Source organism: Chiloscyllium punctatum, chromosome 4 (assembly GCF_047496795.1).
Source record: "Chiloscyllium punctatum isolate Juve2018m chromosome 4, sChiPun1.3, whole genome shotgun sequence".
Classification (NCBI taxonomy): domain Eukaryota; kingdom Metazoa; phylum Chordata; class Chondrichthyes; order Orectolobiformes; family Hemiscylliidae; genus Chiloscyllium; species Chiloscyllium punctatum.
Window position 1 is genome coordinate 93,673,103 of NC_092742.1, and position 288,358 is coordinate 93,961,460.

Here is a 288,358-nt window from a genome sequence, read left to right on the forward strand (position 1 = left end):
AATCCAGTGTGCTGTCATTGAGTGATTGAATACCCTTAGCTAGATAAAATCTTTAATATCCGCAGCTCACTGCTTTGAGAGATATTGATTTATTCATTATTTTGTTTTGGGTTTTATTAAAAAGTGGACCATATCGGTAGGAGATTTATTAAAGATTTCAAAATGTAATTAGAAAATAAAATATGACAAAGACCTTTATCACCTGAGAATGAAAACTGTGGTTTGGCCTGTAATGCTCAGTCTGCTTAATTTTTGATTTTCCCATAAAGACCTTTGAAGTGCCAGTGGCGACCATGTCTTTAGCTATCCAAGCAAAAGTTGAAGATTGCCATTTGTTTCCAAGTGATTCAAAATCACTGTCTCCCTAATTATTTCCTGCTGATCAAGTCAATCAAAGTAAGCCCTTCCCTCTTCATTTGTACATTTCAGAATCACAAAATTGTTATGGTGCAGAAAATCATTCAGCCTATCATGTCCTCACTGGCTCTCTCAACATTTCAATCTCTTGCATTTTCTCCAAAACCTTGCCATTGTTTCGATTTAAATAATTATCCAATGCCCTTCTTAATGCCTGAGTTGAACCTGTTTCAACCACACTTCGAGGTAGTGTGTTCCATATTCGAACTCCCTGCTATGTGAAAAAAGGTTTCTTTCCCCCCCATTCTTGTCTTTGCTTCTTGTACAAAACTGGTTTAAAACCATGCCCTCTGGCTCTTGTTCTGATTACTAATAGAAACAGCTTCTTATCTATCCTGTCCAGGTCCCTCATTATTTTGAAAATTTCTATTGAATCTCTCTTAAATTTCTCCTCTCCAAGAAAAACAGTCCCGACTTCTCCAATCTTTTTTCATAACTGAAGCCTCTCACAGAACCTCTACAGTGTGGAACATTCTCATAAACCTCTTCTGCACTTTATCGAATGCAGTCTTATCCCTCCTTTAGCGCTGTGCATGGAACTCTATACAATACTCCAAATGAGGTCTAACTAATGTCAACATAACTTCCTTCTGTTGTACACTATATCTTTATTTATGAAATCTAGGAGTACTGCATGCCGATTAACAAGTTTTTCTACGTGACCTGTCACCTTTTAATGCTGTCCGTTCCTGAACACCGTTTTGAATAGTAAACCTTATTTTACATTATAAATCCATGTTCTTTGTCTCAAAATGCATCATCTCACACTTCCACGTATTGAGCTTCATCTGCTACCTACCTACCCACCCACTCCACCAACCTCTCAATGTCCTTTGATGTTTTACACTGTCCTCTGCACAGTTTTCATTTCTCTTCTTGTGTCATCCATAATCTTTGAAATTGTCCCCCTAGATCATTCATTTAAATTAGGAAAAGCGAGAATCCCAATACTGACCCCTGGGGAACCCAGCACCATTTTTCTTACAGCCTGAAAAATACCATTATCCATTATGCTCTGTTTCTAACCCTCAGCTGATTTTGAATTGACTTTGTTACTTTCATTTCACCACCTATCATTTTCCTGACAAGTCTGTTGTGTGCTACTGCATGGAATGCCTTTTGGAAGTCCACATACATCACAGCCTTCCCCTCATCAGAAGTTTCCCCACTACAGAAGTTAAACGGACTGATCTGTGATTACTAGGTTGATATTTACAACTTTTCAACAAGGTCAGGGATGTCTTGGATCGGGCCTACAGGATTCTTAAGGGGGAGAATGAGCAGCCAGTACACATCGGTGTACACTAATGACATAGCTAGGAAAAGGGATGAGGACCTGAAAAGTAAATGTAGCGAGTTAAGTTGGAAGCTAAAAAGCAGGATAAATAGTGTAGTGATCTCAGGATTGCTGAGGATCTAAAATCTGGATTTAGGCTGTTGTCAGGAGCAACCATTTAATGCATGCTTTTACTAACTAAAAATGGCTTAATACAACTAACATAAAATAACGTAACAAAATGGCTTCTAGGAGCAACGGCATCTAACCCTGCTGAAAACTGCACTCCTGAACTAATTGAAAGAGATCAGCAAACAATGCTCTGTTCATAGTATGAATTAACTAAGAAAGATATGACATTATTAAAGTATCCTAATTGACCTTGGAAACCAGGTGCAAAACAAGTCAGTTCCCAGGAAATATGATTGGCTTAATTTTATGTCTATTTGTCATATTATTTCATTTTATTGGATTAATTTTGCAATTAAGGCTGTTCTGTTTGTTAAGAGACCTATAAAAGTTGTCTGTGTTTTAAGGTTGTGTGCAGCTTTTCCAGGTGTTTAACCCCTGTGTTGCTGGATAACCTATGCCCAGCGTCAGAATAAATTGTTAAACCTTGCTAAAAGAGACCGAGCTGCTAGTGTTTATTTGACCGATTGTGGAACTGAGAGGCCCCTCTCTGGGGTCTAGATCTTCACATATAAACCCTGTAATTCCCATAGCTAACCCATCTAGATGGGATTTTCAAAGTTCTAGCACGTTGGTTTCCATTTCAGGATATTAAAAGAAGCAAGTGAAAAAATTTATGTGTTGATTATATTAAAGATCTTTGGATTGAAGTTGTAAATGACAGTCCATTATTGAGTACATGAGGGAGAAAACATAAATTAGAGTTGAGAAAAGAGTTTTTTTTATTCACTTATGGGATAAGGGCGTCACTGGCTAGGCCATTTATTGCCATTCCTCATTAGTCACGGGACAGTTAAGCATCAACCACATTGCTGTGAGTCTGCAGTCACATGTCAGCCAGACTAGGTAAGGAAGGCAGTTTTCTTCCTTAAAGAGTATTTGTGAATCAGGTGGAGCTTTTCCTGATAACCAACAAAAGATTCATTGTCATCTTTAGACTCTTAGTTCCAGATTTTTAACAAATTCACACTTCACCATCTGCTAAGGCAGGGTGTGAACCCAGGTTCCCTGGATTAAAAGCCTAGTGATAATATCACTAGTGCACTGCCTCCCCATGGGAATTTGGAAATATTTGTTTGAGGAAACAACTAGCATAGTGAAGGTCTTGTGATTTAGTGGGCAGTGTCCCTGCGCTCAGCCAGATACTCCAGGTTCAAATTCAACTTTAGGACTTGATGGCCATAAAATCTATGTTCATAATGCAGTCAAGCATGGCGAGTATCAACTTGCAACAAATTCCAATAGGAAGCAATAAGGACACAGAGATCCCTGATCAGCCTTGTGATGGATAGAAATTAGAGCCCCTACCATCATTATTTTTTATTTCAAAATTATACTTTATTCATAAAAGACTTTATTTAAAAGATAGTCATTAGAGCAGTTAAATTCTGTAAAGTCTTTACTTATATAGAACAAACAAACCAGAGGTATTTACTACTTATACAAGATTATATTTGTGTACATTTTGAGGCACCAGGAGTGTCTGATAACTGAATGGACCCCCATTGTACTTTGGCAGAAAGACTACTATCCACAGGTCCAACACGGATTGGGACAAATAATGTAATTTCTGACTTCGGATCAAAAACTTGGCTCCTCCTGGTGATTGTCATGGAGCTCTACCTCCAAGGCAGTGAACTTAACAAGAAAAAATAGCGCAGTGAATAGTTTATCTATGAATATTTCCTGACAGGATCGAGAACATATTAGCCAAAACTGGTGCACATGAAATGAGAGAGAGTGAGGGGTGCAGATGCTTGAGATCAGAGTCGAGAGTGTGGTGCTGGAAAAGCACAGCAGGTCACGCACCATCTGAGGAGCAGAATAATCGACGTTTCGGGTATAAGCCCTTCATCAGAAAATTCGATTCTCCTACTCCAAGGATGCAGTCTGACCTGCTGTGCTTTTTCAGTACTTGGGAATTGAACATGAATAAACTGGGGGGCATAAAGTACAGAGGGTAATAGATAAAATTGAGTGGCTAAATTATACAATGATAAATGTAGAAAGTATGAGACTGGATCCAAAACAAAAGTACGTAATATTTGTTGGCAGAAAGATTACGATTTGTGGAGCAATGTAAATTACGTGTCTGGATGAAAGACGGGAAATTGTTTTTAAATCTCAAATGGGTTACAATTCCAGAGGCTATAGTCAGTTGTTCAGAGCCGTGGTCGGCCCATCTCGGGTATTCGAGAACTGCAGTCCTCGTTCGGTTTCAGGCACTGAATCTGGTGTAGCCATGCCAAATGACCAAAATGATACACGTTAAAGCAGGTAGTACAAACTGCTTCAGCTTCCCGCTGCGGGGCCCGAAATGTCGATTTTGAAGCTCCTTGGATGCTGCCTGAACTGTTGTGCTCTTCCAGCACCACTAATCCAGAATCTGGTTTCCAGCATCTGCAGTCATTGTTTTTACCTCCGGGGTTAAATCATGTTGATTCTCATTAAAGAAAGATGAAAGTGATAAACCTGTTTGACGCACATGATTGCAAAATACCAGTGGGTTGGCACATTCTTAGCAGCTGCATTTCCACAGTTTGTAAACCAGTTTCAGGAGATTGCTGTGTTTTACTTCAGTGTTATTACGTGAGCTCAGGTAGAGAGTGATTGGCTGGAGTCAGAGTCAGTGAGGAAGTTACACCATCCGTCCCGGGCCGCGGAAAGCCGGGGGGAATATTATTAACGTAACAGTCAGAAGCACCAGGAGTCCAGAGGCTCAAGAATGCCTTATGTCCTCATCAGCACTCAAATCCGATTGGTAAGTAAATGTGCACATTGCATATCGTCTGTGTGTGCGAGATGGGTCTCATTTGCACTGGGGTTATCTGCGGGCACAAGTCCTTGCTCAGTTCTCCTCAACAGCTGGCAAAAATAGCTCTGTCCCCGACTCTAACGCCGAGATTAATTTGTCCCTTGCGGCTGGTGTTCAATCACCATTTACATTGAGGTATGGAGGATGTACGGGAAGTAGGAAGTATTTGATGTGACTCGGGGTTTCTCACATTCATCGTGAAAAGTACCATCTTGGCCCAAATTAAATGACCGAGGTTGACCTAATGCTCGGAATTGTTGCTACTCCTATGTTTTGTTCTGATCCCACCAAGTTGTAAGTACTGGGGATTGAAATTGACAACACAGAAGTAACTAGCTGGAGAAGTGGTACCTGTTAACCAAACAACATTGTCAATCTACAGACTAATTCTTTCGATGGTGGCTAAACCAGAATACACTTAACATTGGCAAGATCATAGGTAACCAGTTTCACTTCAATTAAACCTATACTGCAGCCTCCAATACCAATCCCTCTTGTTATCTACACAAATATACAGTCTCAGTATTGAGGTCAACCATACTGCCACTAACATTCAGTCCAGAGCTAAGCTGGTATTCACCTCAAAATTGACAACACCTTTATTGCATTGTTGCCCACCCCCACTGCTCTTAAAATTCCTTTCATGTCTTTGCTTCTTAGGGGCTTAACCTTTGCAAGTACAGTAGTCATAGTGTCATACAGCACAGAAACAGGTCCTTTGGCCCAACTCATCCATGCAGACCAGGTTTCCTAAACTTAATTAATCTCATTTGCCTGCATTTGGCCTTTTTCCCTCTAAACCTTTCCTATCTATGTACCTGTCCAAACATCTTTTAAATACTGTAATTCTACTCACCTCTATCACTTCCTCTGGCAGCTCTTTCCATATACACCACACCCTCTGTGTGAAAAGGTTGCCCCTCAGGTTCCTTTTAAATTTTTGCCCTCTCATCTTAAACCTATCCTCTCTAGTTTTGAACTGGGGAAAAGACCTTGGCTATTGAACTTATCTAGACTCCTTATAATGTTTTATAAACCTCTTAAAAGTCACCCCTCTGACTCCTACACTCCAGGGCCAAATTATCTCAGACTCTCCTGCTTCTCCTTTCTCACTCAAGCCCTCCAGTCTTGGTAACATCTTTATAAATCTTTTTGCACCTTTTGCAGTTTAATAATATCCTTCCAATAGCAGGGCAACCCAAGTTGCACGCATTACTCCAAGTGTGACCTTACCAATTTCTTGTACAACTGTAACATGATGTCCCAACTCCTTTAATCAACTCTGACTGATAAGGCAAGCTTGACAAATGCATTCTTCACCATACAGTCTAGCTGTGACACCACTTTTAAGGAACTATGTACCTGTACCTCTATGTCTCTCTGTTTGTTAACACTTCCATGGACCCTACTGTTAACTGTATAAGTCCTACCCTGGTTTGTCTTTCCAAAATGCAAACCTTGTATTTATCTAAAAATCCTTCTACCATTCCTCAGCCCACTGGCCCAGTTGATCAAGATCCTATTGTACTCTTAGATAATCTTCTTCACTGTCCGTTATACCATCAATTTTAGTGTCAACTGCAAACTTACTAACCTATATTCTCATCCAAATTGTTTACATAAATGGCAAGCAACAATGGACCCAATCCTTGTGGTATACCAATGGTCACAGGCCTCCAGTCTGTACAACAAGCCTCCAGCACCAGTAGCTCAGGCAGCTTGTTCTAATTCTGAACTAAGCCCTCTTTTCCCTTCCCTATTCATCCATGTTGAATGTCACTGCTTTGACATACTGTGCAGTGAAATTGTATTTTGTTTCTGTCGGAAAATTTGTTTTACTGTTGTTTTATTTGGCCTTGGACCTGAACAGTCAGAACTGGTAAAGGCACAGTCCTCTAAAAACGTTAAAAGATTAAATTAAATCTTTTTATGTGGACAGATTATTGGTGTAAGCTATTGGTGTCTCCTAAATAGATCTTATCATTTTCCCACCTTTCAGGGATGCCCAGACTGGTGTTGCAAACATTGTCCTCTCAAACTACCCTCCATTACTCTTCAATTCCCAATGTTTGAAACATTGCAGTATTATATTCCTATTTGCTTTGTTCATCTGGTTCAAGTTAACTGCACCTATCTCCATTTGTCTGCTCTACTGTTGGCATCTGCCTTTCTCTCCCATTCCGAAACTAATTCTTCAAAGCTTCACTGTCTTGAAATATATCTCAAAAGCCTCCATAATTCCAATTGCTTTTGGAGGGGGCCGGGGTGAAAATGGGCAGATATTGTAGATAAGCCTCCAAAACAAACAGGACTCTGTTAGAAAGTAATTTTTCACAACAGATTTTGCAATAAGGTTACGATAATGTTAAATGCTAAGGTAAAATAGTATGACTACCATTAATATCACAACTTAAGGGAAGAAAATAAAATTGGAACAAGTTTCATCAGATCAAAAAACTCTAAAGCACAAAGTCCAAATGCCGGTTACAAGTGTTGGTTTATCAATAACTAATTCTATCCACTGCAATATCGCCATGAATATTCAAAATCACTAGCCAGCCTAACAGGTTTCTACTGGTTGAATTGTACAACTGACTAGCTTTAGAATAAATACCCATTAATTTTATGGTTTATTAAATTATCTAATTTGTCTTGTTTTGAGAGAGAGGCTGATTTGTTTTCAGCAGGAAAAGGTCCCCTTTTATGTGTTATTAATCAGTGCATTGGGTTTTACTGGGCAGTTCTAATCTTATCATAACTTTTTAACAGAAGTGGGAAAGTATTGTTACATTTTTATAAACGTCTTCAAGATACTGTCTTCCAGGGCCCCTTTCAAGATTTAAAACTTCCTAACTGCTCTCCATCACTCCAAGTGCTGCCTGACTGAACTCAGCTGACCAATTAGTGCAGTGGATTTACCCAGTGGTTCAACAGGAGAACAGACCTTCACATTTAATCACCTTGTCAAAATTATATTTTAAGTTTATGCTGTGTTATGGATGAATTGGATGTTAGTCATAGAGTTAAGCATCACAGTAGGTACACTCCCTTGTCTTTTCTAAATCACACAACAAATTTCACCTTTTCAAATATTTATCCAACTCCTTTTCAATAAGAACTAGTGAATTTGGTTCCAACACATGTTAAGGCAGTGTATTCCAGTGGGTTGATGCCTTGATTGGATTTGATAATAATGATAGCAGGTCTTAAATTGTAACATTTTTCAAGTGGGAACTAGTACATCAGTGAACCTGGATAACAGAACGCACTTGGTGCAGTTAGAATATGGGTGACAGAATTTTGGATGAGACTATGTTTGTAGATGATGGGGGAGGGGATAATGACAAGAAATATATTGGACTAACTGAGTTCAGTGCAACAAAGTGGCAGCAACATATTGACAGGGAACCTTGTTTCAAGGGTGGAAGTAACATGGTCTTAGAGATGATGTATGTGATCAAAGTTTATTTGAAGTCAGGTGTGACACCATGTTTGTGAACAGTCTGGTTCTGCCTCTAACAGCTGCTACACTGAGGGACAGAGTAAAATACAATTACAACATTTAAAAAGCATCTGGATGCAACATTTAAAAGATATCTGGATTGGTATATGAATAGGAAGGATTTAGAGGGATATGGGCCAAGTGCTGGCAAATGGTACTAGATTAGGTTAGGATATCTGGTCAGCATGGACGAGTTGGACCAAAGGATCTGTATCTGAGCTGTACATCTCTATGACTCTATGTGGCAGGGGCCAAGGATAATAGCTATGGACTTCCTAATATTTAGTTGAAGAAGACTGTTCATCCGGTTCTGGATGCTGGACAAGCAGACTGACAATGTACAAGTAGTAAAGTGGTTAAAAGGGGTGGGGGGTAGGAGGAGAGAGAGTGAGTTTGGGGTCATCAATTAGATATGGAATCTGGCATGTTTTTAAATGAGATCGCCAGGGGATTACTAAGTAAGGAAAAAGATGGAATCAATTAAAGATCATTGTAGACACCCTGGACAACAGTCTGGGAGCAGAAAGAAAAGCTGCTGCAGGTGATTCTCTGTCTACTATTAGATAGAAGACCGGAACTGGAAAGAACAGTTACACCCAGCTAGATAGTGAGGCATTGGTGAAGGAGTAAGATAGTGTGGTTAACTCTGAAAAGGCTGCAGATAGATTGAAAAAGACAAGGGGGATAGTTTACCATGGTCACAGTCACATAGATTGTCATCTTTGACATTCATAAGGATTGTTTGGATACTGTGGTCAAGCCAAAAATCTGATTTGGAGCATTCACACTTGGAGTTCAGTAAAAGCTGGGCACAAATTTGGGAAAGGATACAGGAGGTTGAGGATGGTTTATCAGGACAGTATGTTCAATCGTTTTTTATTTTGCAGAAAAGGATGATGACAGATTTGAAGCAGCTTCATATGATTTGGTTTAAATAGGTTACTGGCAGATGCGTCAATGAGCAATTAATAGAGTTTCTGGTTTTGTCTTTTTACTTGTACCTGCCTGAAGTAATGAAAGAATTCTGAGTCTGATTAAATGTTGCCAAGTTGTAGCATTAATACTCCTCCTCCAGCCATAACCTCCATAAACCTACACAGATGGTGGTCTTTATGAATTTGCACCAAGAGAGGAAAGGGCACTCTCAGTGTATGTTAGCACAGAATTCTGAGATCTGCAGTCATTATGCCTGGATCTTCTGAATTTGAAGTGAAAATATTGCTACTAAATCGAATCACTAAATCAAAGCTTGTTTCAGAAATAGATCAAAACTAATTGAATATTTAAGAAAGTTTTAGGATATGAAGTGCCTTACCAGACAGAGATTGCAAAATTGCAATCCAAAGTAGCTTTTAAGTGGATACCATAAGCTGTAAATATTTTGAAAACTAATCAATAAGTTTATGAAGCAAAAGGCAGAAAAATGAGATCGACAGGAGTTAGCCCCTTCACCAAAATTCATTCGCCTTTTTTGAGTGCCTTTTGTATTTTCCTGCTAGCTCTAAATGATTTCTGTATTCTAACTACTAAGGCTCGCTACTCCTCTTCATTTACGAATTTCTCACCATTTGTAAACACTCAAACTTGTCTTTCTTTTTTGGTTAAATGGATGACCAACACTGAATATCATTTTGCTCAGTCAGTTTGTCTGTATCCACTTACAATTTCTTATTTCCACCAACGTTAACCTGACTTAACCAACTGAAAACATGCTGCATGACTGTCTATTCCAGTTGATAAATAATGTGGAAAATTGACTCCCAAGGCAATGGGCCTCAATCAAAAAAACTGCTTTTCATTCTTTATCACAATTTCGTACCTCCTAGCCAGTTTTTACCCCACTTAAAAAAATTATCTCCAATTCCATGTGTTCTATTTGCAACAAATAACCTCCTTCATGCAACCTTACTGAATTCCTGTTGTGTTGTTACCAACAGTGAAAAATAACAATACATTGATGTTGCTATGTGAGTCTTTGTTTTTTGACAGCTAGACCCTTGCATTCCCTCCTATACTTACTCTAGGATTTATTGTAGTTAAACGGCAAACTGAATTATGAATCAATGGATAGTGTTGCTTTTAATACAAAACTAATTCATTTTCAAATCATCTTTTTATAACATCACTATATTTCTTAACTAATAAATGACTAAGTTTATTTAATTTCCCGATTATTTACACTATTGAGTGCATAATCTTTGCTGATATGCCGAACACAAATGTATACGAAGATGTCATCTATAAGCTGTTCCACTGTAAGACAACTGTCATAGAGTCATAGAGGCATACGGAACAGAAACAGACCCTTCGGTCCAACCAGTCCATGCCGAACATAATCCCAAACTAAACTCGTCCCACCTGCCTGCTCCTGGCCCATATCCCTCCAAACATTTCCTATTCATGTACTTATCCAAATGTCTTTTAAATCGTGTAATTGTACCCATATCCACCACTTCCTCAGGAAGTTTGTATCAACACATGAACCACTCTCTGTGTGAAAGATTTGCCCCTCATGTCTTTTTAAAATCTCTTTCTTCTAACTTTAAAAAGTTTCCCCGTAGTCTACAAATCCCCATCCTAGGGAAAAGACAACTACCATTAACCCTATCTATACCCCTCATTATTTTATAATCTTCTATAAGGTCACCTCTCAACCTCCTATACTCCAGTGGAAGAAGTCCCTGCCTATCCAGCTTTTCTTTATAATGCAAACCTTCCAAATCCAGTAACATCCTGCATTCCATATAATTCATGGCTGTTCTATATAAAATATACATGACATTGTCACATAATTCATTGTATTTTCTATATATAATATCAACTACATTAGCTCCATTTTGCTTTATAACGATAACAATAAATTTGAATCATAAGTTAGAACTGGTGATTGAAAAAAACTGATTATTGTATGAACATGACTTGCCAAGCCTCCTTTGTCGGCAGCTTTCAACACCTGACCTCTACCACCTAGAAAATAATCTGCCCTTCTTATCTGGTCTGGCCTGTGTCTGAGTCCAAAGCACACAATGTGATTGATTCTTAACTCCCCTTTGAAAATGGCCTTGCAAGCCACTCAATTAATTAAACTGTTACACAAAATTCATTAAGGAATAAAACCAGATGGATCACTCAGCATTAACATGGATACTGGAAATAACATTTGCAGTGCCATATCCAAACTTCCTTAGAACAAGCTGAGGGCTTGTGATAAAATTGGAAGAACTGTCCCACGTACTAGTCAAGCAACAGCTTGACATTGTCTGTAAGATATAAATCAGTGAGTATGACTATGTCCCAGACAGCACCATCATCATTCTTGTGTATGTCCTGCCCCACTAGCAGGATGATACACCAGGATGGCAGCACTGGGGCATTCAGCAAGAGTATATTGCCCTGTGTGTCCACAACCTGACTCCAATTCCTATGAGGTTTCATAGTATCAGGTCAAGCACTGGACTTAATAATGATTAACACCTACTGCCCTTAACTGATGAATCAGTGTTCCTCCATGTTGAATATCCTTAAAAGAAGCTCTGAGGGCAAGAGGGTGGAATGTATTCTAGTTGGGGACTTCGACACCCATCATTTAGGGTGGCTTGATTTGAATCACAAATCCCATCTGAAATCTGGGCATTCATGAAGTGCCGTGAACTATTAGCTGCAGCAGAATGTATCTAACCCAATCTTGGTTTTATGCAGAGTGCAGAAAAGCATTCCAAGAGCATCACACAAAAAATGAGGTTATGGTGAAATGAGTAGTATAATGTCACTGATCTAGAAATCCAGAGATCCAGGCTGCTGCAATGAGGTCATTAAAGGAATCATTCTCGCATTGGCAGGGTGTGACTACAAAGTACTTGGGCCCCAGCTATTCGCTATATATGTCAATGATTTAGATTTGAGCACTGTTGGGCTCTGTGACACAGTGGTAGTGTCCCAATCTCACGACAAGAATACAGATACAAATCTCACCTGTTGTGTAGTGTGTGTTATATATCACAACATATCTGAACAGGTTAGTTAGAAATATCTACAAGAATCTCTAGAAATTGCAACTAAGATTTCTTGTGGCACAGTGGTGATCTCTCTACCTTGGAAGCAGGGTTCAAGTCCAACCTGGTCCCAGAGGTATGTTGTAACATTCAGGAGGTGGGTTGGGGGGTGGTGCACAGTAGTAATGTCAAGGGATTAGTAATTTTGAACCCCAGGCTATTGTTCTGGAAGTCACTAGTTTGAATCTCACCATGGCAGATGGTGAAATGAGGGCTGTTGCGGCATAGTGGGAGGGGAATTACACCATGCTTAAGTCGCACCTGCTCGAGATTAGGTAAACCAGGCCTGCATCTCCAGGGGTCAAAGAATAAGAGGTGATCTCCTAGAAACCTACAAAATACCTAAAGGGATAGAAAGGGGAGATGCAGGTAAGATGATTTCCTTGGGTGGGGTGTCTAGAACCAGGGGACACAATTTAAAAAGATGGCATGCAAATATTTGAGTATGTATGAAGGTAGCAATTGGTCGATTTCTGATTGCCAGTGGTTTACACGGTTATTGGAATGGGATGGCTATAAGGCATTGATTAGCTGTAGTCAGCTATTGAAGGGTGGTGCAGAATCAATGGGCTGAATGGATCACTCCTATTCCCATGTTCTCCTAAATTACCTGAATTCGTGCTGGGTCTGGTTCCACAGATGCTGCTAGCCCTCCTGTACTCCTGTACAGCCTTATTTATGTGTAACCCAGGTAGCTATATATTGACAGGCTAGTTGATCGTGAAGGCATCATACAGGTTTGCTTTCCTGCTGGAGTCACACGATAGAGATGAGCAGTATAATGCTTCCTACCTCCCCAACTTTATTCTAGCCGCCCACACCACCCTCCCCCAACTGGTTATGCTGATTTCAACCATAAGGGGAGGCTTTGGCATTGTGATAATTTCATTGGATAGTAATCAGACTAATGAGGACATGGCTTTAAATCTCACCATGGATAATGGTGACACTTTGAATTCAATAAGATCGGGATTGAAAGACTTGTCTCATGGTGATCATGTAACTATTGGTGGTTATTCTAAAAATCCATCTGGTTCACTAATAGCTTTTATGGAAGAAAATCTGCCATTCCTTCCTGGTGTAGCTTACATGTTACTCCAAACCCACAGCAATGTGGTTGAGTCTTAACTGCCTTATGGGCAATTGATGATGGACAGTAAATGCTATCCTAGCCAGCACATCGAAATCTCATGAATGAATTAAAAATATAACCAGCACAGACCAAGGATGTATTTAGGATTTGCTTTACGTGTTTTAGCAGAATGGATTACCAGCAAGCTCCAAACTAATTTCAAATAACTTTTTCACCTTTGATAACAAGCTTAAGTCTTGGGAATAGATTATATTAAGATCACAGTTTATATCAGGATTGAGATATAACCCATGACAAAATTTGGAGGTAATAGCAGTTTGGACAATGGTCTGGCCCTGAAAGCAAAGGGTGAACCTTGCATTTGGTTCGAATGATGATTTACCTGATGATAAGTATATACAAGTAGAGGAGAGAGAGTCTTCCAGACCCATCATAAGCAAGCAGAGTCCTGCATGTATTGATCCACTAGGATATTATAAATCTATCACTGTTACTCAGTGGAAACTGTGTTCACCTATATTTCTCAGTTGGAATGAAACTGACCCTTTGTTGCTGCAGAGCACTCCCATTATCACCCTCCATTCATATGGGCTGTAGGAGACTTTCTTCAACTCAGAATTTGGTCTTTTTTTTGTCTGTGCCAGCCATCCATTTAGTCACAGAGTTGTACAGCACGGAAACAGACGCAACCAGGTCCAACTTGTCCTTGCTAACCAGGTATCTTCAACTAATCCTGTCCCATTTGCCAGCATTTCTGTCTAAACCCTTCCTCCTCTTGTACCCATCAAGATGCCTTTTAAATGTTGTAATGTTCTTTATCCCATTTCCCTCAAACTGTCTCCCCCTCAAGTCTTTTATCTCGCTCCCCTCGATCCAATGTCCCCCACTTGGCACCGACCCTCCTGCCTCTGGGAAGATTTCCTTTCTCACTGACTCAATTGAATTGTGATTCTGAACATTTCGAATCAATCCCACCTGCTCCCAATCTTCTCTGCTCCCAGGAGAACGATCCTGGCTTCTCCCAGTCTCTCCTTGTGAACTGAAGACTAGAATCACAGAGAGGTAGGGCGCCCTGTAAAAAGGGTGTCTTCACTCAAACACTTGTCACTTACCTGAAACTTGTTCCCCTCCCATCTCGAAGGGGGTACATTTGCAACAGGGCAATCCAAATCCCTTTCTCTTTTTGTTTTCCCCTGTTCAAATAATTGTCCACATCCCTTTTGGATTCTGTTTCTATCACTGTTTCTAGTAATGAATTGCATAACTCAATATACCTCCAGTGCGAAGAAAAATTGCTGACATTCAATTATATTCTTTGGTAATGATACATTTGTCTTCTAGCTATTGCAGTATCATGGTAGGGCACACCTAGATCTCACTGGCACAGTGAACGAATGTTTGAATGCTGTTTGTACAAAATATGGTACAAATTTTCAATTGCAAAATTGTGGTGACGGATGCATCTGGGTCTAGTTTGCACTGTGTTGGGCTGGGGGTGCCTGCTGTAATTTGAACTCGTAAGTTTAGGAATTTCTGGAACAGCGTGCACTGTCTGGGAGGTTGGAGTAAATTTTGTGTTGACCAGTGTAAGCTAAACTCACCATCACGGCGGGAGGGGAGAGAATATGAACCATGTCCAAGCAATTTCAGAAGTAATAATATCTCTGTTTTACAGGAAACTGGGCCCACAATTGTGGGCGACGAGCACTCGGATGAAGAACTTATGAGATACCTCGGAGCTGAGAAAACTACTATGTTAGGAAGTAACTTGTGAGTAAGGGTGTGTTAGAACACTTCATTTACTCCTGCTCTGGAGTTTTAATATATTTTACCCCCAAATTTTGTCTCTTCTCAGCTTGCGAACTGGCTGTAAAGGGACAATTTTAGAGAGTTGTTGGTGATTTTTTACCCCCCCCCCCCCACTTTCTCAAGGAGAGGGAACTGTAAGACCTCTGCTTGTACCTCACCAGAGTTTTGCACTGAGGTTGTATCATGCCCCTGCCATTCCATGGCACAGCTCCTCCACCAATTTTTTTATTTGTTTGTGGGATGTGGTCATCACTGACCAACTCTAAGTACCCAGAGAGCAGTCTAACAGTCAACCACATTGCTGTGGGTCTGGAGTCACATGACTAGGTAAACATGGCAGTTGTCTTCCCTAAAGGACATTAGTGAACCAGATGAGTTTTTCCTGACAATCAAGAACATATTCATGGTCATCATTAAGACTCTGAATTCCAGATTTTTATTGAATTGGAATTCCACTATCTGGTATGGCAGGATTTGAACCTGGGTCCCCAGAACATTACTGTGCCTCTTAATTAACAGTCCAAGTGATATCATTAGACCATCACTTTGCCAACTACCTTGCTCTTTTACACTGACCTATTTCCCTGAACTGTCAGTGACAATATAATGGTTTGGAGTGAGTCGTGAAATTAAGTACAGCAAGACCAATTGTGAAACTTTTTAACCACTTTCCAACTGTTTTCTGGGAGTGTGACTCACCAATAAATAATAGCCTCACCCTGCGAAAAATAACTAAATCTCAACTGAAGCCCTAATGCTGGAATCTCCTAATACATTCATTCCAACTGGAAGATACTAGATACCTAGGATCTCCCAATACTAGGAAGGTCAAGTACACAGAGCTTATAGGGAAAGTAAGGACTGCAGATGCTGGAAGTCAGAGTCAATGGCTGAAGCTGAAAGACCACAGCAGGTCAGACAGCATTGGAGTAGCAGGTAAGTCAACTTTTGGGATGAAACTCTTGGTCAGGACTGAGGAGGGGGAAGGAATCCAGAAATATATAGAGGGAGGGGATAGTGCTGGGGGGCTGGGGGTGGGGAGGGGTAAGGGTAGGTGGGATGGTGATAGGTGGATGCATGTAGGGAATTGTGATTGGTCGGTGGGAAGGGTAGAGTGGATAGGTGAGTAGGAAAATGGATAGGTTCGAACAGGCCAGGGAGGCGAGGAGGACTGGTGGAGCTAGACATAGGATAAAGCTGGAGGAGGAGGGACGTTGAAGCTGGTGAAGTCAATGTTGAGGCCATTGAGCTGGAAGCTTCCCAGGTGAAATATAAAGTGATGTTCCGCCAGTTTCTGTTTGGCTTCACTCCAACAGTGGTGGTGGTCAAGGATGGACATGACACCGGGGACTTAGAGAAGGATGTGTGGTAGGATGAGAATGTGGGGAGAGGAGTTTGGGTGTTTGTAGCTTGGAGGGAATTGGGGACACAAAGGTATTTGTAGCAGTGAGGTACATGCCAAACAAGAGAGAGGATTTTAAGCGGTTTGGTATAATGCAGAATTAACCACTGATTTCTAATGGTTGGGGGTACAGTACTACCAGTAATCCTCTTTACTTTTTTGGGACTTGAACATAGGCCTCCCAGTGCAGGGGTAGAGACACTACTACTGCAACACAAGAATACTCTTCAACAATAAGAAGCGAATTGTGGAATGTTTGAAGTAGTTATTTTGGGTAGATATTGTAAACGATAGTGAAGTATGAAGACATTTAAATAGATACTGTATTATTTTGGTGTTATTAAGAGGAAAACATTTTCATAACTTATACCAAACTGGACAGGTTGATGGAGGGCTGATGAAGAAAGAGTACATTCTAACTAGTTAATTTCATTTCCATAAGACCATAAGACATAGGAATGGAAGTAAGGCCATTCGGCCCATCGAGTCCACTCCGCCATTCAATCATGGCTGCTAGGCACTTCAACTCCACTTACTCGCATTCTTCCCGTAGCCCTTAATTCCCCGAGACAACAATAATCTATCAATCTCTGCCTTGAAGACATTTAGTGTCCCGGCCTCCACTGCACTCTGCGGCAATGAATTCCACAGGCCCACCATTCTCTGGCTGAAGAAATGTCTCCGCATTTCTGTTCTGAATTTACCCCCTCTAATTCTAAGGCTGTGTCCACGGGTCCTAGTCTCCTCACCTAACGGAAACAATTTCCTAGCATCCACCCTTTCCAAGCCACATATTATCTTGTACGTCTCTATTAAGTCTCCCCTTAATCTTCTAAACTCCAATGAATACAATCCCAAGATCCTCAGCCGTTCCTCATATGTTAGACCTACCATTCCAGGGATCATCCGTGTGAATCTCCGCTGGACACGTTCCAGTGCCAGTATGTCCTTCCTGAGGTGTGGGGACCAAAACTGGACACAGTACTCCAAATGGGGCCTAACCAGAGCTTTATAAAGTCTCAGTAGCACAATGGTGTTTTTATATTCCAACCCTCTTGAGATAGGTGACAACATTGCATTCGCTTTCTTAATCACAGACTCAACCTGCATGTTGACCTTTAGAGAATCCTCGACTAGCACTCCCAGATCCCTTTGTACTTTGGCTTTATGAATTTTCTCACCGTTTAGAAAGTAGTCTGTGCTTTTATTCTTTTTTCCAAAGTGCAAGACCTCGCATTTGTTCACGTTGAATTCCATCAGCCATTTCCTGGACCACTCTGCAGGAAATGTCTAGATCCTTCTGCAGCCTCCCCACTTCCTCAGTACTACCTGCCTGTCCACCTATCTTCGTATCATCGGCAAACTTCACTAGAATGCCCCCAGTCCCTTCATCCAGATCATTAATATATAATGCGAACAGCTGTGGCCCCAACACTGAACCCTGCGGGACACCGCTCGTCACCGGCTGCCGTTCTGAAAAAGAACCTCTTATCCCAACTCTCTGCCTTCTGTCAGACAGCCAATCTTCAATCCATCCCAGTAGCTCACCTCAAACACCATGGGCCCTCACCTTGCTCAGCAGCCTCCCATGTGGTACCTTATCAAAGGCCCTTTGGAAGTCTAGATAGACCACATCCACTGGGTTTCCCTGGTCTAACCTGCTTATCACCTCTTCAAAGAATACTAACAGGTTTGTCAGGCATGACCTCCCCTTAGTAACTCCACGTTGACTTGTTCTAATCAGACTCTGGTCTTCTAAGAATTTAGAAAACTCATCCTTAATGATGGATTCTAGAATTTTACCAACAACCGAGGTTAGGCTAATTGGCCTATAATTTTCCATCTTTTGTCTTGATCCTTTCTTGAACAATGGAGTTACAACAGCGATCTTCCAACTTCAAAACATTAGTAGTTAATTGTGAATTCAATATACCATCCTGAAAATCAGTATACTATAAAAAATTGATTTTTGCCTCATGACAGGAGTTAGTTATTTTCGATAGGTAAACAATATGTGTGTTTGCAAAGTTTGCTATGATTGTGCAATTTGCATTTCAACAGAGACTTGAATTGGAAGCTCATCTTGGATGTATTAGGATTAACTATAATCAGCTCCATTTGCGTCCTAAATGGAGGAAAGCATATCATTACCACTCATTCTGTCACAAAGCTCAGGAACAACTGTGACTGAATCCACTACAGCTGATCAAACGATGATAGCAGCTACCAGAGTAAACTCTGCATTGGACCAAAATATAGAACCTCTTTAATTATGCACAATGATTCATCAAATTAGCCAGTGAAGAAAAGAGTTGCAGTTTTTCTCTGTTTCTATCTATGGATGTTAACTTCCTTAGTTTATGTTTAAAAAAAGACTTTTTCTCCGCTGATGCCCAGCGCAGTATAAGGGGAACATTGCACTGTCAGGGTGTCATCTTTCAGGTGAGACAGTAAACCAAGGCTCCATCTGTCCGGTCCAACATGTGTAAAAGATCTCAGAGCACATTTTCAGGAATTATCTCCGGTATTCTGTCCAATACTTCGCCCTCAATCAACATCACAGAAAGATGATCTGGTCCTTATCACGTTGATGTTCGTGGGGGGTGGCAGTGTGCATGCTGCCATGCTTCCTACAATAAAAACACCGTTCTACACTTCAAAGTATTTCGTTGGCTGTAAAAACAGGTCTAGCGAAACACATGTTCAAGTCTTTCACTTATCGCTATAACCTTTATTCCCAAGAAAAGTTGAAGCCTTTCAGTAAACCATCAGCTGTTGGAAGTGTGTTTCACCTGTCCATGAGGGAATGCTACAGAAAATCCATAACTCAGAAATCCGCTCAGTAACAAGTAATGAGGTTGATGTGAATGATTGGGAATGTCATTCTGACGGTTTGTGGGAGGGGGGGAAAGAGGCTGAACTCCAGCCCTTGGAACGATGCCTATGGATCGAAAGGTCATGAGGATGGGGTGGGACTACACTTTCAAGCCGCCAACAGTCGGAGCGCGAGCGGAAACGTGATGACGTATTGGCGGCATGGCGGGAAGGGGCGTGGTGAATTGGGTATTTAAATCCCCCAGTGCCGAAGCGCGAGGAGGCGGAGACAGCGGGCTGCAATATGAGTGACGTCAGGGGACAGGTGCGGCTATGGAATATATTCCCCCAGACTGATGGAGGAGGCAGATTCACTTCTCGCTTTCGAAAGGATATTCCAAAATATAAAGAAATGATTTGCAGAGCTATGAGGAAAAGGCAGGGGCTAGCATTAATGATTTGCTCCATTAGTGAGAAAGCAAAGACATGGGGGAACCGAATGGCTCTGACTGTTCCATGACACTAACACGAATTAGTACAACTAAAATTAAATCAAATCCCACTGATAATGATTCTGAAACTGCCCCATAATCCTAAAAACCCTGGTTCACTCATCTATTCATGAAGGAATCTGCTTTCTTGACCAGGTCTTGCCTTCATATGACGCCAGCTCCAAATCAAGGTGGTTGACTCTGTAAACAAGCTATCCAGATTGGATCAAACCACAGGGTGGCCACATCTCCAGAATGAAGAAGATTCAAATTGGATGCAGTTACTATAGATCTGAGTTTTTCCTTTCTGAGTGAATTGGAGTTGGGGTTGACTTTTGAAGGACTGAATGGCCTTTGCTTTAAATCCTATTTTCCTATATATTCCACCTTCTTCATGTTTTGTCTGGTTTTGATGCTTTGTGTAAAATCATCAGCTGGACCAGTGGACTGAAGAATGGCAGATGGGAGTTTCATTTTGATAAATGTATAATGTTACATTTTGGTATGGTAAACTAGGACAGGACTTACACAGTCAGTCAATGGTAGAGCACTGGGGAGTGTTAACAAGATCTAGGGATACAGATTCATAGCTCCTTGAAAATGGAATCACAGGTAGACAGGGTGCTGAAGAAGGTTTCCAGCATGCTTGCTCTCATCAGTCAGAGCACTGAATATAGGAATTGGGGCAAGTTGTTGCAGCTGTACAACACATTGATGAGGCCATGTTTGGACTACTGCATGCAGTTCTGGTCACCCTACTATAGGGAAGATATTATTAAACCAGTAAGAGTGCAGAAACTATTTACTGGGATGCTATCTGGACTGGAAGGTTTGAGGTTAAAGGAGAGGTTGGATAGTCTGGGACATTTTCCCCTGGAGTAGGAGTCTGAGGGGGTCACCTTATAGAGTTTTATAAAATCATGACGGGCTTAGATAAGGTAGGTAGCCAACAGCCTTTCCCCACCGTACAAGAGTCTAAAACTAGAGGGCATAGGTTTAAGGTGAGAGGGGAGAGATACATAAAAGTCCAGGTCGGGAATTTCTTTCACTTAGAAGAGCATCTGGAATGGGCTTCCAGAGGTGGGTGGTGAAAGCGAGTACAATTTTGTCATTTAAGAAACATTTACATAGATACGTGGATGATAGAGGGATATGAGTTGGGTGGCACGGTGGCACAGTGGTTAGCACTGCTGCCTCACAGCGCCAGAAACCTGGGTTCAATTCCTGCCTCAGGCGACTGACTGTGTGGAGTTTGCACATTCTCCCCGTGTCTGCATGGGTTTCCTCCGGGTGCTCCGGTTTCCTCCCACACTCCAAAGATGTGCTGGTCAGGTGAATTGGCCATGCTAAATTGTCTGTAATGTTAGGTAAGGGGTAGATGTAGGAGTATGGGTGGGTTGCGCTTCGGCGGGGCGGTGTGGACTTGTTGGGCCGAAGGGCCTGTTTCCACACTGTAAGTAATCTGATCTGAATCTGAAACAAAGGCAGCAAATTGAACTAGTTTAAATTGTGAAAACTGGGCAAGTTGGGTTGAAAGACCTGTTTCCATGCTATAGGCCTCTGTGAAATAGTGAGATCTAAGGAGCTCCCACACCTAAAGGCAAATCCATTGCAGCCAACTTACCCATACTTTCAGATATCAGCATATCCAGCAGAAATTTGTGTTGCCAAGGGTACAGTTTTCCACAAGAAAAGAGTATCAACTCAGGCATGCAGAGTTACCAGTGGAGGATAAATGAGCTTCAGAGAATCTCTCTCAAATTCCAGAACAGGCAGATCTGAAATGAAAGTAAAACAGATAATGCTGGAAATAGTGGAGTAGACAGTGTCTGTGTGGAGAGTTAACATTTCACCTCAAATGACCTATCACTCACTATGTCACAACAGGGATTAAATATCACAGCCGGAAAAGATATTCTCTGATAGCACTGGAATGTTGTTTTATTGTTCAAAAGGCACACTGCAGCAATTTTTAATCAACGTTTTTTTAGGGATGTCACAACACATTTCTGGAACATGTGACTTGAACCCAGAACTTTGTGGTCCAGGGATATGGCATTACCACTGACACAAGATTCCTACATGCCATACCATATCCTTGTCATTTATGTGACTGCCATCTAGGGCTGACACCAGTATATTCTGGGTGCTTGAAAGAAGTGAACACTGCAACAGACCTAAAAAAGACCAGCCTTGACAATCCTGACTCCCACTCAGAGTTTGTCAGCGAACAGTTGGCAATGAGACAGTATAACATGAAACTATCTTCAGTTGTAATTTATCAAATTGGAATTGTACTTTTCACACTTTTTAAAATAACACATATCAACCATGATTCAATGCATTCTCTGCACCCTCCCCACAAAATATTGTAACTAAAGCACGTACCTAAGTGGCACCACACACCGTATGTAAAGCTGCAACAAATCAGTGGGAAGGGATGAGAACTCATCATTTCCCAGTCGATCAGGTAACGTACTGGCACTTTTACCAATTTAAACTCTACATTATGTATTCTGTAGTATATGAGTATTCCCTGAAGTCTGCTCCTTTGCTTTTTTACTTGAGTTGGTCCTGTGTATATTGGCAAATTGCTCTAAATATCTTGCTTCACTTTGATCACAATTGTGTTTATTTTCTGGAGACAAAACCAGCTCTCTCCTCATGTTACTTGTTCTCCATAAGCCCCACGCTGACCTCTGCTGAATCACAGTTAGAACTGTTTCAGGACTTTTAGATCCAATTTCTTAGTTTTTATTCCTATGGGAGGCCTTAAAGTGTATTGCACTGAGAATGGATGTCAATCCAGAGCAGCACACGATCTGATAACTTTAAAGAACTCTGAGGCTACTGCAAATTGTCATGATACATGAGTGACAGATATTGCAGTGTCTCAAAGACCAGGAAAGGGAGTTAGCCAGCCATAAAATCCTGCACTACTTCATTGTAGGCCAAGTACACTTTTCCTCCACTGAATGCAGTCACCAAGTATTAGACAAAAGGAGAAGGGAGCAAGTGAGGCGATTGTGGTATTAGAGTAATTAAAGAGATGGGAAAAAATGAGACTATGGTATTTTTCTTTTGAACGGGAGATGGGTGGGTACAGACAAGATGTTAAATAGATGAATAAGAATCCTAAATATGATAAGTTTATGGGGGTTGAGTAGTGAATGTGTGGGACGGTGCAGCATGGAATACAGGCAGCTGAGGTTTGGATTATGAACTACAGGAGTCTGACTAGGACAGCAATAGAATAGTAGAGCCTGTAGGTGATAGATGTGGTGATTCCAACATCAAGAATGCTAATAATTGAGTGTGTATAAGAATGAAAATTCCGTTTAAAGTAAAAGAAAGTGACCTACCCACAAGAGAGGGGCTTCAGCATACAATACATTTTAAGTCAAAACCTTGATATGAAAGTAGTGATTTAAGAAGAAATACACATTAATGAGAGATTAATTCATATTTGTATCCACAGTTCGGAATTTCGTGTGAGAGATCCTCCACGGCTGGTGCTGGACAAACTGGAGGCAATTGGCTATAGTGTGATCAGCATGACCGGGTTAGGTCAGACACTAGTCTGGTGTCTGCACAAAGCTTCGGATAAATCTTAGCCAAATGGAATCTCTACCATTATATCAGTATCACTAGTCTGAATGGATATCGAGACAAGATTATCGCACATATTGCTTAGAGACTTTCATACAGCATATATTCCATCAGAAATGTTTCAAAGACTGAGGATACACTAATGTCCTCCAATCCCTACTTTCTCGCATTTCACCAATTTTTATGGAGTATAGTCTTCATCCGACAGACATCCTAAATGTACGCACCTTAGTGTTCGATGTTTCACGGTTTGATTAGATTTATCACTTATCAGACACATACACTTTGCAGTAAATGCTACCTAATGATCAAGAGCATTTTTTTCAGATTAACTTTACCCCCTTCCTAGTTCTGGTCACTAAGAACTACAAGCAGACATGTTTAGTGACTAAACCTTAAAAATCCGAATGGCTTGTCACCATATTGAACAATATAAATAACAGTTAATAGGGGAGCTAGCACCACAAGGCACTTGAATATTCAGTTTGAAATTGATAAATCCTATGGGAATGAGACTCCAATTGTACATAACGCTTACTCCCTCTGTTGGAGTGTGATTTCTGCTTAGTAGCCAACAATGTCGTAATATTATTGCAAAAGGGAGCTTGTGGTTGATGACCAGTATTACACTGGGATATAGCTTGCCCAATTTATCCAGCTTGCTAAAGACAATAAACAGCTGTGCTGTTCAGCCCAGGGAAGTCCCACATTCAATCCCTTGCTGCTTCTAACCAAGAGTAAGGGAAGCAAAGATTAACTGGAAAACCTACTGTTACCCATCATTCAGTGATCCATGCTGGGAATGAGTGTTAATTTTCAATGTGTGAAATTGCTCATGTCCTCTGCAGTTGAGCAACAACATATGTAAGAGTTACTGTGTTTCAAAGGAATGAATTGTTCGGGAGGCACTTACTGAGAATGATGAGGTGCCATATAAATGCAAGCTTTATCTTTTTCTTTGCTGACGTTCACTGTTCAGTTTCACAATGGAATCATGCCCTTTTGAATGAGGGTCAACTAAATAAGAGGATGATAATTTACAAATCTGTTGTCTATCATTTTGTTCATATACAACTGATCATTAGAACTACAATAAACATCTGGAGATCAGCTCACATTTCAAACTCAACCTTTATAAAGCTGATACTTTCATTCGCTTTATTTTGTGTTTCTGACAATCTGTGCATCATTTGGCTAATGATGAGAGTTTATCAAACATTCATGGCTCCATAGGTAAAAAGAGAGAAAAAAAAAATCAGCCTAACTAGTTGTTTGGTCCTTGGTTTTATTCCTCAAACATTTGTACTGAATGTCCAATCTACAGTCAGATGGGTGACAGTCTGGGACATCAGAGGTTAGGGAGAGAAGAGATCATTGACTTATTTGCTCAACATATTTCTTCCATGTGGAAGCTCAGCATTTCTGGGGATAAAGTAATACATGTCAACATATCTCCTTGGTAGTCTACAGGGTAATCTCAAGCACAGACTCACGCAGAGAACAATGAATGCCGATTAATAAAAATAAAGAGCAGTTTATTCCAGTTCAAGGGAAACAGAAGCGAATCTGAAGCATTTGCCAATGCCAAGTTTAAGAATCATCCTCTTGAAGTTGTTTGATGAGCCGCTGTCGTTCTGCTGCCTGTCGCATCCGCATCATCACAAGACTTTCATAATCTCGCTCTGTGCGTGCTGTATTCTGGAAAAGAAAAGGATGCACTATCAGTACTGAGCATTTGAATCGCTAATGTATTGCAAAATTAAAGTCTGTTGCAAAACCCTGCTTAGCTTCAATGGTGTCAACCACTACTGAAAGGGATGCTTTTATGGAGGTTTGATGCACTGCTCAAACTCAGGGATATGACAACATTCCCTCATTATAAGCTGAGCTATCAAATTATCTCCTTTGTTTCCATCTCTCCTAAGGTAGACCGAGTATACACTTTAGGGATAATATGAAACGTTCAGAAACTTGATTTCATATATACAGCAATAGTTACGATCAGGTTCACTTGTTCTTGTGTCATGCAACCAAGCCACACTTGTCCATCTCAGTGGGTCACCACTGTTATGGACCATAATCAAACCTCTTCAAAATATTTTGATGTATCCTAGACCCTAACTTTTCTTATTTTAAAAGCCAAATGTAAAGTCTCTGTTCCAGATGCAATGTGACTGGTCAAACTACTCTACTCGAGGTTAAGCAAAACACAATTTATTTAAACACTGAAGTTAAAATACAACCAAAGAAAGAGAAATTTAGAATAACTTTGTTAGAAAACTTAACAGAATAATAGCTACAGTAATTATTAATAATTAACTGTTCCAATATAGTAACATCCCATAAACAAACACCTTGGCGAAAAAAAAAGGAAAATTCAGACACAGATTCTCACATGCAGTTCTCCAATCCAGGAGGCAAAAAACATCAAGACAAAATTCAGAAAGAATTACAACCAGGAGACATTCACTGAAGCCTCCAATTCTGTTGAGACCCAAATAGTTTCTGATGCCACTGAAAATCTAAAGCCCAGAAATCTTAATCTGAGACAGGTGGCCACACCCATTCAGGCTGTTTAAAAATACTCAAGACCTTCCAAGCTGTTTACCCAAGTGGTGGTAAGTAGCCAACTTGACATCTCTGCCTTACAATCACTCTTAAAGAAAAAGACTAGGCTGAAATAACCTCGTAAAGTGACAGCATTGTCACACCACTCTTGAAAAATTCATTTCTAACTCACCAATATTATGATGCAGTTAGCATTTTTCAGGGCCTCAATGCTCTGAGGAGAATAAATTTTAATTCATATGACACCTTTCACAATGTCAGGATGTTTCAAAGCATTTTACAGAAACATACAAAAAAGGAGCAAAAGTAGAAACTGGTCCAACATTCAATATGATCATGGCTGATCCTCTATCTTCACACCAAACTCTTGCTGTCTCCCATACTCCCTGACACATCAATTTCTTTGCAAAATATATTCATTAACTTGAGCACTGCGGATTTATGTCATAGAGAGTTCCACAAGTTCACCACCCTGTGAGTGAAGAAATTTTTCATTTCGTTCTGAAATGGCCTACCCAGCCCCATGAGAAGTTTGCTTAGTTCAGTGAGATCCCACAGTGAATACAGACCCAGTCGACACAATCTCTTCTCACATAGCAATCCTGTCATTCCAAGAATCAGTCTAGTGAACACATAGTGCACTCTCTACAGCAAGTATGTCCTTTCTTATGTAAGGAGGTCAAAACTGCACATAATATTGCATATGTAGTCTCACACCTGAAGCTCTGTACAACTACAGCAAGACATCCTTGCTCCTATATTCAAATCTTCTTACAGTAAAGACCATTTGCTTTTTTAACTGCTTGCTACATCTACATTAACAGAAGCAGAAATTATGAGAAAAATTCAGGAGGTCTGGCAGCATCTGTAGAGACAGTTGTTTTCATTGGCTGGTGTACAGAGACAATCAACATTTCCCAATCTACTACCATTTAAGCAATACTCTGCCATTCTGTTTTTCCTACCAAATTTATTCATGATATACTGCATGTACCACAAACTTGCCCAATCACTCAATTTGTCTAAATCATCTTAAAGCTTCTTTACATCCTCACCATCCACATTTCCTAGTTTTGAAGTAACAGCCAACTTGGAAATATTACGTTTGGTTCCCTCATTTAAATCATTGAATGTTCAAATCATGTATTGAACAGCTCAGGCCCAAGCACCAATTGCTGTGGTACCCCAATTAGTCGTAGCTTTCTACTCTAAAAATGGCCCATTTATTCCTACGCTGTACAGTAGCCAATTCTCAATTGTGCCTATATATTACCCCAATCCATATGCTTTCATTTTGTACACTAAACTCCTAGGTGTGGCTGTATTGAAAGTTTTCTGAAAATCCAAATGCAATGTTGATTGGTTCACCCTTTATTAATTCTATAAGTTACATCATCAAAAAACTCTCATGGGTTTGTTAAGGACAGTTTCCCTTTCATAAATCCATTGGGACTTTGTTTAATTTTGTACATAACCCATCACCGAGAGTGCGGCAGAAGCTACTGATCAACCTGACTGGGTCCTAAAATACATTGCTGCTAGACTGGATCTGTGGTAGCTAGTGACCAGCATCTACCTGACCATGTGGAAAATTGCCCTCTTACATTTTGTATGTGAAAGCAGGTCAAATCTAACATGATCAATTACTGCCCTGTTAGTTTACTCTCAATTGCAAAGAAATGGACGGTATCATCGGCAGTGATACCAAACAGCACTTGGTCAATAGTAATACTCAATGAGGCTCACTTTGGGCTCCACCAGGGACACCCAGCTCCTGATCTTATAACTGACAAGTATGGGCAACAGAACTAAACTCAACATACAGTACCTGATCAAATGCCTGGTGTAAATGATAAACAAGGCAAAAACAAGGACTGCAGATGCTGGAAACCAGAGTTTAGATTAGAGTGGTGCTGGAAAAGTACAGCAGGTCAGGCAGCATCCGAGGAGCAGGAAAATCAACGTGGCTTTTGCCCAAAATGTCGATTTTCCTGCTCCTCGGATGCTGCCTGACCTGCTGTGCTTTTCCAGCACCACTCTAAACTAAATTATAAACAAAGCTTGGCAACTGTCAGTTGTCACGAAGGGTGGATTCTCTGTGGCAATGTCTCTACTAGAATCCTAAATAATTAGCAATCTCCTTTGATACAATGTAAATGCTGTTTTTTTCTCTACTTTGGTAATTCTTGTGAATTGTCCTGATGCATGCAAGAGGAAAAGCATCAACAAAATGAGTTTCTTTTTATCAGCAATGTTCACATTCTCTCCTGCAGAATGATCTTTTGTGGAGGAGTCATGGTTACTGCCTTTCTGTAAGGAGGATTCCAATGTTTACTCCAGAAATATAAGCTTGCGTGATATTCCTTGACAGTACTGAGAAAGGTACATTACGATGAGGTGTTAAACCAAGACACTGCCTGCTTTCTCAGGTAGACATAGATAATCCCATGGCAATATTTCCCAATACTCAGCCAAGATTCTCAGAATATATGCTCATGATCATATCTGTTTATGGGAGCTTGCTATTCACAAATTGATCCCATATTTTCTATGCTCTCTCAGTACCAACAATTCAATAGCAATTTGTTGGCAGTAAACTGCTTTGGAAGGTCCTGAGATGTTGAACAGCACTGAATAACACTCCCGGTGCGCAAACTTTCAATGTGGCACAAATTATTTCCAGTGTATAAAACGGTCAGTGAACCAGACCACACCCTCTAGACAGTCTTCCCAATCACTGGTGTCGTAGAGCAGAATCCCACAATATCACATCATGGGACAACTTTGCAAAGTATCTGTGCACAGTTTAATTTGAAAAACTGAAACACCAACAAGAGAGTCATGTAAGTGACATTAATGGTCCAGTTATTTTCCCTTGATGCATCTGCCAGTTTGAGCTCAGTCGAAACATTCTCTTTCAGATTCAACCTGATTTCTTCATATAACATTAGATGCTTTTACACATAATTAACATATAAAATTAAAATGATTGGCTTATTGTCTGTTAATTAGATCTCAATTATTTTTTCTGAAATGGTCTCATTCTGCTTTGATTTTCTCTGCTCATACACCACACGTTAGTGAGCATGTAGTAGAGCTCTCTTGATACAGATGTGGGTCTCAATGAAGAGGAAAGAGAAGTAAAGAAATCGTGGGAAGAGACTGGTAGCTAACATAAATGGGAATGCAAAAGTCTTCCTCAGGCAGATGGATAGTAAAACAGGAGTGAAGGAAGAGATGGTACCAATTAGGTAGCTAATTGATGCTCTATGCATCGAGATTGGGGATATGATTAAGGTACTAAATGCCAAAGTCAGAGCATAGCAGGAATGAGTTGAGACCCTGTATGAGCTAATAATTGATAAAAAAAAAGAGCTATTAGAAAGACTGGTTGCATTTAAAGCTGGTAAGTCACCAGGATTGGATGGGATGCATCAGTGGATGCTGAGAATACAAGATCACAAGAGCTGAGAAAGTAAAAGTTGGAAACTGAGATATACTAACTCTTTCGAAACAGGTTTTGCCAGTGGACTTGTTCAAAAAAGTGTGAGAGGTGTAATGAAGGTGTAAGTGTGTACTCTACCTTAGAGAGAGAGAGGAAGCCAGTGGACAAGTATTGTAGAATGGGAGGTAAAAGATAGGTTTAAGGGAAAGGAGCTGTAAATAGTTGTTCGTTTAATGTTCCCTGTTGAACTTGAAGTAAAAATTAACAATTTTATTCTTTAAGTAGTGACATCTGGGATAGTTCTTTGCCTTTTGACATGTAACAGACTACGGCGCAAGGTGAGCTTCTCTGTATGTCGGATTTAAAAGAGGTGTTTAACTCGTGCCATAATAAAGGAGAAGCACAGGAATGACAGTTCTGTTCTTCTTGATGGGAAAACTTTCAGAAATACTAATCCAGGACAAATTTAGCAGTCACTTGTATAACTCTGTATTAATGGAGGAAATACAGTATGGATTTGTTAAAGGTAAGGTTAAACTAACTTAATACTTTTGAAGAGATAACAGAAAGGGCTGATGATGGCAAAACCTTTGATGTGGTGTATACAGACTTCCAAAAGATATTTGATAAGAGATGTATCTGCAGAATTCAAGCCCTAATCTTAGGAATAGTCACTGATGGGTACAAGATTAGCTGAGTTCAGGAATCAGAGAGAGATGGTGAGCAGTTGTTTTTCAGGCTGCAGTAATGAATACAGCCTGGATCCCCAGTGTCAAGGCCAAGTTTGCTGCCTTTTGTGACACATATTAATTACCTTGACTTTACTGTACAGAGGCACCATTTGAAAATTTGCAGATGACATAAAACCTGAAAGCACTGCAAACTATAACCAGGCTAATGATAGATTTTAAGAGGACAAAGGCAGGTTTTGTGGAATGGGCGGACACATGTAGATAAAATTTCACGCAGTAGAATACAGAGCACAGACAGCCAATGTAAAGGTACAATTCTAAAGTGAGTGCAGAAAGACAAGGGTAAAGAGATATAAGTGTACAAATAACTGAAAGTTAAAGGGCAGGTTGAGAGAGTGCTTGAAAACAAATTTGAGATCCTAAACTTATAAACAGAGACACAGAGTATAAAAGCATAGAAACACAGAAAATAGGAGCTAGAGTTGCCATTCAGCTCTTCAAGCTTGCTCCCTCAAACAATGCAATCATGGCTGATCATCTTTCTCAATAGCCGGGTCCCGGTTTCTCCCAAGCTGTTTGATCCATTTAGCCCTCAGAACTATATCTAATTTCTTCTTGAAAGTATTCAATGTTTTGGCTTCTTTTGAAGTTTTTGTCGCTTTCTACAGCAGAGAATTCCGCAGGCTCACCACTCTCTGGGTGAAGACATTTCTCCTCTTCTCAATTCTAAATGGCCTACCCAATGTCTTTACACTGACCCCTGGCTCCAGGCCCCCTGATCATCGGGAACATCCTGCAGACATTTACCGCAACGAGGAAGACGTGATGAATCTTTGGTTTGGTCCCAGCTAGCCTATCGTGTCCGATTCTGAGCACTGCATTTTAGAATGGCTGGAAATGCTTTATACAGAGTGCAGTAAAGATATTATAGGAATGGTTCCAAGGATAAGAAGTTCAGGTATCAGAAGACATTTGAGAGGTTGGGGTTGTTCCCTTTGGAGAAGTGAATATTGAGAACACGTTTAGGGTGGCACAGTGGATCAGTAGTTAACACTGCTGCCTCACAGTGCTAGTGACCTGGTTCTGATTCCAGCTTCAGGCTACTGTCTGTCTGGAGTTTGCTCATGCTCCCAGTGTCTGCATGGGTTTCCTCCGGGTGCTCTGGTTTCCTTCCACAATCCAAAGATGTGCAGGTTGGGTGAATTGGCAATACTAAATTGCCCACACTGTTCGGGGATCTGTAGGTTAGGTGCATTAGTCAGGGGAAATGTAGAGTAATAGGGTAGGGGAATGGGTGTGGATGGGATATTCTTCAGAGCGTCAGTGTGGACTTGTTGGGCCAAATGGCCTGTTTCCACACTGTAGGGTTTCTATGATTTCTCTGAAGTTTGGAACAGATGTTCAAAATCATGAAAGGGCGAGACTGGCAAATGACAAGAAATGAATGATATTCCATAAATGGTCAACATTTAAAGGAAAGAAAGTTTTAAGAAGAAATATCGGGCCAACTCAGACTTGACTGGTTATGCCTCCAGCCACAAATCAAGTAGTGCCAAGTCAGATTTCGTGTCCTGAACAACAAAGCAGTAATTGAGAATTACTGGTTCACACGCAGACTATGAAACAAGTTATTCTATAAAACACACACAATCCGCCCTGCTGGAATGCTTGAACTCTGCTCAACTTGGAGCAAGACTTCAGCACATCACAGTAAGTTGACAGAACAATCCGTGGGAATGCCTCAGTGAAATAAAACAGGGGCTACTTTTTGCAAACTCCCTACAGCTTGTGTTGAGCCTCAATACACAACTACTCAACTCCTGCAAAACATAGTAATAGCAGCATTCATGCTTAGAGTAACACATATCACAACTAACTAGCTCTACAGAAAGGTAATTTGGAAACTGAGTAGAAATCACATTAGAATCTTTTTTAGTGAGGGTCATCATAGGTCAGTTAGCCTAGACCATCCAGATTTGTCAGAGTTTTACAGTAATAGCATGTGGTAACTCTAGCAACCACCATCAAATAGCAGGAAATGTAAAATAAAACCACTGCAAGAGCAGTAATGATTTCCCGTTGTATATGTAGTCAGAGGGTCATTAAGGAATAGACAATGTGCCAAAGTGGGTTCATGAAATGCATCATAGGTTTTGAGACATTTAATATTTGTGACTGAGGAAAAGAAATGAGCTAAGAGACACAGAAAGGAAGGAAAATAGGGAGATGGAGAAAACGAATGGGAGAGTTAATTAAGGCAAGGGACAGAAAGCACAGGGCTAGAGTGGATAGGGGAGAAAATTAGGGAGTGAGAGCTAAGACAGATTCACAGAAAAAGGAGAGATAGTGAAGAGAAAAGATTGCACATGGTGGAGGCAGGGAGGTGTGCGATGGTGAAGTGAGTGTAATGTATCACAGTGGAGGGGTAAAGAGCACACAGCAGATAGACAAGTGAGTCAGGGGACTGGGTACAGAAAGAGAGAATGTGAAAGGGGAGGTTGCAAAGAAACTGGAATGAAAGGGTTACACAGGAAAAGGAAGTGACTGACCAGAAAGACAACATCAAATTCAGAATGACAACTGAAATCTGGTGACATTTCTGCATGTGCTCAGGTTAGAAATAATCAACTGATTAAAATATTATAAACTGCGACTGATAGAGTGTTAGATTCACTGTTGAATTACCTTATTTAAACTACATTCTGTTGACATTTGGATTTTATGCGGTCGCTTTTATTCAAGGTACTCCCCTACCTGTTTGCAACTATTTGGATCACATCATATTTCCTCATTCCATCCCCAACCATAAACACTTTGACGATTGTTTGAAAGGGAGAGCAAAATAGTAAAACTTTGAAATTTAAACACAGGTTAAAGAACAGTAAGCACCAAAATGTCACAGATCGCAAAGATGGGAGATGGATGCAATTATGTTTGAAGAAATCTCTCAGGATGGACAGTCGCACACTCAAGGCTTGGTATGGTAGATCTCTACGAAGAAGCATGATTCTCCTCACTCTTTAGACACACAGGCAACCTGAACTTATGAATGAACGCTTTCCAAAACTCAAAAGGATAAACACGATGCTGTCTCTTACAGCAGCCAGCTTTCTCATAGGTCCTTCTAATTACCTGCGAGGATTTCACATTGAATCGCAGCTCAGTTTATTAACACCACCAGATTTCACATAACCCTCTTCCAGGTGGACAAACTTCGAGGAATGAGTTATGTAACAAGTCAGCCACCACTTCCAAAGCAAAAGCTACAGTTCTGTTACGTCCAGGCTTATTACTTATCTGACTAGTACCTGTTGGAAGGTTTACAGAGCAAATCCAGCTGATCACCTCCTGACTAGATCTTCTCACATTATCAGAAGATCCTTGCAAACTGTTTTGACCAAATTCTGAGCAAATTCAGATTGGGCGGAACAAGACGAGCGAGTTGGGAAGCAGGATTGAGAACAGTGAGAATCTCCTCCCATGTTATCCCTGAAATTTTAACTTGGTATAAATTTTTCACATTACCAATGAAGCATGAGAAACACTTACCTAGCAACTGAAGTATCACTCCCCTTTCAAAATAGTTTACTATTTGTAAAGAGAAATTTAAATATACTGGTGATTATGGAACGGTTGCTGAAACTATAAAGAACAGGAGAAGATGAATTATTATTTTCATACATTAAATGACATGGAGAGGTAGTTATGATACCTGTGCCTGAGATGGTTATTTGTCACTTTTCAATGTAACTGTGTAATTACAATGTTTGGTTAATAAAGGCGGCTTATCTGACCAATTACGGTCAATACAGCATCTTAAAAAGATGACATGCCGGGGTCTCATGATTGTTCATTGATAAGGCTGCGACAGTATTGAAATCTATTGCGTTAAATGGGATTGTTTTATTGGACTTCTGTTTAGCAACACCACAACCTCTAGATCAAACTGACTGACTATACCATGAAAGGCAAGGAGGCAAACTCGTACCTGCAATAAATCCAACACAATGTTATAGATGAGGGCTCGTCACAACTTGGACCTTTGTTCTAATGCCCAACATAAAACCAGCTATCGATATCAATCAAGACCTGGGCAAAGTTTAGGCTTGGATTGAAAAGTGACAGATAACCATCTCAGGCACAGGTATCATAACTACCTCTCAATGTCATTTAATGGCACTACCAACACAGTCCTCATTGTGAACCAAAACTGATCAGAAATCCAACAGGACTAACTCAATGGATTCTGTGTTTACCAGTGCAAGCTAGAAGAGGAGGATATCTGGGTACGTGGCTTCTTTCCTCACTCCTCAAAGTCCACTGAGTACCTACAAGCTGGATGGATGCTACTTCAAGAATACTGAAACAAAACTTCACCATGACTAAACATCATGTCTCTTGGGAAATAAGGCAGGGCAGATGACTGAGGTGTCCGTGGGGGAGCACTTTGGGGTGAACAACCATAATTCTATTTGTTTTAAAATAGCGATAGAAAAGAAGAGACCACATCTAAAAGTTGAAGTTCTAAATTGGAGAAAGGCCAATTTTGATGGTATTAGGCAAGAACTTTCAAAAGCTGATTGGGGACAAATGTTCGCATGTAAAGGGAAGGCTGGAAAATAGGAAGTTTTCAGAAACGAGATAATGAGAGTCCAGAGAAAGTATATTCCTGTCAGGGTGAAAGGAAAGGCTAGTAGGCATAGGGAATGCTGGATGACTAAAGAAATTGAGGGTTTGGTTAAGAAAAAGTAGGAAGCGTTTGTCAGGTATAGAAGGATAGATCGAGTGAATCCTTAGAAGAGTATAAAGGAAGTAGGAGTATATTTACAAGGGAAATCAGGAGGGCAAAAAGGGGACATGAGATAGCTTTGGCAAAAAGAATTAAGGAGAATCCAAAGAGTTTTTACAAATACATTAAGGACAAAAGGGTAACTAGGGAGGGAATAGGGCCCCTCAAAGATCAGCAAGGCAGCGTTTATGTGGAGCCGCAGAAAATGGGGGAAGATACTAAACGAGTATTTGCATCAGTAATTACTGTGGAAAAGGACATGGAAGATGTAGACTGTAGGGAAATAGATGGTGACAGCTTGAAAAATACCCATATTACAGAGGAGGAAGTCTTGGATGTTTAGAAAAGCATAAAGGTGGATAAATCCCCAGGACCTGATCAGGTGTACCCGAGAACTCTGTGGGAAGCTAGAGAAGTGATTGCTGAGCCTCTTGCTGAGATATTTGTATCAGCGATAGTCACAGGTGAGGTGCCGGAAGACTGGAGGTTGGCTAACATGGTGCCACTGTTTAAGAAGGGTGGTAAGGACAAGACAGGGAACTACAGACCAGTGAGCCTGACGTCAGTATTGGGCAAGTTGTTGGAGGGAATCCTGAGGGACAGGCAAGGACAGATTAGGGATAGTCAACATGACTTTATGTGTGGGAAATCATGTCTCACTAACTTGATTGAATTTTTGAAGAAGTAACAAAGAAGATTGATGAGGGCAGAGCGGTAGATGTGATCTATATGGCCTTCAGTAAGGCGTTCGACAAGGTTCCCCATGGGAGACTGGTTAGCAAAGTTAGATCTCATGGAATACAGGGAGAACTAGCCATTTGGATACAGAACTGGCTCAAAGGTGGTGGTGGAGAGTTGGTTTTCAGACTGGAGGCCTGTGACCAGTGGAGTGCCACAAGGATCTGTGCTGGGTCCACTACTTTTCGTCATTTATATAAATGATTTGGATGTGAGGATAAGAGGTATAGTAAGTTTGCAGATGACACCAAAATTGGAGGTGTAGTGGACAGCGAAGAGGGTTACCTCAGATTACAACGGGATCTTGATCAGATGGGCCAATTGGCTAAGAAGTGGCAGATGGAGTTTAATTCAGATAAATGCGAGGTGCTGCAGTTTGGAAAAGCAAATCTTAGCAGGACTTACACACTTAATGGTAAAGTCCTAGGGAGTGTCGCTGATCAAAGAGACCTTGGAGTGCAGGTTCATAGTTCCTTGAAAGTGGAGTCACAGGTAGATAGGATAGAGAAGGCGGCATTTGGTATGCTTTCCTTTATTGGTCAGTGTATTGAGTACAGGAGTTGGGAGATCATGTTGCGGCAGTGGTTAGGCCACCGTTGGAATATTTCATGCAACTCTGGTCTCCTTCTTATTGGAAAGATGTTATGAAACTTGAAAGGGTTCAGAAAAGGGTTGCAAAGATGTTGCCAGGGTTGGAGGACTTGAGCTATAGGGAGAGACTGAACAGGCTGGGGCTGTTTTCCCTGGAGCGTTGGAGGCGGAGGGGTGACCTTATAGAGGTTTATAAAATCATGAGGGGCATGGATAGGATAAATAGACAAAGTCTTTTCCCTGGGATGGGTGAATCCAGAACTAGAGGGCATAGGTTTAGGGTGAGAGGGGAAAGATTTAAAAGAGACCTAAGGGGTAACCTTTTCACGCAGAGTGTGGTACATGTATGGAATGAGCTGACAGAGGAAGTGATGGAGGCTAGTATAATTGCAATATTTAAAAGGCATTATGAATAGGAAGTGTTTGGAGGGATATTATCCTGGTGCTGGCAGATGGAACTAGATTGGGTTGGGATAGCTGGTTGGCATGGACGGGTAGGACCGAAGGGTCTGTCTTCTTGCTGTACATCTCTATGACTCTATATCGACAACTCATCAGCTAACCTAAATAGCTATTCACTCCATTATCAGTGCACAATGGCTGCTGCAGTGTGTACCATCTACGGGGTGCATTACGGTAACATCCTAAAGCTTCTTTAGCAGCAACTTCATAAACTTGGACATCCACTGTCCATGAGGCATGGGATTTTACAAGATCCAGGATTCCCTCGGAGTTGAGCACTTATCAAACTTGATCATAGACGACCATTCTTTTATTGTCAAAATCTAAGCACTCTACTCAAAAGAACAGTTGGAGTATCTTCATTGATTACAATGATTCAACCACCATCTTTGCAGGAGAATCAGGGTGTACAAAAAGAGACCATTAGATGGAGTAGCAAAGGTAGGCCACTCAGCCATTGAGTCTACCATACCATTCAAGAAGATCATGACTGATCTGATTATCGTCAACTCTAACTTCCTGCCTTTTCTCCATAACTGTCAATTCCCTTACTGAATAAAAGTCTGTCTATCCTGGCCTTGAATATATTTAAATGGCTCCACCTCAACCACCCCCAGCAATAAAGAATTCCACAGATTCACTAACCTCAGAAGAAATTTCTCCTCATCTCTGTCTTAAATTGGCAACCCATTACTCTGAGATGATGCCTTCTGGTCCGAGATTCTACCACAAGGGAAAACACACTTTCCACACCTACCCTGTCAAGTCCCCTAAGAATCTTACATACTTCAACAAGATTATCTCTCATTTTTCTAAACTGCAATGACTGCAGACTCAACCTACTCAAACTCTCCTCATAAGATAATCCCTTTGTACCTAGGTAGTAGAAAGTGAGGACTGCAGATATTGGAGATCAGAGTCGAGAGTGTGGTGCTGGAAAAGCACAGCAGGTCAGGCAGCATCCAAGGAGCAGGAGAATCAACATTTCGGGCATAAACCCTTCATCAGGATCAGTTTTCTTGGATGCTACCAGACCTGCTGTGCTTTTCCAGCACCACACTCCCAACCATTTGTACCCAGGATAAGTTAACATCCTCTGAACTGCCTCCAAAGCCAGTGCCTCTTTCCTCAGATCAGGGGCCCAAAACTGTCCACAGTATTCCAGCTGTGGTCTGACTAGTGCCTGATGGAGTTTTAGCAAGACCTCCTTATTTTTATACTCCATTCCCATGAAAAAAAAAGCCAAAATTCCACTTGTCTTCCATAATAGGTAATGATTTTGGATGTGGATGATTTGTGATTCATGCAAATCCTGCTGTGCTATAGATTTTTTTATTTCAAAAATATACTTTATTCATAAAATGATTTGGATCACTTGACAATTGGTCATGCCATTCTTGTGCACACATTACATTGCTTTACATACAGACATCGAAATTTATTTTTCCTATATACAATTCTGTACATTTACTATCCGGCTCTTCTGCTGAGGTGTCAGCAGAGCCCAAATGACTGCGTGGGCCCCCTGTTCTTCTTAGCTAGGTAGATGTTACACGGTGGTCTTTCCCCACTGCGCCTTGGCGGCAGCTGCCCCAAGCTTCAGCACGTCCCTCAACACGTAGTCCTAGACCTTGGAATGTGCCAGTCTGCAACACTCAGTTGGGGTCAACTCCTTCAGCTGGAAGATCAACAGGTTTCCGACCGCCCAGAGAGCGTCCTTCACTGAGTTGATGATCCTCCAGGCGCAGTTAATGTTCGTCTCGGTGTGCGTCCCAGGGAACAGACCATAAAGCACGGAGTCCCACGTCACGGCGCTGCTCGGGACGAACCTTGACAAACACCACTGCATTCCTCTCCAGACTTCCTCTGCATAGGCACATTCCAGAAGGAGGTGTGTGACAGTCTCGTTCCCCCCGCAGCCACTTCGAGGGCAGCATGCGGTGCGGCTGAGAGTCTGGGCGTGCATAAAGGATCTCACAGGCAGAGCCCTTCTCACCACCAGCCAAGGCATGTCTTGGTGCTTGTTGGAAAGTTCTGACAATGAGGCATTCTGCCAAATGGCTTTGACAGTCTGCTCAGGGAACCGCTCGACAGGATCCACCCTCTTCTTTTCCCGAAGGGTCTCAAGCACACTACGTGCTGACCACTTCCTGATGGACTTGTGATCAAAGGTGTTTTTCTTAATAAACTTCTCCACGAAGGACAGGTGATACGGAACAGTCCAACTACTTAGAGCGTTCTGCGGCAGCGAGGCCAGGCCCATCCTTCGCAACACCGGGGACAGGTAGAACCTCAGTACGTAGTGATACTTGGTGTTTGCGTACCGGGGATCCACGCACAGCTTGATGCAGCCACACACAAAGGTGGCCATCAGGGTGAGGGTGGCATCGGGTGTGTTTTCTCCCCTGTTGCCCAGAGCTTTATACATCGAATCCCTTTGATCTCCATATAAATTGGAAGATGGTCCGGGTGACTGCAGCGGCACAGGTTCTGGGAATAGGCCAGACCTGTGCCACATATAACAGCAATGACAGTGCCTCACACCTGATGACCAGGTTTTTTCCCCGCGATGGAGAGTGACCGTAGCTTCCTTCTGCCCAGTTTCTGCCTCATTTTGTTGATACGCTCCTCCCAAGACTAAGCACATGCCCCAGCCCCCAAGAACCAAATACCCAGCACCTTCAGGTGGTTGGTCCTGACGGTGAAGGGGATCGAGGATTGGTCGGCCCAGTTCCTGAAGAGCATGGCCTCGGTTTACCGTGGCCCCCGAGGCCCATTCGAACTGGTCACATATGCACAGGAGTCTGTGCATGGACAGCGGATCGGCCCCGTTGTGCTATAGATTGTGCAGTTTTTCTCCATTTAAATGGTATTCAACTCCTTTATTCTTCCTGCCAAAGTGCTTAACCACACCTATTTTTGTGTTAGCTGCAAATGTGGTTACAGTACATTGACTTTCCTCATTAGCTTCATTAATATATATGGTAAATAACTGTGGCCCCAGCACTGACCCCCGTGGTACACCACTAGTTACAGGTTGCCATCTTGAAAATGAGCTAAAAATGTGTTGCTGGAAAAGTGCAGCAGGTCAGGCAGCATCCAAGGAGCAGGAGACCCGACGCTTCGGGCATAAGCCCTTCTTCAGGAATCCTGAAGAAGGGCATATGCCCGAAACGTCGATTCTCCTGTTCCTTGGATGCTGCCTGACCTGCTGCGCTTATCCAGCAACACATTTTCAGCTCCGATCTCCAGCATCTGCAGTCCTCACTTTCTCATCGCCATCTTGAAAATGCCCCCTTTAGCCCTACTCAGCTGTCTAGGGGGTATTCTTATGAAATAGCCTAATGCGCGGTACCTTGCCAAACAACTTTTGATAATCCAAATATATCACATTCACTGCTTCCCCTTTGTTGGTGAAACTGCTAGTGACACCAAGAGATTGAAAACAAAGAAAGTTTGTTCGCGGACTGTAAACTTTAAACCTGCACCCTTGAATAACATGTTCAAACAGACTTGAAATTCACATTACCTCTCCCACAGCCCAAAGGCATACAGACTGTCTGGAGACCAGGAACCAAAAATATCCAAGTGCCGTAACAAACAAAAAAAAAGCTTCTACTTCACAGGAAACAGATTTACTACACAGTCTCATCAATCATTAAATGCTCAGTGTCACTCTCCTCCTGAGAATGGAGACTACAGGGTGTGACTGAAAATACCTGAGACAGACAGCAGCTCACTTCTGTTACAAAAATCTGGCCATGTCTTTTTCGTTGACCATGGGATTTGACCATTGCTGGCAGGGTCAGTCTGGATTGCCGATGCCTAGTTACCTTCGAGATGGTGGTGGTGAGCTGTCTTCTCGAACTGCTATACTCTACGTGGAATGGATAGAGGCATAATGCTTTTCTATGGTTAAAAAGATAATTTCAGAGACAGTTAGGGGTTGACCATATCAGTGCCATCTGGGGTTACATTTTGGCCAAACGCAGTAAGAATAGTGGATTTCTTCTCCTGAAGGATATTATGAACAAAATCCAGCAGTTTTATAATTATTATTGATAAAACTCACATTTTGAGATTTATTAAGCAACGTAATTTAAATACTCCCAATTTCCAGCACATTATTATTAGCCTCTCGATTATTAACCCATTAACATTACTATTATGTTACTTCCTCATGTAATCTTACACTGGTTCTGAAATATTTCTTTCTCCAATAATTACTAGGCTTCAATGCTAGTTTGTACATAAAAAATCATCAGTAGTGAAGAACAGCCATTTTAGAAATGAAATGTTAACTCTTTCTCTTTCCAAAGACGCTACCTACTGAGTTTCTCCAGAAATTTTCATTTTTATTCAACACCATTACTGTTGTATTTAATTCTAGTTATACATTAAGACACATGGGCCTAGATGTGCCTTTGATTGTTCAAAACTAAACAGTTAATATTGGCTTAAATATTAATCTAAATTTCTAATCAGGAGGATTAAGCCATTCATAATTTTAGGATTAGCACATTAGAAAGGGAGTGTCTCTTGTACCAATCAACAAAGGGGAATATTCAAGGGCTCAATGGACGTGAAAAGAATCTAAAGTTACCCTTAGGTCATGTGCATGTGACAGCATGTACATCTGTGCAAACATGGTGTGTGTATCAGTATCTGTGTGCATGCACATTTGCGCATGTGTACGTGTTTGAGTGAAAAGTGAGAGAGAACGAATGAGTGAGAAATAATGAAGGAAAAGAAATAAGGGAAGGAAGGAGGTGAATTCATGTGAGGCAAAGACAAGGTGCATTGTTTTGAGAAAGAGACAGGAAGATATAACCTGCTGCATAACCAGTTAGTAAAAACAGGTTTTATCGGTCTATTCCTGTGCATCATTTGTAGCTCAAAAGGATTTCAAAATGACGGGCAAGGTGCTAAAGGAGGGAACAGCATAATTCATCATATCATGTGAAAGGATTTACAAAGGTGAGCACTTTAGTGATAGCGACCACAGTTCAGTTATGTTTACTTCAGCAATGGAAAGGGATAGGTATACACCAGAGGGCAACAGCTACAGCTGGGAGCAAGGCAATTACGATGCAATTACACAAGATTTAGGATGCATAGGATGGGGAAGGAAACTGCAGGGAATGGGCACAATAGGAATGTGGAGCTTACCCAAGGAACAGCTGCTGTGTGCCTTTGATAATTTTGTACTCGTCAGACAGGGAGAAAGTTGTCGAGCGCAGGAGTCGTGGTTTATTAAGGACATTGAATCTCTTAGAAAGAGGAAGAAGGAGGGTTATATTAGGATGATTTGGAGATGCCAGTGTTGGACTGGGGTGTACAAAGTTAAAAATCACAACAGCAGGTTATTGTCCAACAGGTTTAATTGGAAGCACACTAGCTTTCGGAGCGTCGCTCCTTCATCAGGTGGTAGACTACCACCTGATGAAGGAGCGACGCTCCGAAAGCTAGTGTGCTTCCAATTAAACCTGGTGTTGTGTGATTTTTGACTATATTAGGATGAGATGTGAAGGCTCATTTAGTGTGAATGAGAGTTACAAGGTAGCCAGGAAAGACCTAAGAGAAAGCTAAGACAAGCGAGGAGGGGACATGAGAAGTTGTTGGCAGATAGGATCAAGGAAAACCCTAAAACTTTCTATAATGGATAAAAGAATGACGAGAGTAAGATTAGGGACAATCAAGGCCAGTATTGGGAAGTTGTGCGTGAAATCACAAGAGATAGGGGAATATTTTTTCATCAGTATTCACATTAGAAAAGGACAATGTGGTCGAGGAGAATATTGAGATACAGGCTACTAGACTAGTTGGGATTGAGGTGCACAAGGAGGTGGTGTTAGAAATTCTGGAAAGTGTAAAAATAGATAAGCCCCCTGGGCTGGATGGGATTTATCTGAGGGTTCTGTGGGAAGCCAGGGAGAAGATAGCTGAGCCTTTGGCTTTGAGCTTTATGTTGTCATTGTCCACAGGAACAGTACCAGAAGACTGGAGGATAGCAAATGTTCCCTTGTTCAAGAGGGGGAGTAGTGACAACCCTGGTAGTTATAGACCAGTGAGCCGTATCTCCTTACTTAAGTTAATTAGGGATAGTTAGCATGTTTATGTGAAGGGTAGATTGTGCCTCACAAACCTTATTGGTCATCTTGAGAAGGTGACTAAACAGCTGAATGAGGGTAAAGTCATTGATGTGGTGTACATGGATTTCAGTAAGGCATTTGTTAAGGTTCCCCACAGTAGGCTACTGCACAAAATACGGAGGCATGGGATTGAGGGCGATTTAGCAGTTTGGATCAGAAATTGGCGAGCTGAAAGAAGACAGAGGGTGGTGATTGATGGGAAATGTTCATCCTGGAGTTCAGTTACTAGTGGTGTACCACGAAAATATGTTTTGGGTCCACTGCTGTTTGTCACTTTTATACCCTTCCTGGATGGGGGCATAGAAGGATGTGTTAGCAAGTTTGAGGATGACACTAAGGTCGGTACAGTTGTGGATAGTGCCGAAGGAAGGTTACAGAGGGACATAGATAAGCTGCAGAGCTGGGCTGAGAGTTGGCAAATAGAGTTTAATGCAGAAATGTAGGAGGTGATTCACTTTGGAAGAAGTAACAGGAATGCAGAGTACTGGGCTAATGGTAAGATTCTTGGTAGTGTAGATGAACAGAGAGATCTCTGCGTCCATGTACATAGATCCCTCAAGGTTGCCAGCCAGGTTGATAGGACTGTTTAAAAGGCATACGTGTGTTAGCTTTTATTAGTAGAGAGATTGAGTTTTGGAACCATGAGGTCATGCTGCAGCTGTATAAAACTCTGGTGCAGCTGCACTTGGGAGTATTGCATGCAGTTCTGGTCACCACATTATATGAAAGACGTGGAAGCTTTGGAAAGGGTCCAGAGGAGATTTACTAGGATGTTGCCTGGTATGGAGGGAAGGTCTTACAAGGAAAGGTTGAGGGACTTAAGGCTGTTTTCGTTAGAGAGAAGGTCGAGAGGTCACTTAATTGAGACGTTTAAGATAATCAGATGGTTAGATAGGTTGGACAGTGAGAGTCTTTTTCCCAGGATGGTGATGGCTAGCACGAGGGGACATAGCTTCAATTTGAGGGGTGATAAATATAGGACAGATGTCAGAAGTAATTTCTTTACTCAGAGAGTAGAAGGGTATGGAACGGCTTGTCCTCAACAGGTGTAGACTCGCCAACTTTATGGGCATTCAAATGGTCATAGGATAGGCATATGGACTAGAACGGAACAGTGTAGATCGGATAGGCTTCAGATTGGTTTCACAGGGTGACGCAACATCTTGGGCCGAAGTGCCTGTACTGCGTCGTAATGCTCGATGTTGTATAAAATAGACTCAAGGGGCAACATTTTCACACAGAGGGTGGGGTGTGTATGGAATGATTTGCCAGAGGAAGTGGTGGAGTCTGTTACAATTACAGCATTTATAAGGCATTTGGATGGGTATATGAATAGGAAGGGTTTAAAGGGGATATGGGCCAAGTGCTGGCAAATGGGACTAGATTAGGTTGGCATGGACGAGTTGGGCGGAAGGGTTTGTTCCCATGCTGTACATCTCTATGACTCTATTTGCAATGTCAAGACATACAAGACTATGGGCCAAGGTCTGAAAAATGGGATTAAAATAGATGCTTATTTTTGAAGGGGCCTTTTTACTGTACTGTAGATTTCTATACTGTTTGAAGATAGAAGAGGAGTGTCCTCCATGTTAAAAATGACCTAAATGTAAGGTGTAATTATTTGTATAAACAATTTTACATCAATAAGAACAGAATGCTGTGTTGCTAAACACAGAATTTATTACACAAGGAACTAGCAAGTACAGCTCAATAATAGTCATTTGATCCCAGTTTTGAAATTGAGTGCCACGTCAAACTTTAAGGCTCAAGGCCCTCTCTTTTTGCCAAGCTTTGAAGGCCATGCTTTCACAAAAAAAAAAGACAATAAACGCCAGACAGTGTTGGACATTGAGCAGCAATCAAGAAAATGAATGATTACGCAATTGGCAAAACTCTCCTGCCCACAGCTCACCCACTGCAAAGAATGACACTGTCTCAAATCACATCGGGCAGACAAACTGGAGCTCTCCCTTATTTAGGCATCCTCCCCGACCAACCCACCTGCAACCCTTTCTTTCCCAGACTTGTGCACCTATATGGTTGACAGTCTCCATAATATCGCAGAAAATAATATCTAATGCCTATAAGCTTCAGCATCGCATTTAAATGTGTTAGGTTGCTTTGTTTAGTACCACTCCATATATTCCAGCAGATTATTTTTATTTAACACTCCAAACAATATGAAAGTGTATGTACAAACTTGACAGAGCAAATTACTGAATCAGAGGGATTGAATCAGTATTCTCACTGGAAAAAGACAATGTTGTTGAAGAAAATATTAAGAAATAGGCTACGAGACTAGATGGGATTGAGGTTTCACAAGAAGGAGGTGTTAGAGATTCTGGAAAGTGTGAAAATAGATAAATCCCCTGGGCTGGATGGGATTTATCCTAGGATTCTCTGGGAAGCCAGGGAGGAGATTGCCGAGCCTTTAGCTTTGATCTTTATGTCGTCATATTCTGCAGGAATAGTGCCAGAAGACTGGAGGATAGCAAATGTTGTTCCCCTTGTTCAAAAAGGGAATTAGGGTCAATCCTGGTAATTACAGACCTGTGAGCCTTACTTCGGTTATGGGTAAAGTGTTGGAAAAGTTTATAAGAGATAGGATCTATTATCATCTCAAAAATAATAAGTTGATTAGGGAGAGTCAACATGGTTTTCTGAAGGGTAGGTCTTGCCTCACAAACCTTATTGAGTTCTTTGAGAAGGTGACCAAACAGATGGATGAGGGTAAAGCTGTTGATGGGGTGTATATGGATTTCAGTAAGGCATTTGGTAAGGTTTCCCATGGTAGATTACTGCACAAAATACGGAGACATGGGATTGAGGGCGATTTAGCAATTTGGATCAGAGATTGGCTAGCTGAAAGAAGACAGAGGGTGGTGGTTGATTGGAAATGTTCATCCTGGAGTTCAGTTACTAGTGGTGTATCACAAGGATCTGTTTTGGGTCCACTGTTGTTTGTCATTTTTATAAACAACCTGGATGAGGCATAGAAGGGTGTGTTAATAAATTTGCAGATGGCACTAAGTTTGGTAAAGTTGTGGATATTGTCGAAGGTTGGCGTAGGTTAGAGGGACACAGATAAGTAGCAGAGCTGGGCTGAGAGTTGGCAAATGGAGTTTAATGCAGAAAAGTGTGACATGATTCACATTGGAAGTAGTAACAGGAATGCAGATTACTGGACTAATTGTAAGATTCTTGGCAGTGTAGATAAACAGAGAGATCTCGGTGTCCATGTACCGTCAAGGTTGCCACCCAGGTTGACAGGGCTGTTAAGGCGGCTTACGGTGTGTTAGCTTTTATTCATAGAGGGATCGAGTTTCTGAACTATAAGGTCATGCTGCAGCTGTACAAAACTCTGGCGTGGCATCACTTGGGAGTATTGGGTGCAGTTCAGGTCACCGCATTATAGGAAGGATGTGGAAGCTTTGGAAAGGGTTCAGAGATTTACTAGGATGTTGCCTGGTATGGAGGGAAGGTCTTACAAGGAAAGGTTGAGCAACTTGAGGCTGATTTTGTTACAGAGAAGGTTGAATGAGGAGTTAATTGAGACGTCTAAGATAATCAAAGGGTTAGATAGGGTGGACAGTGAGTCTTTTTCTTAGGATGGTGATGGTAAGCATGAGGGGGCATAGCTTCAAATTGAAGGGTGATAGACATAGGACAGATGTCACAGGTAGTTTCTTTACTCAGAGCAGTAGGGAATTGAAACTCACTCTAGATTAGAGTGGTACTGGAAAAGCACAGCAGGTCAGGCAGCATCCAAGGAGCAGGGAAATGGATGAGAATAGAATAGTGTAGGTTAGATGGGCTTCAGATTGGTTTCACAGGTCAATGCAACATCAAGGGCCAAAGGGCCTGTAATGTTCTCTAGGGAATGTGAAGTACAAGAACACAATAATGTAAGGAGGAAAGGAAAGGAGAATACAGGGAGAATTAGCCATTTGGATACAGAACTGGCTCAAAGGTAGAAGTCAGAGGGTGGTGGTGGAGGGTTGTTTTTCAGACTGGAGGCCTGTGATCAGTGGAGTGCCATAAGGATTGGTGCTGGGTCCACTATGTTTCATCATTTATATAAATGATTTGGATATGAACATAGGAGGTATAGTTCATAGGTTTGCAGATGACACCAAAATTGGAGGTGATGTGGACAGCGAAGCAGGTTACCTAAGAGTACAACAGGATCTTGATTAGATGGGCCAATGGGGTGAGAAGTGGCAGATGGAGTTTAATTTAGATAGATGAGGTGCTGTATTTTGGGAAAGCAAATCTTAGCAGGACTTATCCACTTAATGGTAAGGTCCTAGGGAGCAATGCTGAACAAAGAGATCTTGGCGTGCAGGTTCATAGCTCCTTGAAAGTAGACTCGCAGATAGATAGAACAGTGAAGGCGGCATTTGGTATGCTTTCCTTTATTGGTCAGAGCATTTCCCCGGTGAGCTTGTGAAATTTTGTGCCACCGTAAGTAGTTGAGGCTAATGGGCTGAATGCTTTCATGATGGAACTAGATATAGTTCTGAGGGCGAATGGGATCAAAGGGTATGAGAAGAAAGCAGGAACAAGATACTGAGTATAATGATCAGCTATGATCATATTGAGGGAATAATGAAACAGGCTCAAAGAAAGTAGGACCATTCAATCCTATCTTTCTAAATGTTCATTTGGCTCTGATGAAGCTTAATTTTTTTTTAATAATGGTCTTAAAGCAGATTAAGGTGGGTGAGGACCTAGAAACGATCATTATCACAAGAGTGTTGGGCAAACTAATGGAGATAAAGATAGACAAGACACCTGCTTCTGATGGAATGCATCCCAGTGTACTAAAAGAGATGGTGAGAGAAATAGCAAATGCACTCAATAATTTTCCAAAATTCGCTGGATACTGGGGTAGTTCCAGCAGATTGGAAAATAGCAAATGTGACGCCACTGTTTAAAAAGAAAGGTAGACAAAAGATGGGAAATTATAGGCAGACTAGCTTAACTTCTGCAGTGGGAAAATTGCTTGAATTTATCAACAACAAAGAAATAGCTCGACATCTGGATAGAAATTGTCCCAATGGGCAGATGCAGCATGGGTTCATGAAAGGCAGGTCATGTTTAACCAACCTACTGGAATTTGATGAAGAAATTACAAGTGCAGTGGACAATGCAGACCCAGTAAATGTGGTCTATCTAGATTTCTAAAAGGCATACAAAGTGCTGCACAAAGGGCTGCTTCATAAGATAATGCAAGGCATTACAGGCATGGACAGAGAATTGGTTAACTAACACGAAGAAAAGAGTCGGGATAAATGAGTGCTTTTCTGGTTGGCGATCTGGTGTGCCTCAGGGCTTAGTGCTGGGACCGCAATTATTTACAATTTACATCCATGATTTGGAGTTGGGGACCACGTGTGGTGTATCAAAGTTTGCGGATGACACTAAGATGAGTGGCAGAGCAAAGTGTGCAGAGGACTGTGAAAGTTTTCAGAGGTGTATAGATATTTTAAGTGAGTGGGCGAAGATCTGGCAAATGGAGTAAATGTTGATTTATGTGAAGTCATCCTTTTTGGTAAGAATAACAGCAAAAAAGACTATTATTTGAAAGGTAAAATATTGCAGCATGCTGCTGTGCAGAGGGACCTGGATGTCCTTGTGCATGAATCACAGAAGGTTGGTCTGCTGGTGCAACAGCTAATTGAGTAGGCAAATGGAATCTTGTCCTTCATTGCTAAAGGGATTGAGTTTAAAAGCAGGGAGGTTATATTGCAGCTGTACAGGGTGCTGGTGAGGCCACACCTGAAGCACTGAATGCAGTTTTGGTCTCCCTACTTAAGAAAGAATACACTGGCACTGGAGGGGTTCACTAGGTTGATTCAGGAGTTGAGGGGGGTGGTCTATGAGGAGAGACTGAGTAGACTGGGATTATATTCATTTAGAAGAATTTAGAAGAATGAGGAGGGATCTTAGATAAACACAAAATCATGCATGGAATATATAGGATAGAAGCAGAGAGGATGTTTCCATTGGCGGGTGAAACAAGAATAAGATGGCATAGCCTCAAAATTAGGGGGAGTAGATTTAGAACTGAATTGAGAAGGAACTACTTCACCCAGAGGGTTGAGAATCTGTGGAATCCTCTGCCCAGTGAAGTGATTGAGGCTTCCTCACTGAATGTTTTTAAGGCTAAGATAGACAATTTTTGAACAGTAAAGGATTTAAGGGTTATGGTGAGAGGGTGATAAAGTGGAGATGAGGCCATGAAAAGATCAGCCATGTTCTTATTGAATGGCGGAGCAGACTTGAAGGGCCAGATGGCCTACTCCTGCTCCTAGTTCTAATGTTCTAAAGCAAGCCAAGATGGAAATAGTTAGTTGTTGTAGCTATTTAAATTATTATGATGGTAATATTCCTTTGTGTTATCTCAACCTCCCCTTCAACCAGCACTTCAAAAATATTTCAACTTGCAATTGTTTAATGGATAGGATGTTGTGGGGCCACTGCAACTTTGGTCATTATTTGCATATGGAATTTGAACTCTTCCCCGAGGAATTAACCAATAATTTGGAAACAGAATTTGGGGCATTTATGATTTGGAGTACACCACTGAATACAAACAGATGACCTGCTACTGGGCTATGGCTCTACCCAACATTGCGGATCTACAATAACTATCGAATGCAAAGCTGTAAATAAACCAAATAACATTTGGAAGTGCAGTTGTACTGTGAAAGCTGTTTGGGAGAACACGGTTAACAGAAGGAAAGGTATCGTATACATCAACCTTTGAAGCATACATAACCTTTAGTAGCCCCCATGACTTATCCACGTGTGGAGTTCTACTTACACACGGTTGGCAGTCAGAAAGTTTAACAAGAAAGACAGCATAGCACTTTAGTTACATAGAAGTGACTGCACAAAAAACAGGGCATATGGCACAAATTATTTATACCAACAGTTATGACTCTCCTCCCATTAATAAAGGGTTCATGGGTGGGAGGAGAGTCATCAATCAACCGTCCTGCTGATTATGTAAGGCACCAGGGGATCTGTTGTTCTATAAAGCTTAACACTACTCTGCACAATCCTTTTTTTAAATTTAATAGGCCTTTGGGCGAAATTGCAAAGTCTGTGTCAATTGACCAAAGGTAGATTGAGTTGCTGAATTACGGTCAAATGAGTTGTGGATCAAATATTTATGAAGTATCTGCTTTTAAAAATCTGCAGCATTAACAAAAATCCTGGTCCGTGCTCAGCATGATGTATTCAAACCACACTCTGGGGTTGACTATATTTCCTTTCAATACGAGTGCTTGGGGTTGCATCCTAGATGAACTGTTCACCATCACCAAAGCTTACACAGAAAACAAACATGTTTGCAATCAGCACCCCTACAGAGGATCAAAGTTCCTGACCATTAGTTGGCTTCAGTCATGTATTATGTACGAATATCTGGAATGTTCGTTTTTGTTTGGGCCCAAAGCAGTTCCATAACTGGCTCTGCTTAAACTAACAATACTGATTGTTCCTGATATACAGACATTGGGCACTCAGTAGCCCAACATCTATCTGCACACCAGCATTATTGCACATGCCACCTGATTCAACAATTTCCTCAAACAAATGTATTAACCCATTGATTACTGTTACAACCTAAGACTTTCCACAGCTCAGCTACTTTTGTTTCTATCTAGCTCACCTAGGGAGAGACTGAAATGAATAGTAAAGAGAGTTAGTAAATCTAGTTAAAAAAACATGAAAACTAATGAATTCTGCAGAACTAAAACATCTTGAAATAAAAGCTAAAAGGTTAATTTATACTTACTCACCCTCCTCTAGTCACACATATTCCCTGTTACTTTCCTACTGTCTATTCTGTGATGGAAGTGTCTGTTTTCGTGTTGTATGACTTTATGATTACAGTAACTTTATCCTTTATATGACACCAAACCTCCCACAAAAGGGAGCAGTTAGTTAGATCGGAAAAGGCTTGGTCAAAGACTTTTAAGGAGTATTTTAAAAGAGTTCTGGGTTCATGGTCATTATTCAGGTGACTTGAGCCTGCCGAGCCTGGGGGTGAGAATGCCCTCTTCCCATCACACCAGTTGTGGGTGCCCATGAATCTGTCTTGCAGTACAGACTAACTACACTGTGTCCCAGGCAGGAGGTCGGCAGAGAATATCAGCCTGTAAATCCTTTCGCCATTTCACATCCTCCAAAAGGTCTGTGTGGAGTTTGCACAATCTCAGTGTCTGCATGGGTTTCCTCTGGGTGCTCCGGTTTCCTCTCACAGTCCAAAGATGTGCAGGTTAGGTCAATTGGCCATGCTAAATTGCCCCTAGTATTAGCTGCATTAGTCAGAGGGGAATGGAACTGGGTGGATTACTCTTCAGAGGGTCGGTGTGGACCTGTTGGGCCGAACAGCCTGTTTCCATACTGTAGGGAATCTAATCTAATCTAATCTAATCTCAAAACCAAGCTCAGAAACCTTTCCTTGTCAACATTAAGGACAGCTGGTAATAGTCCAAAACACATAACTTGTTCCATAGACTGGGAAGCAACATCATTATGCTTTGCGATTACATTACACATCCTTACATTGAGGCTGAAACCTCAATGACATCCTTGCTATATTTAGGGGGACTGAAAAAAAAATCCCAAGCAGGGGTCAAAATACAAAGGTGGGCAGAAGTGCAGACGAATTCAAATGTCCATAAACAGTCCAAACAAAATCAATGCTGGGGCAAGAGATGAGAAATAGGTTGCTTTGGCACGTGCTGTCTTACATATGGCTCCTGCATAGCCCTATCAGGTTGCACACTGAAACACGCAACCATGACTGGTACTGGGAAATAAAGCACAGTTCTGACTGTGACTGTGAAGCTATCCAAACAGATGGTTTCCCTTTTCCAGCTCTCATACTCCCCTGCTCAGACAATCTGTAAATGGGGAAACCACAAGGCTAGGAGGGACAGTGAGTCAGGGACTGAAAGAGTCAGGCTATTTAGGCCTGTTGTACCAATACAAATCACATCAAGAAGAGGCGTAGTAGGAGGTAAAATCAAAATATTTTTAAGAAAGGAGGAATGTGGCAGCCATAAAACCCAATATCAAGGCTGCAGGTGCTGCCACACAACCCACATAGTGGGGCTCTCAGCTGACCTTTCTCCTCATAACGGTAGAGCTTGTACAAGTTGGCAGGATGCTGTTTTGAAGGGTGGCAGGAAATGGAGAAAATGTGCAGAAGGACTTGTTAAGGGGAAGACTGGGGCTCTGTATCTGGTGCCATTCGGGATCTGATGGTTAGCTTGGTGCTGCAGAATTAAATTTCTGTGGATTGCCCTCATTGTGCCACCGTGACGTGCTCTTCGGCAGGGTCTAGGGTTCTTGTGGTGTCCTAGCTAACATTACCCTCTTCCTCTTCCTCTTCCCCTCCAGCCGCCGCCACCCCCCCCCCCCCCCCCCCCCCACCATCCCACTTTGGATATTTGGAGTTGTATCTACACAGCTGTGTGCAAAGTTTGGATCTACATGATTAGGGGCATCCTCTGTGCTTTGTATCTACACATTAACATGGTTTCTCTCTGCACAGATACTGGTAGACATGCTAAGTTTCTCCAACATTCTCTGCATTTATTTCAGATTTCCAGCATCTACAATATTTTGTTTTTATGTGGTACCTACTTGGCCGTGAGTAGTGAGTCCAGGTTTGACTTTTAATCAGCCTGTCAATTTGCCTCAAAGGTCAAGTATTGCAGACGATGGATATCTTTAAGTAGAAATGCTAGAAACACTCAGGTCATGCTGTATTGGAAACCTAGTACTCTGGTGTCTGGTTGTGGAGGCGTTCACACACCCAATGCATCTGTACCTCTCACACCAATCGGTGTGTACCTCAGGCCAATCTGCTCAATGATTCAACACTGCTTGATTGAATGAATGGAGTTAAACCAGCTGTCAGCAAAATAAAATGCTCCGCAATCAGTTAGTCCTGAGGTAGACAGTGCTATTTGTCAGTGCATGAAGAGTTAAGTAGAGAGAATCATTTTAATTAGATCGACAATGTTTTAGTCATTGGGGCTTTACTTTCACAGACAATTCCTTTGTTCCTAAACGATAGCATTTTTTTTCCCTCAGAGTCCAAGCACTGAAATGTATGGTGTGGAATGCAGCAGTGTGAAAAGTTAATCATTGTCAGAGCTACGCCAATCAGCTTTGGGTGGTTCAGATATGATTCACATGTCTCTGTGCAACTTCCTGATCAGATACACGCTCAGGTGTAAAACCGGTTTTCACAATACTGGTTTTTCTTCTTTTTGTTTCTTCAGAAACCAGGCAGTGATGCCTATTGATTCAGAACACCCCCTCACCACAAGATTATAAATTAAAACCCTGGATTGTAGCTGTAGTCAGAAAAAAGGAGAGTCAGGCACTTAGAACAAGACGATGTCTGGTTCACTAAAGCAGTGAATTGGGAGCATTGGTCTCAAGTAACAGCAACATTCACCTTGACAGAACACAAACACAGAATCAACACTGAAATCAGGTTAGTAATTTTACGGATTTTAATATATTTCCATTTGTTTTCCTCGCATTTTGTTGGCATAGTTCAGTGTTTGCCTAATGATATTATCGTACAAGTGACATTTTTCTGACTGATTTTTCAATACAGAGCTAGTCCACTTCAATTTCCTGTAGCTAGTAAGTCCAAATAGCTTCACTTACACCTGAACTGCTCAACTTCACGTATTTGCACAGCCACTAAAAAAAAATCACATCCCTGCGACATAACCGAGTACTCAGTTGCTGCTCATTGGGTGAAAACTTTCACAAGTTATGAATTGGGAATAACAGTCAACAGCATTACTTTGTCTGATCAAACTTGGACTGTGCCTGAGAACATTCTACATATATTCTGCAATAGGGTGACCTTCTGGCAGTGCGAATGGTGTGAGCCATTACAGAAGAAGAAGAATTAGGAGTATCACACATCAACCTAATCTCAACCCTCAATGCTGCTTTCAATTCCAAGCCAGATAACTGACAACATAGGGCCATTTAATGATCCAATGACAACTTAACAGTGCAATTCAACATCTAAAATTTGCATGCTGAGTGATTGCTTGAATAGATGTCGTGCATATGAGGTAACGTCAACACAACAAGCATTACATAACACATTGGAAAATATTCCAAGGTGCAGGTCAATGTTCAAGGGTGTAAACAGACAAAAATTAACACCATATCATAAAGGAGCTATTACAAATTAAAAAGGATCTGTTTGGATGGATGACTAAAAACCTGGTTAAGAGGCATGCTTTTCAGGGGGATGTAAAGGAAAGCATGAGTGACATAGTCTTAGGGAGTAAATTTAATTTGCTGGAGCCCACGTGGCTGAAGATGTAGTTATCAGTGGTGGGGCAGTTGGAGAGGTCAGATTTAGGGGCGGAGGGTAGGAAAAGGCAGGACCATGGAGAAATTTAAAACTGAGGTACTGCCAGGCCAAAAGCCAGTGTGGGTCAAGTACAAACGTGATGGGCTAACTTTATGGTGCCAACTTTTATAGGTGGCTGGGTTTCGGATGGGCTCAAGTTTTCACAAGTTGCAAGATCATTATGAGGGCACTGGAATAGGTAAAGAAATGCACGTACAAGTGAGGGTTTCATCAGCAGCTAAGCTGGGCTAAGGCAGGAGCAGAAGTAGTTGATTCAAGGAAATTGCGGCACTTTCAGCACAAGATGTCAGTTAAGCAGCATGACAAACCCAAAGACAGCCAATGGGCGATGGTGTTAGTGGTAAGGCAGAACTGAACCACACGTATGTGAAACCTGATGTCATGACTTCAGATAACATCATTGAGAGGAGGACGGAAATTGATGAGAAACAGGAGGGTCAAGGAGAATCCACATTGTACACCAAAGGTAATCCTCTGGGAGTTAACAGAGGAATGAAATGCAAACAGATTGATACTTTGGCTCACCTTCATTAGAATGGAAAAGCCATGGTAAACACTCATAGATTGGATGCTGTCCAAATGCACTGATTGCAGGCCCTGACTGGTAATAAACAACCAAGGAGATAATTCAATCTCCAGCTTTCAAATGATGCTTTCTGTCTTTATTGAACTCCTGGGGTCTATATCTGGGGTTGTTAGGAAGCTCAGTTGGCTAGATAGCTAGTAGGTGGTGAAGACCAAGACCAAGACCAACACCAACAACAGAGTAGGTTCAATTCCCATTCCAGCTGAGGTGGACATAGGACTTGACCCCTCAGCCTAGGAGTTGAAAGATATGGAAAACCATAATGGATAAAAAGCATCAAGAAAACAGCTTAGGTGAAACATCAGCAGACAATGAGACAATTTCGGTAGAGCACACATGAATGAATGTTCATAACAATATTGGAAACTGAATGCTCAGTATTGGGAGGATAGGTACACCGAGAAAGCTCAACACCATTTAGGACTATCAGAGCAACTGACTTCAACAAGAGATGCATTTATATCGGAGATCTCTCAACCTCAGCACATCAGAAAGTGCTTTATAGACAATGAAGTGTTTTGGAGGGTTGGAGTTACTGCTGTAATGTAAAAAACAAAGTAAATAATTTATCTGCAGCAAACTCCCATAAATGGCAATGCAGTCAATAACCGATAATCAAAGTTTTGATGGCGTAAGGGATAAAGCTTAGCCAGAACACCAGTCATTACCTCTGCCACCCTGCTTCAAAATGGTGCCATAAGATCTGATGCATCCACTTTAGGAAAATTGGACTCAATGCCTCAAAGGAAAGGTATCCCCAAACAGTTCAAACTCCCCCAGTACTGCATTGGAATGTTAGCCTAGTTTTCTTCTGTCACACAAATGGAATGGAATCCAAGATCTCCTGATTCAGTGCATTACCCACTGAACCACAGTTCCTGTAATTGTTATCTACCTTCTTCACTCACAGTGCACTATGTACACCAGTACAATCTGCATACAAGATGTTGCACAGAAACTCAAAGGTTACTTCAACTACCTTTGTGACCACTACAACACAAAAGCTGCGTCAGGATCAGCAAAGACATGGAAACACCAACACCTCCAAGGCAAACACAATACTGGCTTGGATATATAATATAACTCAACCAGTAGCACTGGTTCAATTTCTGCCAGCATTGCTCACATCTTGAGAAAGGAGAATAATTTTGTAATTACACCCTCTAAGCTGTGTTGTGGATCTATAATTTGTAAAGGCTGCAGTTATAATGTGACACCTTTATACAGGCAGTTCCTGATATAAACGTGGATATAGGAATTTATAACAGAGAAAGCTGACAGATCAGTTTCAATATATTATGGATATATCCTAGTAATTACATTGTATACATACATTGACTCAACTACGCTGGCTTTGTCGGGCTCTCCACTTCTATTTCTTCAGTTTCCATCTCACTTTTTATTTGGGAAGCAATGAGTGACACAAAATGGTAAGCTTGCTTTGGATAAAGTAGTTGACAGCAGCTCCGCAAGTATATAGTCTCTTGCTCTACATCTCTTTTCCCAAGGTTGTTATACAATGCACAATAATTACACTGTTTTGTAAATACACACACGTGTTATATGGGAGGTCATAAACACAGGGGAAAGTGAGGATTGCAGATGCTGGAGATCAGAGTCGAGAGTGTGGTGCTGGAAAAGCACAGCAGGTCTGGCAGCATTTGAGGAACAGGAGAATTGACGTTTCAGGCATAGCCCTTCATCAGGAATCTGACGGTCATAAACACAGGGATGATGGCTAAGGTGGCATTGGACAGGGATAGAAGAGCATTGGATCAGCACAGCTTTATGAAAAGTAGACAATGGTTGCCCTTCAAACAGTTGAGTCTGGATGTGACAGAAACATAGATGATAGGCTATATTTTGTTTTAACAAACTCAAGGGAAGAAGGGCCCTGAAGTAATTGATAACATTGATCAAGAGCCAGGTATCAGTGCCAGCACTGGAACTATTTACAATATATATTAATGACCTGGAGGAAAGAAGTGAATGCATCGTAGCCAAATTTGCAGATGACACAAAATTAGGTGGAAAGGCATTTTGAGGGGAATATGAATAGTTTACAGAATGAGGTTAGGTAACCGGGCAAAAAAACAGGCAAATTAGTATAATGTGGGAAAATGTGAAGTTGTTCATTTTGAAGGAAGAACCAAAATACAGGGCATTATTTAAATAGAGAAAAACTTCAAAAAGCTGCAACACAAAGGGACTTGGAGATATTTTTACATGAAACAGACAGTTAGCACACAAGTACAGCAGGTAATCAGATAGGCCAATGGAATGCTGGCCCTTATTTTAAAGGGTTAGGACTATAAGAGTATGCATATCTTACTGCAACTGTACAAGATGCCGATGAGACCACATCTGGCATATTGAGAGCAGTTTTGGTCCCCTTATTTAGAAACACAGAAAATTGGTGGAGTAGGCCGTTCAGCCCTTCAAGCCCACACCACCATAAGAAAAGATATTATTTCATTGGAGGGAATCTAGAGAAGGTTCACATGAATGATTCGTGGTATTGCTGTCCTTGAATAAGGGAACTGCAACTCATTTGATTATCATTCATGCACATCAGACACTACATGTTTAAGAATCTTTGACTTTAATTTTTTTTGAGTTTTTTTTGTAATTCATACTTTTTCATAAAAATTCATTTGGAAAACAGAAAACATAAAGATGTCTCAGTGAAGATATTTTTAAACAATGCTCAAAACATGCAACAGAAACAGAGAAACAACTGGTTCTGGCTGCATCCAACAATCTGGTCACTGCTTTCAGAGATCTCTCCCTGAACAAGTATGATTGGAGACAGGAGCTGCATGTGACCAGTTTTATGTGCAGTGGGTTTGATATATGGATGCAAATGATTGAGGAGTGTTCATTATATTGATGTACAATTCGCTTACACCCAAAATAATGTGAAACTCTTTTATGTGACATGTTTAGTTTTTGCTCAAATTACAGACCTCCCTTGATACAGTAGGAGAGAATATCTGATGTTTATTAACTCTTCAGTGCTCCCTTCTTGGAAGTGTGGTCAGTTTCATCATTGTGCACTTGTGAATGTTACACCACTACCTGTGTGTTTAAAAGCTTGTGGACAGTTTTTGAGGACTGTGGGTATGAAGGCTGTTATGCTTCATTTCTGGAATGGCAACAAGACATCAAATCTTCAACAGGTAAATGGAAGCTACTTCAAGCACGTTTTGTCCATGCCACCGTTCACCCAATACAGCACATGACACATATCAGATGACAGAACCTGCTGTCTTGTAAAGACAAGTTACTAAATTATTCCAAAAGTAAGCACTACTTAGAAACCCCACTGTATATGAACTGAGAGGAGACTGGAACAGCGTGTCTACAAATCCCCACAGCACTGAATCTCAAATGGATTGGTGTGGTAAGTGCTTAGCTGAAGTCAGGAATTCACAGCAGAAAAGGAGACTATAAACGAAGGTAGCGTTGGCCACAGTGTTAGCATATTAGCATAGGCAGAAGCCTATCAGAGAACTATTACCAGCTTTCTGCAGAAAATAGAGGAAGGACTGGTGGGTGACAGAGGAAAGCATTAAAAAAAAACACAGATATCCCTTCCCAACAGATTCCAGATACACAGCCACTTCAAATGGAGCACCCTCCAACTTGTACCTGCCTCCCATCATTTGTGCTTTGAACAGTGGATTAGAGGAACAGTTTGATTTTCCTCTGATCCCATGGTTGCTCGGGATAGATGACGATGCTTCCCAAACAGCTGAATAGCAAATAAAGCACCAGTACTGCACAGCTTCAATCTGAGAGGTCAGCACTAGCTTCAGTGCAGACTCACAGCTTCAGTATCTGCTCCTTTGTAAGTACTAAGTACCACAATCCGTTGAGCACGTAAAGTCAGCGTTTCCAGATTTGTTGGCTAGCATGGTTATTCATGTTTTTTGAATTGTTGAAATATTCTACATAGTCTTAAGGAGATATGTGGAAGTTTGGCTTTTCTTTTCACTCTTAGTCCTTTAGTGTGAGTGACGTACTAGCAATGCGTGGGGGTGGGGTTATATTTTATTACCTGAGAAATAATGTTATTGTTGTTTCAATGTGTGCAGTATTACGTTGAAGAGGACACAAGGTCATACATGTCAAAATGGGTTTAGTTTGCTCAGCCCATTCTTTATTGCTCTCAGAGTAGCAAGTCATCTTTTTTAGATTAGATTAGATTACTTACAGTGTGGAAACAGGCCCTTTGGCCCAACAAGTCCACACCGCCCCACCGAAGTGCAACCCACCCATACCCCTACATCTACCCCTTACCTAACACTACGGGCAATTTAGCATGGCCAGTTCACCTGACCTGCACATCTTTGGACTGTGGGAGGAAACCGGAGCACCCGGAGGAAACCCACGCAGACACGGGGAGAACTGCAAACTCCACACAGTCAGTCGCCTGAGGCAGGAATTGAACCCGGGTCTCTGGCGCTGTGAGGCAGCAGTGCTAACCACTGTGCCGCCCATCTTCTGTCTCAGGTACCTCCTGGGAAGAGCTGGGGAGATTTGCAACAATTTAAGTTGCAACCAATTTACTGAAAATCAGCCCAAATAATAAATAACTTCATAAGAGGCCTTATAATCAATTTCCAAAATCTGCACCCCTGACGTGATCAGATCCAGTCATTCCCATTTGCACAGAAACTGACAAAGGAAACATTAGAAGCTGCTGGCAAACAGCAATGGTATCAGAGCCAGAATATCATTCTATGTTGGGTCAACACACATGGTAGCTCAGGTAGGTAAAAACGAGGACTGCCGATGCTGGAAACCAGAGTCTGGATTAGAGTGGTGCTGGAAAAGCACAGCAGGTCAGGCAGCAGGAAAATCGACATTTCGGGCAAAAGCCCTTCATCAGGAATAGAGGCAGGGAGCCTGCAGGATGGAGAGATAAAAGAGAGGGGTGGGGGTGGGGGTGTAGAGAAAGTTGCATAGAGTACAATAGGTGAATGGGGGTGGGGATGGAGGTGATAGGTCAGAGAGGAGGGTGGAGTGGAAAGGTGGAAAGGAAGATAGGCATGAGGAGAGTGCCGAGCTGGAAGGTTGGAACTGGGGTAAGGCGGGGGGGGGGGGGGGGGAAGAAAAGATGGGGACTGAGGAAACTGGTGAAGTCCACATTGATGCGGGTTCTACTGACCATATGTTTATCTGGTCGATACATTAAAGGGGAAGCTAGATAAACACTCGAGGGAGAAAGGACCAGAAGTTTATACTGAGAAGGTGAGATAAAGAAGAGTGGAAACAGTCTTGACTGGAGAATAAACTCCAGCATGAATGTGTTTAGCCAAGAAGCCTGTTTCTCTGCTTTCTATTATGTACTTCTATGTTGTCATCACCTAGTCTGAAATCCTAAATTCCATGGGCTGACTCCCATGTCTCGGTGAGTTTTGTAAAAGTTATCAGCAACGTCTGAAAGTGCTAGACTGCCAGTAAGTACAAGTCATTCAGAATGAGTCACACATTACAGCCCACACTGATGTCTGAGTACTATTTCCTGCCTCTCTGTTGTTCTCAGGCGATATCATCCCTGGGACAATCCATCCAAACTAACCATGCACTGAACTAACACAAGCCAGGTCAAGTTCTGAGAGTATCGGCTGTCTGATTTCAAATAAACATAGTGTAATATAGTGATTAAAAGGAACAGCAAAGACTCTGAAGTGCAGAATATCCATTAACATCAGTCACATTAACAGCTTACCTGAACAAATATTTGTCCATGATCAAGAACAACTGAAGAAAATGCAAGAAACTTGCAGGAAATACTGCGCCAAAAAAAAAGGTGCTGCATTAACACAGAGGAGATGAGACCCTTCATTTCAAGGGTACTACTTCCTTCATTAAGATGTCAAATGCCAGTCAGCTCATTTTCTGTTTTCATTTCATACTCACAGCATTCAAAGTTTTAAATCATTTGACCTGTCAGACCTTAGACTTCGGCAAAATTCATCCAAATAGTACACATACCTGCTCCAAATTGAAAACTCTGCAATGTTATCACCAATGATATTCCATAATTATTAGCTACTGAGACCATGTAACAACCTGACAATCATAAGTCACAACTGAGAGCAGAATTGCACACAAACCCATCCACATTGAAAGCAGTGCACACACCTTACAGAATAGATAATACAAGCCTTAATTTAATCTCAAGAACTAAAAAGCAATTATTTGAACTTGAGTACACGCCATCTCAACCTCCATGTTGAGTCCAGAGGGCAAGCAAGAAATCTCCATTAACAAAATATTTCTGACATCCTCAAGACATGCCTAAGTCTATTTGTGAAGTGCACGGGTCAGTTTGTGAACAGCAAGATCACACAGTCAGCAAATTACAACTACCTGCAGTTCTATGTCTCTTTTAACCTAAGGAAGAATGTCCAAAGGCGCTTTTCAGAAGAGTAATTAGACAGATATAACATATTGTAAAAAGGAGATCATTTTAGGTCGCAAAGCTTAGAAGTGTTTAGGAAAATGGGTATAAGAATGTATAAGAGGTCAGAGTTTAATCCACCCTTGGAAGAAGAGTTTATAAAGATGGAAAAAGGCAGGGCAATGGAGGGATTTAAAAACAAGGGTGAGAAATTTAAGTTGGAGGTATGGGGGTGTGGGAGTCCATGTAGAAAACGTGAAGTGTGATAAATGAATGGAAACGGTGTAGGTTTGGACATCGCAGTGTAGGTTTGGATCAGCTGTTACTTATAGAAAATGGAAGACTGGCCAGGAAAAGATTGGAATTGTCTCAGCTGCATTAGACAAAAGCACAAATGAAAATTTCAGTAGTAGATAGATTATAGTAGGCTGAGGCTGGTGAAATTAAGTGGGTGAAAACAGCAAGGGAGGCAATGGCCTAGTGGTATTATCGCTGGACCATTAATCCAGAGATCCAGGTAATGTTCTGGGGACCCAGGTTTGAATTCCACAATGTTAGATGGTGGAATGTGAATTAAGTTTAAAAAAAACTGGAATTAAGAGTTTAATGATGACCATGAATCCATTATCAATTGTCAGAAAAACCCATCTGGTTTGCTAATATCCTTTTCAGGGAAGGAAATCTGCCTTCCTTACCTGGTCTGGTCTACATGTAACTCCAGAGCCACAGCAATGTGGCTGACTCTTAACTGTCCCCTCGGCAATTAGGGATGGGCAATAAATACAGCCTTAGCCAGTGACATCCTGATGCCATGAATGAAGAAAAAAAAATGGAGAAACTGCTGAAGTTGGAGTTGCTTTCTATTGAGCAGGAAAGATGGAAAGATGTTCAAAATCATGAAGTAAGCAAGTAGAAACAACTACTAGTCACAGATGGATCAGTAATTTGATGAAACAGACTTAAGGTGTTTGTGTTGTCTTTGGCTCTTTTGCCAATTTTTAAGACAGTCAGTTGGTGATGATTTGGAATACTTTGCTTAAATGTTCAATAGTTAATCAGAAAAGGGAACTGGATAATTACAGAACAGCAAAATTTCCAAAGCTACAGGGAAAGAGAGAAAATGAATGAACATAGCTGAACAGCTCTATTCTTAACTGACTCAGGCACAATGGACCAAATGACCTCCTGTGCTGTACAGCAATATAGAAACCAGCTGACCTTTGGTAAAGTTAATGCCTTTATCTCACTTTTGAGACTTTGCTATTCTCTGTGTACATATAGAGTGCCTCTCTCAGTCTGGCAGTATAAACTTTGGCTTCATGGACAAATGAACAGTTTGATTTGATACCACAAAACAGCTTTTGATCTCATTCAGTTTTATCGTGAAACAAAGGTCAGAGAGAGTGGGGGGGAAAAGAGAGAGAGAGAGAGAGAGAGAGAGAGCGAGCAAGCGAGAGCGAAAGAGAGAGAGAGAGAGTGGGAGGGGAAGAGAGAGAGAGAGAGAGTGGGAGGGGAAGAGAGAGAGAGAGAGTGGGAGGGGAAGAGAGAGAGAGAGAGAGTGGGAGGGGAAGAGAGAGAGTGTGGGAGGTGGGGGGGGAAAGAGAGAGAGCACAAGCAAGAGAGAACGAGAGGCTGAACGCAACTTGCAGTTCTCTGGTACAATTACCTCATTTCAGCTGAATGATTTAGTATAGTGGAGAACAATGTTACAGGCTCAGGCCTGGGTTTGTAAGAGTATTAAAGAGTTTTAAGGATTCTCTTTTTATTTCAACAGATATGTGCCACCAGGAGCCAACTTGGCCACCAAGCTTTTCAAAACCCTCTTTTCTGTAATTAAACCTTCCAAACTACATTGGGCAAGTTGTGAGGTGATCAGAAAATGTCTATCAGAACATCCAGCCACTTCAAAACTGGGATTGCAGGAAAGAGCAAGAAGGTGAAACTGCGGGATGTCCTGTCAACAGACATGATTAGCCCCCCACTTGGGGATTTTTGCCACAGATCGCATATTGGCAAGAGTGGAGAGAGCGACACATTTGGTGACATGTCTTTCCTCCAGGGACAGCATGATCTCCTGTCAACCTTGGGTACATCAAAAGACCTAGAGGGCAGGGGGCCCCCAAAACCCCCTCGTCTACACCTGAAAGAGTCTCTCAATCTGGCTCATAGTGAGTCAGTCGATACCATGCCAGCCAGTATCAAACCTACAAATAATCAACCAATTGCTGACTCAACCACCCTCCACCACAACCAATCAGGGGGCTCACATGAAGAGTTAGCTGATGGTCAGAAAGCCGATGAGAATCAGCAACAAACTGAAGATTTAGAAGCACAACAGTGCCCAACTGAGACTAAAGTTTATGAGTGTCCATCAGACTCCATGTTTTCATTTAAGATAGATTTGGGACCTTCAATATTGGAAGATATTCTCAAAGTTATGGATAATTACAGATGCTAAGACTTCTCATTTTGTTAGCTGCTGAAGAATGGCAGCAAATTAGGCAGAATAATGCCAACCTTCATTCGAAGTCTAACGACACCCTAATTCATCCAGTTGTCAAAGAAAGAAAAGTTTATTATTAATGAATATTTAGTAATAAGCAAGGCTGGAAAATTGTAAGTAAACCTCGTACAGTATCACATTCACATGAATCCAAACATTATGACACTATTATCAATTGATCTGTAATAAAAAGGGCTAAGGGGGAAATCTCACAGGAATGAGGAGTCTGCAAGAGTGATGTGCTTTCGAGGGTCATCTGCATGGCAGCTTGCAAAGGTTTTCAAACTAGCACAAGCATTTTTAGTGCACTGTGGTCTATATCTGATGCTCTTTTATTTCCCATACCCTGCCATAAGGTGGCAACTCATCATTCCCGAGCATCTGGAATTTAGCGAGGGGAAGCTCAAGACAGTAGACGGGAAGTTTCATTTTCCAAATTGCTCCTCCTTCGACTTGAACCCTTTGCTAATGGCAGAACAGGCATAAGAATGGGAGAGGCCCATTTAGCCCCTGTGCCTTTCCCAACTACTGACTCAGATCATGACTGATAGGGATACTAACTCCACCTACCAATCTCTGATCTTCTCAACCTTAACATTCTGTGCAACAAAAGCCTGTCAAGCTGAGATTGGACCTGCAGTTTCAATGGCATTCTTTAAGGTAGAAGGAGATAAGGAAGATGGAAGTTGCATATTTCCACTACCTTTGCATGAAAAAAAAGCTTCCTGACATCACCTTTGAACAACCTAGCTCTAACTTCAACTTTAGTTGAAGTTGATTCCCCCAAACAGATTGGAAATAGACAGCTCAATTGCATCACCGTTTAATCTGGTACACTCTCAAGTCAAGCCTACACAATCTGTTCTCTAAATGTAATCCTTTTAAATTGAGCAGGGCATGTTTTTGTTAAGGAAAACCAGGTTCTGTTATCTGCAGTGCACTGGAGTAGTCGACACTATGAACCCTACGAAAAAGCACTGATCTATTTCTAACACAAAACATCAGAAATTTTCTTCTACACAATGATGTGAATTACACAGGAACAAGGAGGTCATTCAGCACTCAAATAAAAGCAAAATACTCGCTATGCTGGAGCTTTGAAATAAAAACAGAAAATGCTGCAACGACTCAACAGGTCTGGCAGCACCGAAGGAGAGAGAAACAGCTAATGGTTTGAGTCTAATATGAATCTTCATCCTTGAAATGTTAACTCCATTCCTGTCTCTTCTCTGGCGCTACCAGTGTTTCTCTAGCATTCCCCATTCATTCCTCATGACTGTTTTGAATAGTTAATCAGATCCTGGCTCATCTATTTCTCATCTCCATTTATCCCCTGGTGGCCACACGGCTGATCTGCATCAACTTCAATTTATCTACTGTTGGCCCTTTACCTTAACAATCTTACAGTGAGCGGAGTCATGAAAATTTAAATTATTCCAGCATTTTGATGGGCAGAAAGAATATTTCCAGGTTTCTACCAACCTTCATGTGAACAATTTCTACCTGAGCTCACTCTGGAATGGGATAACTCCCTTTGGAATATGGGTACATCAGAGCTGATGTACTAAAATGTCCAAGGTCCACCTAGTTTTATCATCCCAATACATACAGTAATAATGGGAGTAATTGACCTGAGTAATCAATCTATCATTAAGACAAAGACACAGGATTAGAAAACCCAGTGATGACAAACATTGGAAATTATAGGTCAACAGAACCTGCTGTATAGTTGTCAAATCTCAAATTGCCTGTATTCCCAAAATATTACTTTCTGAAAGAAAACCCCTGCTTTCTATCTGCCTTGATCTTCCCTAGAATCTGAATGCACAGGTTGATCACCCTATATTTACCCCTTTCAAGGTAGGCCCTTCCTCTGGTTCTACAATTCTGAACAAGATGGAACAGCTGGTCATACTCTTGGATTTATCTAAGAGCCGTTGTAATCCTAAATCTTCCAGAGAATATGGATAATTCAAACAATTCAATTCCTCCAGCTCCTCAAATCATTCTGGATCCTCGTTTCCATGTTATTTCAATCACTGCAATAGCTTTTCTGAACTGGAGTGACAGACCTATACACAGCAGTCCAAGCATCATTGCAACAATTTAATATGTGGCAAGACTACTTCACCATTTCAGCTTTATTGCAATAACCTCATTTTTACAAGCAAACACATGAATCATTTTCATTTTTCATGCATGTTGGTTTCTTTCTATTTAAGTAATATTTGTTGGACTTTCTTTTGTCCCGTTATGCAGCCTTTCTCACTGCCTGACATTTAATTTAATCTGGCACCTGTTTGCCCAGTTTCTCTAACAGTTTATTGTATTCAGTTTTGATACCTACTAGTTCATGAATTTTGTATTATCTGCTAGAATTAAGACATAACAACAAGAGCAGGAGTAGGTAATTCAGCCCTTCGAACCTGCTCTGCCATTTGATATGATCGTGGCTGATCTCATCTCAGCTCAACTCCAATTTCCTACCTGCTCTCCATAACCTTTCAACTCATTACTAATTAAAAAAACAATTTCACCACTAGAGGAAACAGCTTGCTTCTGTATTCATAGTACTTTTATAACTTTAAACCCAAATTAATTTGAGAACAGGACTTTCAACATTAGGATGATTTGTAGCAGTCACGAATCACATACTTGACACTTCTTTAAATATTCTTCACAATTCACCTGTTGTTTAACCTTCACAATGTCTCATTTGGCTTTGCATCAAAATACAAGCATTATAAATGGTGACACACTACACCTTTGCCACTAAAATGTTGGTGAAGCATTCACCTCAGGCTGTATTCGCTGTGAGAAACACTCAACACAACAGCTACAGATAATATCACCCTAAACTCGTCTACAATATTTGTACTTTCTTATATAAATTGAGAGCAATTGTTTCCCAAATCGAAGCTTACTGCACGAAAAGTAGCACAGTGGTAGCATGGATATGAAATTGGCTAAGGGACAGAAAGCAGAGACTCGTTGTGAACAGAGCTGATATACTGTGGTGTTCCTCCACTTTGGATACGTAATAAGCTGATCATCACTTCGAAGTTGGGCAGATGATAGAAAATTTGAAAACATTTCAATGACTGGTAAACTTCAGGAGGACACAGACAAGCTGGTGAAATAGACCAAAATGGGATGCAATTCAATTAGAGAATTATGAAATGATACATTTCGGTTGAATGAATAAGCAGGAGCAATTTAAACAAATTTTATAGTGGGCTCAGGAACAGAGCCACCTGGGGTTTAAGTATAGATATCTTTGAAGATGGCAGTACATGTCGAGATGGTTGTTAAAAACGACGTATGGAGACTTTGGTTTTATGAATAGAAAATCTCTGGTTAAACCCTACTTAGAGACTGAGGCCAACTTTAGACATCAGAGTTTTGGAAGGATGTCAAAGATGAAGAGAAAATTGAGCACAATATTACTAAAGGTAAGGGAATCTGATTCACAGAAGTTGGTGTTGATCGCCTTAGAATAGAACAGGATAAGAGAAGACTTAGTACAGCCATTCTTTGAAAACAGTTAATAGGGAGAAACTATTCCCAGTGGCAGAGGAACTGTAACCAGACGTCACAGGCTTAAGGAAATTGGCTAAAAGAAATAACAATGAAATGGGGAGTTTTTTAAAAAATGCAACACGTTAGAACAGCCTGGAATGCACTACTTCACCAGTTTGATGTAACTATCAAAAGAATAAACACTTGAAAGTAGAGAAACAAAATAGGGACCGGCTCCAGTACAATGGCGCAAGTGGCCAGCCTTTGTATGATGACTTCTATGGTTCAATTAAATATTCAAAAAGACAACTTGGGCAGTATGATCAGTTTCTTCTGCCTTGTACATTTGGTATGCAAAGTTTTGAGTTAATTCACAATGAGATATAGAGATGTGGTTTCATCTGAACTCCCATACTACTTTAAACCAATAAATCTTATTGTAGCATTTGAATTACAGGTCGCTCTGCCATAACGTGTATTTCACCAGCGCGAATTGGTTATAATGAGATTGACGAATTGTGAACATTGTTTGGAAAACGTGAACTTTCTGCTGAACGAGTATAGGGATTTTCTATTCCTGTTTTTCTACTGCGTGATTTTCTATAGCACAAGATTACAGAGGAACACAACTGTCACGTTATAGCAGAACAACTTGTACCTTTCTCCTCTTCGCCTTTATAGCTGTGTATAAATTTCATTTATGTAGGGTGACAATACTTTTGATGAAACATATTTTGATTTATTCACGTATAAGGTCTGTCTGGATTTAGACGCTATGCTAATCTTCATGAAGTTACAAATAAACAGTGGTATTATAGACAGAACTGCACTGAGTGTGTAATATACAAGAGTCATTGATTTACATCTACAGAATCTCACTATCAACCTCTTGGTCACTCCCTGAAAAAACAGAGGGAACCAAATGATGTGGAACATCCTTTGAGACCACAGAATTTATTCACATTACACAGATGTACAAAAATCGAAAGAACTTGTATAATAAATACTGAGCACATTTGTGATCAGTGATTTTGAGCAAGCAAGACTCATCACCAAAGTGAAACTGTGTCAAACAGTAGCATAAAATCCAGTGAGGATGCTACTCTTTACAATAAGCAGGTTAAAAACCTTTACATTCTAGACAAAATGGAATTGAAATGGAATGCATGAAGCCATCAAAATTAATTTGCCAGAAACCCAAAATGAAGGACAAAAGCACATTCACTAAAGACAGAAGTTCAAAAGGTTCAAGACAAAAGGTGCTTTACCTCACGAGAGCGGTCAGGAAGTATTACATTGATGTTTTAGGACAATGAGAGGACTTGGGAGCTCTGAGGAAGGCAAGTTAAGATTGGGAGGCAGTGCAAGGAGTGAAATAGAAGAATGTCCATTTGGAAATCAAACCAGGTTTCTAAAGGTTTCACCAACTTAGAGCAATCATTAAGTGCCTTATAAATATCACATGTATGGATCTGACTTCTCAAGCCACTAAAGTATATAAACTTGACAACATTGAACAGACAGTCTTACAAATACAAATTCTGAGGGTACTTGCATGTTGACATCAGTTCTCACACTTGTAAAAGCTCAATCAAGGAGTATTTTTGGAACAAGTGCAGAAATAGATTTTGTTCTCCATATATTAAATAAATGTTTGAGCTGATGTCAATGTGCCTGGATCCAACAGAAGGGGTTCAAATGCCAGCATTCTCCAATTTACCTTAATAGAAACAGTCCAAACGAAATTACTGAAAGGCAATGAAAACAATACTGACCCACTCTCACTACCTAGCAGAGAACACGGAATTGTGATCAGAAATGAGTGAATCCCTCCCACCTCCACGATTTGGATGTCTAGGCATATGGAATAAAGGCAGCTGAATAGAGTTATGGCATTGTTGAGTATGATTAATAATCTGCTAATGGTAGATCAGGCAGGATTCTTACACTCCTTAGGCTCAGACATTAAAACCAACTATTGGCTCCTTCCAGGACTTTTTTTTTAACTTTGCTATTTCAGGTATAGAAGAGCATTCTGGGCTGCTAAGTCTGTGATAATGATACTCAGTTATGATAATGTGATTTAAAGAAGACACTGCATTTAGTCAGGATTCAGAATATTAACATTTCTAGAATTCAGATGTCAAATCGTTATTTATCTGTGGGTGATTACGTTCAGTGGAAACATCTTAAAAAGAAACTTTGCACTTTTATTGAATTTTTGTTTCTAGAAATAAAAAGCAATCAGAGGTGACCTTTTTTCTCTTATGGACCCGACAGCTCTTCAGTACGCAATCGGAGCAGCTTTCCACAAATGTGCTGATGTAGCAAACATTGAGAGGCTATTCAAGCACAACAGCACATCACAACAAAGTACAGTGCTGTTCTCATCCCACACATTCACATTTTCTTCAGGGGTCATTGTAAGGCAATCTGGGCCATGAAACTGCTCGATTTCATCCCTGTCCACCTCAGCATACTGGCAAGGCCAACTCCAACAAGCCTGCAGAGATCTGCTAATTTAGCATGGAGCTGAAATGAAGAGAGGGATGACCTTAGTTCAGAAAATCAGGATGTAGAAATGGACTGGGTAGAGATGAGGAATGACAAAGGCAAGAAGTCACTTGTTGGCCCCTAACAGTGACACACAATAGATGGGGCAACCAAGGAAGAAATAATGCGAGTTTCTAAAAAAAAGAAAGAGTACAGCAATTATCATGGGAGGTTTTCAAATAGATCTAAACTGCAAAAATCCAAATGATAAATGACAAAAGATGACAAATTCATAGAATATTTTTGGGCAAGTTGCTAAGAACAGCATGTTCTGGCAACAAGCAGATAGCAAGCTATGCTGCATCTGGCATTGATCAACAAGGTCAGGTTAATTGATGAATTCATAGTGAAAGTGCCCTTCAGCAATTGTGATCATTATATGATTGAATTTTACAGACAGTTTCAGAGAGAGAAGACTGGATATTAAACTAAGTATTTAAGCTTAAATAAGAGCAGCATAAGAGCATAAAAGCAGAGCTTCCTCACATGAACCTGCAATTTAGATTAATGGACAAGTTAATAGAGACATATTGGCGGACTTTTGAGGAGATATTTTGGAATGAACAGAATTTATCCAATAACAAATAAAAGTTTTAAAGGGAGGATAACTCTCTATTGTTAACTAAAAAGATTATTTAAAACTTGAGGAAAAAGCATACAATTATGCAAAAATGGGTGTCAGGTTAGATGATTGAACTGAATATGAAAAACAGTAAAGAATGGCTCAAAGGTTAAAAATAAATGAGTAAAAATTAAGAGTATGACAGAAAGCTATCTAAAAAACAAAGACAGATATTAAGAGTTTTCATAGATGTTTAATAAAGAAAAGGGTTATCAAAGTGAGACTGATAAAGAGAAGTCTGGAGAATTAAAATGGCAAATAAGATGATGACAAAACGAATTGAATAGGCATTTTGCATCTTCTTCACTTTAAACAATACATAGAACATAGAACATAGAACATAGAACAATACAGCACAGAACAGGCCCTTCGGCCCACGATGTTGTGCCGAACTTCTATCCTAGATTAAGCACCCATCCATGTACCTATCCAAATGCCGCTTAAAGGTCGCCAATGAATCTGACTCTACCACTCCCACGGGCAGCGCATTCCATGCCCCCACCACTCTCTGGGTGAAGAACCCACCCCTGACATCTCCCCTATACCTTCCACCCTTCACCTTAAATTTATGTCCCCTTGTAACACTCTGTTGTACCCGGGGAAAAAGTTTCTGACTGTCTACTCTATCTATTCCTCTGATCATCTTATAAACCTCTATCAAGTCACCCCTCATCCTTCGCCGTTCCAACGAGAAAAGGCCGAGAACTCTCAACCTATCCTCGTATGACCTACTCTCCATTCCAGGCAACATCCTGGTAAATCTTCTCTGCACCCTCTCCAAAGCTTCCACATCTTTCCTAAAGTGAGGCGACCAGAACTGCACACAGTACTCCAAATGTGGCCTAACCAAAGTCCTGTACAGCTGCAACATCACCTCACGACTCTTGAATTCAATCCCTCTGCTAATGAACGATAATACTCCATAGGCCTTCTTACAAACTCTATCCACCTGAGTGGCAACCTTCAAAGATCTATGTACATAGACCCCAAGATCCCTCTGTTCCTCCACCTGACCAAGAACCCTACCATTAACCCTGTATTCCGCATTCTTATTTGTTCTTCCAAAATGGACAACTTCACACTTGGCAGGGTTGAACTCCATCTGCCACTCCTCAGCCCAGCTCTGCATCATATCTAAGTCCCTCTGCAGCCGACAACAGCCCTCCTCACTGTCCACAACTCCACCTATCTTTGTATCATCTGCAAATTTACTGACCCACCCTTCGACTCCCTCATCTAAGTCATTAATAAAAATTACAAACAGCAGAGGGCCCAGAACTGATCCCTGCGGAACTCCACTTGTAACTGGACTCCATGCTGAATATTTACCATCTACCACCACTCTCTGACTTCGACCGGTTAGCCAGTTTTCTATCCAATTGGCCAAATTTCCCTCTATCCCATGCCTCCTGACTTTCCGCATAAGCCTACCATGGGGAACCTTATCAAATGCCTTACTAAAATCCATGTACACTACATCCACTGCTCTACCCTCATCCACATGCTTGGTCACCTCCTCGAAGAATTCAATAAGACAAGTAACATCTCAGTGATATCTCAGATGTCATAATCAGGCTACAAAAGGATGAAAATATATTTGAGTGAGTGAGCAAAGATTTGGGAAATGAAATATAATGTAGGAAAATATTAAGTTGTCCATTTTGGCAGGAACCTGTGGAAGTAGATTTAAATCTACCAGAGAAGTAGCACTTAGCAAACTGTTGGAAACAGTGGGTCATAATGTCCGCAGGTCCTGATGGTTTTCATCCTATGGACTTGAAAGAAGTGGTTAGTAACAAAGCTGGTGCATTGACTTTAACTTTTCAAAATTGACTTGATTCGGGAAAGGTGCAATTAGATTGAAAAATAGCCAAAATTAATACATTCAAAAAAAAGAGAAACCAAAAAACAGGAAAGTGTAGACCAGGTAGCTTAACATCGATCACAAGTAAAACACTAAACGTTTTTATTAAATTCAACATAATCAGTCAGAGTCAACATGATTTTGTGAAAGGGAGATGTGTTGAATCAATTTATTGGAGTTCTATTAAGTAGTAGCATATACTATCAGTGTACAATGTACTTAAACTTTAAGAAGGTGTTTGTTAAAGTGGTACATCAAAAGGTTGCAACAGAAAATAAAAGCTCATGGTATAGGCAGTAACATATGAGCAAGGGCTGAAGCTTGGAAAGCTGACAGGAAAGAGAGAGGAGGCATGCATGGACCATTTACTGGTCGGCAAGATACAATGAGTGGAAACAATGCTGGGGCCTCAATCATTTACGATGTATATAAATACTTGAAAGAAGGAGCCAAAAGATATGGCTTGCCAATGGTACAAATTGGGGTGGAAAGTAAGTTGTGAAGCAGTTGAGAGGACGTTACAAAAGAATGCAAATAACTGAGGATCTGGCAAATGGACTATAATGTGCAAAAGTACAGAATTGCCCATTTTGATAGGAAGTAATATTTCCTTTAAACTGCATGTGCAGCCGCTCTAATTTTCCATGCACAGCGATTGGTACAGGCACTCTGATCACAGCATAGACTTCTGTTTCTGGGAGTCACTGCTGTGCATGGGCTTCAGAGGCCTGAGCTTTCGCTGAGAAAATTAGCAGGAGCACTATCAGTAGCAATAAAACAAAAGCACACTTTCTCAATTGTGAGAGATTGTAGAGCTCTGGGTGTTCAAATACATGAATTGCAAAAAGGTTAGTATGCAGATACAAGTAATTAGCAAGGTTAAGACAACATTATCATTTATTGCGAGGGGAACTGAATACAAAAGGTGGCAGGTACGTAGTTATATGAGGTAATTAAGAATAAACCATATTACTGTGGGTCTAATCACATGCTGGCCACACCAGGTAAGGACAGATTTTCTGCCCAAAAGGACATTAGTGAACCAGATTAAGTTTTACAATTACTGAAACTGGTTTTATATTTATAATTAAATTCAAATTCCATTAGCCACCACAATTGAGATTTGAACTCATGCCTCTAGAGATTGAACCTGGGCTTCTAGATGAATCCATTGTAATTACTACCTGCTACCATCTATACCTATTATGGGTGTGTTGAAATTGGGGTGCATAAATAAACTGAACTGTTCTAGGGTTCACTGTGTAGCATGAGATTCCATTTAACAGCTATTACAGCAGTACTTAACTTTCCAAAATACCAGCTTATGAAAAGAAAGGGAAAACTTATGTAAGGCAGAGGTCACAATGCCCAAGATTAGCATCAGCAATTCATCTGGCATCAAACGCACCCCATTATCAGTAAGCTTATGAAAATAAGGTTTTCAAAATAAGCTTAAAAAGAATGATAAACAAACCCACAAATGAAGGCAGGCAAGGGGACGATGATCATCCAATAAGATGACTGGCTATCCCATGGCCATTGGCCAAAATGGTTCGGACACAAAGAAAGTAACCTTTCCCTAGAAATGACATTGCAATAAGTGACAGGCCCAGAGAGAGGAGTACTCAGGATAGAAGGCCCCAGGATTGGCCCACAGGGGCTAGGCCAATTCCACACTGAAAAACACACTGGGGGCCAATGAAGTTAGAGAAGCTGGAAAAGCTGCACAAGGTCTAAGAGAGTTAAGAAGTCAGATTCCATGCTGGAATATCTTTGCCGGGGCGAAGTCAAATCTTCTCTGGAGGATCTGCACAGGAACCAAGAAAAGAAGCAGAGTGGAGTTTCTCCTAAACAGCAGTTCTCAGTAAGCAGGCCTTATAGGCAGCTGTCTTCATTGAAGTCTTCACTAGGCAGATGGAAGACAGACCAGAAGGAGAGGAGGAAGACCCAAGGAAGAGCTCCCTAACAACCCGCCTAGAGAGCAGGATGCTGTCCCTACTGCTTTAACAATCTGTGTCAACAGCCTGTTTGTCCCCAGTATGTGAACAATCCCCAATTGTTACAGTTGTAAGCTGTATCGTACCTAAACTACCGCTGCTTAACAGCCTCAATAAACTACCAGAAAATTATTAACACATCCTTGACTGCTTAATTGTGATCACAAACCCCTAAACACAACTGTTACAAGCAATACTAAACTATCCCATTGTGGTGCTATCATCCCAACAAAAATAAATTTTTCAGAGACATTTTTGTCAAGCATAATTCTCTTCTCTGTAAGATTGTGTTCTGCAGCTGTTCATAACAAAAACCACCTCGGTTTCTGACATTTGACTTGTATTTCTAGTTTACTTATAGATGGGGTCAATACCACAGATGCAGAGCTTATAGCGCAGTACACTGAAAATATTACACAATTCCCACTTAAACTGTAAGAAATACCTATCAATCTGATTCAGCCCTTTCAACTCAATTTTTTGAAAAGAGCAATCTCGGATACTTATGGTGATGGTGAAGTGCTTTGATTTACAGATCTGCTGATACCAGGGATAGAAGGTTAGAATGGCAAATAGGTATGGTAATGGTTCAAAGTTTTTTTTCTATAGCATATTGGCGTTACTAAACTAAACAAAGGTTTTTGAGTAGGGTTCCTTAACCTGCTGTGAAATGATTTGATTTACAGAGAGCTAGAAGCATCTCATTAAATAATTTAAGGATCCAAAATGTTTATACAACTGGTATATATTCAACAGACCACGTTTTGGAGAGTATATTTGGTTATATTTCGATCTAAACGACACAGCACCTACTGCACGTTCTGAGGGACCTCTGAGCCTGCCACAGCACACTGAGAACCTCTACTGGTATATAAGCTGTCACTGCAGCCCACCACTCAAACCTGCAGTTTATTTTGGTCCAACCTAATAAATAACCATCTGTGTAAATGTGGATACAAAGATTGTTTCTCCCACGCATGTAACTTGCTTTCCCTTCCTCCATAAGTATCAAGGAAACAGTCATAATAGGACATGGGATCAGAGTTTCCAATGCCAACAGTGGCGAAAGTTGAGGGATCGATCACTTTAGGATCTGTCGAGACACCTTGACATATGTAATTGCTCCAGTGGACTGATCTGCACTGGCCAGACATCCCATAATGTCTCTTGCACTGATTTGTGTCAGAAACCTGGATACATGCTATTTACCTTGGATATTTAACTTGGAAGCATTACAATGTTTAATCTCTGCTGTAATTCGGTGATGCAAAGATTAACTCAACCATTCACCACACACCTAGCCTGTGACACCTCCAACCACCCCTCACCTACATATCTAGATACTCTGAATCCCACCACCCTATATTTCAATTGCAATCCACGACTCAGCCCCCCAAGCAATCAGAATACCCAGCCTAGGCACCCTCAACCTAATGGCATCCCACTGAAAACCTCTGAAAAACCACTGAAAACATTAAACACTTAGTTGAATGCAGCAGATGTTGTAAGTATGGTCTGTGGCCTTGTTCTGTTCTTCTTTACCTGTGGGTGGATGCTGAGGCATCAAGAGAAGGGCTGTTTGGGCAGATTGTAACTCCACCCTGTCAAGACCCTTCAGGATCTTGTGTGTCACTCTTCTAAACTCCAGTGTATACAGACCTAGGCTGTCCAACCCTTCATTGAAGGCAAGACAGCCATTCCAGTTATTAGTCTAATAACCCTTCGCTGAACCATTTCCGACACATTTACACCCTTCCTTAAATAAGGAGATCAATACTATACACAGTATGCCTGACGTGATTTCACCAATGCCCTGTTTAACTGTTTAATTATTTCTCTATTTTTGTATTTGATTCCTCTTGCAACAAGCAATTACATTCTATTAGCATATCTAATTACTTACTATGCCTGCATACTAACCCTTTGCAATGCATGCAGAAGGACACTAAGATCCCTCTGCATTTCAAAACACTGCAATCTCTCACCATAAATCATCTAGTTTATTCTCCCTGCCACAACTTCACATTTTTCCACATCGCTCTCCATTTGTCAGATATTTGACCAGTCACTGATCTATCTGTATCCTTTTGTAGCCTCTTTGTGACCTCTTCACAACTACTATGGGCAGCACGGTGGCACAGTGGTTAGCACTGCTGCCTCACAGCACCAGAGACCTGGGTTCATTTCCCGCCTCAGGCGACTGTGTGGAGTTTGCACATTCTCCCCGTGTCTGCGTGGGTTTCCTCCGGGTGCTCTGGTTTTCCTCCCACAGTCCAAAGATGTGCAGGTCAGGTGAATTGGCCAAATTGCCCGTAGTGTTAGGTAAGGGGTAAATGTAGGGGTATGGGTGGGTTGCGCTTTGGCGCGTTGGTGTGGACTTGTTGGGCCGAAAGGGCCTGTTTCCACACTGTAATGTAATCTGTAAATCTAATCTGTACCATCTCTGTGTCATCAGTAAATTTAGCAACTGTACCTTTGGTCCCTTAATCTGTACCACTTATAAAACTTGTTCAAAGTTGAAGCTTAAGTGCTGGCTTCTGCGGCTCACCATTTGTCCAACTCGCCAACCAGAAAAAGAACCATTTCAGCCTACTCTATTTCCTGTTAGCTAGCTAATCTTCTTTCCATGCCAATACATTGCACACTACAGAATGAATTTTTACTTTCTACAACAAACGTTGAATTGGCATCACATCAAATGTCTTCTGGAAATTCAAATGCAGTATGACCCTTTATCCACACCATGTTACTTCCTCAAAGAACGCCAATAAATTGTTTAAACACAATTTCCCTTTCACAAAACTAGGTTAACCTACTCTGACTCCCTTGAACACTTTTCTAAGTGGACCATTATAATTGCTTTAATAATAGCTTCTAACATTTTCTCTGTAACAGATATACTAACTGGCCTGTAGTTGCCTGCTTTCCTGTCCATCTCCCTTGTTTGAAGAAAGCAGTCATGTTCGCTGTTTCCCGACCCATATGGTACCTTCCCCAAATCTTACGAGATTGTGAAATTGGGTTCCAATTGTACAGTTACATGGAATATCTCTCCTAGGCATTTTTGTCGTAGTTGTCTGGTTCAAAGTCCTATTAACATTTGTTCTGCAGCTGGTGAATTGCTGTGTTACAAATTATTTAAGTGCTCACACAACACTTCAGCTGAAAAATATTTAAAATAAGCATCCCCCGACTCCTTAGCATCTTATGGAACAACAGCACAAACATTGTACTGGTTTTGCCAGACAACAGCTCACAGTAGGTTTGATGACGTATATTAAATGGAGCACAAAACTGCAAATACAAACTCCCACAGTGACTAAGCTGGTAAAACTACGCATTTAATAGACTTAAGTCAGCCCTAGCTCAGTGGGTAACTCATTGTCCTCTAGAGTCAAAAGCTCATCAACTTACGCAACTGAATACCCAAATCCATGAGGCAAACAGCAGTAGACAAGGGTCAAAGTGATCAACACACAAGCACAGGCTTTCACGATGGATGTTGTCACACGGTCTAACTGCAGAGTATTTTGCAATTAAACTGCAAACAATGGCCACGCATAACCAATTCAGAAGTGTGTAATCAGCACCAGGAATCTGGACAGATTTTCTCCTTAAATTAAGAACATCAACATCAGATCAAACTGAAGATCAAAGCTGGAATCTTCTCACTTGTGTAACTCTGCCAATATTTTGAACAAAGTCCATCATAAAGCTCACCAGTTGGAAACTTCCTCCTTTCGCTATCATCTATTGTTTCATGGATAACAGTCTTGCATCTGGATTGAAAGGCTACAGGCTCAAATCCCAAATTGGGATTGACTTGTTGTGGGATCTAGCTGTGCAAAACTAGATTGCTCGGTTTCCTACATTACAATAACGGTTACTATTCCGAAATAATTCATTGTCAGCAAATCACTTCGGGAGTTTCTGAGGGTGGGAATGGCATTGCATTAAACGGTCTTTTGACAATGAACACGATATCAGGGAGGTAAATGGCAGCCCACTGAGATTCCACACATTAAATATAATCATGAAAGGGTTTGGGTGACAGAGATTCCATGCAATGAAAGTGAACAGAGAAGGTTTGACCCAGTGAAATCACGAACAACTTGGGAATACATAAGAAGCAACCTGGACAACGACATGGAAAGTGATCTGTCTGAAGGTATATGAAGTTGTCCTCTACAAGTGCACAGCCCTTGGCTGTCCTTTGCAGGAAGGCAGGTACAATTCTGTCTCCTGTCAAAGATTAGTAACAACAAAACAGTAAGCAAAACAAGACTCTGTTTCTGAACTGGACTGTAAAAATGCTTCAGGATGCTTAATCACTTTCAGAAAAGAATTCCAAAAATAACACTGGTCCTTTAGTATTTCTGGAGATGCACACTGTGTGGCAACTCAAAGTGAATTTAAGCTGGCACACTTTCAGCCTTTTGAGAAGGGAAGCCCATTAAAGTCCTTCCTGCAGAAAAGTTACACCTTGGGACTACTGCCCCAGAAACCAATGATCCAGTACATTGTATGCTTCATTGCAGAGAAATTCTCCTTCGGAAGTTGGAATCAGCTGCACAATCTTTGTTCATAACCTCAGTTCAGTAGCTGAAAGGGAGCAGACTTGAGGAGATGGTGTTCCAATCGAACCTTTGGCTCATTTACCTTTGAGTAGACAATCAGCCAAGTGATTTTTGAGTACAACAGGATCTTGATTAGATTGGCCAATGGGCTGAAAAGTGGGAGATGGAGTTAAATTCAGATAAATGCGAGGTGCTGCATTTTGGGAAAGCGAATCTTAGCAGGACTTATACACTTAATGGTAAGGTCCTCGGGAGTGTTGCAGAACAAAGAGACTTTGGAGTGCAGGTTCATAGCTCCTTGAAAGTGGAGTCACAGGTAGATAGGATAGTGAAGGTGGCGTTTGGTGTGCTTTCCTTTATTGGTCAGAGTATTGAGTACAGGAGCTGGGAGGTCATGTTGTGGCTGTACAGGACATCGGTTAGGCCACTGTTGGAATATTGCATGCATTTCTGGTCTCCTTCTTATCGGAAGGATGTTATGAAGCTTGAAAGATGTTGCCAGGGTTGGAGGATTTGAGCTGTAGGGAGATGTTGAATAGGCTGGGGGAGGTAGCAAATAGGCTAGCAAATCCATTCTCATTACACAACTATTACATGCCTAAGGGAGAAAGTGAGGATTGCAGATGCTGGAGATCAGAGCTGAAAATGTGTTGCTGGAAAAGCGCAGCAGGTCAGGCAGCATCCAAGGAGCAGGAGAATCGACGTTTCGGGCATGAGCCCTTCTTCAGGAATCACATTTTCAGCTTTATTACATGCCTGAGTCAAGAGTGTGGTGCTGGAAAAGCACAGGTCAGGCAGCATCAGAGGAGCAGGAGAATCAACGTTTCGGGCAAAGGCCCTTCATCAGGAATGAGGTTGGGAGCCTCAGGGGTGGAGAGATAAATGGGAAGGGAGTGGGGCTGAGGGGAAGGTAGCCGAGAGTGCAATAGGTGGATGGAGATGGGGGTAAAGGTGATAGGTTGGACGAGAGGGTGGAGCGGATAGGTGGGAAGGAAGATGGACAGATGCGATGGGTCATGAGGGCAGTGCTGAGCTGGAAGGTTGGAACTGGGGTAAGGTGGGGGGAGTGGCAAGGAAAACTGGTGAAATCAACATTGATGCTGTGGGGTTGGAGGGTCCTGAGGCGGAAGATGAGGCACTCTTCCTCCAGGCGTTGGGTGGTAAGGGAGTGGCGATGGAGGTGGCCCAGGATCTCCGTGTCCTCGGCAGAGTGGGAGGGGGAGTTGACTGAATTGCAACTTACAATGCATCAAGGTCTTTCAGAGGATTAGATTGTCCATTAAGTGAAACAGCAAAGCTTTATGGGTTTGGTACATTTTGATTAGCAAATGCAAGAATATCACGGAGGCCCCAAAGACACACAGCGATGGCCAGATTCCACGTCATTCCTTGCTTAAGATTTTAAGATTCAACGTGCATTTCACGTGGCAAAAATCTCCCATGCACCAACCATTTCAGTTCACGAATTCAGCCTGTCGATTAATTGGAAGTACTGTTTGTGTCAATTTTACACTGGAAGAAAAGCTGGGTAATTCATTTATGTTGCAGCATGCATTTATCTCAGCCTGAACAGCTGTTTTGGCAACTGCTTTGCTAAACTGGAAACAACACACTCAAACCTTATCTTATACTTGCTCTTTGTCCACCTGGATGAAATTTGCTTTCTATCCCAGGACACTGAATCAATTGTAATTCCCAATTGCTACACCAGTTACTATTAGCTATCTTAGAACCGTCAATAGGATTAGAATTCTTGACCTGTATGCTTCAGATGTTCACTGCCTTGACAAACTAATCCATTAGGAAACTAAACATTTTGTTTCAAATTTCTCAAAAATGGTCTGTGGTGGTTATACTAACAATACCATGTCTGAAATATCAGTTCATCATAACCAGGTTATAAATTCACAGTGTTTACAACACTTCAAGGTGACCATCATCATAGATCAGTCACATGAACAGAGAAAACACAGCATCTCAGGTCAGGTATTATGAAACATTATAGATGTCACAGCACACCAGCTCACTTTCTTTCACTGATAGATTAGCCTAACAGCTGCAATATGACTGAAGTTTCTCTTTTACAGTTCGTAAAGAAACCTGAAACTCCAAGTGAGATTACTGCTCTGTACTCACTTACAGCTCATAACTGCCCTCTAAAGATTTTATAATGGCACTTGGGAACTATAAAAAGTGCACTGTGGGTAATGCTGGGAAAAGACTCAGTGAAGAATTGAGAACTCTACATGTAGTTACACAGTTACAGTGGAACAAAGGCTTTGAAAAACCTATCAGCCATGATTGACTGGTGGAGCAGACTTGATGGGCCAAATGGCCTAATTTCTGCTCCTATGTCTTCTGGTCTGTGGTTTGCAGGCAGGGCAAAAAGTTTTCTCCTCTGATCCTCTAGTTGATTATAAGTAGTTGGTGACATTGACATATGTGCTCAAAAGGCAACAAACTTTTAGATGCTGCACCTCAGCTTCCAGAAAACAGCCAATTTCCTATTAACCAACAGCTGACAGGCAGATGATAATGACTTGGCAAAGGTATTCACTTGGCAACAGCATGATGAGTTTTCCTGCCCCACCCATATGGGCACGGCACATCCTCCAGCTGGCTGGTCCATTCTTAATGCTCATCTGATTGGAAAAGGAAGAGGAGGGATGGCATTCCTTCCATGCGTAAACATATGTTGCAAAAAAATGAAAGACATCAGGGTAGACTATGGTTTATCACTGCTGTTTAACCCCTCAGCCATTCTTTTCATTATATTCACTTATTGACTGATTATGGCAACATTCCCATCAGGCCCACTGAGATGCATTTCCTTTTCCCACGTATTGTTTACGCTGAATCGCCCTGCCTTTAATTTTCTTACGCTCAGTTCATCATCCCATGGAGTTTTCTCTTCAGCTTTTGCCTCTGAGGAAATTATTACTTTCTCAACAACACCCAAGTCCCTCAGGCAATAACAAAATAATCTTGCTCAACCAGCTCTGTTTGTGGCCTTTGAGCCAGTAGGGTTTATGCATACGGTCCACTCACAAATGAGCATGCTCAGGGCTGATACTCCTGTGCAGCACTGACAACTCCTGGAGGCGCTGCATTTTGTATACGAATTGAAGCCTAATCAAGCACTCACAAAACATTGGGATATCTGTCTACAGTTTGCGCAATGTGCTGATCAGCATTTCTCCCTTAACCGAAACCACCAACAACAAAGTATTAGAGTCATAGTCATAGAATCAGATGTACAACATGGAAACAGACCCTTCGGTTCAAGCCATCTATACCGACCAGATATCCCAACCCAATCTAGTCCCACCGGCCAGCACCCGGCCCATATCCCTCTAAACCCTTCCTTTTAAACTGCTGCAATTGTACCAGCCTCCACCACTTCCTCTGGCAGCTGATTCCACACATGTACCACCCTCTGCATGAAAAAGTTGCTCCTTACGTCTCTTTTATATCTTTCCCCCCTCATTCTATGCCCTCTAGTTCTTGATTCCCCCACATCAGGGAAAAGACCTTGTTTATTTATCCTATTCATGCATCTCATGATTTTATAAACTTCTTTTAGGTCACCCCTCAGCCTCCAACACTCCAGGGAAACAGCCCCAGCCTATTCAACATCTCCCTATAGCTCAAATCCTCCAACCCTGGCAACGTCTTTCAAGTTTCATAACATCCTTCCGATAAGAAGGAGATCAGAAATGCATGCAATATTCCAACAGTGGCCTAACCAATATCCTGGACAGCCACAACATGACCTCCCAGCTCCTGTACTCAATACTCTGACCAATAAAGGAAAGCATACCAAACGCCTTCTTCACTATCCTATCTACCTGTGACTCCACTTTCAAGGAACTATGAACCTGCACTTCAAAGATTCTTTGTTCAGCAACACTCCTGAGGACCTTACCATTAAGTGTAAAAGTCCTGCTAAGATTTACTTTCCCAAAATGCAGCACCTCGTATTTATCTGAATTAAACTCCATCTCCCACTTTTCAGCCCATCGGCCAATCTAATCAAGATCCTGTTGTACTCTGAGGTAACCATCTTCGCTGTCCACTACACCTCCAATTTTGGTGTCATCTGCAAACTTATGAACTATAGCTCCTATGTTCACATCCAAATCATTTATATAAATGACAAAAAGTAGTGAACCCAGTGCCGATCCTTGCGACACTCCACTGGTCACAGGCCTCCAGTCAAAAACAACCCTCCACCCCCACCCTCTGTCTTCTATCTTTGAGCCAGTTCTGTATCCAGTTCTGTACTACTCATCCTTCTTATTTATTCTCTGCAAAATATTGGTGTGCGTGACTTGCCTGTCATGTTCCTTTGACTGGCAACCAACTGGAATTATAGAATCATAGAATCTTTACAATACAGATGGACACCGTTTGGCCCATCGAGTCCGAATTGACCCTCCAAAGAGCACCTCATCCACACCCATATGCCACTCACCCATCCTATCCCCATAACCCAACATTTCCCATGGCGAACCCATGTAGCCTACACATCCCTGGACACTACGGGACAATTTAGCATGCTAACTCACTAATGTGCACACCTTTGGACTGTGGGAGGAAACCGGAACACCTAGTGGAAACCCACACAGACATGGGTAGAATGTGCAAAATCCACACAGACAGACAGTCATCCAAGGCTGAAATCGAACCTGCGTCCATGGTGCTGTGAAGCAGTAGTGCTAACCACTGAGCCATCATGCCACCCAAAATTTATGAGATTGATATGTTACGTATTACAAGCAGTCACAATATAAACACATGTTCATTCCTGCTATGTTGTCTTTTCTCCTATGCTCTTCTGATGACATAGTTGCCTGAACTATTGGTCTCTGAAAAAGCGCAGCAGGTCAGGCAGCATCCAAGGAACAATGCTACCTGACCTGCTACGCTTTTCCAGCAACACATTTTCAGCTCTGATCTCCAGCATCTGCAGTCCTCACTTTCTCCTGAACTATTGATCTCGCCTTCTAGCTTGACTATATAGAAGATATGCCTGGCCTTCTCACATGCCTTTGTTTTCTCGAGACCACTTGATAAGATCATTGATGAAATAAAAATAGTAAATGCAGGAGAAACTCAGCAGGTCTGGCAGCATTTGTTGGAAGAGAAAGTGTTAATGCTTTGAGTCCAATATGGCTCCTCTTCAGAAACTGTCACATTGGACTTGAAATGTTAAATTTGATTCTCTCTACAAATGCTGCAAGATTTGTTAAGTGTTAAGACCATAAGACATAGGAGTGGAAGTAAGGCCATTCGGCCCATCGAGTCCACTCCGCCATTTAATCATGGCTGATGCGCATTTCAGCTCCACTTACCAGCGTTCTCCCTGTAGCCCTTAATTCCTCTAGACAACAAGAATCTATCAATCTCGGCCATGAAGACATTTAGCGTCCCGGCTTCCACTGCACTCCGTGGCAATGAATTCCACAGGCCCACCACTCTCTGGCTGAAGAAATGTCTCCGCATTTCTGTTCTGAAATGACCCCCTCTAATTCTAAGGCTGTGTCCACGGGTCCTAGTCTCCTCGTCTAACGGAAACAATTTCCTAGCATCCACCTTTTCCAAGCCATGTATTATTTTGTACGTCTCTATTAAGTCTCCCCTTAATCTTCTAAACTCCAAAGAATACAATCCCAAGATCCTCAGCCGTTCCTCATATGCTAGACCTGTCATTCCAGGGATCATCCGTGTGAATCTCCGCTGGACACGTTCCAGTGCCAGTATGTCCTTCCTGAGGTGTGGGGACCAAAACTGGACACAGTACTCCAAATGGGGCCTAACCAGAGCTTTATAAAGTCTTAGTAGTACATCTCTGCTTTTATATTCCAACCCTCTTGAGATAAGAGACAACATTGCATTCGCTTTCTTAATCATAGACTCAACCTGCATGTTTACCTTTAGAGAATCCTCGACTAGCACTCCCAGATCCCTTTGTGCTTTGGCTTTATTAATTTTCTCACCATTTAGAGAATAGTCCATGCTTTTATTCTTTTTGCCAAAGTGCAAGACCTCGCACTTGCTCACGTTAAATTCCATCAGCCATTTCCTGGACCACTGTGCAGGAAATGTCTAGATCCTTCTGCAGCCTCCCCACTTCCTCAGTACTACCTGCCTGTCCACCTAACTTCGTATCATCGGCAAACTTCGCTAGAATGCCCCCGGTTCCCTCATCCAAATCATTAATATATAATGCAAACAGCTGTGGCCCCAACACTGAACCCTGCGGGACACCGCTCGTCACCGGCTGCCATTCTGAAAAAGAACCTTTTATCCCAACTCTCTGCCTTCTGTTAGACAGCCAATCCTCAATCCATCCAAGCAGCTCACCTCGAACACCATGGGCCCTCACCTTGCTCAGCAGCCTCCCGTGTGGCACCTTATCAAAGGCCTTTTGAAAGTCTAGATAGACCACATCCACTGGGTTTCCCTGGTCTAACCTACTTGTTACCTCTTCAAAAAATTCCAACAGGTTTGTCAGGCATGACCTCCCTTTACTAAATCCATGTTAACTTGTTCTAATCAGACTCTGCTCTTCCAAGAATTTAGAAACCTCATCCTTAATGATGGATTCTAGATGTGTTCAGGGATGTGTAGGTTAGGTGCATTAGTCAGTCAGAGATGAATGTCGACTAATAGGGTAGGGGAATGAGTCTGGGTGACTTACTCTTCGGGGAGGGGTCAGTGTGGACTTGTTGAACCAAATAGCTGGTTTTCACACTGTAGCGATTCTATGATTCTATGATTGTTGGAACCATTGTTTGCAGTCTCTGCCACAAACTCTGTTTCCAAATCATCAACTCCATCATTCACTACAGCAACTACCAGAGGTTGAATAAGCAACTTGCAACCTTGGAGATGTGTGGCCCAGAGATGGGCTTCCAATCATTTATTCATGTCATCATTGAAACCTATCTTCACCTCTGTTTTAATGCCCAACTTTTATTTTCATCTCTCTCAGTTCATCTATTGGTGAAATCCTCATCCATACCTTTGACAGCTTGAGATTCAGCTATTCTAATATCCCTGGTCAACATCCCAGGTTTCACTCTCTCAAAACTGGAGATCACCCAAACCACAGCTGCTTGCGTCCTAACTTGTACCAAATCCTATCCACTCATCAGCTCTGTTCAATGATCACCTTGACTCCTGTTAAAGCAATGTTTTACTTTTAAAAGTTTGTAACTGTTTTGAAATCCCTCTGCCCCTCTCAGTCATGCAATATACTCTAGCCCAACCACACGTCCAGGATATTGGAATTCCTCCCATTCTGGTCCTGACTTGGTGGTCATACCTTTAGCTGACAAGGCTCTGAGCTCAGGAATTCCCTCCTTAAATATCTCTGCCTTTCTTCCTTCAGACAATTGTGCAAATCTTGTGTTTCAGTAACACTTTCCTAAAATAATTCAGGATGTTTTACTATGTTAAAGGTGCTACATGAATACACATTATTGTTGCTTTGCTCTAATCCTCGATAATACAGTCTCTGCAAAGAGAGTCAATGGATGATTTAGTTTTACAGAAGTATATTAAATATTATTTAGTATATACTTATGATCTGAAGCAGGACAGGTCTAAACAATGACCAGGAATCAAGAATCAACAATCAAGCTCAAGCTAGGGCTGTTGAAGCCAACTCCCTGGTGAGACCTTCTCAGTAAGTATCGAGTGACGACTGAACTGACGCTATAGTGAATGAGTTTAATTCTGTGAAGTTGGAAGGGAGCAAGGACTATCCAAAGACCAGCTGCAAAATTCAATAAGGAGCAACATTGTCCTTTGTGCTGGGTCAGAAATACATTTCTAAAATAAAAGGGATGCTGAATAGATAATCAGATATCCCAAACAGAGAACATCTGTGGAAGAAAAACATGCTCAAATGTGAATTTCCAACTCCCACTGTGAAGCTGTTACATTCCCATAATTCATTGACTTGAAAGACGTAGACCCAAAAAGTACAAAATCAATATTAGTTCATGGGTCAGATTTATTTATTTTTTTCACTGGATGAAAGAGCAACTCACAAGGGAACAATTATGTTTTAATCTGCAAGCCCAGCTGAAGTTGTTGTTGTTACTTCCTATCTAGTTCATGGATTGCTTTGCATTTCTCCCTTGTTTTTACAACATCCATCTTTCTCTCAAGGTCACTTTACAATAGCTGGCCTCCAGGTTTGCTGCAAATGAAATGCTCGTGAACCTGTAGCAACAGCCCCTGTTAGCTCCTTCCTGCAACAAAGCCAGCCTTACTGAGGTATGCTAGTCTGAATGTACATTTTCCTTTCACTTTCTCTTAACTCTGGTGGTCTGATTTTGAGTGAATTGAAAGCTCTTCCAGTTTTGGTTCAAATGAGCATTCTTCCAACAACGTGACTAAGCAACACATCCAAAACATGTCCTCTGCACACGCATATCCATACATTTGCAGACTGATGAATTGCATTAGATATTGCATGGACAATGCTTTTCACTTTGGTGACAGCTTGAGGAAGTGTCTCCTCAGGTTTCCAGGCTGTGCTTGTGGGTCATTCGAATGTCTTGTGATGTGATGTGATGTTATTCAATGTAATTTCTGAAACTGGTGTTGGAGGATACTAGCAAGACAGAAACTTTTAAATCTGGAAAGCAGTTGTAAATTAGTTGAGGCAATAGCATGATGGCTATGTTTCTGGACTAGTAATCTAAAACCTCTGACTAATGTTCTGGGCATATGGGTTCAAATCCCAGCCATGATCGAATGGTGGTGCAGATTTGATGGGCCAAATGGCCTAATTCTGTTCCTATATTTCATGGTCGCACCATGGTCCATAATTAAATTTGAATCTAATAAAAAGTTAGCCTGTCAATTATCATAAAAATCCAATCTGATTCGTTCATACCTTTCAGGGAAGGAAAGGTGTCATCCTTACATATCTGGCCTAGATGTGAGCCACAGTAATGTGGTTGACATTTAGCTGCCCTCTCAGCAATTAAGGATGAGTGGTGTAAACGCTGGCCCATTCTAAAATTTTAAAAATTTGTTTTACTCAACCATTTGACCATCTAGTTGCTTCTTGTGTGAGTCAGCACATTGTTTACCGACTATCTACTCATTGGTATAGAGTTAATCTCACTTGGCAACACATAGTCCAACTAAAGACATTAACAGGTAGCAATCATAGAAACTTTATTGATATTTCGCTCTATAACCAAAAGATATGGGCAGATATCAGTACCTAAGTTGTTCTGTAGGCACTGACTTACCCAACATATTGAACACTGGGCCTTCCACTTCTACTTCTATTCCTGAAGAAGGGCTCATGCCCGAAACGTCGATTCTCCTGCTCCTTGGATGCTGCTGCTTTTCCAGCAACACATTTTCAGCTTCTACTTCTTACAACTTCTATTGCACACAAGACCTTTTTACATGAGGTTTTTCTGAGCAATTGTGTTTTTCATTTGAGCAATACTACCATTGAATAGATTCCTAATTTATTCCTGACCAGTATTTGGCATGAAGTTGTCAGAGGAAACAGCATTTTGGATAAATAAGATTGTACTCCAATGATTTTGCAAACTGTTTTATGTTAGTGTATGGGAACTGGATGGCGCAGTGAATTGCCTCAATGTTGTTGGCTTGAAATCAAATCCAGCTTGGTCCAGGAAGAATATCTCATCAATTTGCTGACTGTGAAGTTTTCAAGAGACATTAATTTGACATGGAAAGGTTTGCCACAAGGAATCTAGTTACGTGGAAAATAATACCCTTCAAAGATTAAAGGTTTTGTCTTATCGCATGAGATTCCAGTTTAGGGTAGTGAGGAGGTGACTGAAAAGATGAAAAGACAGCGAAGAGGGGGCACTTGTCCTAATCGAGTGCCTTCTCCAGTAGTGGAGAACTGACATTTTGTACCCAAGGACTTTAACCTTTACACTTCCTTGAGGCAGTGCAGAGGAAGCACTTTTGCAGGTGGCCTGGACATGCCTTGGTGAAAGGCAGATCAGGCATTTGTCAGTTTGAAAGCTACAGATCCAGCTGGGCCAGCACTCAAACTTGAGAGAGCGCTTTGAATGTCTTCCAGAAACACTATTTTTATTCTTCCTCCAAACGATGAACACAGCAAATTTATTTCTGAAAAAAAAAAGCAAGGAAACACAGGGCGACCTTTTTCTCATACAAGAACAGAGGAAAGGAAACATTTGAGGGTGGTGAACAGGAAGGGAAGATGTACCACCCATCAGTGCTGTCAAGATAACTTAAAAGGACAACGTTCTTTTACTTTCCCTGTTCTCAGGCTGGGTTACTCACTAGAATACTGAGAGAATGCTTTAATGAAAACTGCAGAGGCATCTTATTTAAGAACTAAACCTTATTTTAATTAGTTGTGTTCGAATCCAAGCCTCATCCAACCAAACAAACCTTTTTATATGGTGCACCAAAACCGTCTAATTATGATCTGGCAATTTTAAAACAACAGTTTAAAAGCTAATTTTTAAAACTAAAACTTGGAAATTAAAAGAATTTGTAAAAATATTTTGAAATAGTTCCAGGCTCAGTCAGAATTGTGAATTTCAGACTGGGCCTCTACTTCAGTGAGGATAGCAGACAATGCACAATGTAATCATTGTTAATGTGATTTTGTTTAGAACATAGAACATAGAACATAGAACATAGAACAATACAGCACAGAACAGGCCCTTCGGCCCACGATGTTGTGCCGAACTTCTAACTTAGATTAAGCACCCATCCATGTACCTATCCAAATGCCGCTTAAAGGTCGCCAATGATTCTGACTCTACCACTCCCACGGGCAGCGCATTCCATGCCCCCACCCCTGACATCTCCCCTATACCTTCCACCCTTCACCTTAAATTTATGTCCCCTTGTAACACTCTGTTGTACCCGGGGAAAAAGTTTCTGACTGTCTACTCTATCTATTCCTCTGATCATCTTATAAACCTCTATCAAGTCACCCCTCATCCTTCGCCGTTCCAATGAGAAAAGGCCGAGAACTCTCAACCTATCCTCGTACGACCTACTCTCCATTCCAGGCAACATCCTGGTAAATCTTCTCTGCACCCTCTCCAAAGCTTCCACATCTTTCCTAAAGTGAGGCGACCAGAACTGCACACATTACTCCAACTGTGGCCTAACCAAAGTCCTGTACAGCTGCAACATCACTTCACGACTCTTGAATTCAATCCCTCTGCTAATGAACGATAATACTCCATAGGCCTTCTTACAAACTCTATCCACCTGAGTGGCAACCTTCAAAGAACTATGTACATAGACCCCAAGATCCCTCTGTTCCTCCACCTGACTAAGAACCCTACCATTAACCCTGTATTCCGCATTCTTATTTGTTCTTCCAAAATGGACAACCTTACACTTGGCAGGGTTGAACTCCATCTGCCACTCCTCAGCCCAGCTCTGCATCATATCTAAGTCCCTCTGCAGCCGACAACAGCCCTCCTCACTGTCCACAACTCCACCTATCTTCGTATCATCTGCAAATTTACTGACCCACCCTTCGACTCCCTCATCTAAGTCATTAATAAAAATTACAAACAGCAGAGGACCCAGAACTGATCCCTGCGGAACTCCACTTGTAACTGGGCTCCAGGCTGAATATTTACCATCTACCACCACTCTCTGCCTTCGACCGGTTAGCCAGTTTTCTATCCAATTGGCCAAATTTCCCTCTATCCCATGCCTCCTGACTTTCTGCATAAGCCTACCATGGGGAACCTTATCAAATGCCTTACTAAAATCCATGTACACTACATCCACTGCTCTACCCTCATCCATATGCTTGGTCACCTCCTCAAAGAATTCAATAAGACTTGTAAGGCAAGACCTACCCTTCACAAATCCGTGCTGGCTGTCCCTAATCAAGCAGTGTCTTTCCAGATACTCGTAAATCCTATCCCTCAGTACCCTTTCCATTACTTTGCCTACCACAGAAGTAAGACTAACTGGCCTGTAATTCCCGGGGTTATCCCTATTCCCTTTTTTGAACAGGGGCACAACATTCGCTACTCTCCAGTCCCCTGGTACCACCCCCGTTGCCAGTGAAGACGAGAAGATCATTGCCAACGGTACTGCAATTTCCTCTCTTGCTTCCCACATAATCCTAGGATATATCCCGTCAGGCCCGGGGGACTTGTCTATCCTCAAGTTGTTCAAAATGTCCAACACATCTTCCTTCCTAACAGGTATCTCTTCTAGCTTATCAGTCCGTTTCACACTCTCGTCTTCAACAATACGGTCCCTCTCGTTCGTAAATACTGAAGAGAAGTACTTGTTCAAGACCTCTCCTATCTCTTCCGACTCAATACACAGTCTCCCACTACTGTCCTTGATCGGACCTACCCTCGTTCTAGTCATTCTCAGAAGTTTAGGAGTAAAAAAGGTTTCACTGATGATTCATCATGAGAATGTAGATTAGGCATTGAACACAAGAAAGGATAAGTACCACAGGTGACAGAGGGCCACTTTCAAAGTATCAATGCCTTAAAAGAAAAATGACAGCTTTTTGGAGGGAGGGACGGAATGAGTGAAAGTGAAATACCTACAATGTTAATTTACTTGAGGGTCTTTCACTTTTAGAAGTATCTTACCTTTACTTACTTTTAAACTGTGTCTTTTATCTAACAACTGTATCACGGCTTTTGCTCAATAACTTCCAGCAATCATTGCACAATAAACTAACCAATTGGAACACTAAAAAAAAAATGGAGCTAAACAAGCTTCATTAATTCATGGACCATACTATGGACATGCCTGGTGCTTCTGACAGGTGTAGTGTTCAGATATTATTGAATTTATCACTCCAAGGTAAAGTCTCATTTCAAATGTGGTTTTGTACCAATAGTCTGAAATGGATAGGATTTAAAAGTCCCTGAAGATTTAGCTGCTCCGAAAAAGAGAGCTCACCGCTGGCAGTTGCTGCATTTTTCTTAGCATTGTGTAAGTATGAAGTCTGGAAATGTTCAGTAGTTTTATCTCAAACAATTTGTTTTAAAGGATTTCTGATGTTAAGAACAAACTGCATCCCAGAGATTAAGCTTCCAGCAGCAACACCTTATTCTGCACTTAAACACTTAATCACAATTCAGAATATTAGAACCTCCGGTGAGTTTTTAATTCCCCACCAACACTGACAATTAGATATGGCAGGTCTGCAGAGTTAGACTTGGGATCTGCTGGTTGCACAGTTTAGCTCTATCACTGGCTGCTAATGTTGTCTGGCATACTAGTGGCCATGTTTTTCAGCTTCACAAGGTCGACACCTTGTTTTTTTAGATAAGCTTTGTGCAGTTCCTGACATGCCCTCCTGCACTTTCCATTAAACTAGGGTTGATTGCCTTGCTTGACGATAATGGTTGAGTGGGGGGTATGCCAAGCTTGAAGTTACAGATTGTTTTGGAACACAATTAGCTTAGATTACATTAGATTCCCTACAGTGTGGAAACAGGCCCTTTGGCCCAACAAGTCCACACCGACCCTCTGAAGAGAAACCCACCCAGACCCATTTCCCTCTGACTAATACACCTACATTATGGGCAATTTACCATGGCCAATTCACCTGACCTGCACATCTTTGGACTGTAGAAGGAAACCAGAGCACCCGGAGAAACCCACACAGACACGGGGAGAATGTGCAAACTCCACACAGACAGAAACCTACACCTGGAATTGAACCTGGGTCTCTGGCGCTGTGAGGTAGCAGTGCTAACCACTGAGCCACTGTGCTGTTGATGACGACCCAAAGCACCTCACGGATTACCAGTCTAGAGTTGCTAGATCTGATCAAACTCTCTCTCATTTAGCACAGTGATAGTGTCACACAACATGATGATTCATTAATGTCTGAAAATGCAATGTCTTTTTGATTTTCTATTAATACGCAAAAAAATTAGTTTAACTAAATGAACGTTTATACATTCAATCACTGACTAATGATCCAGATCAGTGAACATCAACTTACTTCACCTGCAGACTGTGTGAGACTTCTTAAATTGTTGAGAATATTCTTGGTTTTATAAGGGATGATGCTTAATTTTTGAAAAAGTCATTTATAGAAATGGTATCCATGATTCTCAACCTGTACTTGGTACATAAAACCAAATAACATCTCAGTACAAAGAATGAGGCTGTTGGTCTATCAAGTCTCAACCTTCACTACTTTGGTGTACAGTGTAGATTGTCTGCTTGTTACAAAACCCACCTAATTAATTTCTATTATGCTTAACAAATCTCTGCGTAAAATTGTTTCTAATTTTGGTGCCGTCTGTAAATTATTGCTGTCTGGTTAACTGGGCTCATCAACCAGTTGCATTTCATCAATATCTGTTTTGCATTCTCTCTGAAAATATTATCCCTGTAGTATATCCATATTTTATAAAGCCAGCTATATTCTTTAGCACTGTTCATGTACAGTCAGGAAAATAGGAGCAAGTATGAATCAAAAGGACCAGGGCATGTGTTGGCGACAGGGTGGAATCCTATTATGCCAGATGGTGGAATTTAAATTCAAATCAACAAATCTGGAATACAAAGCCTGACTCAGTAATGGAGACTATGAACCCATTACTGATTGTTGTAAAGATCCATCTGGTTCACAAATATTCTTTAGAGAAAGGAATCAGCTGTCTTTACCCATTCTGGCTCAAATGCGACTCGAATCCTACAGCAATGAGGTTGCCTTTCGACTGCCCACTGACCTGAAGCAGCAAGCCACTCAGTTCCATGGCAATTTTGGAAGGGACCTTACCCCTTACCAGCATTGTCCACATCCCATGACAGAATAAAGAGACTTGCTTTTCCCTTTAAGGCAGCTGTTCAATGCGAGGTTGTGGGCTAAACCATTTACAGGCTAGTCAAAGTTGAAATGTCATTTGGTGGAGAAATGTAGGTGATAAGATAGTTATAAATTTCTAGGTTCATGAAGTGGAAAGCAATCCACAAACAAAGTGTAGTCTGTGCCTCTTCCAGACTGCAACGTTTCACTGCTGTAAATTAATACTGGCTGATTTCATCAAGGTAAATTACAGTCAGTCTAAATCTCAAATTCACACAGATGGGAACTGAGAGACTGCTGGTAACACATGCCAATTTAGGATGCACTATGTTTATAATATAGATTAGTTAAAGCCAGCATGCTTGCACACATGTTGACACACACGCAGTTGTACACAGAAACAGAGAGCTCCCTGTCCTTCTTCAAAGAAGGAAAGACCAAAGAATAAAGTGTATTATCTTACTGAGCTTGTCAGCTATGATTATGAGCTTATGGCTTGGAGTGCTGCGTGAACCAATAATCTTCTGACTCAGCAATCCTACCAACAGCCAGTCTGATGGCATTTTGCTCCAGATATTTTCAGATAGAAAGGGGTCCTGTCTAAATTTTCAACAAGGATTCCATTTGAAACAGTACCAGTAACTTGAATATGTTCAATATGTTTATAGTAGAAACATACTGTCTGAAGTCTGCAGAAGCTTGTGTGCCTTACAGACATTTTAGATTTTTACACAGCCTTATTCAAAACAGCCCTTCAATTTTCTCTCTTGCAGACGATGGATGTTGTTAAGGTATAATGCAATGTTGCCAATTTGCCTTCAGTACTTTGCCTATGCGGCCATTCTCCATCTGAGTCCAAAGCTAGGCAGTTCTCCTAGTAAGAGTCATACAGTTAGTTTTATCATTATCCCCACTCAATATACATACACACACCTCCCAACAAAGGACAACAGAAAGTGATCAGGATGAGAAAGCATTGTCAATTTTTCCCATCTTTAGACCACATGGAGACAAGTTGTGGAAGTTTTATTGCTACAACAGCGAATTGGTTTATTTATCAAGCCTATACTCTCTCAGCATGAAGATTAGTATTGTACATCATTAACGTCTTCATCCACTAGACCACCTGAATAGCCTGCCTGCCTGCATTGCTTAGACAAAGTTTTCTAATTCACTATAATCTGATGGCAAGCAATGAGTTGGAGAGATTTCCCCAAAACCTTGAATGATCTGGGACACTGCAAGTGTCTGAAGTCATACAGCAGATACAAAAAGGCACAATCGCAAGAGTGTGAGGCCTAATCAACTTCAGCTACTTCAATCATGAACCTCCCACCATGATAAGGTCAGAAGAGGGTTGCTCACTGATGATTGCACAATGTTCAGAATCAACTAAGGTAACATCCAGACTTGGTCTGTCAAGTGTCAGGTAATAACTGTGTCAACCAAGAAAGAATTTAACCATCTTACCTTGAATACCAATGGTATTCCCATTTCTGAATTCCACACTGTCAACATCTTGGAGGTTACTATTGACCAAAAATCAACTGGACCAGCCATATAAATACTGTGGCTATAAGAAGTGGCCAGAAGCTAGGAATTCTGCAGCGAGTAACTTGGTCTCCTATCTTCTCAAAATCTGTTCACAATTTATAAGCCATAAGTGCAATATAGTACTCTCCATCAGCTTGGATGGTGTCGCTCCAACATCACCTAGGACAAAACAGCCTGCTTTACTGGTACCTCCATCCACCACCTTCAATATTCATTCCCTTGTCAGATACACAGTGGCAACAGCATGTACCATTTACAACAGACAATGCAGCAAAGTTCCATTGATGATCGCCCTCCACACTCTTGACTCTACCCTTAGAAGGGCAAGGACAATAGATGCATGGGAATCCCATCACCTCAATTACCCCTCCAAGTCATACACTACTCCTTCAGTTTCGCTGGGTCAAAATCTTGGAATTCCCTTCCGAACAGCACTGTATCTGTAGCTACACCTCAAGGACTGCAGTACTTCAAGTCAACAGCTCACCATCATCTACTCAAGGTCAATTAGGGATGGGATAGACAGTGATATCCAGCTCACGTGCGCACACACAAAAAAAGAGCTATTTTAGACATTATCCTACCTGGAACAGATTAGATGAACTTGTCTCCAAAGATGATGATGTCGAGTTGCTTGTATTTGGAGGGGGTGATCCTTCCAACCAGGAGATCTTCAGTGGGTTACTTGTTAACCCAGTCTCATTTTTAAAAGCAAGCTCCTGTTCAAAATAAATCATGGATTAGTTGACATTGATAATTTTTGGAGCTGATATATAAACCTTGAATGAGGGCGCTTAAATCACTGATCATTTTCCCACAAGAGATCTATGTATCAGGCCCCAATACCCTCCCATTTACCACCTGTGTCACAAATCAATAGTGGCATTGAATAGGCAAGCAAGACATGTTTGGTTCTCCTAGTAGAAAGTGAGGTCTGCAGATGCTGGAGATCAGAGTCATGAGTGTGGTGTTAGAAAAGCACAGCAGGTCAGGCAGCATTCGAGGAGCAGGAGAATCGACGTTTCGGGCATAGGCCCTTCTTCAGGAATGAGGTTTGTGGGCCTGGGGTCTGAAAGATAAATGGGAGAAGGGTGGGTTGGGGTGATGGTAGTTGAGAATGCGATAGGTAGATGAAGGTGAGGGAGAGGGCGATATGTCGGAGAGGAGGATGGAGCGGATAGATGGGAAAGGTGATGGACAGGTCAAGAGGCTGAATTGGAGGCTTGGGATGGGGATAATGTGGGGGGTGGGGGGGGAGAAAAATGAGGAAACTGTTGAAATCCACATTGATCTCTTTTAGTTGCAGGGTCCCAGGGTGGAATATGAGGCGTTCTTCAGGTGGTAACGGTTTGGCTATGGAGGAGGCCCAGGATCTGCTTGTCCTTAACTAAGTGGGAGGGGTGTTGAAGTGTTCAGCCATGGGGCAGTGGGGTCAGTTGGCGTGGGTGTCCTAGAAATGTTCTCTGAAATGGTCCACAAGTAGGCATCCGGTCTCCCAGATACAGTGGATGACATTGGTGGAGGTACAAGTAAATTTCTGTTGGATGTGGAATGGGTCTTGGATGGAGGTGAGGGGAGTGGTGTGGGCGCAGGGGGTGTTGACCTTACGAGAGTGTCGCGGAAGGAATGGTCTCTCTAAAACGGCGATAGGGATGGGGAGGGAAATATATCTATGGTGGTGGGGTATATTTGTAGGTGGCGGAAGATGATGCGACGTACGCAGAGGTTGATGGGGAGGAAGATAAGGACCAGAGATGTTCTGTTCTTGTTGTGTTGGGAGGGGTTGGGTTCAAGGGTGGTGGTGTGGGATGTGGAGGCGATGCACTGGAAGGCATCATCGTGGGAGGGGAAATTGCACACTTGGACGAAGGAGGCCATCTGGGATTTTCTAAGGTGGAATTGGTCATCCTGGGAACAGATGCGACGGAATTGGGAATAAGGGATGGTATTTTCACAGGAGGTAGGGTGGGAAGAGGTGTAATCCAGGTAGCTGCTGGAGTTGATGGGCTTGTAGCAGATGTTTAGTCGTTCACCAGAGATGGAGATGGAGAGGTCCAGGAAAGGGCGGAAGGTGTCCAAGATGGTCCAGGTGAATTTGAGATCGGGGTGAAAAGGTGTTGGTGAAGTTGATGAACTGTTCAACCAACTCATGGGAGCACGAGGTGACGCTGATACAGTCATCGATGTAGAGGAGGAACTGGTGAGGGGTGGTGTCAGTCTAACTGCAGAAGTTGGACCATTCCAAGTAGCCAACAAAGAAGCAGGCATAGCTGTGTCCCATACGGGTGCCCATGGCTATCCCATTGGTTTGGGGGAAGTGGGAGGATTGGAAGAAGTAGTTGTTAAGGGCGAGGACCAGTTCAGCCATGCCGATGAGGTTGTCGGTGAAAGGGTACTGGTTGGGATGGCGTGAGAGGATGAAACGGAAGGCTGGAGACCTTCGTCGTAGCAGATAGAGGTGTACAGGGACTGGATGTCCATGGTGACAATACAGCTTCGGGGGCTGGGGAAATGAAAATCTTGGAGGAAGTGAAGTAAATCAGAAAGGGAATCCAAAGTTATAGAAAAAGGAAGGAAAGTGGAGTTGAGGATGATTAGATCAGCCAGGATTGGGTTTAGCACTGCTGACTCACAGCGCCAGGAACCTGGGTTCCAGTTTCCACCCAAAGACGTGCAGGTTAGGTGGATTGGCCATGGGAAATGCAGGGTTACAGGAATAGGGTAGGTCTTGGTGGGATGCTCTTCAGAGGGTGCGTGTGGACTCGATGGGCCAAATGGCAGGTTTTCACACCATGGGGATTCTATGATTTTCAGAGGTTGATAGAGCAGACTCAACAGGCTTAATTCGGCTCTTACGCCTGGAAATTGAGCTGAATCTTAATAAGGGGCAGCACGGTGGCTCAATGATTAGCACTGCTACCTCACAGCACCAGGGTCCCAGGTTCGATTCCAGTCTCAGGCGACTGTCTGTGTGGAGTTTGCACAGTCTCCCTGTATCTGCGTGGGTTTCCTCCGGGTGCTCTGGTTTCCTCCCATAGTCCAAAGCTGTGCAAGTCAGATGAATTGGCCATGCTAAATTGCCCATAGTGTTAGGTGCATTAGGCAGAGGGAAATGGGTCTGGGCGGGTTACTCTTCGGAGAGTTGGTGTGGACTGGTTGGTCCAAAGGGCCTGTTTCCACACTGTAGGTAATCTAAATTGTTAAACTGACTCCCCTCTCTGTTACAGTTTTGTATTTGTTCTATTGGTGAGTGTATTGTCAGAGGTCAAACATTCACTAGCTTTATCTGGTCAAATACATAATTTGGCAATGGGCTTCATTCTTCACACGAAATAGTGCCGCTATCACGAGTAAGTTTTAAAATAATAGAAAACAAGGTCACTTTTATAGTCAACATAGAAATCAGGATTTAGTTTGTGCTAATCAATCTGATCTGCCATGTTAGTGCTTCAAACTGACAGTCAAGTGAAATAGGTTGCAATGTCACCCATGGTCAATCAGCACTTGTGGTCATCTCATATGGTCTGGAATGATACCTGAAACCTAGTAGAACAAGGAGCAGGTAATGGATACTTTAAACAGGGTTTACATGGGTGTGAATTGATTGTATAAACATGGGGAGTTAGTAATCAGTGCAGTGGGCGTTTTATAAAGCGGTGCTAGCTGAAATAAAGCTTGCACCAGAAGTGGAGATGTGGAATCTGTTCAAAACCATCGATCTTCTGGTATATAACCGCACTTGCTGTTTTAAGACACATATAAAAGGTGTCACTGGGATTGGCTGCAAAAAGATTACTTTGGACTGTAGCTCAGCAAAAGTCAGTGTATTTAGATAACAAAAATGAAGAGGTGGCAGCCGAGCGCATCTCCTCACCATTCAATCTAGTAAAGGGGTTTCCAGCCGATAGCCTGTAGGGATCGGGCAAACTTTCAAACCTGACAGTTTGCACCATGAGGCCCAGACAAACTCAGTCTTACATGTTTAATACATTTAATACACAGCTTTCTCCAACATTAATTAATTAGATACGAAAGGCTGAAAAAGTACAGCAGGTCTGGCAGTATCTGTGGAGACAAAGTAGAGTCAACGTTACAAGTCTAGTGATGCATCTTCACAGCATTCTGAATTCTGAAGAAGGGTCACTAGACTTGCATAGCTAACTCTGCTTTCTCTCCACAGACGCTGCCCCGACCTGCTGGGTTTTTCCAGCAATTTGTTTTGTTTCAGATTTCAAGCATCCAGAGTTCTTTATTTCATTTTTGAGGTTTGGAAAATAAGACAGATTATGAAAGTAAACTCACTCAGAATATAAAGACAGATAGCAGAGATTTCTATAAATACATAAAATGAAAAAGAGTGGCTAAGGTAAACATTGGTCTTTTTCAGGATGTGAAGGGGGATTTAGTAATGGGATATGAACAGGTATTGTGTGTCCGTCTTCAATGTGGAGAACAGTAATTGACAAGGAGCTCCCCTCCCCCCCCTCAAAATTAGGGGGAGTATATTTAGGACTGAATTGACAAGGAACTTCTTCACCCAGAGGGTTGTGAACGTGTGGACCTGGAAACAATAGTTATCACGAAAGAGATAGGGTTGGGCAAGCTAATGGAGCCTGAAGTCTCCTGACCCTGATGAATGCATCCCAGGATACTGAAAGAGATGCCAGGAGACACAACGAATGCACTTGTGGAATTTTCCAAAAGTCCCTGGGGCAGTTCCAGCAGATTGGAAAACAAATGTGATGCCACTGTCCAAAAAAAAAGGAGGTAGACAAAAGATGAGGAATTACAGACTGGTTAGTTTCACTTTTGGGGTAGGCAAAATGCTTGAATCGATTATCAAGGAAGAAATAGCAAGACATCGAGATAGAAATTGTCCACTGGATAAACGCAGCATGGGTTTATGAAAGGTAGGTCATTCTCAACTAATTTACAGGAACTCTATGGAGACATTATGAGCATAGTGAACAACAGGGACCCCGAAGATGTGGGGTATCTAGATTTCCAAAAGGCATTTGACAAGTGCTGCACAAAAGGCTGCTGCATAAGATAAAGATGCATGGTATATTAGATAATTTAATCAGCATGGACCGAGGATTGGTTAACTAACAGGAAGAAAACCATGAAGATAAATGAGTGCTTTTCTGATTGGTGATCAGTGATTACTGGTGTGACTCAAGGATCAGTGTTGGGACCACAATTAACACAGATGATTTGATCTTTGGGACAACATGCAGTATGTCAAAGTTTGCGGATGGCAGTAAGCATAGTGGTAGAGCAACGTGTGCAGAGGACTGTGAAACTTTGCAGACAGACAGAGATAATTTAAGTGAGTGGGCAAAGGTCTGGCAGATGGAATACAATGTTAATAAATGTACAGTCAGTCATTCATTTTGGTAGGAGTAACAGTAAAAAGGACAATTATTTGAATGGTAAAAATTTACAGCATACTGCTATGCAGAGGGACCTCTGCATGAATCACAAAAGGTTGGTCTGCAGTACAACAGGCAATTAAGAAGGCAAAAGGAATTTTGTCCTTCACTGCTAAAGGGATTGAGTTTAAAAGCAGGGACATTATGCTGCAGCTGTACTGGGTGCTGGTGAGGCCACACCTGGAGTACTACGTGCAGTTTTGGTCTCCTTCCTTGTGAAAGGATACAGTGGCACTACAGGGAGTGTAGAGGAGGTTCACTAGGTTGATTCCAGAGTTGAGGGGGGTGGCTTATGAGAAGAGACTGTGTAAACTGGGATTACATTCATTGGAATTTAGGAGAATGAGAGGAGATCATACAGAAACCTATAAAATTATGAAGGGAATAGATAAGATAGAAGTAGAGATGTTTCCACTGGCAGGTGAAACTAGAACAAAAGGGCATCGCCTCAAAATTAGGCGGAGTAGATTTAGGACTGAATTGAGAAGGAACTTCTTCACCCAGAGGGTTCTGAATCTGTGGAATTCCCTGCCAAGTGAAGGTGCTGAGGTTCCTCATTGAATGATTTTAAAGCTAAGATAGATAGATAATTCCTTTACTGTTCAAAACGTTAAGGGTTATGGTGAGAGGGCAGGTATGTGGATCTGAGATAACGAAAAGATCAGCCATGATCTTATTGAATGGCAGAGTGGGCTCAAAGGGCCAGATGGCCTACTCCTGATCCTATTTTTTATGTTCTTATGTACTCTGGCTTAGATAAACTGTCTTAGCAAAAGCCTGTTGTTCAGCCAGGACATTGATTAGGCCACTGTTGGAATGTTGCGTGCAATTGTGGTCTCCTTCCTATCAGAAGGGTATTGTAAAACTTGAAAGGGTTCAGAAAAAGATTTACAAGGATGTTGCCAGGGTTGGAGGATTTGAACTATAGGAAGAAGTTGAATAGGCTGGGGCTGTTTTCCCTGGAGCGTCGGAGACGGAGGGGTGACCTTATAGAGGTTGATAAAATCATGAGGGACACGGATAGGATAAATAGACAAAGTCTTTTCCCTGGGGTGGGGGAGTCCAGAACTAGAGGGCATAGGTTTAGGGTGAGAGGGGAAAGATATAAAAGAGACCTAAGGGGGAACCTTTTCATGTAGAGGATGGTGAGTGTACGAAATGAGCTGCTATAAGAAGTGGTGGACGCCAGTACAATTGCCAACATTTAAAAGGCATCTGGATAGGTACATGAATAGGAAGGGTTTAGAGGGATATGGGCCAGGTGCTGACAGGTGGGACTAGATTGGGTTGGGATATCTGGTCAGCATGGACAGGTTAGACTGAAGGGTCTGTTTCTATGCTGTACATCTCTATGACTCTATCTTCAGGCCTGTGTGGCACAGATAACTTACTGACCAAGGCAACTGATAGGTGTTGAGGATGAGAAGGTTATATCCACGTTGGAAAAGTAGAGACACAATACTCACAGCAGTCTTGGTTGAGGAGAATTCCACAATAGCAGAGCCTTTCTTTTTACTAGATATGAGCAAGTTCAAAACCTCACCGTACTGTAGGAAGAAATATCCCTTGATTAGTATCTAATACCAGCTCAAAACACCACCCTCTGCCAGTTTTGGACTTTAAAGCATTTAATAAACAGCACTCAACATTTAGTTATGTCCATAAAGTATAACTTCAAGCCAAAGGCAAAAAACATATCAGCAAACAATTAAACATAACATGTATTTGAAACAACAAATGCCCGAGAGTGTAACAGGTTATTGTTTTATATTAATTGTTAATGTTTTAAGTCATCACTAAATTTACGTTTTACAATACTTATTACTTTGTCCTTTCTTGCAGTGCTTTCATAACTGTCTTTACACTCACTGAAAGGGAGAGAGGACAAGATAGGGAAGAAAGAATCATGTAAAAAAAAGTATTTCAAAAACAAAAATGGAACTTCAGATGTTATATTATTCTTTCCATGAGACTATAATCAGCACTGTACCTGTTGCCTTCACAGGAAATTATTAGTGTCAGAATGGTGTCCAAATGTGAACAGTGTAGGACAGAATGGGAAGGCAAATTTCTAGCATGGAGGGGGACCGTGGTGAATTCCTTCATTTGATTTGTTACTTTTTGTGCTCTCCAGTCACTAACCTCCTGCTCATTAACCCTCCCCACAGAATTCTTGACCTGAGAACACAGCCATATCTTGTTAACATCAATGCATGCTTGCAAGTTATGCCTCAAATGAAATGCAGGAGAAGTTTTTTTTTATTCTCTGGTATCTGGAAACTGATAACCATAGGTATGGAAAAATTGGGAGGTTCAGCATCTTTAGTTCAATAGGTGGCAGCACTCTGGCCATCCTACAGTGGCTGGTGGGCATTATATACAACCTTTTATTTCTGGAAAGTAATTAATTGTAGCATTACATTGAAATTGCAGTATACAGGATCTTTTTGTTACCCATTACAATTTTTGCAGGTGCCCATTAGTTCATCAGAGCTCAGTACCTTTTTGTGCTTGCTGACGCAGATATATTTCTGATGTTCAATATAACACATAATTTATGCAATGGATGGATAACACTGCCCTTCAAACACAGGAACTAGAAACCCTGGGAATCAACAAGAGACTGCAACATTTGTTTGACTTTCTTCTTTACTCTCTCTTTCCACTACATTTCTCTGGGACAGTGTTCTATGGTACTCAATCCCCTTTTGTGTCAACACAAGGCTCAGCAAACCATATAATTAGAGATGGGTCATGTCTGAGCCTGATATAATGCTCACTCAATGTCCATATGGAGACATGTTCTACAAGTAGATGTGGGAAGGTGTCAGATTCCTCCCCTTCCTTTGAGCTTGTGGTCACTGACCCCAGCATAACAGCATGTAGTGTATTTACCTAGCATTGAACAAAGAAAGCCTCCTTTACAAACCATATGGCCATGAACGCTGGGAGGTCTATTGGGACCCAGCTTCTTAATTAGAGTGGGAACATTTCAGGAAGTTCAAAACTGGATGGGGTGGGGGTGGTGGTGCTTAAAGATCAGGCCAAGATATGAAAACAAACTTCAAAAATTCAGTGCTTGGAAAGTTCGCATTTGGAGAGTTACCAAAATAAAAGTGCTTACAAGAGGTGTATAGCTTACAAGAGGTGTATAGCTTTCAAATAAAATGAAATTGCGTGATTTTCTTGCAGAATGGCTTGCAAAGGAGTTCAGCAGTAGGATCAACCTTTTAGAATATTTTTAAAATACACCACACTGCCAATCCCACTATGAAAAAACCCACTATCCCTCGTGGATAATAGGTTCTTTACCAGACTCCAACAGGCATGCCATTCTACAGTTTGTGACAGGATATAAAGTTTACTGAGCCCCATGATGACATGATAACAACTAATTTGATAAAGGCTAATTCTTCAACCTACAAATGAACTGACTGGTCTGCATTTTTTAAAAATTCAAATCTTAGGTATCCAGTTATTTCAATTTAAGTTAATAATTATTTACATCTTACTTACATCATTTCATACTCTTATTCCCACTACACCAATTTCTCAAAGCTGCTTAAATCTGCAGTTCTGATATCTTGGAAGGAAAATTTTTAATCTCCAAATTGAGGGCTGCTGCTTTTATTTAGCTTCCAAATGGAGGTTAGCATGAAGCCATGCCTTTGAATATTTTAACAAGTACTAATTTACACTTCTCCATACTTATTACTTTGTCCCTTCTTGCATTGCTGTCATAACTGTGGAGGCACCACCGATAATTGCACAGTCAAGACAATTAAAGACTGCATAACTCAAAGCTATGAATGCCAACTCGACTTTCAACACCAGCCTCAAGTTTGACCAGAGTTCCCTAGTGCTTGCTTGAAAGAAAAAAAAGGAAAAAAATCTTCTCTGACTGTGGTGAGTTTGAGGACTGTAACTGAAAGCAATGACTGCCTGCAACGTTTCAGACTGAGGTTAAAGATCTGGATTTCTACCCCCTCGACTCTAAACATTCAACATGAACCAGTTCTCTATCACGGTCACCATTTGACTGTATAACAGTTCGATTGGTGGGTTACCAACCCAGAGGTTTAGAAGTCAAATCCTACCAAGACAAGCTGTAACATTTAATGCAACAAAAGCAAACATTTGTGGGTGAAGCATCAGGAAAAATGGTCGGATTATCCTGAAAACAAAACTGGCTCACAAACATCTTTCCATAGTTTAAAGGGGAAAATAACTAAGTGTGAGGAAGAAAGGAATAAAAAGATAGGCTGATACAGTTGGCTTGACTGAAATATAACGGAATATAAATGACATCAAATTGGCAAAATAGCTTACATAGGTAATTAACTGTAGATGAGTAGCATGGATTTAAAAACCTGAAGAGAGCGCTAAGTTGCTTTAAGCTGGCTGTTCACTTCTTCGTCAGTACAAAAGCTGGCTACTATCTCAACTGACAAACTGGAGCCTATCCTCGGAGGTGGTAATGGGGAAATACAGGATGCTGGCTGCGGGGGGTGGCAGTTCAGAGTTTTCAAATCTGGTTGGGTCTCAAGACCTCTTGATTGGAAAATTCTTGAGAACAACTTACCTTCTTCAAAATGGAGAGGAGGTATTCATGAGAGTAGCCACCATTTGATTCGTCATCTTTCTTACACTTCCATTTCAGCTAAGAAAGAGAAAGGGAAGAGATCAACTCTTTAATGCTAGCCACCACTATCCTTTCATTCTGTACAATGACTGACTCTAAATCTTCACCACAATCTAACAGGCAGCATCTGCCTGCATTCGATACTCCATCGACTACTCCTGGCTGAGATCAGCAATACTCTGTTGTTACAATGCTGTACTCAAAGTAATTGATAAGCAAGTCATCTTTGGTACATCAATCCAGACAACTTTCAAGTTATCTTCTTTTGTACATAATGAGGAACCAAGTACTCCAGAAGGACAATCAATTGCACCATCACTAAAATTTACTCAAATGAACAAAGCTGATCCCCCAGTGTGAAAATCCAACTGTCCCACAGACAAGTTGAAACACTGCTATTGGCCTCAATGAGTGAGAAAGATTTTTTCAAATCAGCCAAGCATCTTCATGTCTATCACAGATAGCCAGACCCTGGATAGTGACAGGTCCAAGATTAGCTCTGATATAAGTGATCACTCAAATGAAAGAAAAATTAGGCTTGAGGTACTGGAGGCTGATGCCCTTGGAATCTTGTCTCAATAAGTGGCTGTATCGCCAGTGCAGAATTAAAAGGGGATGAAATTAAAAGAAAACCAGGAAAGCTTGTAAATAAATTTAGACCCACTGCACAAAGGGAAAGCAACTGCCAGTTAAAATATGAAAATTAGGACATTTCTCAGGCCGTCTGCTTGGATTCCCAGTTGCCTGCATTCACCGCTCTCCATACATCCCAACAGAGACACCCAAAATACAAGTTGCATTTTGTAGACATTAACACAAATCATGCTAACAGCCAGCTCATTACAACTACTTACTTTCAGTTTAGGGGTTGAGTTGTTTATGGAATCAGTTCGGACATCAGATCCTACGGAACATCAAAATGAAAAATATGAAATCCACTCAGAAATAATAAGACGCTGTGCCAGCATTGCCTGAGTGCTGCACTGTGACAGCTTACTGCAAACAGAGTGACCAATTCTGAACCAGGACAGAGAAACAGAAAGAAGCCAACTGTTTTAATACCCGTCAGGAGAGATTTATAAATATCCGAATTTTCAGATCCTTACATAATGGTGTCACATGTAAATCTGTGAGCCCCGGCACTGATCAAACTCACAGCCACACCATTCCTCTACCCTGCACAGAGCAAAGCCTCACACACAGCTTAATTTCTCATTGAAGTCCCCACTCCTCTATGATCCACTGGCCTTTGCTCCAGGTCTTCCCTTGGCTCTGCACCCCTTCTGCTGTCCTCCCCAACACCTTACAAGCAACCTCCCACTTCCCCAGTGGCTTTCCCTGCTCAGTGATCTCTGATTCAAATTGGGGTGAACGTTGGTGTCAGTGGTAAGCCAGGAGGTCAGATTCCTCATTAGGTGGGAGTTAGGGTAGGTATTGATTCCACTTACACTTAGCTCAACTAACTATTAAGCTCAAGTGAATCAGGACTTTCTGAAATCTCTGACTTTAAGATACATTGTCAGAAAGTTCTAGATGCAGGTTAATTGTCAACTGGAATTTACAATTTCCCAGAGTATTCCCTCTGAGTCAATTCCATCAGGATTTGCCAATGTTCCCGAGGTGTAACTGAAAACCACATTGGTGCTACAAATCTCTCCCCATTGGAAAATCCAGGCTGCTTCCTTGTATTGTCCCCACATCCAACTATCTGCCCTAGGCTGGCTTCGGATGGGCTCCAATATATGTCCAAATGATTCCCAAAGCCCCCTCAACCTCGCCAGCATCGAGTGGCTCACTCTCCAATGTAGCTCACTCCCACATGAGTGATGAGGCACCTGGACCCAACTGGGGTCCATTTTATCATGAAAACATAACGTTTTAATCTTGCTATCAAAGATGAGAATTAAAATTGCTGACAGATTTGTGACTTGATTTTCTCTTGATAGCACGATGTATTTATATTCCTCAAAATTTCCCAGGCAAAGGGGAAGGCAGATGGGCATACATTGATCCACAACAAGGGACATCAGACCTGATCCCAACATCCTTTTGCCCTCTGTGAGCCTTCACTCAGGCAGGTACAGAGATGGATATGGAACAGCTAATTAACAGCTAATTAACAGATACTGCATTCTCACGTATACTGTCTGTCAGTGCATGGGTTGCACAGTTGTCTTGATCTCAGAGTGCAGTTAGCAAGAGCTGAACTGATAAATTGGCAAGATTGTTGATGGCCTTAAAGTGGACTTAACAGCAATCTAGGTTTGTTCAATATATCGTTTCAGTTGCATGACACTGTAATCTTTTGCTATAAATGCCGTGTCTTATGATTCTGCATCTCAGCTACCAGATGAAGGAACAGTGCTCCGAAAGCTAGTGCTTCCAAATAAACCTGTTGGACTATAACCTGGTGTTGTGCGACTTTTAACAATAGCCTTAAAGAAAGACTTGTGCTGGCAGAATTCATTTTGTAAGGTATAAATCATTGATTTGAGAGATAATGTCTACCTTGTAGGATTCTTTTCAAGTGTCGCATTTGTTAGGGAGGGAGTTCCAGGATTCTGACCCAATGATTGTAAAGGAACAGCAATATACTCCAAATCAGGATAGTGTGCAGCTTGCAGGTGCTAGTGTTCCTACACTTCTTATCTATCATATTATTTTGATACCATGAACTTTTTCTCAGAACAGGTCTCCACGCTTGGGTTTTTCCCCAAAGCATGGTTCCCAAAACTGAACACAACGCTTTAATTGTGGCTAAGCTTCAAATTCACAAGGCAGCTCAATGTTATCTCTTGGCTTTTTACCAAGCATCACATAGGGAAGACAGATTGGATGACCAGTAACAAAAAGAAAAAGCTTTAACAACTTCTTCTATTTTAAAAATGCGAACTTACCTGTGTTGTGAGAGTTCAAGGAAAATCTATTCTTGCTCACACTGAGAACATGTTGTAGCACAAACAGTACACCTATACCAATACAATCTGTCCCAGGCCAAATGCATGGACTTGTGGAGTTTGCAATGTGCACAATATTTTATAAATATAGACTACAAGATAAGAAGTCAGGCTCTACATATTCAGTCAAGATTTTGGAGAATTGATTGCTTAAGAAGGCGTTTAGCATGCTTGCCTTCATTGCTCAGACTGAGTAAAGGAGTTAGGAAAACATGTTGAGGTTGTACAGGTTAAACAGGCCTCTTCTGGAGTACTGTTTCCAGTTCTGGTCATCCTGTTATAGGAATGACATTATTAAGCTGGACAGAGTTCAGAAAAGGAATGCAAGGTTTGAGTTATAAGGACAGCCTGGATAGGGTGGGAACTCTTTTCACTTGAGCGTAGGAGGTTGAGGGGTGACTTTATAGAGGGTTTTAAAATCATAAGAGGTATAGATACGGTGAATGGCAGGTGTCTTTTCCCTAGGATGGATAATTTCAAGACTAGGGGGCACATTTTTAAGGTGAGAGGAGGGGCAACTTTTCTTTTACACAAAGAGTGGCTCAGAGGAAGTGGTGGATGCAGGTACACTTACAACTGTTTAAAGACATTTTGGTAAGAACATGAATAAGAAATGTTAGGAGGGACATAGGCCAAGCACAGGCAGGTGGGATTAGTTTAGTTTGGGATACGGTTGGCATGGGGGAGTTTCTGTGCTGTTTGACTCTATAATTAACAGGATAGCTAGCCTGCAGACTAAGACAAAGTTCAAAATTTGGCAAATGGTCAGCCTCACCCATGAGGCCATGGTCCATGTGGGCAAAGAATATGGGAAGGATGACTGATAAAAATGAGAAATGAGAGTTCCCAGATAACAAAACATACTGATAAACAGCCACTATTTTACCTCGCAGCCTCTGCTCTCTCTCCAGCAGTATTTGTTCTTTGATGAGCCTCTGCTGTTCCTCTAAATGTCTAGAGCCCTCTTCCCTTAGCCGGGCAATCTGCAAGAGGACAAAGAGGTCTTCTGTTAGTTGGTAACCAAATGCAATGAGAATTTCTGTTCAAGAATTAAAGAATAAAATCAATGAAAAAGCAATAGAAGCAATAAAGAGTGGTACGGTGACTCAGCGATTACAGCATTACAGCAGCACGGACCTGGGTTCAATCCCACCCTCAGGTCTCTGTGTGTGGAGTTTGCACATTCTCCCCACGTGAGCAAGGGTTTCCTCCGATTGCTGCAGTTTCCTCCCGCAGTCCAAAGGTGTGCAGGTCAGGTGGATTGGCCTTGACAAATTGCCCATAGCGTCCAGGGACATGCAGGCTAAGTCAGTTAGCCATGGGAATTGCAGGACTACAAGGACAGAATAGGACAGGGGGAGGTGGGTCTGGGCGAGATACTCTTCGGAGGGGGGGGGGGGGGGGGTGGATCCGACGGACTGAATGGCCTGCCTCTACCCTGCAGGAATTCAATGATTCTGTGAAAAAAGTAACGACTAGGACAAAGTTCATGTCTGGCAAAAAAAGTAAATGAAAGCAAATGCAAGACTGCTATTTCATTTTCATATTAAACCATATTATATTGTTTCTGATACTTCTAAAATTTCTTCCTCTCTTTCTCATTAGGCTGCTCTAATTTCCTAATGGATAGTTCAATATAAGCCGACAGATGCAAAACAAAATGTCATTCTTTGTTTTTGAATGTCGGTAAACATTTCAACCACAGGAGAATCATCAATGATACTGATCCTGTCTTCATTCAACAGCTACATTTCTTGCTCTCCCAGCAGAGGGAACAAACAGGAGCAGCAATGCTTTAAGTTCTTCTTAGCTGATGGGTGCTGAGGCCAACTACAAAACTTGTGACTAAGCTGCAAAACAGAAAGAGGCGTGTTAAACTCCCCAACCCCTCTCTCCACAGAACACTCTGAAACTTTGCCACACCCCATTTGAAATACTTCTTAAGATCCTTTGGTAATTTGACATGCCCCAGCAGCTCCATTGTAGCTTTGCAACATCGAATCCTCAGCCAAATTTGGGTTCAGTAACATCCAAACCATTGGGATGAACAGTATTGGGGCCACTTCTAACAGTGTCTCAGTGAGTGACAAAAAGCGCTTCAATGAGTGATAACAGAAGTTAGAATCCCTGTGTCTCCATAATAAACACTGCTAAAGGAGACACCAAAGCAAAGCTATTCGTATTCCACTCTTCAGGACTAGGACATGTCACAACCCTTGATGGGAATGGTACACTAAATCATCACAAATGTATAAATGACGCATTTAATCACGTACATTGCTGATTGGCTTGATTTGACCAGTATATAAAAATGTCTTACCAGGTTTCATCAATAAACAAAAAAACAATAAAGAAAATAACTGGTCGATTCTATAAAAACACAGTAGTACCTAATTTCCAGCTTTCAAATAAAAAACGTATGTAGTCCTTAAATGCCTTCCTTCTTAAAGGAGATGACTTTTAGTAACGTTTAAACCAGAACTCAAGCAAACCTAGATGCTGAGAAAGGCACATGATGAAACATAGGTCAGAGTAACAAACATCAGTCTGGAGGACAATATCACCTCCCTCACTTCACAAGAATAAGAGAATTACCTGTACTTTACAAGTACAGTACATTCTGGATTAGTGGTGCTGGAAGAGCACAGCAGTTCAGGCAACATCGGAGAAGCAGTAAAATCAACATTTCGGGCAAAAGCCCTTCATCAGGAATACAGGCAGAGAGCCTGAAGGATGGAGAGATCCGTGAGAGGAGGGTGGGGTGGGAGAAAGTAGCATAGTACAATAGGTCAGTGGGGGAGGGGATGAAGGTCGGGGGGGGGTTTGGGAAGAGGGTAGAGTGGATAGGTGGAAAAGAAGATAGGCAGGTAGGACAAGGCATGGGGATAATGCTGAGCTGGAAGTTTGGAACTAGGGCGAGGTGGGGGAAGGGAAATGAGGAAACTGTTGAAGTCCACATTGATGCCCTGGGGTCGAAGTGTTCCGAGGTGGAAAATGAGGCGTTCTTCCTCCAGGCGTCTGGTGGGGAGGGAGCGGCGGTGAAGGAGGCCCAGGACCTCCATGTCCTCGGCAGAGTGGGAGGGGGAGTTGAAATGTTGGGCCATGGGGTGGTGTGGTTGATTGGTGCAGGTATCCTGGAGATGTTCCCTAAAGCGCTCTGCTAGGAGGTGTCCAGTCTCCCCAATGTAGAGGAGACCGCATTGGGAGCAACGGATACAATATATGATATTGGAGGATGTGCAGGTAAAGCTTTGGTGGATGTGGAAGGCTCCTTTATGGCCTTGGATGGAGATGAGGGAGGAGGTGTGGGCGCAGGTTTTGCAATTCCTGCGGTGGCAGGGGAAGGTGCCAGGATGGGAGGGTGGGTTGTAGGGGGGCATGGACCTGACCAAGTAGTCATGGAGGGAACAGTCTTGGCGGAAGACGAAAAGGGGTGGGGAGGGAAATATATCCCTGGTGGTGCGGTCTGTTTGGCGATGGTGGAAATGTCGGCAGATGATTTGGTTTATGCGAAGGTTGGTAGGGTGGAAGGTGAGCACCAGAGGCGTTCTGTCCTTGTTATGGTTGGAGGGGTGGGGTATGAAGGCGAAGGTGCAGGATGTGGACAAGATGCGTTGGAGGACATCTTTAACCACGTGGGAAAGGAAATTGCAGTCTCTAAAGAAGGAGGCCATCTGGTGTGTTCTGTGGTGGAACTGGTCCTCCTGGGAGCAGATACAGCGGAGGCGGAGGAATTGGGAATACGGGATAGCATTTTTGTAGGAGGTAGGGTGGAAGAGGTGTAATCCAGGCAGCTGTGGGAATCGGTGGGTTTGTAAAAAATGTCGGTGTCAAGTCGGTCGTCATTAATGGAGATGGAGGGGTCCAGGAAGGGGAGGGAGGTGTCAGAGATGGTCCAGGTAAATTTAAGGTCAGGGCGGAATGTGTTGGTGAAGCTGATGAATTGCTCAACCCCCTCGCGGGAGCATAAGATGGCGCCAATGCAGTCATCAATGTAGCGGAGGAAATGTGGGGAGTAGTACCGGTGTAATTATGGAAGATCGACTGTTCTACGTAGCCAACAAAGAAACAGGCATAGAACAAAGAAACAGGCGTAGCTGGGGGCCATATGTGTGCCCATGGCTACCCCTTTGGTCTGGAGGAAGTGGGAGAATTCGAAGGAGAAATTGTTAAGGGTGAGGACCAGTTTGGCCAAATAAATAAGTGTGTCGGTGGAAGGGTACAGTTGGGGACGTTGGGAGAGGAAAAAATGGAGGGCTTGGAGGCCCTGGTCATGGCCGATGGAGGTGTAGAGGGATTGGAGAGTTCGTGGACTGTTGGGGGGGGTGGGGGAAGGATACTGTCGAGGTAGGTAGAAATGAGTTGAGTGGGGCAGGAGCATGCTGAGACAATGGGTCGGCCAGGGTGGTCAGGCTTGTGGATCTTGAGAAGGAGGTAGAACCGGGCAGTGCGGGGTTCCTGGACTATGAGGTTGGAAGCTGTGGGTGGGAGATCTCCTGAGGTGATGAGGTTCTGTATGGTCTGGGAGATGATGGTTTGGCGATGAGGGTGGGGGGGGGTGGGGTCATGGTCGAGGGGGTGGTAGGAAGAGGTGTCCTCGAGTGGGCGCCACCTCATGCTCCTGTGAGGAGGTTGAGTAATTCATCAACTTCACCAACACATTCCACCCTGACCTTAAATTTAACTGGACCATCTCTGACACCTTCCTCCCCTTCCTGGGCCTCTCCATCTCCATTAATAATGACCAACTTGACACCGACATTTTTTTCACAAACCCACTGACTCCCACAGCTGTCTGGATTACACCTCTTCCCACACTACCTCCTACAAAAATGCCATCCCGTATTCCCAATTCCTCCTCCTCCGCCGTATCTGCTCCCAGGAGGACCAGTTCCACCACAGAACACACCAGATGGCCTCCTTCTTTAGAGACCGCAATTTTCCTCCCCACGTGGTTAAAGATGCCCTCCAACACATCTCGTCCACATCCCGCTCCTCCGCCCTCAGAACCCACCCCTCCAACCATAACAAGGACAGAACGCCTCTGGTGCTCACCCTCCACCCTATCAACCTTTGCATAAACCAAATCATCCGCCAACATTTCCGCCACCTCCAAACAGACCCCACCACCAGGGATATATTTCCCTCCCCACCCCTTTCTGCTTTCCACAAAGACCATTCCCTCCGTGACTACCTGGTCAGGTCCAAGCCCCCCGACAACCCACCCTCCCGTCCTGGCACCTTCCCCTGCCACCGCAGGAATTGCAAAACCTGCGCCCACACCTCCATCCAAGGCCCTAAAGGAGCCTTCCGCATCCAAAGTTTTACCTGCACATCCACCAATATCATTTATTGTATCCGTTGCTCCCGATGCGGTCTACTCTACATTGGGGAGACTGGACACCTCCTAGCAGAGCGCTTTAGGGAACATCTCTGGGACACCGGCACCAATCAACCACACCGCCCTGTGGCCCGACATTTCAACTCCCCCTCCCACTCTGCCGAGGACATGGAGGTCTGGGGCCTCCTTCACCGCCGCTCCCTCCCCACCAGACGCCTGGAGGAAGAACGCCTCATCTTCCGCCTTGGAACACTTCAACCCCAGGACATCAATGTGGACTTCAACAGTTTCCTCATTTCCCCTTCCCCCACCTCGCCCTAGTTCCAAACTTCCAGCTCAGCATTATCCCTATGACTTGTCCTACCTGCCTATCTTCTTTTCCACCTATCCAATCTACCCTCTTCCCACACCACCCCCCCCGACCTTCATCTCCTCCCCCACTCACCTATTGTACTATGCTACTTTCTCCCCACCCCACCCTCCTCTCACGTATCTCTCCATCCTTCAGGCTCTCTGCCTGTATTCCTGACGAAGGGATTTTGCCCGAAATGTCGATTTTACTGCTCCTTGGATGCTGCCTGAACTGCTGTGCTCTTCCAGCACCACTAATCCAGAATCTGGTTTCCAGCATCTGCAGTCATTGTCAGTTCCAAGCATTTGAGTAACTGCTAGACTGTGCAAAACTCTTTGATGTATTGTCTCTCAATAGTATCACTTTCAGGTTAATCCATTAACAATTTGCTTTGTCCAAAACAGGCTTCAGAGATCACAAAGTTTAAGCAATTAAAGCCTTGAGACCAACCTCTGATTGTGTCATTAAGGAAATGAAACAAAAAGGATAGATCTATATATACACCAATACACAATGTTCTACTAATTGGGGTTATATAGCAGCAGTGACGAGACCTCAGCGAAAGCCATTTATGAACACACAAATTAGGAGCAGATATAGGGCTATTCAGCCCTTCAACTCTGCTCCACTGTTTATGTTCAAAACTCCATGTTCCCATCTAACTTGGGTAACCTTTGATTGGCTTACACAACAATAAATCATCTACTTGACCTTAAAAAATATTTAACGATCCCACATCCAATGCCTTCTGAGGCAGAGAGTTCCAAGGTCAATCAATCTTCCAAGAGAATAAAAAAAAATCCCCTCATCTCTGTCCTAAAAGGCTGACCCCTAATTTTAAATCACTTTTCCAGTGGTTCTGCCTCACCTAAAAGAAGAAACATCATTTCCACATACAACTTGTCAAGACAGTTAAGAATCTTACACAGACTTCAGACCTTATGCTTTTACACTCCAGAAAAAGAAAGACCATACTGTACCATCTAGGCAAACCAGTTACTCCAAGTATTAGTGTCATAATCCTCCTCCAAATTGTCCATAATATATTCATATTCTTCCTTAAATAAGGTGACCAAAACTGCACAAATTATCTGAGATGCAGTCTCATCAATGCCCTGTATAAATTGAAGCATAACTTGTTACTTCTATGTTCAATTCCTCCCATAATAAAGGATAGCATCCCATTTGCCTTCTAGTTAAGATTTTCTAGCTGGGGATTAACTTCATTCTCTGAACATCTTAATTTGTCTGCACCTCAGAATTCTGCAGTGATTTTCCACTTAAATAGTGCTCTACGTTTTTTTTCTACATTAAAAAGGGCCAGTTAGCTCATCAAGCCTGCATCTATCACTCTCATCCAAACAAACTGAAAAAAAAAGAGACAATTGCAAAGGCTGAGGCTGGGACCCCTGACCTTTTTTCATTTTCTTTCCATGTCAAATAGCAATTGGAAAATAATTTATAACACCAAAAAAGCAAAATGACTGGGTTAAAAACAGAATATTGGTTAGCACAAAGGGAACATCCACTGTCCTTCTTGAATCCTCAACTGAACAGGTTGATCCAACATGTCAGCTAAAGAGTTACATATTTGACAACGTAGAACTCCCTGACACATTTCAGAGACTGTATGTAATACTTCATTGAATTTAAGGGCCATTCAGCAAGTGGACATGAGGCTTCTCCCAGAATACTTCATCACACTTCATCAGCAAAGGCTGCTATCCCTTTCTTCCTTAACATTTTATCCAGCTTCCCATTAAATGTATCCAGTTAAATCAGCTCATCTATTCACTGTAGTAGCAAATTCCACATTCTAAGCTCTTTCTGAATGAATAAGCATCTCCTGAATTCGTTATTGACTTTCTTTGGCTGAACTTTCCCACAAGTGGAAACATTTTCTCAGTCCCATATCCACAAACATTCACTCCTTCCACCACCAATGCTCAGTTGCAGCAGTGTCTACCATCCACAAGTTGCACTGCAGAAGCTCAAAGCTCCTAAGACAGCACCTTCCAAATCCAAAAAGACTACCACAAAGGCAGCAAATTATATGGGTACACCAGCAAATATCTTCATAACTTTCAGACCTCTATAAGACTATCATCCAAGTTTTCTCTTTTATGTAGAATTCAACCATAGACTGTTCATCCTTTTCAGATATCACTACTCTTTGTGAATACTTTTGCACAATATAGTGACTATACCCTTTTTAAAATGCAGAAAACTGAACCTTGCATCCATTCTAACTGTGGTTTTGAACAAGGTTCAGTAGGACTTTAACATAACTCTGTTTTACAATTTTATTATGAGAATTTGATGTTATATTTTCCTCCCCACTTCTTATAATTTGTGTTTTCTTGGGTTCAATTCATAGAGACCAAGACACAGCCATATTCTGAAACTGAATAGGACATTCAATAATTGAGCAGAGTTAAGTTGTTAAAACCTGAACTCTTCTCCAATTCTGATCACCTTCAAGGGTTCATTACAATTCAGAAGTAAATTAAATCCACTATGAGTTAAAATCTCTACAAATGTAATTCTTAAGCCGTGGCGACACAGAGGCTATCTGAGTAATAGACTGAAGACCACAAATGTGTTCTGGGATTACAAACTGGACTTTTGCTCACATGATTAATATCAGTGTCAAGCTGTCAGTCAACTCAGAGTTAGTTAAAGCAAAAAATGCTGTTACTTTTATTGAAACCAATCCTAAAAATCAGTTCACCAAAAGCTGAGCAATCACAGAACTATCAACACCAGCAATTAATTCAAACCCATTAAAGCAGAGAGATTAAATTTCCACCTTTCAATCTGTTTGCATCAACACTTTTATCCTTTATCCGACATGTCCAGTTCATGTAGCCAAGAAAATTACACTAGTTTGTTTCCTATAATTGACATGACAATTTCCCAACTTGTAATTGCAAAGCAGCAGATAGTAGCTTAAATCTTGGAGAACTAAAAACATATCCAAGATAGAAAATCATTATCTTATCAGACAGCAATTCTGCAATGTGATGTGTCAGAAATATTTAGCGACAACTTTCCCTCAAAAAGCACCATTAAGATGGTTCAGAGACATAAGGAGAAACAAGGCACTTAGAGTCATAGAGATGTATGGCATGGAAACAGACCCTTCGGTCCAGCCCGTCCATGCCGAACAGATATCCCAACCCAATCTAGTCCCACCTGCCAGCACCCAACCCATATCCCACCATACCCTTCCTATTCATATACCCATCCAAATGCCTCAAATGTTGCAATTGTACCAGCCTCCACCACATCCTCTGGCAGCTCATTCCATACAAGTACCACCCCCTGCGTGAAAATGTTGCCCCTTAGGTCTCTTTTATATCTTTCCCCTCTCACCCTAAACCTATGCCCTCTAGTTCTGGACTCCCCAACCCCAGGGAAAAGACTTTGTCTATTTATCCTATCCATGCCCCTCACAATTTTGTAAACTTATATAAGGTCACCCCTCAGCCTCCGACACTCCAGGGAAAACAGCCACAGCCTGTTCAGCCTCCCCCTGTAGCTCAGATCCTCCAATCCTGGCAACATTCTTCTAAGTCTTTTCTGAGCCCTTTCAAGTTTCACAACATCTTTCCGATAGGAAGGAGACCAGAATTGCATGCAATATTCCAACAGTGGCCTAACCAATGTCCTGTACAGCCGCAACATGACCTCCAAACTCCTGTACTCAATACTCTGACCAATAAAGGAAAGCATACCAAATGCCTTCTTCTCTATCCTATCTACCTGCGACTCCACTTTCAAGGAGCTATGAACCTGCACTCCAAGGTCTCTTTGTTCAGCAACACTCCCTAGGACCTTACCATTAAGTGTACAAGTCCTGCTAAGATTTGCTTTTCCAAACTGCAGCACCTCACATTTATCTGAATTAAACTCCATCTGCCACTTCTCAGCCTATTGGCCCATCTGGTCAAGATCCTGTTGTAATCTGAGGTCACCCTCTTAGCTGTCCACTACACCTCCAATTTTGGTGTCATCTGCAAACTTACTAATTCTATCTCTTATGCTCACATCCAAATCATTTATATAAATGACAAAAAGTAGAGGGCCCAGCACCGATCCTTGTGGCACTCCACTGGTCACAGGCCTCCAGTCTGAAAAACAACTCTCCACCACCACCCTCTGTCTTCTACCTTGGAGCCAGTTCTGTATCCAAATGGCTAGTTCTCCCTGCATTCCATGAGATCTAACCTTGCTAATCAGTCTCCGATGGGGAACCTTGTTGAACGCCTTACTGAAGTCCATATAGATCACATCTACTGCTCTGCCCTCATCAATCCTCTTGTTACTTCTTCAGAAAACTCAATCAAGTTTGTGAGACATGATTTCCCACGCACAATGCCATGTTGACTATCCCTAATCAGTCCTTGCCTTTCCAAATATATGTACATCCTGTCCCTCAGGATTCCCTCCAACAACTTGCCCACCACCGAGGTCAGGCTCACCGGTCTATAGTTCCCTGGTTTGTCTTTACCCCCCTTCTTAAACAGTGGTGCCAAGTTTGCCAATCTCCAGTCTTCTGGAAGCAAACATGGGAAATTAGGAGAAAGAGGTGGAGATGTTTAAGAAGAAATTCAGAGATTATGATTTAGTTGGCTGAAAGTACAGCTTACAATAGCAGTTTAAAAGTTTGAAGGCAGAGAAACAGTTTGATGTAGTGAGAGTTGTAGGGGTGGAAGCCATTATAAAATGAGGAGCAATTTTATGAAGGGATCTGAAAAGAACAAATGGGTGAGAAATTAAAATCTACAACCTATAGACTGGAAGAAAATTAACATAGGCGTGAGGAGCAGGGAGACATTGTGCTGGATAAGGTTTTGTTTGATCCATTGCATCTAATGGAAAATGCAAAAAACGTGCATGGACTGCTTTGGAGTAATCAAGTCTTGAGGTGACAAAGGCATGAATCAGGTATTCAACAGTAGATAGTCTGTATGGATGGCATTGAGGAAATAGAGGCAAGCAATTTTTATCATTGAGAGATGAGGAAGTCAGAAGCTCAGCTCAGGTGTCAATATGCACAGCCAGAGATCATCACCATGGAGGGCTCGAGTTGATAGTGAATGCGCAGTGTTTGTAAATTGGGTATTAAGGCAATGGATAGAAAATTGGATGCATCCTGATAATATAGGGAGTGAATGAGTTACAAGAGTGATGCAGTGATGTAAGTTTAAAGTAACCCAACATACATCGGAGTTCAAATGGTATTGCTAAAGGACAGTATGCACACAAAGGTAAAAAAGAATCTAAGGAGGGATTCCTGGTAGACCTGTGAAGTGAGAGAACAACTAAATAGGTGAGACATTTAAGAATAGGCTGGTTTGATGGTTTAAAGAGAGGAGAATACAGACAAACAGAAGCAAAGCAGGTGCATGAGACTGGAATAACTATCCTTATGGAGGACAAATACCACATGGCCTGGTCAGACTCAACGGCCTGTTTCCAAATGTAATTTTATTAAGCACGGAACCAAGCAAAAGCTGCCTGACAAAAATTTTAAAAAAACATAGCAGTTGGAGAGGATGACTGGATCAACCACGTTGACAGCTGTAAAGAGGTGAAAGATGAGCTGCAACAGCATGGTTATAGAAAATGCCAAGGATATGGGCTATTCCTGATGACCACAGCTGAATGCACGCCTATCACGTTTCATAGCCATGACATCGCAGCAAATCTACCTTGTATCTCCAGAAACGGATGTCTTACCTCTCAACACCTGGACTCAAATGTACTTTGCAGCGCTCAAGGTTAATTGACAGAACTTGCAATAATTTTTTTTTCTCCAGAATCAAATTTACCAAGAACGAAAGTCATTTACTGGTTTTTGCAGAAGCAAAAGAGCATTTCTCTCCCTTGTGCTTGAAACCCAGCACACTAGCATCTGCCAATTTATTTTTTGGCATCATCACATTTAATCTGGGGTTACACAATGGGAGAACAGCCTGAAGTTAGTATTTTGTTTTAAACAAAAATAAACTTAATTTTATTTGACATGGTGTTCCAGCAACATATTTTATTAGTTACAACCTTCCTGTATATGTTGTATGCATCGCCTGACCTGTAATTAGAGTTTACACTGCTTAAAACATTTGCATTTGTGAAAGGCTCCAGTTTCACTTGATCGCAGCATTAGGTTCACCAGATCCACTTGGATGCTTTCTTGGAGGCTGAATCACATGACTCCATCTCTTACCATCTCACCCCCACATTCCTATTGTTAATAACTCAAAAATCCATCCTCATTGTGCACCACCTTCCTTCATTAACTAGAAAACAAACCTTTTTCTATAAACTGACCACTGATCTTTGACCAACAAAAAATTTTTCCGCCTATCTTTGACTATTTTTAATGCTTCCATGATTCTTCTCTAGTTTGTTCACAGTGCCCAGCCCTGGGGAAACCAACGCTAAACACAGCCATTACTTGTTGTCTCCTAATCAGAAGGCTTCAAAACTGACATGATGTACAGTCGACAAAGGCAATTCCTCAGTGCTCATCATGCTAACTCTTGGAACGGTGTTCAGGCGAGTGGAAAAGATCACTTGGCACCATCAACAGCCCCCAACAGCAGCTCCCCCCCCCCCTCCCCCAACACTTCATCTTTGTTTTACAGACATTTCACAGTATTTAAATTGATAGCCACTACTGATAGCTCACAGAACTAAGAGGCACTTTAAAACTGGTGGCATGGTGGCTCGGTGGTTAGCACTGTTGCCTCACAGCACCAGGGACTCGGTTCGATTCCAACCTCAGACAACTTTCTCTGTGGAGTTTGCATATTCTCCCCTTGTCTCCGTGGGTTTCCTTCGGGTGCTCTGGTTTCCTCCCACAGTAAACAGTCTAAAGATGTGCAGGTTAGGTGAATTGGCCATGCTCAATTGCTCATCACGTTCAGGGATGTGGAGGTTAGGTACATTAGTCAGGGTAAATGTAGAGTAATAGGGTGAGGGAGTGGGTCTGGGTGGGCTACTCTTTGAAGGGTGGGTTGAAGGGCCTGTTTGCACACTGTAGGGTTTCAATGAAAACCACATTATTGATTACGATGTGCTTGGGGAACTCCAGACCATAGAGAGTGTACAATACACACTTAGTTACACTTTGTGTAGAGCATAGTAAAGCTTTGTAATAGCAATGTATGTATGGCAATGTATTGACTTTCAAAATGTTGCCTGGAACCTGAGCACGGCCTACAATTGAAATTAACAGATGTGAAGCTGGAAAAGCACAGCAGGTCAGACAGCACCCGACAGATGGACGGACGCAGATAGGGGGTTATTGTGATTGGTCAGTGGGAGGGGTTGAAGTGGATAGGTGAGTAGAAAGATTGTCAGGTTAGAACAGGTCAGGGAGGAGAGGAAGAGGGAGAGGGCTGAACAATGGATAAGGCTGGGGCGGAGAGATTTTGAAGCTGGTGAATTCAATACTGGAGGCCATTGGGCTATAAACTCCTCAGGCAAAATATCAGGTGCGATTCCTCCAGTTTCCACTTGGCCTCACTCTGACAGTTGAGGTCGCTGAGGATGGCCATGTCACTGGGGGAGTGGGAAGGGGAATTAAAATGGATGATAAGCGGAAGGTCAGGTTGGTTAATGCGTGCAGAGCGCAGATGCTCTGCGAAGTGGTCCCAGAGTTTGCATTTGGTCTCTCCAATACAGAGGAGACCACATCGGGGTTGAAGGATGCAATAGATGAGGTTGGATGAAGTGCAGGTGAATCTCTGTTGGAGCTGGAAGTATTATTTAGGGCCTTGGATGGAGGTGAAATGGGAGGCGTCGGGGCAGGTGTTGCACCTCTTGCGATGGCAGGGAAAGGTGCCGGGTGTGAAGACATTGGTGGGGAGTATAGAGTTGACGAGGAAGTTGTGGAGTGAATGGTCCTTGCGGAATGTGGACATGGGTGGGGAAGGAAATATTGTTTTGGTGGTAGAGTCTGACTGTAGGTGGCAGAAATGTCGAAGGATGATGCGTTGAGTTCGGAGTTTGGCGAGGTATTACATGAGGACTGAGGGGACTCTATCCTTATTGTTGTTGGGGTGAGGAAGTTTGAGGGCAGAAGTGTGGGAAATGGAAGAGATGCAGTTGAGGGCATCCTTAATTACTGAGGAGGGAAAACTACACTCCCTAAAATAGGAGAATATCTGGGATGCCCTGAAATGGATTGCCTCATCCAGTGAGCAGATGCGGCAGAGGTAGAGGAATTCAGAGTATGGCATAGCATTTTTGCAGCAGGGTGGTGCAAGGAGGTGTAGTTGAGGCAGTTGTGGGAGTCAGTGGGTTTGAAATGGACATCAGTAACGAATCGCTTTCCAGAGATAGAGACAGAGAGATCCAAAAGGGAAGGGAGGTGTCAGAAATGGTCCAGGTCAATTTAAGGGTGGGGTGGAAGTTGTTGGCAAAGTTGATGAATTGCTCAAACACTTCACAGGCGCACAAGGCAGCACTGATGCAGTCATCAATGTAGTAGAGGAAGAGCTGAGAGATGATGCCTGTGTAGTTGTGGCAGAGGGATTGTTTCACAAATCCTACAAAGAGGCCTGCACAGCTCCAGTTTGTAGGAAGTGGGAAAAATCAAAAGAAGAATTGTTGAGAATGAGGGGCAGTTCTGCCAAGTGAATAAAAGTGTCAGTGGAGGAAAACTAGTTGGGCCTATGGGAAAGGAAGTGGAGGGATTTTAGGCCCTCTGTGTGGGGGATGCAGTTGCAAAAGGCCTGTACATCCATGGTAAAGGTGAGATGTTGGTGGACAGGGAATTGACAGTTTTCGAAGAGGTAGAAGATATGGGTTGCGTCACGAACGTAGGTAGGGAGTTCCTGACCAAAAAGAGAAAGCTTGGAGTCAAGGTAGGAGTGCGTGAGCTCAATGGGGCAGGAGCAGGCAGAGGCAATGGGTCAACCGGGCAGTCAGGTTTATGGCTTTTGGGTAGGAGATAGTTCCCCAACCCCACAATGCCCATTTCTAACAGGTTGGAGGCTGTAGATCGGCGATCTCCCAAAGTCATGAGGTTGTTGATGCTCTGGGAGATGATGGTTTGGTGATCAGAGTAAGGTCATGATCGAGGGGACGTTAGGAGGAGGGGTCAGAGTTGACGTCTGGCTTCAGTGATGTTGAGGTCAGTTTGCAATACTACTACCGCACTTCCCTTTATTGGTGGGTTTAATAGTGAGGTTGTGGTTGGAGCAAAGGGTGCAATTGGCTGCATGCTCTATTGGGGAGAGGTTGGAGTAAAATATCCAAGCGATTGATGTTGTGGGGACAGTTTGAGTTGAAGATGTTGAGGGAGGGTGGGACACCAGGAGTGTGTGTCCAGGAGGAAGGGGTTTGTTGGATGCACGAGGTGGGGCCATTAGAGGGGAGGTTGGATTCCTGTTCAAACAAACGTTAACAAATTGTCCATCGGAAGAAAAAAGGGTTGCTTTTCAATCCAGGAGATACTGGAAATGAAAAGGTACAGTGCTGTTTAGCCAGTTCCTATTTGTCTGGTGCTAACTCAGATAAAGATGGCTTGTGCAACATGCAAAACCCCACACAGGAACAACAGAGTAGGATGAGGGCTCAACAATATTAGTTCTGACAAAAATCATAGCCATTTTAACCAAACTCTTTAAAAGACTGTGTGAGAGGATAACCATTAGTTCATCCATCCAGAGAGTCTATTGTTCTCCTTCCTCCAGGATAGTACGTAACATCTTCATGACCGATTCCAAAGTTTTTCTTTGTTCCTGGGAGTCTATTCCCTGTACTGACCATTTTGTGAGAAAGGGAGGTATTTGGTCCCTGCCTTACATTTGCATTTGACAGATTTGACGTCCCCTTGTTCTATTCTCACTATTTCGTTTGAAGTAATTATCTGGAACATACCTTTAACAAAACATTTAACCTATATAACCATTTCTAGTACTTCACTGTAATTAATTTTGATTAATTCAAATGTACATCCAACTAATGATCAGTTCATCCCACGGGGTTTCAATTCACCAAAGTCTGTTCTGTTGTATTTAACGAAATACCTTTTGAACATCTACTCATATTAACTTGGCTACCATCAATATTTGCTGTTACTGTATTCAAACATTCAATAAAATTAGTCAAACGTGATTTGGTTTCATAAATCTCATGCTGGCTTTCATTTATAGGCCCATAAATTTCCCACAGGCAATTAACTTTGCTCTCAATACTAACATTTGACTTGCCTTTGCTGGATTTAGCACGCTCTCCTTTTTAGGGACATGGGTGTAACATCTGTAATCCTGGTATTCTCGCACTAAGGAGATTTTGAAGCTCACAATTTGCACCCACATTTTCCCTAGCAAACTACAATGCATTCTATAATGACCAAATGATTTTACTGCTTTCAGCATTGCCAATGTACCTCTTCATCTGTTTTAAATTCCATCTCTTTTTTTTTCCCTCTTTAAATGTGTTTTTGGCAGCATTCTCTCCTCTGGTGCCAACAGTTACTAAGCACACATTTAGGAGCTTTCCCATGCCTGCAGTCCAAGAAATTGTTGTTTTTGATCTTTAATAGGCCAAACCCTTCCTTGTGACTACTTGTTTAATATTTATATAGAGTCAAAAAGCACAGAAACAGACCCTTTGGTGCAACCAGTCTATGCCAAACATAATCCCAAACTAAACTAGTCCCACCTGCCTGCTCCTGGCCCATTTTTTCCAAACATTTCCTATTCATGTACTAACTCAAACGTCTTTTAAACGTTGTAATTATACCCACATCCACCACTTCCTAATGTCTTTTTAAAATCTCTCTCCTCTCACCTAAAAAAAGAATGCCCCCTACTCTTGAAATCCCACATCCTAGGGAAAAGACAGCTGCCACTATCTCTATCTATACCCATCAATATTTTATAAACTTCTATAAAGTTACCTCTCAACCAGTGGGAAAAGTCCCATCCTTTTCTTTTATAACTCAAAATTTCCATATCCGGCACTATTCTGTTTAATACATTTGGGGTTCCCTTTCACATTACCTGTTAACTTAGTCTGATACACTGTCTAACTCAAGTGTTTGCTCTGCATTTTTGTAATCAGCTTGGCTCTTTACTGTAATGGATTATGATCCTTATTACACACTCCCTTTATCTACTTTATGTGAAACGCTTTGTTTTATGTTTCATCATTGAAAGAACTCTGTTGGTAAGTGTCTCCAATCAGAATGGACCATATTTCTTTTTAACTCACCTGAAATTAGCTCTCTTGTAGTTAAGCATTTTCACATTGATTTCTCAAGAATTCTTCCCCATTTCTTTCAAACTAAAATTGAGGATAATTGAAGACCTGCATTGTTATGAATTATTTCACTCATTGTTCCTGATGTTTGAGTAAGGGAACTGTAGGCCTAAGTTACAAGTGTAAGCCAATTATCCCCAGTTTTTGTGTTTAACCACTGTAATACATATGGATGAAACATGATTCAAAACATCAGCTTCTTGTATGAGCAGCTCGATATGTAAAGGGATCCCATGCAAGATCCAATTCAGCTCTAACGCCAGTATAATAAAAACAATCTGGTAGGAACGCAGACAATTCTATCCTTCACTAAAAGGCAATTACATTTTTCTTTCTTGGGTATATGTTTCAGCTGCTGACTGACTTGAAGAAGTCAAGGTGAAGTTCCAAGACCCCACGTTGAGACACTGTTGCAGTTGGGCTATGCACTTTCAGCATTGTCTGTTACCGCTACAGAACTAGCAACTTCATTCTGATTTTAATTGTTTTTAAACAACCAGCCTGTCTGCTGGATTTTGCTAAAGTAAACCACATGGTGACAGGTATTCTCCGTCCAAAGTCCTCACCCTTGAAGTTTACCTACCCTTCAACTTTGTTTATGAACACTCTACAATACCAAGAAGTATTTCACAGACACAGATTAAACATGTTAAGAAGACCTCATATCAGACCAAGTGGTAATCTTCTCAATATCATTCAGATGAATAAGGAACAAATGTAGACCATTAAAGTCCTCCCATTCCATAAACTCACAGTTTATCTGTTTTTCTTTCAAATTTCACATTCCCATCTATATGAAAAGTTTAACATATGATCGTTTGATGGTTCTGGGCCTATACTTACGGGGTATTGAAAGGTGACTGGGGGATTCGATTGAAATTTTTTTTAGAAAGTGGGCGGCACGGTGGTTAGCACTGCTGCCTCACAGCGCCAGAGACCCGGGTTCAATTCCTGCTTCAGGCGACTGACTGTGTGGAGTTTGCACATTCTCCCCGTGTCTGCGTGGGTTTCCTCTGGGTGCTCCGGTTGCCTCCCACAGTCCAAAAATGTGCAGATTAGGTGAATTGGCCATGCTAAATTGCCCATAGTGTTAGGGGCAGGGGTAAATATAGGGGAATGGTTCCGGGTAGACTGCGCTTCAGCGGGTCGGTGTGGACTTGTTGGGCCAAAGGGCCTGTTTCCACACTAAGTAATCTAATCTATATCTGATAACCTTTGATTTATCTTCCTGACAATATTGCATCGACAAAGGCAGAATGTTCTAATATCACACAACCCTCAGAGAAAGAATTTTCTCTCACTGCTGTACTGAAAGGGGAACTTCTAATTTTACAAATGTGCCCCCAGAGTTCTGTGCTCTGCCACAAGAGAGAACATTGCTTCCACATCTACCTTGTCAAGACTGTTCAGGAACTTGTTCACTTCAATCAAGGCACCCCTCACTCTTTCAATTCACAGTGAAAACTAGCCTAGCATGTTCAATCTTTCCGTGGCACTGAACCCACATGTCCAGGTGTTAATCTAGCAAACCTCCTCTGAACAGCCTTCAAATCATTTACATCATTCCTTGAATAAAGGAGACCAAAGCTGCACCCACTATTGGAATTGTGGTCTAATCAATTTCCTGAACAACTGAAACATAACATTCTTGCCAAAATAATACCCAATATTCAGCACCTTTTGAGGGATCTCCCACACTCAGTAGTGTAGCAATCCCTAGAACAATTCCCATGACATTGTAATCAATGCCAATAACAGGACTAAAATGAGGTCCTAATTATTAAGGGAATCAAGGTGATAGAGATAAAGCAGGAAAGAGGAGTTAAGCATTGTCAGGACAGCCACAACCTCATTAAACAGCAGAGCAGACAATGGACTATTTGGCTTGTTCCTACTCCGACACCTTACAATACCTTATCCAAGTTCACATTCTTCACACAGAGAATAGGGGAGCTGGCATTGGCAAGCTATTCAATGGTAGAAGAGCTAATAATGTAACCCAACCAGATTCTGTCCACAGCTTTTGCTCCTGTGTGTACACTTGCCAGTGGGGGTCCTTTGATATCAAACTAGAATCCAGTAGTGTTCTTCCACTGATATCCCAATGCCTTAATGCAACTGGAACCAAAGCCCCACTTAAGCACAGAATTCCTACAGTGTGGAAGCAGGCCATCTGGCCTATTGGGCCAACACCGCCCCTCTGAACAGCATCCTATCCAGACCCAACCCCTATCCTATCCCTGTAACCTTGCATTTTCCATGGCTAATCCACCTAACCTACACATCTTTGGGCTGTGGGAGGAAACCGGAGCACCCAGAGGAAACCCATGCAGACATGGGGAGAATGTGCAAACTCCGAGGCTGGAATCAAACTCAGGTCTCTCGCGCTGTGTGGCAGCAGTGCTAACCACTGAATCACCATACTGATGCCAGAATTTGGCAAGTTCTGTGTCAAAATCCAACAGCATAGACTAGTTTGGGCCAAAGTGCCTGTCTCCGTGCTATAGGACTCTATCCTCACCTCAGAGAGGTACCACATATGAAATAGAAGCAGGAGTTGATCTACTCCACCTTTCACGCTTGATTTGATTGCGGCCTCAACACCCTATGCCTGCCTGTCTACGCTATCCTTTGACTCCCTTGTTAGTCAAGAATCCAGCTACCTCTGCCTTAAGTATCAATGACTATCCACTTCCACCACACTCTCGGGAAGAGTGACCCTCACTGAAAAATGGCTCTCCTCACTTCTGAAGGGACACGGGGCCTTGAAACATTCTCTCTGCTTTCTCTACACTGATCCTGACAGACCTGCTGGAGTTTCTCTGACAACTTCTGTCTTTGTTTTGACTTTCCAAAATCCACAGCTCTTTGTTTTATTTTCATTCTCCTCACTGCAATCTTAAATGGGAGACCTCTTATTTTTAAACTATGCCCCTATTCTAGTCTCCCTCATAAGGGGAAACGTCCTTTTAGCATCTGCCCTGTCAACTCTCCACAGGATGCAAGATGTTTCGGAAAGATTACTACTTATTTTTCTAAACTCCAATTGACACAGGCCAAACAAAGTCCATTTTTTTCTCATTAGGTCAGTATCCTCACAAGGACAAAAACAGAAATTGATAGAAAAGCTTAGCAGGTCTAGCAGCATCTAAGGAGAGAATTCAGAGTTAATGTTTTGGGTCCAATGACTTTTCCTCAGAGCTAGATCATAAGGATCCTCACAGGCATCCTCATCCCTTCCACGTAAGACAAGCATAAGCAAGTATCAGTTGGGTGAACACATTCTGAACTGCTTCTAACATATTCATATCTTTTATGAAGAAAGATCAAAACACCAGACATGGTCTCAACACTGCTCTGTACAGCGCTTGCACTAAATGACAATTGCTTTTCTACTCATCGGCTGAAGTTGTATACATTTTGTTTTGACAGCCAAGTGTAAGGACACCCATATCCCTCTGTACCAGAGTATTCTGCAGATATCTCTCCATTAAAATAAAACGCTGCTTTTATTTTCTTCCTTGCATAGTGGACAAGTTCATATCTTACAACATAATATTTAATGTGCCAAATATTTGCACAGTCAATTAACCAATCCATATTTCTTTGTAGACTCCATACATCCTTTGAAGGATGTATTTGTGTACCTATTTTTATATCATCAAAGTGAGCAACTATACATATGGTCAAGTTATTGATACAGATTATAAATAGTTGAGGTCCCAAACGATCCCTGTGGTACTATCATCATTTCTTGCCAATTACCTATTTAGGCCTATTCCCTGATGCCAATTAGCTAGAGGCAATAGAGAAACCCTATTGTGGATTTCTATCTCATTTACTCATTTCCCCTCAATGATCCTAAACCTTTCTTGTCTCCATCACATTCAACATCTTAACTGACCTTGTTTTGACCTAATGCCAATTCAACCTCACCATTGAGACTCCATAATATATTTCACCTGCACTTCAATATCATCCAATAACATCACTGTAGCTACAGCTTAATGATATTCCTCATCATCCTTATCCCCATTATCACCCCAGCTAATTTACTGCACAATGATCTTGCTAGCGTCCTACATCACGAACTTCACAGAAACCTCAATCATCATTGTACTTCAATATCTGATCTTACACTTCACACTACCACTAAATAAATCCAACCAGGACCTAGAGTCTTACAGATTAGATTACTTACAGTGTGGAAACAGGCCCTTCGGCCCAACAAGCCCACACCGACCCACCGAAGCGCAACCCACCCAGACCCATTCCCCTACATTTACCCAATTACCCCTTCACCTAACACTACGGGCAATTTAGCACAGCCAATTCACCTAACCTGCACATTTTTGGACTGTGGGAGGAAACTGGAGTACCCGGAGGAAACCCACGCAGATACGGGGAGAATGTGCAAACTCCACACAGAGTCGCCTGAGGCAGGAAATAGTGGACAATATTTCACTCTTTAAAGTTAGACCTGTTCACTGACTGTATTCTCTCCACTTAGTCCCTATTACACCATCCCACTCTGCAGTCAAAACCCATGTGGATGAAACTGCAGTAAACATGCATATAGATAAAACAAATACTCAAGTAAAATTCCTGTATTTGAACTTCTCATAACCAGTTTAATTTCTTCTTTAAAAATAATGACTGGGTACTTCACATGTAAACATACTGGCTTTCCTGGAGTTTTAAAGATAGATTGCATTGTTCTTAGACCAACTGCTGAAAGATTGATCCTCAGATTATCATTGATTATACTAATTTCAATTTAATAGGAATCAGCATCAGTGAATCAAATGTTATCGAACTGTTGTGCTTATATTGCTATACGATTTCATTGGATGGCAGTCTTTGAGTACCTCGACAAAAATGGTTATTTTTGTGCATGAACTTTACCTTTGGCAGAAGCCTAACTCACCTGCATTTAATACTTTACAGAGATCTGAACATGATGTTGCACTTACCACTTCATCTAAATTCTTTGCAATCTTAATTTCCTCTTCTTCATTGAGCTGGGCTTCTCTTTCACGGGCCTCTAAGTCTAAAATTGAACAACAGTTTTACCTGTAATTAAGTTCAGACATAATAACCTACCAATACCAAAAATTAGGAATTTTTTGCATGTTGAGTTTCAGCTGGATAGCATGGAGGTGGCATGCTGAGTTTCAACTCTTTACAGACTTCAGTTAATGTTTTGTAGTCCTCGAGATAAAAAAATGTTTGTTCCATAAAAAGAAACCTATTCATTGACCCTGCCTATTACTAGCATTAGACATGGTCAAGTAGGCACAATTAATTAAAGAGTTGGAAGTGCTGGTGTTAGACTGGGGTATACAAAGTCAAAAATCACACAACACCAGGTTATAATACAGCAGGTTTATTTGGAACACTGGCTTTCAAAATAACAACCACCTGAAGGAGCAGCGCTTTGAAAGTTTATGCTTCCAAATAAAACTTTTTGGACTATAACCTGGTGTGTGATTTTTAACTTAATGAGCAAAGCTTTACCCCAACCTTAGAAAATGGCATTGAGAGAGAGGCTTCTCTATCTCTGCACCATAGGTTGAATTTCATTGAGACAGACTGATTATGGAGGTATTTCAAAACATTGGCAGGATTTTATTTTACTTCCATGTGGTTTCAGAGTGAGTATCTATGGAGGTGGCATGGCTGCACTGGATAGCATGGAGATGGCACAGAGGAGCATGAGGCACTCACCAAGGAACAGTCACTTCCAAACCTTCGCCAGAGGCAGAAGGCCCAACTTGAGAGAATAAAGTGTACACGTGAAGTCCAGTTTCATGGAGATGAATTGGCCAACTTAGGACATCTCCCCACTCAAGCCACCTGCCTCTAATGGTGCAAATATGGTCCAAGCGTCCTGTGACCTTTGAACAGGATTATCTCGAAAATTGAAGGAGCAAGGGTTTTTATTGACACACTGAAAGTAAAAGTATTTCACACTGGGTTCTTACTAGCAACACTCAGGGGAAAGTTTGGCTAATTTTTGTCTATTTCAGACTCAAATGTGTTAGCCCTGGCATCAGAAAACTCCAAGTGGCAGTCAGTCAAAGTGCCACACAGAAAAGTAAATAAAAAGAGGGGTGCCAAAATGATTAACCATTTAATCTGTGTGGCAGAGTCTGGCAACACTTAATAGGAACATGGCTAGAATTCAAAGTCAACCAATACGAGCGAATTGAGTAACCAAATTCAGATCATAGCGGTACAGGTTAAGGGTCAGTTTAGCTTCAACATGTTTTATGATTATCCCACAATAATAATCAGACTGTGGACAGTTGATAGGAGTCCCTTCAGTTTCAAATGGTCATTCAATAACATTTTATTGATGGCCACAGAAGTCACTGACAATGGGGTGAATGGTGACAAGTGGCTGCCTGCAATTTTTCCTGTGATTAACAGTCTGCAATGAGGAAAACAATGTGCTGATATTGAAGCAAATCCTTTAAATCACCCTAGAGGTAATAACCCCCAATTCAAAAAGCAATCCTTGGTTGGAAAATGAAAAAAAATATAGAGGAAACAATACAGATTTCAGCTCACATCAATCAATATCTTGTACCCTGACAGACAGTGAATGAAGGCCATTACAAGTGTCAAAGCACATCCACTACAGACTATAGGGCAAAGGAGAATAAGACTGAAAATAGTCTTTAGTATTTATTATGAGTTTCGATGCTCTGTTTGAAGCATCATATTTTTTTCTCTCTGCAAAATACAATATATTTCAAACTTTGGTGCATCTTACCATCTATTCATTGATCACACAGCAATGATCATTCTTCATGAAAGTGTTGAATATTTGTCATTCTGATTGCGAGGTAGATCATTGAGAGTTTCAAGGGAATACTTGCCCACTTTATACATCTAATTTCAGAAATGGATAGTCAATAAAACTGATAAGACAAAGGTGTGTCCCTTCTGCTCTGCTGTGTCAAGGGCTTCAATGTCAACCACAGGAAAACTTCAATCATGGTGTCAGAGAGTGCATTATTAAGCACTTCGATGTTATAGAGATGTTATTTCAACGTCAACATGGTTTCATCAAGGGGAGGTCATGCCTGACACATTTGTCAGAATTCTTTGAGAAAATAGCGAGCAGGTTAGACCAAGGAGAGCCAATGGAAGTTGTCTACTTGAACTTCAAGTTGGCCTTTGACAAGGTGCCGCACAGGAGGCTACTGAGTGAGATAAGGGCCCATGGTGTTACAAGCAAGGTGCTAGCATGGATAGATAATTGGTTGCCTGACAGAGAGCAGAGTGGCGAATACAGGGTCCTTCTCAGGATGGTTGCCTGTGACAACTGTTGCTCCGCAAGACTCTAAGTTGGGCCCTCAAGACTTTTCACTTTATACATTAACAATCTAGATGGAGGCACTGAGGATATTCTGACTAAGTTTACAGATGGCACAAAGATAGGTAGGGGGATAGGTAGCATTGAGGTGGCGGGAGGCTGCAAAACAATTTGAGTAGGTTAGGAGAGTGGGCAAACAGTGGCAGATGGAGTACAATATGGGAAAGTGCGAGGTCATGCACTGTGGTAGGAAGAATAGACTATTTTATAAATTGGGAGTAAATTCAGAAATCTGAAATGCAAAGACACTTGGGAGCCCTATTCCAGGACTCTCTCAAGGTAAACTTGCAGGTTGAGTCCGTAGTTAGGAAGGCAAATGCAATATGGCACTTATTTTGAGAGGACGTGAATATAAAAGCAGGATGTACTTCTGAGGCTTTATAAGGCTCTGGTCAGACGACATTTGGCGTATTGTGTGCAGTTTTGGGCCCCATATCTCAGGAAGGATGTACTGGCCCTGGAGCATGTTCAGAGGAGGTTCATGAGAATGGTTCCAGGAATGAAAAGCTTAACATATGAGGAATGTTTCAGGACTCTGGATCTATACTCAGTGGAGTTTAGAAGGATGAGGGGGGACTCTAAATACAACACACAGAAGACTTATGGCCTGGACAGTGTAGATGTTGGGAAGATGTTTCCGTTGGTAGGAGAGGCGAGGACCTGCGGACACAGTCTTAGAGTAAAAGGAAGACATTTTAGAATGGAGAGAAGGAGAAACTTCTTCAGCCAGAGTGGTGAATCTATAGAATTCACTTCCACAAAAGGCTGTGGAGGCCAGGTATATTTAAGACTGAGATAGATAGGCTCTTGAGTGTTAAGGAGATCAAGGGTTAGGGGGAGAAAGTGGGAAAGTGGGGTTGAGAAACATATCAGCCATGACTGAGCAGACTTGATGGACTGAATGGCCTAAACTGTGCTCCTATATCTTATGGTCTTATTCAGGTGAAAGATAGCACACCCTAGACTATCCAGTGCTGTGACAGTTCAAGCCTTTGGTGCTTCATCTGTCACCTCAATCTACTTGCACTGCTTTTTCCAATTGTACATACCAAGCTTTACTTTCTTTCTCTTGCTGTCGAGTTTCTGGTTCCTCTCTGCTGCCTGCTTTTTCGCTTTTCTGATTTTATCATAGGCTGCCTTGAAGTGGAAGAAAATTGAGAGTGTTAATTTGCCCATCACAGATACCTACAAGAGATGTGACCTTAGACCTGATTTGGAGATGCCGGTGTTAGACTGGGGTGTTCAAAAGTTAAAAATCACACAACACCAGGTTATAGTCCAACAGGTTTAATTGGAAGCACTATCTTTCGGAGCGCCACTCCTTCGTCAGGTGGAGCTCCACTACTACCTGATGAAGGAGCGGCGCTCCAAAAGCTAGTGTGCTTCCAATTAAACCTGTTGGACTATAACCTGGTGTTGTGTGATTTTTGACCTTGAACGGTTTGACTTTGATAATAGGTCATTCATATCACAGAGTCGTACAGCATGGAAACAGACTGTTCAGTCCAACCTGACCATGCTGAACATTATTCCAAAAACTAATCTAGTCCCACCTGTCTGCTGCTGGCCTATATCCCTCTAAACCTTTCATGTACTTATCCAAATGTCTTTTGAAAGTTGTAATTGTACCCAAACCCACCACTTCCCTAGGAAGATCATTCCACGAACTGTGTATAAACTTTGCCCCTCTCTCTCCTCTTAATAATTACCCCTTCTAGTCTTGAAATTCCCTATCATACTATTAACCATATCTATACCTCATTATTTTATGAACTTCTATAACATCGCCTCTCAACCTCCTACACTCCAGTGAAAAAAGTCCAAGCCTATCCAGCTTTTGTTTATAACTCAAGCCTTCCATACCCAGCAACATCCTGGTAGATCTCTTCTGAACCCTCTCCAGCATGATAATATCCTTCCTATAACTGGGTGACCACAACTGGACACCGTATTCCAGAACAGGCCTCACCAACGTCCTGTACAACCTCAACATGACTTCCCAACTCCTATACACAAAGGACCGAGCAATGAAGGCAAGCGTACCAAAAGCCCTTTTAACCACCCTGTCTTTATGTGATGCAAACTTCAAAGCATAGTGTACCTGCCCCCTAGGTCCCTCTGTTCTACAACACTGCTCAAGGCCCTACCATTAATTATATAAGCCCTACCCCTGTTTGTTGCACCTTACATTTATCCAGATTTAACTCCATTTGCCATTTTTCAGACCATTCACTCTTTGGTCAAGATCCCTTGGTAATCTTAGATAACCTTCTTCAGCACCACATTTTTCAACTCTAACCTTCTTCACTGTCTACTATGCCACCAATTTTGGTGTTGTCTGCAAACTTACTAACCATGCCTGCTATATTCTCTTCCAAATCATTTATATAAATTACATCTGAAGTATTCTCCTTTGCTGGCATCCCACAATTCAATGGAACACTTCCAACATCTTTGATCTAATTTTACATGGGTCCCAAAAGCCAGTGGAGGTAGTGCCAAACATGGGTCTCCACCTCATTTGCCCTTCTAAAGAATTAGAAGAACAAAGCAAGGAAAGTAACGCTCATGGTCTTGGCTTCAGTTCTGCTTTCGCACTGCACAAAAATTTCTGATGGCATTCTGCTACCATTAAGACTTAAGTTGAGAAACCTACACCAATATTTTTGCATTCAGTACACAGGGTTTGTTATGGCTGGTTTGAATACATCTAGTGCTCAACATTGAGACTGGAAAGAAGATAAATCAGCAGCAGCAAAAAACAGAACAGCAGGCTGTCCTGTGAGAAAGGAAATCAGTTGATGACTGGTTACAATTAAGGTGTTTAGGAGAAAAGCGAGAAAGTGGCAACTCCTGTTGTGGTGTTAGACCTTGGGGAATGGACAGCATGGCAGCAATTGTTTACAGTTGGAAAAGGCAACCCTTCAGGATCAGAACATGTGTGCACCATACCCGACATTGCAGTGCTGAATGCCAGATGGTTTGGTTTGGAACTCCAGTTATCAGTTTCAGGATGGGAAAGCAAAATCAATTACATAATATACAATAATGTAACAATGGAATAGGCTTTAACAAAGGGAGATAAACTAAACTCTGTTTAGTTGGGTTAAAGCATAAATATAGCTTCTTTTTGTCTCTTTCCATCTGTAGGTGATGGGGTACAGCTCCACAGATACCAACTTGAACACAGCACCTCAACCTGGTGTTATTCATATTTTTGAGCATGGACAGAGTGATCATTGGCAAACTCGCCAGATTGCGCAAAGCAGTACTGACAAGAACTTCAGTTCTGAAGAACAGTCTGATGGGACTTGAACCGTTAACTCCTGCTTTTCTCTCTACAGATGCTGCCAGATCTGCTGACTTTCTCCAGCAATTTCTGGTTTTGTTTCAGCTTAGTTCAAAGATGATATCAAACTTGGGATCTTCTGGTTTGTACAGATGAGCACCACACCACATCGCATATTTATTCACCGAATAGTCAGAAGTATAAAAATCTACAATGGTTAACACCCCAGCGAAGAAACAGGTTCTCTAAATCAATTCCAATTCTACATCTGAATCCCATATGACAGGACTCATTTTTCTTAAATCAGGAGTTGGCACTCAGTCTCACAATAAATGATAATTAGGCATTCTGTGTGAAGATGTACTTTCTGTTTTGGGAAGAAACATCAATGAAAACAAAATGAGAGCAGCTGTTAAGAGGAAATTAGCGCAAGCTTTATATTGATGCCAATTTGCAACAAAATATCTGCTGAAAACATTTTTTAAGTTTGTTGCTTCTCCACTAGGAAAGAACTGGCAAACAACCGTAAATATTATTCTTGTAACCAACGTCTGGTGTAAATTATAGCCCATTTTATTCATCAATTGTGGTACATACAGCCTTGAAAGATGCAATATAATGTTTGAAAAATGCAGCATGAAGAATTAAGAACAAACTCTCAATTTACAGGATGCTAAATTGAAACCATCTGCCTCGACATCTATTCAACAAGAATATGAGGAAAGACTGTAAATTGGAAGCTTACTTAAAGGTCACTGGATGGTCAACATGTCAAATGTGAACACATCACATTGGTGCTGTGCCAATACTCTCCTGGATAGTAAGCAGTTTACCCGATATCAAAGAGAGATTGGTTTGAAATTTCTGGTTACAGAGGGACTTTTACTATATCTATCGAAAGCTGACCTGATTTCTTAATGGCTAACGGGGCAGCATCGAGAGTTCATTGAACATTTACACAGGGAAGGTTTGATGGGACAACATATTTGGAGCTTTGCAACACATCGATCCTATGTTTGTATATGGCTTAGGAGTGTTTTGGGATAATTAAATTAGGAAAGCTCCTTAGTATCAATTATCAACTTGAAACAAAAAGATCGTTCCCTCAACCACAATAACCTACCACAACTGCTCAAAAAATATCTAGTTACAGCTGGAGAAAAGTGATGGTCACTGAAGATAGACTGAATCTATCAGAGAAAATATCTGATTGCATAGTGAAGTAGTACAGAAGCAGCATTGTTACTGCAGAAAGTTATCAGGTCAGGAAGGTGTTCCAATAACGTGAGGAATATGCAATTAAGAATCTTACCTTTGCAGCTGCATCTGTCAGAACTTCCAGAGCCTGGGATAACTGATGGAACAATTCCACTACAAAATTCAGAAAATATAAAGAATGAATATAAGAAGAGCAAGTTTTAACTGTAGTACAAAATGCAATGCATGTAGGATTGATTAAATTTTCAAAACTGCGGCTACTGAATTTGCTAAACATGTTAATGATCACAAAGCAAAGGAAGGTCAATGGAATTTCGATCAGCCATAATTAAACTGGATGATCGGTCAAACTCAAGGAACATAACGAGATGTTACGGAATAAATGAGGAGTCTTTCCTGCAGATGCCAACATAAACCAAAACCCGAGGACTTATGGTTCTGTACTAGCAACCCATTTTCTGCAATTGCATCCTACCAATGTTAGCTTGGGAAACTAGATTAAAGAAATCTGGTATCTGACCTAACAACTGAAAATGAGCGTGAAACCTGTTGGATTGTTGCTAGGAATCCAGAGTTGGTTCAAGGAACAGAATCTGCCATCTCCATCAAATCTGTACATGACTGATATTGAGCATACGTGTGAACATAGGAGTTAGGAACATGAGTACATCACCTGACACCTCGAGCCTGCTTAATTTGATAAGATCTTACCGGCTCTGTGGCCTCAACTCTACTTTTGTGTCCATCTGCATGACCCTCAACTCACTTGTCCGTCAAGAATGTGACTCAGCCTCAAAAGATATTCACTAGCTATGCCTCCATGACAGGAAAAGGAAAATACTAACAACCTTTTCACAGTAAGAAATTGCTCCTTCTCTTTGTCTTAAATGGGACTCTCCTTGTTTCAAACTATGCACCCTACCTCTAGTTCCTCCCACAAAGGGAAATCATCCTCTCAGCATTCAAGTCACATTAGGATTTATAATGGTTCAAGAAGATTACCCCTGTTCTTCTAACACCAGGCCTGCTTTTTCTGTCTTTCCTAATAAACATATGGACATGAGAACAAGGAACAACAGTAGGCATGTGGCCCTTCAAACCTGCTCCACCACTGAATATGATCACGGTTAATCTGAATTTAACCTCAACTCAACATGCCTGCATATTCCCAATAGTCTTTCATTCAATTGATAATCAAGAATCTATTTATCTCTGCCTTAAAAACATTTGAAGATTCTGCAGGAATCCTCTTTTCAGGAATGGGATTCTGTCAACCTGTTGACAGAAAAATGTTTCCTCACTTCCATTTTAAATGGGCAACCCTTTGCTTTTTAAACTTTTCCCTTGTTCTAGATTGCCCACAAAGGAACATCTTTTCTCCACTCACCTGATCAATTTCCATCAGGATCTTACTTGTTATAATTAAGAAACATCTGACTCTTCTAAATTCCAAAGGATAGGCCTAGCCTTTCCTGATAAAGCAATCTGCTATATCCAGGTGTTAGTCTGGGAAACCTTCTCTGAACTGCTTCCAATTCGTTAATGTTCTTCTGCAAGTACAGTGACTTATACTGTACACAGTACTCCAGGTGTGATCTCAACAAATGCCCTATAACACTGGAGTTATAATCTCCCAACTTTTCTATTCAATTCCCCTCACAATAAAACATAACTTTCCATTAGCTTTCCTGAAGACTTGCTGTATCTGCATATGAACCTTCTGTGATTAATACAATAGGGCACCCAGCTTTTATTTTCCACAATACCCTTTGATGTGGCATCTTATCAAAAACCTCGGGATATAAAATAATCCTTTATATGAGGAATTAGTAAAGTTAATCTTCTGGGTGCAGGTTTGCTCGCTGAGCTAGAAGGTTTGTTTTCAGACATTTCGTCACCATACTGGGTATCATCAGTGAGCCTCTGGTTGACACACTGGTGGTATGGCATGCTTTTTATTTATGTGTTTAGGTTTCCTTGGGTTGGTGATGTCATTTCCTGGTCTTTTTCTCAGGGGGTAGAAAATAGGACCCAAGTCAATGAGTTTGTTGATAGAGCTCCAAATGGAATGCCATGCTTCTCAGAATTCTCGCAAGTATCTCTGTTTAGCTTGTCCTAGGATGGATGTGTTGTCCAGTCGAAGTGGTGTCCTTCCTCATCTGTATGTAAAGATACGAGTGATAATGGGTCATCTCTTTTTGTGGCTAGTTGATGTTCATGTATCCTGGTGGCTAGTTTTCTGTCTGTCAAATGTAGGGTTTGTTACAGTTCTTGCAAGATATTTTGTAAATGATATTAATTTTGCTTGTTGTCTGTATAGGGTCTTTCAAGTTCATTAGCTGCTGTTTTAGTGGGTTTGTGGGCTGCCCTCACGAAGACTCTATACACTACAGTGATATTTCCCTACTTTAAGATTCCATTCTCTTTGCAATAAACAATATAACTTCATTTGCCTTCCTAATCACTTGCTGTATCTTGTACCAGCAAGTCCAGATCCCTCAGTACACAAGTTCTGCAATCTCAATTCGTTTAAATAGCATACTTTTCAATTCTTCCTGCTGAAGTGCACACGCTCACAATTTCTCACATTATACTCCATCTGTGAAATTTTTGCCAGTCAACTTAAGCCAACGTTGCCTCTTCGCAGACTGCTTATGTCCTCATTACAAACTACCGTCCTACCTATCTTAATCCCTGCTTCTTGTTGGCAAAATAATTCTTTATATGTACATTACTCCCTTTATCATGAGCTCTTATTTTGTGCAGTAATCTTTGAAGTTGAACCTTACCAAACGTCTTTTGAAAATCACTCTTTATTCATGTTGCTTGTTACGTCCTGAAAAAAGCTAATAAATTAGTCAAACCCTGTTTTGCTTTCACAAAATCATGTTGACTCTGCCGACTGCTTTAAGATTTTCTAAGCGCCTGATCTATTTTCCTTAATAATAGATTCCAACATTCCCCTTATGAAAGGCGAGAAGCTAACTAGCTTTTCTGTCTCCTTCCTTTTTGAAAAGTGGACCTACATTTGCTACTTTCCAATCCGATGGATTCTCTGCAGAACCCATGGAATACAACCAATGCAGCTACTCTCTCAGCAGCCACTTTTTTTTAAAAACCCTGTGATGCAGCTTCTAAGAACATTCAGCCATCTATATTAGTCGTTTTCTCAATACTCTTGCCCTGTCGCCCACTGCCTTCAGAATCTCCGATTTCAACCACAACCTTCTCAAAGCAAAAATGGCATGAACAATAATTCTGGCCTTCCCAGAACTGCTTAATTAAGAACCAAAAAAAATTAGCAGATTTGCCATCCTTCTGAATAATATACAAGAACTAGAAGCTGTGAAATATTGAAAAGATGTAATAAAAGTTGTTACTGTATCGAATATTTTTTCTTCATCCAAAATTGACTCACTTAGATACCTCAAGTTATTATCTCCCATGTTCAGCAGTTCCTCAACAGGCTCATTAACACTCACTAAAAGCGTGGATGCCATATTCTCATCCATTCTAATAACCTCTGATTCACCTGTCCAACAAGAATTTATCCAGGTCTGTCTTCAAAATATTCAGTAACCTCACCTCCACTGCCTTCAAAGAATCCCTACACTATGGAAATAGGCCATTTGGCCCAACAAGTCCATACTGACTCTCTGAAGAATAACCCATCCAGAACTATTCCCCTACCCCATTACTCTACATTTACCCCTAACTAATGCATCTACACATCCCTGAACACTATGGGCAATTTAGCATGGCCAATTCACTGAACCTGCACGTTTTTGGACTGTGGGAGGAAACCTGAGCATCCGGAGGAAACCCACACTGACACAGGGAGAACGTGCAAACTCTCGACAGTCGCCCAAGGCTGGAATCGAACCAGTGTGCCCGACACTGTGCTACCACTGAGCCACCGTGCCGATCCCCCCACCTTCTGAGGCAGAGAGTGCCAAAGTTGAGAGAGAGAAAAAAAAAACTTTGCTGACCTGAAAAAGTGTGACTCTTAACTTTAAAATAATGCATTCTGGACTGAAACACAAGATGAAACGTCTTTTCCATATCCTCTTTGTCAAGATCATTTAGAATCTTATATACTTAAATAAAGTTACCTGTCACTCTTCTAAACTCAAGTGAAAACAAAACCAAACCTGTCCAAATTAACCTCACAAGATAACCCACTTATTCCAGGCTGAAATCTAGCATGCCTCCTCTGAAATGTCTTCAATACATTTATACGCTTCCTTAAACAAGGAGACCACAGCTGCACACAGTATTCGAGCTGTGATCTTCCACTGAGCCTGTTAGAAGCAAATGTTGGAGAGAAGCAACTTGTGATTAAAGCAACAAGGTGAATGGCAGCAGCAAACAAAGTTGGAGATGACAGAGGTTTTTGGTGGTATGATAGAGTGATATGGGATAAAGATAGCTGGGGTGGGGGAGGGATGTGGTTACTGTTGAGGGAAATGGCAAAGTGAGGCTGCTGGACTGAGGAGAGAGGCCACTGAGGGAGGATTGGGGCTGAGGCCAAGACCCAGAGAATGAGGCTGGCTGCCAAGTACAGGAGCTGGAGGGAAAGCAAAGTGCAAAGGGGATAAGGGGCTGCAAATGTGGCTTTGCAGTTCTGTCTCCCTGCTTTCAAAGTGTGAAGAGGGAACTGCAAACGGGGAGAATAGTTTTACACTTTTCAACGAAAGAATACTCAGCTCACTGAGACAGGAAAAAAAGTAACAAACTGCTTGCAAATTAATATGGAGTCTCTAAAGCTGGCTTTCAATAAAACATTGAGAATGCTTTTGTAATGACGTGTATAACTTAATAATCAGTAGCTATATTTCATATACATGTGTAGCTGCATGTTATCACACCTCTAAGCAACACACAGCATGAATTACATCAGCTGGAGCAGCTTAATTAAAGATAATCTATTTAGCTATGACCTCAGCAGTCTAGAGAAAGCATGTTTTGGATGATGCTTTTTGTGTCCAGAAGTATGAATTGTTTCTTTTTGAAGACAGATCTTTGTTGCTAACATTACCTACTATCTTGTATTGATTTAAATACTATTGCGTCTAGGAAATTGATGCTTCCTTGTGTAATGTATCTTTAAGTTTAATGCAGCTATGAAGATTATTGAGAGTATTGATGAATTCTTCTAATTCTACTTCTTAAACAGATCAAAATCCCATTTATCAACGACAAATAAAGGCTGCATAATCTAATGGAGGAGTCAATTGGATTGAAAAGGGAGCTCCTGAAAACCAAGGATTGCCCTCAAATACTCTTAGAAATGCCCTCAAAAAAGTTTAATTGAGGTGGAATGAGAACAAGATAACCTGCAATTACGTGGAACCTTTAATGCATGAAAACAGCCCATATCATCAGATTATAAACTTAATTACAGCATCTGATTTGTAGCATGTGCAGTTCTTTTGATTTTCAATAGATTATAAATTTGACTCTGACAAAAATGGTTTATTAACCTTCCTGATACATTCTGCTTTTACTCAAAGGAGGATGTAAGTAGCAAAAGAAAAATGTAGCGCTGAGGAGACATGCATTAGGGATATTCCCAAGTTCAGGGCCTTGGTGGCTGATCCTAGGTAGGGTGAAAGTTTTCTTTTCTTCTTACAGAGTGAGAGTGCCACTGGCTAGGCCAGCATTTGTTGTACTTCCCTAATTGCCCCTGAAAAGGTGGCAGTGAGCACCTTATTGAATCACCGAAGTTCATATGATGCATTTATACCCACAGTGCTGTTAGGTACAGAGATCCAGGATTTGACAGGAGACAATGACAGAACACAATATATTTCCAAGTCAGGATGGTGTGTGGTTTGGATAGGATCACAGAACAGTACTGGAACAGACCCTTCGGCCCCAATGGTGACATTCTAAACTAACCTCATCTACCTGCAAATAGTCCTTATCCCTCTATTTCCTGCCTCTTTATATGTCTGTTAAATGGCTCTTAGAAGTTGTTATTCTACCTGCTTATACCACCACCCCTGGCAGTGTGTTCCAGGCAACTACCACTCATTGTGTAAAAAGCTTGCTTCCATAATTTTCTACACTTCCATCAGGTTGTCCCTCAGCCTCTGACACTCTCGTGAAAACAATTCAAGTGTGTCCAACCTCTCCTTTTTGCTAATACACTCTAAAGCCACGCAACATCCTGGCAAACCTCTTCGCCATCCTCTCCAGAGACTCTACATCTTTGTTATAGTGTGGTGACCAGACTTCACACAAAACTCCTAATGTGACCTAACTAAAGCTTTATAGAGTTGCATTATGATGTTCCCATGCATTTGCTGCTCTCATCCTTTGGGGTAGTAGCAGTCAGAGGATGGGAAAGTTGTTGAAGGAGCCTCGAATTGTTGCAATGAGTGCATCTTATATATTACATACAGTGCTTGCACGGTGTCTTGGTGGTGGAGGGAGTGAATGTTTAAAGTTGTAGACAAGGTGTTGATCAAGCAAGCAACTTTGCCCTGCATAGTTGATTGTTGCAGCTACATTCATCTTGACAAATGGGGAGTATTTCAATACATTTCTGACCGGAAGGATGTTGTGAAACTTGAAAAGGGTTCAGAAAAGATTTATAAGGATGTTGCCAGGGGTGGAGGATTTGAGGCAAAGGGAGAAGCTGAATCGGCTGGGGCTGTTTTCCCTGGAGTGAAGGCTGAGGGGTGACCTCAGAGGTTTATAAAATCACGAGGGGCATGGATAGGATAAATAGACAAGGCCTTTTCCTTGGGGTCGGGGAGTCCAGAACTAGAGGGGCAAATAGACCTAAGGGGCAAATTTTCACACAGAGGGTGTTGCGTGTATGGAATGAGCTGCCAGAGAAAGTGGTGGAGGCTGGTACAATTGCAACATTTAAAAGGCATCTGGATGGGTATAGGAGTAGAAAGGATTTGGAGGGGTATGGGCCAAGTGCTGGCCAATGGTACTAGATTAGGTTGGGATATCTGGTCAGCATGGACAAGTTGGACTGAAGGGTCTGTTTCTGTGGATGGCACAGGCAGTTAGCAGTCTGGTGAGTTACCCATTGCAGAATTTGTAGAATCAGACCTTCACTTATAACCACTGTACTCAGGTTTTTTTTAAACCAGTTAAGTTTCTGATCAATGCTATGCCCAAAATGTAGTTATAGTGGGGATTCAATAATAGGAATATTATTGAAAGTTCGGGGAGGATGGTTAAATACTCTTGTGTTAGATGGTCATTTCTTGTCACTGGTGTGATATCAATGCTACTTGTCACTTTTCAGTTCAAGCCTGAATGTTGTCCAGATTTTGCTAAACAATGGACATGAAGTGGAGTTGCAAATGATACTAAAATTGTGCAATCATCAGTACGGTGAACATTCCTATTTGACCTAATGGCAGAGTTAAAATCATTGAAGAAACAGTTGAAGATGGTTGGGCATCAGACAGTACACTGCCAAGCTTGCCCCCATTCTCTCCCTCATCTTTGATGGTCTGCATTCCCCTTCATGGACTCTGAATGCAAATTAATCAATTTGAAAATTACTGATGGTGCTTAATAGATGGAAAAACACCATAGATGATTTGGTGATGAGGGAGCAGGGGGAAGTTTCAGTTGTCTGTGTAAGAGCTCTTCTACAGAAAAATAACAAGCTCGTTCATTGGTATGCTGGGACTGAGATGATAGTCCTCCAATGACCACAGCTGTCATCCTTTGTTCTAGGTCTGACTTGAGCCAATGGATATTGCCACTCTCTTGTCAAACAGCAGATGGGAGAGGGCAATCTGTGGGACTAATTTCCCAATTTCAAAATTTGTCCCAGATGTTAGTAGGTATATTTGGCATGGACTGAGTAGCACTCACAGAACATAGAACAGTACAGGCCCTTCGGCCCTCGATGTTATGCCGAACTCTTATCCTACTGTAAGATCAAACTAAGCTACATACACTTCATTTTATGATCATCCATTTGTCTATCCAAGAGGCAGTTAAATGCTCCTAATGTATCTGACTCTACCATCACCACTGGCAATGCATTCCATGCACCCACCACTCTGTGCAAAGAACCAACCTCTGACATCTCCCCTAAAGCTTCCTTCAATCATCTTAAATTTATGCCCCCTTGTGATAGATATTTTTACCCTGGGAAAAAGTCTCTACCCACTCTACCTGTGCCTCATCATCTTGGACATCTCTATCAAGTCACCGCTCACCGCTCTTTGCTCCAATAAGAAAAGCTCTAGCTCCCTCAACCTTTCTTCATAAGACATGCCCTCCAGTTCGGGTAAAATCCTGGTAAGTCTCCTCTCTACTCTCTCTAATGCTTTCACATCTTTCCTATAATGAGGCAACCAGAATGGAACACAATATTTGAAGTGTGGTCTAAACAGGTCTCCATAGAGCTGCAGCATAACCTCACAGCTCTTAAACTCAATCTTCCTGCTAATGAAAGCCAACATACCATACACCTTCTTATCAATCCTATCATCTTGGGTAGCAGCTTTGAGGGATCTATGGACGTGGACCCCAAGATCCCTCTGATCCTCCACAATTCCAAGAACCCTACCCTTAAGCCTGTAATATGCATCCAATGTGAATCACTTCACTCTTTTCCAGGTTGAACACCAACTGCCACTTCTCAGCCCAGTTCTGCATCCTGTCAATGTCCCATTCTAACCTACAAAAGCCTTCCACCAACCTTTGTGTCATCAGCAAACTTACTAACCCACTTTTCCACTTCTGCATCCAAGCCATTTATAAAAATCACAAAGAGCAGAGGTCCAAAAATAGATCCCTGCAGAACACCACTGGTCACTGAGCTCCAGGCTGAATACTTTCCATCTACTATCACTCTCTGTCTTCTATGGGCCAGCCAATTCTGTATCCAGACAGACAAATTTCCCTCAATCCCATGCCTCCTTACTTTCAGAATGAGCCTACCATGGGGAACCTTATCAAAAGGTCTTGCTAAGATCCATAAATATCATATTCGCTGCTCGACCTTCATCATGCATTTTGTCACATCCTCAAAGAATTCAATAAGGCTGGTGAGGCATGACTTGCCCTCAAAGCCACACTGACTAATCAGACTATGCTTTTCCAAATAATCATAAATCCTGTCTCTCAGAATCCTCTCCAATACTTTACCCACCACAGACGCAAGATTGACTGGTCTGTAATTCCCAAGATTATTCCTATTCCCTTTCTTGTAACACATTGTTGTAATTGTAATCTCTTGTTTTGAGGTCAATGCTGGTAAAATAAAGACAAAGTCAGCATGGTTTCACAAGGGGAGGCCATGCCTGACAAAACTGCGACAAATCTTTGAAGAACTAATGAGTAGCTGAGACCAAAGAAAGCCAATGGAATTAATCTACTTAGATTCCAAGGGGGCCTTTGGCAAGGTGCTGCACAGGAGGTTATTGAGTAAGATAAGGATGCATGGGGTTACAGGCAAGATGCTAACATGGATAGACAAGTGGCTGTCTGACAGAAAGCAGAGAGTAGGGATAAAAGGGTCCTTCTCAGGATGGCAGCCGGTGACAAGTGGTTTTCCACAAGGCTCGGTATTAGGAGCGAAACTTTTCACTTTGTACATTACGATCTAGATGAAAGAACTGGGGGCATTCTGGCTAAGTTTGCAGACGATACAAAGACAGGTAGAGGGACAGGTAATATTGAGGCGGCGGGGAGGCTGCAGAAGGATTTGAACAGGTTAGGAGAGTGGGCAATGAAGTGGTAGATGGAGTACGTGGGAAAGTGTGAGATCATGCACTTTGGCAGGAAGAATAGAGGAATGGATTATTTTCTAAATGGGGAGAAAATTCAGAAGTCTGAAGTGCAAAGAATAAGTAGTTCTATTCCAGGATTCTCACAAGGTAAACTTGCAGGTTGAGTCAGTAGTTAGGAAGGCAAATGCAATGTTCACACTTATTTTGAGAGGACTTGAACACAAAAGCAGAGATGAATGCAGATATCATGAGGGATTGTACTGGTGGAATGTATTATAGAAATAAGCAAAGGCAAGATGCCGACAAATTTGAAAGCATGGATGAAAAATGGAATGGGATAGATGTGGACTTAGCTGTTGACACAAGTTTAGCATATGGAGACCATTGAGCGGTGGGTAAATTCGGACGTCAAAGTTACATAAATTTGATCCAGTCTAAGACATTGGATTGGAAGGGGATTGTAATTGGTGGTGAAGGAATGGAATGTGCGGTAGGGACTCAAAACAATAGCTTCAGTCTTCCCAATGTTTAACTGGAGATAATTGTATCCAGGAGCGCACGTCAGATAAGCTGGCTGATGACAAGCAGGCAGTAGAAAGAGATGATGATGAGGTAGAGGTGGCATCATCATTTACATGCATAAAGAGCCATTGTGTTTTATTTTGGGCTTTTTTGCAATTTTGGCAATCTCACCAACTCTATTTGCCACAGACACATATAATCAATTCAAAACAAGTTTGATGGAAAGTTTTATACACTCTCCAATATCAAATGTTGACCTTTAACCCAGCCTTACATCCTTGTAATACAATGAACAAAATACTAAGCTTCCAAACAAAGCCAGAAACCAATGAGTGCTAGAGAATACTTCTAAACACCGGTGCCCACAGTTACTTAGCAGGTCTGGCAGCAACTGTTGGAGGGAGAAACAGACTTAACATTTTAAGTCCAAATTGACTCTTCTTTGAAACTCTTTTGAGCACTTTCGGCTTTTCCTTCTGATTTCCAGCATTCTTGGTATTCTGCTTTTCTGCTCACCACAGTTATTCTATAAGCTTCTATTTGATTTCAAATAAATTTCTAACTTCTGACAATATGATAGTGTGGTCTGTTTCATGCAACTATTGGGGGGGGTTGGGGTTGGTTGATGGGGTCCAAGTCGATGTGTTTGTGATAGAGATCCAGTTGGAATGCCATGCTTTTAGGAATTCTCATGCATGTCTCTGTTGGGCTTATCCTAGAGTGGATCTGTTGTCCCAGTCAAAGTAGTGTCCTTCCTCATCTGTATGTAAGGATTCTAGTGATCGTGGGTCATGTTGTTTTGTGGCTAGTTAATGTTCATGTATCCTGGTAACTAGTTTTCTGCTGGTTTGTCCTATGTAATGTTTGTTAGGTATTTTGTAAATGACATTATTTTGCTTGTTGTCTCTATAGGGTTTTTAAGTTCATTAGCTGCTGTTTTAGTGTTATTGAGTTTGTGAGCCCCATGATGCCAAGAGGTCTGCATAGTCTGGCAGTCATTTCAGAGATGTCTTTGTTGTAGGGGAGAGCAGCTAGGGTTTCTGGACATGTTTTGTCTGTTTGTATGAGTTTGTTGCTGGGAAATCAGCAGACTGTGTTCATTGGGTACCTGTTCTTTTTATATACACATCAGAAAGTGAACCTTCCAGCTCAGCCAGCAAACTTACATCCATAACCTCAATCTGAGCTATAAATCTTCTCAGAAGTCCTACTTGTTTACTTACAAGAAGGCATTCAACTTGGTAATTCTTCTTCTTTACCAGAACATCTTATTTTCAATTGCACGTTCAAATCTCTTAACTTCATTCTCAATATTATTTATTTCAAGCCTCAAAGTTTCACTTCAGCCCTTCCTAGAAGTTCAGATTCCTTCATTTCTAAATGACCTTGAATGTGAAGCAATCTTCATTTCTCCTATTGCCGTTGTCCTTCTCAAGCAGTGTATAGCACCGCAAATTTAATCAAATTTCATCTTCCAGAGTGTGCTATGCCACATTCTATGATACCCTACAAGTCACCAGGACTAATTATTGGTGGTCTACTAGCCAAGTTAATTGAATGAAGCTTTAGATGTCAAACCAAATGAATAATACTTGAGTCACCCCTGAAAGAAACATATTGACCCACCTGCCTTGGGATTGTCTGGGTTCTTGTCTGGGTGACATTTCAAAGCCTTCTGTCTGTATGCTTTCTTAATCTATAAATTCAAAAGACAAAAACAAAAAAAAATTGTCATTGTAAGGAGCATCTATGAGTAACATTAATTTCCAAACTGAATTTGGAAAAGTCATGCCTTGTAAACTCCGCTCCACACTTGGAATTATTTTCTTTCTCTCCTGGAGTTAGCAAACTATGCAATGATATAGGTTCACACATACTGGCATGATGAATAAATCAAGCTTCACTCAGACAGCAAGGACGTGGGGGTGCAGACATGTGTGCATTACCAGAGACAGAGACACAGCAGGGCCCAAGGAGGGACAGTACATTTTGCCTCAGTCTGAAAAATGTCCCAACCAGTGATCAGGGAGTCCCTACTGAAACATGGATCAGCTGCAGTGCCAAATCACCTGATGACAAATCACAAACATATAAATGACTACTTGAGAAAACTGTATGTACACAACATGATCTGAACCTGTTGGAAGACAAGGAAAGAAATGCAAAAAAATTAGTACTGTTGTATGACATAGTATAGTTGAACATTGAAAGTCCATGTTGCTATGCAGCAGGCAAGTTGAGCAAGATGACAAGGCGGAGTTGTGGACAGAGAGCTCAGCAACGCAAGATCAAAGCTACAGAGCATCTTGTCAGCAGTATGATCGTCATTTCAAGGTTTCACATTTGGATCCACGGAATTATGTTGTGGCTTCAAAGTGACTATCATAAAGTGGGTCATTGAAAGCAAACAACCTGAAGAGATGCAAGTTAAAAAAAAACTTAACTACTTGACTTGTCTGCCAATTTGTGAATCACATTTGAGCAATCTCCGACAAGCTCAAGCTTCTGGCAATAAGACGGTTAATAATGATTATTCCTATTTCATGAGTAAGCACAGATTTTCCCAATTAAAATTTGTACTCAAAAGAAATGAAACTGCGAAGTCTGGTTGTAATTGTGGTTTTGAATAAGGAAATCACAGCGATCCAACAGCGTTTCGTGTGCTATTTGTTTATTACCCTTGCTTGTTTTGAACCACAGAGAAACTGATCAGTGTGCTGTGGAGCAGATGGCACAGACTGGTTGCTGCATACCTCACTTGAGAACAGAGCAAGGTGTGCCGGTTTTATACTAATGATGAAGTGAACCAGAGAAACTGGACAGCTTTTAACTCTGTATTTGTCTGCATCATCTGCCATCAGTCAACCACAGCTGGAGAGAAAACAAAACAACCGAATCGAAATCCAAGCACAAGGGCTTCAAAAGTACCATCAGAATACATTTGGAACAGTCTCATGCCAAACCTCAACACAGGAAGATTGCAATGTTATCCAACATTCAGGAGTGCAACGGGGAGGGAAAGAACAAAGGGAAGCTGACCACTACGGTCTTAAAGAGAATGATGTGAGTGCACTTAGGTTGTTCCTAGTTAGCTCAAAAGCAAATTACTGAAAACCTGTCAGTACTTGTGTTGTCCACTTGACTGACAAGTGATGACTCATGTAAAAACCTTTACGTTACAATCCTCAAAGTTTTGAGAATTCTACTGTAAGAAATAAACTAAAACCAACGTGTACTAAACTTTACCTTGTAGGTAACAAATATTCTAAAGTGTGGAAACAATAACCCAGACTAATGTCTTAATGTGATGATAAACCTCATGCTGCACATATGGACACTTAATAATGTAGTCTCCCTAGAATTTGTAAGGAACAATCCACAGTCACTCACTCCAATGCATCCATCTATTCCCATTTAACAGAGTTGTAACATCCAGTGACCAAAGAAGATCTTCTACCTCAGTCCTGTGATTATCCCCAAACCAATTTCAACACTAAGCCTCCATTCTAGCCCTTTCATCACTGAGCCACGCCAGAGTAAACCTTCCAAGAGTCTTTCAACTGCCATAGGATACACATCAAGGAAAAGACACCTTCCTACTGCATCCTGCTTGACAACTCAGAGGATTAGTATCTTTCTCTCTTCTGATGACCACAACAGAATTGCAGAGTATTTTATTCTCAAACTCAGGTTTTACATAACTTTGAAGTTGACAGTGTAGTAGATAGTGCAACAATCTGACTGAAACCAAGTGGAAGATTCCAGAAAACAATATATGAACATTTCAACTTTGCCAGTTGAAGTACTGCAATCTACTGCTGTTAATAGTCTTTGTAGAATAGGATTATCTAGTGAATTACATTAGGTAATTTTAAAAGGGCACAGGCAGGTTAGTTTTTTGCAGTTCAATTAGAATTAAAATACAAGTCAAATTTGGTAAACATGAATTAAGAGTAATCTGCATTTTCTTCCATTCAGTGTTGAGACTGTAAACCAATGGAAAGGCCGTTCAGCCCACCCACAAACTCCATTAATCAGAATCTCTCTTCAGCATTTCAAAACTGGGTTTGTATGGACATTCTCTACTGACAAAGAATTACATAGAGTACACCTGAAGTGGAAGGGTGAAAACAGAGACAAATACCAAATACCAGAAGGAACACAATGTATGGCTGCTGTCTATCTTTGAGATGACGACAGATACTTAAGCTTTCCTCTTTTAGCACTGAAATATGAGCCTGGATATCTGGGTTCATGGAAGTGGTATATTCAACAACAAAAAAAAAAGAGACTTCAGTTCTCCTCACTACTTAGTGATTGTGCAGCATTGGAAAGTTTGGCAGAGGAAATGGCAATGCTCAACTCGTGATGGTGAATGCTAATCAACAGTGATCAGATGGGTTAGGTTTATAGCCTTCAGCTTGAAGCAAATGAAGGTGACCACTGTAAGTGGTGAAAACAAGTGCTGGGAGACTGTAGGAATATAGTTACCAAAACAGTTGAGCATTTAAAGTGAGTATTTTACAGAAAAATCTATACTCTATATTGATTATAATGAATGCAATATGTTTTACAAGAGATTCCTAGAGTTTGACCATGTGAAGAGCATTCTCCATTTTCTTACATTCTTCCTCACTCCCCTCAACCCTGCCCGAATATACAGCTTTATCTTAGAGTCATAGAGCTGTACAGCACAGAAACAAACCCTTTGGCCCAACTCGTCCATGCCGACCGAATATCCTAAATTAATCTAGTCCCATTTGCCAACATTTGGCACGTATTCCTCTAAATCTTTCCTATTCATATATCCATTCAGATGCCTTTTCAATCTTCTAATTGTACCAGCTTTACCACTTCCTTTGGCAACTCATTCCATACACTCACCCGCTGCGTGAGAAGTTGCCCCTTGGGTCGCCTTTAAATCTTTCCCCTCTCAAATTTATGCCCTCTAGTTTGCACTCCCCCCACCCGGGGGAAAAGCCCTTGTCCATTTATCCCATCCATGATCCTTACGACCTTATAAACTTTGATAAGCCTCTGCCTCTGACACTCCAGGGAAAACATCCCCAGTCTGTTCAGCCTCTCCCTATAGTTCAAACCCTTCAACCCTGGCAACATCCTTGTGAATCTTTTCTGAACCCTTTCAAGTCTCACAACATCCTTCCTATAGGAGGGAGAATTGCATGTAGTTTTCTAAAGGTGATCTAACCGATGCCCTGTACAGCTGCAACATGACCCCCCAACTCCTATATTCAATACACTAACCAATAAAGGAAAGTATACCAAACACTTCCTTCACTATCCTGTCTACCTGCGACTCCACTTTCAACAAACTATGAACCCGCACTCCAAGGTCTCTTCGTTCAGCAACACTCCCCATGGCCCTACCATTAGCTAGACATAAGTTGTTTGTGTCTTCTTTACTTTGTTTTCAGTAGAAAGGACCCATTCTCTCCCTTTAGCACCTTTGTACCCACTTTACATCTTTTCTCCGTCCTTTCACTAGTTAACAACTCCTTTGTGTTTTGTATTAACCTCTACATCGTCTGTTCCCTTTGATAAAGGTGGAGGAGGGACAAAGTATATAAGAACCCCATTTCCAATTCTTCCTATTCCAAAGAGTCACATTGGACTAGAAACATTGACTCAGTTTCTCTTCCCACAGATGCTGTTCGACCAGCCGAGTTCCTGCAGTATTGTCCGTGTTTGTTTCATGTTTTATTCCTCATATTAATGTATCATTAGTAAGGTCTTTGACAAGGTTCTGCAAACTAGACTGGTTAATAGACTCAGGTCACCTGGGACTCAGAGAGACATTACCAATTGGATACAGGATTGACTTGATGATAGCGTAGAGGGTGGTGGTAAACGGTTGTTTCTTGGACTGGAGGACCGTGACTAGCAGTGTTCAACAGTGATTCCACATACTGGTCCTTTGTTGCTTGTCATTTATGTAAACGGTGTGGATGAGAATATAGGAACCATAAGTTTGCATATGACACCAAAATTGGTGGTACGGTGGACAGTAAAAAGAAGTTTATCTAAGATTACAAAGGGATCTCAATCAATTAGGACCATGGGCCAAGGAGTCACAGATGAAGTTTAATTTAGATAAATGCAAGGGGTTACATTTTAGTAAGATGAACAAGGGCAAGACTTATATATAGTTAATGGTAGGGCCCTGGGGAGTGTTGTCAAACAGAGAGAGACCAAAGCATTCAGATACATAGCTGTTTGAAAGTTGCATCACAGATAATCAAGGTGGTAAAGAGGAACTTAGCATACTTACCTTCATTGGTCAGACCATCAAACATAATAGTTGAGCCATCATGTTGTAGTTGTTTAGGATATTAAAGGCTTTTTTAGGTTTGTGAAAAGAAAAAAAATGGTTAAGACTAAAATTGGGCCCTTGAAGACAAATGGGTGAAATTTATTACGGGGAACAAAGAAATGGCAGAAGAGCTGAATTGGTACTTTAGATCTGTCTTCACTGGGGAAGACACGAGCAATCTCCCAGATGTAATAGTGGCTGAAGGACCTGAACTGAAGGGAATTTATGTTAGGCAGGAAATGGTGTTGGAGAGACTGCTAGGTCTGAAGGCTGATAAGTCCCCGGGACCTGATGGTCTGCATCTCAGGGTACTGAAGGAAGTGGCTCCAGAAATCGTGGATGCATTGGTGATCATTTTCCAAAGTTCTATAGATTCAGGATCAGTTCCTGCGGATTGGAGGAGGGGGGGGGGGGCTAATGTTGTCCCACTTTTTAAGAAAGGAGGGACAGAGAAAACAGAGAATTATAGACCAGTTAGTCTGACCTCAGTGGTGGGAAAAATGCTCAATTATAGAGGACGAAATTATGAAGCATCTGGATAGCAGTAACAGGATAGGTCATAGTCAACAGATGGATTTATGAAGGATTCATGCTTGACTAATCTTCAGGAATTTTTTGAGGATGTAACTCTGAAGGAGGACAAGGGAGATCCAGTGGATGTGGTATACCTGGACTTTCAGAAAGCCTTTGATAAAGTCCCACATGATAGGTTAGTGAGCAAAATTAGGGCACATGGTATTAGGGGCAAAATACTGACATGGACTGAAAATTGGTTGGCTGACAGGAAACAAAGTAGTGATAAACGGCTCCCTTTCAGAATGGCAGGCGGTGATCAGTGGTGTGCTGCAGGGATCAGTGCTGGGACCGCAGCTTTTTACAATGTACATTAGTGATATAGATAAAAGGTATTAAAAGTAATATTAGCAAATTTGCTGATGACACAAAGCTTGGTGGCAGGGTGAAATGTGAGGAGGATGTTAGGAGAATACAGGGTGACCTGGACAGGTTAGGTGAGTGGACGGATGCATGGCAGATGCAGTTTAATGTGGATAAATGTATGGTTATCCACTTTGGTGGCAAGAACAGGAAGGCAGATTACTACCTAAATGGAATCAATTTAAGTAAAGGGGCAGTACAACGAGATCTAGGTGTTCTTGTGCATCTGTCAATGAAAGCAAGCATGCAGGTACAGCAGGCAAGAAAGCTAATAGCATGCTGGCCTTCATAACAAGAGGAATTGAGTACAGAAGCAAAGAGGTCCTTCTGCAGCTATACAGGGCCCTGGTGAGACCGCACCTGGAATATTGTGTGCAGTTCCGGTCTCCAAATTTGAGGAAAGACATTCTGGGTATTGAGGGAGTGCAACGTAGGTTCACAAGGTCAATTCCCAGAATGGTGGGACAATCTTACGCTGAAAGATTGGAGTGAATGGGCTTGTATACCCTTGAGTTTAGAAGGCTGAGAGGGGGTCTGATTGAGACATATAAGATTATTAAAGGATTGGACACTCTGGAGGCAGGAAGCATGTTTCCGCTGATGGGTGAGTCCCGAACCAGAGGGCACAGTTTAAAAATAAGGGGTAGGCCACTTAGAACAGAGTGGAGGAGAAACTTCTTCACCCAGAGAGTGGTGGGTGTATGGAATGCTCTGCCCCAGAAGGCTGTGGAGGCCAAGTCTCTGGATACTTTCAAGAAAGAGTTGGGTAGAGCTCTTAAGGATAGTGGAATCAAGGGTTATGGGAATAAGGCAGGAACAGGATACTGATTGAGGATGATCAGCCATGATCATAATGAATGGTGGTGCTGGCTCGAAGGACAGAGTGGCCTACTCCTGCACCTATTGTCTACTGCCATTGATGAGGCCACTTTTGGAGTACTGTGTGCAGTTCTGCTATATCATGTGTTTCTTCAATGTGAATTAGCTTTAATGCAATTGAAGAATTTAGACCATTATTTGTAGAACACAAACGTTCCTTACCTGTATTGGTGATAAAGCAATTCCGGCCCCATTGGTTTAAATAGCGTGGCCATTGTGTGCAATAGGAAAATTATGCAATCACACGAGAGCAGAACTATCACATTATTGAAGAACTGACTATTAAATTGGAGGGTGCAGAAAAGATTTACAAGGATGATACCAGGACTGGGATGTCTGAGGTATAAGGAAAGGCTGGGACATTACATAGAACATTACAGCGCAGTATAAGCCTTTCAACCCACCTAACTTACACTATTCCATTTTCATCCATCTGTCTATCCAATGACCATTTAAACACCCTTAAACTTGGCAGGTCTATGACTGTTGCAGGCAGGCCGATCCATGCCTCTACTACTCTGAATAAAGAAACTATCTCTGACATCTATCCTATAGCTTTAAATTGAGAGATGATAGTGAGGTCCTTTCGTGCTAGCCATCACCATCAGAGGAAAAAGGCTCTCACTGTCCACCCTATCCAACCCTCTGAATATTTTGTACATCTCAATTAAGTCACCTCTCAACCTTCTAACAAGAACAGCCTCAACTCCCTCAGCCTTGCCTTGTAAAACCTTCCCTCTATACCAGCAACATCCTAGTAAATCTCCTCTGAATCCTTTCAAAAGCTTCCACATCCTTCCTAAAATGCGGTGACCAGAACTGTACGCAATACGCCAAGTACAGCCGCACCAGAGTTTTGTACAGCTACAGCATGATCTCATGGCTCAGAAACCCAATCCCTCTACTAATACAAGCTAACACATCATATGCCTTATTAACAACCCTATCAACCTGGGTGGCAACTTTCAGGGATCTATGCGCATGGACACCAAGATCTTTTTGTTCAACTACACTGCCAAGAATCTTACCATTAGGCCGGTACTCTGCATTCCTGTTGCTCCTTCCAAAGTGAATCACCTCACTTTTCTGCATTAATCTCCATTTGCCAACTCTCAGCCCATCTCTGCAGCTTATCTATGTCCCTCTGTAACCCCCAACATCCTTTGGCACTATCCACACCTCTACCAACCTTCATGTCATCCACAAATTTACTAACCCATTCTTCTACATCCTCATCCAGGCCATTTATAAAAATGACAAACAGCAGTGGACTCAAAACAGATCCTTGCAGTAGATGATTAGTAACTGAACTCCAGGATGAACATTTCCCATTAACCATCACCCTCTGTCTTATTTCAGCTTGCCAATTTCTGATCCAAACTGCTAAATTACCTTCAATCCCATGCCTCCATACTTTGTGCAATAGCCTACCATGGGGAACCTTATCAAACGCTTTACTGAAGTCCATATACACTACATCAATTGCTTTCCCCTCATCCACCTGTTTGGTCATCTTCTCAAAGAATTCAATAAAGGTTTGAGAGACACAACCTACCCTTCACAAAATCCTAATCAACTTATTCCTTTTGAGATGATTATAAATCCTCTCTCTTATAAACTTTTCCAACACTTTACCCACAACCGAAGTAAGGCTCACAGGTCTATAATTACCAGGGTTGTCTCTATTCCCTTTTTGAAAAAGGGAACAACATTTGCTATCCTCCAGTCTTCTGGCACTATTCCTGTAGATACTGGAACACAGGAAGTTGGAGGGTAACCTTATGGACGTTTAAAAATCATGAGGAGAGTAGGTAAAGTATATAGCAAAGGTCTTTTCCCTTAGATAAGGGAATTCAAAACTAGAGGGCACAAATTTTAAAAGGTGAGAGAAGGATTTAACAGGGACTTGAGGGGCAACTTTTTCCTGTAGAGAGTGGTTCATATGTGCAATGAACTGTCAGAGGAAATAGTATATGCAGGTACATATACAATGTTTCAAAGATATTTGGACAGATACATGAATAGGAAAGGTTTACAGTGGTATGGGCCAAATGCAAGCAAATGGGACCAGATTAGTTTGGGAAACTTGGTCAGCATGGAATCTGTCTCCACACTGTATTACTCTATGACATATTTTCATGCAAAATATCATCCTTAAGACTATCAATTTGGACATCCTACACTTTTCTCAGTTTCCAATGCAACACCCAAAGGATCGTGTTTCAAATACCTGTACAATCTGTTCAACCAGAATGCAACAAGACAGTGATAAATTACCAGAGTTAGGAAAACAACAACCAAAGGAAGAAGGTTCTGCATCACCGAAGTTTGTAGTTTAGATCCAACTTGATGTCCTCTGTTTCAATCTGGCCATTATTCTACTCAGAATTGTCATCCTGAATTATTAGAAGTATCTGATGCAGGAGCTGAAGAGGATAAATTGAGACTTAGAGTTTGCTGCTTTTTCTTAATACATAAGTATTGGATTTTCAGAGAGGATTTCTCCCCAACAAGATGGAGAATTTGCAGAAATCGTGCATCCCTGCATATGGCTGCGAGGCAGGGTAACACTAAAAAGGGAAACATACAAGAAAACGTCAGGCTTCAAAACTACTTGCAGATGCTGAATTCTGGAACAGATGTAACCCAATTGCAGAGCAGGATTATTTCCAAGCCAGAGCTGGTGGAAACAAGATATTGATCGACATCAGACATAGAAATCACAAAAGCTGCAAATTCTTAAGGAAAAACACACATGCACTCATAGACAGTGAGTGCAGTCCATGGGAACATGTATGTGGTTGTGGGCCAGTAAAAGAGTCTCTTTTAGTAGAGAACCAGAAAAAGATTCTGAAGACAACAAGGATGGCAGAGGAAGGCAAACACCACAGAAGATAGAAGATGACACAGAGTAGAAAGCTGAAAAAAGAAGCTAGAAGGGTGAAACTGCAAGAAGGGGGCATTTTCCCATCCAGAATTAAAATAGGAAGTATGTAATCTGCTTTAGATAGCAAATTGTTGCCTGAATTTATTGTCCTTATAAGCTTGCTCTCACTTTGTCTCAATAAGGTCGATTCAGAATTGAATATTCATTGTCAAACCCAATGCTGTATCACAAAGAGGATGAAACTAACAACTCCAGTACCCATCTAACTGGCACAGTGGTAGCATCCGTATCTCTGAGCCAGACAACCCCAGGTTCAAGTCCCACCTGCTCCAGAAATGTGCAATAACATCTCTAAACAGGCTGATGAGAAAATATTACTTTCTAAGCAGAACACACTACAGTGCTTTGCTGGGAAGATAGTTCTAAAAGGAAACACAAGTATGAGGAGAATTACTCAAAAAGATATTTTTAAAATTTCAAGGATGACTAAAAAATGGACGTGTGCACTAAAGGGAGTCTGGTCACCAGTGGGGACCTTATCTTTTGATAAAAAGGTCTCAGCAAATAAAACAATTTTCATAGGGATGGTTCACATCTTAACATATGTATCAGAATTAGTGCTTCTCCTAATTCATTCCTCCCATTGCCTTCCATAAAGATGATGCTTGCTGGGGTACAATTCCCCAGGAGTTGACAGTCTCTATGGTACAAAATACAACACCGGATACTGTCAGGCTTCGTGAATCTGACAGTGTCATAAGCCCAGTTAAAAACACAAAGTGGATAAACTCAGGAGGTCTGGCAGCAGTCATGCACCGAGGAACAGAATTGATATCTCAAGTTCAATAACGTTCTTCTTCTTCTGAACAGTCATGCTGGACTTGAAACATTGTCTCTGCTTCTCGCAAATCTGTTGAATTGCTCCAGCACATGGTTTTTATTTCAGATTTCCAGTACCTGCAGTATTTTACTGTCACACTAGCATCACAAGCCTAGCTTGTTCCGATCCTCACATATTTAATAATATCCAAATATGGCAGTTTTCTACAGGCCTTCATTCACAAGAAATGGGTAGAAACTTGTTACTTTTCTAACATTCATCCAAGAGCCTAAATGTTAATTAAAAAGCCCAAGGCTGCTTAGGCTAAAATAAGTTAATCCAACACAGAGCAGGGTTTTAACCTGGGACTTTCTGGTCCAACTAGCTCAGTATCAGATCAGATGGTGAATTTACTTCCTGAATTATTTAACTAGTCCCCAGCCCTGCCACTCAGACAGAGACACATACACACCCAAATGTGACTTTTACCTCTCATCCTGTCCCCAAGGTTTGCTGTTCTGTCCCTTAAAGCTGAGCAAGTGACATGGTTTCCAAGCCCTCTGTTGATGCTGCCCTTAGCCTTGATGGTTGACTTCTGCCAGTTCTGCTTTTCAGGGACTCAACACCTCTATTCAATTCAAAAGCTTGCAAATAATCTGAAATTGGGAATTCTGCATGCCTGAAAAATCATTTTTAAAATTCCTTTCCAAAGCATTTTCTTGTCTGGACCTTTTCTTAACTAGGTTCCCGTTTCTGAACGTTCCCTCAATGTTTGAGGAGCATATGTGAACATAAAAACATACAAATTAAATATACAAGTAGGCATTTGACCCCTTGAATCTATCTTGTAATTTAATAAAACCACGGCTAATCTGTTTGAGTTGCCTATTCTACTAGAACAGCACACAGTATTGAAGTGAACTCATCAATGCCTGCAGCATAACGTCCTTAACTTTGTGTTCAATTCGTCTTGTGATAAAGGATAGTGTTCAATTTGCCTTAATTACTAGCTATACCTGAATACTAACAGCTTGTGGTTCATATTCTAGAACACCTAAATCCCTCTGCACCTGGTGTCTGTTTAGGTAATATTCTACTTCTTTTAAAATTCTTCCTCAAAATGTTCCAGAATTTTTGTCCACTTAATCAAACTATCTGCAACCTCCTGAAGTCCTCTTCACAAAATGTATTATCTTTGTAATCTCCGCAAACAGCCCATACCTTTTCTGTCCTCACTGAAGTCGCTGATATAAATTGTAAAAAGCCCAGCTCAGACCATACACGACCTGACACATCACATCCTTCCAACTAGAAAAAGATCCACTTGTGCATACTCTGTTTTCTGCCAGCCAATCTTCTGTCCATTTGAGTATGTTAGCTCCTACTGCATGTTCTTTTACCCTGCTCAATAACTTTACGTGGCTCCTTGTCAAATGCCTTCTATAAATCCAAATTACAGTACATTGGCCATACAGCATTTTACTCCTTCAAAGAACTCCAACTGATGAAATAGGATTCCCCTTTCACAAAATCATGCTGACTCTTCCTGATTCCTTGAGTTTTTGGACCTCCTCAGCATTTTCTCCTGTGAAGATTGATACAAAGTATTTATTCAAATCCTCTGCCATTTCCTGGTTCCCAATTATTATTTCCATAGCCTCAATCTCAAAGTGGCCCATGTTCACTTTGACCTCTCCATTTTTTTATGTATTTTAAGAAGCTTTTGCTGTCTGTTTTGATATTACTTGCTAGTTTACCCTCAACATTTATTTTCTCCCTGCTTCTATATTTTCAAAATCATCTTTTGTTGCTGTGCTTTTCTTTTAAAACTTTCCCAATACTCCATGTTTCAACTCATTTTTGTCACACAGTACTTTTTCTTTCAATCTGATACTATTCTTAAATTCCTTGGTTTACTGTGGTTGGTTTATCCCCCTTCTAGAATCTTTCTTCCTCACTGAGATATATTCCTTATGATGGAGGTCGAGCTAAATGGCCTATTGTTACCTATTTTCTACCTTCCCCTCTTCTTACATAGAAGGGTTATATTTGCTACTTTATGATCTGATGGAACCTTCCCAGCCTTAGAGAATTTTGGAAAATTAGCACAGAGGCTTTTGACAGTGGTTCTTCTGATGCTGGAGTTTGTTAAATAGGGACACTGAGAATTTGGGCTGTGAAATTGCCCCCCTTCCACTCTTTGGCTCTCAAGAGAACATAGACATTTCATTTTGTGAGCTTCTGCTTTGTCCCTATAATTCAATATTTTCCCACAGTTGTAAAACTCAAGAAAAGGCACATTTTTATATTGAAAAAAAATGAAGAACTAAACCGGAGATGCTCTGCTGAGTTTGGGGAGGTTGAAGTGATAGGCAGGACAGTACAGAACACACAATTATTCAGAGATCAGATGTGGTGAACTTGTAATGATCACAATGCAACTAACAGATTTCTCTTTGTCTGATTCATCATGAGCAGTGCAATCAGTTTTGCTTTTAAAAAGCACAACAATCAGCTTCTCATCAACAAAATATAAACACAAAGCAAGCACCTAATTTGCTACACATTTATTGATCTTCCACAGCTTTGCACAGCAGAGTACAAAACCAAGTCTTCAGTGAAAAAGGGGTTTAAACTATGCATTCTGTATTTATTTTCAAGTGGCTGGATTCCAATTTGATAGATACATTTAAATAGCCAAACAGTAGCAATTTGGAAAATAAATGATTAAAATGGTTTAACATAGGTCATTCAGCCCTTTGAATGTGATCTCAACTGCTTTCCGTGGTAGCAAATTTCACAGATTGGCCACTCTCCGAGTGCAGAACTTTATCTTGATCTCAGGACCAAATGGTTTAACTGGTTTACCCCTTCCCTTTAGACAGTGACCCCTGGTTCTGGACTCCCCGTCATTAAGAAAATCTTTTCTGCACCTACCGGTCTCATCCCATTAGCTTTTAATAGTTTTCTATGAGATTCCACCCTCATTCTTCTTCAACCCCAGCGAATATAACCCTAAACAACTTAACTTCTCCTCATATCAGCCCTGCCATTCCAGGAATCAGTCTGGTAAACCTTTTGTTACATTCCCTCTGTAGCAAGAGCATCTTTTCTCACAGGAGGTGGCCAAAACTGCACACAATATTCCCAGCATGGTCTTACCAAGGCCCTGTATAATTTCAGCAAGATAACCTACTCCTGTACTCAAATCCTCTCGCTATGAAAGCCAACACATGACCTCCTGCTGCACTTACATGCTTACCTTCAGGTGACTGGTATACAAGGACATCCAGATCTTGTTACACATTAACCTCCCTCAATTTGTAGCCATTCAAGTAATAATCACATTCCTGTTTTCTGCTCCCAAAGTAGATAGTCTCACATTTGTCCACATCCTACTGCACCTGCAACACATTTGCCCACTTCACTCTGTGTCCAAATCACACTGAAGCATCTCTGCATCCTCCTCACAGTTCACCCTCCCACCCACCTTTGTATCATCTGCAAATGTTGACATACTACATTTAGCTCACTCAGCCAAATTAATATACATTGTAAGTAGCTGGTGTCCTACCACCAATTCCTGTGACACCCCATTAGTTACTGCCATTCGGAAACGACCCGTTTATTCCCACTCTTGTTCTGCCACTAACCCCAATTCTATGTCCTTTTACTGCACATGCTAATCTCTTCTGTGGGACTTTGTTAAAAACCTTATGGAGGTTCAAATAAACTACATCAATTGGTTCCCCCTCATCAACTCCATTAGTCAACACGGAGGCTAGGGAGCTGCAAACATAACATTTACGTATTACAGTAGTATTGCTGATGCAGGACATAATTAGAGAGTAACAAATTTACATAGTGGTTTTTCTTTACGATATAAGGTTATCTTGCCTCAGGCGACTCTCTGTGTGGAGTTTGCACGTTCTCCCCGTGTCTGCGTGGGTTTCCTCCGGGTGCTCCGGTTTCCTCCCACAGTCCAAAGATGTGCAGGTCAGGTGAATTGGCCATGCTAAATTGCCCGTAGTGTTAGGTAAGGGGTAGATGTAGGGGTATGGGTGGGTTGCGCTTCGGCGGGTGCGGTGTGGACTTGTTGGGCCGAAGGGCCTGTTTCCACACTGTAAGTAATCTAATCTAATCTAATCTAATCTAAAAAAAAGATACATATAAACACACACACACACACACACACACACACACACACACACAAACTCTGAAACAACATGCTGCATGCAATTATAGGTAAAAACAATGACTGCAGATGCTGGAAACCAGATTCTGGATTAGTGGTGCTGGAAGAGCACAGCAGTTCAGGCAGCATCCAAGTAGCTTTGAAATCGATGTTTCGGGCAAAAGCCCTTCATCAGGAATAAAGGACCAAGGGCTTTTGCCCGAAACGTCGATTTCGAAGCTACTTGGATGCTGCCTGAACTGCTGTGCTCTTCCAGCACCATTAATCCAGCATGCAATTATAGCTTGTGTCCAAGTTTGGTATGCGTACTTAATGAAAAGATATTAACACTCATGAAGGATTAGTGATTATAGTTCATGGGTACACAGTTTGATTCAATGGGTTAAGCTAAAGACGGAATATATTGCTGAACATAATATCTATTTTCCAAATTGTACATCATTGTTCATCTGCTAAGGCAGCCTGACAACAATACGAACATACATAGTTCCGAGACAGCAATTAATATAGTCCTTCAGAGCAGACGTGATGGCAGTAAATGACAGGGGCACAATTGTTCAATATCCAGCCTTGGAAAAACAGTGCCCAATTTAGAGGGGGGCAGGAAGGGCTTAGTGCGGGAATGCTGCCCAGTGGCAACAGGATGTCAATTAGCCTCATTAACAAACTGGGATTTAAAAGCTTAGAGATTGAATAAGATGTGCCTCACAAAGACTGTGCAGCAAACCCTATTAGGTTTGCTGGCAGTCTACCAGGGTGATCCTTCATGGAAATGCACTCAGTGTCCATCTCAAGGAGGGAGAATTGTTGTCACAAGAACTAAATTCTGCCTATACAGTCAATTTAGATGCCAATGGCAAACTACTCAATTGTCAAAGTTTCAGTGAAAGTAACAAGGGATCGATGGGGTTAAATGTGTCACAGATCCTCTTATCATAATGATCAGTTCATGCCCCAGAGAAATATACAGGAAAACAGGGTAGAAGTACATAATGCGGCAGAATGCCACGCAGACATTTCCTGGATTGGGGCTCACACGCACAGGCTTGGCATCAAGTCAGGGACTTTGAATGAAGCCCACTTTAAAATTACACACAAGCAATACTGAAATACAAACAGTATATTATTTTTGATAAATTTTATATTCATACAGAGGCATTTGGGTTATGCAGTTGAACTTTCTATGTTCCCAGTACTTTGGAGCTAATGGTGCACGTTCAGTTTTGCTGCCCTTGTACCTCTAAGTGATAGAAGTCAGGATTTACAGAAGGGTTTGCAAAGAATCATGAATACATGCTGTGGACAAGATATGCCAATAATGGAGGGCATTGATATCTAGGATAAAGGGCAAAGTGCCAGTCCGGCCGACAACTTTGGCTTTATGGTTTCCTGAGAGTTACTGGAGCGGCACCTATCCAAACAAGTCCATGTCACTCTCGACCTGTGCCTTGGCATTGGAGTGATTTTGTAAAATCAGAAGGTTAGACATTTTCCACAAAATGACCAGTCTCTGTTCCATTCTATATTGATGTAGTCAAAAATTACATGGAGCTATTGTGATCAAATTTCAGCCATTTTGGTGAGACTAGTTACACAAGAAAAGCAGGTTCTTTCCCTCAATGGTGGCTCAGTGGTTAGCACTGCTGCCTTCCAGCATCAGGGACTCTTGTTTGATTCCAGCCTTGGCCGCCTGTCTGGAGTTTGCACATTCTCCCTGTGTCTGCGCAGGGTTCCTTCAGATGCTTTGGTTTCCTCCCACAGTCCAAAGATGTGCAAGTTAGGTGGATTGGTCACACTAAATTGCCCATATAGTATCCAGGGTTGTGCAGGCTAGTTGAATATGCAGGGTTACGGGGATAGGGTGGGGTTGGTGGGTCTGTCTGTTTTGGATGCTCTTCAGTCAGTGCAGACTTTATGGGCTGAATGGCCTTTTTCCACACTGTAGGGATTCTATGATTATAACATCGGTGAATCAATTCAGAGTTTACATCAATTAGTTCTTCATAATTACTTCTAATGATATGAACTGAATTTGTGAACACTGGACCTAGGAAATTGAAGGCTGCCAATAGTGGAGCTATTAATAATGAAACAATGAAAATCAGGGAATCATTATCTATTGGGCAGTAGCCTTACAGTGCCAGGGACCCGGGTTCAATTCCTGCCTCGGGCAATTGTCTGTGTGGAGTTTGCACATTCTCCCAGGGTCTGCATGGGTTTCCTCCGGGTGGTCTGGTTTCCTCCCACAGTCCAAAGATGTGCAGGTCAGGTGAATTGGCTATGTTAAATTGTCCATAGTGTTAGGTGAATTAGTCAGGGGTAAATATAGGGGGGGTGGGTTTCTCTTCGAAAGGTTGGTGTGGACTAGTTGGGCCGAAGGGCCTGTTTCCACACTAAGTAATCTAGTCTAATCTAACCTATCCTCATAAACTGACATGGTCCCTGCATCAAGTAGGCGCTCCTCAGTTTCTTGATATTTGGGGTAGAATCATCATCCTGGAGTCCATCTTTGTTCTGATGTTCTGGCCCCCAATATCCACTTTACCACTTCATCAAATATTACTAGAAATCACAACAAAAATCGACTATACCCAGCTTCTAATCAAATCCCTAAAATTAAAAGAACCTCACGTGCTGGAGATCTGAAACAAATGAGACCAGAAAGTTTTGGAGAAACTCAGCAGGTCTGGTAGCATCTATGGAAAAAAGACAGAAGTTAGTCTTTTGAGTCCAGTGACCCTTCTTCAGAACCTTGTTTTCGTTTGCTTCTCAAGAAACCACACCCATTGGGCTACGATAGCCAGCCTGGCAATCTCTTTTTCACCTAAAATACATTTAATTCACAAAAAATTCTTAAGTTACAAATTTAACATCAAATAAAGTGCAAAACAGATCAGTTTCTTTGAACACAGTATTTGCCATAGGCCTTAGAAAATGGCCTCCCCTATTGTGCCTTTGCTGTTGTTGGCCCAAGTTTTACTGCACCCTCAGCATATACTGGAGAACTTTTAAAAAAGGTTTTGCAATTTACATATGAAAGAACTGAAACCAATATGGTCATTCTAAAATGGAGAGACTTAACAAACAATCCAGGTCTTTTTCAATATATTATTTCAGTTCCATCACACTGCAAACTTTTGCTATAAATTCTGCGTCTTACAATCTTATTATCCACAACCACCTGATGAAGGAGCAGCGCTCCAAAAAGCTAGTGCTTCCAAATAGACCTGTTGGGCTATAACCTGGTGTTGTGTGATTTTTAACTTTGTACACCCTCAGCATATAGTCCGGGATCTTGGAATGTGTCAGTCTGTAGTAGCTAGTTGTTCATAATAGCTCTTTGTGCAGGAAAGCCAGCAATTTTCAAGCAGCAGAAAGGGGCATCTTTCAAAAATGTGATGATCCTCAATGGAGCAGTAGTTGTTTATCATAGTGCATATGGTACTGGGAACAGCTGTCTGGAGCACAGTGTTACAGAACTGCATGGGATGAACTTTGGCAAAAATCACTGCATCTCTTTCCAGGTCTTGTTTATAAGAGTAAATTGCAGAAGGATGCACACAGCAGTTCTTCCCCACTGCAGCCACAGAGTGAGGAGTGTTTGGATTCCAGGTATGTAGATTGGGAGGGCTTTCCCATCCAATCAAATAAGCTGTATGTTGATTTTTGTTTGGAAGTTCTGATGACTAAGTGCTTTACCAGATGACTTTAACAGTCTGCTCCATGAATCATCTCCTTTACCATCTCCCTTTCCCACAGGACCTTGAAGACATTGCATTTGGATCAGTACCCAATTGTTTCTCTGCATAAAAACTTCACCATGAGGTGCCAAACAGTCCAACTTACTGCAGTGCTCTGTGGCAACGTGGCAAGATTCATCCTTCAGTATGTTAGAGACAAATAGAACCTCAGAACACAGCAACATGGTGTTTGGATATCATTGGTCTACACTCAGCTCAATGCTATCTCTGATCTGGCATTGCCCACTGACTACTGGAGTCAGACCAATCACTGTCACCCTCTAGCTTCCCTGCACACTGACCTTTACAGTCAGATTGGTCATTGAGAGTCATTAATAGCCTGAATATTTTGACTGCAGATTATGAGTCCCCACACTTAATGTAATTCTAAACATCCGCGGTTTGCCTTCTCTATATAACCTACAAGTTTTACTTTTCAAAATGCACCTGATGGTTCAGTAGTTAAATTCACATCTTTAGAACATTTGAGATATTGGAGTACGTGTGCCTCAGTGTCCACAGCTGGGCTTTGGAAATGAGAATTTAGCGCGAGTTTCACATCATGACCATAACCTAGCGTCTTTTATGGGACCGATACATACATGAATATTGTACAGGATCAAAGTATGCCATGTGACATGCTCCCCATTCTACTAAAGCTATTCCTCTCCCCAATCTGACACTGCATGGTGACCTGATTGGTGACCGTAAACTAAATCAAAAAATAATGTCTTAATGAGAGGCAGCCAGAAACTTGGCAATGTCTGCATTACTGGACAGAAGTGGGGGAACTTACTCATGAGTTTGACTGCCTTGTTCTAATAGACGACAATATTAAGCTGCATAAATTCTACTCAAACACAGGCTGTAATTCATCTGATAATAAAAACTTAATCAGCTGTCATCACACATGGTAAATTGCCTAGGTTAACTGAAGTGCAGGCATATGAAAACCATTACTGCTGCTGTATACAATACCTACATCTGCAACTCCAATCATGGATCACTCACCAAGTTGGCCACAAATTGTGCCGAGATATAGAGCCTGCATTGTTTACTACTTCCTCAAAAAAGCAAACGAGCTCCTTTCAGTGCAGTAAGCCTGCTGTATAATTCCCAAAGGCAGCATTAAAGATACGGGTGAATGGAGAACAGACACGTGAGGAGAGGAAGAGGGGACATCTGAGGAAAGGAACAGCTTGTGTCGATGAGGGAAAAACTGGGAGAAGACAGGAGGCGAGGTCAATTTTAAACTCCTTTCTAATCAGAAAATTACACATCAATTAACAGAAACTCCAGAACAGCACAGACCACAGCAATGTTATCTGCAGACTCAAAAATGGACTTTCTTCACAGGCAAAGTTAAATTTCTGACTTCATGTCTAAATTACCCTTGAATAAACTTAACCAGTCTTAACATGACTTTATAGCTTTTGTGGAGTAAGTTATGTCCCAAGATTATTTATCTATCTTTCTACTTTCAGAAGATTTGGCAAGAATGACTTTAAATTAGTAGCATATGAGCACTGAGCGTGGTAAGGGCACAGAATGGATTCTTTGGGGTGATGGGAGTCTACAAGGTGGGTCTGTCGCACTACTCCTCCCCTAGTTGGCTGTGTGCTAAACAACGTAGTTGCTGAAGTAGACCTGCAGCAAATGGTGAGGTAGTTAACAGGAAGAGAAAAAAACTTACTAGACCTCCCCAATCTACCTCTCATACTTGTATCTATCCTTGACAGCATTGGTAGCAGAGACTGACACACAGTTCTTGTAGAGATGGAAGTTCTGACTTCAAGTTGAGGCCACTCTCTTCATCATGCTATGTCATATTACTGCAGTGCTAAATGTGACAGATATGGCACAGATCTAGCAACTCAAAACTTGGCATCCATGTTGTGCTTTCAGTCATCTGCAACAGCAGAATTACATTTAATCACAACGTGTAACTTCATAGCCTAGCATAGAGATTAGAATCCCTACAGTGTTAAAACAGGCCCTTCGGTCCAACAGGTCCACACTGACCCTCTGAAGAGTAACCCACCCAGACCCATTCCCCTACCATATATTTACCCCTGACTAATGCACCGAACCTACACATCCCCGAACACCATGGGTAATTTAGCATGGCCAATTCACCTAATCTGCAAATCTCCAAATTGTTTGAGTAAACTTAAGTACCCGGAGGAAACCCACACAGTCACAGGGAGAATGTGCAAAACCCATACAGACACTCATCCAAGGTTGGAATTGAACCCGGGTCCATGGCGCTGTGAGGCTGCATTGGTAACCATTGAGCCAATGTGCTACCCCCTTACACACTATCAGTATAATCAAGCTGAAGTACCAACCCTGGTTCAAAAAGAGAGAGTGGGCACAATGGCAAGCCAAGAGTAGCACCAGCCATACCTAAATTTAGAGTGTCAAGCTGATGAAGCTACAACACAGGACTAGATGTGTGGCTAACAGTAGCAGCAGTATGTAATTCATAGAATGATAAAACACAGAAAGGCCATTAAACCCTTCATGCCAGTCATGGTTATTTGGTAGTGCTTCCCAATTAATCATATAACTCAGTTCTTTCACAATAACCCTCAATATTTTGTTTCCTTTAACTTTTGACCAATTCCCTTCACTTTGAGACAAACTGGATGTGTGTCTCGACTACACCAGGAGACAAAGCATTTCAAACCACAACTCAGGTAGATAAAGCTAAACGATCCTGTAACCAATGAATCCGAATGAAGTGCTGCAGTCCTGCCACATCCCACCATGAATGACAATGAATTAAAAAGACAACCGGCGGTGGATCTCCATCATTGATAAGGGCAGTGGAAGAATGGGAGCATCACTGGCAACTCCCACTTCAAGCCACTCTCAGACCCAATTTGGGACTCTTTCACCACACCCTCACGAGTTCAAAATCCTGGAACACACTTCCTAACAGCATTGTGGGTGCGTCTAGACACCAGGAATACAGCAGTTCAAGAAGACAACTCACGATTACATTCTAGGAGAAAGTGAGGACTGCAGATGCTGGAGATCAGAGCAGGAGAAGAAGGGCCTGAAAAAGGGCTCTTGCCCAAAACGTCGATTCTCCTGCTCCTTGGATGCTGCCTGACCTGCTGCGCTTTTCCAGCAACACATTTTCAGCTCACGATTACATTCTCCAAAGCAATCAATAAATGTTAGCCTTACTAGGACAGCCCACATCCAGTGAAAGAAATAAAATAAACGTACGTACATTATTTTCAAATTATTACGTGGAACAACATTACATTGACTGAATCTGATCACAACTTCAGCTCTGCCGTCTAGAATGGAAAAACTTAGTCGCTCTAAGTTTTCTCTCATTTGGTATTGTCTAGGTATACCATGTGGGTGACTGAATAAATACACACACACAAAAAAACAGCCTCATGTACAAGATATTGTTGGGAGCACTGGGTTATTCACTGTTCCCCTGGTTCACTTTATTTTACATGTCATCACAGGGCAAGGCGAATTAATTCTTAGAATGCAAGCTGCTAAGACTAAAATTTAGAAGTGTGACAGATGCTACTGAAATATGGAAGATATCCATAAAACATACTAAGTCTACTCTTGAGCAGCAGGCTATCTTGCTTTGCACAGTTCAAATGTTCCCATCCCTGAAAATCAAACAAAAAGCACTGCTCAATTGAGAACTGCTTTTGTGTAAAGACTGTATTGCATTATGGGCTCTTTAAAGTGTAGTCTCAGAACCTCACCACAATATTCCCAGTAGACCTCACATTTATGAATCTCAACAACTGAACATTCAATCCTTATGTTAAAACATTGAGGAAGTAATACACATGGGTGATACATGTTCCTGGTATGACCAAACAGCTGGAGGATCAAGCGATTAGTCCTTTCAAACTGCCGATGTGGCCAATCTTTGAATGTTTTCCTCTGCATTTCCAATTCTTTCCTCACCAACATTTCTCCTGTGTCATAATTTCTAACGAGCGAACTGGGGTTTACCAAAAATGGTCACCAGATAGAGATCCAGCAAAATGCTGAGGAGATGGCCTGGAAATTTAAATTAATAACCATCAACTGGTACTTTCGTAACCCAAGTCAGTAGGACCCCAAGGGGCCTCTGCCAGTTTCAGGGCAGGAGAAACCGTGAATGCTTAGCACCAAACTCATTCGACTTCACAAAACAGGCACAGCCAAATTACAGTGACCATAGATATCTTGATAAACTGCAATGTTGCTGCTGCTGCCCATTAGATTAAAGTTAGAACTCATTTGTCATTTAAAGAATTGCAGTCCCTGGAGTACGACTGCAGATTTCCATGGACTGTGTTAAAAACATTTTTATAACACTGAGAACAGCGGTGTTACAGTGCCACTTGCTGGACAAGCAATTTTATAACTCCCAAACTGATTCAGCTAAAAGTGATATATATACACCACCTGTTTGTGGGTTCCTGTTAACCTTTTTGTATCCAGCAATCAATTTTTGTTAAATCATGAGACAATGCTTCTTCCTAAAAGATATTATGTGTATAGGCCGTAGTGAGGCTCCAGAGAGTGGAAAGTATCATTTCACAAATTAATTTACTTCCACAGGAAAGCCTGTGTTCTGTCAATAGATAAGTTGAACTCTCAGCTCTTTCTTACAAATAAATAATAGGACTTTGGCATTGTTGCTTTGGATAGACCTTCACCCCATGAGTGCACCAAAAATACTAAGATCAAGACGATAGAGTATAATAGGGGACATGTAGTAAGAAAATTAGGTATTGTTGCATAGTGGGTAGTGCCCCTGCCTCTGAGCCAGCCCTCCAGGTTCAAGTCCTGTTCCAGGATGGTCAAGATTATGAACACACCTATATGTTGATTATTAGCTGTAAGTTCTTCCAATATGCCAAAGGCAAGCATTAAGAGCTGGACACACCTTCAGTCAGCCATGCTCAATGTGAACTGCAGCCTCTCAAGCTACAGTCTTTGGTGATGGTTAACAGGCTACAAGGAAACCAGTCTGGGGAAATGGACCAAACTATGTGCCTTGATTGTCTCATACACCACTAAGGAAACTGAAGAAGAAACAATACATACTTATTTTTATTCAGTATAGCACTTTTCACAACTGAAATCTCAAAGTCCTTTACAGTGACGAAACTACTTGTTTCAAAAGTTTCATCAATATAATAATATAAGAGACACGGCAGTCAATATATGCACATCAATTTCACAAACCAGCAATTCGATAGTGACCAGATAATTTGTTTTCTTGTGATGTTAATTGACATAAATATTGACCAGGTCACTGAGGATAACTCTCCTCCTCTTCTTCAACATACTGTCATTAGGATTTTTCACATTCATCCAAACAGGCCTTCAGTCTAATGTCTCATTCAAAAGGTAGCACCTCGGATGTTACATTACTCTGTCACTGCTGCACTGGAGAGTCAGCATTTAGTTTTGTGCTCAAATCCTGGAGTGGAACTTAAACCTGGAACTCTGTGACTCACAACCAAGATGGGCCATTGCTGATAGACAAAGGCAGAAAAGAGAATCAGGTCAAGGTGTGAAAAGAAGTTCGGAGGGATTTGGTAGGGTCAAACATGTATGAGCACAAAGCTGCTTTTAACTCCTTGTGCTGTCTATACACCTCAACCCTGATTTAATGTGTGTCAGGTTCCCAGACAATAACTTGGTTGCCAATCTCTGCAGTGCTACTGAAGGCAACATGCAATAGGTAAGGATAGGGGAGTTAGTTTGTCCACTGAAACTGAATGTAACTATCAGCTGTGAAGCACTGAATGGAAAGCAAGAAATCCTGATACCAAAGTAGTGAACTGTACTGGAATGGAATCCCAGAATTGTTGCAGCACAGAGGAAGGCTATTCAGTAAGCCAAGTCTACTCTGGTTCTCCAAACGCACAAGTCACATTGTGCCATTTTCCAGTCTTCTCTCTGTAACCCTATATATTCTTCTTCTCAAATAATAGTCAACTTCCCTTTTGAATGCCTCGATTGAATCTAGAATTGTTTGAGTCTCCACAACCACCTGATGAAGAAGTGGCGCTCCGAAAGCTGGTGCTTCCAATTAAACCTGTTAGACTATAACCTGGTGTTGTATGATTTTTAACTTTGTACATCCCAGTCCAACACCAGCATCTCCAAACTGATTGAATCTGGCTCTGACACTCTCTGACAGTTCACTCCAGTTCCTAACCACTGAGTGTGTGAAAGAAGTTTCTCATGTCACTTTTGTAGCCATGATAATGCCTTTTAATACACTGTCTAGGAGAGTGTTTTGGGGAGTGATGGATTTGTGTTTACATTGGGAAACTTCACTAATAAGTATTAAGTTTTCAGATAGCATTTTCAATATTTAGTCATTTTGGAGGGGCTTAGGAAAAACACCCATAGCTTAAAAAAAGTTTTTTTTAAACTTCCAAACAAAACCAGAAAGTGCTGGACAAACTCAGCAGATCTGGCAGCATCCATTGAAAGAAAAACAGACCTACTGTTGAGTTCAGTGACACTTTGCCAACATTTTAATTTCGGTTTGGACAGTTCTGCAGGATATTTAGTTAAGACTGGATATGTAGAAGAATTGTTTTAATTATATTACAAATCAGGAAAGAGGCTATCATATTCTCCTGACTGTGAACTGAAGCCATAGCTAAGTCAAATCATACATGGGATAGAGAAGAGCTGATGTTTGAGTGCTGTAATGGGACGTTGTTGAGATCAATGGGATTGTATTTTGTGAAAGAACATCCCCTTTAATTCTTCAAAATTTTTGATTATTAACTGAAATGGGAAATGGATTGATTTAAAAATTAAGGATTGTTGAAGGATTACTGTACTTTTCAAGCAAGTAACTTTACACTCATTGTAAGTGCTATTTAAGAAGCTGTCTGTTCAAGCATTGAGAAGAGGTCTAGTTACAAGTGAGCTGGAGCTTGGAAGCTGTGACAGATGAAGATCTGACTGGCAAAACAACTGATTGACCTGTGAAATGGAGAGCAGCTTTCAATGACAGAGACATCCTGCTTGCCAATAACTAACTATGTGACGGGCTCCAAATTAACTGAACAGCTTGGGATGTGTGAATGTTTGGATCAGAAGTCACTGGACATTGGAAGGAGCTGTTTTTGCTTTGCAGTAGAAAGCATCCAAAACCTGAAGATAACCAGTTTATTCTCCCTCTTAATTTGCTATAAGCTGTGACTTTTAATTAAGACGTCAGACACCTTTATGTGTGTGAACCAGTCATCTTGAATCTCATGCAAGTGAAAGAATCTTGAGAAGAAAGATGGAGTTCTGATCAGCAAATTTTGCAGACAGGGATCATCTTCCATGTCTTTCCTTTCTCTCACAAAACCCTTTTCTTACGTCTTCATGTGTGTGTACGGAGGGGAAATATTATTGTGGGTTAGAGTTTTACCTGGTACAGCTATGCGTCAACAGTTCATATTTGGTTATCTATAGTTAAAATCTATTTATTTGTAATAAAGAGTCAGTCTTGTCAAGTATAGAAATCTGATCCGTGCTGTCAACCTGAAGCTAAGAGGTAAATTGGGAAAATCTTCACTCATTTTAAAATCTTTAACGTTTATGACGACTCCGGGAATAATGAAGTCTTCATTTCCAACATGCTACCCCAGTGATAATAACACATTAAATGTGTTACTAAGTGTTTAAACTTGTGTTTTTTTTAAACTACATTACCTTCAACTCTTTGTGCAATAAACTTGCATTTTATTGCTAAATCTGAATCTGTAGCACAGTGTGAATTTGCATTTTCGCGAAAGACTATCTTGTGACAACCAACAAAAAACAAATGTCAAGCCAGACTTCAATCTGGGATGTCTTGTCCAGTAATAAATCATAATACTTTGGTTTCTTTCTGCCACTTGTTTTAAGTCTTAGCCCTCTTGTTCTCAGTTCTTTCACATGTGCAAACAATTTCTCTATCTGCTCCATCCAGACCCTTCATGATCTTGAATACCTCGATCAAAACGTTCCACAGGGATTGGCATGGCTTGTGTTTCAAACAGTATATTTGTCAAGCAGTATAGACATATTATCTTATCATGGGACAGTATGAGGAAAAAGCTTGTCATTAGGAAATTTGATGCCATGCAGCAAAATACTGCTGCAGAGTTAACTGCTCTTACCATTCTCTCACAATTGTGCCAGCTATGATCTCCAAGCTAAACTCAGCTTGAATGGAGAGTCTTTTTAAAATCAACATGACTTGGCATCAGCAGAAACCAACAGCAACTTTTCAAATTTCATCCCACTGAACTACATATAGACCACAGCAATATTTCCACTCCCAAGGTAGCCTGTGTAAGGTGCAGAGTGACCATTGGAGTTACTCTCGATACTGACTTGTTTTGATCATTTATTTTTCAAATGGACTAATTATCCACATCACCAAAACGGCACCATGTACAGATGTAGCCAAATTTCATCAGCTGCTGGGGACAGACAAGGGAGTTCTCCTTTCCCACCTCTGCTTTCAATCCCGACCTTCTCCAGCCACTCCACCACTTGGGTCCAAGCCCTTCCTGAAGATAGGAGAGGCTATGCCTAAAGGCTGGGAATGCAGTGCTTCCCCTTGCTCAGGAGTGACCCACTTCAGTTTCTACATGCCAAAGCGGTTGCTAGCACATACATTGTTGGTGTTGGCTGGCAGTGCCACTTTGTTGCTGTGCACATACTCCATCTGGTGTTGGTGTTTACAATAAATGCACCCTTTTCTTCAGTAAAAACTGCTCGCTGAATTTTGCAATTTAAAATAAATTGAACATAAAAGTTCACTAAACACGATAATGGAAAATAAAACTTTTCACAGGGTTCAGTGTTGAAATTGTAACTGTACCAGTTTTAAACTATGTTTAAAAGACACCTAAAATACTCATAAGAAATGTTTGAAAGGATATAGGCCAAGCGCAGGCAAGTAGGACTAGTCTAGTTTGGTATTATGATTGACATGGACTGGTTGGACCGAAGGGTCTGTTTCCATGCTATATGACACTAATTCCTAACAATAGTCCAAAGTCAGGCAATTGCATTAATGTAGACCCACTGATAATATTTGCTTGTGAACAAACCAGGCACTCCATCATTCATACCAACCTAGGACATTCTGTGTTCAATCAGCACATGAGATGTGAAGGTACAGAAATAGCATCAACACCCAGTATGGATTAAATGCAGAAATACATTCCACTCAATACTAGACTCTCCGACCAAATGCCATTTCAGCAATAGTAATCATAAATTAGGATGCATTTCACACGAAAGGGTCACCACAAATTAGATCTACTTGCAGCATCAGAATTCACTTCACAGCAAAACCACAGCATCTAGCAACAACAGATTCGACTTTAATTGATTTTAATTAAAATTAATTTGGATGGCACAGTGGCTCAGTGGTTGACACTGCTGCCTCACAGCATTAGGGACTCGGTTTGATTCCAACTTGGGGTAACTGTCTGTGTGGAGTTTGCATATTTGCCTTGTGTCTGCATGGCTTTACGCTGGGTACTCCAATTTCGTCCCACAGTCCAAAGATGTGCAGGTTAGGTGGTTTGGCCATGCAAAATTGCCCCGTAATATCCAGGGATGTGTAGGACATGGATTGAGTAAATGCAGAGTTACAGGGATCAGGTGGGGGCAGGGACCGAGTGGGATGCTTTTCTGAGGGCTGTTGTAGACTTGATAGGCGAAGTGGCCTCTTTCTGCACTGTAGGGATTGTATGATTTCTAATGCACATGTTGGTGGCAAAAGATCAGACTGCAAAGTCACGCCACAATACTAAATATCTCGAAACACAGATTGTTAGTCTGTACGCTTGTCACCAATTCAATCCACAAAGAGCTCATACTGTTCTAAGATTAATAATTCAGGTTGAGGAGATTTATATATGACTGCTATTCTTTCAGTAACGTGGACATTGCTGACTAGGCTAATATTTGCTGACCTATATGGAGTGTGCGTTCCTGATGAAGGGCTTATGCCCGAAACATCAATGTTCCTGCTCCTCGGTTGCTGCCTGATCTGCTGTGCTTTTCCAGCACCACACTCTTGACTCTAATCTCCAGCATCTGCAGTCCTCACTTTCACCTATTTGCTGAACTACACCTTCAAAATGGTAGTAGTGAATTGCTGCAGTCCTTGGGGTGCAGGGACATCCACAGGGCAGCTCAGAAAGGAGTTTCAACAAATTGACGCTGCAACTGTCAAGGAATGATAACAACATAGGACGTTGAGAGATTTGGAGAAGAACTCAAAAGGTGGTGGTTTTCCCGTATGTCTAACGCCCTTTTCCTTCTAAGTGGCAGGGGTTACTGGGGAAAGGTCCTGAAAGGAAGCTTGAGTTGCTGCAATGCACCTGATAGATGGTACACACTGTTTTTGGTGTGGGGAGTCAATATTTCCATTGATGGATCATGTGTTCATCAAACAAGCTGTTTTGTCTTGTTGAGAGTCAATAGATGACATAGCTGCTCAAACCTCCCAGCCTCTGAGCTGCTCTTGTGGCGCAAGTGTTATGGGTGGTCCAGATTTCTGGTCGATTGTAACCTCCAAGATGTCAATAGTGTGGGTGTCAGCAGTGGAAATGCCATTGAACATCAAGGTGTGGTAGAATAATAGAATAGAATCATAGAATCCCTATAGTACAGTACAGTACAAAAAAAATCATGAGATTCAGCCCATCATATCTGCACCAACAGCATCCACCCAGACCTGTGGACCCCATCCCGTCCCCACATATAGTTTTTACTTTGGCTAAGCCATGTAACCTGCACTTGCCTGGTCATGACTGCTAGTTCACCTAACCTGTACTTCTTGGATTGTGGAAGGAAACTGGAGCATCCAGAGGAACCCCACGCAGTCATGGGGAGAACATGCAAACTCCACACAGTCACCCAAGGCTGGAATCGAACCTGGTCCCTGGTGCTGAGACATCAATGCTAATTACTGAGCCACCATGCCATCTATGTCTCGATGCATACACTCTCGTTTGTCGGAGTTGGTCATTTGCACAACACACATGCCACTTGCAGGCCCAAGCATGAATATTGTCCAGATCTTGTATTCCAGACTGCTTCAGCATCTGAGGATATGTGAGAGAGTAATTAATTAATTCTTCTTGCAAACAAGTCCACTGCAATGGGACAATTTAAAAATTACAGCTCAGTAATACAGAGCTGATGTCCTCAGGCAAAAGGCAGTGCAAATCTGAAATGGATCAGAGGAGGCTATGGAAGCTAGACATCAACAGAATGTGAACATGATTTTAGAGTAATGGGACCAAAATAGGTATATGGCATTGAGATACAGATAGACCATGGCTTAATTGCACGACACCAGGTTATAGTTCAACAGGTTTATTTGAAAGTACAACTTTTCAGACCACTGCTCCTTCATCAGGTAGCTAGTGGAGTAGGATCATAGGACACAGAATTTATAGCAAAAGATCATAGCGTTATACATGGATGCATTATATTGAACACAACATTGACATGGATGCTACCATTATACATGGGGGACACCACCCACCATGTACGCAGCAGGTACTCATGTGACTCAGCCAACGTTGTCTATCTGATAATGCTGGAGGCATGGTATAAATGGTGAAACCAAGCAGAGGCTACGACAATGGATAAATGGACACCGCACAGTGGGAGATGTTCCCTCCCATTCAGAGAATACATCAGTGACCAAGGGCATTCAGCCTCGGATCCTTGCGTGATGGTCCTCCAAGGCAGACTTTGGGATATGCAACAACGCAGAGTGGCCAAGCAGAGGTTGATAACCAAGTGTGGTAACCATAAGGAGGGCCTCAACGGGGACCTTGGGTTTGTGTCACACTACAGGTGACCCCACTACACTATACATGCTCTCTCACACATTCTCAAAACACTCACACAGACCGGCACGGTGGCACAGTGGTTAGCACTGCTGCCTCACAGCGCCAGAGACCCGGGTTCAATTCCCGCCTCAGGCGACTGACTGTGTGGAGTTTGCACATTCTCCCCGTGTCCGCGTGGGCACCCTCCGGGTGCTCCGGTTTCCTCCCACAGTCCAAAGATGTGCAGGTCAGGTGAATTGGCCACGCTAAATTGCCCATAGTGTTAGGTAGATGTAGGGGTATGGGTGGGTAGCGCTTCGGCAGGTCGGTGTGGACTTGTTGGGCCGAAGGGCCTGTTTCCACACTGTAAGTAATCTAAAATCTAAGACCCTCGAGGCAGAAGAGACTCAAGGCATGAAATAACATACTACTGTTGCTGTGAACACCCTGCTCAACTGTTTCAAGTAATGTGTATAATGGCCGCCATAAACTAAAGTGAAAGTCAGTTACAGAGGTAGAGACCACATGACAAATACAAACCAACTTAGATGTACAATTGCTTTTCTCCAAGTATATAACAAATTTGCATGCATGTTATCTGCTGTTAGACATAATCCAAGATATACCGTTAAAGAAAAACCTCCATGATCAAAACTCTTAAGTCAAATCTGTTCCACTTTCTGTCTCTGCACATGTATTTAATCCATTATCTCTAAAGCATGTATGCGTTTTATTGATATGCTTGAAAGTTGCTGTTAGGAGGAGAAAGTGAGGACTGCAGATGCTGGAGATCAGAGCTGAAAATGTGTTACTGGAAAAGCGCAGGTCAGGCAGCATCCAAGGAACAGGAGAATCGACGTTTTGGGCATCAGCCCTTCCTCAGGAATGAGGGAAGTGTGTCCAGCAGGCTAAGATAAAAGGTAGGGAGGAGGGACTTGGGGGAGGGGCGTTGGGAATGCGATAGGTGGAGGGAGGTCAAGGTGAGGGCGTTAAGCCGGAGTGGGGTGGGGGCGGAGAGGTCAGGAAGAAGATTGCAGGTTAGGAAGGCGGTGCTGAGTTCGAGGGATTTGACTGAGACAAGGTGGGGGGAGGGGAAACGAGGAAACTGGAGAAATCTGATTTCTTTCCTTGTGGTTGGAGGGTTCCTAGGCGGAAGATGAGGCGCTCTTCCTCCAACCGTCGTGTTGCCATGGTCTGGCAATTGAGGAGTCCAAGGACCTGCATGTCCTTGGTGGAGTGGGAGGGGGAGTTGAAGTGTTGGGCTATGGGGTGGTTGGTCCGGGTGTCCCAGAGGTGTTCTCTGAAACGTTCCGCAAGTAGGCGGCCTGTCTCCCCAATATAGAGGAGGCCACGTCGGATGCAGCGGATGCAATAGATGATGTGTGTGGAGGTGCAGGTGCATTTGTGGCGGATATGGAAGTGTCCGTTGGGGCCTTGGAGGGAGGTAAGGAGGGAGGTGTGGGCACAAGTTGCCACTAGCCACACTACCATACATCAGGAGCATTTCTGAACTGACAGCCAGACTACTGCGACCACTAGGACTCATAACAGCACACAAACCAACAGCCACGCTCAGACAACAACTCACCAGAACAAAGGACCCGATACCCAACATGAGCAAAACTAATGTAGTGTACAAAATCCTATGCAAGGACTGCACAAAAACACTACATCAGACAAACAGGAAGACAGTTAACGATCTGTATACACGAACACCAACTAGCCACGAAACGACACGACCAGCTATCCTTAGTAGCCACACACACAGACGACAAGCAACATGAATTCGACTGGGACAACACTACCATTATAGGGCAAGCCAAACAGAGAACAGCCAGGGAATTCCTAGAGGCATGGCACTCATCCACAGATTCTATCAACAAACACATCAACCTGGACCCAATATACCGGCCACTGCAGCGGACAGCTCGAACTGACAACCGGAAGCGGCAAAGACAGGCCACTATAAATGCCGGAAGAAACAGCACAGAAGCGCTTCACAGGAGGCTCCCAAGCACTGAGGATGTCACCTATACAGGGGACGAAACGTTTGCAAGACAAATTCCCAGCTCGGCGAACAGAACCACAACAACAAGCACCCGAGCTACAAATCTTCTCCCAAACTTTGAAGTTATACAACACAATACAGCACAAAAACAGGCCCTTTGACCCATCAAGCTTGCGCCAATTCCCATTCCGTACTCAAACCCTCTATTTATTGCCTGTGCATGAAATCTATCCCTTAGTTTGCCTTATGTTTATCAAGCTACACCTTAAAATGTTACTAATGTGCCTCTTTCCACCACGAGATCTAGATTTAGGGTGCAAGAAAACCCCGTAAGTTTAAACACTTGCCGGTTAGTAGGTGAGACAGTTTGTTTAACTGTGCTTTTTTGAAATTAAAAGAGGCTCGCATTGGCAAAGAAGTGAGAGAGAGAGAGTGTGACTTAGTCAGCAAAGTCAAGTTAACAAAATGGAGATTAAAAGAGAAGGTAGTGATAAATGGGTGCAGACTTTAAAAATAGATAAAACCTATGAGGCTCTAAGAGAGTTTATTCTGTTGGAGGAGTTTAAAAACTCACTTCCAGAGATAAGAATTCACGTGGAGGAACAGAAAGTTCAGCAAGTAAGAAGAGCAGAAGAATATACATTGGTGCATATGACAAGCTTCCAGCAAGAATTTCATCCTGTGAGAGATTGAGGTTGGGAGAAGGGGTGATCCTATACCACGAAACAAAGAGTAGAGAACACTAAGTGTTTACCACAAGCTTAGAAAAGAAGCCTAAGAGGATGCAAAGGAAGTAAAAGGCCTCAGGTGTTTCCACTATGGTAAAGTGGAACAGGTGAAGTCACAGTGTTGGTCGTTAAAGAAAGGCACTGTGGGAATAGAGGTGGTAAAAGAAGCGAAGCCAGTGGCATTAGTGAAAGTAGTAAAGGAAACCACAGGAAGAGCCAAGGAGCTGCAGGAGAGTGCACATCCTCGGCAGGGGCTGGGTATGGAGTTAGTGCCTGATTTCTATAAAGAATTTGCCTCAGTGGGTAAAGTTTACTCAGAAAGAACAGCAGGAGAAGGACAAGAAGTTAAAATTTGGGGTTACAGGATCAAACTAGTCTCCAATACTAAGAGATCAATGAATTTGCACTCCTTCTGACCTGTTATTAGAGGGAGTAATTTGTGGGATAGAAGGACAGAAATTTAGCATTCCCCTATGTAGGATCAGGTTGGAGTGCCAACCCAAGACTGGGGAAGTAACAATGGGAGTGATTGACAGAGTTTCAGTTCCAGGAATCCAGATTGTTCTTGGGAACAATTTAGCAGAGTCCAAGGTTGGAGTGACACCCCTTGTTGTGGAAAAGCCCAAGGAAGACCAAGAAACTGAGGAGTTAAAAGAGAAATATCCAGGTATTTTCCCTGACTGCGTAGTAAAAAGATCCCACTATCATAAGTCCCAGCATGAAGCAAAAACTAAAGAGAAAGATGAAGAAGTTGAAGTGATGTAGTGAGTCCTGGAAAGATCACATGGTACAGTTGGCAGAGCTCTTTGACCAATTAAAATAAGCAAAATGGGTTATAAACATAAACAAAACTGAATTCATGAAAGCAGGGGTGATGTTCTTGGGACATAACATTGGTAATGGAAGGTTGACCCCATGGAATGCAAAGACGAAGGCCATCGAGGAATTTCCACGACCAACCTCAAAAGAAAGAGGTGCTTCGATTTTTGGGACCAAGCAGATAATATCGGAAGTTTATTTCAAACTTCAGCAGCGCAGTGGCACCATTAACAGATTTGCTGAAAAAGAACAACACTTCGGTGGACAGAACTGTGCCAGGAGGCATTTGACAATTTAAAAGCAATATTAATCACCACACCAAGCTTTTTGAAACCCTTCATAGTTGCTATCAATGCTAGTGACATAGGAGTTGGAGCTGTACTGCTACGGGAAGATGATGATGGAATCAAACTGCCAGCTGGTTACTTTTCAAAGAACCTCAATACCCACCAGAGAAAATACTCTATGATCAAAAAATAATTGTTGAGTCTGGGACTGGCCTTACAACATTTTAATGTTTGTCATGAACAATGTGACGGATACGGTTGTGTACACGGATCACAATATTCTTCCATTCTTGGAACGTTTTAAAGACAAGAATATGAGACTATTTCATTGGAGTCTTATATTAAAGACTTTTAATTTACAAATCACACATGTTGCGGGTCATAAGAATATATTAGCAGATGCATTATCGCGGATTTAACAGATAAAGTATCGTTGAAATAAAGTATATATTATATGTGAGAAGAAGTTAATATGAACTTAGATTAAAATCATATGTATGTCATGGTAATGGGGTAAAACAATAGAAAACATGAAGCCACCTTTTCATTACGATGGTTTCTTTTTTTCTTAAGGGAGGAGGAGTTATGAAGTTGTAGGTGTGTACTGTACCTTTAAGAGTGATTGAAAGCTGGCAAGGACTTAACAAGCAAACAGTGTGCTGAAAAATTTAAAAATGTAACATTTGGTCATGAAGCAAATACTTGGTTGCTATGTTACACAACAAATTCAAGTTTGGTCAATCAGTTTAAATTATGCCCCAAGATACCAAATCCAATCAAATTTGAATTTTATTATTTTGGATGACATCAAACTAATGAGACAGTCCAATGTTTTGGGGCATATAAAAATCAGGCATTTTAAACAGTTAGCCAGAGCAGCAAAGAGCACCAACAGGCTGCACCACAGATTCAATCTTTGGAAGATACCTTTTCATATGAAATCTGTGAAACAGAAGACCGAAGGAAAGACCCAGGAAAGTACAGATGAAGATACCAAGGGAAAAGCGACAGCTGGCTAATTTTGAAATTTGAACTTTTTTGTTAAACTTAAATCGGGGGTTTTATAGCTCAGTATATTGCTATGGAGTGGGGGGTAGATAATTGATCAGACAAAGAAGGATTACAGTGTAGATAGCTGTTTAACTTTTTTTTTTAAATGTGGAGTTAAAGAATAAATTGTTAATTTTTTTCTTTAAAGAGAGGGATTCGGTAGTTCTTCGTCACTCATACTTTAACAGATTATAAGGTGAGGTGAGCTTTTCTGTGTGCCCTATGTCGTAACATAAGTTTGTACATTAGTAATTAATAATCCATTTTGCTACGTGTTAAAAGGATTTTGAAAAATTCTCTGAAGTGCTCTCATGTACAACTGAACGATTTTCCCACCACCAAAATCATCATGACATTTTTTACATTTTTGTCCTTAATTACTAACCAAGACCAATAATCACCAGTGTAACCAATTAAATAGTTTCAAAGCTAAATCCATAAAGGATGTTTGTCATAATAAACAAGTTGTTAATGACACCTCCTGTTAGTTTCTTTAATCTGAAATCTTTACACTGAAAAAGAACTAGTCTATTCCCTCCAATACAACTATCTAAACATTCATCTTCCAGCTAATATTTCAAATAAAATATATGTAATACATACACTAGCCTTGATTAGCAATATTAAGACAAATGGCATCTTAGCATTAGATAGTCATCACAGTGAGGCATTAACCATTCCAGAAATTAAACAGGTTAATTTAACATTTGTGATGACTTAGAATAGTGGGGCACAATTTTCAGTTTATAGTCAGTTCTGCTATAGTATGTGCTTCTTCAATGCCAAATGTCTATAATGCAATAGAAGGATTTAAGCCATTATTCACAGAATGTGAACTTTCCTTCACTGTACTGACTACAGAGATTGATAGGTTCTTGTTGTCTAGAGGAATTAAGGGCTACGGGGAGAATGCTGGTAAGTGGAGCTGAAATGCGCATCAGCCATGATTGAATGGCGGAGTGGACTCGATGGGCCGAATGGCCTTACTTCCACTCCTATGTCTTATGGTCTTATGGTCTATAAAGCAATCCTGCATTATAGTTTAAATCGCGCTGCTTTTACACGATTTTCTTTTAGAACGAGATCACATGGGAATGGAACTAACGCATTATATCAGAACCAACTGTTCTCTTCCCATCAGACTTGTCACAGTAGCATTTGGCTGAGTGGTATCAAGGAGTTTTGGCAAAATTGAATACTTAGAAATACTTTGTCAGGGAAAATGCTCAAAAGAAAGAATGCTTTGGTCTTTGAAGTTTGCTGGGCCTCCATCGGCTTCACTAAAATACTTCCCTCTAACATGGAGGTGAAAAGCTGAGATGTACATGAATGGCTGTGCATAATTCAATTCAATTTCCAACTCCTCAGCTGTTCCATGCAAGATCTGGCCAATACCTTGCATGAGTGGAAAGTAATATTTATATGACTTCAGTACTTCTGACCATCTCCAATGGGAGAGAATCGAACCATTCTCCTTGACATTAAAATGGTATTACCATCGCTAAATCTCCCATGATTAACATCCTGCAAAGTTACCATGGACCATAAATTGAACCATGCCAAGTATATAACCACTGTGGCTATAACAGTGGTTTTGAATTCTGTGATATTCCCAGAGCCTGTCTACCATCGACAAGTCACAGAGTTAGGATTGTGATGGAATACACACCATTTGCCTGAATGAGTACAGCTCCAGCAAGAACCTGATCACTACCCAAGACAAAGTACTTGACTGGCACCCCATCCACTTCCCCCAGCACGATTGCAATGCGGCAACTGTAGATACATAGGAACTCATCAAGGAGTCTCTCAACAGCAACTTCTAATTTCACAACCTCTACTACCTGCAAGGCCAATGGTAGCTACCCTCCAAGCCACAAATCATCCTTATTTGAACCATACCACGGTTCCTTCATTGTCACTAGATCAATATTCTGGAACTCCCTCCCAGCAGCATACCTACACCACATCAGCTACAGCAGTTCAAGATGGCTGTTCAACAAAACCTTCTCAAGGGCAAGTAGGGATAGGAAATAAATGGTGGCTCAGCCAGTAACACACTCATCCTATATATATATATAAAAAAACTTAAATCAGGTATAGTGTTACAAGATATTACAGGTAGTGGTCAAATGTTTGGACAAATTAGAAGGTTTTCAGGAAGACTTAAAGGAATATAAAAAAGTGGAGGTGGACAGATTTTAGGAGGGAACTCAACATGTTTTTGTCTAATTGGCTGACAGAATGGCTATCAATAGTAGGAAATTGAAGCAAGAAACTTGCAACAGCCCAGAAATGGATAGACACAAAGATTGCAGAATGAAATAGGACTTAACAAGGTTATATAGAGACAGGAAGGCTGAGGCGACAGACATTTTGAAGACGACAAGATTTAAATCTGAGGTGTTAGTGGGCTGAATGCCAATGCAAGCCAGTGAACACTGCTGATTGAGTGGGCAGAACTCGGTGCAAATTATGATCTGGGCAACAAATGTTGGATGAGCTCCACTTTACAGCTTTATGAAAAAATGGGAGTCATTTGTAACTTAAAGCACTGGATATGTCAAGTCCAGGGATTTTAAAAAACATATGAACATGAGTTTCAGCAACAGATGGGCTGAGCTAAGGCAGAGACAGACAATGTTATGGAGGTGGAAGGAGATGGTCTTGGTGGTTGATAAGATTATGGTGTCAGACGCTTCACTCCAACTTAAGTTGAACATCTAGTTTGCTATTCAACCTGAGATTTTAGCCAATGAGAGAGATGGAATCAGAAGCAAGTGACTTGAGTTTGTGCTGTGACCAAAGACAATGGCTGAGGTCATCACAATGATTAACTGGAGGAAATTTTAGCTCATCCACGACTAACATCAGCTGCATAGGGGTGGAGAGAGGTTGCACACAGGTAGAGCTGGGCATTGTTGGTGCACAGACGGAAAGTGATGGCATGTTGTCTAGAAGCAGTAAGGTATTGGACCAGGAATATCCAAATGCGGACAGGGGTGGGATGAGATTGCCTGATGATTTTTACTGTCTATGTCAAGAATATAATGATGAAGATAGTTCCATATAGCAGGACTGTGGGGAAGAAGCTCTGAAAAAAAAAAAGAATGGTGTGGCTGGCCACACTAAATGCTGCAGACAGAATAAGATGAGCATCGAAGACCAATATACCACAGAGTTAAAGCTGGTCATTTTAAACTTAGATTAGGGTTAATTCAGTGTTGTGGCAGGCACACAACCTCAAATGCAACGTCCTATTTCAATTTCTGCAAAAAAAAAAGTCACAGATTTGAAACTACAACATCTTTAGAATCTGAGAGCAAAGGGCAACATGAGATGGTTTTGTGGTTCTCAAAGACAGAACAATGAAGGCTAGACTTGTTTGAAACAAGGGTGATGTTGGCTGATTCAAGAAAAGTTGGGTGTAGCATTTGAGGAGAGACCACACTTTTAAAGAAGTCAACTAATTTGGGTGTAGTTTGGGTCTACAATTTAATGGAAAGAGTAGAAGAATACTGAGGTCAAGATCGGTTATGAAACAGGAGGGAAGAGAAGTTAGAAATGGCAACGAAAGAAGCAGGCAAGAAGGAAGTCTGAATTGGTGAAAAAGGAGAAATATGGCAAATGCAGCTCAATGATGACTCGGTCTTTGAGGCAAAGCTCCTCACATTTATCGCTGGAGAGGAGTGGATGAGCCACAGAGAATGAGAAGCAAACCTGTTCTGCCCATTGCTTCTGGTTTTATCCTTCATATTTTCTTTCACAAGATCATTGAAATACTAAAACACAGAAGAAGGTTATCACTGCTGGAACCAATCTCTATATAGCTTTCAAACCCTTTCAAAATGTCAGTGCCCAGAGTTGGTGAAGGGTGAACCAGAGTTTCATAAAGATTGACTGTAGCTTCCTTATATTTGCATGTGATGCTTCTATTTTGAAGGGCCAAGATCTGGTATGCTTTACTAATCATTTTCTCAAACTACACTGCCACTGACAATGTTTTGTATGCATACAATCCCGTGTTTTGCCATTCCTACACTCCTCACTCTCACTAAAATGTTTCAGTTCTCAGTTAAAATATATCTACCATGTTCTCACAATTCACTATAAGTTTTCCCATTGCTAGTTTTGAAATTTAGTTATGAAACAACCATGTTCAAAGTCATGAACAGATATGAAGAAAAACACATTACTGACTCCTGAGGAACAATACTGCATAATATCCTGTAGTTTAAAAGAAAAGCCTTCACCACTGCTCTTTTTTTTTCCTGTCGCTTTGTGGACTTCTATGCTGTCACTGTCTCGTTTAATCTATGGCTTTAACTTCGATAGCAACTTATTATGTTGCACTTTATTGAACTGTTGAAAGATTTTTTGAGTTACCTCAATCCTCACAATGGGTCGATGCCTGAAACAACAGTGTAAGATAAGCGATTTGATCTTAACTGAACAGGAAAGAAAGACATATTGCAGATAATTAACTGGATTGTGATCCCTGCATTTTATAGGGGTCAGTGAAACTACATAAATTGAGTAAAAGCTTTGAGATAGAAATGAAACCAGTCTGGAACTGAGTATTTGGAAATGGAAAATTTTGCTTAAGAGAAGGCGGAGAAAATCTTAGCAGGACTTATACACTTAATGGTAGTGTTGCTGAACAAAGAGACTTTGGAGTGCAGGTTCATAGCTCCTTGAAAGTGGAGTCGCAGGTAGATAGGATAATGAAGGCAGCATTTGGTATGCTTTCCTCTATTGGTCAGAGTATTGAGTACAGGAGTTGGGAGGTCATGTTGTGGCTGTACAGGACATTGGTTAGGCCACCGTTGGAATATTGCGTGTAATTCTGGTCTCCTTCCTATCGAAAGATGTCGTGAAACTTGAAAGGGCTCAGAAAAGATTTACAACGATGTTGCCAGGTTTGGAGGATTTGAGCTATAGGGAAAAGCTGAACAGGTTGGGGCGGTTTTCTCTAGAGCGTCAGAGGTTGAAGGGTGTCTTATAGAGGTTTACAAAGTTATGAGGGGCATAGGGTAAATAGGTTTAGGGTAAGGAGGGGAAAGATATAAAAGAGATCTAAGGGGCAACATTTTCACACAGAGGGCAGTACGTGTATGGAATGAGCTACCAGAGAAAGTGGTGGAGGCTGGTACAATTGCACCATTTAAGAGGCATTTGGATGGGTATATGAATAGGAAGGGTTTGGAGGGATATGGGCCAGGTGCTGGCAGGTGGGACTAGATTGGGCTGGGATATCTGGTCGGCATGGACCGAAGGGTCTGTTTCCATGCCGTACATCTCTATGACTCTTAGAGGTTTGATAGAGGTACTGAAACTCGTGACATAGAAAATTGGGAAGAAAACTATTCCCACGTGTGGAAGATTTAAGGAGACTGGTAAAAGAAACAAAAAAGAAACGTGAGCAAAAACATTTTTAGGCAGCGAATGGTTAAGTTCAAGAATGCAGTGCGTGATGAAAGCAGTCTCAAGTTGATGCATGCAGGAGGGAATTAGGAGTGTGATTTAAAAGGGAAGGTATAGAACCAGGTAAATTGCACATTGGGTGGGTAGGCGCGCACACACATGAAGGACCGAACAACCTCCCTCTGACCTGTGACCAATCTGTGATCCCTGACGCTGCGACTAGACAGATAGGACCAGTTGTAAATACTGTCCCTGACTAAGACCCGGCTTCAGGCAGTAATCACTGGCGGGTATTTCAAACCAAAAATTGCACAGATATTTCCTTACCTCTTTACCAGTTGCATCCTCACTAACCCCCAGCAACGAGTAGAGGTCTAACTGCAGGATTTCTTTAGCTGCCATCCTTCCTCACATTAAAGGTAACCTAATCCGAGGCGGCAGATTTTGGCCTTCCCTTTCAAAACCGACTGCGAACAAAACTCGGGCCTCGTCATTCACCACTCGGTTCTCAACCCCGACTTCCAAAACACCAGGCCCTCGATCCTCGAAGCCCCTTGGGATTGTAGTTTCCGAGTCTCCAACTGTCCGCTCATACCAGTTGGCATTTCACCCCAGAAAAGACTACAACTCCCTGCGTGCATCACGGCACACACTGGCAGACACTTGGGATTGTAGTCCAGTTTACCGTCGCAGTGGGCGCGATGCGAGATGGGATCTGTAGTCCACACTGCTCCGGTTTGACGAACACTGTGATCTTCTCCTGGAAATAAAGGACTACAGCACCCGGCATGCATTGGGGAATAGTATTGTTTCCGGTTGGGAGTCCTGGAGATGGGGAGTGAAGGAATAGTGCATTGATGGGTTGGAATGTCGGAGTCGGTGTAATGTAAAAGTAGTTAGGTTATTTCCTTTCATATTTGCGAGGTTAACAGCCAGCAGGCTGAGGATGGCTGGAAGATGCTATGGTTGTGCGTCTAAATTCACTCTCCTGAGGAAAGAGGCAAGTTTGTGTTCTCCCAAAACAGGGGGCCTGTTTGTGTAAAACTTTGCATCAATATCTCAGCAGCAATTCACACCAGTCAGTGAACATTCTCCATCTATCTGTCATCGAAGTCGTTGATGTTCTTTTTTGGTTGGTAGAGTTCCAAGGAGTGTTGCGTGCAGTTCTGGTCGCTGCATTATAGGAAGGACCTAGAATCATTGGAAAGGGTGCAGAGGCAATTTGACGTTTTGGACAAAAGCTCTTCATCAGGAATGGAGGAAGATCGCCTCATCTTCCATCTCGGAACCCTCCAACCCCATGGCATCAATGTGGATTTCACCACTTTCCTCATTTCCCCTCCCCCCCACCTTACCCCAGTTCCAACCTTGCAGCTCAGTACCATCCACATGACCCATTCCATCTTCCTTCCCAACTATCTGCTCCACCCTCCCCTCTGACCTATCACCTTTATCGCTACCTTCATCCACCTATTGCACTTACAGCTACCTTTGCCCCCTCCCCCTCCCATTTATCTGTCCACCCCTGAGGGTCCCAGCCTCACTTCTGATGAAGGGCTTTGTCTGAAACGTTGATTTTCCTGTTCCTTGGATGCTGTCTGACCAGCTGTGCTTTTCCAGCACCACACTCTTAGCTCTAATCTCCAGCATCTGCAGTACTTACCTTTGCCTGCAGAGGAGATTTACCAGGATGTTACCTGGTATGGAGGGAAGGTCTTATGAGGGACTTGAGACTGTTTTCCTTAGAGAGGAGAAAGTCAAGAGGTGACTTAATAGAGATGTACAAGATGATCAGAGGATTAGCTAGGGTGGACAGTGACAGCCTTTTTCCTTGGATGGTGATGGCTAGTACAAGGGGATGTAGCTTTAAATTGAAGGGTGATAGAAAAAGGACAGATGTCAGAGGTGTGGAATGCACTGCCTGCAACAGTAGTGGACCTATCAACATTAAGGGCATTTAAATGGTCATTGGATAAACATATGGATGGTAATGGAATAGTGTAGGTTAGCTGGGCTCTAGAATGGTGTCACATGTTGGTGCAACATCAAGGGATGAAGGGTTGTTCTATGATGCTGTGTGAATTAGACCATATTTATTTAACAGGGTACTTATATTGTGGAAAATAATCAGATTTATCCTGACTGAAAATGCTGCAATATTATGATGCATGTTCTTATTTAATTTGATCAAATGGAAATAAACTGTTTCAAAATTCTGAGTGCTAGGGTAAATCGTTGGGATTGGAGGTGGATGGGCATGTCAGCCAAGATGGGCATGGTTAAGTTTGGGATGTTTGAGACTAATATGCTATTTGAATACTTGAGGCTAGAGCTGTCAAAAACATAGTTCCAGTTGGGTTGGATTTTCGTAGAGGTGAAAACCAACAGTTTTGATGAATCGATTACCCTAAAGCTGGCCTGCCGTTTGAACGTTGCATGCGGATTTCTCAAGGCTTGGGTGACTGGCTGGAGAAGGGAAGGAATACTGATCAAGAGATATATCATAGTAATGTCCTTTGTAATAGAATGTCCATAGTAATAGAAAGTAATGTCCTTGATTTGCTTGATATGATGAACAATCTTAAATCTTGTGAGGTGTTTAAATCTGTATTTATTAAGGTGATAACTGTAACACTTAAGAACATTATACTTCATTTATTAAATGCACTGTTTGTCTGGTCCTGAACCCAACCAAAAAATGGATGCTTCAACTATACAGTTTGTTGTTTTAGTGCAGCAGCTGAGATTTTGAAAGGGGAATAAGCCTCTCCCTTTCTGGTTACCTCTGATAGAAAGTCCAAAAGAGTAGGGATTAGCAACCAAAAGAGAAAATGGAAAATCTCAACATGTCTGGCATAATCTGTAAGGAGAGAAAAGAGCTGATGTTTTGAGTCTAACTGACCCTTTGTCTAAGCTGAGTAGGTATTAGCTGTGGGTGGGACTGGGATTCATAGAATCTCACTGGGATCAGGATCAGCTGTGGTGTTCTCCAAAACACATCAGGTGAACCTGAGGAAGTAAATTTCTACTTTCCATGGCTAAATCAAAACTTTAAAAAAGCTAAATGTTTGTTTATCTGATCTAGTATTTTCGTTGAGTCAGGTTTACTGCATGGAAAGAGGCACTTTGACCCAACTTGTATTTGCCACCTAGTTTTCACATTTAAACTAGTCCCATTTGCCTGCATCTCATCCATTTCCCTCCACATCTATAAAATCCGTATGTCTGTCCAAATGTTTCTTAAATGATGAAATTGTATTCACTTCCACCACTATCTCTCACAGCCCGTTCTAGGCACTCTCTGGAAGCTTTTGTATTTCTCCCATTAAACCTATGCCCTCTAGTTTTAGACTCCCCTGCCAAGGGGAAAGGCTGTTGGCGATCTACCTTATCTACACCTCCCATGGTTTTGTAGACCTCTATAAGGTCACCCCTCAGATACCTATGCTCCAGGTGATTTTTTAAAAATCCCAACCTATCCAGCCTTTCCCTTTAACGCTAAACTTTCCTTTGTACGCGAGCTCTGAGGAAGGGTCGCTGGACCTGAAATGTTAACTGTCATTTCTCTCCACAGATGCTGCCAGACCTGCTGAGCTTTTGCAGCAATTTGTTTTTGTTGTCATAAATATTCTCTGACAGAGTGATGCAAGTTGAAGCTGTGAGCTGTTTAAGGCTGCCTATACAAAAGCTTCATCCAAACTAATAGTACAACCGTCTATACACTGAATTGGAAATTCATGCCTTTTTTTTTGTATGCTCATCAGATTAGTTAAAAAACATTAAATGAAATATCGCCAGTTTGAAATTATCAGGCTTCTTCACTTCAGGAATCCATAGAAAAGCAATCATCATGATAACCTTCAGTTGTCAAGTTTCTCCTTAAACAACTCTGATGACTCCAACCAGAACGTTATGGTTGAATTTGCCGAGGTGTCCCATAATACCAAAGCAGTCAAATCGATACAAACACAAACCAGTGCCAGTGCAAAACTCTCCCAACTTCATTAGGAACAAATTTACAATAAACTTTAATACTAAACACACTATTTTTAATGCTATTTGGCCTCTTATGGTTACGATACTTCCCAAGTCTCTTGTAAATGTATATAGTGTCTCTGTCTCTGGGTCTGTGAACCTGCTTTCTCTTGTGCTCTCTGTTCTATCTGGATGGTCAGCTGGTCTCCTTGGAAAGCCTCAAGATTCCAAGAGAGGTCTGCAGGTGAACTCTGTGTTTTTATACCTTTTTAGATTTATTTTTCCGGGCAATTTCCATAGTTCTAGCCAATCAGGGAGATACGCTTAATAGTTTGAAACAGAATCAATCATTTGGATGGTATGATATTGTTCATTTCTTTTTCCAGCAGGACCAGACTTCTGTTTGGTCTCTCCTTTGTTTGGTGGATAAGTTGTTACGGGCATGTCTGTCCAGGAAAATATTGCCTTTTACAGTAAGCTAATGTCACTAGCATCTGGCTGCTGTTTGCACTGTGTCTGGTGTGTGAATTTTGTGATTTCAGAGTTTAACTTGGCTAATGCACCCAGCATCCCTTGCTGTTAGCAATCTGTGTTTTTGCAGCCTGAAGGTTTCTACACTTCCAGTATAAATTATCTTTGTTAAACATAAAGAAGATATTGGTGGATCATGTAGCTTGCCTCAAACAAACAACCTCTTGTCTTCCTGAGTCTGTGAATTGAATCCCTGTCTTTGAAAACCTGATGAATGCATCCGTACCTGGTTCTTTTTAATCTGTGTTTACAAACCAAGACTTTTGGTCTGAGGACCTCATTGGGGGTGTGCAAGGCAAAACACCTCCAGAAACATTGGAATGAAGACAGCAAAACAATTTTCTAATTGTCAATCAACCTTTATTTTGAGGGACAATAACAAAAGCCTGGCCTCTTCTAGAAAAATGTGTGAATTTTCAACTTTAAACAATTTTATTGTGCTAGCCAGTGGGATTAGTTTCGGTTGAGTTATCTGGTCGGCATGGACAAGTTGGACCGAAAGGTCTGTTTCCCCGATGTACATCTCTATTACTCTAAACTGTAACCTTGAAATAAATTGTTTCCTCAATTATCTCTAGAACATTGCCACATATTGTAATTTTTCACAATGCCGATTTAAAATAAAGCCAGTGTATGGACTGTCTGCTCTGTACTGTTGGAATACTGACATTAACTCAAAAAAGGTTGACTGGAAGCGAGAGTTGCAGAAAGAGGAATTGTCAGTAGGCAAGTGAAGGTGTTGACATACATAGTGTAATACAGCTTTGATAGCTTTAAGCTATCCGGGAATACTGTAAAAGTACTGGTACAACTGATGATCAGACACAGTAATATTTAGTTGTTGAGAAACCAAAAGATTAGTGCAGAATAAGACCCTTTTGCTTTTCACTTTCTCCTCTATCTAGTATTCCCCCAACATCCTGCCCTATTCTTTCCTCCCTTCTCATTCACCCCATTACAATGCAGTTGTATTGAGGTATTCTTGCACCTCCAGAACTGCTTCAATTTACCCTTCTGCAATGTTGTACTTGTATGTGACAATGCCAACCTTTCCTGAAGGTGTTCTTTTTTTCCTTGAGGAGGAAAACCTATAAAGCAGGTAACAATGTACTGAGCTTAATCTTTTTCTCAGCACTTGACAGATTTCTTCTTTACACTAATTGTCTTTCATATATGCAAAGATTCTATTGAGTGACAAATTTATTATTAAGATTGGTGAAATTTTATTTCTCCCAAGCTTTCAGTCTTCTGTCAAGACTCGGTAGGTAACTTATTTGCACATTTGTTTCAGTATTCTTTTGCATTTGATTGGTGTGGATGCTAGTTCATCTAGTCACTTCTGTCTACTGAAATCGTCAACCACCTAAGAAGTGTTCGGTGTCCATCTGAGGACGAGGCAAGTTAAGGCACTCTGCTAGGTCATATGCCACATAAGTGTAACAATAGTTGGTATTGTCCTGGATGAAACAACAGTGTGACACAGAAGATGGAGCATCTAGGTCAGTGCTGTCATGTTCCCATATACACCCAAATTACTTGGCTGCTGTGTTAATATCAAGCAGGACCAGTATGGTGGACATGTGTAATTTGTGAAACACATTTATTCTCTAACAGGCCTAGCACACAGTATAATACACCGTCTAGGTATCTCTCATGTACATTTCAACCAATGTTGTGTGATGGTCCACTTGTTGACAATTGCTTGTTGACATTGCATCATTGAGCTCCCAGTGCTGTATGGGTCCCTTTGGAGTATCAAAATAAGAAAGTCTTGCTATAAGTATAGAAGTCAGTCCACACCTGGAATACTGTGAATAATCTTTGTCCCTTCCTCAGAGGGAAGATAGAGTAGAATTGGATACAGTCCAGAGATGGTTAACAACATTGATCCAGCATAGGGAGGAGTTTTCGTAAGAGGAAGAGTTTGAGTATGTTTGGCTTGTACTCATTTGAATTTGGAAAAAAATGTGGTGACTTTATCAAAATGTATAAGGCGGCTTGACAGGATAGCTGCTGGGAGATTGTTTCCTCTGGGGAGAGTCGGACAAGAGCTATAATCTCAGTAAAGGATTGTCTAGTTAAGGTAGAGATGAGAAAGGACTTCTTCTCTTAGAGAGTAGTATATCTCTGGAATTCTTTACCATGAAGGGTTGTAGAAGCTGGTCCATTCACTATATTTTTAGCTGAGTGAGACTGACTGACTGATTTTATTTTTAATTAGTAAGGGAATCGAGAGGTATGGGGAAAAAGCAAGAAAGTGGAGTTGAGAAACACCAAACGAGTCTTGAATCTCACTGAATAATGTAGTAAACTTGATGGGCCAAATGTCCAAATGCAGAAGTAGGTCATTATAGCTCATCTGGGCTGGGAATGTCCCTTGCACTGATTGCCGACAACACCATCAGATCTAGGGAGAAGCAGTCACTAAGGATAGGATTCATTACTGCAGAAATGCACTGTGGTTGATTATTGAGCTGGAAGTTGCTGTTCAAGCTCACATACTTTAATCAAAACAACCTGTTTATCCAAAACGCACTGACTGAACAATTTTGTCAGTAAGCCAATTTTAAAAACACAAATAACATCACTCTTTGTTTTGTGGAACTGGGAAAATATTCTGGGCTTAATTTCCATCCTAAGCTTCACTTATACCTGGCATCTTATCACTGGCTGCAGTGGATATGTATTTAATTATTTAAGGTGTATATTAAAATATTTAAACATACTTGTCAAAAATCCAGCTCCTTTCATCTCTCTAATGTTGTCTTACCCTACATTTACCTCAGCTCAATTTTCTGCAACTCCATTGATATTTATGCAATGCATATTCTTACCTCTTCTGCATTACTGATTTTAATTGCTCCATAACTGGGGCCGTGTCTTTAGTTGCCAAGGGCTTAAGCTAATGTATTCCCTCCCTACCCTGCTTAAAACTGCCTTTAAAATTCTCCCAGCTCCATGTACACCCCTGCTGCTTAATTTTCCTTGACTAACAAGAATCTATCACACTCTGGTTCAAAATTAATGATTTACTGATTGCAGAAGTGTTCCAAACTTTATTACCATTTGCGTGAAGAAATGTTTTCTAATTTCCACTTCTGCTTTCAAGTTTGAGATTACATCTTCTGCTATATTTCCCAACCAAAGGAAATCATTTCTTCCAGTCGGACCTATCTATTCTGTTTAATAATTGAATGTTTTGATCAAATCTTCCTTTCACCTCTAAGTAAAAGAGGAACAGTATTCCCTGTTGTATTCCAGGGAATACAACACTAGGATATTTAACCTGTCCTTCTAGCTGAACTCTCAGTTGTAATATCTTTCCAGTAAATGTACACTGTAGTCCTTTTGAGGCCAGTTTATCCTATATAAGATGTGGAGCACAGAATTGCTCACTTTTCCAGGTACGATCAGACCAGAGCTTTGTGCAGCTGCCATATGATTTCTACTTCCTTGTATTCTGTTGCCCTCTTAATAAACGCCAGTATTCTCTTCACTTCTTTAAGTTGTTTTCTGTACTGGCTTGTGATATTTTTATAGGTAAAAACAATGACTGCAGATGCTGGAAGAGCACAGCAGTTCAGGCAGCATCCGAGGAGCAGTGATATTTTTATTATGAGTACCTTGACATTGAAGACTCTTTGACCTTCATTGTTTCTAGCTTTCCACCATTAAGAAAACATCCTGTTCCATTTTTTTTAGGTTCAAGTTGGATGAGCTGACGTTGAAATCAATCTACTACAGCTTTGCTTATTCAATTTTTAAATATAACTATACACTTACGATAGTGCCTATCTTTGTCATTGATTAAAATATCCCATTACAATTTGTGTTAAATTTCACCTGCCACTTGCCCACCCATTCAACCAACCTGTTAATGGGTCATAATGCTTACAAGTCCATTCATTTTGAAATGTAAATTAAAATACATGTAAATATTACAGCTCAAAGAATGATCCGCCCCATCACCCTCCCTACACCACCACCCCGCCCCCCCACAAACCACCTTCCCCAGGTTTGAAAATCAACCATTCACCACTGCTCTTTCCTGTAGTTTTCCATATTTTGTATCTTTGCTGCCATTGTGCCTTCAACTTTGTTGTGCAGCCTGTTTTATTTAAAATCAACCATTTTGCTACTTTATTGTCAATTTATGTACAGCTGTGCTTAAGATGCTTGATAGATACAACATCGCATAAATCCTGTGCCTAATAGCTTTAGAGAGCAAGTTACTGCTGAACTTTGTACACGCCATGCCACTATTTCAGTCAGAATGTGTCACTTTACCTCAACTTGGGCGGCACAGTGGTTAGCACTGCTGTCTCACAGCGCCAGAGACCCGGGTTCAATTCCTGCCTCAACTGACTGTGTGGAGTTTGCACGTTCTCCCCGTGTCTGCGTGGGTTTCCTCCGGGTGCTCTGGTTTCCTCCCACAGTCCAAAGATATGCAGGTTAGGTGAATTGGCCATGCTAAATTGCCCATAGTGTTAGGTAAAGGGTAAATGTAGGGGTATGGGTGGGTTGCGCTTCGGCAACTTTCGGTGTGGACTTGTTGGGCCGAAGGGCCTGTTTCCACACTGTAATGTAATCTAATCTAAACTAACACCTTGTTTGGTTAGCCATTAGGATTCACAGTGTTATTCTTGTCTTTGTAGACATAAGCACAGCTCCTATCCAGGCAAATTCTATTTCATATTGGCAATAAACACTTCGAATCTTGAGTGGGATAGCGAGCCTTCTCTGAGTTTGAAGGCCTCGTTTATAACCTGTAAACACAGCTTTGCACCACAAGCTAGCTGGCATTGAAAGAGCGCTCTGGGCAGCTGGATTGCCTGGCCAAATAGCCAGTCTGTTTGGAAGTTCCATATACACATTGGCCACATTTTTATCATCAGACCTCTCTATTCTGTCATTGGAAAACTCAATCAAATTAAGACCATAAGACCATAAGACATAGGAGTGGAAGTAAGGCCATTCGGCCCATCGAGTCCACTCCGCCATTCAATCATGGCTGCTGGGCACTTCAACTCCACTTACCCGCATTCTCCCCGTAGCCCTTAATTCCCCGAGACAACAAGAATCTATCAATCTCTGCCTTGAAGACATTTAGCGTCCCGGCCTCCACTGCACTCCGTGGCAATGAATTCCACAGGCCCACCACTCTCTGGCTGAAGAAATGTCTCCGCATTTCTGTTCTGAATTTACCCCCTCTAATTCTAAGGCTGTGTCCACGGGTCCTAGTCTCCTCACCTAACGGAAACAATTTCCTAGCGTCCACCCTTTCCAAGCCATGTATTATCTTGTACATCTCTATTAAGTCTCCCCTTAATCTTCTAAACTCCAATGAATACAATCCCAAGATCCTCAGCCGTTCCTCATATGTTAGACCTACCATTCCAGGGATCATCCGTGTGAATCTCCGCTGGACACGTTCCAGTGCCAGTATGTCCTTCCTGAGGTGTGGGGACCAAAACTGGACACAGTACTCCAAATGGGGCCTAACCAGAGCTTTATAAAGTCTCAGTAGCACAACTGTGCTTTTATATTCCAACCCTCTTGAGATAAGTGACAACATCGCATTCGCTTTCTTAATCACAGACTCAACCTGCATGTTGACCTTTAGAGAATCCTCGACTAGCACTCCCAGATCCCTTTGTACTTTGGCTTTACGAATTTTCTCACCGTTTAGAAAGTAGTCTGTGCTTTTATTCTTTTTTCCAAAGTGCAAGACCTCGCATTTGTTCACGTTGAATTCCATCAGCCATTTCCTGGACCACTCTCCCAAACTGTCTAGATCCTTCCGCAGCCTCCCCACTTCCTCAGTACTACCTGCCTGTCCACCTATCTTCGTATCATCGGCAAACTTCGCTAGAATGCCCCCAGTCCCTTTATCCAGATCATTAATATATAATGCGAACAGCTGTGGCCCCAACACTGAACCCTGCGGGACACGCTCGTCACCGGCTGCCATTCTGAAAAAGAACCTTTTATCCCAACTCTCTGCCTTCTGTCAGACAGCCAATCCTCAATCCATCCCAGCAGCTCACCTCGAACACCATGGGCCCTCACTTTGCTCAGCAGCCTCCCGTGTGGCACCTTATCAAAGGCCTTTTAGAAGTCTAGATAGACCACATCCACTGGGTTTCCCTGGTCTAACCTACTTGTCACCTCTTCAAAGAATAATTCTGTTCTGGCTTTCTTTGATCCGCATTTGTCTAAGTGACTATTAATCTTGTTAATTAATTATTAGTATTTCTGAAACTTTTGCCTCCACCAGGGTTAAACTGACTGGCTGCTGTTGCTGGGTTTATCCTAGCACCTTTCCAGAATGAGGACATAATATTTGCAATGTTCCAGTTATCTGATACCATCCCTCTAAATGAGGTCCTATTGAATTATCTAATGTATTTTTCTTTTTAAATCTTGGCAGCTTGGGTGCAAGAACTGCGGCCATGCATATTGTTCATCATGTCTCAGCTATACCACCTTGGTCCCTCGTTGTGGGAATACACAGCAAAAAGTCTGCAGGCAGTGCCATGGAACCCTCACAAGGTATTCACGAGTTACTGAGATCATACGTGTGTAGTAGCATGAGCCACATCTCTCCATAACAATATAAAACCTGAACAATAAAGGAAGTTAATCAACTATTCTCATTCATGGTGACACCAGAGCACAACCTAATGGTGACACAGCAGAATAGTGAGACACAAAGCGAGAACTGAGAAATAAGTTGTGTAAATATCTGAAGAAGAGTCATTTTGGACTTGAACCATTAACTCTATTCTCTCTCCACAGATGCTGCCAGACCTGCTGAGTTCTCCAGCACTCTGTGTTTGTTTCAGATTTCCAACATCCACAGTATTTTGTATTTATGTATGTTGGTGTGCTGGAAGATAAAGTTGAGCTAATTACCTCCTATCTCTTTCCTGTTTAGCACAGACAGGACAGAACAAGAAATGAAATAATGTAGCTTAGATTGTCGATACTTAAGTTACAATTTTGTCTCAATCACCCAACTATCCAAATAGTTGCTAATGAATGATAAATGGTGGATTTTACATAACGGCAGCATGACTATGTGAATATATTGTTGCTGGCTTATGTTGGTACCCGTTATAATCAGGCTAGCTGTGTTTCTGATTGATGCTTCAGTATGTTCCAATCATGTCTTTATGCAGTGAAAGGGGAGACATTGCTTGGCAGGCACAGAAGGTTAGCTTTGTTCTGTGATTTCACCCTTTGGTCTCAGCAGTAGTACATAAGATATGAAGATGCAAAAATGGAGCAGTGAGAAAGTAGAATCTTTGAAGAAAATATTTGTTTATTCTTTCACAGATCTGGGAAACAGGATAATGCTGCAAAATGGTCTCCACCAGAGAATTACAAAAAGTGAGTAGTTGATTGACAATTCTATACTGGCAAATTGTATTTGTTACTGTCAAGTTATAAGTTCCATCACCATCATTGTGGAACTTGAACTGAACAACCTTGATAGAAACGAAATTAGGTACATCTGAAAGGGAAAACTGAATGGTTTGCTGATTGAAGGAGCAGTTATACGTGATTTAATATATATCCACTGCTTAGTTATCTTCTGGCTGATCTGTACCTCCTGTTACCCACTTTTTAATCTAAATCCCTGTCTAAGATTTTTAAATGGAATTGGAAACTGATGAGGGTTGGAACTCAGCAACATGTGAATGCCAAAATTTTAAAGTTTTCCTGAGTTTAACATGTAGACTTTGTCCTGCATTTGTCTGTCTGTCCCTCCTGTGTTTAAAGTGATACAATGCTAATGTTGATTTGTGTCGCTTTTTGTATGTGTTTCACTCTGTGTGTGTGTGTGTGTGTGTGTGTCTGTGTCTGTGTCTATCCCTGCCTGCCATTGGACACACTTTGTCTTGGATAGAAGTTGGAATGAATGAAAGAGTGATGAACAAAGGCTCAGAATCTCACGCTCTTGCTCTCGCTCTCAGTTCCTCTTGTGCTTCATGTAATGCTCCTTATGCTACTGCCCAAGTGGTAAATTTTCTTTGGGAAACAGTCAATTCCAGTGCTGCACAGTTGTTTCATTTTTTGAACAATGTCTTTGGAGAAACGGAGCAGTTTTGTCCAGTCACTTTCATCTGATTACTTTTGAGATATGAGCAGAAGGAGATTAACATACCCAGTGCTAGTCTCACCACTTCCATTTTTAATTTCTTTTCAGAGAGGATTACAAATTCATAGAATCCCTACAGTGTGGAAAGAGAGTATTTGGCCCAACAAGTCCACAGCGACTCTCTGAGGAGCATCCCATCCAGATCCTCACTTTCCCCTCCTTCCCCTGCTCCCCCGTCTCCCCTCAGAAAAAAAAAGTCCCTGTAACCCTGCATGTCCTTTGGTTAATCCACCTAACTTACGTGTCTCTGGACGCTGTGGGCAATTTAGCATGGCCAATCCACCTAACCTGCACATCTTTAGATTGTGTGAGGAAACTGGAGCACCCAGAGGAAACTCACACAGAGATGGGGAGAATTTGCAAACTCCGTGGTGTCTTACTAGGACTGGAATTGAGCCTGGGTCCCTGTGAGGCAGCAGCACGAACCACTGGCCACCATGCTGCCCTAAATTGCAGACACTGTAACAAATTTTGTCTCCTTACAAAATGGTTTACTTGGAGTTGCCTGAATAGAGTTGCAGTGGAGATACTCAATTTAATGTGTATAATGTCAAGAATACTGCCCAAAGACAAATAACTGTGGGTTAGATAACTACAAATAACTATAAAAATACCTGAGAGGAAGTAAAAGTATTTCTTTACATGAGCATCTTCCACTCTGTGGGACCTCAGTAACAATTGCAATCCTCTCCACACAAGCCACGTGTGTGCATTCTCAGAACGACTGTTAACAGCTTCCACAAATAAAACTCGCCTTTTGAAAATGCAGGAATGTATGAACGGAAACTGCTATTGATGTGCTTCCCAATGCAATCAATATACTGATGTAGCCCCTATAACGCTTTCTTCTGGGTCTCTAATCTAGGCGAGTAGCTGCTCTGGAGGCAAAACAGGAACAAACAGCAGCCAACAAAGCAGGTAGTCACACACCAAGCACGAAGTATCTAGGTCTATCAAAAGAGGACCGAGCCATTGCTGAGCGACTGGAGAAGTTAAAGGAAGAAACCAAACTGAGTGAGTGATCATTTTTAATCAGAACAATTTCACTACATACAACAGAAGTCAAGGAAGCAGGGAGTGGGGATAAAAGGGTCCTTCTCTGGGTGGCAACTAGTGACAAGTGGTGTTCCACAAGGGTCAGTATTGGGATCGTAACTTTTCACTTTATACATTAAGGATCTGTATGAAAGAGCTGAGGACATTCTGGATAGGTGGAGGGACAGGTAGCATTGAGGAGGCGGGGAGGTTGCAGAAAGATTTGGACAGTGCTCCAAGATGGAACACAATGTGGGAAAGTGTGAGATCATGCACTTTGATAGAAAGAACAGAGGCATGGACTATTTTCTAAATGGGGAGAAAATTCGAAGTCTGAAGTGCAAAGAGACTTGGGAGTTCTATTCCAGGATTCTCTAAAGGTAAACTTGCAGGTTGAGTCAGTAGTTAGGAAGGCAAATGCAATGATAACATTTATTTTGAGAGGACTTGAATATAAAAGCAGGGATATACTTCTAAGGCTGTATAAGGCTCTGGTCAGATCACATTTGGCATATTATGCAGAGTTTTGGGCCCCATATCTCAGGAAGGATGTACTGGCTCTGAAGCGTGTTCAGAGGAGGTTCACGAGAATGGTCCCAGAAATGAAAAGCTTAACATATGAGGAACATTTGAGGACTCTGGATTTATAGTCAATGGAGTTTAGAAGGATGAAGGGGCATCTAATTGAAACATACAGAATAGTAAATGGCCTGGATAGAGTAGATATTGGAAAGATGTTTCTATTGGATTGGAGAGACTAGGACCTGAGAGCACAGTCTTAGAGTAAAGACCTTTTAGAACAGAGATGAAGAAAAAGTTCTTCAGCCAGAGTGTGATGAATCTATGGAATTCATTGTCATAGAAGGCTGTGGAAGCCAGGTTATTGAGTATATTTAAGACTGAGATAAGATAGGTTCTTGAGTATCAAGGGGATCAAGGGTTACAGGGAGAAAGTGGGAGAATGGGGTTGAGAAACTTATTCCCCATGATTGAATGGAGAAGCAGACTCGATGGGCTGAATGGCTTAATTTCTGCTCCTATGTCTTTTGGTCTTTATTGAACTTTTAGTTGAGTCTGGTAAGTAGTCTTGCCTAGGTCTGAGAACAGTCCAGGCCAATATGTACTACTGAAAGAGTTGCATTGCCTGAGGTGTTACAGATTGGAGGCTGAAAAATATTATACACTGTTTAAAATATGAGGATTTTTGAGTGTGTTGTGGTTAACATTGCTTTCCTCAATTCTGGATTAATTGATTGGTTAGCTCAGTTGGTTGGATGGCTGGTTTGTGATGCACAGTAACACCAATAGCATGGGTTCAATTCCTGCACTGGCTGAGGACTGAAGGACTGTTAACCTCTGAGGTGTGATGACCCTCTGCTTAAACTACCACCAGTCATTTCTCTGTAATGGGAGAGATCACCTATGGTCTCACAGGATCATGAGAACATTATGTTTATCTTTAGATTGAGGTTCAGACACATCTCAAATCTGGAAGCCTGTATTTTTAATATTTACTAATGAAATGTACCCAGTCACTTGTAATTTATATTGGTATAGATGATTTTGTAACCAGAATGCAGAATTGTGCAACTTGTTCCCTCTAGGTTGAACATACATGGGCCTATGCATATGTCATTTTTCGAGCAAATGGGTTAACAAAAATTATTTAACCGACAACACCTGTCATTTATCCTTGCTATTTGTAGAATTTTTCTGGGTACGGACCAGCCAGTATTTTGCATTCTGTAACATTAGTGATTATTCTTCAGACTAACTCATTACATATTGAGCAGGAGACATTGTGGTTTATGATACAAGCCATTTTTCTTGTTTGAATTGGATATGGCAGCGAGAGGTGATGAATTCAAAACATGTGAGTCATGAGTATCACTGTTCCTGATTTCTGCTTTCACTGTGTCCCCAAACTGTCTTGGGCCAATTGGAGACTTACATTTACACTCCCCCAGTGATAACTTGTGGGAACCGGTGAAGGGACGCAATTTGTGCCCTTTACATGACAAATCAGCAATGTTGCTTACCTGCTGTGTTTGCTGGGAAACAATCACAGCATCCAACACGTGGGAAAAGTAGTTAGTAGTCTGGAAGAATAGAAAACACCTCAGTGTGTAATGCAACTATCTCGTCATCCTTCAAGGTTTTGCAAGATATATAATTACAAAGTTCCTGAAAGTACCATCCCCAACAGCGGTGAATAAATCTAGAACATTCAATCTTTTTTTGGAATTGGTTGTTCCCAGTGGTAAAAAGCTGGGTAACTGGACAGAACACGTGAAGTAATTCCCTGAAGAATTTGTGCCAAGGTGAAATTTGCTTTTGTCACAGAAGTTGTTGCAACCTGATTTGCAATGTTTGAGTGGAGGGTAGAAGCAAACTCAATAATACCTTTCTGAAAGGGGAGAATTTGCAATGTGCTCAAGGAAGTTGACCTTGGAGCAATCGGCAAATTGAAGTTGCCTGCTGTTAATTAAACCAAACACCCAGAAAACCAAACACCCACCCTCGCCTCGTAATCTGTTAAAATATGAGTGATGGAGAACTCCCAAATTTGAAGATAATAATATCAATTCATGTTTTTAACTCTGAAATTGAACATTAAGCAACAATTAATCACAACTCTAAGACCCCCCCTTTCTCTTAACTGCTTATTATCTGCCTCCAACTCCATAACAATACACTGTTCCAATTAGACCCTTATTAAAATTACATCAAGTTAATTTCAAAACCACACAGTTACTGTCACTTTCTTCGTCTGGCTGAAGATTTCCCTGGGTTGTCATCTTTCTTCCATGTGGCAAAGTTCTGATGTCTAGTTTGTTTGGTGCTTTTGGCAAGCGATGAAGCTGACTCTCATCATCTCGGGACTGGCACAGACAGTGAAATGTTTTAAAATATAGTCACTGTTGTAACATTTACAAATCACCCTGAAATTCCCTTCATTCAAATTGAATCAACCCTTAAGCTGGAACATTTTTGCTGACAGTGTCTGGAAAAATGTTCTTCTTTGCTGCGATTTTCACAAAATTCAAGAATAGCAATCAGGAGGAACAAAACTGAATATGATCATGACATGAAAACTTACAGATGATCCATTTGGACTGGTCCTCACTTAGAATGCCAAAAAATGTTGCAACCCTTAGATAGGGAATGGATTGAATCACTCCCTGGTTCCACGTTGCCTTCCATGCCATGACATGTTCCTTTTTGTTGCAGAATCTATACCTTCTCAGCAGGAGATTGAAATGCGATTGACCGCACTAAAGAAGGACCCTCAGCGACCTATACTCTCCACAGCAGAGATGGAGGACAGATTAGCTCTGTTAAAGGGTCAGCCACCGCCTTCAAAAGCACCCAGACCTGTAAGGGCCTGGTCTTTTCTTCCACTGTTCTAAAAAGTTACAAACAAGAATTGCTTTGAGTCTGGAATGAATTTTGCTGGAGACCGAATGGAAACAGTGTGATATAGTTGTGTGAGCGTTGTGAAATTTCCACAAATGCCATTGCCTTTGATCATTTTCTGAAGTTTTGCTTATTGGAGTAGTGGAAAATGCATTGCAAGCTATGAATTGTTAATGTTTTTGCTTCAGTGTTATAAAGATTAGTTCAGAAAAATGAATTTCCTTCAACTTAAAAAAAATCACATTACTTAATTTTCTAAATTGTTAAATTTCCTGAGTAATTGAGGCAAAATTTAACAAATGTTTTCTTAGTTTTGATTAAACGTGGATGTGACAAGTTTGTCCTTCGTAAATAGCAAGTCTGTTAAGGGTTGAGTCCAAAGCCAAGTTCTTGTAGGTTTCAGAACTTCTTACTGGTGGCAAAATCTCCAGATTCTGTCAACCTCTAAGTATAGCCTTGCTTCTTGTGTCAAACCTTAGAGCGGTAAACATAGAAAATGCTGGAGAAACTCAGCAGGTCTGGCAGCATTTGTGCAGAGAAACAGGAGTTAATGCTAAAATGCTAGTTTCTTCAGCATTTTGTTTTCCTTAGTTTTCCAGTATTACAATATTTTGGTTTTATTTAAGCTTAGAGAGATTCTTTTCTTAAACAACTTAGTATGACATTCAACTGTTTACCTTTGTTATTAGTAATATATTCTATTTTGTGCTGAAGCTTTACTCTCATTGGTCAGACATAGCTCCTGAACTTCTGCAGTATTTGCCTGTTTCCCAGTCCAAGCATCCTTTGGACTGTAATAGAGTTGAACAGCACTGAAACAGACCCTTTGGTCCAGATCATCCATACTGATCAGATATCCTAAATTAATCTAGTCCTGTTTGCCAGAATTTAGTCCATGTCCCTTTAAACATTTCCTATTCATGTAACCACCCAGATTATCAGGTTAATGCTGACTGAGCAGTTGTACATCAAGGACTGGGTTAAGAATGTTCATTTTCACACAAAGTTCTTCAATTGTAATTCATAATGAGGCTTTCATCCCAGCAGCCTAAATAGAGGCCAGTTTCACAGCGATGAAGGCTTTACCTACCATATCCCAAGTTCACTTTCTTAGCTGTCTGCAAATTCCAGTTGCAAGTTAAGCTGAAGTCTGTTTGTTTATTTTTACTGTTGTAGAGTTATCAGGGTCCTGATACTAGGACTCAGACGGAACAAGTCAATGACCTCTTCAAACAAATGTCAGAAGAAGCAGCCTTAGATCAAAAGTACGGCACTGGTCTTGAAGGCAAGTTTTAAGAAAAATCTTCTGTTCAGTCTTTTCCTGTGCCTTTCTTTTGAGTTTCTTGAATTCCAAAGGTTTGAGGGCGTCAATTAAATGGCCACTCATAAAACCAGTGAGGATTCAGGAGAAAGTTCTTTAACCAGGGAGCACTCAAGATTGCCAAAGATGCTGCCATGGGGGTGTTTGAAGTGGTTACCTTGGAGTGTTTAATAGGCAGCAAGGTGTTGTGAATGAGGGAGAAAACAATGAAAAATCAGGCTATAGTCGGTGGGAGGTTTCCAGGAATAGAACTGTTGAACTGTTGCTTACTGGTGTCTCTAGTCTTTCACAAATTCATTTCAAGAATCCTTTCTTTGTACAAGTTTTTTTAAAAATTCTTTATTAATCTTAATAATCTCTGCTTGTGAATATGACTAAGGCAGATTGCTATATTCCCTGTCTGAAATTAAGAGAAGCATGAAGAAAGAGCCAGTTTATTCTTGTTGAATGCAAAGGAGAACAACCTAGTTCTCTTAATTGGGACAGTGGAGTTTTACACCCCACCCTCTTTCCCAATGCTCCATGCTGTTGCATGTTAATTGATGCACCATTCTGTCCTAATTCTCCCGGCAGATATTATTTTTCATCATTTAATTCCCTTATTGAATGTGTTGGCATACTAACTAGCAATGTCACAGGTGCTAGCAGTCACTGGTCATTATTCATACTGAATGGCAACTATTTTGCACCAGTGAGCAGCAGTCATCATTGTTGTGTGATTTTCTGTGTCTGTTGTTGAGTGGCTGTTTGAACCTGGAGGCCTAGTTAGTTAGTTCTTGTTATTATCCTGACTACAGGAATTATTATGTCTAGTTGCAGGGTCCTATTTATTGCCTTTTTCTTTTATCAATTAAGTGGCACAGACTGAAATAAAACTTGAGTCTCTTCTGGGTTGTACAGCTCAATACATAACCAGGCAATATATTTTCACATGGGAAAACTTCTAATTTCCTGTAATTCTTTTAATTGGCCATTGTGAAACAAGGCATGTGCAATGTTGCACAGGTAATATGAACAAAGGAATGGGAATACATTGCCCGCATGTGTTTGTGATCAATTTCTCAATCTATTGTGATCAATTTCTCAATCTATTGTGGTGCAATAAGGAGAGACATATTGGCACAAAGTTTTAGGTGTGCTGTTCCTAACTATTCTTTGTAACCGAGAACTTGCCCTGCAGAAAGTTGAATATTTGTCATAACTGGACTTCTGTGCTGAGATTCCTTTACCATTCAGTAAATGTTAAGGCAGGATGCCACTGGGAATCAAAATGTTTGTGTAATCACGGAGAAAAACCAAACGATGCTGCAAATCCTTTCAGACCTATTATGTTGATTGAACTGTTGACCCAAATCAGAGGAACCTCGATTATCCAAAGGACACGGGCAAGCAGTATTTAGTTTGGTTAATCGAATTCCGGATAATCGAACACCGGATAACATTGTTTGCTAAAGGAACCTTGCGATCTTGCCGGCTAATCCGACATTCGGATAATTGAATGCTGGATAATCGAGGTTCTTCTGTAAACTGCTTCTGCCTTTTTCCTGTGGGCAGGTGCACTGGGTATATTGGTACTAAGTTTCACTTACATGTCTGATTTCAGGGCACTCTGCATTGGGTTCACAATTGGTTGCACAATTCCCATCATGTCACAGTACAATGAATTGGAGTGTAGTGCCTTAACATTAGTAAGAAAAACTCCACATACACAGTTCTGTTCATGTAGTATCTTGCTTGGACAATGTGAACCTTGTCTACATCACTCAGCATTGTGAACATTGACCTCAATAGTCATTCATTAACAAAAACATGAAACAAATGCCTTAATTGCCTTTGGTCACCAACTTTCCCATTGAGTTGTATGACAGTCGAATGACCTGTTTAAAACAGCCATATTGACCTGTGTTGAACCCTCTGTGGGTTGTGGTTGGATGCTGCAATTGTATCCCCACCTTCATTAAATCCTGATGGTGACCTATTAAATCCTGCTAAAAAGGACACTTACCTGAGTGCTCAGTGAGGATAGTACCTTTTGACTTTAATGACTATTGCAGCAGAAGTGTGCGCACATGCCCATATTTGAACCTTATGTGGCAACTGTGTTGGCTGAAAGTCACAGATTCTACACAGGCTAACACACTTGTCCTAAATCTGTAAGCAACAGTTATGTTTGATTATAGATGGTGAGATGAATGACCTGAATAAAGGAATTGATCCACGTAATTTCAACAATGCCGCCGACAATAACACCAAAAGCTTTGAGGAAGAGAAGAGTAATCTGCTGGACCAGGCAACAGCGGAGCTGAAGCAGGACAATTTGCACAAGGAGCAAGTTTCAAAGATCTCCCAGAGACTGGCCACACTGAAAGGAGAAGACCCCAAAGCTGGTGAGTGCAGATTGGGTTTGGATGAGCTTCTAAAACAAAAAAATTATTCTTTGCGTGTGATTGTACCGGCAATGCCGTTTCTGTCTCCCTGAGGCTGTGGAAACAGATTTTCTCTTGGGATTGCTGCAATGCTGCAAAGTATTTGGAAGGCAGAAGGGTGCGGTTTTTTTGTATCCAGTGACTGAAGCACAGTGAAATGTGGAGGTGCAGGAACAAAGTATTTCCTCTCCCCTGTTCAATTTTCCACAGTGTTCAAGAGCCTATGAAACATGTCTGTTTAGACACTCTATTGACTAGTTATTCTATCATATAATGTGCACTTTTCTGTAGGTTATCTGATGGTTTTTAGGTGCTGCTTGTCCATTGCTCTCATCTGCAAGAGTTGAGTTCAACTAATCCAGTAACAACTGAGAACTTAACCTTGGGTTTACTGCAAAGCTCAAGTTACGAAGATACCTAGGAGCATACAATGTAATTTTTTTTTCAATTTGTATTGAATTTCTAAATGAAATCACATACAATTATCTAATGTCTAAAGCCATTTTACCTGTTCATAATTTATGACAGTTTTGAATAGGCTTTGATTATGCAGTCCTGGTTGGAGACAGTGATACATTCAGGTATTTAGTTCAATATGTACGTGAAGGGGATTGACCTTTCCTTTAGGTGTAGGGTCTTCACGTTTCATGGTCAGCTGGTGGATTGCAGTAGTATCTGCTGAGAGAGCCAGACTACCTCACATTTCTACTGCTCCAGGTGGGAGCTGAATATCACTCATTCATTCTGCTCATCTTACACTTAATTCAGCTTATTGGGAAATACTGCCCTTTACCATAATGTGCGGAGCAGTATAACATAGGTGAGGATGCACCTTCCTCCAGGTACTGAGAATGGTGTGACATAATCATTGTTGAGGCACTAAGTCTGCAGTGATCACACCCAACGTTCCCTGAACTTGGCCTTCTGGATTGCCAGAATATCATGGGTATAGTGGCTTAAGACTTAATGTTACTGTGCATTGGAGGGATCATAGTCAGAGGGATTTAAAACAATAGAACTTGAGTGCAATATACCACATTTAGCTGGTCTGAGGACTTATTTTGCAGGTATTCATATTTGTATTGGGGCCTACAACTAATTGCCTCATTGTAAGAAACTGAAGTATTGCTAAAAGGAGGCAAGAGGTTGAAGCATTTCATCTGGCATTGATTAGAACTGGGACGCAAGAAACTGACTTGAAAAAGGAGCATCTTTTTATGTTGTATGAGAAGAGGGTGCTGATTGGTCAGGCCATCGTTGGCTTGGAGATACAGCAAGTTACCTGTCACTCTTAATCCTGAGACCAGTCAGGTAGATTCTGATTAGTCAGGATATTGCCATAGGGATGCAGTGGAGAAGTGGAAATTTAAAAGCAGAATTCATATGATTTTTGTGCACCACATATTAGTTCAGTGTACAGAAGCTGTGGTAAAAGTGACATTCACTGAACAGTGAAATTTTGTCAGCAATGAATTGAGTGATCCAGAATTGAGACTATACTGCTGGGTTAGTGAGTGTGATACCGTCACTGCCAATGTACATTTCTGCAAATACACAAGGGCAATGATAAAAGACTTGTAAATGGATTGCAGACTCATGGATGGTTTCTACTTTCTGTCATCATAGCTGTGGATGACTGGAAAAATGCTGAGCTGGACAGTGATGAAGAAAATGAAGAGCTGCTTACCCAGCGAATTCTGAAACAGGTCTGATTTGCAGTGTTTTGAGGTAATTTTTTGTGTGTCTTTAAACCTGCAGAAGGACTCAGTTTAAGTGAGGAATGAAAGATACAGGAGCCAGGCAAGATTTTAAAATTCTTCTCTTTGTTTCCAAATGCAGTTGTGGTCTCCTTGCTCCTCTAGCAATTCAGTAACCTTCTCCTTAAAGATATCTTGCACATCCCTCATTTTCAGTGCTTGACCTCTTCCACTGCAAGCTAATCTCCCCAAGTGTTTTTTTTATTTGAAACATTTGAACAGCAGAAACTTTCCAACAAGCACCAAGACATGGCTTGGCTGGTGGTGAGAAGGGCTCTGCCTGTGAGATCCTTCATGCACGCCCAGACTTTCTGCCGCACTACACGCTGCCCTCGAAGTGGCTGCGGTGGGGACGAGACTGTCACACACCTCCTTCTGGAATGTGCCTATGCAGAGGAAGTTTGGAGAGGAATGCAGTGGTGTTTGTCAAGGTTCGTCCCGAGCAGCGCCGTGATGCGGGACTCCGTGCTTTATGGTCTGTTCCCTGGGACGCACACTGAGACAAACATCAACTGCGCCTGGAGGATCATCAACTCAGTGAAGGATGCTCTGTGGGCGGTCCGAAACCTGTTGATCTTCCAGCTGAAGGAGTTGACCCCGACTGAGTGTTGCAGACTGGCACATTCCAAGGTCGAGGATTACGTGTTGAGGAACGCGCTGAACCTTGGGGCAGCTGCTGCCAAGTCACGGTGGGGAAAGACCACCATGTAACATCTGCCTGCCTAAGAAGAACAGGGAGCCCACGCCGTCATTTGGGCTCTGCTGACACCTCAGCTAAAAATGTAATCGTACAGACCTGTAAATAGGAATGATTACTTTGTTTCGGTATGCAAACAAATGGAATGTTTACATATGTATGGCATGTCCAATTGTATAGATCATCAAAGTATTTTATGAATAAAGTATATTTTTGAAATAAAAAAAAAATTTGAACAGCAGAATCATTGTTAGGTTTCAAAAGCACTGTTAGAACAGGTACATTTGTTCATCAATGATTTCCGATAAGCTGCCAATAAATGATCAGTTCCTGTTAAAATAATGTTTTCTGTACACTGAATGCATTCCTTATGCTTCTAGGTTAATGAAGAAATTGCCCTGGATAAAGCAAGTGGTTATAACATCCCTCTAGAGCAACCTAAGCCAGCTCAGGCCACACCGGCTGGGAAGAAGGTAATGTACATAAATGGAAATCAAAGTAAATATATGTTCATCTCTATTACTAATGTTGCTCATCTGTTTGACCAGATTTCGCACTAATTCAGTGTTCCTTTTGATGCTTCTGATGCCTTTTCAGCTAAGGTTAAATTAGTAATATAGGTGTGAAAAAAAACTTCAGACAGGCAGGAATGATGTTAAATGAAATGAGTTTGCCACAGGAAACCGCCTTAAAGCAATGCCATGTGTCAACTGCACAGAACTGCCTCAGTCTTGTCATCAGTTGGCAATATCTGTTTGGATACAGGGCGAGTCTAAGAAACAGAAGTTTTAGAGACAAGCTAGTTCCTTCTTAACAAATTATTCTTACCAACTGGACTTCCCAACATGCCTGTTGTCCATCTCTCTCAACTACTGCAACCAATTGTTCCTAAACCCACTTTTAGCCCTCCCATCTCCATAATCACCTCCTATTCTATGACCCTTTGAGATGTCTGTGCTTGTCCAATTCTGCCTTCTGATGTATCCTTGATTTTAATCGCTCCACTATTTGACAGCCATACGTTCAGCTGCTTATGTCCAAAGCTTGTATTAAGTCCTATTCTTTCTCTCTCCCCTTTCCACCCTCTCAGGCCCTCTTTAAAATTTACATCTCATTTCCCTTGTGTGATTTGATACCATTTTATTTTTCATCCCACTCCAATAAGGCACCTTTGAATGCTTTACTTTGATAAAGCTGACATATAAATACAGGCTGTTTGCTAAAAGTACTTCTGACTTTGTATCTCTCTCTCCGTTGCAGTCGACACCCACAGTGCCAACTGCTGAGGCAACAGACAGTGATGAGGAACTACCTTGGTGCTGCATCTGCAATAGTGATGCTGTGATCCGTTGTCGTGACTGCGATGGAGACCTCTACTGCCAGAGATGTTTCAGGTAAGAATGATTGTGTGCTACACCTCACTTACTGTTCCAGAATGACATGTTGAAACTGCCTACTACTTGTCACTACAATTGAAGAAGCAAAGTAGTTTTATCATCATTCATTTAGAACTTGTCATAATGGTTGCTGGAATTTAACCACGCAACATAAAATCAAGATAGAGGCCAATTCTAGTCATTGAAAAGTACTGAGTCATTTGACATGAGCCTTTTTAGCATACTAAACTGAGATATTCTGCTTATACGCAATTTATTTCACTTATTTGCGATCTTTCTTGATAATAAGGTAACTTTCAAACAATTATTGCGTCAATTTATCTCCACAGGGAGGGTCATGATAAATTTGAAAGAAAAGAACACAGAACATCCAAGTACCGTCCACCAAACAAGAAGAAATAACATCCACATCAACATCCTTGTGAAATCTCCCACCATCTGACACTAAGGAAGTTTTATAATCTAGATTTTCACATCTAGTTCAGTTAACACTGAGCAGGAACAAGTGTGACAGAAATTGCCCCATACTAATGATGCCATACATATTGATTTGCAGCAGCCAGCTCCTGACTGAGAAGCATCCAACGTTGTCTTATTTTTTGCAGTGTCCCTGGAAGTCTGCCGCACCATAACAATTTTTTGTGGATTTTTTACGCATGTCCACGGCAACACTTTATCGTGGGACCTGTTTTCATTTGGAAATGTTGTGCATTGATAGATTAAACGACGCTCAGCTTAAAATCCTGAATCCAATTTTGAATATATTAATTAGAGATAAAAGGACACAAGCAGAGGTTTATATTGGAGCTCACTGAAATCAATGTTGGTTAACAGAATAAAATTGTACTATAACTTGACAAATTTAAATATGTACACACCATTGAAAATAATGTTTGCCCTCCCTCAGCAGTCATTTGTAACAGACTGATATTTTCTTAATGGAAATAGATTACAACCACATTTCTCTTTTTTTGAAAGCTACAAAGATTTTTAATCCTCAGTCATCACCATGCTGTGGGTCGTTTGTTCGCCTTTTCCATGAATACCAATTTCATGACCAACTATTGGGAGAAATGTGCAAATGAGTCTTGTACAATCTGACCCTGTCCCTCTGTTTTCATTTCCATTCTGTTCACATGAATATGTTTGGTTCCTACTTATGCTTTTGAATAACTCCAGCTGTTGATGTAATGACCTTCAGTAAGTGGCCAATCCGTCTTGGTCACACAACTTAAATAAGTTACATGTCACCTTTACTGAACTCATCTCCTGAATACAGAGAGCTCTAGAGCTGTTTAGGAGGCAATCTACTAATTCCAAATCTGATAACATATTTGTGTATTTAAGTACTGACGAGCAAAGATTCACAATAAAACAACATTTTAAGAGAAAAAGCTGTGATCTCTGTTTCCAGATTTATGTAATGCTAGGAGTGCATGTACCAATGTCTATTGAAAATTGGACTGTTAACTAAATGACGCTACCTCCTAAGGATTTATAAGGTCACAGCTCGCATGACAGCAGGCTATAGTCCAACAGGTTTATTTGAAATTATGAGCTTTTCATAGTTTTGAAACCCCATTCCATGTAATTCTAATGACCGCTATCTCAATGATTGCAAGAAGTATTATCCTACTCAGTGTAATTCTATATTAAGAAGCAAAGTAATTTAAGCGAAAAATCCATTCATTAAATGGTCAGAGTAAGTTTGCCCAACAGTTTAAAAAAGCAGAGTCGAGAGTGTGGTGCTGGACAACATAGCAGGTCAGGCAGCATCAGAGGAGCAGGAGAATTGACGTTCCGGGTACAGGCCCTTCATCAGGGTAGATCATTCCTGATGAAGGGCTTATGCCCGAAAGATTGATTTTCCTGCTCCTCGGATGCTGCCTGACCTGGTGTGCTTTTCCAGCACCACACATTTGACTCTGATCTCCAGCATCTGCAGACCTCACTTTCTCCTAGTTTAAAAAGGCAATAACAGTTCAAATTCCAAACCCAGTATGAGCTGGCGTGTATGCATTGTGTCTTAGATGATAAACTGTGTTAGCTGCAACATTTTCAATGGCTTGATTGGCATTGGGCCTAAATAGCAAAGCAGTGAAAAAGGAAAATTTTTTTTTTAAAAAAGCAGTAGGCATTCTGTTTTTCCAAACAGATCATGGCTTCTGGAGGTGCAGTGTCATTGTGAGCTACGGAATCCCATTAGCAGGTTTTTTAGATAACTCCGATGAGGTAATGGCTCGTTTACTTCAGTTCCTGAGTATAGCTAATTTGAGGCACCAATGGCATTGTGGGTAGGCTCTCTTTTAGCTAGGGACAAACATGGTTTCCATAAGCAAGTGGTCTGTAGGCCTTCTTCCACAGTGGGGATAGAGCCCAAAGAGAGAAGAGCAGTTGGACTGCCAAAGGAGTAGAGCAGAACGTAGACGTTCATCAAAGCGATCGCCCAGTCTATGTTTCGTTTCCCCAATATAGAGGAGACCACATTATGAGCAGCGAATGCAGTAGAGTAGATTGGCCACCAATATCCCATATAAACCTACCAACTCCCACAGCTGCCTGCACTATGCATCCTCGCACCCTACCTCCTGTCAAGATTCCATTCCATTCTCCTAGTTCCTCTGTCTTTGTCGCAAATGTTCTGACCAGGCCAACTAGGACAGGGGAATCTCCAAAATGTTCACCTTCTTCCTCAACCAAGGATTCCCTAGCACCGTTGTCAATTGGGCCCTCAATTGGATTCAATCCATCTCCCACAATCTGCCCTCACCCCCTCTCTTCCCTCCCACAACAATGATAGGTTCCCCTGTCCTTACCTACTATCCCATCAGCATCCATATCTAGAAGATCATCAGCTACCAATTCAGCCATCTCAAATGAGAAGCAGCACTTCACACAATCTACTCTACTGCATTCGCTGCTCACAATACAGTCTCCTTTACAATGGGGAAGCAAAGCGTAGACTGGGTGACCACTTCGCTGAACATTTACATTCTGCCTGCAAAAATGACACTGAGCTTCCACTTGTCTGCTACTTTAGCATACCACCCTGTTCCCTGGCTAAAGTCTCTGTCTCAGGCTTGTGAAGGTCTTCCAGTGAAGGCCAGTGCAAGCTGGAAGAACAAAACCTCTTTCCATCTGGAGACCTTGCAGCGCTCTGGGCTCTATATATAAAGTTCAATAATTTTAGGGCCTGAACTCTCCTATGTCCTAGCCCATACCCCACACACCCGACCTTGCTATCATATAGTCTACATATTGTTAGCCACTAACAGTCCCCATTAAGAGCTCTTTACCCTCCCAGCCAGGTTGTTATCTACTCCTTTCCTTATCCAACTGCTCCTCTCTTTGGATTCTATCCCTACCTCTCGCTTATTCCTTACCCCCTTCTTCACCCTATCATCTGCATATTAACTGACATTTTCCTAGCTACCATCAGTTCTGAGGAAGGGTCACTGCACCTGAAAGGCTAACTCTGATTTCTCTTCACAGATGCTGCCAGACCTGCTGAGCTTTTCCAGCAACTCCTGTTTTTGTTTATGGCTAATCTAACTCAATGACGTATTTCTAACACATCACTTTGACAAGTGCTTTGTTTTAATATTCAGACAAAGGGAGGAACATCTCCTCTGAATTAGAAGTGTCAGTAAAAATTGAATTTCACAAACACCTATACAAAGGTGACTTGAATGAGAGCAGCACTGCATATAGAGATTTCACAAATGAGAAGCTTGCTACCGAGGCAGCTTGTTGATGGATAAGCAATAAGGTTAAAGAAGAGGCAGGTTCACTTGCCTTACACAACATCCTGCCTGTTTTTCATGGACACCATAACTCTGACATTATCTTACAGACCACTCATTGTGCCCTCAAATGACATTATTTGAATAGCAAAAGTTTGCTTTGCCAATGCAATAACATAGAAAGAGAGAAACTCTCAACAAGTAAGAAAAAAAATTATTTTCCCAATAATTAACTGATGTAAGTAAAAATTCTTGCAAAAATAGCTGCAGGATAGACAATAAATTTGGAGACCTTTTGATATAATCAGGAACTGATGGATACTGGAGACTCAAGCCCAAATCTCTGCAATACTGAGTTATTCATCTGCTTGTATTAAACCAAATTCTTAACATCCACACCCTTTCTATTTGAGAGCAAGATGTACTTTGTCCTAGCATTTCTGGAACTTTGGCAATCTTTCAGGTTGCTTAAAGGTAGTCTGCACGTCTAGGCTAATTCAGGAACTGGTTTGGCCTCATCTCCACATTTGCAACGCATTCGTCAGTTCTGGGATCGAGCAGTACAATGCATAGTCTCCATTTTCGGGGGATCTCTGTGTCTGCAAGAAGTACACCGATGAGAATAAATTTTGTCAGGAAAAGAAAAGGATGAAGGAAATGACCAAACATTGTCTTTGTGGAAGATTGCACAATGAGCTCAAGTTTTGCTGGAAAGAGCATTGGATCAATATCTTTGCTACCACTTCCTTAATTTCGGTGTCAGGTCATTTTGATTTCTGTCAAGTGGATTAATTGAGTGACCAGCTTTCTTTGCAAAGTATGGCATCAAAGTGGGCAAGTGTTTCTGAGAAGTTCTTATCTGATTTTGTGTGTGTGTGTGTGTGTATATATATATATATATAGTCCGAGACAATATATGCAGGAATCCAAAGTAGACAAGCAGGGGGCTGGAAGAATACAGCAAGCCAGCCAGCATCAAGAGGTGGCAAAGTCAATGTTTCAGGTAAAAGAGGAGAAAGGAGGGGGGAGAAAGGGCAGGGAGGAAAGCAAGGGAGGGTAAGTGAAAAACGGGTAAGGGACGGCAAGGTAGGGGTAGTGAAGAAAGCGGAGGGGGAGTAAGGAAAGGTTGAGTGACAAAAGGAGATAGGAATGTGCTGGGTGGAGGAGTGAAGGAGAATCCAATGGTGGAGAGTGAGAATATGGGGGGAGAGGCATTGACTGTGGAAGTGGCAGGCACTTTGGAGGCCAGGCACAAGCTGTGCATGATCCATGCGAGCAAATGAGATACAGAGAATTCAGAGTGGGTACTGTTCACTGCTTACTCCAAAGGGAACTCCATGTTGTACAATGATATCTCCAGGGCATACTCCATGGGCACCAGCTACACTCACGAATGTCCCATCCTCCAAGAACCTCCATGGTGTAATCTCTGATCCACTGGCAAGAATTTTTAGTCAGGGGATTCTAGGATAGCAATTGAAGAGCAGCCACTGGTATTGGTCCAGAGAGTGTTTATACAATCCTTCACTGATTCTGGATTAGGATCCAATACAGAGTTGCCATGTGACCAATCCTGAGATATGCTACCAGAAAGATTCCATCATATTCCAGTTGAGTGTCTCTGCTAACACGTTGTAGTTGGAACACTTTATTTCCGTCATAATATATGTAATCTGGAACAAGATGAATCAGTCCCACAATGTGTCTGATCCCATTAGGATGCAGTTGGCCCAATGAGACAAACAGAAAGTGATATCTGTGCCAGATCACCAAAAGGCAAAACATTTAATTGATACTGTTCAGGTTACTACAATACTAATAAAAGGTATAGCACTGTTACTAATTAGGAAGTTAGACAAAACAATTATATGGTGCCATTTTAGGCAAGCTCAAATGTATTATTTTATCCAGCTACCTTTTCAAAGCGCCTATTTGGATTTTTACTATCACTGTACATTCTAAAACTGTTACTTGGTAATCATTGTGGTAATCGTTGTGTTTCATATTTTTCACTTGCACTTGGACAAAAAATTGTTTTGACATTCTTAACTTACAGCTTCACCTTTTTGGCCAATAGATCTTTTCTGGATCCAGTTTCTAAATGTTTTCTTCCTTGTTTTTGTACTCTGCACCTTAATTTACAAAGCCAAGCCATCCTGTATGCTTTCTTATCAATACATCTGCCACTGTTAAAAAGGTTTGTGAAAATGCAAAACCCAACTCCTTCTGCGCTTGCACCCTCAGTCTAGGTTATGGAGTCTCTATATTGTTTCCAAAACTACTTTGTATTAAATTGGATATGTTTATATAGCTGAAATTCTCCAGTGGACATCCATTGTAACTTTTTAAAATGTGAGTGCTTCTGCTTTCAGGTAGTAAGTTTGAGATCCATACAATCTTCTGGGTTAAAAATACATTTCTTCATCTTCACTCTGTGAACTTTGACCCCTTCACTCTAGTCAGGCCCCTCATAATCTTGGATTACTCAATGAAGTCGCCTCTTGGCCTCCCTTGTTCCAAGTAAGGTAACCCTGGAAGCCCAATCTCTTCTCGTAGTAAACATTTTTCATCCTGGCAACATGCCTGTAAATCCCCTCAACCTTTTCAACCGCAATCTCATTTTCCCTGTTAACATGGTCTGCAGGGCTGCACGCCATACATAAGTTGTGGTCCAACAAGTGTTGAGTACAGTTTTAGCATGTCCTCCCTGTGCTTTAGTTAACATGCATTTTCTAAACCAGCTCATTTGACCAGATTCTATAAAAACTTTCAATTCTAGAGAAGATTCATACTGAACTTTAAACACTGAATCTTTCACTTTCCAGATGATGCCAGACCTGCTGAATTTTCTCCAACAATTAGTGTTGACTCTAACTTCTAACTATCTATCTTTCCGGACTGCTCAGCATTCTCCCAATTATTCTGTACTGTAAGTCACAAAATATATCAGCGCACACCTATTTGGATAAAATTTTATTTTCCACTGCCCTATTGTCTCAAAATCTATATTTTTCTGCTCTTTAAAGCTTTCCTCCTCACATAGCCAATCTTTGTTTTACCTGCAAAGGTTAATGACCTGAGAGTTGAACTCTATAGAATCACATTAGTAACAGTGTTTCAATATAAGAACACACATCAATCACTACCATTTGCTTCCAGCCAGCAAACAAATTTTATACAAATGTATTATTGTAATGTATATACAATATTGTCTTCATCCTTCCTCTTTGTTACTTCACAAGGTGGATTAGTCAGGGTTTGGAATGGGGGAAACTGGTTAGCTCCGTCGACTAGCCTGCTAGTGTGATTCAAAAATGTCAATACCTAGAGTTTGATCCCTGTTCCAGTTCAGGTAGACTTGGGGTTTTACTCATCACTTTGCCTTTTAAATTGAAAAAAAAATCTCAAGCCATAGTTCAGAGACACTGAAATGATTGAGGATGCTACCCGGAGAAGATGATTGGACGTAATTTCTCTTCATCAAATATTTGCTGGCCGTCCTTTTCTTAAAAAAAAAAATCATCAGTCTGTTTAGACATTTTGTGACAAATCCAGGGCAGGTACAACTTGATCCCTGAGTTTCGAGCCCAGAGTTAGGGACACAACCACTGCACCACAAGGTTCTCTTGGTGTCCTTGATTAACGTGTACATCTCCAAGTGACAGTTAATGGTTTCCCCACCGTTGAGGTTAGACTGACCATTTTGTTCCATTCTCTTTTATGAACAGAGTTGCAGTTGAGGGATAACCATTGGCTAAGAGACTGAGAAAACTCCTAGGGTCCTGCAAGATCTTTCATGCATTGTCATTACCTGTAATTACCAACAGTCAGCTCCACTGGCAAACTGGATAGATTCATTTGAGTAACGTTCTCCTCAAGTGAGTTGAAAAAAACACAAGGTGGACGATGTTTAAGGTGGACACATATTTAAACTGAAGTGGATCATCCATCCTGTATCCTCTACACCTGTGTAAAGGGCAACGGGAAATTTGATTTAACAGTCAGGGGATTGTTTAACATACTGTCAGCAATCTATATCTTCCAATCCAACTTGGATGGCAGCTACCTCTGTTGCTGAGACAGTATTTGTTACACGTTTGCAGTTTGATTCTGTTGGTGATATGATGTAAGTTTTCCCAGTTGTTACAATCCCCATAGAGATCAATTGCCATAAAGTAAAGGAATCCCCAACCAATGCCTGACAAAAGAAAGGTTTCATTTTAAACAATATTTACTCTCACAATCAAACCGACATTTAACCTAATTCAAACATTAACAGGCAAATGACCATTAAAATTATATTGTAAATTACATTGTAGATTAAATAATCAAAACAATAATGATACATTTTGCAAAATTGCAAGGCCCCTTCAGCGATAAAGGCAATAAACTCAGCTACTGAGTCCTATGGACATTTGCTGTTGAAATAATTTTTTTCTGATTCAGAGAATAGGCCCAACATCTCCTCAGTTAGTCAGTTATTTTGTCACACTAACATGGAGCTAAAAATCAGATCCTTCCAGAAAATCGCTTCAGCATTTAGCTCCCAGAATCCCTTTGTGGATTAACAGAAACTGAACACTTTGACTTTAAGGAGCAAAAATACTCATAACCAAGCAGAGCTTCATCCCCTCTGCATTCACTCCCTTCTCTATTGCTGACCATCTTCAGTTCTGGTTTGCTGACATAGCTTACATCGGGATTGGGAACTTGGGTCCATATCTCTAGTTGGCTCCCTCTTCAGCCTTGCCAGGGTTCGCCCAGAGCTGCGGTCGCTTAGCTGCCTCCTATCCACTGGCCAGGTTTTCCATTGGATCTGTGGTTCTGGATCCAACGTCAGGTGTTTTACAACCATTCAATTCCTTACCTTTTATATGGTTTCTGTGCTTCAGATCCAAGGTCATTTCTTGCTATTGCACTTATTCCATCTCACACTAACAAACCATGTTTCCTACTGTCCTCTCCTTTGGAAAGGTTACAGACCCCTGCGTATTTGATTGCGAACTTCAATATTCTTTTAATAATTATGGGTGACAAGATCATGCCCATTAAATTTTGTGTGTGCCATTAATTAACTTACTTTTCCTTGCTACATGCCCCCTCCGAATATATTTTGCATTTAAGTAAAGAGCCATTAATTTAGCCTTTTTTCTATTTCTCACTCTTGACCCTATCTGCAATTATTTTCCAATGTTTGTACTCTGTCCATTCTTGTACCACCCTGGGTATTGACTCTGGGCATTATTATCTAAAAAGGCTGCCATGTAATGCTGCTGTATCCTTTTGCTTGTCAGTCTACATATCCCCCCACCCAAACACTCCACAGACCCCTTATTGATTTTTTTTAGTTGTCCTATTCATAGGTATAGAGTTATAGTGTCAAACAGACCTTATGGTCCAACTCATCAATGCCAATCAGACATCCTAAACGGATCTAGTCCTGTTTGCTAGCATTTGGCCCACATCCTTCTCATCCCATCTTATTCATGTACCCAGATGCCTTTAAATATTGTAATTGTACATGCCTCCACCACTTCCTCTGGCAATTCGTTCCATACACGCACCACCCTCTGTCTGAAAATATTGCCCTTCTCGTGTTAAAACTATGCTGTCTAGTTTTGGACTCAAAGTTTGGTAGAAGATTTGTAGCTCGGGTGCTCGTTGTTGTGGTTCTGTTCGCCGAGCTGGGAATTTGTCTTGCAAACGTTTCGTCCCCTGTCTAGGTGACATCGTCAGTGCTTGGGAGCCTCCTGTGAAGCGCTTCTGTGCTGTTTCCTCCGGCATTTATAGTGGCCTGTCTCTGCCGCTTCCGGTTGTCAGTTCGAGCTGTCCACTATAGTGGCCGGTATATTGGGTCCAGGTCGATGTGTTTGTTGATAGAGTCTGTGGATGAGTGCCATGCCTCTAGTTTTGGACTGCTGTACCCTGGGAAAAAGAGCTTGGCCATTTACCCTCTCCATGCCATTTATGATTTTATAAACTTCCAGAAGGTCACCCCATAGCCTCCAATGCTACAGGAATAATAGTCCCAGCCTATTCAGCCTTTTGCTATCACTCAATCCCTCCAATCCAGTCAACTCCCTGTAAATATTTTCTGAACCCGTTCAAGTCTAACATCTTCCTTACGAAGTGCAACTAAAATTGTATGTAGTATTCTAAAGGTGTTGCAACATGACACTCCAACTTCTCTACTCAATGCACTGACCAATGTAGGTAAGCAAGGCAAATGCCTTTTTCACCACTCTGCCTACCTGCAATTCCACATTCAAGGAACTATACACCTGCAACCTGAATTCTTTGTTCAGCAGCACTCACCAGGGCCTAACCATTAATTGTACAAGTTCCGCACTGGCTTGCCTTATCAAAATGTGCCACCTCACGTTTATCTAAATTAAACTCCATTTGTTACTCCTCAGCCCATTGGCCCATCTGATCAAGGTACTTTTGTACTCTGAGATAACTACTTGCAACTGTCCATCACATGATCAATTTGGTGTCATCTGCAAATTTATTAATGATGCCTCCTATATGTACATCCAAATCATTATTTTAAATGACGAAAAGCAGTGGACCCAGCACCAACCCTTGCAGCAAAAGCTGTTCACAAATCTCTTATCTGAAAAAAAAATCTCTACCACCACCCTCTGTTTCCTATCTTCAAGTTAATTTTGTATACAGTTGGTTAGCTCCCTCTGGAATTCCAAGTGATCTAATCTTGCCGACCAGTGGAACTATGAGGCATGAGGTAACTTGTCAAATGCCTTGCTGAAGTCCATTTGGATTGCCAATCTGCCTTCTGTCTTGTTTGTCACTTCTTCGAAAAACTTAATCAAGTTAGTGAGATGCAATTTCTTATGCATAAAGCCATGTTGACTCACCTTAATAAGCGCTAGTGCTGAGGGAGAATGAATGACTGAATTTCCGAGTATTGAAGAACAACCCTTCATTCATACTATTCAACATAGTATGAGCCTCAATCATACTATTCAACATTTCTTATCCACTGGAGTGTCAAGTGAGCTGTTACCTAGCTACCTAGCCAAGTGTCCAGTACAAAATAAAGGGTGGCATCACAGGAAAACCGAATTGCTTGGTAATAGCTGGAAATTTAACTATTATAGGGTCATGTACAGCATGGAAACAGAACCTTCAGTCCAACTTGTCCATGCCAATCAGATATCCTCACCTAATCTAGTCCCATTTGCCAGCGCTTGGCCCATACCCCTCTAAACCCTTTCTATTGATATACCCATCCAGATGCCTTTTAAATGCTGTAATTGTACAAGCCTCCATCACTTCCTCTGGCAGCTCATTTCACACACACACCACCCAGGGTAAATTGAAGCTTTCTGAAGATGCTCTTTCAATAGGCTTGCTCTTAAATAGAACTGAGTTGAATTGCACTAGTTTATTTCTTTTAGAATATTTTCCTAATCAACCTGCTCAGAGATGACGTTGCACACCTCTGGAGCAGGTGGGAATTGAACCTGGGCCTCTTAGTCCAGGGAGAGGGGCATTACCACAAGAGGGCCCCATGCCACATTCCAGGTCATCTTCAATAACAATTAATGTCCATTTAGACTTCAGGTGACTGACTGACAATTGTCCTTCTGGTAACTGAGTCAGCTACATTATTAACCTGTTGCTAAAACACCTGGTTTGAGCTCTTCATTTATTTCTGAACCTTTGGAAATCAGCAATTTTCATACGAAACAAATAAGTTAACAGGTAAAGTGACTGTACCTTCCAGCAAGAGCTTTTCCTTGAGACCAACAAAATATTTTTCGAAGGTAAAAGAGCACCTTAGCCGTCAGCAATTGTAAAATATTTGGCGCCTTCTTTTGTAATTTTGGACTGTGGAAGGAAAAAAGAGAAAAATAATTCTTGCGAACAGAAGATGCCCACAATGGAGAAATATGATTACAATGGAGAGTCAGCTTTTGACTCTTTCCAAAGCAGTAATTTGTAAATGAAACAAAGAAATATAAACAGATAACATGACTGTACCTTCCAGCAGGAGGTGTTTCTTGACATTTACGTGACATCCTTTCATTAATAAGAAAATCATTATTGATTAATAATTGGAATTTACGTGCCGTGGTGATACCTTCGTTTCTCCTGGGAAAGGAAAAAAAACATAATTCGTGTGAACACAGGATTCATTCACTCAGATGAGACACATGATTAAATTGGATAGCCAGCTTTAGTGCAAGATAATTCTGGATGCTTGGAAATAGATTTCTCTGTCAGGCTGGCATCGTTCACACTGTTTATAGAAAATAAACCAAGTTTATTTCTGTGAGTGTTTCGATATGTGGTAAATGTTAACATGCATCAATATCAGCCCGAGGCGGATGATTGTGAGGTGGTGTGGGTAAGAATTATCCAGTTTATTTATTGGTTATTTTTCGGTCCAGCTGGCATTTCACCACCACATGCTGAATGGTGAGGCTATTGGGTACATTGAGATAGCCTCCATGTGGTGTCCGTGGTGGGAGAGGGGCCAAGGAGAAAGTAAGGATCGCAGATGCTGGAGATCAAAGTCGAGAGTGTGGTGCTGGGAAAGCACAGCAGGTCAGGCAGCATCCAAGGAGCAGGAGAATCAACATTTTGGGCATAAGCCCTTCATCAGGGGGATGGGGGTAGTGGAGGGTGCCTTCTTTTCTGGCTCTTCCACTTGTTTTATTTACTGATAGGGGATGTGGATTCTGCTGACTGGATCTTTTGTCCATTTATTGCCCATCTATCTCTTGACTTTGAATAGTGGTGTATATGGAGGCAACAGAGCTGTACAAGGATGGGGGTGAATGACGCTAGTAGTGTCTTCACTGGGGATTGTGAAGGCAGTAATGCTGGAGAAGAGAGCAGTAGAGAAAGTAAACTTTACAGTAATGAAGTTTTGAAAAAAAGTTTTTGGAAAAATTGAGAATGAGACCAGCTTAGAATTAGTGATGAGTGGATCATGCAAAACACTGACTATTTTGAACAGGATTAGGAAGCACACATGCTCTGTGCTGAATTTTAAAATCTGCCAATCACTAAAGCTAAAAGGAAAAGCCCCGTTCTGGCCCCACCATGGTAATTTCTGTTTGAGGAGGTATTTTTAATACTTACATCAACTTGTACTTAGAGAAAGTTGCAAAATTTCTTCTTTTAGGACAACAATCCTTTGAGCAAACACTCCGCTGATCTAGATGTTATGGTCAAAACATTGACAGTCCTGCTCCTCAGATGCTGTCTGACCGGCCGTGCTTTTCCAGCACCACACTTTTCTTCTCTTGTTATTGGCTGACATTTGTGTGGCCTAAAGGTTATTGCTGATGATTAGCTAGATGTTGAAACAGTGCCTGCATGCAGAGTGATCTGGACAATATTGAGGCTTGAGTTAATAAATAACATTCATGCAGCAGAAGTGTCAGGCAATGTCCATCTCCAACAAGAGAGAATCCAACTTTTCCTTCTTCACATTCATATAGAATCACTAACAGTGAATCTCCCATGACTAGTAATCCTTCAGATAGTAGTTAACCTCCGGTCTCCCCACAGTCTGTTCATGCTCTCAAAGGCAGGAGTCTGATGGAGTAATCTCCCTTTGCCTGAATAAGTGCAGCTTCAATAACAGCGATGACAAATAATGTGCTTGTTCAACACCCTTTCTACCTCCTTAAATATGATTTAATTTTATTTATTGTAATTGTGTGTACATAAATACAGTGAAAAGCTTTGTTAGCAAACAGTACAGGCAGATCATAGTAATTAAGGACATACAGATCACAGGGTGCTTAAACAGAGTGAAGCATACAAGTTTTACTGCATAGGAGGTGCACAAAGCAAGAACAGCATTAACAAGGTCAACATTATTTGAAGCTGGAGAGTTCATGGCGGCATGGTGGCACAGTGGTTAGCACTGCTGCCTCAGAGACCTGGGTTCAATTCCCGCCTTAGGCAACTCTCTGTGTGGAGTTTGCACGTTCTCCCCATGTCTGCGTGGGTTTCCTCCGGGTGCTCTGTTTCCTCCCACAGTCCAAAAATGTGCAGGTTAGTTGATTTGGCCATGCTAAATTGTTAGGTGAAGGGGTAAAGGTAGGGGGATGGGTCTGTGTGGGTTACTCTTTGGAGGGTCGGTGTGGACTTGTTGGGCCGAAGGGCCTGTTTCCACTCTGTAAGTAATCTAATCTAATCTTCATTCATCAGTCCAAAAACGATAGGGAAGAAGCTGTACTTGAACCGGTTAGTGCATATGTTCAAGCCTCTGCCAGATGAAAGAGGGGTTTGGCAGAGTATTACTGGTAGGGGAAGGATCTTTGATGATAATTGAGTTGACTGGGATTATATTCATTGGAATTTAGAAAAATGAGGGAAGATCTTATAGAAACATATAAAATTATGAAGGTAATAGATAAGATAGAAATAGCAAGGATGTTTCCACTGGCGGATGAAACTGGAACAAGAGGGCATAGCCTCAAAATTAGCGGGGTAGAGATGAAAAAGCCTACTGAGGCAGGAATCAAAGTAGACAGGCAGGATGCTGGAAGGACACAGCAAGCCAGGCGGCATCAGGAGGTGGAGAAGCTGACATTTCGGGAGTAACCCTTCTTCAGGACTGGGGGTGGGTGTAGGGTGAGCTGCAGATAAAAGGGGTGGCAAGGGCAGGGTGGTGAAATGGGGATAGGTGAAGGTAGGCAGAGGGTACGGCCTGGTTGGTCAATGGGAGGAATGGATTCAGTAAGTGGCTGGGAGGAGTGGAAGGGAGGGGGATGGTTGGGGAAGGGAAGTGAAGTTATTTGAAATTGGAGGACTCAATGTTGAGTCCTCTGGGCTGTAGGCTGCCCAGGCAGAAGATGAGGTGTTGTTCCTCCAATGTGTGGTTTTGTCCGTTGTGGCAGTGGCAAAATTAGGGGGAGCAGATTTCGGACTGAATGAGAAGAAATGTCTTTACCCAGAGGGTTGAATCTGTGGAATTCCCTGCCCAGTGAAGTAGTTGAGGCTTCCTCATTGAATCTTTTTAAAGCTAAGATAGATAAGCTTTTTAACAGTGAAGGAATTAAGGGTTATAGTGAAAGGATGGGTAAGTGAAGGTGAGGCCATGAAAAGATCAGCCATGATCTTATTGAATGGCAGAGTGGGCCCCAAACGTCAGTTGGCCCATTCCCGCTCCTGATTGTTATGCTCTTATGCTTTTTTTAACAAGACCTGAGAAAACTAAAATTCTCTGCTCCTCAGTCTTATAGTGAAACCCCTTATTCTTAAAGTATGCCCCCAGTTCTAGTCCTACTCGAAAGAGGTAACAGCCACCCTAATAATTACTTACTGGATGTATGTAGTACCATGGATAATTCTGTCCCCTTCAGGGCTGTCTATTGACTGCTATTGCACACTGTCCACATCTTCTCCCTTATCCACTGCCTAGACATGACTTGGCCATGGGCAATGCAGATCCTCAGTGCAGGACTCCCTACATGGCTGCCCTCCCCCTTTCTCTTGGGGATCTGGGGTTGAGGGTGCTGCACACATCAGTCACCTGCAACTGCAGATTGCGGTAGTTCACAGACTCCCAGCCCATCTGCATCTTCTGTGGTGCTGTGAAGCCTATGGATCATGTATATATTGGGTGTGGGCATTTGCACTCTCTTTTTAGTTTCCTTAAAGACCTTTTTATTGTGTTTTTGGTTGTGTTCAGTTCCATGTTCCTGATCTTTGAGCACCCGGTGCAGAGGGGCGCGTCCAGTTCAGAGAACCTCCTTGTGGGCCTGCTCCTGGTTCTGGCCAGGCTGGCCATAAATAGGTCCAGGTAGCAGGCTGTGGAGGGAATCATTAGGGCTGATTGCCTGCCCCTCTTCCAAAGTTATGTTCGGGGTCAAGTGTCGCTGGAGAAGGAGCATGCAGTGTCTGCCAACACTCTCCAGGTTTTCAGGAAGAGGTGGGCACCATGGGCTGTGGAGCGCTTTATTTCTCCCTCTGATCCCTGCCCTCCTGTTTGATCAACCAACATTGCCCCTTGTTGAGAAGGGCACTGTTTGTCTCTGGCCACTCGGGTCTGTCCTTTCTTCCTGGTGCTGGAATATAAATAAAGACTTACATTGTCTGACACATACACAGACACAACATAGGTGCTAAGGAATTAATAAGCACGACCGCTATTAGGCCGAGGTGTGGGGGTTGAAAATAAAAAAAAAATATAAAAGGGAATTCAGAGTCTCCTCACTTCAGAGAAAAAAGAACAAAAAATAAAAATCCACATCCTGCACCTCCGCCCTCAGAACCCACCCCTCCAACCGTAACAAGGACAGAACTCTCCCACCCTACCAACCTTTGCATAAACCAAATCATCTGCTGACATTTCTGCCAGCTCCAAAAAGACCCCACCACCAGGGATATATTTCCCTCCCCACCCCTTTCCACCTTCCGCAAAGACCGTTCCCTCCGTGACTACCTGGTCAGGTCCACGCCCCACTACAACCCACCCTCCCATCCTGGCACCTTCTCCTGCCACCGCAGGAACTGCAAAACCTGTGCCCACACCACCTTCCTCACCTCCATCCAAGGCCTTAAGGAGCCTTCCACATCTATCAATATCATTTCTTGTATCCGTTGCTCCCGATGCGGTCTCCTCTACATTGGGGAGACTGGGCGCCTCCTAGCAGAGCGCTTTAGGGAACATCTCCAGGATACCTGCACCAATCAACCAAACCGCCCCGTGGCCCAACATTTCAACTCCCCCTCCCTCTCTGCCGAGGACATGGAGGTCTTGGGCCTCCTTCACCGCTGCTCCCTCCCCACCAGACGCCTGGAAGAAGAACGCCTCATCTTCCGCCTCGGAACACTTCAACCCCAGGGCATCAATGTGGACTTCAACAGTTTCCTCATTTCCCCTTCCCCCACCTCACCCTAGTTCCAAACTTCCAGCTCAGCACTGACCCCATGACTTGTCTTACCCGCCTATCTTCTTTTCCACCTATCCACTCCACCCTCCCCCTCCCCTGACCTATCACGTTCATCCCCTCCCCACTCACCTATTTTGCTCTGTGCTACTTTTTCCCCATCCCACCCTCCTCTTATCTCTCCACGCTTCAGGTTCTCTGCCTTTACTCCTGATGAAGGGCTTTTTCCCGAAACATCGATTTTACTGCTCCTTGGACGCTGCCTGAACTGCTGTGCTCTTCCAGCACCACTAATCCAGAATCTAGTACCATGGATAGTCCATTTGAGTCTGTGCCAGAGCTTGGCCAAACGCCGAGCAGCTTGGAAAAGTTCAGCTCCATTTCGATGCTTGTTTGATTGTTTTGGATTTGAAGTGTATTGGTTATTCAGTGCTGATTAACCAATCGTGCAGATTAGGACAAAATTAAGCAAGGTGTCATGATTTGGAGATACCGGTGTTGGACTGGGGTGTACAAAGTTAAAAATCACACAACACCAGGTTATAGTCCAACAGGTTTAATTGGAAGCACACTAGCTTTCGGAGCGACGTTCCTTCATCAGGTGATAGTGGAGGGCTCGATCGTAACACAGAATTTATAGCAAAAATTTGCAGTGTGATGTAACTGAAATTATACATTGAAAAATTGATTGTTAAGCCTTTCATCTGTTAGAATACAGTGATAGTTTCACTTCTTTCATGTGTAAATCACAAAGCCTTTTTTAAAAGTTGCATTCTCGGGTTAACTGTTAACAATGGTGATAGCTAGACAATATGTTGAAGGTGTTGCCCCCCCCACCCCACCTCCGTGTTCTCTGTCTATGACCTGATGTTTAGATTGATTCTAATCTAAAAAGTGAGATAACAGAGTTTTACATAAATTCATGCAGTTTTTGAGCTCAGAGTTCTACATGAATGTATACATGAACTTAACATTTGGATAAGAACAGTCAGTTCAGCCTCTATCTGGATGAAGTATAAAAGAAATCCCAAAATAAACTTGGATGTAAAACATTATTGTTGGTCAATTCAAGGTCAATGTGCGATCAAGATTAAAGTGATTAAAGTGGTTAGGCCACTGTTGGAATATTGCGTGCAATTCTGGTCACCTTCCTATCGGAAAGATGTTGTGAAACTTGAAAGGGTTCAGAAAAGATTTACAAAGATGTTGCCAGGGTTGGAGGATCTGAGCTACAGGGAGAGGCTGAACAGGATGGGGCTCTTTTCCCTGGAGCGTCGGAGGCTGAGGGGTGACCTTACAGAGGTTTACAAAAGTATGAGGGGCATGGAGAGGATAAATAGGCAAAGTCTTTTCCCTAGAGTCGGGGAGTCCAGAACTAGAGGGCATAGGTTTAAGGTGAGAGGGGAAAGATATAAAAGAGACCTAAGGGGCAACTTTTTCATGTAGAGGGTGGTACATGTATGGAATGAGCTGACAGAGGATGTGGTGGAGGCTGGTACAATTGCAACATTTAAGAGGCATTTAGATGGGTATATGAATAGGAAGGGTTTGGAGGGATATGGGCCAAGCGCTGGCAGGTGGGACTAGATTGGGTTGGGATATCTGGTCAGCGTGGATGGGTAGGACCGAAGGGTCTGTTTCCATGCTGTACATCTCTATGACTCTATGACTCTATGAAAGAAATATTTTGCAGACTGGACTATGTTTGGGGACAATTGTTTTATTTCTTGTTTTTTTTCCCCCTACTTATATTCAATTGTTGCTGTTAGTAATGTGTGGGGATTTTTGATGCAGTTCCTTATTGATCACCAAAAGCAGAGACACAACACTGAGAGAAGGAATAGAAAGATATGTTGGTTGTGTCAGATGAGGCTGGATGACAGATGACACTTGTGAAGCATTCATCTGTTGGTCTGAATGGTTTGTTTCTTTGTTGTCATTTCCATGCATTCAATGTGCTGATGTTTCTGCAGCTATTATTTTGATGCATGCACAATACTTTAGAATTGTACTGGAGGTTCCAGGGGTCTTAATTTTCTCATCTGGGGCTTTACCCAATAAAGTAACAAGAGACAGTCTAGTGCAGTGACTCAGAAAACCTTACTGAGGTCATAAATAACAGCTATTAAAGGAGGCCAGTGACCTTCTGGGTACACTCTGGATCTTTCTTCCTGGGATGAGGATACAGGCTCAGAGACAGCTCTTGGTCCCTCTCCAATGCCTTAAGGTCTTCCACCTCTGATTGAAAACAGTAGAACTTCAAATGTCTTGAGATTTCAGTTTCTCCATTTCCATGTTAAGATTCACTCTGTTGTATTATCTGTAATCTGTGAATCATTTTGACTCAGATTTATGTAAACAGAGACAGAAAAAGAAGAAAAAGGATACAGCTCTCGGAGAAGGTAGAGATCACACTTGGTGGGTTTTGTATAATTGTGGTCTCCACATTCTAAAAGGATACGGCAGCATTAATGGATGATCCAGTGGTTAGTTAGAAGAAAGAACAAAGAACATTGCTGGGCCTCCAAGCCTGTACTGATCAAGATCCTCTATCTAAAACTGCCATCTATTTTCTGTATCCCTCTGCTCCCTGCCCATTCATGTATCTGTCTAGATACATCTTAAATGACTCTATCGTGCCCGTCTCTACTACCTCTGCTGGCAACACGTTCCAGACACCTACCACCTTCTGCATAAAGAACTCTGCCTCTCACTTTGAACTCATGACCCCTAATAATTGAGTCCCCCACTTTGGGAAAAAGCTTCTTGCTATCCAACCTGTCTATACCTCTCATAATTTTATAGACCTCAGTCAGGTTCCTCCCCCCCAAACCTCCGTCTTTCCAATGAAAATAATCTTATCTACTCAACCTCTCCTCATAGCTAGCACCCTCCATAACCAGGTAACATTCCGGTGAACCTCCTCTGCACTTTCTCCAAAGCATCAACATCCTTTTGCTAATGTGGCGACCAGAACTATAGGGAGTATTCAAAATGTGGCCGAACCAAAGTCTTATACAACTCTAACATGATCCGTTATTGCTTGTACTTAATATCCTGTCCGATGAAAAAAACATGCCGTATGCCTTCTTGACCACTCCATTGACCTGCATTGCCACCTTCAGGTAAAAATGGATTTGAACACCCAGATCTCTCCCAACATCAATTTTCCCCAGGACTTTGCCATTTACTGTATAGTTCACTCTTGAATTGGATCTTCCAAAATGTATCACCTCGCATTTGCCCAGATTGAACTCAATCTGCCATTTCTCCATCCAACTCTCCAATCCATCTATATTCTGCTGTATTCCCTGAGAGTCCCCTCACTGTCTGCTACTCCACCAATCTTAGTGTCATCTGCAAACTTGCTAATCAGACCACCTATACGTTCCTCCAGACCATTTATGTATGTCACAACTAACAGTGGTGCCAGCACAGATCCCTGTGGAACACCAATGGTCATAGTTCTCTGTTTTGAGAAACTCCCTTCCACTACTACTTTCTGTCTCCTGTTGCCCAGCCAGTTCTCTATCCATCTAGCTAGTACACCTTGGACCTCATGCAACTTCACTTTCTCCACCAGCCTACAATGGTGAACCATATCAAATGTATTATTGAAGTCCATTTATATGACATCTACAGCCCTTCCCTCATCAATCAACGTTGTCATTTCCTCAAAGTATTCTATTAATTTGGTAAAATATAACCTTCCCTGCACAAAACCATGGAGACCTCAAACAATAAGTGACTCTCAGTCAATGTTGGGAAAATTAAAATCTCCCATCACCACCATCCTGTTGCTCCTATGTCTTTCCAAAATCTGTTTACATATTTGTACCTCTATCTCACACTTGCTGTTGGGAAGCCTGTAGTACATTGTTACCATATCCTTCCTATTTCTAAGCTCTGCCAAATATTGTTTCACTGCTCGAGTCCTCCACCGGACCCTCCTGCAGCACAGCTGTGATATCCACGCTGACCAATAATTCAACTCCTCAACCCCTTTTACCTCCCTCTCTATCCCACCTAAAGCATCGATATCCTGGGATATTTAGTTGCCAATCATGCCCTTCCCTCAACCAAGTCTCAGTAATAGCAATAACATCATATTCCCAAGTACTAATCCAAGCCTTGCCTCTCGGTAAGAAGGTCTGGATTTAAGTCCCACCTGGACAGGATGTGTTTCATAACATGTTTGAATAGGTTGGGTATATCACTATAGAAGCACTGAAGAAGGATTTGTTGCTGGCCAATTTTGCACCTGGAAGTCAACTGTCCCTGCTATACCTTAGAGTTGGGGTTTTTGAAGAAAAATGAAATAAATATATAATTAGAAAGATTTTAATGTGGGGTGGCATGGTGAGGCACTGTTGCCTCACAGTGCCAGGGACCTGGGTTCAATCCCTACCTTGGGTCACTGTCTGCGTGGAGTTTGCACATTCTCCCTGTGTCTGTGTGGGTTTCCTCCCACAGTCTAAATGATGTGCCAGTTAGGTCGATTGGCCATATACTACACTGCCCATGGTGTTCAGGGATGTGTTGGTTAGGTGCATTAGTCAGGGGTAAATGTAGAGTAGTAGGGGAATGGATTCGGAGGGTCAGTGTGGACTTGTTGGGCTGAAGGGCCTGTTTCCACACTGTGAGGATTCTATGTAATAATTTTAAAAAGAGCAACCAAGTATTAGTCTTCAACAAAATAAAGATTAGTTTGTGGCACAACCATTGCTTCAAGTTATTAAAACAAAAAGTATAAACTTAATAAAATTACAGACTAAAAATTTTGAAAATATTCAAAGATAAAAAGAGACTTTTGAGATGAAAATAAAATCAGTCTTTAAGACAGTGGGCAGAGGGTCTGGAAGATTGAGGGAGAAACAGGACCCATGTTTTTGAGGAGTGTGGTGGGGTGCTGCTGAAGGGCTGCAGGAAGTGAGTTAAAAACTTGAATCTGTTACCAAACAGAGAAAGTAACACCCTGAGAGTCTGCAGAGAGCAAGAAGGAGTGGGCTGTAATGAGGGAGAGAGGAAAGTGAGGTACTAACCTGAGGGTTAACAAATGTAAATCCTGGTTCTCAGGTAGCTTTGAGATCAGGAGCAGGGTTTGTGCCTCTGATACAATTGCACACAACAATCATCAGTCTGTTGCTCACTGAATACTGGAATCTGATATATCCCCTGCTCCTAGCCTGTTATGTCCCAATTTCCTCTCATCTATGAACACAGGCATTTAAACAGGGCAGTTCATTGAGCGTCCCATTCCTCAGGTCTCCACACAAAATGAGAATTCATATTGAGTGGTTAGCAATGTCACCTGAAAGTATGAGGGACTTGGATTTAATTCCAGCCTTGGGTGACTGTAGAGTTTTCATGTTCTCCCCATGTCTATCTGGGGTTTCCTCTCACAGTCCAAAGATGTACAGGTTAGGTGGATTGGCCACGTTTCGAAAAAACCTATGTGGGCTGGTACAGACTTGATGGGCTGAATGGTCTCTTTCTGTGCTGTAGGGATCGTGTTTTCACAGATCATCGTGTTATATCATCAGATAGTAAGCAAAATTCAGCATTTGATTTTTAAGTCTAAACTGTCCCAAGCTTCTCCATCATTCAAAAGTCAGGAGTGTAGTGGAATACACTGCACCTACCTGTTTGAATGCAGTTACGTCACTTAAGAAGCTCCTTGAGAATAATGGCCATTTGTACAGACCCTATTGCTCCTATGCAGTCACACCTTCGCAAACACCGTACAGTTCGAGCAGTGTGTACCATCTACAAGATGCACTGTAGCATCTCAACATGACTCTGCATCTTCCAAATGCAGGACCTCTACCACAGAGATGAACAAAACCTTCAGATGCATCATCACGTGCAAGTTCCCCTGAAAGCCACACTTTCCTGTTCACTGTTCCTTCTGTACTGCTAGTTCCAAATAGGAAAACTGCCTCCCCAAACATCACCCCATGTTACTTACTTCACGTCGACTACAGCACTGAGAAGGGAGCTCTCCAATCCCCTCCCCCACCACTATCAATCGCAATTGAGAAAGGCAATAAATATGATCAATAAATAATAAACAAGATCACCCCTGTCAGTGATGTATCCATCCAGGGATGAATAAAAAGGAAATGAAATATGTGATTATGTGAAGAAAATCACCCAGAACAGGGTTTGTCCTTTACCCTTCAAGCAGATTGAGAAAGGTATAGACATTATTGTGTTTGGTAATTATCTGAAGTTATTATTGTTGAAGTTTTAATTTTAAACACCCGTTTGTAGTCATACAAGTGAGCCCTGTCTTTGAAATTCTTGTGAGAATATACAATGAGTGTTTCTGAAAATCTCTATGGAATCGTCGCACATCTGTAACCTGGTGTTACTATAATCAACCACATGGAGTTGACCTTCACTTGAACCTATGGGAAGAGTTCATGAAATCTCTGGTATGTGTTACTCAGCATTCTGTCCCTCCTTAAATATCATCTCCCGTGGTAATAACTGTACTTTTCATTTTATTTGTAAGTATTGCAGGAGAACTGCTGTAGGATCTTACCCGATGCCAAAGCAGTGATCTGTTGGTGACCCCAATACCGGGGAAAGGGGGATTTGCACCATTGGGACCAAGTTTCCCTTCAACTGTGATGAGGTCAGACTCCTGCTGATACATATAACTAGGGCTGTAGACAACATTTGAAATTAAATAGTGGGGAGATTATCGGAGATAGTCATTGCCGTGCCCTTGTGGAGAATAAATGTCACTTGCAACTTAGCAACCAAACCTGGTTGTTGTCCAGCACTGAAAATGTGTTGCTGGAAAAGCGCAGCAGGTCAGGCAACATCCAAGGAACAGGAGAATCGACGTTTCAGGCATCAGCCCTTCTCCTGTTCCTTGGATGCTGCCTGACCTGCTGCACTTTTCCAGCAACACATTTTCAGCTCTGATCTCCAGCATCTGCAGTCCTCACTTTCTCCTGGATGTTGTCCAGGTCTTGCTGCATATGATCATGGGCTACTTTAGTAGAAGGAGCCGTGAATGGTTCTGAACATTGCACATACATCAGCAAACTTACCCACTTCTCACTTTCTAATAAGGGGAAGTTCAGTGATGAAGCAACTGGAGATGAATGGCCTTAGGACACCGTTCTGAGGAACTCCTGCAGAGATGGCCTGGAGCTGAGATCATTGATCTCCAAAAACCACAATCATCTTCTAAGAACTCCTGACAGTTTGCAAACATTGCCGACAGGTTCAATATATATTTCCCTGAACTGGGTTTCTTCTGAGGCCAGTTCAGAGGGTAATTAAGAATCAATGTGTTTCAGTGGATTTGAAGACTGTTTTAAGCCAGATTAGATAAGGATGGTAGTTTTCATTCACTGAAGAATATTAGTGATTCAGATGCTAATTTATAACTATTGATTCCAGATTTTTAAAAGTTGAATTTGAATTTAACCATCTGCCATAATGGGAATCCAACCCACATCCCCAGAACATTAGATTGGGATTTTGGATTGTCTAACAACATTCTAACTGCACTACGGTCTTTCAAAATACCTGGCAAATAGAGGTTCAACAGATTGTTTTTTCAGACAATCAATGATTCCAAGATTTCATGTGCCTTACTCTGACTACAGACACCTCTTACTGATCTGTCCTGAGGAAGATCTAGATCAGGGAAAGAATGCATGGAACCCAGAATCACCAGTTCAGTTGTCAACCTTTAAGCAGCTCGGAATGTCTTCCTCAACTATGTCCCTCAGCTCTTCAATTACTCTTTCACATCAGTCCCTCAGACATATCCCACTGCTTTTGAGATCTGAGTCACACTGATCTTGTGGTTGCATACAATATGTTATTTTTCTCTTCCCTACACTCGAGATCTCCCTGGGCTATTTCAATGAAGTGCAGGAGTGACTCCAATTCCTTATTGATGAGATCCAATTTATGACATTACATTGGTTTGAAATCTCATCAGTTGTGTTTTCATAGATCTTATATCTTTCAGCTGATAATTACTGTCACGAGAACAGATACCGCAGTACTCAAAGTGCTGAAACACAAATTTGAAACAACAGACACAACTCAGATCACATCTTGTTTTCCCTTCTATTGCTCCACAGTGGCTGAGCAAAACATGAATTGTAAAACTCATCCTTGCTTCCAAATTTCTCCAAGGTATCACCTCTTTTCATTTCTATTTCTGACTCCAACTGAGATGTCTACATTCCTTCTGGTGTCTTGCACATTGCTCCATTGTTGGCATCTGTGCTTTGAAATGCTGAAGGCCTATGTTCTAGAATCTCCTCCAGAAACCCTCCAGCGCTCTCTGTTCCCAAGCTCTGGCCCTTGATCTTTATTCCCTCATCATTTTTTCTGAAAATGTTTCTGCGAAGTTCCTAGGGCCATTTTTCTATGATATAGGCTCCATACAAATACAGGCTGTGGTTATTGTATTTTTGTCATTGCATCCAGTATCTAAATCAGGTCAAGCAGTATTCAAGTTTGGGTTACAGAGTTAATAGTCTGATCTCCCTTTGTCCTAGATATCCTATTGACTATTTCAGGATGAGTACAATAAATTGATATCATTTTACAGTAATCCAGCTTTCAATCATCTGTTGTTATTTCATGGAGGTGTTGATTTGATTATAGAGTATAATTGACCCCATATCTGCCTTGTAGATGCATTTGCTATTAAGCTGTTGAGACCAGGCCTCCAAAAAAGCAGGTCCCCAGAATCAGATTGAGCTTCATGGGTAGGGATGGTCTATATCCATATTCATGTGTGAGCAGTATGTCATCAATAATGATACTTTGGAAAGGTATTGCTCAATGTAATAATGGCGGAAGATTTGCTATTAACATTATATTTACAGCTTAAAGTCTTCTCTGTCTTTATGTACAAATTTCATTGCCACTTCAAGCAAGGTTTGATATGGAACTAAATGCAGAAAAATCAAAAGATTGCTGTTGGAGATGTGTCTCCTTTCTGACTCACTCCTCCTTTCATTTCATTGAATGATCTGAATTTCCTGGAATAGGTTGTGAGTATAAAATAAATTTGGCTCAGGCAGTGAGGTCATTTTCAGTCAAAGTGACTTTTTAACAAAGAGATGCTTTAGTTACAGCAGTGAACATCTCTGACACAAGTCTGGACTCTGGTTGGTCCTAGTTATAAATCTTGTCTAGACAGCATTGAAAACAGAAATTGCTGACTTTTCCTTGTTCTCTTTTTATCTCTTATCCTAATGTTTATTTCCCTCTAATTTTCTTCTTCACCTGATTTGACAGTGCTTTGTTTTATATGTTAGTTTATGGGACATTTCTTGTCCATCTCTAATTGCTTTTGAGAAGGCGATGCTGAACAGTGTGATTGAACTCCTACAGCCACAGTGCCATTAGAAAAGGATGTCAAGGGTTTTGACCCATTAACAATAAAGGAACAATGTTATAACTTCAGGTCAGGATGGTGAGTGGCTCAGAGGAGCCTTTTCCAGTGGTGGTCCTCCCATATGTCTGCTGCCCTTGTCCTTCAAGATAGATATTGTGTATCTGGAAGGTATTGTTGCAGGAGCCTGTTGGTGTGCTACATACTGCTGCCTGTGAGCATTGTCAGTGCAGAGAGAAGCTGTTTAAGATGGAAGATGAGGTGTCGATCAAACAGGTTGTTTCCTCTTGGATGGCACCAAGTTTCTTAAGTGTTGTTCGAGCTGCATTCATTCAGATGAATCGAATGTGTTCCATCACAATCTTGACTTTTGCCTTAGAGGATGGACAGGCATAGGGGTGACAGGAGGAGAGTTACTTGGTGTAATATTCATGGTTTGATTTCGAGGTACGATATTACCCATCAGCAATTTTCTACAATTAGGCAGGAGCTGACTTCATTCATCCCAATATGTAGAGTTAATTCATTAATACAATATTCAAAATGCCAGCTGAGGTAATGTACTTTCTCCTCCTCCCTTATCTTGTTAATGATGATCCCAGAATTACAGCCCCTCACAGAAAAGCTGTTGTGAAGAAATGAAGGTCATCCTTCTTCTATTCCTTGTTATTGCCAGCACTGAGCAATCCCCGACACATCATGAAGGTAAGTGATGACTTTGTCATGTTTTGGTCCTTCGTTTTATGAATTTAAACAGGGAGACATAATGGGCAGAACTGCATAGATCAACTTGGATCATGGTCGGTACCATTTCATCCTTTCTCAGGGGGTTCCCTCACTCCCCAGAATTCATATCCTTCCCCCAGAGATTCCTGGAGCTACATCTCTTTGTTGCTTTATGAAGGAGGTACTGACTGTCCACAGATGATCAGTGCGGTGTTCCCATCAGGACTGTAATCAATTCTGCAATGTGCCAGAGGGCACGCAATGTCTCTGAACTGCGACACAATATAAATCCCTCCCTTATTCCCTCTTCCTTTTGTCCTTCTGTTGCTCTGGTTTGCTGTCTGTTTTCTTCTGTCTCGTTCTTTCCATGTGTCTGAACATATGACTTTATCATTTCAGTTGCTTCTCCTTTCTCATATTCTGGCTTGCATCTTCTCACTCGATCTCTGGCTTTGTTGTCTTATTCAGCGTAGACACTTTGATTTTCATTCCTTCTCACTGCATATTACTTTTGTCACAGTGTCTTTCGATTTCTTTTACACTTCCTGCATCTTTGCCATCTCTTTGCCTCTGTTGGTAATTCCCTTTTGTTTTCCTTTTCATCCCTGGGTCATCCCTCTGTCCAATTCTTCGTAACTATCCCCAATGCCTCTTTTTTAAGGTGTGGAAATGCCAGGGTTGGACTGAGGCGGACAAGATCAAATATCTAATAAACACCAGGCCAAAGTCCAACAGATTTATTTGAAATTGTAAGCTTTTGGAGCTCTGCTTGAGAGCCATAAGGAACAGTATTTATAAACAAAATGTTAACAACTTTTAAGCTGGCTGCCCTTGGTGAATCCTTTAATCAGATAGGAGGTAGACTGCTATTAAAATGCAAAATCCAGATTCCTTTCAAGTCCTTGTCCCTCGATGATTAAAGGTTCTATCAATGTACCTGAGATGATATCTCAGGTTAGACAATGCACTTCAGGTGCGAGGTCCTGCTTTGAATCTGTCTATGTTTTAAGCTGAGGCCTGTTTTTTTTTGACAGAAAAGAATCTTGAATGAAATAATTCTCCCCAATATGTGGGTGGGTGAGAGAGAGAGAGACGGTGTGTGTGTCTGTGTTTGTGTCTGTGTGCGTGTGTGAGTGAGAGAGAGTGTGTGTGCATTTTTAGAGAGTGTGGAAATGACGTGTATGTGTGAGTGCATTTGAGAGTGTGACTGTGTGTATATGTGTGCAAGTGTGCATGTGTAAGTGTTTGTGTGTGGGAGAGGGACTGTATAACTATGTGAGAGTGTGTGTGTGTATGAGAGAGTCTGGTATCAACTATGATCTTAGGTTCATGTCACATGACAGTAACCCCACCACACTCTCACTCTCTCTCTCTCTCTCTCTCTCGCCCGCTCTCTCTCTCTCTCTCTCTCTCTCTCACACACACACACACACACACACACACATAGACACACAGACACAGACACACTCACACGGACACACACTCACACACGCACACAAAGGGCCAGCTTTTTGCCCGCAGAGGGGGTGCATGAATGGAATGAACTGGCAGAGGAAGTGGTGGAGACAAAAAAACTGCAAATGCTGGAATCCAACATAGACAGGCAGGAGGCTGGAAGAATACAGCAAGCCAGGCGGCATCAGGAGGCGCAGAAGTCAACGTATCTGGTGTAAACCTTCTTCAGAACTGGGGGTGGGTATAGGAGGAGCAGCAGATAAAGGGGGTAGCGGGGGGCAGGGTGGTGAAGTGGGGATAAGTGAAGACAGGTAGAGGGTATGACCTGATTGGTTAATGAGAGGAATGAATCCAGTTGGTGGCAGGGAGGAGTGGAAGGAAGAGGCAGGGGCTGAGAAGGGAGTTGGGGGAAGGGGAGGGAGATTATTTGAAATTGGAAAACTCAATGTTGAGTCCTCTGGGCTGCAGGGTGCCCAGGCAGAAGATAACGTGTTGGTCCTCCAATAGACTCTCTGGCTTGTTTTGGCAATGGAGGAGGCCAAGGGTGGTCATGTGGGAAAAGGAATGGTTGGGGGAATTGAAATGGGTGATGACTGGGAGGTCCAGTCGGAGCATATGGGGCTGACTGTGATGCTTAGTGAGCCATTCCCTAAGTTTACGTTTGGTCTCCCCGATGTAGAGAAGACCACATCGGGAGCATCTGATGCAGAAAACTAAGTTGTGTACTAGGAAGTGGTGGAGGCTGGTACTATTACAACATTTAAAAAGCACCTGGATAGGTATATGAATGTGAAGGGTTTCGAGAGATATGGGCCAAATGCTGGCAAAAGGGACTAGATTGGGTTAGGATATCTGGGCCGCAAGGACAAGTTGAAACGAAGGGTCTGTTTCTGTACTGCACATCTCTATGACTCTATAACTCTAATTGTGGAAGAAATGGGCAAAGAAAGAGAAGGTAAAAACAAGGACTACAGATGATGGAAGCCAGAGTCTAGATTAGAGTGGTGCTGGAAAAGCGCAGCAGGTTAGGTAGCATCCGAAGAGCAGGAAAATTGATATTTCGGGCAAAAGCCCTTCATCAGGAATAGCAGCAGGAAAATCGACGTTCGGGCAAAAGTCCTTCATCAGGAATAGGGCCTATTCCTGATGAAGGGCTTTTGCCCGAAACTTCGATTTTCCTGCTCCTCGGATGCTGCCTGACCTGCTGCGTTTTTCCAGCACCACTCTAATCTAGATAAAGGAAGAGAAGGGTCATAGAAGAGCAACCTGTGAGCAATAGGCTTAATTTAAGCAATACCCTGCCAAATATAATGAAAGGAAATGTCAAAGTGATAATGAACCACTAAATCGCATCACTTATGAGGAGGTTAAGTGATGAGGAGATAAAACAGTTGTCTGGGCCTTTCAGTCAATGTAAGTGCAAAATATTTTATTTGCTTTCTTCCAGCAGAAAAAGGGCATCACCTTCAACTAGTGACCTAAAGCTTGGTGCAGCACTGGGAAATAACAAAGAGCTTGAATTTTAGGGCTCCTAAACAAGAATCAGCAACACAGTCCAAGTGAAAGTCACAGATGTTCAGGTTGTACCAGAGTCCTGATCATTGGCTAAATAGACCAATACTCTTGTTTATATGTGTGTAATTCAAAGCTTTTTTTTAATTTCAGAAATATACTTTATTCATAAAAGAATCTCTGTATGTATACATTGTCAAAAATGCAGTTCGGTTCTGTACATTTGCATGTCAAATAAACAAACAAGACATTGGTCTTTGACTCTATCCTCAAAACTTCAGACCACTCTTCGACATACAATATTAATGTTTACATATATGTGAGACACTGGGAGGGTCCGATAACTGAATGGACCCCCCATTTATCTTCAGCAGGAAGAGCTCAGGCAGTGCTCTTTCCCCACTGGACGTTGATGGACCAAGCTTTAGTGCATTCCAACTCCACTCCCAGAATGCTTTTTATTTCAAGAATATACTTTATTCATAAAATAAATCTCATTCTTCAAACCATGACGTCAATATAAAAGAACCGACAATGCTTAGCTGGCCTTCTGTCAGGGCCACTCAGCTCTAGACTCATTATAAACCTCAGTTCAGAAGAGATAAAGTGAGGTTGCACAGGGGAGGTGAGAATGCACTACCCAGGCTGCATATGAGCAAAATAGAAACAGCAAATTCGGAAATGATCCACCTAGTCACCCAAGCTCCTTCAACTCAAAATTCTGAAAATCCTCAGCAACTCTGGCAACAGCAGCAACCATCAGTTAATATCTTTCCCCTGTCTAACTGCACCTCTTTAAAAGGTGATATTCAAAGATCCCGATGTGTATTATTTTTATACTTAAATAACCATGCTATTTATAATGTATTTGCAGGTGAACTTGAACCAGGATATGAGTCAAGATTGAAGTGGTGCTGGAAAAGCACAACAGGTCAGGCAGCATCCGAGGAGCAGGAAAATCGACGTTTCAGGCAAAAGCCCTTCAAGTGAGTGAGTGAGTGTGTGTGTGTGTGTGTGTGAGAGAGCGAGAAAGTGTGCGTGAGATTCGACAATGAAAAAGCAGCACTGGTGATGTGTTCTGGAGTGAAATACAAAGGATGCAATTCAGAACACTCAGGTACAGGGCCTGCAGCAAAGGTGAATGTTAGAGGAGTGGGTGGATGGTGCGAGTGACAAAACAGAATCACAGAATTATAATGATGCAGAGGAGGCCATTTGGTCCATCATGCTGATTGTGCCAGCTAGAAAATAGCAAATAAGGAACAAACGCAAATGCTGCAAATGTGGGAAATCTGAAATAATTGTTTTTAAAGTGATGGAAAACCAAATAGGTCTGGAACCATCTGTGTGGAGAAAGACAGCATGACTGTTTCGGGTCTGAAAGGATTCTTTTCTGGAACAGAAAGCAAGCAGCATCCACAGACAGCCTTTTTAGGAAAGGGACATCCCAGATTATGTTTCCCCCTTGAACTGAATGGAGCACAGATTAGATTAACTAAGAACATAAGGTTATCAGACAAAAGAAGCGAAATGGGCTATTCAGCCCATCAAATCTGCTCAGCCACGCAATGAGATCATGGCTGATCTGGTAATCCTTAACTCAATTCTTGATTCCTTCATGAATTAAAAATCTGTTTTATCTCAGACTTGAACATACTTAGTGACCCAGCATCTACAGCCCTCTGTAGGAAAGAATTCCACAGATTCATTACCCTCTGACTGAAGAAATTCCTCTTCACCTCTGTCATAAATGGGTGACCCCTAATTCTGAGATTGAGCCCTCTGGTCCTAGACTCTCCCACAAGGAGAAACAACCTCTCAGCATGTACCTTGTCAAGGTCTCTGACAATCTTGTCTTTCATTAAGGTTGCCTCTCATTCTTCAACATTTCAGCAAGTAAAGGCCCAACTTACTCAATGTCTCCGCGTAGGCCAGTCCCTCCATAGCTAAGAGCAGCCTAGTGAACCTAGAGACAGGCAGTCCCTGGAATGCCTCCAATGTCAATATGTTTTCCTGAGATAAGGAGCCTAAAGCTGTTCACTTTATCCGAGGTGTGATCTGACTAGTGTGTTGTATAGTTTTAGCAAAACCTTTTGACTTTTGTACTCTATTCCCTTTGAAATAAAGATGAACATTCCGTCTGCCTTCCCTCTGATCTGCTGAAATTGGATGCAAGCTTTTTGTGATTTATGTTTGAGGGCTTCCAAATTCCTCCTTTCTGCAATCTGCAATCTTCTCCCCTTTAAATAATGCTCAGCTCCTTGCAGGCAAAGTGCATAACCACACATTTCCCCATGTTATAGCTGCTGTTGTTTGTGGGGAGATTGTAACTGCAGCTTTCTGAATCAGTGCAGTCCAGCCTGTGTCTCAATAGTTCATCTCCTGGTGTTTTTGCCCATCAGAATGCTGATGAATGTAATTGTTGAAATATTTCATATTGTTTATGTCTAGGTCTGTATTGGAGGTGGAGGATACTTCCCTGAGGCATCGCCAAGGCAGTGTGGAGATTTCACAGCCTTTGACTGGGATGGGGTTGGCACACACCAGTCATGGAGTGCATCGAAGGAGGTGACAGAGGCTGCAGTGTTGATCTTTTACCGTTAATGCAGGCCACATCTTCACAGGAGTCACTGGTTGGTCCACTGATAATTGACTGCAATGTGATGAAATACCTTCGTTTAAAACAAATTGCCTTGATATAATTGTGTACTTCATGCTACATTCAGAAATTAGCAATAGTCCAAGAAGGGACTGCTTGTACAACATTGAATGCTTGGCGTGCGGGAGATATCATGAATCGCTGATCAGCTGAGGGGTTTCTGACAATTATTTTTTCAAACTGTCTTCTATCAGATTTCTGATAAGATTTCAATAAACTGGAATGCTACCTGCGTGTGTTTGTTTCCACAATTTACTGTATCATCTAACTTATCATATTTGCAACTTAATACAAGAATGTCTCTTAGGAATGCTTTCTGAGTTCTGATGAGTGATGAGTTCTGTTCAGTGGTGAAAAATTAGAAAAATATAGGAGGTATCCTGTCCAGATATTCATTTCTCTTATCAATGTTGAAAATCCCATGTGTGTTCATTTTCTCTCATGACTCAAAATAATCCTTCAATATTTTAAATGGCAACTAATCCTAACATTCAATTCTGATGAAACGCTTATGCCCGAAATGTCGATTCTTCTGCTCCTTGGATGCTGCCTGACCTGCTGTGCTTTCCCAGCACCACACTCTCGACTCTGATCTCCAGCATCTGCAGACCTCATTTACTCCCAATTCTAACACATGCCTCAATCTGATTGGCCTAAATCAATTCATCTGAACTTAATTTTATTCCAGTAAAAGAAGAATTTAACATGATGCAATGCTATACATTTCAAACTGCTTTACAAGGCCAAATCTTCATATTTACCTGTGTTTTAAAACTCCACATTACAGCCTATCTATGTGATTAAAGGAATCAGGTTGCTAATGTAGTTGTTACTTGAAGAAATATGTATTCAAAACGGTGCAAGATTTGACATCTTCCTTTTTGAGTCAAACTATGATGTTGGCATCCATCGATTCCTGTAAATCTCTCAGGTTACACAGTTGTTTCATTCTTCAAACCTTGCATTTGGCAAAACAGAGTCGTTTTGTCCTGTTATGTGCAATGTTGCCTCTGAGATACAAGCAGAAGGAGATGAACACACCCAGTACTAGTCTCACTACCTCCACTTTTTAATTCTTTTGAGAGTAGATTACTAATTGCAGACAGTGCAATAAAATTCACCTTGTCTTCACAAAACTGTTCACTTGAAGGTGGCTGGAAACACTTGCAATGGAAATAATCAATTTAATGTGTGTAATGTTAGGAATACTGCCCAAAGGCAAAAAACTGTGTTACATAAATACAAATAGCTGTAAAAAACTTGCTGAGGGAACACAAATATTTCTTAATATGAGCATCTGCCACTTAATATGAGGGACCTCATGACAATTGCAATCTTCTCCAGATCAGCCTTGGATGTGCCTGTGTCTGTGTGTGTCTGTGTTGGTGCATCTGTCTGTATGCATGTGTTTGTGTGTATCTGTGTATGTGCATGTGTGTCTGCATGTGCAGGTATCCGTGTATATGTCTTTGCATGTGTGTGTGTCTGTGCACGTGTGTCTGTGTGTATCTGTGTGCCTGCATGCCTGTGTTAAATTCCCAAATCAGAATGGTGACCTGTTTGGAGGGTAACTTGCAGGCAGTGGTATTCCCATATATCTGTTGCCCTTGTCCTTCTAGATAGAAATTTTTGTGGGTTTGGAAGGTACTGTCTGTAGCTCCCCCACATCACCCCACCCCCACACCTCACTTCCACTGCTAAACAAAACCCCACCCTCAGTGCTCACCAACCCCCCACCCCCACAGCTCACAGCCCCCTCTCCACCCTTGAGGATAGATCACATTACCCACAGCAATCACAATTCCCTCTCACCATCCTCACCTTCAACAACATTTCACCTCGCTCATCCACTTGCCTAACTGTTTCGGCCTGCAATCCCTGTACTTCTGAGCCCATTGCACTGCTCCTGTCTCTCAATGACAGAACATCCAACCAAGGTCATGGGATAGTGCCAGGCCGCAGCAACTGCCTGATTTGGGATAGTCAACATGGCTTTGTGCATGGAAATCATGTCTCACAAACTTGATTGAGTTTTTTGAAGAAGTAACAAAGAAGATTGATGAGGGCAGAGTGGTAGACGTGACCTATATGGACTTCAGTAAGGCATTCAACAAGGTTCCCATGGGAGGCTGGTTAGCAAGGTTAGATCTCACGGAATACAGGGAGAACTAGCCATTTGGATACAGAACTGGATCCAAGATAGAAGACAGAGGGTGGTGGTGGAGGGTTGTTTTTCAGACTGGAGGCCTGTGACCAGTGGAGTGCCACAAGGATCGGTGCTGGTTCCACTACTTTTCATCATTTATATAAATTATTTGGATGTGAGCATAAGAGGTACAGTTAGTATGTTTGCAGATGACACCAAAATTGGAGATATGGTGGACAACGAAGAAGATTACTTCAGATTACAACAGGATCTTGACCAGATGGGCCAATGGGCTGAGAAGTGGCAGATGGAGTTTAATTTAGATAAATGCAAGGTGCTGCATTTTGGGAAGCAAATCTTAGCAGGACTTATATACTTAATGGTAAGGTCCTAGGGAGTGTTGCTGAACAAAGAGATCTTGGAGTACAGGCTCATAGCTTCTTGAAAGTGAAGTCACTGGTAGATAGGATAGTGAAGAAGGCATTTAGTATGCTTTTCTTTATTGGTCAGAATACTGAGTACAGGGGTTGGGAGGACATGTTGTGGCTGTACAGGACATTGGTTAGGCCACTTTTGGAATATTGCATGCAATTCTGGTCTCCTTCCTATCGGAAAGATGTTGTGAAACTTGAAAGGGTTCAGAAAAGATTTACAAAGATGTTACCAGGGTTGGAGGATCTGAGCTACAGGGAGAGGCTGAACAGACTGGGGCTGTTTTCCCTGGAGTGTCGGAGGCTGAGGGGTAACCTTATAGAGGTTTACAAAATTATGAGGGACATGGATAGGATAAACAGACAAGGTCTTTTCTCTGGGATGGGGGAATCCAGAACTAGAAGGCATAGGTTTAGGGTGAGAGAGGAGAGATATAAAAGGGCCTAAGGAGTTACATTTTCACGCAGAGGGTGGTACATGTTTGGAATGAGCTGCCAGAGGAAGTTGTGGGGGTGAATACAATTGCAGCTGGATGGGTGTATGAATAGGAAGGATTTGGAGCGGTATGGGCCCGGTGCTGGCAAGTGGGACTAGATTGGGTTGAGATATCTGTCGGCATGGACGAGTTGGACTGTTTCTGTGCTGTTCTGTTCTGTGCTGTACATCTCTATGACTCTATGTGTCATGATTTCAGTGGAGAAGTGGATAACAGGCTGAGTGCAGACTATTTATAAGTAAAGGTTAATGTGTTTTGAAAGGATGCCTCAGGCGAAATACTGAGGTGTTTGTGAGTGATCCTGTTGCTTTCAAATGCACCGTAACAGGATACTCACCATCCAGAAGGACAGCTACCATTTGTTGGTAATTGCTGTTAAAGCCATGAGGAGGAACCTCTGAAACACACCAGGAGACCAACTGGGCCAGATATCCAGTGTTTTGGCAGCATTTATCCCAGAAAATTCCTGAAGAATTCTCCTAAATCAGCGTAAGTAGAACACTGAGAGCTGTGAGATGTTGGTTTATGGAGGCTGGCTTTCAAGTTTATTTAGAACAAAATCAATAGCACAGTGTTAGTTCTTAAGTACGGTAAAAAGTTTTGTTTTGTTCTTCACCGCTGAAAGTAACCAAGTAAAATGTCATGAGCTAAAACGCAAAAAGTCAACGCAAGTGCTGGTAAAGGGTTCTATGTAGGTTTTTATTCTGTGAGGAGATCTGGAAGGTTTTACAGAAAGTTATTAATATGGAGAATGTTAAAAATCACACAACACCAGGTTATAGTCCAACAGGTTTACTAGGAAGTACCAGCTTTCAGAGCGCTGCTCCTTCATCAGGTTGCTGCGCAGCAGGATCATAAAAGAACAGAATTTATAAGCAAAAGATTGTCGTGCATGACACTGTGCAGCACTCTGAAGTTAGTATTTCCTAATAAGCCTGTTGGACTATAACTTGGTGTTGTGTGATTTTTAAAATTTGTCCACCCCAGCCCAAAACTGCCACCTCCACAATGTGGAGAATGATGAACAGACCGTGACAGGAAGGGATTGAGAGTTCATTTTGAAGAGTATATCAGCCAGAACTTACAAAAACTATTTAAGGATTACATGAAAACTATCCTCCTAATGTGCACAACATTCGAAAGAAAATGGATGAATTCATAATGCAAATCGAAGGAAGTAAGGATGAACTGATTTTCTTTTGTTTACTTATTGACACAAATTCAAGGTTTGTGTAAAGATTTGGAGCTTGTGTGCCAGTTGTCGTGGTTGTGGGTATGTTTGCCGAGCTGGGAAGTTGATTTGCAGGCATTTCATCCCCTGTCTAGGTGACATCTTCAGTGCTTTGGAGCCTCCTGTGAAGCGCTGCTGTACTGTATCTTGTGAATTCATTTGGTGCTGTTCCTGCTAGTTCCAGTTGTTCGGTGTAGTGGCCGTTACATTGGGTCTAGGTCAATGCGCTTGTTGATGAAGTCCGTGGCTGAGAGCCGTGCTTCTAGAAATTCTCTGGCTGTTCTATGTTTAGCTTGTTCTTTGATCGTTGTGTTGCCCCAGTTGAATTTGTGGTCATTGTCATCCGTGCGTATGGCTACAGTTGGAGCTAATCCTGAAGGTTCAGTCACATGACATTGGGTGCAGTTTTCAAATGTTAATTAATTGACATGAATGTTAATTCAAGCCTCAAAATCCAAATGTTGTAGGCTTCTTTATACAAACCCAGCAAGTTCAGAAATTCTTCAGAAATCAATATAAATGTTCATCAGTGCCTGAGCTGTGCCAAGATAGCATCTGCCAGATACATTTCTAACTCAGCATTGATGAATGAACTGAAGTGCTTTATTTAGAATTATTGCCGCACAGAACAGATGTCTACTCTCATAAGATCTAATTTCTTAGATCTTGGCTGGGAAAACTACAAACACTTGCAACTCACAAAACGGATTGAACTCCCTGGGCATGGAACACTAGCAATTGCAGTTAAACCCGACTAGCTTGGTAGTGATTGTGGGTGGAGGAGGTGCCAGGGATAGAGAGAGGTGTGGGAAGTCTCCTTCAGAAGATGTTCATGTTTGAACAAAGGCTACAATGAGGTCACGAGCTTTGAGGCCCTGGAGAAACCCAAACTGGGCATCAGTGAGCAGGTTATTGCTGCTTGGTAGCACGTTTTGTGACTCTTCCCATGACTTTACTGATGATCAAGGGTAGACTAATGGGATGGTTAATTTGGCCTGCTTTTTAAATACATGACATATCTGGGCAATTTACTCTATTTTCAGTACATCCCATTTGTATCTGTATTGGAACAGCTTGGCTATGGGAACATCTGCAACACAAGTCGGCGGTGCTATTGCTGGAATATTGTCAGAGCCCTTAGCCATTTCTAGATATAGTATGTAGGAACTGAATCGGCTGAAGACTGGCCACTGTGATTCTGGGCACATCTGGAGGTGGATTAGTTGTATCATCCATTTGAAAGTCCTGGCTGAATATTATTGTTGTACTGATGGGCTGTACTCCCCCAATCACTGAGAAGAGAAAAATTTGCAAAATCTGTTCGTTGTTTAATTGTGCATCACCTTCCATTAGCTAATGAATGCCTTGACTTTAAACTTCTGACGAGGAGAAAGTGAGGACTGCAGATGCTGGAGATCAGAGCTGAAAATGTGTTGCTGGAAAAGCGCAGCAGGTCAGGCAGCATCCAAGGAACAGGAGAATCGATGTTTCGGGCATAAGCCCTTCCTCAGGAATGAGGAAAGTGTGTCCAACAGGCTAAGATAAAAGGTAGGGAGGAGGGACTTAGGGGAGGGGCATTGGAAATGCGATAGGTTGAAGGAGGTCAAGGTGAGGGTGATAGGCCGGAGTGCGGTGGGGGCGGAGAGATCAGGAAGAAGATTGCAGGTTAGGAAGGCGGTGCTGAGTTCAAGGGATTTGACTGAGACAAGGTGGGGGGAGGGGAAATGAGGAAACTGGAGAAATCTGAATTCATCCCTTGTGGTTGGAGGGTTCCTAGGCGGAAGATGAGGCACTCTTCCTCCAACCGTTGTGTTGCTATGGTCTGGCGATGGAGGAGTCTAAGGACCTGCATGTCCTTGGTGGAGTGGGAGGGGAAGTTGAAGTGTTGAGCTATGGGGTGGTTGGGTTGGTTGGTCCGGGTGTCCCAGAGGTGTTCTCTGAAACGTTCCACAAGTAGGCGGCCTGTCTCCCCAATATAGAGGAGGCCACGTCGGGTGCTGCAGATGCAATAGATGATGTGTGTGGAGGTGCAGGTGAATTTGTGGTGGATATGGAAGTATCCCTTGGGGCCTTGGAGGGAAGTAAGGGGGGAGGTGTGGGTGCAAGTTTTGCATTTCTTGCAGTTGCAGGGGAAGGTACCAGGAGGGGAGGTTGGGTTGGTGGGGGGTGTGGACCTAGGGGCATTGGAAATGCGATAGGTGGAAGGAGGTCAAGGTGAGGGTGATAGGCCGGAGTGCGGTGGGGGCGGAGAGGTCAGGAAGAAGATTGCAGGTTAGGAAGGCGGTGCTGAGTTCGAGGGATTTGACTGAGACAAGGTGGGGGGAGGGGAAATGAGGAAACTGGAGAGAAATCTGAGTTCATCCCTTGTGGTTGGAGGGTTCCCAGGCGGAAGATGAAGCGCTCTTCCTCCAACCGTCGTGTTGCTATGGGATGGCAATGGAGGAGTCCAAGGACAAACCGCTCCAGCGCCCGCGGCAACAACCGCCGCCGCGGACCATGACTTCACTTCTGCCCCCACGATCGCTGCCCAGGCAACCGCCTCCACGATCGCCAGGAAGACCATCGCCGACAGATTTGCGGCCTCCGCGGGTTTCGGGAATAACACTGTCTCTGTCATCGCCACAGCCAGTTCTGCCCCCTGGGTTGCCGTCGCCGCAGCCACTTCCGCCCCCCCCAGTGACATCACTAACCTGCACGACCTCAACGTCGCATGTGTCTCCGCCCCCATGCCTAACCCCGCCTCCACGCCGATCTCCGTCACCACGCTGAACCCCGCCCCCACGCTGATCTCCGATACCACACCCAATTCCGCCCCCACGCCGATCTCCGTCTCCACCCCCACGCCGATCTCTATCCTCACCCCCACGCCTAACCCCGCCCCCACTCCCAGCTCCAGCCCCACACCAGGTCCTAGCTCCCAGCCCTGCCGTGTTTTCACCATCCCTCCAGAACTACTCCTCTCTGAGGATGAAAGATCAGTCCTCGGCAGAGGCCTCACCTTCATTCCCCTACACTCTCGGATTAACGAGTTCAACACGCGGCGTGACATCAAACAATTCTTCCGCCACCTTCGCCTCCGCGCCTACTTCTTCAACCAAGACTCTCGCCCACCCTCTGACGATCCCTTCTCCCACCTCCAATAAACCCCATCCACCTGGACACCCCGTGCTGGCCTCTTACCCACCCTCGATCTCTTCATAGCCAACTGCCGCCGCGACATTAACCGCCTCAACTTCTCCACCCCTCTCACCCACTCCAACCTCTCACCCTCGGAATGTACAGCCATCCACTCCCTCCGTTCCAAACCCAACCTCACCATCAAACCAACAGACAAGGGAGGCGAGGTAGTAGTTTGGCGCACTGACCTTTACACCGCTGAGGCTAAACGCCAGCTCGCGGACACCTCCTCCTACTGCCCCCTTGACCATGACCCCACCTCCCGCCACCAAACCATCATCTCCCAGACCATCCAGAATCTCATCACCTCAGGGGATCTCCCATCCACCGCCTCCAACCTCATCGTCCCACAACCCCGCACCGCCCGTTTCTACCTCCTGCCCAAAATCCACAAACCTGACTGCCCCGGCCGACCCATTGTCTCAGCCTGCTCCTGTCCCACCGAACCCATCTCTGCATACCACGACATGGTCCTGTCCCCCTTAGTCCAAGAACTCCCCACCTACGTTCGGGACACCACCCACGCCCTCCACCTCCTCCATGATTTTCGCTTCCCTGGTCCCCAACGCCTTATCTTCACCATGGACATCCAGTCCCTGTACACCTCCATCCCCCATCACGAAGGACTCAAAGCCCTCCGCTTCTTCCTTTCCCGCCGTACCAACCAGTACCCTTCCACTGACACCCTCCTTCGACTGACTGAACTGGTCCTCACCCTGAACAACTTCTCTTTCCAATCCTCCCACTTCCTCCAAACCAAAGGAGTAGCCATGGGCACCTGCATGGGCCCCAGCTATGCCTGCCTCTTTGTAGGATATGTGGAACAGTCCATCTTCCGCAGCTACACTGGCAACCAACCCCCACCTTTTCCTCCGCTACATCGATGACTGTATCGGCGCTGCCTCGTGCTCCCACGAGGAGGTTGAACAGTTCATCCACTTTACCAACACCTTCCACCCCGACCTCAAATTCACCTGGACCATCTCAGACCCCTCCCTCCCCTTCCTAGACCTTTCCATTTCTATCTCGGGCGACCGAATCAACACGGACATTTACTATAAACCGACCGACTCCCACAGCTACCTAGACTACACCTCCTCCCACCCTGCCCCCTGTAAAAACACCATCCCATATTCCCAATTCCTTCGTCTCCGCCGCATCTGCTCTCAGGAGGATCAGTTCCAAAACTGTACAACCCAGATGGCCTCCTTCTTCAAGGACCGCAATATCCTCCCAGACGTGATCGACGATGCCCTCCACCGCATCTCTTCCACTTCCCGCTCCTCCGCCCTTGAGCCCAGCCCCTCCAACCGCCACCAGGACAGAACCCCACTGGTCCTCACCTACGACACCACCAACCTCCATGTACAGCGTATCATTCGCTGTCATTTCTGCTACCTCCAAACAGACCCCACCACCAGGGATATATTTCCCTTCCCTCCCCTATCAGCATTCTGAAAAGACCACTCCCTCCGCGACTCCCTTGTCAGGTCCACACCCCCCACCAACCCAACCTCCACTCCCGGCACCTTCCCCTGCAACCGCAAGAAATGCAGAATGTGCGCTCACACCTTCCCTCCAAGGCCCCAAGGGATCCTTCCATATCCACCACAAATTCACCTGCACCTCCACACACATCATTTATTGCATCCGCTGCACCCGACGTGGCCTCCTCTACATTGGGGAGACAGGCCGCCTACTTGCGGAACGTTTCAGAGAACACCTCTGGGACACCCGGACCAACCAACCCAACCACCCCGTGGCTCAACACTTCAACTCCCCCTCCCACTCCACCAAGGACATGCAGGTCCTTGGACTCCTCCATCACCAGACCATAGCAACACGATGGTTGGAGGAAGAGCGCCTCATCTTCTGCCTAGGAACCCTCCAACCACAGGGGATGAACTCAGATTTCTCTCCAGTTTCCTCATTTCCCCTCCCCCCACCTTGTCTCAGTCAAATCCCTCAAACTCAGCACCGCCTTCCTAACCTGCAATCTTCTTCCTGACTTCTCCGCCCCCACCGCACTCCGGCCTATCACCCTCACCTTGACCTCCTTCCACCTATCGCATTTCCAACGCCCCTCCCCCAAATCCCTCCTCCCTACCTTTTATCTTAGCCTGCTGGACACACTTTCCTCATTCCTGAGGAAGGGCTTATGCCCGAAACGTTGATTCTCCTGTTCCTTGGATGCTGCCTGACCTGCTGCGCTTTTCCAGCAACACATTTTCAGCTTTAAACTTCTGACCTTTGTAACAAAGACAAGAATGTGCCCCTTCCTGTCAACTATTCTTACCATTTTCCACAACACACCAAGATGTCTGTACCTCTATAACAATTCTTATTTTTCAAAATTTCTCCTTTTTACCCCATTCTTATTGCTCTCTCTATATGTATTCTCTACCTGATTTGACAATGATTTTGTTGTATTATTTGGTTAAGGGATGTTTGCACAGATGGCATTTTTATCTATCCACAAGTGCCCACAAGAAGGTGATTTTGTGCTTTTTCCATCTCCACTCTCCATCCACTCTGATCTCCAGCATCTTCAGTTCTCACTATCTCCAAGTTACTCTATGTAGTCTGACTTAGATTTCCAGTGATACCCATGAGTAACTTTCGACAATAAGGCAGGAACTGACTTCATCCATCCCAATGCGTAGAGTTAATGCGTTAATGCAACATTCAAAATGCCAGCTGAGGTAATGTACTTTCTCTCCTCTCTTATTTTGTTGACGATGATCCCAGAATTACAGCCCCTCACAGAAAAGCTGTTGTGAAGGAATGAAGGTCATCCTTCTTCTATTCCTTGTTATTGCCAGCACTGAGCAATCCCCTATTCAACATGAAGGTAAGTGATGACTTTATCATGATTGCATTTGTTTTGTGAATTTAAACTGGGATACATAAGGTAATGGGTGGGACTGTACAGAACAGCTTGGATCCTGGGCTGTACCATTGCATCCTTTCTCAGGGGTTCCCTCATTCCCCATGATTCATATCCCCTCCCCCAGACATTCCTGGAGCTACATCACTTTGTTGCTTGATGAAGAGGATACTGACTACCCACAGATGGTCAGTGCGGTGTTCCCATCAGGACTGTGATCAATTCAGCAATGTGCCAGAGGGCACACAATGCCTCTGACCGGCAACACAACATAAATCTCTCCATCTATTCCCTCTTCCTTATTGTCCTTCTGCCTGTGGCTTTATTTTTCATGGTCCTACTCTTCCTGATCGTGTAAACGTGGGCAATTTTGTCAGCCCCCTCTCAAGGTTCTCGTTCTAATTTTAACTCAGACTCTGTTAACTCCTTCGAGGAGAAAGTGAGGACTGCAGATGCTGGAGATCAGAGCTTAAAAAATCAGAGCTCAAAGGATTCCTGAATAAGGGCTTATGCCCGAAACGTCGATTCTCCTGCTCCTTTGATGCTGCCTGACCTGCTGCGCTTTTCCAGCAACACATTTTCAAGCTCTGTTAACTCCTTCACCCTTTATGTGCCTGTTTTCCTTACTGCCTCACTGTCCATTTTGTCACTTCATCTCTCTATATGCTTCCTTTCCCATCTCTGTGATCCTGGCATTCCTGTCCCAGATGTATTTCCCTCCCCTCTTGTTTTCCTTGTCACTTATCCAGCTTTCTGTCTGAGTATGTCATCATCCCTCAATCCCATGTCTCTTTTCATGGCTCCCTCAGTTTCTTTCTCTTTCTCTTTGTTTCCTTGTCTGAATCGCTGTGTTTCTGTGTCCCTCCCCCCCTCACTCCCTTCCCTTTTTCTCTTCCTTTCTCTGCACTGCTACCTTATATGCTGCTACATTCCTGTCTTTTCTTGCCTGTGTCTTGTCATGTCCAATGACGCAAAGTCTTTTTCTTATTTTAAGATGAAACTCATGGTTCAAAAGTGGACAAGGGAAATTTCCAGGTAGTTGGTAACTTCGAGTTGAAATATGACGGCTGTAATGGTAAATCGAAGCCCCGACACGATTTCTCAAGGAGCTGTCGGGAACTCAAAGAAAAACATGACATCACCCAAGGTAAATGTTTTTGACATCAAGTGTGATTGGCTCATGCAGCTACGATGTAGCCAGTGTGCTCACAATTCCCTTCGGTGCCTTGGGGAAAGGGCAAAAATTAGTCAAGCCCTCCCCGACACCAGTAATTCCTAAACGATCACCACCAGCACCTCTATAATCCCCTCAGCTATCTCCTTCAGAACTCTGGGGTGTAGTCCATCTAATCCAGATGATTTGACCACCCTTCAGACCTTTCAGCTCTCCAGCATCATCTCCTTTGTGACGGCTACTACCCTCACTTCTGCTCCCTGACCCATTTGAAGTTCTGACCTGCTGCTGGTGTCTTCCACTGTGAAAACTGATGCAAAGTACCTATTCACTTCCTCTGCCATTTATTTGCTCCTTGTTACTACTTCTCCAACCTCATTTTCCAGAGGTACAATGTCCACTTTTGTCTCTCTCTATCCTTTTATATACATACCTGATAAGCAACTCTTCCAAGCTTCTATTAGATTACTAGCTAGCTCACCTCATATTTCACCTTCTCCAACCCTTACTCCCAATTGCTGTTTAGGTTAACCTGTACAATTTTTAAAAGACTTCCCAATTCTCTAGCTTCCTACTAATCTTCATTCATGACACTGTAACCTTTTGCTTTGTTTTTATACCGTCCCTGACTTCCTCATTCTTCCCCTAGTATGTTTCTTCCTCCTTGGGATGAATTTCTGCTGTGCCTCCGCAAACTACCCCCAGAAACTCCCACCTTTGCTGCTCCACCATCTTCCCTGCTAGCCGCCCCCCCTGGACAGTCCCTCCCTCATGTCTTTGTAGTTATGTTTACTCAACTCTAATACTGTTACATGTGATTCCAGCTTCTCCCTCTCAAACTGCAGGATGAATTCTGTCATATTTTGATCAAAGTTAAAAATCACACAACACCAGGTTATATTCCAACAAGTTTATTTGGAAGCACTAGCTTTCGAAGCGCTGCTCCTTCATCAGGTGGTTGTGAAGCAGGACCATAAGAAACAGAATTTACAGTGAAGGATTGATAAGTCTTTCATCTTTTAGAATGGATTTGCTGGTTTCAGTTCTTCAATATGGAAATTCCAGAACTTCTTTTAAGTCACATTCTCAAAATAATTTCAGGTTTAATCATAAAATTTGACATCTCAGTGCAGACAATGCCTTAAAGGTGTGAGGTTAGAGTCTGTCTCTATCCTGATCTTGAGAGAGACTGGTTCTATTTCCAAAATGGAATTTATAAATATTACTTGAATTGACTGCCTGCATTGACTGCTTGCAGGTTCTGTATTGTTTGAACAGAATGGGGGCTGGCATGGCAGCTCAGTGGTTAGCACTGCTGACTCACAGCACCAGGGTCCCAGGTTCAATTCCAGCCTCGGGCAATTGTCTGTGTGGAGCTTGCACGTTCTTCCTGTGTCTGTGTGAGTTTCCTCCGGGTGCTCTGGTTTCCTCCCACAGTCCACAGATGTGCAGGCCACGTGAATTGGCCATGCTAAATTGCCTATAGTGTTAGTGTGTTAGTCAGAGGGGAAATGGGTCTGGGTGGGTTACTCTTTGGAGGGTTGGTGTGGATTTGTTGGGCCAGAGGGCCTGTTTCCACACTGTAGGGAATCTAATCTCAAATAGTGAAATGTTTAATGGATCACACAGCATTCTAATTTAAATAGAATGTATCTGCAAATCCGAATTCACCCCAAAGACTTGTATATGTGTGTGTGTGTGTGAGGGTGTATCTGTGTGCATATGAGAGAGGGTGTGTTTATGTAAGAGTGCGTACTTGTGTGTGAGAAACAGTGTATAGAGCGGTGAGGTGCCTGTTGTGCGACACGAATCCAAGATACCGGTTGAAGCCATCCTTATGGGTGCTGAACTTGGCTATCAGCCTCTGTTTGGCCACTTTGCATGGTTGCCAGTCCCGAAGTTTGACTTGGAGGACAGTCACCTGAAGGTCCGAGGCCAAATGTCCCAGACCGCTGACGTTTTCCCTGACTGGGAGGGAACACCCCTGCCTATTGATTGTTGTGCAATGTCCATTCATCCGTTGCTGTAACATCTGCTTGGTCTCACCAATGTACCATGCCTCAGGGCATCCTTGCCTGCAGCGTATGAGATAGACAATTAGCCCGAGTTTTAGAACCAGTCTGACTCAAGATTGGGATAGAAACAGACTCTAACCTTGCACATTTAAGGCATTGTCTGAGCTGAGATGTCACCTTTTGATATAAAATCTTGAATTATCTTGAGAATGTGACTTAAAAGAAGTTCTGGGATTTCTGTATTAAAGAATCAAAACTAGCAAATCCATTCTAACACATGAAAGACTTAGGTTTGTTCAATGTATCATTGTAATCCTTTGCTGTAAATTCTCTCTCTTATGGTCCTGCTTCACAACCACCTGATGTAGGAGAAGGAGCGACGCTTTGAAAGGTAGTGCTTCCAAATAAACCAGTTGGACTTTATAACCTGGTGTTGTGTGATTTTTAACTTCTTCAACCCCAGTCCAACACCCCAGCTCCTCCAAGTCATATTTTGGTCACTTATCGCTAGATGGACCCAACTCCCGAATCAAGTTTGCTCAATACACATCACCAATTCCAAAATTGTCTGTTTTGTGGTGGCTGTACCACAAGCTGCTCCATTAAAAACTTTTTTTTTATTTCAAAAATATACTTTATTCATAGAATTATTTTATGGTCTGTACATTTGGTCATGCCATACATATGTCCATATTTACAAACACAGATTCGACTTTATCCTTGTCATTCGCATTTACAATCCTGTGCATTTTTCAATCTTGTATATATACATATATTTGGCTGAGGCATCAGCAGAGCCCAAAAAAAAAACTTCTGTATGGGCCCCCTGTTCCTCTTTCGGCAGGCCGATCTTACACGGTGGTCTTTCCCCACCGCGCCTTGGCGGCAGCTGCCCCAAACTTCAGCGCGTCCCTCAACACGTAGTCTTGGACCTTGGAATGTGCCAGTCTGCAACACTCGGTCGGGGTCAACTCCTTCAGCTGGAAGATCAACAGGTTTCGGACCGCCCAGAGAGCGTCCTTCACCGAGTTGATGATCCTCCAGGCGCAGTTAATGTTCGTCTCGGTGTGAGTCCCGGGGAACAGGCCGTAGAGCACGGAGTCCCGCGTCACGGCGCTGCTCGGGACGAACCTCGACAAGCACCACTGCATTCCTCTCCAGACTTCCTCTGCATAGGCACATTCCAGAAGGAGGTGTGTGACAGTCTCGTCCCCCCCGCAGCCACTTCGAGGGCAGTGTGCGGTGCGGCAGAGAGTCCGGGCGTGCATAAAGGATCTCACAGGCAGAGCCCTTCTCACCACCAGCCAAGCCACGTCTTGGTGCTTGTTGGAAAGTTCTGGCGATGAGGCATTCTGCCAAATGGCTTTGACAGTCTGCTCAGGGAACCGCTCGACAGGATCCGCCCTCTCCTTTTCCCGAAGGGTCTCAAGGACGCTACGTGCTGACCACTTCCTGATGGACTTGTGGTCAAAGGTGTTTTTCCTCATAAATTTCTCCACGAAGGACAGGTGATACGGAACGGTCCAACTACTCGGAGCGTTCCGCGGCAGCGAGGCCAGGCCCATCCTTCGCAACACCGGGGACAGGTAGAACCTCAGTACGTAGTGACACTTGGTGTTTGCGTACCGGGGATCCACGCACAGCTTGATGCAGCCACACACAAAGGTGGCCATCAGGGTGAGGGTGGCATTGGGCGTGTTTTTTCCCCCATTGCACCGGTCTTTGTACATTGAGTCTCTTCGGACCCGGTCCATCTTTGATCTCCAAATGAATTGGAAGATGGCCCGGGTGACTGCGGCGGCACAGGTCCTGGGGATAGGCCAGACCTGTGCCACATATAGCAATACTGAGAGTACCTCACACCTGATGACCAGGTTTTTTCCCGTGATGGAGAGCGACCGTTGCCCCCATCTGCCTAGTTTCTGTCTCATCTTCCTGATCCGCTCCTCCCAGGTCTTGGCGCACGCCCCAGCCCCCCCGAACCAAATACCCAGCACCTTCAGGTGGTCAGTCCTGACGGTGAAGGGGATAGAGGATTGGTCGGCCCAGTTCCCGAAGAGCATGGCCTCGCTCTTGCCTCGGTTTACCTTGGCCCCCGAGGCCCGTTCGAACTGGTCGCAGATGCACACGAGTCTGTGCACGGACAGCGGATCCGAGCAGAAAACAGCGACGTCATCCATGTACAGGGAGGCCTTAACCTGCAGGCCCCCGCTGCCAGGAATAGTCACCCCTCTCAGGCTTGCATCCTTCCTGATGGATTCGGCAAATGGCTCTATGCAACACACAAACAAGGCGGGTGAGAGGGGGCATCCCTGCCTGACTCCAGATCTTACAGGGAAGCTATCTGATTCCCACCCATTGATTGAGACTGCACTGACAATGTTGGTGTAGAGCAGTCTGATCCAATTTCCGATTCCCTCCCCAAAGCCCATTTTGGAGAGGACATCCCTCATATATGTATGCGATATCCTGTCAAAGGCTTTCTCCTGGTCCAGGCTGATGAGGCAGGTGTCCACCCCCCTGTCCTGCATGTAGGCGATCGTATCCCTGAGGAGTGCGAGACTCTCAGAGATCTTCCTGTCCGGTACAGCACAGGTTTGGTCCGGGTGGATCACCGATCCCAGAGCAGACCTGACCCGGTTGACGATGACCTTTGACAAGATTTTGTAGTCTGCATTTAGCAGTGAGATCGGTCTCCAATTTCTAATTTCCTCCCTCTCCCCCTTCCGCTTGTAGACGAGGGTGATGATGCCTTTCCTCATGGATTCACTCATGGTACCTGCCCAAAGCATACTGACATACACCTCCAGCAGGTCCTGGCCGATCAAGTCCCAAAGAGCGGAATAAACCTCGACCGGTAAGCCGTCGCTTCCGGGAGTTTTATTCTTTTCGAAGGACTCGAGGGCCTTGGTCAGTTCATCCAGAGATAGCGGCTGGTCCAGCCTCTCTCGTGTTCCGTCATCTAGGACCTCCGTGATAGAGGACAGGAACGACTGGGAGGCCGCGCTGTCGGTCGGCTTCGAGTCATACAGGCTGGGGTAGAAGGATTTGCTGATCCTCATGACGTCAGCCTGAGATGACGTTACCGAGCCATCTTCTTTCTTCAGGCTGCTGAGCACGGAGCTCTCTTTGTGCACCTTCTGGAAGAAGAAACGTGAGCATGTCTCGTCCTGCTCCACCGAGCGGACCCTGGACCGGAAGATTATCCTGGAGGCCTCCGAGGCAAAGAGCGAGGCTTGCTGGCCCTTCACCTCCTTGAGGTCCTCCGTGACATCGACCCCCATCGTCTGTAGCAGGAGCAGGTTCTGCATACTTTCCTGGAGCTGGGACAGTTTTCCCCGCCTCTCTCTCGCCTCCACAAGCTGCTCCATTAAAAACATCTTGCAGACATTCACCGAATTCGTTTTCTTGGACTCTGATATCAACTGGATTTTCTCAGTATATTGAAGTCCCCCAGGATTATTGTAAGAGTGCCTTTCTAACATCTTCTGATTTATTTTCTTCCCCACATCCTGATCAGGATCATTTCTCCTTTGCAGTTCCTCAACTCCAACCACACAGATTCTATATCCTCTGACTCCATCACTTCTTGCTATTGATTTAATGTCATTTCTTACTAACAAGGAAACCCTGCCCCCTTTGCCTGTTCTTTCAATAAGACATATATCCTTGGATATTTCATTCCTTGTCCTGATCTCATGCGGCTCCCCTGCAGTCATGTTGCCGTGACACCCACAATATCATACCCACCAATTTCAATCTGCACGACAAGCTTATGTACCTTGTTTTGTATACTGTGTGCATATAAGTACAACACCTTCGGCCCTGTATTGACTGTCTTTCTACTCATGGTTATCCTCTCAGTTACTGTCCTATTTCTTGTTCTGGAACCTTTAATCACTTCTCCTGAGCCCCCCTTCACTTTACCTAGTTTTAAGTCTTTGTGACCGCAATTTACCCTGATTTACGCCATCATTGGCTGTCTGACAGAAGGCAGAGAGTTCGGATAAAAGGTTCTTTTTCGGAATGGCAGCCGGTGACGAGCGGTGTCCCGCAGGGTTCAGTGTTAGGGCCACAGCTGTTCGCATTATATATTAATGATCTGGATGAAGGGACTGGGGGCATTCTAGTAAAGTTTGCCGATGATACAAAGTTAGGTGGACAGGCAGGTAGTACTGAGGAAGTGGGGAAGCTGCAGAAGGATCTAGACAGTTTGGAAGAGTGGTCCAGGAAATGGCTGATGGAATTCAATGTGAGCAAATGCGAGGTCTTGCACTTTGGAAAAAAGAATACAAGCATGGACTACTTTCTAAACGGTGAGAAAATTTGTAAAGCCAAAGTACAGAGGGATCTGGGAGTGCTAGTCGAGGATTCTCTAAAGGTAAACATGTAGGTTGAGTCTGTGATTAAGAAAGTGAATGCGATGTTCTCACTTATCTCAAGAGGGTTGGAATATAAAAGCACCGTTGTGCTACTGAAACTTTATAAAGCTCTGGTTAGGCCCCATTTGGAGTACTGTGTCCAGTTTTGGTCCCCACACCACAGGAAGGACATACTGGCACTGGAGCGTGTCCAGCGGAGATTCACACAGATGATCCCTGGAATGGTAGGTCTAACATATGAGGAACGGCTGAGGATCCTGGGATTGTATTCATTGGCGTATTAGTCAGAGGGAAATGGGTCTGGCTGGGTTACTCGTCGGAGGGTCGGTATGGACTTGATGGGCCAAAGGGCCTGTTTCCACACTGTAGGAAGTTTAGAAGGTTAAGGGGAGATCTAATAGAAACTTACAAGATAATACATGGCTTGGAGAGGGTGGACGCTAGGAAATTGTTTCCGTTAAGTGAGGAGACTAGGACCCGTGGACACAGCCTTAGAATTAGAGGGGGTAAATTCAGAACAGAAATGTGGAGACATTTCTTCAGCCAGAGAGTGGTGGGCCTGTGGAATTCATTGCCGCAGAGTGCAGTGGAGGCTGGGACGCTAAATGTCTTCAAGGCAGAAATTGATAAATTCTTGATGTCACAAGGAATTAAGGGCTATGGGGAGAATGCGGGTAAGTGGAGTTGAAATGCCCATCAGCCATGATTGAATGGCGGAGTGGACTCGATGGGCCGAATGGCCTTACTTCCACTCCTACGTCTTATGGTCTTATTTCATCGACCTTATTCAGAATGCTTCATGCATTAAGGTACAAAGCCTTTAAGGCTAGATTCCCTACAGTGTGGAAACAGGCCCTTTGGCCCAACAAGTCCATACCGACCCTCCGACGAGTAACCCAGCCGGACCCATTTCCCTCTGACTAATACGCCTAACACTATGGGCAATTTAGCATGGCCAATTCACCTGATCTGCACGTCTTTGGACCATGGGAGGAAACCGGAGCACACCCACGCAGAACAGGGAGAATGTGCAAACTCCACACAGACAGTCGCCCAAGGCTGGAATCGAACCTGGATCCCTGGTGCTGTGAGTCAGCAGTGCTAACCACTGAGCCATGGTGCCACGCTTTATTTGTTCTATTATCCAGTTTCCCTGCACTTTTATGGTTCCCTGATACAAAATGACACTCGCATATTTTGTCCCTTTTATTTTCTAGTAATAATCAGCCCCATCACTAACCTGCAATCTTACTTTCTCCTTTCATTTTGATTTTGTATTTTTCCACGCAACCGAACCCACACCCCCTTCACTATACAATATATATTACATACATACAGAGTCAAAAATTGCATATCTCTAATCACATTACTTCTTATTTTAAGACCAAATGAGCTTGTCAAGTTATCCTACTTGATTTTTCTTTCAATGATTCAACACGTAAGAAGTGTAATCAGAAGAGATTCTTTTCCCATTTGCCTTCCCCTTGTGATGGTACTTCCCTCGAGTTGGTGCTCAGGGTTCAGAGCTAGTGTTGCTCATGATTGCTCTGATTTGCTGAATATTACCTTCTTCACCGCAGATGGCATTCATCGCTTGATAACCAGTAATGGTGAAAGCTACCAGGCTTTCTGTGACATGACTACCGACAGAGGGGGTTGGACTCTGGTTGCAAGTGTCCATGAGAACAATATACTTGGGAAGTGCACCACTGGAGACCGCTGGTCCAGTCAGCAAGGGAGTAATATCAATTTTCCAGCAGGAGATGGGTCATGGTCCAACTACGCGACATTTGGTTCGCCAGAAGGAGCGACAAGTGATGACCTGAAGGTGATCAGTTTCTGTGGAATCTCTTTGTTTAAAACAATGCTTGTCATGACTGGTGTAAGTGGGGCCGCTGACCAGAATTGAAGCAAGGAAGAGAAATTGATATGCGGGTATAAATTTCAAACAACTAGAACAGTAAAGTAGTATAAAGGGAAGCGAATTATCAAAGAATACGTGGACATACATCGATTGAAAAATCATGCATGAATCAGTTGGGTTTAACTGTAAAGTTATAAAATAATTAATATTCTTTCTGTACCATGTGGCTAGACAGGAGGAGTTCAGAGGAAGATTCAAGAGTGTGATGCTGGAAACTCCAATGCTGCCTGACCTGCTGTGCTTTTCCAGCACCATACTCTTGACTCTAATCTCCCGCATCTGCAGTACTCACTTTTGTGGAGTTCAGAGGACACTTCTTTATTGGGGGGGGGGGCGGCACGGTGGCTCAGAGGTTAGCACTGCTACCTCACAGCACCAGGGACCCAGGTTCGATTCTGGGCTCGGGCAACTGTCTATGTGGAGCATGCACATTCTCCCCGTGTCTGTGTGGATTTCTTCTGGGTGCTCTGGTTTCCTCCCACAATCCAAAGATGTGCAGGTCAGGTGAATTGGCCATGCTAAATTGCCCATAGTGTTAGGTGCATTAGTCAGAGGGGGGAGTGGGTTACTCTTCGGAGGTCCAGTGTGGACTCATTAGGCTGAAGGGCCTGTTTCCACACTGTAGGGAAACTAATCAAGGGCACTAAGTAAGTAAGTATGTCTGATATGATTCCTTAATTTTGGATTCAGCAACAAGAGAGCCACTGAATTGTATTTGTTTTCAGTGCACAAAAGAGGATGGAGAAATGATTAATATTTTTAAAGATTTTTGGAGAATGTAACAATTAGATGTTAATTTGAATTCTGGGGACATGACCTGGGTAACATTAGGAGACGCGTGAGACTGAAAATACTTTGAGATGCTACTAATAACATAGTGCTTCAGGATAGAGGAAAGCCAATACACATTCTGATCCTCCCTAATCCACCACTCTATGATCCAGTCAACCGTGATCCAGCAGGTTCTGCCTTCATGGTCCGTGCAGTGTTTCCAATGGTCGAGACCCAAAGCACACCAATGGTGACATGAGGAATAACTTTTTTTGACACAGCAAGTGGTGAAGAACTGTGGTCTGATGTCTGAGTGTGTTGTGTAGGTAGGTAAATGTTGGCTTTGCAAAAGGAATCGAATAAGCATCTGCCAAGAGGAAAAGCACGAGTCTTTAAGGAAAAAGCAGGTGAAGAGTACTAACTGAAATACTCTTGCAGATGGCCCCCTTCACCCACAAACAGAGCAGCAGCAGTGTGTACCATCTATAAGACGCACTGCAATAACTCGACAGCTTCTGAACCTGTAACCTCAACCATTTAGAAAGACAATAGGAGAAGATGCATGGGTCCACCATCAGCTGCAAGTACCTTTCCAAGACACTCACCATTCTGACTTGGAGTGATAATGTCATTTCCTCACTATTTTGGAACTCAAAAGCCTGGAAACTCTTTGGCACAGCCCTGTGGTTGTACATCCACCCCAAGGACTGCAGCAGTTCAACAAGCAAGTCACCAATTTCTCAAGGGCATTGGGAAGGGATACAAAAGCTGGCCTAGCGAAGCAGCAATGTTCACATTCTGAGAACCAAATTACTAAAAAGTAAGCTGACATGGGATTTTATGGAAGATTGGTCTTCCCTTGCCAACGAAAGTGTTCTCAATTTCACTTTGCACAGCAGCATGTGACTACTACCCAGGTTGTCTTCAGTAGCTCTGTGATGCTCGTGATCTCTATTCGCTGTTGCTCTGACGATCTGTGTCTATTTCTGAACAGAACCCAGGTTACTATGATATAAAGGCCTCAGACATAGCGATCTGGCACGTGCCCAATAACACACCACTGAGCAGCTGGAAAGATGCAGCAATTCTCCGCTATCACACCGAAACCAACTTCCTGGAAGAATATGGAGGAAACTTGCATCAGCTGTTCCATGTGAGTGTCTCAGCATTGCCTCTCGCAACACATGGAAAATAAAAGCACAGAATGAGCCACAGTGGCTTGCAATCGAGAAATTGCACCTGAAAAAGAGCTCATAATGTAGCTGTTTTGGCACACTATGGCCTTGTATCAACATTAACTTAAAATTCTTCCAACTCAGGTGCACATTGCAATCAAACATAATTGTTTTTGCTGCATTTATGTGGGGTCAGTTAGCTCAGTTGGCTGGAAGGTGGTTTACAGTTTGTAGTGATGTCAGCAGTCTGGGTTCAGTTCCTACATAAGCTGAGGTTACCATAAAGGATTCTCTTTCTTAACCTCTTCCCCCTACCTGGGGCACAGTGACCCTGAGGTTAAGCCACCATTAGCAGTCTCTCTAATGAGAGAGCAGCCCTGTGATCCAATTGGACAATGGTGAAATTACCTTTACCTTCTTCCTTGATGCATTTGACAGTCGTAAGCTAGGACAATTTTAAAACTACAGCTTAAAATGCAAAAATTAAGCATTCTAAAAGATGCATCCAGTTCTGCTGTTGTGGTTTAGTACATGGTTAGAGTCTACCTGTTGAAGTTGACACCTACAATAGGAAAGTGCTGGGTTTTTGCATAGGAATATTGATGAATTTAATGAAAAACAAAACAAAATTTGTATTTTGTACTTTGTAAAGCTATCTCAAAATATTTTACAGCCAGTGCAATAATTTATTGAAATGCAGTTACTATTATAATTTTACATCTATATTTTGTCATTAATTTCTTCAAAGGCAATGAATTGATTTTAGTTATTTGCTCTATAGCTAAAAGCTGCATTGGCAGGAAGAGTTCAGAGAGAGCAATTAAGGGACAAATGTAGATGAGGACACTAGGGGAATTATCCTGCTTTTATTTGAATCGAGTCATGAAATCATCTCTGTCCCTTTGTGTTGTGGGTTGTTTTTGGAATTTATCATGCAAAGAATCTTCCAATAATGCAACATCCTCTCCCGATACAACAGACCCTCTGTGCTGCACTGAAATGGCGGTCTAGATTGTGGTTGCCAAGGTCCTACTGTGAAACTTGGACCAATCACCTCTGACAGGCAGACACCAATGTTGTCATTGGAACAGGCTGAGAATCAGAAGGTATTGGGAGCTTCAACAGAGAAAGCAGTAATGCCTTCATGGATGAAATGAAATTGAAAAGCTTTGGGGAGGGCGATATTGTTCAGTGAGGAGATAACTGAGAAATTAAGAAGTGTGGGAGAAATGGGCACAGGGAGATTTTTTAATATGAGAGCAAGACATCAAGTGAGTGATCTTTGTGACCAATGTGCTCAATTTCAGCAATTCCCTGTCGAATACAACAAAGGGATATGCCAAGAAAATAATGGACCTTTCTCTCCAATTCTTTATGATCTTGGCAATGATGCGAAGGTCAAAAGTTTGTATAGGCCTAATTCTCAAGGTTAGTGCAAAATGCTCTGTTTACTTTTTTTTTGGCTAAAAAGGCTTTTGCCTTCAACCGATAACTTAAAGGTTTGTACAACATCTGCAAAGACCCAAGAATTTCCAGTTTGTGATCTGGTTTACCCATAAAGGGCTAGTGGAAGGTTATTTGGAGTAAATGTCTTTCAGCTGCCCCTGAACCACATTTATCAAAGAGAGTTTAACACAATTTACATTTGGGAAAACTGGTGGAAAATGCAGTCCTGTTATGGAAGAGTAAACAATCATAACTAGTATCTTACAGCACAGAGCGACCTATCCAGTTTCCTCATCTCCTGCTTTTATCTTATTGTCCTGCTTTACTTTCCCCCCTTTCCCAGTTTGCATCACATTCCTTTTTGGAAGTTGCCGATGAACATGGTGCCAACAAACTTTCAGTGCATTCAGGATAATAATCGTGGAAAAGGCTGGAGACATTCGGCTAGTAGTGCAGCACAGTGGCTCAGTGGTTAGCATCGTTGTCTCACAGCATCAGGGTTCCAGCTTCCATCCCAACGTTGGGCAACTGTCAGTCTGGTGTTTGCACATTCTCCCCGTGTCTGTGTGGGTTTGCTCCAGTTTCCTCCCACAGTCCAAAGATGTGCAGGTCAGGTGAATTGGCCAGGCTAAATTGCCCATAGTGTTAGCTGCATCATTCAGAGGGGAATGGGTCTGGGTGGGTTACTCTTTGGAGGGTCAGTGTGGACTGGTTGTGGGAATCTAATCTCAAACTGTGAAATGATTAAGGGATCCCACACTGCAGTATTTGCCATCATTTTGAAACAGCAATAAACACAAATAAAATTTTCAAATCCATAGAGGCTGTACCGGAATACATGTACCATTGGTGTTATAAACAGTTCCCTTTGTGGGTGGCATGTTGGCACAGTGGCACAGTGGTTAGCACTGCTGCCTCACAGCGCCAGAGACCCGGGTTCAATTCCCGCCTCAGGCGACTGACTGTGTGGAGTTTGCACATTCTCCCCGTGTCTGTGTGGGTTTCCTCCTGGTGCTCTGATTTCCTCCCACAGTCCAAAGATGTGCAGGTCTGGTGAATTGGCCATGGTAAATTGCCCGTAGTGTTAGATAAGGGGTAGATGTATGGGTGGGTTGTGCTTCGGCGGGGCGGTGTGGACTTGTTGGGCCGAAGGGACTGTTTCCACACTGTAAGTAATCTAATCTTTTACTCATTGACAATTGCACATTTTCAATAAGTACAGAACTTTGTCAGAAGTTCCAGATGTATAATTGTTTTATATCTAAATAATCGTGTAATTTGTTATGTGTTTGCAGCTGAGTTTGAACCAGGATTTGTCCAATTCAGGGTTTTTAACAATGAAAAGGCAGCAATGGCGATGTGTTCTGGAGTGAAATACAAAGGATGCAATGCAGAACATGTAAGTAAGGGAACTGCGGGAAAGAGGGATGTTGGAGGAGTGGCAGGTGGGGGACGGGAGGTGGGGGGGGGGGGGGGAAGTGCTGTGATTTACGAGTGAGCAAACAGAAACTTTGGACAGACCTACCAGCAAAACGCATTACATGGGAATGAGGAGCAACTGAGCTTATGTTTCTTTAGCAAAACAAGGAACTGGGGACATCGGAAATTTGAACCGAAAGCGTAAATTGCTGGAGAAACTCAGCAGGTTCGGCAACATGCGCGAAGAGAGAAAGCAGAATTCATGTGTCAGGTCCTTTGTCAGAGCTAATTGCCATGGCTGGACCCGAAACAATCAATTTGCTTTCACAGATGCTGTCAGACCTACTGGGTTTCTCCAGCAAATTCTGATTTTGTTTCAGATTACATTTCTGCACTGAGGTCTAACACTGCCCCAAATGAGATTCAGTCGCTTCCGGTGCTTGTGCTGGGGTTTTGGGGAAATCATTTCCGAATCAGTGCAGTTCAGCCTGTGTCTCAATAATGCATTTCCGGATGTTTCTGCCTATCGAAATGCTAATAAATATAATTGTTAATAAATATAATTGCTAATAAATATAAATGCTAATAAATATAAATATAATCTTTCAAATTGTTTATGTCTAGGTCTGTATTGGGGGTGGAGGATACTTCCCTGAGACATCGCCAAGGCAGTGTGGAGATTTCACAGCCTTTGACTGGAATGGGGTTGGCACACACCAGTCATGGAGTGCATCAAAGGAGGTGACAGAGGCTGCAGTGTTGATCTTTTACCGTTAATGCAGGCTTCGTCCTCATTGCAGTCTCTTGTTAGTCCGCTGACATCTGACTGCTACGCAGTTTAAATATTCTCAAAATTTGTTTGTTGTGGTGAAGTCTTCTGCTTTTTAGGAAAATACATTATTCCAAAGAAAGTGCTGCTTATAATGTTTGGCATTGCAGAAATATTATTAATATTTGATCATAACAGCGGTTTCTGGCAATCGTCATTTCTTAGTACTGAAGTCAATCCCATCAGAGTCTTGTAGGGTTCTGAATAAACTGGAATTGTAACTTTTAGCTGCCTGTATTTATTTCCATAACTTACTGTATGACTCAAACCTTACTATTTTATGACGTAATGAAAGAAGAACTTTTAAGAAGATTTTCAGGAGATTGACTGCATTGAAAAGTAAATTTTAAATAATAAAAGACAGGATGCACCCTGCACAGATTTCATTTTTTTCTTTCAAAATTGAAAAGCTCACACTTTTTCCCATTTTATCTCATGCTTCAGCTGCTTAAGACTTTACCCTGAATCTCCTCTAACATCTTAAGACCTCCTGCAAAGATGTTTTATTTGGTGATTGCAATCTCTACTTTTGGGGATGAAGATCATAACTCAGGTGAAGTGTGACTTTCTTGCATGAAGTCCAGATAAATTTTGGGGAGCACTTTTTTGTCCAGAACCAACAAAGTGGCAAATGATCATAGATGTTGGAATGTATAGTGGGACAGACTTAATTAATGGCGTAATGGCAAAAGAAGATTCATCTCACTATGATCATAATATGATCAAATTCAATGTTAGGTTTGAAAGGAAGAAGCATAATTTGGTCATTAAGATTCTGGATTTTTCAAAAGGAAACCTTTGTTGGGTGAGACAGAGACCAATGATAACAAACGGTTCCAATTGGATTATTGTGATTGGATAAACCTATAGATGAACAATGGGAGTTGTACAGATCATAATTCAGTTCAGTTCTAGCACATATCACTCAGAGGCAGGGTCATTACTTATAAAACAGCATTAAAATGGGTGAAGTGTAACGTAGAACAAAACACAAAGCCACTCATACTGCTAATCCAGGGTGGTTATGACCGAGATGAGGGACAGTAAAATAAACATAAAATGTGCTAAGAGCTGCAAAGACAGAGTGCAGTAGGAAATTGGGATAACAAAACTAATACGAGGGAAAGGAGAATTACAGATTAAAGAAACTGTGGACCATTTAAAGAAACTGAAGTAAATTTAATTGTAAAAATTTGAAAACAACAGACTTTGTAATACTGATTTTGTATCAGTCTTCACATTAGGGATTTTCAAAACATATAAACATACGACATAAAAATGTATGCAAAAGGTGGAACATTTGGTGATTTATCTCTGCTCCACCAACACTATACCCAACGTTTAAGAGATTGTAACATTCGCTATTCCTATCTCCAACTAATGTATTTGAAGTTGAGTATTTTTAAAAATACAGTGTAGTAGGTGTACATTAGGCTGCCTGTTTGCCTTTTGGCTAATTAAGGGGCTGATGAAAGGTCACGTGGCCCTTAATCTCCAGAATTTAAGGGGTCGCTGCGGAAGTCTGAGACAAGGTGGGGGGGGGGGGGGGGGCAATAGCTTTCTCTGCAATGGCTGCTGTTGGGCAGAATAATGGGGGTTACCCCTTTGGATTGCATCATTCATCCTCCCAGACTGCCTGAACCAGAATCCTTGACCTATCTGAAGGCTGCATTCCAGAAGTGCATTTGTAGGGATTGTCTGTAGTCCCAGCAGGTGGTAGCAACTCCATTCAGTCAGTGGGATGGAATCTCCATACAAGTGGAGGGTTAGACATTCCACATGGATCAAATTAAAGCTGCCCTCAGCATATTATCACAGCTAGGCTTCTTGGGTGGAGGTTTGTTACAGATGTATCATTTCGACTGAGTAATCTGTCCTCTGCTACAATTAATAACTAGCGTACACAAAATCTAATGGAAAGCAGATATAAGACTTCCAAGATCTGAGATTTTCCCATCTAGTGCATCCTCTTATATCTGCAACAAAATGCTGTGATGTGGATGTTACATCTGCTTGTTTGTATTATCACTGCCTGTACATACATGCTATGTGCTTGTGAGGTTAGGTTAGTTGACTGAATGGTTGATTTTGAAATGCAGAATGATGTCAGAAGTGTGGGTTTGATTCCAACACTGGCTGAAGTTGCTATGAAGGTCCCACCTTCTCAACGCCTCCCCTTGCACGAGGTAGGGTGAACTCGCCAACAGTTTTTTTGTGTGACAGCAAATATGTATTGGGCTTGTTATTGCTCTGAAGGCACAGAAATATTACATTTGTACTTGCCCATAGACTTTCTGGAGGGATGTGTTTGAATGGGCTGCTCCAACGTTCGAGGAGATCACAGAACTGTACCCTCTGTAAAGAGTCCAGAGACCATTTGAACAGGGCAAGAAACTGTGCTGAAGCAGTCATGTGGCAAATTATTATCGAGCAAAAAAGTCTGAAGAAGAAACCATTAGTTTGCATAATTCACCCTCAAGTTGTCATCAAATCAGCTTCAGAAACTGAAATAAAAAAGGCAATGGATTATTAAGAGATTAAAGACATTGAAAGTAAGAAGTAAAATATTCCTTTGGTTTTACTTTTCAAAATCTCCAGCAATAAATAATACCTGAATGAAGTCGATTCCATACTTGGAAAGGTTAATCAAACACACAGACACGCTGAACAGTCAGAGCTTGATCCCCCTCTACTGGGGACTGTAAATATTACAATCTTTCACTCTCTCAAACACACAGACACGCTGACAGTCAGCTTGATCCCTCTGCTGGGGACAGTAAATGTTACGCACACATTCGAGAAATGAGCAAACAAGTGACAAAGACAAAGATTTGACAGTGATTGCATCATGTTCCAGAGTCTTGATACTGGAATAGATAACACCTAACCTTTTGTAATGATCTTAATTCATGTCACAAGGTGAGTAAAACAATTTCTCATGATTTGATATACTTAAATAGGAACCCAATCAGGACGTTTCCAACACACCTTGCAATAAGAGTATTAATCAGGGCAATGTCAATTACTGCACACACCCCACTAACAGCAATCTCCCTCTGCTGGACCCTGTGAATATCACAGCATCCAGCATCATCCCCCTCTACTGGGGACTGTAAATATTACAATCTTTCTCTCTCTCAAACACACAGACACGCTGACAGCTTGATCCCTCTCTGCTGGGGACAGTAAATGTTACACACACATTCGAGAAATGAGCAAACAAGTGACAATCACCGACTTTGCTGAGTTAAAATACGTGCACCACTACATTATTCATTTCAAACTGCCTGCCCGGCAGAATACCACATTTGTTTCCCTCTTGTTTGTGTTTGAACAGTGCACGAAACAGACGATCAATGTAGTTCAAGGAGCCAGGCTGTTAATGATGGAACACTTTATGAAATGTGCAAATATTCTTTTGCAGAGACCAGGCTAATCTTTAGATTATTCCAATTTCAGTGTACTAAAGTTCACATTAAATATACAGCGAACAGTCGCGTGATCTGAATTGAACTCAGCTTTTTGGATTTATTAGTTCAGGCTTCTAGTTTAAAAACATGACCCCCTATAGTGTTGTAATGTATTTTCGTAGCGGACTGATTTTACCAGTGGGGAAATAGTGCAACATGGAATCAGAGTGCTTGATGCCCCGAATCCCACATCGGGAATTCTGTGTAAATGGGAATTCTTTGACTGTTAATCCAGTTTGCGAAGTAGTGACCAAACTCTTGACTTAAAGGACAAACTAGTTTAGAAACATAGGCAACAGAAACACTCTGATCGTGTCCATTATCGGTCTCAATTCACTGTAAATGTTTGCCAGCGAACTCAGTTATTGCAGAGAGAAGCCAACTCAGCTGTTACATGTGAATACAGTGACCCAAATATTTGAAAGACCTGACGAGTTTATGGCCAGATGGAAAAAAAATGGAACAGCAGAATAATAGGTGACAAAGTGGGCGGAGTTAAAAATAAAATTACCAACGAGTAAACAGTGGAAGGGTGGAAATAAACAAGAGTTAGGCTGACAGGAAATAATCACATCGATACAACAACGTTGATGCTTCACAACAAAGGCAATTATATTTATGGCAGGCACCATTGAGTATGATTCTGGATTAGTGGTGCTGGAAGAGCACAGCATTTCAGGCAGCAATCCAACGAGCAGCGAAATCGACGTTTCGGGCAAAAGCCCTTCGTCAGGAATAAGTGTGAGGCTAAACCTGGCAAGACATCTGTGCGCAGTAAGTTCCCCCGGATAACAATGGGACCAAGGCCCATTAAAAGCTGTGATGTTGGCTGTGGACCAAAGTTTCCCCGAATTTACTGTGTGCTGAGATACAGATGTTGTGCTGGAGCTGGACTGCCCCCCCCCCCCCGCCATGTGAAATTTGCCAACAACCAATGTCTTGAGTTATGGTGAATTACAAAAGTATGATTCAATCTGGCTTCACCATAGAACAAAGAACAGTGTAGCACAGTACAAGCCCTTCGACCCACGATGTTGTGCTGAGCGTTTATCTTAATCTAAGATCAACCTAATTTACACGCCCCTCAATTCACTTCCATCCCTGTGCTTGTCAGTTAATGTCTGACTCTACAGGTAGACAAACCTTTATTTGAAACTCTCTGGACCTCGCTGTCTTTCAGATTTTAGAATTTTTTTGGATAAAGAATTAAATGACATTTTCATAGTAAAATAAATTTTTAAAAAACTGAACAGCAGATCCACCTGTGATTATTATGAACACTGAGACAGAATTGATGCCTGCCAGTACTGGGCCACATCTGAGTGACGTGGGTCGAGTGGGTGTGCAGTTGCATTAACTGTTTGCAGGCCAGACAACCTTGTTAACATGAAAAAACCTTCAGGAAAAAAAATTCTGATTTCGGAGCTTTTTGGATTTTGGAATTTCAGATAAAGGATTGTCTTCCTGTACTACCACCTCTGGCAGTACATTCCATGCACCCTTAACTCTCTGCGTAAAGAATTTACCCCTGACATTTGTCCTATACCTTCCTCCAATCACCCTAAAATTATGAACGCTGGCAGCAACCATTTCTGTCTGAGGAAAGGTCTCTGGCTATCCACTCGATCTATGCCTCTCTTTACCTTGTGCACCTCTATTGAGTCACCTCTCTCCCTCCTCCTCTCCAGTGTGAAAAGCCCTAGCTCACTCAACACCACTTCATACCACAAGCCTTTCAGTCCAGGCAGCATCCTGGTAAGTTTCTTCTGCACTCTCTCTAAAGCATCTACATTCTTCCTATAATAAGGTGACCAGAACTGGACACAATATTCTCAGTGTGGTCTAACCAGAGTTTTATAGAGCTGCAGCGAAACCGTGCGCCTCTTAAACTCAATTCCCCTGTTAATGAAAGCCAAAACACCATTCGCCTTCTTAACAACCCTATCAACTTGGGTGGCAACTTGGAGGGATCTATGTACAAGGACCCCAAGATCCCACGGTTCCTCCACACTGCCAGTCTTTAACCCTGCATTCGACATTCAAATTCGACTTTCCAAAATGAATCACTTTGCATTTATCCAGGTTGAACTCCATCTTCCACTTCTCAGCCCGACTCTACATCTTGTCAATGTCTTGTTGTAGCCTGCAACAGCATCAGCATCACTGACCTCCGTGTCATCAGCAAACTTACTAACCCATCCTTCCACTCCTTCATCCAGGTCAATTTTAAAAACGACAAAGAGCAGAGGCCCAAGAACAGATCCCTGTGAGACACCACTGGTCACTGACCTCCAGGCAGAATATTTTCCATTCACTACCACTTGCTGTCTTCTCTTGGCCAGCCAATTCTGTATCTAGACGGCCAAATTTCCCTGTATCTCATACCTTCTAATGTTCTGAATGAGCTTACTGTGGGGAACCTTATCAAATGCCTTACTGAAATCCATATACACCACATCCATTGCTCAACCTTCATCAACTTGCCTCGTCAGATCCTCAAAGAACTCAATAAGGTTTGTGAGGCATGATCTGTCCCTTACAAAACCACGCTGACTCTCTTTAATCATATTATGTTTTTCCAAATAGTCATAAATCCTATCTCTCAGAATCCTTTTTGGTATTTTGACTGATTGTTCTGTAATTCCTAGGGATTTCCTTAGTCCCTATTTTGAAAAGAAGAACAACATTCACCTCCCTCCGATCAGCTGGGACCACTCCTGTGGAGAGTGAGGATGCAAAGATCATTCCTCACTTCCTTTAGTAACCTTGGATATATCTGGTCCGGCCCTGGGGACTTATCTATCTTGATGCTGCCCAGAATTTCCAGCATATCCACTTTCTTAATATCAAAGCGAGGACTGCAGATGCTAGAGATCAGAGCTGAAAATGTGTTGCTGGAAAAGCGCAGCAGGTCAGGCAGCATCCAAGGAGCAGGAGAATTGACATGTTGGGTATAAGCCCTTCTTCAGGAATGAGGAAAGTGTGTCCAGCAGGCTATAAACATTTACTATAAACCGACCGACTCCCACAGCTACCTAGACTACACCTCCTCCCACCCTGCCCCCTGTAAAAACGCCATCCCATATTCCCAATTCCTTCGTCTCCACCGCATCTGCTTCCAGGAGGACCAGTTCCAATACCGTACAACCCAGATGGCTTCTTTCTTCAAAGACCGCAATTTCCCCCCAGACGTGATCGATGATGCTCTCCACCGCATCTCCTCCACTTCCCGCTCCTCCGCCCCTCCAATCACCACCAGGACAGAACCCCACTGGTCCTCACCTACCACCCCACCAACCTTCATATACAGCGTATCATCCGCCGTCATTTCCGCCACCTCCAAACGGACCCCACCACCAGGGATATATTTCCCTCCCCTCCCCTATCAGTGTTCCAAAAAGACCACTCCCTCCGTGACTCCCTCATCAGGTCCACACCCCCCACCAACCCAACCTCCACTCCCGGCACCTTCCCCTGCAACCGCAAGAAATGTAAAATTTACTTCCCTCCAAGGCCCCAAGGAATCTTTCCATATCCGCCACAAATTCACCTGCACCTCCTCCCACATCATTTATTGCATCCGCTGCACCCAATGTGGCCTCCTCTATATTGGGGAGACAGGCCGCCTACTTGCGGAACGTTTCAGAGAACACCTCTGGGACACCCGGACCAACCAACCCAACCACCCCGTGGCTCAACACTTCAACTCCCCCTCCCACTCCACCAAGGACATGCAGGTCCTTGGACTCCTCCATCGCCAGACCATAGCAACACGACGGTTGGAGGAAGAGCACCTCATCTTCTGCCTAGGAACCCTCCAACCACAAGGGATGAACTCAGATTTCTCCAGTTTCCTCATTTCCCCTCCCCCCACCTTGTCTCAGTCAAATCTCTTGAACTCAGCACTGCCTTCATAACCTGCAATCTTCTTCCTGACCTCTCCGCCCCCACCCCCACTCCGGCCTATCACCCTCACCTTGACCTCCTTCCACCTATCGCATTTCCAACGCCCCTCTCTCAAGTCCCTCCTCCCTACCTTTTATCTTAGACTGCTGGACACACGTTCCTCATTCCTGAAGAAGGGCTTATGCCCGAAACATCGATTCTCCTGCTCCTTGGATGCTGCCTGACCTGCTGCGCTTTTCCAGCAACACATTTTCAGCATCAATCTGTTCAAGCCTATAAACCTGGTCCACAGTGTTCTCACTATCAACAAGGTCACTCCCTCTAGTGAATACTGAAGCAAACAACTCATTTAGGGCCTCCCCTACTTCTTCAGACTCCAGGCACAAGTTCCTCCACTATCCCTGATTGGCTGTACTCTCTCTTATTCTTTCCATAAGTGTAGAACATCTTTAGACTTTCCCTAATCCTTCCTGCCAAGGCTTTATTGTGTTCCCTCCTAGCTCTCCTCAGTCCATTTTTGAGTTCTTTCCTAGCTACCCTGTAATCCTCTAAAGCTGTGCCAGATCCTTGCTTCCTCAGCCTTAAGTAAGCTTCCTTCTTCCTAGCGATGAGAAGCTCCTCTTGTCATCCAAGGCTCCTTCACCTTACCATTTCGTGCCTGTCTCAGTGAGACAAAGTTATCCAACATTTGCAACAAGTGCTCCTTAAACAGCCTCCACACATCTGTTGTGCATTTCCCGCAGAACAGTTGTTCCCAATTTATACTCCACAGCTCCTGTTGTATAGCAGTATAATTCCACTCCCACCAAATTAAATACCTTCCCTTGGATGCAGGTTTGCTCACTGAGCTGGAAGGTTAGTTTTCAGACATTTCATCACTATACTAGGTAACGTCATCAGGGAGCTTCCGGATGAAGCACTGGTGGCATGGCCTGCTTTCTATTTATGTGTTTATGTTTCCTTGGGATGGTGATGTCACTTCTTGTGGTGATGTCATTTCCTGTGGTGATGTCATTTCCCCGTTCTTTATTCAGGGGGTGGTAAATGGGATCCAAGTCAATTTGTTTGTTGATAGAGTTCCAGTTGGAATGCCATGCCTCCAGGAATTCTTGTGCATGTGTCTGTTTGGCATGTCCTAGGATGGGTGTGTTCTCCTGGTTGAAGTGGTGTCCTTCCTCATCTGTATGTTAGGATATTAGTGGTAGTGGGTCATTAGCTGCTGTTTTAGTGTGTTGGTGGGTTTGTGGGCTACCATATTGCCAAAGGGTCTGAGTAGTCTGACAGTCATTTCTGAGATGCCTTTATTGTAAGGGAGAGAGTGGCTAGAGTTTCTGGCCGTGTTTTGTCTGTTTGTTGTAGTTTGTTGCTGAGAAATCGGTGGACTGTGTTCGTTGGGAACCCGTTCTTATTGAATACACTGTATAGGTGATTTTCCTCTGCTCTGGGTAGTCCCTCTGTGCTGCAGTGTGTGGTGGCTCATTGAAATAATGTTCTAATGCAGCCCCGTTTGTGGGTGTTGGGATGATTGCTTCTGTAGTTCATTATTTGGTCCGTATGTGTTGCTTTCCTGTAGGCTCTGGTTTGAAATTCGCTCTATTTCAACATCTAGGGATGGCAGTTTGTTGTTGTTTTCCTCCTGTTTAGTGAATTCTATGTCAGTGAGGGTATTATTGATGGTCTTGCAGGTTTCCTGTAATTTGTTTCATTTAGTGATGACAAAGGTGTCATCCACGTTGTGGATCCAAAGATTGGGTTGGATGGTTGGCAGAGCTGTTTGTTCGAGTCTCTGTATTACTGCCTCTGCTAAGAACCCTGACATTGGAGATCCCATGGGTGTTCTGTTGCTTTTGTTGTTGAAGGTGAAGTGGGTGGTAAGGTATAGGTCCACTAGCTTGATGATATTGTCCTTGTTGATGAAGTTAATGGTGTTTGGTGTATGTGCCTTTGGTTCTTCCAGTAATGTAGTCAGTGTCTCCTTGGCCAGGTTGATGTTGATGGATGTGAACAAGGTTGTTACGTCAAAGCTTCTATCTTAGTGTCTTTGGTTTTCAGGAATTCATGGATGGAGTGGATGGAGTGGTGTGAGTCTTCTACTAGGTATTTTAGTCTTTGGTGTAGCTCCTTGGCCAGTCTGTGAGTTGGTGTTCCAGGGAGCAAGGCTATGGGTTTGAGGAGGGCTCCTGGTTTGTGAATTTTGGGTAATCCGTAGAAGCATGGTGTGTTGGATCTGTTTGGTTTCATTTTTTGGAAGGCGGTCTTATTTATTTCTCCAGATTTCTGAAGTGTTTTGAGGAGGACTGTGATTTGGATCTGTAGTTGTGGGGTCAGGTCTATCGCCACTTGTTGGTAAGTGTTGGTATCTGCAAGTAGTGTGTTCGCTTTCTCAATTTAGTTTCTTTGATTTAAAATGACTGTCAAGCATCCTTTGTCTGCTGGTAGGATAACGATATTTTTATCTTTTTAAATTATTTTTAGTGCTTTCCTTTCTTGTATATTGAGCGTGTTTCCTTCCTTTTTCCTGCTTAGCGTTGGTGCGACTATCTGTCTGATGGTTTGCCAGGTTTCCTCTGTGAGTTGGTTGTCTTTCAATGTTGAATCTAATGCCGCTAAGAAATCTTTCTTGTCTGCATCCTGGACATTGTAATTAATCCTCTTACTAAGAATGCTTTTTCCGCGTCTGTTAAGGGTCGATCAGATAAGTTTTTTTATCCATGCTTCTGTGTTGTCTGTGTTGTTACTTCATGTAAGTTTATCTAGTATTTTTCTGCAGGTCTAGTTTTTTTCATTTTCTGTGTTTGTCATTGTCTAAAGTCTATGGCTTGTTGTACTGTGTCTGTCCATTCATGGTCTGTTGCATTAGTGAGTAAAGATTTTTGGCGTGAATTTTCCCAGTTGTATTTACGCAGTCTGTTGTGCGCATCATTAATCATTTCATGAAGTATTCTGCCGCTGTTTTGCTCTGCTATTCTTTTGGCTAGTGGGGTGTTTAGGGGAGGTTTGTATTTCAGACGTTTCCCTTAGGCATTCATGTAGGAAGTAGAGCTGTTCATGGGTGGCTCTCTTCTGAAGGGCATTGGTTTCCCATTTTGGGGCCAGTTTTAGGGTATTGTGCCCATAGGTGTTAATGAGTTTCAAGATTTGTAGCTCTGGTTGAGGTTCTGGATGTAAGTTAGCTCGCTGAGCTGTAAGGTTTGTTTTCAGACGTTTCATCACCATACTAGGTAACATCATCAATGAGCCTCTGGACGAAGCACTGGTAGCATGGCCCACTTTCTATTTATGTGTTTCGGTTTCCTTGGGTTGGTGATGTCTTCCATACTGTCTATTTCTATCCCTCTCCATGGCTAAGGTAAAGGTGAGGCACTTGTGATCACTGTCACCAAACTGCTCTCCCACCAAGAGATCTGACACCTGACCTGGCTCATTGCCGAACACCAAATCTAATATGGCCTCCCCACCTCCCCACACCCCCCCCCCCCCACCCCCAGTTGGCCTATCTGCATTTTGAGTCAGGAATCCTTGTAGACACACCTGACAAAATCAGCTCCATCCAGACTATCAGCACGATGGATGTCCAATCATTACTGGGGAGGTTGAAGTCACCCATAACAACAACTCTGTTACATCTGCAACTTTCCAAGATCTGCTGTTCAATCTGTTCTTCCATCTCTCTGTTGCTATTGAGGGGTCTATAGACAACACCTTATAAGGTGACTGCTCTTTCCTGTTACTAACTTCCAACTGCACTGACTCAGTAGTAAACAAGCTTCTCAACAACCTGCTCTTCTGCAGCTGTGATACACTCTGTAATTAACAATGCTACTTCCCCTCCTCTTTTATCCCCTTCCCTGTTCTTTTTAAAAGGTCTAAACCCTGGAACATCCAGCAACTATTCCTGCCCCTGTGAAATTCATGCCTCTTTTATGGCAACAACACTGTAGTCCCAAGTACAGATCCATGCTCTAAGTTCATCACTCTTACTCCTAACATTCCTTACATTGAAACAGACACACTTTAACCCATCCCTTTGTCCTATCAACTGTGTATCCTTCCTGACAGACTCTCTGCATTCTATTTCTGCCCATTCAACAACTACCCTCTCTTCTGATCTGTAACTCTGGTTTCCACCCCCCTGCCAAACTAACTTAAACCCTCACAAAATGGTCTCCTGCCCAGGACATTGGTGTCCCTCCAGTTTAAGTGTAACCCATTCTTCATGTACATGTTGCACCAGCCCCAGAAGATACTGCAATGATCTATGTATCTAACACCTCCTTCCTGCACCAGCCCTGGAGCCAGATGTTTAGCTGCCCTCGCTCCCTGTTCCTTGCCTCACTAGCATGTGACACTGGTAGTAATCCTGAGATTACTTCCCTGCTCATCCTGTTTCTTAGCTTCCAACCTAATATGGCGGCACGGTGGCACAGTGGTTAGCACTGCTGCCTCACAGCGCCAGAGACCTGGGTTCAATTCCTGCCTCAGGTGACTGACTGTGTGGAGTTTGCACGTTCTCCCCGTGTCTGCGTGGGTTTCCTCCGGGTGCTCCGGTTTCCTCCCACAGTCCAAAGATGTGCAGGTCAGGTGAATTGGTCTATTACCCTCTCCGCCTCCCGAATGAACCAAAGTTCATCCAGCTCCAGCTCCAGTTCCCTAACATGGTTTCTGAGGAGCTGGAGTTGGGTGCACTTCCAAAGGATGAAGTCAGTGGGGACACTGTTGACCCTTACCCCCCACATTTTACAGGAGGAGCATGCAATTGCCCTAACATCCATTCCCACTGTACTGAATTCCCAAAGAGACTATCAAAAAAAAACTAGTGACCTTGCTGAATCGGCACACACTACCTAAGTAATGGTACGGGTTGCGCTTCACCTATTCATAAGGTAAGTTTGTAAAAGATTAATGTAACTTCCCAGCAGCCCCTGCTCCTCGTTGTCACTGCTCCCAATGCTGCTGCAAAAATGGAGGCCACTGATCCCATGAGGTAAGTTTTTAAAGGAGGAAATTACCTTCTCGGCAGCTCCTTGGTCCTCGCTCTGACCGGTCCCCCTGCTACTGCAAAAATGGAAGCCAGTGAATGCGTTGTTGTTGTTGTTGTAGTCGCCATTGTCGGCATAAGGGGACTGGGTGTCTCTAGGACTCTGTGGACACATTCAATCAGTTTGGCTGTTTTTCTCTCTCTGGGATCTTTGGATAACGAGGGAGTTTAGGAATTTTGTTAAAATGTAAACAAGAAGCATATGTAAGGTTTAGGAAGGTAAAATTGGAAAGGGCCTGTGAGGAATATAAAGAAAACAGGAAGGAACTCAAGCAGGGAATTCGGAAAGCAAGAAGGTGCCATGAAATGACTTTGGCAATTAGCGTTAAGGAGAATCCTAAGGCATTGCATACATACATTGAAAACATTTTTTTTTCGATAGTCTCTTTCAGAACACAAAACAGTAGGAATGGATGTTAGGGCAGTTGCATGCTACTCCTGTAGGATGTGTGAGGTAAGGGTCACTCAAGGATAGAAGAGGGAACTTGTGCTTGGAGGCAGAAGATGTGGGTGAGATCCTAATTGAGTACTTTGTATCAGTATTCATCCAAGAGAAGGAAGTGGAAGGATAGTGAGATTGTGAGGAGAATGCTAATATGCTCGGGCATTTTGAGATCAAGAAAGAAGTGGTGTTGGGTCACTTGAAGAGCATTAATGTGGATAAGTCCCCAGAGCCCAATGGTATCTACCCCAGGTTTTTGAGAGAGGCAGAAGCGGAGATTGCTGCGACCTATATCAAGATCTTTGTATCTAATATTGTGTAGCTAATATTGTTCCTCTATTCAAGAAGGGCAATATGGATAATCCAGGAAACTTTATACCGGTGAGGCTTATATTGGTGATTGGAAAGCTATTGGAAAGAATCCTTAGGGATAGGATTTATGCATATTTGGAAAAGCATGACCTAATTCGGGACAGTTAGCATGGCTTTGTGCAGGGTAGGTCATGGCTTATTAACTTGATTACATTTTTGCAGGAGTTGGAAAAGGTGACCGTTGAGGGTAGAGCAGTGGATGTTGTCAACATGGATTTTAGTAAGGCTTTTGACAAGGTCCCTCATGGTAGGCTCATCCAGAAGAATAGGATGCATGGGATCCACAATGACTTGGTAGCATGGATTCTAGATTGGCTTTCCCATATTCAGAGGGTAGAGGTGGAAGAGTATTTTTCGGTCTGGAGGTCTGTGACTAGTGGTGTTCCACAGGGATCTGTACTGGGACCTCTGCTGTTTGTGACATATACAAATGACCTAGATGAAAATGTGTATGGGCAGGTTAGTAAGTTTGCAGACATTGCGAAGAGTATTGTATTAAATGACATTACATTACAGTGAAGTTGTGGATAGTGTAGAAGGTTATCAAAGGGTACAGCAGAATATAGATCAGTTACAGATAATGGCAGAAAAATGGCAGATGGAGTTTGATCCCTGTAAGTTTGAGGTACTGCACTTTGGGAGATCAAATGCTACGCAAAAGTATACAGTTAATGGTAGGACTCTGAACAGCATTGATGTACAGAGGGTTCAAATCCATAGCTCCCTGAAAGTGGCCGTGCAAGTAGATAAGGTGTAAAAAAAAAAGCAAATGGCATTCTTGCCATTATTGGTTAGGGAATTGAGTACAAGAGTCAGGATGTTATGTTGTAGCTTTAAAAGACTTTAGTAAGGCCACATTTAGAGTACTGAGTTCAGTTCTGGTCACATTAAGGACAGGATGTGGAGGCTTTGGAGAGGGTGCAGGAGAGGTTTACCAGGATGCTGCCTGGATTAGAGGGTATGCGCTATAAGAGGAGGCTACAAAAACTCAGTTTGTTTTCTCTGGAGCTGCGGAGGCTGAGGGGAGACTTGATGGAAGTCTATAAAATTATGAGATGTGTGGACGGTGTTGAGGGTCAGAACCTTTTTCCCAGAGTTGAAATGTCTAAAGTCAGGGGACGTGCATTTAAAGTGAGAGGGAGAAAGTTCAAAGGAGATGAGAGGGCCAAGTTTTTTACACAAAGAGTGGTAGGACTGTGGAACACACTGCTAGGGATGGTGGTGGAGACAGATGTGATAGGGGCAATTAAGGGTCTTTTAGATAAGCATATGAATATGAAAGGAATGGAGGGATATGGATCAAGGCCAGGCAGAAGGGAATGGTTTAAATTGGTGTCATCCTTGGCACAACATTGTGGGCTGGACAGGTCTTTGTTCGGTGTTCTCTTCAATGATTGGTTCTCTCTGGTCAAGGGGAGGGGCTGAGCTGCGCATGTCTCTGCCCTGTCCAGAACTGCCTCTAGATGGGAGAGAGAGAGAGAGAGTGGGGTCAGGTCAAGCCCTGCCAGGGCCCTGTTCTTATAGCTACCTGGCTACCTTCCTGAATTTCCCAAGGACTTGACCAGTTATGGAGGATCAAGTTGATCAGGTTTTACCACTCTGAAATGTCATTCTCAATGACTTGTTCACGGTGAACCCTTTTATGTGTCTGCCCTGGGGCCTGGAAGTCTGGTTTTTGGACCGAGAATGGCTTTGTTTTACTAAGGCATGTCTGCCCCATGTATCTGATGGTGATCTGTTTGGGTCAGGACATGTTGACATTCCCTTTGACACTTGCTCATGGGTTATTGAGTCATAGAGCTGTACAGCATGGAAACAGTCCCTTCGGTCCAACTTTTCCATGCTGACCAGATAGCCCAACCTAATCTAGTCCCATTTGCCAGCACTTGTCCCATATCCCTCTAAACCCTTCCTATTCATATACCCATCCAGATGCCTTTTAAACGTTGCAATTGTACCAGCGTCCACCACTTCCTCTGGCAGTTCATTCCACGCATACACCATCTGTGTGAAAAATTTTCCCCTTAAGTGTCTTTTATATCTTTCCCCTCTCACCCTAAACCTATGCCCTCTAGTTCTGGACTCCCTCACCCCAGGGAAAATATTTGGTCTATTTACCCTATCCATGCCCCTCATGATTTTATAAACCTCTATAAGGTCACCTCTCAGTCTCTGATGATCCAGGGAAAACAGCCCCAGCCTGTTCAGCCTCTCCCTATAGCACAAATTCTCCAACCCTGGCAACATCCTTGTAAATCTTTTCTGAACCCTTTCAAGTTTCACAACATCTTTCCAATAGGAAGAAGACCAGAATTGCACGCAATATTCCAACAGTGGCCTAACCAATGTCCTGTACAACCGCAACATGACCTCCCAACTCCTGTACTCAATACTCTGACCAATAAAGGAAAGCAGATCAAATGTCTTCTTTACTATCCTATCTACCTGAGACTACTTTTAAGGAGGTATGAAGCTGCACTCCAAGGTCTCTTGGTTCAGCAACACTCCCTCGGACCTTACCATTAAATGTAGAAGTCCTGCTAAGATTTGCTTTCCCAAAGTGCAGCACCTCGCATTTATCCAAATTAAACTCCTTCTGCCACTTTTCAGCCCAGTGCCCCATCTGATTAAGATCCAGTTGTAATCTGAGGTAACCCTCTTCACTGTCCACTACACCTCTAATGTTGGTGTCATCTGCAAATTTACTAACTGTACCTCTTATGCTCGCATCCAAATCATTTATGTAAATGACAAAAAATAGAGGACCCAGCACCGATCCTTGTTGCACTCCACTGGTCACAGGCCTCCAGTCTGAAAAATAACCCTCCACTACTACCCACTGTCTTATACTTTTGAGCCAGTTCAGTACCTAAATGGCTAGTTTTCCCTGTATTCCATGAGTTCCAACCTTGCTAACCAGTCTCCCATGGGGAACCTTGTCGAACGCCTTACTGAAGTCCATATAGATCGCGTCTACTGCTTTGTTCTCATCAATTCTGTTTGTTATTTCTTCAAAAATCTCTAACAAGTCTGTGAGACATGATTTCCTGCACAGAAAGCCATACTGACTATCCCTAATCAGCCCTAAATCCTGTTTCTTAGGAT

At 42.2% G+C, this 288,358-nt stretch overlaps 5 protein-coding genes and 1 pseudogene across 8 annotated transcripts; 4 read left to right on the plus strand and 2 right to left on the minus strand.

Annotated features, from left to right (window-relative positions):
- Positions 1-293: 293 nt before the first annotated feature.
- gchfr (GTP cyclohydrolase I feedback regulator) lies at positions 294-24,598 on the plus strand. Its single transcript, XM_072569327.1, is given in 4 exon segments — positions 294-329; positions 331-396; positions 15,020-15,114; positions 23,339-24,598. Coding segments are annotated over 4 exon segments (333 nt in total). The 3' UTR covers positions 23,475-24,598.
- Positions 24,599-24,737: 139 nt separating this feature from the next.
- dnajc17 (DnaJ (Hsp40) homolog, subfamily C, member 17) lies at positions 24,738-189,980 on the minus strand. Its single transcript, XM_072569323.1, has 11 exons — positions 189,771-189,980; positions 149,114-149,183; positions 137,341-137,399; positions 133,789-133,876; positions 130,329-130,405; positions 109,266-109,362; positions 106,277-106,326; positions 105,363-105,440; positions 102,247-102,327; positions 95,933-96,067; positions 24,738-25,167 (listed from the first exon to the last, which is right to left on the minus strand). Exons 1-11 carry the CDS (start codon positions 189,843-189,845, stop codon positions 25,060-25,062), a joined length of 918 nt encoding a protein of 305 aa, XP_072425424.1. The 5' UTR covers positions 189,846-189,980; the 3' UTR covers positions 24,738-25,059.
- LOC140476545 (cdc42 effector protein 2) lies at positions 40,467-68,167 on the plus strand. 3 transcript variants are annotated; one of them, XM_072569325.1, is made up of 3 exons: positions 40,467-40,558; positions 53,217-53,434; positions 63,116-68,167. In XM_072569325.1, exon 3 carries the CDS (start codon positions 63,221-63,223, stop codon positions 63,797-63,799), a length of 579 nt encoding a protein of 192 aa, XP_072425426.1. In that variant the 5' UTR covers positions 40,467-40,558; positions 53,217-53,434; positions 63,116-63,220; the 3' UTR covers positions 63,800-68,167. The 3 variants fall into 3 exon arrangements, with proteins under 3 accessions (XP_072425426.1, XP_072425425.1, XP_072425427.1); XM_072569324.1 differs by lacking the exon at positions 40,467-40,558 and adding an exon at positions 41,690-41,731; XM_072569326.1 differs by lacking the exon at positions 40,467-40,558 and adding an exon at positions 57,894-58,108 and having other exon boundaries at positions 53,129-53,434.
- A 276-nt stretch (positions 189,981-190,256) lies between the features above and the next one.
- Positions 190,257-215,557, plus strand: LOC140476549 (abscission/NoCut checkpoint regulator-like). Of its 2 annotated transcripts, none has more exons than XM_072569329.1 (11): positions 190,257-190,443; positions 200,380-200,501; positions 201,288-201,341; positions 202,979-203,127; positions 206,380-206,525; positions 207,742-207,850; positions 210,067-210,273; positions 211,939-212,018; positions 213,147-213,239; positions 214,027-214,160; positions 214,493-215,557. In XM_072569329.1, exons 1-11 carry the CDS (start codon positions 190,390-190,392, stop codon positions 214,563-214,565), a joined length of 1,221 nt encoding a protein of 406 aa, XP_072425430.1. In that variant the 5' UTR covers positions 190,257-190,389; the 3' UTR covers positions 214,566-215,557. The 2 variants fall into 2 exon arrangements, with proteins under 2 accessions (XP_072425430.1, XP_072425429.1); XM_072569328.1 differs by having other exon boundaries at positions 213,147-213,238; positions 214,020-214,160.
- LOC140475893 (large ribosomal subunit protein eL33-like) lies at positions 198,085-198,752 on the minus strand (annotated as a pseudogene).
- Positions 215,558-249,932: 34,375 nt separating the features above from the next.
- On the plus strand, positions 249,933-272,333 carry LOC140475948 (intelectin-1a-like). Its single transcript, XM_072567861.1, has 8 exons — positions 249,933-250,084; positions 256,752-256,854; positions 257,885-258,037; positions 266,042-266,289; positions 268,151-268,309; positions 269,639-269,759; positions 271,073-271,176; positions 271,821-272,333. Exons 2-8 carry the CDS (start codon positions 256,788-256,790, stop codon positions 271,971-271,973), a joined length of 1,005 nt encoding a protein of 334 aa, XP_072423962.1. The 5' UTR covers positions 249,933-250,084; positions 256,752-256,787; the 3' UTR covers positions 271,974-272,333.
- Positions 272,334-288,358: the final 16,025 nt, after the last annotated feature.

Coding starts and splice junctions, on each gene's coding strand:
- LOC140476545 (XM_072569325.1), top strand. CDS start 63,221: ATGTCTATCAGAACATCCAGCCACTTCAAAACTGGGATTGCAGGAAAG.
- dnajc17 (XM_072569323.1), bottom strand. CDS start 189,845: ATGGCAGCTAAAGAAATCCTGCAGTTAGACCTCTACTCGTTGCTGGGG. Junction 149,184..189,770: donor AGGATGCAACTGGTAAAGAG/GTAAGGAAATAT, acceptor TTGAATTTATAG/ATTAAGAAAGCATACAGACA. Junction 137,400..149,113: donor CCCAGACAATCCCAAGGCAG/GTGGGTCAATAT, acceptor TGAATTTTGTAG/TGGAATTGTTCCATCAGTTA.
- LOC140476549 (XM_072569328.1), top strand. CDS start 190,390: ATGGCTGGAAGATGCTATGGTTGTGCGTCTAAATTCACTCTCCTGAGG. Junction 203,128..206,379: donor AAAGGAAGAAACCAAACTGA/GTGAGTGATCAT, acceptor TTTTTGTTGCAG/AATCTATACCTTCTCAGCAG. Junction 207,851..210,066: donor GTACGGCACTGGTCTTGAAG/GCAAGTTTTAAG, acceptor GTTTGATTATAG/ATGGTGAGATGAATGACCTG.
- LOC140475948 (XM_072567861.1), top strand. CDS start 256,788: ATGAAGGTCATCCTTCTTCTATTCCTTGTTATTGCCAGCACTGAGCAA. Junction 268,310..269,638: donor ACTTGCATCAGCTGTTCCAT/GTGAGTGTCTCA, acceptor GCTCAATTTCAG/CAATTCCCTGTCGAATACAA. Junction 271,177..271,820: donor AAGGATGCAATGCAGAACAT/GTAAGTAAGGGA, acceptor GTTTATGTCTAG/GTCTGTATTGGGGGTGGAGG.